Source organism: Epinephelus fuscoguttatus, linkage group LG14 (assembly GCF_011397635.1).
Source record: "Epinephelus fuscoguttatus linkage group LG14, E.fuscoguttatus.final_Chr_v1".
NCBI lineage: Eukaryota > Metazoa > Chordata > Actinopteri > Perciformes > Serranidae > Epinephelus > Epinephelus fuscoguttatus.
Genome location: NC_064765.1, coordinates 17,026,395 through 17,270,187, shown reverse-complemented (window position 1 = coordinate 17,270,187; position 243,793 = coordinate 17,026,395). Strand labels below are relative to the sequence as shown.

Sequence of the window (243,793 nt, the reverse complement as noted above, 5' to 3'; positions counted from 1 at the left end):
TTTTTCCCCTCTAGAATTAAAGGTTAAGTGTGTAAGATTTAGAGGAATATATAGGCTAAATGGAATATAGTATTATTAATATGTTGTTGTTTTTTTAAGTGTATAATCACCTGAAAATAAGAATTGTAGTCTTTACATTACCTTAAAATGACTCATTTACATCTACATAGGGAGTGGGTCTCTCTGAAAAACATTGTCTTTGTAACTTGAAACTGCTTTATTCAGTGTTTTTACTGGTTTAAATCATTATGTCCATTTTGTTTTGGCGAGGAAGAGACCTCTGCAGATAATTCAACTCCCGGCAGAAACCTCCTGAACGTCTGGATCTTTAGTTATCAGAGAAAAAAAAGAAGGTAAGCACATATTAGCAGGTGCTGTTCTGGTGGCCTGTCTCCAACCAGCCAAATAGCATCATAGAAACACTTATTTGTAACGTGAAACTGCCTTATTCAGTGTTTTTACCAGTTTTAATCACCTGGTCCATTTGTTTTGGAGAGGAAGAGACATCTGTGGATAATTTAGCTCCTGGTTAGCCCCCTTCTGAGCAATTGTTACCTCTCTTCATGACAGCTTACCGTCTCCAAACCCTAGTTGGGAACACGCTGGCTTATTAATAATTTTAGCTTTAACTAGCTTCTAGCAGTCCGGAATACTCTGCAGAAGGAAGGATGGCGAGGTGTTTGGGTGTCTTTATTGCAGTCTTCACCACAAAACAATAAACATGGCCCTTGAACAGTAGCCCTGAGCTCATCTAAACACTTAATTCTGCTGACTATCATCTCTCTTTACTGCCTGCCATTTTCACTATGACACCCTGAGAGAGCTGCTTCCCTTCACACACTCACAGGTTACCCAATTCTAACCAGAAGAATTTTCAGCTGGTTGCAATCTGCAATCCTCACTGCTTGACGCCACTAAATCCCCCTAAATCTCACACACTTGACCTTTAAGTTTTCCAAACATGAACTTCAGTCTGCCCTAAATAGGAACCAAAAGTATGTCTAACTTCTTCAGAAATCACTAGAGTTTTACTTTCATTTTAACTCCCATGTTAGACATTTAATAAGTAACGCCTGCAATTAATTAACAGGCTGCCAGAGCCAGTTTCTGTCTCCTCAGTGAGCAATAATTGAGGCTAAAAGTCCGAATGATGACAATTAGTCGTTCAGTCTAAATACAGATTCGTTTGATGTAATTTAATGTCATTAGTGTGCTTTAATCGTTCTCTGTTCAGCTCATCTGGGACGTGCACAGACGTTTTGAGGAGCAGCAGCACCCACTGTATTGTCCCCGTGCTTTCTCCTGATGTTGGCACACTATAAAATGATTTTTGTTAAAGTATGTTCTACATGATAAGAAAAATTCTTCAAAATATATAAAATACCTTTAGATTTTTGTGAGGTTTTGTAACCCACATATAACAGTGTGTGTGTGTGTGTGTGTGTGTGTGTGTGTGTGTGTGTGTGTGTGCCAGGCATATGTGCAGTAATGCATTTTGACCACACGGGGGAGGAAGAGCCTAATAAAAAGAGCAAAGGACTTCTGTGCTTCAAACAGTGAGCAGTGATGAAGTGATTTTAGTCCAGGTGAGTCCCCTTAAGGCATTGTGTGAACTGCATGAACCACCACTCTCACTCTGTGTAGTTCAAAGCAGCAGCAGCCCCCTCCCTCTGTGGTGTCTAATTCCGGGTCCTATGTACAAGCACACAACACAACACGTCCTCTCCCTGGTGCCACAGTGTAATTCCTAGATTAAGGTTAACGAGCCTCCCCAACCTTATTGCTGTTATTATGGCTTGGCGGTGGAACAAGAGAGCAGAACTTTTTGGTGGTTGTGCCCTGCATGACTGCCAGACGTGCTGTGCCATTGCTGGGTATACAGGCCTACACTGTAAAAAAAGAAATTTTCACGATACATCTTGCTGCTCGTGGTTTGGGGTGTGGATCCAGAAGATTCCACAGCGAGCAAGTGAGATTTGTCTTGGTCATGAAATGAGGAGAGGAGCTTATGTGAGATGTAGTTTGGTTCAAAGAATGCTGTCTGATATGTGTGACTGTATTGTGTACACTGTAAAACATCATCAACCAGCAGTTTAGCAGAAACAACTCTTATCAAATACTCAGAACTTCTCAGATGCCTCTCAGACAAGCAAACATGAGTTGCTCTGACTTGAAGTCACGTGACTAGAAATGATGAGTTGCATGAATGCACTGCTGAGTGTTTGAAACATGATTAGTGTATCATCAGACTTCCCAGCATGCTTTGTTTGAGGGTTAAAACTCACCACAGAGCATTCTCTTTTGTAGTTAAAGACAACATACATGATAGAAACTTGCTGTGTCTTGCAGTACACATTAAAGGAACAGTACGCACAGGACCGAGTCATTGTTTTGCATGTCACAAGCAAGTCTCAAGGCAAGTCCTGAGTCAAGTCCCGAATAGAGAATGATGAGTCCCAAGTCACATCCCCAGTCTTAAACTTCAAATCTGAGTCCTGAACAAGTCATAATGTGCTCTGCCAAATGTCATTGCTATTTCAACAACAGAGTAATTATGTACTGAATTTACAAAAAGTATGAATTATTTACAGCGTGTCCTTATTTGTTGAAACACATGTGCTGAAAGTTTTTGTTTTTACCCACACATTTTGCATACTGCAATTTATTTCCTTGTTGGCCACCACATACTTTGTTTATGCAAACAAAATCCAGCTGGGGTTCAGTAATATTAATTCTTCGTGGTTTTCTCCTGCAACTTGATTGGTTGCTGTCGGATTGGTTCAAACAAAGTCGATCATTAGGGGAGTTATGTGTCAAGTTGCTGGGAATGAATAGCATTAACATTAGTTTATTCAGGAAATGAACTGACTCGTGGCACACTTTTTACATAACATACTTTTTAATTTTTGGGGGGCTGGAGGAAGGTGTCAAGTAACTTTAAGTCAGAGGGCTCAAGTCCAGGTGAAGTCACATGTCATAGGTGGCAAGGTCCAAGTCATCTTGCAAGTGTTCATTAATGACGTCAAGTCGAGTCATTACATTTTTTACTCAAGTCTGAATCAAGTCCAAGTCATGTGACTCAAGTCCACGCCTCTGGAGATTGGTGTTTACCTTTGCATGATTCAGACACAGAGCTGACTTTGGCAGGAGCAGACACAGCCATAAGGCCCATGTGACAAAGGAAGAAGTGGCTCTTCAAATTCTGAAAATATAACTTGTAAGCAAATGGCCACCTGGTGATAGTGGAAAAGAGCTAGAAAAAAACACTGGCATTCACTGATTCATTAATTTTCTGTAACCACTTATCTTGTTAGGGGTCACGAGTGTGGCTGGAGCCTATCCCATCCTGGACAGGTCGCCAGACTATCACAGGGCTGACACATAGAGACAGACAACCATTCACACTCACATTCGGACAATTTAGTGTCACCAGTTGACCTGCATGTCTTTGGACTGTGGGAGGAAGCTGGAGTACCCAGAGAAAACCTACACTGACACACAAACTCTGTACAGAAGGGCTCCCCCACCCCAAGGTTTAACCAGGAACCCTCTCGCTGTGAGGCAACACTGCTAACCACTGCACCACCATGTCGCCCAAAACACTGATACACACTTTAGGTTAATCTAGCAAAATTGTTAACAATCACTTGCTCATCAAGCAGACACAGAGGGCGACTGTGATTCATTTTGAGTCTCTGGCCACCTGATGAATGCAAGATCAATATTCATATTTAAGTGTTTTTGTTTTCAACCAACTCCTGAGGGAAAAATTTGTCTCCTTAGCTCCACCATGTCCACCAGCTAGTCCTTAACGTTCTGATGCTCCAGAGAGCAGTGAGAGTGACTCAAAACAGAAAAGTCTTTTATTATGTTAACTTTACTGAACATGTTTTCTTAAGTTCAGTGAACTTAACTCACCTCAAAAAAACATTCTCACAACAATTGAGCTGACTTAAGGGTATAGTATGAAGGACTGTCAATTACTGTTTGTTAACACGCTCGTCAGTAAAAGTGAAAGTACAAACGAACCCCAGATCTACTCTTGTTTGGAGTTTCACCTTGCTATATTTGCATTCTTACGGCAGCATTTTTTTAAAAGATTATTTTGTGGTATTTTTGCCTTTATTAGATAGGAAAGTCTAGCACAGGAGTCGCCAACCTTTACTATCAAAAAAGCTCCAGACAGAATAGAAATCTCTCTGAGCCACATAATAAATGTAACATAGCCTTTTAAGTCAAATTTAGCCTTTCAACATTACTAATTGATCTAAATGAGCATTCATTAATATGTTTTAGCAGAAGATGGCTATCCTGCAGTGAGCTATTTATGATTACTTGGTACATTACCTTTGCAGCATTGCCGATAAAAGCAAATTAATTTGTCCACGCACTATTAAATTCTTCATTTTCCCCTGAGACTCTCCCCTTTTTGGATTTGGAATCCGCAGCTAGCCTAGACAGGGAGACTCAAGATTACTGTAGCCATCGCTAATGATGTTCTTAGAGGAAAAGGTGCCAGGCCAGACATACGATGCCCTTTTTTTTTTTAGAGAAAGAGGGGAGGACATGCAGCAAAGGGCCACAGCCAGAATTGAACCCAGGACCGCTGCGGCAAGCCTTTGACCATAAGGTTCCTGCTCTGCCAGGTGAGCCAGTGGGCACCCCTGAGGCAGCATTTTTAAAGCAAACCTACAATTTTAAGTCGAACCACCTTGCAAAGTTTTACAGTGCAATAATAAATAACAGTTGGATTCAAACAAAGACATCCCATGCTGCACTGGCACAGTGGTAGCGATTCGCTTCACAAATTCTTCTATGGACAACACCTGCGTCCGGCTCCTGCCTGCATGCCAACTGATATCCTTCTCTCATAGACACCCCTCTATATGGCCTCTAAACGGCCCAGAAAAATGTAAAATAATGAGATACAGATTCATGCAGGTGATCCCTGATGTTCCGCACTGCTGCACGGGTCAGTCCAAGGAATCCTTCCTCCCAAGGAGTGGTTGCACTTTGAGTCCAGGTGTGCAGAGACGCAGAGAGGGAATGCTGCCAAGGCCTCATAACTTTCTTCCCTCTTTTTTTTTTTTTTAATGGGAGAGGTAGATATCAGCGTGTAAGAGCTATATAGTCAGAAGCCAGAGTCATGCATTCCTCTGGGAGGCAGGAAGGGAGGGAGTTGCCTGCTTGGAGCTCCTCTTGTCCCATTAACACCTTTTCACAGTTACTCCTTCACCTCACCTTGATCCATGGCGCTTTGCCTCTGGCAGACATGAAACGCCCTAGTAGGATATCTTACAGACCACGGCCTGTACGCTGAGGCCACTTATGAAGAACAGAGGGGAGAAAGTATGAGGCTGATAACTGATGAATCGGTAGTGTTTAGCTGCACGTCTTGCTTGGCAGAGGGGTGTCTTGGCAGACCGGGGAGTGTAGGTCTCTCTCGGGCAGATTTACTGCATGCCAGAGGCTGAGGTTTGAGGAATGTCCCCCTGCAGTGAGAAAGAGAGGGCCATGGGAGGGTGAGCGAGACAGGCTGAGGCATCTGTACTGCAAGATAATATAAGACCTGACAGTAAGACAAGATTTTTTTTATTCCATCAAAGGATTTGAAGCTCTCTTTCTCTCTCTCATGGGACAGCCTGTATTTCCAAATTAAGGCATAAAACCCTCAAATATCAGATCTCAGTGGGAGCTGTTGGAAATCACCCTTAAGTGATTAAAGCAGAAAGGACTGTCATGATTTCAAGCCATTTAGATTCAGTATTGTACAAGTGATGCTGTTTTTTCAAAGGGTTCCTTTAAACATGACATCTGCGCGCTACATTGATGTGAGTTTACACAATGTTGCACAATGTTGTCGGAGCTTGATGGCTTTAGATAAGTGCATGTTTCCCTCCACGACAAGCTGCCCCACATTTTGATCCATCAGGGTTACATCTGTTTAAATACTGGCCATAACCCGCTCTGAGAGGACAGTGAATTAAGCACATTAATCCTTATCCCCGTTGTAAAATGGACACAAAGTAGGGAAAGCTTTAGTCATATTGTGGCATTAAATCCTCCTACTCTGGTCTAATTTTTTTCTTACATGCTCATTTTGTAGTCAAAAGAATATCGTCAGGTGATTATTGACCCGCTCCTTGCACTCTGGACTATTGGCTGCTTGTAATTTTGGTGATCTATGCAGGATTATTAGAGATTAGTCAGCTGTTGCGGCCACTGCAAGCCGCTCTGGATAAGATAAAATACCTAAAATGTGAAGCTAAATCACGGGGCTTCCTTTTGAAAGGACAATCAATGCGTTAATGTGATTATGATTTGTGCTGCTGCATTCCCAAAGTTTTATTAGAATGAACACATTAATGTTGCTGCGCCGTGAAGGATGTTTGTGATTAGGAAGGATGTTGGCTTGAACACCGCTCTTCCTGAATCCTGTGTGTGTGTGTTACAGTATGTGCTGCAGGAGATTACATTCCCTGCAACCCTGTCTTTATGCATTAGATTGCAGCCTGTATTATGCATTTGCATTTATACCATTTGATGTATTAAGGCAAATTCCCAGAATGACAGAAACTTGTCTGTGCATGAGCCAACCCACTCAAGACGGATGAAACATGGCCGATACACGTCCTCATAAAAAAGAGGCATTTTCCATGCCTGTCTTTACTTATATGTCATCTCACTGTTTCTATTGCTGTGATGGATTTTTTTGTGCTTCGCTTCCTCATAGATCAAGAGCTGTTTTAATGTCTAGAGCAGACCAGCAGCTCTGGAAACTGAGGCAAAAGCCTGTATTCTACGGCTCCTGAAACTATATTTCCCTCTCATGCTGTGGCTTTATCTTTAAAGACGCATAAACATGAGAAAAATCCAGAGAAAACATATAGTTTATACAGATATATGTATGCATGTTCACATACACCTGTGGTTGGCTTTCCTGCTGTGGCGTTCAGGTGTCTGGGCATGCCTGGTTATGCCTTGAGCTCGCAGCAGCGTCTGAAAGGATTTAATTTCTCTTTGATTCCTTGGTGTATTTGGCCTTTTCCCCACCTGGAGAGAGCAACACCATAACGTTATTTGTACCTCGTCCAGCCCATTATGTGAAATGATATGATTAGAGCAATATGGCCTTTTATGAGGGAGGGATGTTTAATGAGGGGAAAAACAAAAGCTTGGCTGTGGCGTTCTCCACAAAGGACCGTTTAAATGACACAACTGTTTAAGTCACACAAGACACGGTCATGGTCACAGATGACGTCCAGTAACTATATTTTCCAGCCTATCCCTTATACAGAGAGCAACAATATGCAGCTGATGTTTCTTTTAAACAGCAATCAGGAAGAATAGATTCTGTTTTTGATAATGTAACAGCATCTTAAAATGACGGCAGTGTTTATGTGCTCTCCTGCTGCTGTATAAAGCCGTGTTCTGCAAGAATCAGCCTAAATTGTTCAAGAAATACGAACACAAACATTTTGTGTGTGTGCGTGTGTGCATGTGTGTGTGTGTATGTGCGCATGGGCAGGGCTTCACCTGGTTGGCTGGTTGCCTATCACATTCATAAGAGTTATGAGGTATTTTATCATCTTACCGAAGTAATTTCCACAGTTACGCAACCGAAAGACAATGAAAAATTTACTGCCACACCATTATCACACTGCAACACACAGAGCAAACAATAAGCTTCTGTTACAGTCATCACACTGTATGACGGCACATGAAGTTAGTACTCTCAGCGGGAGTATTTCATACCCATGTACACTAACAGGGTTGAGAGAGGTTGTCCCCAAAAATGAACCTTTTGGTACATGTACTTTTCCTCCAAAAAAGGAACAAAACAACTAATGGTTAGGTGTTTGAAACTATGAGGTCAACCCAGCAATTCTACACTAGACTGGTGATACTCAACATACAGCCTGCGGGCCAAATCTGGCCCCCGATAGGGTGCTGGGTGCCCCCCAACCATTGTCCAACTCACAATGAAAACAAAATTGATTCACACTGAGATTTTTTGTATTTCTAATATAAATATGGTGCTAGAATGCATAAAAAACATCAACATAGAGCTTATTTCTCAAAAGAAGTGCTATGGGAGGACCACCTTGACCCCCTAAAAGAGGTCTGGGCTAAGCCCCAAGTGTCTTCAAATCCTAGAAACGCCCCTGTGTATATCTGATGTGTCCAGGGCTGCTGCGTCTGGCCCCTAGCCTCCTATCATTTTGCAAAAGTAACCCCAGGGCGAAGCAAATTGAGCATCTCTGCACTAGATGTACAAGATAAGATTCGCAATAAAAGATTTATCTAACAAGTTTTAAAGTTTTGCTGGGTTTAATACAGTGCAGATCGATCTATGTGTCTGTCTTGGTGTTCAAGGTCTCTGAGCTGCACTGGGTTTGGACTCAGGGAAAGAAAATGATAATATATCCTGTAAGAATAAGGCTGAAAAAACTTGTCATTATTAACCCAGTAGAGAGGGTATAATGACTTCTTGCATCAGAGTAGGGATTCTGTGATACATTGGTACTGACAATAGCCATGATAGTTTAAAATTAAATACATTTATAATATTGTGTAAATAATCCACTGCCTCCTAAATCATTTCACTCAATGCCATGTGGTTGTCATTTAACTATCCATCCTCTTTTGAAACGTTTTTCTGAAGTTAAGGTCACAGACTTTCTCTTCACCTCCCTACAGTCGAATTTTAAGTGTAATTAACACATTTTCCGAATTTTTCCAGTTTTTTTTTTTAAGGTGCACTATTGTCAAATCGAGGTCCACGATCTAAGCTGCAAACATTACAGACTGCTTTTTAATGGAAAACTTCGAGATCCCCTTGCCTTAAATCCCACGTTGAACATCCAACACAGCAATGCCACTCGCATTTCTCAACCTGAAACCCTAAGAGTTTAACTGTGGTATTTGTGCATTTATAAGCATATGCAGAATAATCAGCATTTCTGTGGCGGCCATTTTTGCCATTCCTGGACATTTTATGGGCATTACAGCGCACACAAACCAAAATAAAAGCTTAGTAACAATACAGTGGGGATTTATAATATGTCTGTGCTACTGGAAAATACACTTTAAGTAATGTTATCAGTGTGTTAACCCCATTTGCTGAGTTTAAGACTCTTGTAACATTGCTACAGGTGTGACTCATTGAGTTTATAGCGACTTTATGGACACTTTTTTATACAGCAATGGGGATTTAAACTGTAATATACAATGGGAAGCTTACAGTAAAGTGTTCTTAATGATATATTTTTGTACTTTTAATATAAATAAGGTGCCAGGGTGCATAGAAAAGCATCAAAATAGAGCTTATTGATCAATAGAGGTGCAAGAGGATGATCTCCTTGACCCCCCTAAAAGAGGTCTAATGTCCCCAAATCCTAGATATGCCCCAGTGTGTACCTGACCTGTCACACAAACCAAAATAAAAGCTTAATGACAATACACTGGGGGTTTATAATATGTCTATGCCACTGGAAAATATACTTTTAGTATAATGTTATCAGTGTGTTAACCCAATTTGCTGACTTTAAGACTCTTGTAACATTGCTACAGGTGTGATTCATTAAGTTTATTGTGACTTCATGACACTTTTTTATACTGCAATGGGGATCTAAACTGTGATATACAATGGGAAGTTTACAGTAAAGTGTTCTTAATGGTATTTTGTTCTCCCAAATTGTGCTATAATGTTCCTGTGGAGGATCTAGTTGCATCAGGAAGTTTATGCTGCTCAGTTAAAAAGCACAGTGTGCAGACATAGAAACAGAAAGAGAGATTAAGACAGTGGGACTATCCACACAACCTCAGCTTGGATTCATTCCTCCCCATCGGCCAGACTTGTGTTATGTGGGGGAGAGAGGCGGGACCTCGCAGCCGGGAAGGGCGTTCTCTTTGCGGTCAGACCGGGCAGAGTCATCCCGAGGGGTGGGTCCTCCGGCAGCAGTAAAGGAAAACCCACCTTTTTTCATTGTTAAGGACGCGGTGGAATGTGATGGTTTGATCTCCAACGGGCCAGGGAGGGGAATATCCGAGAGGAAAGGACCGACGAAAGTGATTTAGGGAGAGGGGGAAGCCAAAAAACGCATTCCCCCCCTGCCGCCTCCAGCTCTCCGGGTTGTGTGTGAGAATATGTGGATGAACTTGTCCTCGGCGTGTCGGCAGCAGCGAGTCCTCCCGTCCGCATGAGCTCAAGCCGTGTGAAGTTGTGGATTTACCGCTGCGTTTTTCTGACCCGGCGGTGGACCAGCTAAGGTAAAGTTATTCATTTCTGTGTGTGTGTTTCTGGGGAACATGGGAAACAGTATTTAGAGGGGGTTCAGACAGCGGCTTCCTTCCTGAGTTGGACCCAGTCAGTCGGGACTGCAGAAGTCTGAACTGCGGCAAGTTTTTCAACCCTCCTCCTCGTCGTCCTTCTCCTCCTCCTCCTCCTCTGCTCGTTTTGTAGCCAAAAGGAAGCATCCAGGACTGCGGCGAAAACCTCAGGTGGTTAAAATGTAGCGGTGCATACACCATTTACTTCCTATTTTCTGCTCGTTTTTACAGTGTTCAAGCATTTGGCGACATATTTGCGACTCGCCTGCGTCTACGCACTTAATAACGCCAAGCTTTTCCATATAGGCAGCTGCATGACCAGCACAACATGGGGTAAAAACATTAAAATGAAGTGCTGGCCACTCCAACATGCTCTTGACATTCATGTAGTCCATGATATGGTAAGGGTATTACCTTAAAAATGTAATATAACAAACTGTAAATCCCCTATTCTCGAAGTAAATGGGAATTTAGGGGTATTTTAATGTATGAAGTCAATGTTTCAGCTCCCTTTGTTGACATACAGTATCAGCAACAGAAGCTAACATATCTAGACTTTGTACCACACAGCCAAATGCACTGTTTTGGCCCACTTTTCCTTCAGGATACACAGGGAAGCTTTCCCATACACTCAAATATAAACCCTAACATTTACATTACAGACTAATATGTGCTAGATATGACACAGGCCTGTTGTCGGTGCAAGGTACTGGGCTAAATATATTTGGGGTTCACTTAAACACACTGTAAACAAACAACAGAGCACCAGAAGTCGCCATATGCACATTGCATTCACCCAGGAATAGACGTATGGAGGACATATGGAGACAAACCACTGGAAGGATATTACAGTGGTTTTACATTGAAGGAAACTCGAGCTCCTCCTGTATTTAATTTGTCAAATGAGTTCACAGTTAATTAAGACATTGTAGCAGCAGCTGGAAGAAAGGACTGATAAATGAGTTTTGCACATGTGTCTGTGTGCAGGGGACAGTTTTTGGATGGTGGACGACCTCAGTGTAGCTGCGAAAGAGCTAAATCGGCCTTTTGACACGACACTGGAATTTGTAACTTTGATAAAATACCTTGAAAAATATTGGTATTTGATATAATTTTCGATGCCACGGGAAAATTGATATTGAGGGTGTATTAAAAGGTAAATATAACAAGCCCGTAACATGACATCGACAGCTTTACTTGGTTAGCAGCAGAGTATAACTGCAGTAAACTTCATCAAGAAGAGAGAGCAAGAAAGCACAGCTGGTACCAGTGTGTCAATACTGCACAAAATGAGCATTGAAACCATTCTCAAGTATTCACAATCAATAATTTGATATTTTTAGCAGCACTAAAGCCCTGGATCTAGAGCCGAAAGTTAGTCTCAAAGCTGTACTGAAACTTGGTGACAGACAATTAATGGTAATTTATGAAGGAAAAATGCCAAATATTCTCTGGTTTCAGCTTCTCAAATGTGAGGATTTGTTGCTTTTCTCCGTCTACATGACTGTCATATGCATATTTTGGTGTTTTGGACTGTTAATCAGACAAGCAGTTTGAAGATGTCGCCTACATTTTTGCAAATTTGCTTCATTTTATTGACTAAATATATTCAAGTTGACATGGTAAACAGTAACCAAAGTAACCGAAAGTTGCAAGTTGCAAGACATGTTTCCTCTGTTTGAGTATCTGTGCGTGTGTGTGTTTGTTTTCCTTCACGTGAGGTGGAATGTGTTGTGCTGCACAGGCTACACACACGTTTGAAACCAAGGTGGCAGAGCCTGAAGTCCGAACAGTACGTGCCCTATGTTGCCTCACCAGAACAGTAATAGAGGAGTGTGTGTGCATGTGTCAACAGCAGAAAAAGGTAGTTGTAGTGGTGGAATACTAATCTGCCAGGTGGGGCTCATAAAGAGCAGCACAGGGAGGGAAGGAGATGGAGGGGACCTGCCTTGACCTGTTTCAGACATGGAGGAGACAAAAAAATCACTGATGACTTTCCAGTAAGGCTCGCCCTCCCAGCCAGCTGTAGATTATACCAGCTGAGCTACCAGCCTGAGCTGCTGTGAACCCACTTTCCTTCTGGATTCTTCTCAGGCACTTGCATGGCGGCTTGTCACAGCGGTGGATGTGCGAAAAAGGGTTTCCTATGGTATTTTGGAGGGGATTGTGACACCGCATGTGGAGGGAATGTCTGCAGTTTCTGCTGTCAGTTTGGAAATGTTGGGAGATATGCAAAGGGAAAATTAAATGAGAGTAGCAGCAAAGTGAGGAGTGAGATGTCTAAATTTTCCCTGATCACTGCTTGATCCGTGCATTTACAGTCTTGGGAAATCACGCTCCAAGTTTTGGTTGCATTGGCTCTCAGGAGGGGTAATTCTCAGCGTCTGAACATGATTCCTCAGTGCTGTGATGGCTGTTAATGCTGACACAGTATGAGCGCCACCACCTGCTTTGTGTTCTCCAACGTGATCTTGATGGTAACAAGTGAAAGTCACATAACAGAGGTTGCACCATGTCCTGTCCAGGAGTTGTCGCCTGCCATGCAAAGTAATAATCATACCCCTCGCTCCTCTTTTATGACCTGGGCTATACCACGCATGATTGGTTTTCCACTCCGCAGAACGCCGCGACCGCCCTATGAAACTGCCTGCACTGCTTTGGGTGAAACCAAAAACTAATCATTATGGGTGTCCAATAAGGGTAATTATCAGACTAAGCACTGGACCTGGGGATTACGGAGTGGCTAAATGACTGCTCTGGGGATTAAATTAAAATATTGAGGTTTTCTGCCTGGGAGAATCAAACCGCTGGGAATGTCAAACCCAGCCTGTCGGTGGTAGTATTACCGCCACTCCGCACCATCAAGGTTTATGGACAGAGCCCCTGCTGTTAGAGTAGCACCATCACATCAGTGTGGAATTACAGTACATGGATACTGACGTCAGTAGATGCAAGTGCATTCAAATAAAAGTGGATATTGTTATTGGAAACATATATTGAGAAATAGTTTCAATCATTTGCTCAACCTTTATCAGAATCCATAAGAAACAAGTGGAAAGACCTACAGCTAATATTGAAACTAATATTGAACAGATCACCCCCAAATCAAAAACACATATTTTCCTCTTACCTGTAGTGCTGTTTATCAGTCTAGATTGATTTGATGTGAGTTGCTTAGTGTCAGGAGATGTATGCCTTCTTTGGAATATAATAAAACTAGATGGCACTTAGTCTGTGGTGCTCAAAGTTCCCAAAAATACAACTAAACACTCAACAACAGTGTCTCTTTCCAGAAATCACGCTCCATTAATCAAGATAATCCACAGACCTTGTTGTGAGCAGTTTCATATTGGAACTGTTTTCTCTCCACCAAACTACAGCCACCAACTGTATCGCCATGCAGAAGGAAGCTTGCATCTACTGCTAGCTCACCCAGCATCACTGAGCTAGCTAATGTTACAGCTTCAACAGAGGAGGGTGGCACTAATGTTCACATCTCGCCCCATGAGAACGAGTCTCTCGATGATGAGTAGATGCACGTTTCCTGCTGTGTGTTAATACTGTGGCAAGTGTAATAGTATAGTAGTTTATGCATGAAACTGTTCACAGCAAGGTCTGATTTTTGGAAAGAGACATTGCTGTTGCATTGCACTTTGAGCACTACAAGCTGAGTGCCATCTAGTTCCATTATTTTCGAGAGGACGCAGACATCTCCCCTACCGATATCTTCAACACTCAACAACTCACATCAAAACATTCTAGACTAATAAAGAGCACTACAGGTAAGAGGAAAAAATATGTGTTTTTGATTTTGGGGTGGACTGTCCCTTTAAAATAAGATCACTTGCAGTGTATTGCCATCTGTGTAAATATTGGTAACAACCCAACAACCACACAATTATGTTCATCATGAATTAATCTGGCAGTATTTTCTTGATTAATCAATTAATGTTTTTGTCTATGACATGTCATAAAGTAGTGAAAATGGGCTTCAAAAATTTCCAGAGCCTAATTTAATGTATTTAAAATGCTTGTTTTGAATGATCAACAGTTCAAAATCCAAAGATATTCAATTTACTATCATGTATGACAAAGGAAACCATCAAATCTCTATATCTGAGGAGCTTAAACCAGCAAATGTTTGACATTTGTGCTTGAAAAATGACTAAAATGATTAACCAATTATCAAAATAGTTGCAGATTTATTTACTTCTGATTGATTAATTATTAGCATAATAAAGACAACTTAAATTGTCAGCGTAGCCTCAGAGGAATAAACAGTCAGCATCCAGCCAAACCTATCCATCCTAATAAGCTGTAATGGATAGCTCAGATAGAATTTGGCCCGAATGGTGTTGGTTATTATTAGTGCTACACTTTCACTTTTAGCCTCCGTAACCCTCTCACCAGGAATAGAGCAGCAGAGGATGCACGCACAGGACACAGAGTGATATCGCAGGCGTTACAATTCGAACAGCGCACATGAATCATGGCCTCTCAGAGGCTTGTATTAAAGCCCACACACAGGCTGTGAGTGTATATCCTTTGTCAGTGTGTGTGTGTGTTGTGATAATGCAATAATGGGCTCAGTATCTGGGACAGAGGCTGCTGTTGACAATACGCAGGCCAGCTGGAGTTGCTGTGTGTCTATTAGCAGATCTGAAGGAGGATGGCTTAATGCCATAAAGATGCCTAAATGAGACTGTGTACATACATACTGTGTGTCTGGAGTGTGTGTGTGTGTGTGTGTGTGTGTGTGTTCGGGGGGGGGTGTAGGTGTGAAAAGCTAAAACACTTACTCCATTAATCAATTACTCACTCAACAGAAAATGAACTTGCAGCTATTTTCACACATCATCTTCCAACTTCTCAGTTGCCAGGCTTTTATACTTTTCTGCCTCTTGTGATAGTAAACTGAACATTTTAGGCTTTGGGCTTTCTGTTGCACAAAACAATTGATTTGAAGACATCACAACAGGCGCTGGGAAATTACAAGGGGCACTTAACTATTTTCTGACATTTTATAGACCAAATAATTTGATCGATGGAGAAAGTCAATCATGAAAGTAAACGTTAGTTGCAGCCCTAGAGATAGGAGCATGCATGTCCGTATGTATGTCTGCATATTTAGGCTATTGTGTGTTGTTGATCTTTCTGAATTGCTGTTGAAAATGAATCAACAATTAACCAATCATCAGAGCAAACTCATCAAAAAAAATACCCAACTTTCTCTGCTTTTAGCTTGTCCAGTTTTAGGAGTTGCTGCTTTTCTCTGTTATAAAAACTTAAGACAATCAATTTGGGTGTTTGTACTGATGAAAACTTCATCTTGAGTTCTGGAAATTTGCAGTGTTCACTGTTTTTGGTCACTTTTTACACCAAAATAATCATGAATGCAAATAATAATTAGTTGCAGCGCTGTGTGTATGTGTCTAATGTCTACAGCTAGGCATGTCATGATACCAGATATTTAGTATACGTTACCAATACCAGTGAAATTCCACAATTCTTGATACCCAATTCCATACCATTACAAAAATAAATCCTGTGTACTTTAATATACACTCCTTTATTAGAAACATTTAGATCAAATTGAATTTTATTATTAATCCCTGAAGATCTGCCTCGAACAGAAATACTAGTCCATGTGGGTTCATGAGATTATATGGGAGAGGAAACATGTTAACATATTTCTCCTCCACTGTTGTTGTTCAGCACTTGTACATCTAAGATATGGTGGTCTTCTTCTTCCTTTGGCATTTAATGGCAGACTACAACATTTATAGGTGTATATGCTGTCCCATTATGTTTGGAAGAGTTGCATCCCTGGTATCTATGGTAGGCTACCCACAGTTCTGGAGAAAAACAAGTACCCTCATGTTTTTTAAATTTTGGCATCGACTTGGTACTGAAGTATCGTTCTCGTGACATCCTCATACACAGCCATCAGACTCTTGAGTTTGCTTTTCTCCAGACCCTATCTCACCCTAAACTTTTTTGTTCCCCTTCACCTTCTTTTTTTCCTCTTCAACAGTACATATTCACTTCCTCTCTTCCTCTTTTTCTCCCGCTCCTTTTCCCTCTCTTCTCTCCCCTCATCCTGCCTGCCCTCCCTGCCAGCTTTCTTTATCAGTGGTGGGTCAGTGACAGGGTAGGGTTGTGTGATTTCAGCTGGAGTTCAAACTACTTGAACTTTGTGTGTGTTCTTGGGTTTGCTGTGTGTGTGTGTTCATGTATGTCTGCCTGCCAGAGCACTTTTGCTCGGTGCTGTTCCCAGCCATGTCGATCTGTCATCAGATACTAGAGGCTGAGAGTGTCAATCACTCAGCGAGCAGTAGCCAGAAGCACATCTCAGCTCCAAATGTTCACACGCCTCACTCAGGCTCTCATTAACACATACGCTGACACACAGAGCAACAGATATGTGCTCTCACTCTTTAAGAATTCAAAGCAAGAAAGGACTCTTTTCATACAATTTCTTCTGCGTGTGTAAATGAATCCCCCTCGTTAGTCCTCCACAGCGTGCCAAAGCAGCCTCCTCATTACCAACTGCTCTGGTGGGCTTTCTGTCCCATGGTGGTGTGGTCAGTCACTGAGGCCTCACCACACACAGGTGTCTGTGAACCAACAGCTTCATCAGGGAGATATGCTCCAGTGAAGGCTCCAAGTGCACGTGACTGTGTCCAGCACACAGCAGAAGATATCCATGATAAAAGTGTTTTTCCCTCATCATAACAGGAGGGATAATAATATCTGTTTTCAATTCTAATCAGGTGTTTTTAAACTGTTGTATTTTATTAACTATGCCTTAGGGTGCTCTCAGACCTAGAGTTGTCTTTTTGGTCTGAATCAGGGACTAATTTTGTTACAAAGTTGCATAATTGCCTAGAGTTGGTTCGTGTTCTCACGGCAGCATTTACAAGCAGACCAGATCAAATGCCTTGTGCCAGAAAGCTGCTCTTGATTGGTCAGAATTTCCATGTGGGAAAAATCCAGGAAGTAAACAAAACGTTGAAGAAGAGTACACTTGCAAGATAAATGTGACACTTTCTAATGTCACAATGGAGGGACAACTACGCAGGTTGATTTTAGCGCTGGTCATCGTGGACTATATTGCTGTCATTGTTCATTTTAGTCAAACCATACAGTTTGAAAACGAGGCGCGGCTCCAACTAGAAAACAATGTTTTGATGCATTGGATGTGCTGAATGTGCATATTAAGGCAGTACAGGAGGAGGTGCACATTAATAATCCTCCAGGACTGTAACATGCTCATGTTTAACCCAAACAATGTGTCATGTGACTGCAGTTGGTTCAGATCCAGGTCGGAACACGTTCTCATCACAAACGAACCGCACCAGAGTTTGTTTGTAACCAGACCCAGACCACCTCTTCAAGAAGGTCTCAGTCTGGTTGTTTTGGTGCGCACCTGAGTGCGATTGCTGTGTTCACACCTGCCCAAACGAACCGTACTTAGGGGGCAAATGAACTTGAGTTTGATTGAACTGAACCAAACAGGGCAGGTGTGAAAGCACCCTTAGTGTTCAGTAAAAAAACACACTACATTCCACATGAAATTAGGCGTGTGCCATGTGGATAAAATCCATATATGTAATATATTATGTCCTATCAGTATATATTTGGTGAGAAACGGACAACGTGATTTTGTCCCTACTTGTCATATTTTGCCACTTGGGCAGAAGCCTGGGGTGTTAAAATGATGTGTGCAGCCTTTTACATTGTATCTTGGCACATAAGGGGTCAGCATTAGCTTAATAGGCAACAACACTACTTGGTAATGGTTAGGAAAGATTGTTTGACTTTAGTCATGTGAGGTAAGTCATGTAAGGGGTCAGGGGTTAGGTTTAGGCAACAAAATCACTTGGTTATGGTTTGGAAAAGTTTTGGGTGCCACAAACGTAGCCGTAGCGCTGTAGAGGGATGGCTAACATATCCTGTGTGTATGTACATATATTTACATCTTATCGCAGCATGTGTTGTCATATCGGCCAACTCTGCATGAAATGAAATGGTGGAGGGGGAATTTATATTCTGTCATTTGTGTCATAATGTTAAGCAAGATTGTGTAACCAGGACTCAGCCAGTCAGCCCAGCTGACATCTCTGGTATTTTCTGGCTGGTTATTGAGTTACTGTGTGGTTATCGAGCCTGTTACGTGAGCGGGTGGTTATGAAATGGGAATTTTTTGGGGCAAATTAGGCTCTTGTTTAATGACCAGCTTTGTACACTTGGCACAACTTTTGGTCAGAGACAAAATTTGATGTTCCTGAATTGTTTTTTATCAAAGCTCTGCCACTGAGAAGCTGACAATAGTGAGTCATCAAGTCTGAGGAAAAACGTGCATCTTTGAAACATTTACTGCAATTTTACCGCGACCTCTGCTTTTTAAGTATTGCTTGGTACTCTGAATGACACATTTCCACTTCCTTGTATTCTTTAATGTGTGACAAACCGGCTAGCCAGTCATCTAAGCAATTTGGCAGAAGGACGTTGCCCTTCCTTTGTCATTATGAAGAAATCCTCACAGCTCAGTGCAGAGCTATAATTGTACTTTTCCACTTAAGTTTGTAAATCATTTTGCTCTGTATGTAGCTGGAAGCCACAATCTACCAAGCCAAGAGGATAGCATGACAGCATATACACGACCTTTCAGCTGCTAAATTTACCTCGGGCTCTGTAAATTATGGTTTGTCGATAGAGAGGTTAAAAACTATAAAAACCTTTGCTTAAACGAGGCTAAAACATGTGGCTGTTAAAGCACAAAACCCTTGATAAAAGCAAATCTGGGCATCTTTTAATGATAAATAATAAAACTGGCTCTGATTCTGGACGCAGTCTCAAGTGCACCAGCTCAAAAGCAGATGTCTTCAATGCTTCTCTATCACTGTTCCTCAAGAGTTATGCATTGGTTGTAATGCAGACCTGTACCAGGCTTCCAAACTGCCTTCAAGCGCCATATTTCAGGAATTTTAATTTATGAACACCCGTCCATCGCTCTCCTGCAGCCCTCAAGCCCAGGCAGATGCCCTGCTGTTGACGGATGCTTCTAAAGCTGGTAACCAAAGAGGGAAAAAAATCATCTGGTCTTCATTTTGGCCTCCCAACCGTCCACCATTTCCTTATCACAGGGAAGCAGATGGAGACATGGTTAGTGTTGAATCCACAGATGCTATACAAGAATGTCACTTATTATTTGTGGTGCTTTTAATCGATTATTTGTGTATTGTTGCCATTTTTCTCACACTTGTTTCACTCATTATCACTGCCTCCAGTTGATTCTGGATCTCAGTGAGTCAGTGACTTTAATCTTCAGACTTTGCTCTGAAAGTTTTTCATGATAGTCATGTTTTAAAGTCTCATGTCTGCCTCTTTGTCTTGCTTTTGCAAACAGTGACAATATCTAGTGTAAATGCAAACTCAGTGTAGCTGGTCAGAGGAATAAACATGGCTGATAACCTGTTAACTTGGTTTTTTTTCACTTGCCAGAAACCTACTTGCGCAAAGTCAGTTTTACTTGCCCCTACATGAAGTGTTTTATTTATAAGTGGTTATCAAATAACAAGAAAGACTAAAGTTAATTGTAGGGTTGCACAATATGCTAAAAAAACAAATCACATTGCGATCATTTTGACAGATATTTTGTTTGTGATAATCGTTGTAACTTTATAGAAAATGGTCATTTTTTGCACTTCATTTTCACATTTTTTTTTTTTTTAAATAAAAGTGATGATGCGATTTTTACTGTAACAAACAAACATGTTTCTTAATGTCAGGAATATGATTTGTCTGCTGGGGCATCTCTGTAGCACCACAATGCTTCATTTAATGATATGTTGTGAGACATTTTACCTTAATGAAAACATTGCAACTCTCGTGATTTGGATAACATCCTCCTTAGACCCTGCGTCCTCAGGACATCACATTTTGGGTTTACTTGACCTAATACTTCATTCTGCTTAACTTAGACCTGTTGTCCTCGTTCGTGGACACTTTTTTGTGCCATCTAGTGGTAGTAAGAGCCCAATACACTAATTCATGTAAAAACAAGATGGCAGCTGTTTCTTTCGAGTCCGTCTGCAGCCCACTCCGACACAAAAGCAGACAAGGTCCAAAACATGATCACATTTTATGGTTGAAACTATTTCATTCATTCATCTTCTAACCGCTTCATCCTCTTGAGGGTCGCGGGGGGGCTGGAGCCTATCCCAGCTGACATGGGGCAAGAGGCAGGGTACACCCTGGACAGGTCGCCAAACTATCGCAGGGCTGACACATAGAGACAAACAACCATTCACGCTCACATTCACACCTACGGACACTTTAGAGTTATCAATTAACCTAGTCCCCAATCTGCATGTCTTTGGACTGTGGGAGGAAGCCGGAGCGCCCGGAGAGAGCCCACGCTGACACGGGGAGAACATGCAAACTCCGCACAGAAGGGCTCCCACGCCCGGAATCGAACTGGCAACCCTCTTGCTGTGAGGCGACAGTGCTAACCACCACACCACCGTGCCGCCCTTGAAACTGTTTATTTATGATTAATCATGTTTGTAGTTTGATATGGCAACACATTTCAAATTTGACCAATTTTAGCAACAGTTACAAGCTAAGATGCTGTTATTTAGGAAGAACTTGTTTGAAGACATTAGGACTTTATCATCATCTTATTTTAGGACATTGGGACTTAACTATCGTTGACAACATTTAGTTTTTTATACTTATTGGGTCCTACTGATCCCAAATAGCCAGGAGAAATTAAAAAAGTGCACCAGACAAAAGGAGGATATTTCCATTAATTGTGCAGCCCTAGTTAATTAATAAAAATCATGAAAAACAACCCTGTTTTAGGCGACTTGCTCTTAAAGTTGCAGCAACTTGAGTAATACTTGTTGGATTTTGGCCCACATCCTCTAACACCACCCAATTAAACTCCTGTTTCCAGGATAATTGAAATGCTAACTTGCATTTCATAAACTTTGTCTTTAACTGCCACCATTTTCCCACAAGTGCCCGCTGGGTACTGCACATGTGCAGCTTCCAATAGAGGTGAGAAGGAAGCAAGATGGCCCAATACATTTACAGGCCTGACGTGGCATTTTTACTCACTGGGCAATCAGGCGATCCTTATTTTTGAGCTCTGACAGTAGATTTCTGGGATTATTAGTTTCTTACATGTGACTCCCTCTGCCTTTCTTTCTAGCTGTCTCTTTCTCTCACACCCCCGTCTCTGTTCTGAGTGCCAGTTTATTTGAACACTTCTGCCAAGAATGTGTTTGTGGCTGTTAGATATACCCAGATAGCTGCAGGTGATAAGTCCTCTAATGTTTAATCGGCGGCCTGGCCAGGCCAGCTGCCCCACATGGCTGGAGTTTGGACCACACTGACTAATAATGTGGGTCACTCTGCTACTGTGTTTGTGTTTTACATGCCTTTCCAGGTTGACCTGAAATACAAGTTTCCTCTCGGTTTTGGGATTTTATTTTTTTCCAACTGGTTCCTGTGTGGGATTTAGGTTTCTGTTGGACATTTCAGCCTCCAATAAGTTGTTTTACAGAAGCTCCCCCGCGCCTGTTTTGTTCCTACACTGTACAGGCTCCTCAAAAATGCCTTCCTTGTCGACCCTGGAAGAACAGAGGAGAGAAATGCAAAGGAAACAGACTTCAAAGCATGTAGGAGGCACAGCAAGGCAGAGACAGGGAGGGAGAGGAGAAAGGGACTGAGGCGTTTTAACAGGGGAGAGCTTAAGTTAAGACATTTCTTGTAAATTCCTCAGCCACACTTTTATTTTTTTAGGTGTTCTCCTCCTCTACAGGCCAATATTTCCCCTCTCTCCTTCCGATTGTTATCTTGTCTCACTCACTCTCTCCTTCTTTTTTCGCCTCGCTAAAGAGGAGATCCCCCCCCCCCCCACCCTCTTTTCCTGTCGCTCCCCCCTCTCCTGCCTGGTCCAGGAGTATTTTTGGAAGTTAATGAAAAGAGAAATCCGAACCGCTTACCCTTAAAAGGCATGTCTGGGTCAGCTGGGTGGAAACTTGTGTTATTAATGTCCTAACATTTTCTATGTGAGTGGGTCATCTGTGATTGTAAGTATGCATGCGTTTGGTGCTGCGTACAGCACAGGAATGCTGTGGGTTGGGGGACTAGAAGGGATGGAGGGTGGGCAAGCAAGCAGGCCTACATTTTCAGGGAAGGAGGGGAGTGAGGGGCATATTTGGCATATTTCAGGAGCCATTCCAGTCTGGTTCAAGATGCATTCTTCTTCCAGGGATGTGGCTAAATGGCCAGACAGACAGCAATCAAGTGAGGGGAAGAAAGGTGAACATCACGCTCTACTTCCTATCAGTCCCGTGATGCTGGTTGCGGAAGATGACGCAGAGTACACATAGCTAAAAAGCCACCAACACAGGTGGTAAAAAGATATCAAAATACCACCTAATGCCACCTACATGCTAACACAGATGTCAAACCTCCCCACCGGGCCTGTAACCCTAATAATATCCATAAAAGGCTACATGTTGAACCATAGTTCTTCACCCAGCAGCAGGGTTTGTATGTCTTGGGTACCATCACTACAATTTAATGAGTGTTTATATGCAGAGAGCTGTAATATGTCTCTTTCAACCTCTCTTCCGTGGCATTATAGTCACTGCTTCTCTCCCCTAGAATTTATGATGTTTTAGCCTGTTATTTGCAGTCGGACGGCTACTGACTGACGTGACAGTGGTTGGCAGGAGTTCACTGTGGCGGTACCAGTCCAGCGCTCAGCAGAGGTCGGGTTCATAGCGAGGTCTCGAGTCTGTGTTTCAGGGCCCAGTTGGAGCAGAGTGTACCCAACCGGCCAAAACTCCAATGTTAATATCTTTTTTTTTCTGAAACTTGCAGCAAAATGTTTTCTTTTACGAATCACTTTGTCTTAAATCAAAATAAGACTAAAGTAAACTGATAAATGAGCAAACTGTTAGAATATCAAATACTGTGGGTGCTTATTGTCCTGACTCTGGTGCTGCTGTTTCTGGGTGAGGCCCAGAGAAACAACATCAAATGTGCCGGCTGTCCTGTATCGTGCTTTGATGCGTCTGATGTCTCTTATGTTTTGATCTTACTTGGGTGGGGGGGGGGGGTGTGGATTAGGGAACCACCACAACTGTCACAAATTAAAGGAAAAACCTGAATAAATGAGAGCAGAACATCTGCAGATGCTCACAGACTGAACAGTTTGATGAGTGTGAAAATCATGTTTCATTCAGACTCAACGCAATTGAACACCCGTGGGAAAACTTGCCACCTCCATCATCGAAACACCAAATGAGGAAGAATCTTTTGGAAGAGTGGTGCTCGTCCCTCAAGAAGCATGGACTTGTAGAATCTTTGCCAAGGAGCAGTGACGCTGTTGTGGCTGCTTGTTGTCCCCAAACACACTTTATGTCAGTTTTCCCTCTAATTTGTCACCTACTTGTACTCTAAGTCAGTTTTACAAATAGTTGTTGACTGCCTGAATGAACATAACATAGAATTTGAGATATTTGAGTAGTGCTTGAGTAGTAAATAGTAAATCAGAGACATAACAGTTCTTTCCCCCTAAAAATGAGTATGTAATGGTTACCCATTTTTTTAAAATGTCTGAATCGATATAATTCAGCAACTTTCTGTTGTTGCTGATACACAGATTACACCCATCCCACTGTGATCGTTGTCAGGGTTTACGCTAGCTGAATTCAAGTTGCTACAGGCACTACTGAACGTCTGTCTCTAAAATTCTGCTCGCTCTCCTCCTGGAGAATAGTCTCTTAGCAGTGGGGAGTGAGGCAGAGGGACTGCAGGGTGCACTTGCTCGCGAATGCTTGTCTTATTTGTGGTCTGATAAACAGAGAAAGAAAGTGATAACGCGGCGAGGGAATGAGCAAATCATTGCACTGCGTTCAACTCTACAATGATAAAATGAAAAAATATTGTGCTGGTCTCTAAAAATAATCAATGTATGGGAAACTCTGCATTAACTTTATGAACAAGGACAGCTAAATGTAGCAGTTTAAGTCCATAATGTGTATTTTTTTAAATTTACTCTGTTGTACGTGTACGATTTAGTGAGTAAATAAGTCCATAAAGTTTAGCACTTTTCACAGATTGAGATCACAAAGTGTTTCACTGGAATAAAATAGTTGAAAATGAAAACAATTATTAGTTTATTTAGCACTTTTCTATGCACCATATCAGTGGTTCCTAATTGGTTCAGCTATGGGGTCCAGATTTCTCCTTAGTCATTACTTCAAGGTCCACACAGTTTAATATATTCAGCGTCATACTTGCGTTAGGCCATGTCGTTGAGCTAGTTTTCAGTCTCTGTCAAGTAGCTGTCCATTAATCACTCACTCCACAGCAGGAAACAGCACTTCAAAATACAGCTTTGTGCTGGAAATTCACTGTACCTAAAAAGAAAGTGTGTTTTTTACAAAATGGACATGTTTGCGAGCCACTTGCGGTCCATTCAGAATGAGCCTGCGACCCACTTTGGACTGCGAGCCACCAGTTGGGAACCACTGCACCATATGATGCTGCTGAAGCCAGAAAGACAGATTGACATGTGATGTGCATTGTCTCATGATATACAGTCTCTAGAAGTGTATGATCTAAGTTTTCCCATGGTCTAGTGTTAAAAAATAGATCTTTATTTTGAGTAACCGTACTTGTAGAACAGCAGCACCTGAAAATGGCAATCAGCACCCAGAAATCATGATAGTATCGCACAGGGAGATATGCGTATCGTCACGGCCAGAGAGTTAAGAATGAAAACTTTCCCTCTCTCTTGGTTCTGACTAGTTGCCAGGCAACCAGCAGAGACTCCAGGAAGTTACTGGTCTCGACCAAGAAATAGTTTGACACATAACACCCCAAGAATCGGCAAATATCGTTGTCATACTTTGATTTTTGTACAGTTAAAACAAACAAAATAGAGGGTGGTAATTGGTGAGCTCCTTTTCCATTCACTTCAATAGAGGAAACCGACTTCAGAATGAGGGAACAGACTGAGAAGTTGAGGGAAAGAAAGACGGACTTTGGTCTACATGCTCAGAAGTGGCCTTCATAAATTCACATTGTTGTACAGTGCAGCTGTCATGTGTGTAAGTGTGTGTGTGTGTGTGTGTGTGTGTGGGTGTGAATGTTTGTTCATTCGATCATATGAACAGTCCCGGTTTGGATCCTCACATGCTCTTCCTTTGCAAATGATCTGTCTGGTGATGCACAAGTGTTTTGCTCCTGTGCCTCCCTCTGAACTGTATGAGTGATATACACACTCTCACATCCACACACACTCACTCTCACACACTCCTGTCTGACCTGTTCTAATCCTTGGATCTCCAGGGCGGCTCTCAAAATAAAATTCCTGCCGCAGATTATTTTTCTTGTGATCAGAAAATATACATGTTCTCAGAGAGAGGAATGTTCAGACGCCATGGCAACCTGACGATTGCTCACTTCCCCCTCTTCTGTTTCTCTCGTCCTCGGCTGTTTTGTCTTCTGTGCTCAACTTTATTTTTCTGTTCTTTTACATTTATATTTCTACTATAGGTTGGCAAATCTAATGAACCTTTCAACTACTTTTCACAACTTTCCTCACGTACGTAACGTTTATCTGACTTTCCCAAGATCCCTTATGTTCTGTTTGTCCCTTTGTTCTCACCTCATTTAAAACTGGTAAGATGTTTTTCTCTTTCCCACAGACATCCCTCCCTCTGTTCCTCCATCCATCCATGCATTAGCCAGTCTGGTTTTAGGAGCTTTCATCATTGTGGTGCTGATGCATGCAGACCCCGACTGCTAGGCTATTTTCAGCCTCTCTTTTCCCCTCCTGTCTGTACCCTTTTTTCCCCCTTTGGTTTTATTTTGTAGGAGAGCTGTGCACTGCTGCCTTTTGTAAAGGGGCAGTTGAGGGCTGGGTTGGCTGGTTTTCCCCTCCATGCCAGCATTGCTCTTTGGAGCTCCTTCTCATGCTAGCTGTCCCAACCAGGGGAAGTGAAGCAGCACAATTCGAGCCATGGCGAGGCCATAAAAATAGACTGGCTAAAGTGCAGCTTTTACTTCCACTACTAAGAGACGTGTTTGAAACCCTTTCATGTCCAGTGTTTTTGTGGTGGTAGTAGTAGTCGTAGTAGTAGAAGAAGTTTGTGTGATTAGAGCTGCACCTACAGCCCAGTTGGCAAAATTAAATGTTGACATTGTACTTTTTCCGCAAACCGCAGATATGTTACATATGAATCATATCGACATTTCTGAAGTGATGCAGTTCAGATTACATTTATACAAGCTGAGTTTCTCTTCAGGAAGGGTAGGGAATTGTGGATGGTGAGACACCGTGGTGAGAGGAAGGTGGATGGCGTAACGCTAGGGCAAGACAGCTGGTAAGCAGCAGACCATTATTGTTTACAGAGCGTTCGGGCCATTTCTTGCAGTGTTTGTAGCTACAAAAGTGGATATTTTTTTAACCAAGGTTCTGGACATTTCCAGTTGCATTTGTAGCAACGAAAGTAGGCATTTTTATCGAGAGTTTGGGACATTGCCAGCAGCATTTTTTTCTGACAAAAGCAGGTGTTCCTCGACTAGATTTCAGGACATTTTCAGCCATGTTTGTTGTGATAAAAGAGGGTATTTTTTTAACAAGAATTAGGGATATTATCTGCCCTGTTTGTAGATGGGGCTGTTTGTGGGATGGTGTAGCATCAAGCAAGCAGCAGACCATTGTTCAAGACCAACAAACGACAAAAGCAGGTATTTTTAATCGACAGACATTTCCAGACGTGTTTGTAGCAACAAAATTGGGCATTGTTTATCTAGAGTTTGGAACATCTCCAGCCACATTTGTTCTGACAAAAGCAGGTATTGTTTGACTAGATTTCAGCACATTTCCAGCCATGTTTGTTCTGACAAAAGACGGTATTTTTTAACAAGAGTTCGAGATATTTCGAGCCCTGTCACGTAGTTCAGATTTCATGTGTATGAGCTGAGTTTCTCATCAGGAGGAGAACGAAGGGATGGTGTAAGCAGCAAGCGGCCTACCATTGTTCGAGACGAACAAACAACAAAAGCAGGTGTTTTTAATCGACACATTGGGCTGGAACATTTTCAGCCATGTTTGTAGCAACAAAAGCGGGTATTTTTTTAACAAGAGTGTGGAACATGGCCAGCCATGTGTGTAATGACCAAACTGGGTATTTTAAGATACAACATGATGTTTCCTTACCTTAACTAAGTGGTGTATGTGTCCAACAACACATTTACCACAGCGTTGTCACAAGAAAATTCAAAATTAAATGTAAAGAAACAAACCTGCTACATACAAAATGTACAAATGTAACATATAACACATTACACACGTACCATGCCAACATTTATTCTGGCGATTGAGCGGGAAGGCAAATAACATAAGAAAAAATTGTCTGTTTTTCATCTTTGCTGGACAACTAGTAAAGACAGACAGGACATAAGAGGGGAGAGAAGGGAGTACGACATGAGACAGAAGCTACCAGGATGCTCCACTGATGAATGTTTTGATTTTTTTGATTGTCTTTTCAATGAAGTGTTTAGTTGAATAAATGTCCAAAATTAGTGAAACAATGATCTCAGTTCCCTAGAGCCCAAGGTTATGTCTTCAAATTAGGGCTGCAGCTAATAATTATTCATGATCAATTAATCATTTTGTTCATAAAACACAAGGAAACAGTTTCCAAAAGTCCTGTGTGGCATTTTGAAATTCCAAATTTTGTCTCACCAACAGTCCAAAACCCAAGAGCATTCAATTTATTACAGTGTTAGTCCATAAAGCATCCATTTCTCATGTGTGAGAACCTATAAACATCATACTTTTGCCCGATTTATCGATTGACTAATCCTTTCAGTATTTTGTCTGAGCTTAAAATAGCCTGAGTCACTGGAACATTTCAGTATTAACCTAAACACATCACTCAGACTGATAACACACATACCGTTGTCTCTCCCTTTTTGCTTAGATTGAAGCAGACAAACACACACAGCTACTCAGACTATGAGCGAGTCATCGGCTCCCCTCTGGTGGTCTCCCCATCTGCCCTCTGCTTTTTGTCTTTTCTTCTCTCTGTGCGTCATTGAAGGCTAAATGTCAGCTAACATTTGGACAACAATGACACCTTTTCATGTAGTTTGTATTCACTGTATATCAAGACGGTAATTCTTTATTTGAATTTACCTTTTTGATCATCATAGAATATACCCTTTTAACTGGTACAATACTGAATGTCTGGCTCACACAGTTAAGTTGTGTGTTTGTGTAAGTACATATGTGTGTGCAAGAGGACACATTTTCAGACACAGGAGCCTCACAGGAATCCCGTAACACTCCCAAAGTCCCTGAGTGGCTCATTTGTGCACTGTGGAACATTGTGGAATACCAGGCATATTTTATGATCCAACCTTCAGCCGGCTCCTTCTCTTTCTCCCAACGTCTGGGTTTATTTGTGAAGCTAAGCTGGTCTGGCCACCCCCCCCCCCCCTTCGCTCTGAGGCAGAATATTTAAACATTACATTTTGACATTTAGCTGATGCTTTTATTCAGAGTAACTTAGAATGAGTGGGCGCAGTATGCTCAGGCGACTTGTCTCCCTATGAGAAGTTTGGGTCTCTACATGGATTGACTTGTCCGTATGTATATGTGTATCTTTTTATGCTCCTCTTGTGTCCTTGACGAACAAGCCTACCACATATGGTGTGTTTTGACTTCCTGGGCAAACAAGGATACAGCAAAGCTCGATGCCCGTGGCAAAGAGTGACTCTCGCCCACCCACTTGGACAAACTCGCTGTAGTTTTTACCTCCTAGTTTTCACCCTCTAGTCACACATTTTTTTCCTCTCTCCGTCTAAACCTCTTAAAAATCGTCTGCATTTCAACCTCCAGTTGCCTCTCTCATCCCCGCTTGTCTTAAACACTCTCCCTCATTCCATCTGTTTCTCTGCCTTCCTTCCTCCGTCTCGCTTTAAGGTGTGGACTGCGCAGAAGAATGCAGTTAAATTAGTGTTTCTTCTCTCCTGCCAGCCAGCTGCATCTTACACTCCCAGCCATGCCAGGCATCTGAGACACAATTGACCTTAAAAGGAAACAATAGCGGCCCATCAATTCTGCTCTGCCAGTCAAGGAATGGCTCACTCCTGCCTGGGCAGGGTCCACCTCGCATACACACACACACACACACACACACACACACACAACGAAAGGAAGTGTTTGGAGACTGAATTTTGAAACCGCTGGGAAATGAGAGCCAGTAAAGTTTTTCTTGTTATTTTATAGGTGTATACTGTCTGTACACAGCTGTAGCCAGGTTTTTTTTTTTTATAAATACCAGGGTCATGAGTCTCTCCTGTTAATTAAAGGTCTAAATGCTTATCCACAAATCTTAATTTATTTTTTGGCTGAAAGGTAGTTAAATGTAAATATGGTACGTTCAAAACGTGGCTGGTGAGAACAGGCTGACTCCAGCTTGCAGCTTTCTCAAGAACCATTTATCCAAACAACTTCACACTTCCCATGACATATACCCTTTTCTCACCAAAATTAGCATGTGTGTGAGGGTTTTTTTAACGTGGGGAAAACCCGCTAAAAATAGGCAATAAACTGCTTTACCATTGCCAGCAGTAGACGAGTATGGATGCCTTTTTTTCCCCTCATGTGTCAAGTTCAATGTCATGGACTAGTCCGTAGAAAGCAGCATGGCTACAGTGGTTGCTTCTTTCATATTTCTCTTATTTATTCAGTCTCCCTCAAAGTCGGTGCTGACTAATTTTGAGCCATGTTTAAGTGCTGCTTGGATGGAGAAAGATGGTATTTTGTGGCAGCTGGTCAGTGCAGGGGCTAAAATTAGCACGTCCACCTGTAGCGATGTATTTCCATTACTACCAATCGAAGCCAATCGGTGTCATGACTACTGCAGAGTCATTTGTCCTGAGAGTGAATGCTCATTGTAACCTTTCCCATTGAATAAAAAAAAGGCAGATGTTAGCAGGTGTTAGTGTATTTTTTTTCCAGTGGGAACGGGGCTATAGTTGTGTTCTCGAGCAATCCCGGAGTACATGCATCATTTGGGTACAGAAGCTCTCACAAACATTTTATGACCCCAGTGAAGTCAGAGCCAGGCTATCTCTGGGAAAAATCTTGAATCTAGAATCTGTTCTTGAATGAACTATAGCAAATGACAGAGAGTGATCTGTAACCGTCATGCCTTTCAGCCCTTTCAGTACACCTACACAGTGTGTACATAACGTACTAATAATAAATATGTTTCATAGATGTCATGAGGTCACACCCAACACTGCACTTCTTGATTCCTCAGCAATTCACCCGCCAAGTATGAAATTGATTGGATGATAGACAGACAGATAGATGGAGACTCCGTATCCTCAATGTGTGGTTATTTTTCTAAACATAAAGTTTGATGAAATTCAATTGACAATTCAAATTAACATGAATTAATTTGAAAGCAGCACGTCGCCATGTGAGTGACAAGCTAATGTTGCCCCATGTTTATCCATCCATGTCAAAGTTACTGTGCACCTTTGTTTGAGTACAAGGCTCGGCCTGCTTATACACTGACAATTGTTAATTCTCAAAAGATTATCACTGCTCAAATTAAAACCCAACCGGTCAAGGCAGAGAGGATTCGGTTAGCATCCTCAGATTTGCCAGCAAATTCTGACTGTCCTAAAAAGTGTCCTAGAGTCAGACACTAGCTACTGTAAATTTAAGTGTCTTTCAAAATGCTTTAAATCCCATTTGTTGGATTCCTCCGACAGGCAGTCTCGTCTGTGTCTTGTTTATTCTAAATAGTGGATCTGGCCTTGGAAGACCCTTAATATTTTACCTAATTTACATGCCAGGAGGTTCCTTTATTATTGAGGTGTTGAGTGACATTGCTAGTTGTCATATCACTGTTGCATAAATGAAAAACAGTCAACACTTATCTATCTGTGTCAGCAGTAGTGTGTGAAAGCCTCAGCTGTTATTTGTTGAACAGGCAGGGCTGAAAGTCATTAGATATTAGGACAGGTTTTGCAGGTTCACGGTGAAGTTTAGGAGGCGGATGGTTTGACAGCTCGTCAGCTTGTGGACAAATTCTTACTCCACCTTGCCGCTCAGCTGGAATGCAAATAGCAGCAGGAGGAATGCTGTTCGCAGTGTGCACTGGCAGCAAATGAAAAATCAACCCCTTGCTCTATTCTTCTCTGGTGTTCCCTCCTCCTTTCTTTTGTTAGTGCCTTCTGTCTGCTACTTTCTGGATCTCTGATTCCCGTCTCTCCCCATCTTTCTCCTCTCTGTGCATCTGCTGTCTTTCCCCCTCGTCCTTCTCTCTCCCTAGGCATCCTGTTCACTGTGTTTGATTTGGGCATTCCTTTCCTCCCCGAGCAGACAAAACAACCCCAGACCTCTCTGAACTGCAACCCCCAGTGCGCACACACACACACATGCACACATGTACACACACTCTCCCTTCTGCTAATCACACACAGGAAATGGGCTCCCATGCAAACGAGGCCCGCCTGGCGAGTGGAACCCAGGATGGAGTTTCAGGCCTTGAAATGTTCTCCAGTGGAGGAAATTGAACATGATCTCTCTCTTCCCCCTTATTTCATTCTCCCCTCTTGTTTTACTCGATGTGGTTCCTCTGTCCTTTTTCTTTTGACACTCTTTTTTGAATGCATCCATGTTGCTATAAAATATTGCCATTAAGACCAACTAATGCACTCACAGAGTTTCTTCTCTGTGGAAGCGTTGGTGAAAATAAGATATTTTGAGAGAAGCGAGAGTATTTTTTATGCTGTTGGTACCAGTCGGATTAATGTTAGGTTTATACTGTACCAAATCAGACTCTGTATAAGTGTGTGTGTGTGTGTGTGTGGCCTCAAGTACTGTATGTGTTTGGAGAGTGTGAGCTTAAGTGCCCAGAAAGCACACACTGATAACTTATCAACCACCTTCCATTATATGTGGGATAAAGCCGGACTCAAAGATAAACAAGGCATGATAAAACGTTTATGTAGTATAAAAAGGGAGGTGAGGGTTGTTTCTACTTAGTTTAACACAACCGAACCAAGTGTATAGTTTCAGGTAAGAGATATTGTATTGCGCTGTAATATTTGCACACTGACTGGACATTTATTGTGGGTCAGGACAAGATGTGCTTAAACACACTGGGATCAGTATATGTACAGAAATGTATCTTGGTGACGTTGATGCAGACGCGTTTTGACAGATAATCATATCACATATTGTCACAGATCGTACAGGAAGAGTATCGTTCCTCATTTAGTACAGTGCAGAGTGTACTGATGAGAAAAAGGACAGGACATACATGACATTTCAGTTAAAATAAGATTTGAATGTCATCTCTTCATGGTCAAAACAATACAGGAGACTTATGAAAGAAAACCCTGGATTCAGTTTGGTACGGAATCAAAAATGCACTTAGTAGGTTTTTACAGAATAGCACAGAAATCTTAAAATTATTAATGGTTGCTGTGTTTTTATTTTGACTAAAAATGATGCACTGATTTCTGATACCTGACAGAAAAAGGCATTACTTCTATCAGGGATCTGTATAAATACATAAATCATCATGTACAGTTTAACTTCAGTAAAAAAAAACAACAAAAAAAAAAACATGTTACCACATAAGATATTAGGGCAAGACAATATTATTATCTACGATTTCATCAATATTGTGATGATATGATCTTATTATCTTATCATTCTACAAATCTGTTGTCTAAATAAATGGTTCGGACCATCAGTTATTATTTTACCACTGCATATTTTTGGAGCTGGACTGTTTATTTGGAGCACTGTTGGAATATGTATACCATTTAGTTATTCAGAGCACGACATTCTCGGAGCACAGAGCATACTCTGGGCATAGACAGAGCAGCTATGATATGATAACACTAAAAAGTATTAGATAAAGAAATAGAACACCTTTATTTATTAGAACAACAGCACCCTAATTTTAGTGCTGTCTAGCGTTTTTCTAGTGCTGTAATCAACTAAAGAAAATCTCGGTCAACTGAAATTCTACCTAGTCCTCAACCAATCAATTGGTCGATCTGGGGAAAAAAAATCAGCACGGGTTATCTCCAGACTAAAACGCCACAGGGCAAGTCAACACTCTTAGGGCACATGGAATGCTTCACGTGAGAAAAAAATGTAATCTCTATTGTAATACTACTCAAAAATAAACTGTGCACTGTAATGCTTTTCCACCTGAACTATGAGTGTGAGTTTGTGTCATCATCAAGCATTAAGTAGGAGTGATGAGAAAAATCTGGGTTGACAGTGTCATATGCAACATTATGTTACTTATGTGAAATATCTCTGTAACGCTTAGACTTGCTATTTTTAGCTTAGAAGTTAATGTTAGCCATCCTGCCGCTCCAACAAGGGTTCTGGTGTCATCCTATCCCTTTTAGAAGCTTTAAAATCCAGCCTTGAACTGTTCTGTTGTCTTTTTGGAGACTTAGTACAATAAATCCATACTGATTAAGATGGCACTGAATGCCTTCTGTGATTATTAATCTGTTTTCCGATGAAAAATGAAAAAATGAGAGTTGAAAAATGTTTAACTTTGGGTAAAATGCTGCGCTCGTCACTGTCACCAGCCGTCCAATCACAGTAGAGAAGGGGCGGGACAAACCACAGCAAAGCCAAACGGTCAATGAGGACAAATGCAAGTGCTCAACAACAACAGCTGTCGTTTCTCAGCTGGGAAAAGAAACACTTTGGTGGACACACTGTCTTATTAAAGTAAAACCAGCGATTGTCCGACCAATGAGAATTTGATTGGACATGGGCATGGGACCGGAACTATACAGCCCTGCCTACGTTTTCCAACCTGCTTTGGATGAAAGTGGCTGCATCCCATGGAAACCACGCACCCTACGGTCCAGGAATGGGTCCAAAAGTTCACTTTAACTTGCCTCTGCAGCAACTGCTTCTCTAATCCATCGATCTGATCTGATCAGCTGTGATTGATCTGACCACAAACTGATTTACTGACTAATTGTGCAACTCAAACTCAACAAACTGACACCTATGCTGTGTTCACTGACCCACAAATACTTGAATTCAGAGAAGGAGACACATGAAAAACAGAAACTGTGCTGATCCCCCTACAACAATCCCCCCACTGCCACCACACATTGATTCTAATTTCATGGGAAACACTACATACTGGAAAATATGCTCATCAGTCATTATAATGATTAAAACTACTCTACACATTCGTAACTTCTGCTCATGACACATAAATGTATCCATAGTGGACACAGTGTGCTGGAAATGACACGTAGAAAAAAAAAGGTGAGAACTGATCTGACTGGCGGTTGCTCAGAGACAGTTACAGACCGTGGAGGAAGTGCCACCTCACACTGTTCCAGTTTATTCTGCTGAGTAACGTAATGAATCCTCCCCAACCTGACATGCTGTGTGCGTGAGGGGAAGCGAGTGGGAGCGAGGGATGAGAAGGAGACAGCTGTTTTCAGTTTCGCTTGGTTACGGGTTGGCTAACTGTCTGAATGAATAGCCCCGACCCCCCTACACACACACACACACACACACACACACACACACACAACACATACAAACACAGACAAACATGTGGTCTCTGGTCACCCGGGTATTTGGCGTCTTCTGGATTGCGAAGAATGTGTCAAATCTCATTTGCAAAATCACATATTTTCATTAAGTGTTTATTGATCACAGAGCGCCCCAAAAAGCTGGCGTTGCACTCTGCAGAATTACACATTTGGTTTAGTGCAGCGTCAGAGTGTTGTTGTGTAGCGTGAGAACGTTGGATGATTCAGCAAAACCTGTGAGCCGGTATTATGCGGCGGCCCTCATGAATCTAGCATGACAGAGCTGAGTGCAGAGCAGCAGGGCCGTTTCCTTCCTGTGAAGAAAAGCTGTGTGGGAACAAAGAGACAGGATGACACAGAGAGGAGATGAGAGTGGCAGGGGCGAGTTGTTTCTGTCCATCAGTGGCTACTTACATGATCGAAGTGTCTTTGAGAACGTCACTCGCCTCTGCTTTCTCAGTTACTGTAGCCTGTGTCAGTAGAGAACCCTCTGTCTGAACAGTTTATGACCATTTCATGCTTTAAAGGCTGAAACGATTACGTGATCAACAGAAAGTTAATCAGCAATGGGTTTGTTCATAGATTAATCTTTAACGTCATGTTCCAGCTGCTCAAATGTCAGTTTTGCAGATTTTTCTTAGACTTTCGTGGTGGTAAATTAAAGATTGTTTGGGTTTTGGACTGTTGGTTGTTTCACTGTTTTCTGATTTCTGTTTATAGACCAAATGATCCATTGATTAAGTGCACACAGAAGGCAATCCACAATCAAACTGATCATTAGCTGCAGCCCTGTGTGCTTTTATGCAAGTTCTTTTACCATCTTTTTTTTCATTTCCTCTTCCTCCAACCCAATTACTAGAATAAATGCTGCTATTGTACATTACTGCAAACCTGGGATACGTAGCAGATACGTTACATTTTCACATCATTATGTAGCAGATATGTTGAAACCTTATGTTTGGGGTACATAATTCTGGCATGGAAAGTAGGGGTGGGAATCACCAGAAGATCCACGATACGGTATTATCACGGTACTTAAGTCACGATACAATATCATGAGTATTGCGATAAAATATGTTGCAATTTATTACCTTTTTTCAACTGTAAATTATGTCCCCCAGAGGAAACCTCAGATAAAACATCTGTTTTATCTAATAAGATGAAGTTTTCCGTCTGTTCGTCTCACGTCAGCCATTTTTTGCAGCAGCAGCAAAATGTCTGCTGGACTCTGAAAGAGCAATTGATTGTATTATTCTAGTAGGCAATTTGTGACAGTTCGATAAAAATATTGCGATATTATGCTGTATTAATGTGTTTTTCCCCAGGTGGAAAGCAGCAATGTCTTGACAAAAAACAACCGCTTTTTGTGACACTATCCGAGCATAAAAAGCAGCGATGTCGCTAAAAAAAAAACTGCTTTACCTGCTACTACGCTGATAGGAAGATCAGGGATGTCTCAGAAAAAAACAAATGTTTTCAGTGTCTAAAAGAACATTCAAAATGAAGTGAAGGCTCCCTAACAAAAACCAAGTTTGGGGGCCAAAAAGCTGCTGAAAAAAAGCTACAGGTTGCTAAAAAATAGCCATTTTTGGGTGTTAAAAAGTTGCAGGAAAATGGCAGCAGGCCCCTAAAAAACACCCACGTTTGGTGCCCAAAAAGCTGCTGAAAATGAGCAATGACACACTAAATCATAACCAGTAGGCTGTTGTTTTTGTTGGTCTCAAACCGTGGTCTCCACCTTGGCAGGCATCCCACCTAGGTGACACACCATCCAACATCCTCCACCTCTAGATCACTGTGTCAGCTCATATACTGCATCACTTTAGAAAGGCTGATTAGAGGTGTATGAATCGTGCATTGTAAGGCATTCGTGGTTTGCAGAAATGTACAATTCCAACATTTTCTTCTGGTGACTGGGCTGCTTCCTCCTTGTTGCAGTAAAAGTCCTAATGCACAGGTGACAAAGCAGTTTCAGCTTCTTACTTCATTGTTCTGCAGCTTTTAAAAAACGTCTTGTACGGTCGTCATCAGCAAATTTAGTTTGCTGGGTTGTCATGAAACTAGATGTTCAAACTTTCCTTCATTCTGAGCATCTTTTGGACGCCTGGTCCATCATGATGACATAAATGATAAGTGTCTTTAATGTATGTTGTATGTAATCTTCATGTGTCTGTACCGGAGTGTCCTGTTGCTGCTTCCAGTTCACAGGAATGTTCCCTTTCTCCTTCGGCCTCCCCCTCCTCTTTCTCATTTCTCCCCTCCCTCCACTTCCCTCTCTCATCCTTTAAATTCAGTCCAGACTTCAGCCTTAAATCTGGATTCTCTGTGCTTAACCAAACATATGGAATGCTACTGTAGTGGAATGCTCCAAGTCTGGGTTGTTTTCTGAGTGTGTGTGTGTGTGTGTGTGTGTGTGTGTGTGTGTGTGTGTGTGTGTGCGTGTCCCTGTGTGTGTGTGTTTGACCATGCACATGTTTTGAAGCAGATGAGAGCTTCTAGGATGATGATGATTATGATAATGGTGCGTGTGTGTGTTTGTGTGCCTCCCCAGAGAACTGAATAGGGCCTTCTGTTGTCGTGGCCAAACACTGCTTGTCTGCTCATGCATGAGTCTATTGCAGAGCCTTCCGAATGCGTCCCATATCTCAGCAGTTAGCTCATTCTGTAGCCCGTTAGCTTGACTGTGAACCATCTCCCCCACAGTGACTGCATTGTCAGCCCGGCCGCAGGCTCGGGCCTTGCCAACTGCCAAACATAACGATGGTGAAAGATGCCATGAGAGTGTGTGTGTCTTGATATTATGATGACCGCTGAGTTACTAACCTTATGCCCTGCTTGTGTGTTTTTGACCACAGGATGGAGACTTTGGGAAGAGGAGCTTAACGTACGATAACAGAAGGATGCATCTTAAATGTAGGTTTTGCTTTCCTGTGTTCTTTTTAGTGTTGATTTATTTCTGCTCTTCGCTCTTTCTGCACATATTCAGTCTATCTCTGGGTCACTGAAAGTCAGTGAAAGTCATGCAATTTTATTTTTGAATTTAACTCAAATGTCTTTATTCAGTAACGTGACATTTTTGCAGTGCACAATACTACTCTTTACATGTTGCCCTAGCGCAGGGCTTGCACAATATATTGCTTCACTCAACATATTTGTATCTTAGGACTCTCAAAGCAGTAGTTAAACATTTTTAGAGAAATGGTTGGTTAATATTTTTTCTTTTTGAGAGTAAAGTAAGAAGATTGATACCGCCCTCATGTCTGTGTGTTAAGTACGGAGGTGAAACCAGGAGGTGATTAGCCTAGCTTAACATAAAGACTGGAAATGGGGAAAGCAGCTAGCCTGTTCACAAATATGTCCAGCAGTACCTCTAATGCCAGGTTCACACTGGATGCTGAAGCGCAGCGCCTATCCCAGCCGACATTGGGCGAGAGGCAGGGTACACCCTGGACAGGTCACCAGACTATCACAGGGCTGACACATAGAGACAGACAACCATTCACACTCACATTCTCACCTACGGACAATTTAGAGTCATCAGTTAACCTGCATGTCTTTGGGCTGTGGGAGGAAGCTGGAGTACCTGGAGAAAACCCACGCTGACATGCAAACTCCGCAAAGAAGGGCTTCCCCACCCTGCATTCGAACCTTCGAACCAGGAACCCTCTTGCTGTGAGGCAACAATGCTAACCACTGCACCACCGTGCTGCCCTAATAATCTTTTGTGAACAATAAAAAGAATATATTAGATATAATATAAATAATCTGATAATGATAAAACATATTTGCCTGTTGTGTCAAAACAGAAACTGAGAGAGACAGACAAACACACAAGCAGACAGAGACAGAGCTCTACGAGTGAAGAACAGAGCAGATGAGCAGAGCTGCTTGATGACTGGCTGACATGGAGAAATGTGCTTCTAGTGTACACAACCAGATGACGGCTGATGGGCATCTTCACATACAGGGGTGCTCTGGCGTCCAGCGTGAACATTTCTGTACAGAGCATCTCCTTTTATAGCTCTGCTTGTCTGTCAGACTTTTATATGACAAGACTCCAGGAAGTCATTGTGTCCGGCTGTCGTTTGCCAAGGAATCATTACAGCATGTAACTCCCCCTATTACCCTCAAACTGTTGTTTTTAGGATTCTTTTTTTACTTTACAGAAAGCCAGGCCAGCTGTTTCTCCATGCTTCCAGCAGCATGGGAAAAAAGCTTAGCATAATGCTAAGCTAAATGAACTGCCTCCTCATTCTAATGCACAGACATGAGAGTGGTGTAGCGCTTTTAATTTAAGATGCATTGATCTCCTGCTTTCCTTTTCTTATACTGGCATTTAATACAGTGTAAAATGAGACGGTGGACAAATTTAAAAAGAAAAGGATACCCTAGTATAGGTATTTGTGTGTGTGTGTGTGTGTGTGAGTGTGTGTTTGCTTATATCAGGTCACCCAGTGACACAAAATCAAATCACAGCGTCTCAAATCTTCTGAATTTCAAATGTTTCCTCTGGCTCCCCTCCCGTCTCCCTCTCTCTACACTCCTCCACCTCTCTTCTCCTCCTCATCCTCCTCCTTTGCCCACCATTTCCCCCCCCCCCCCCCCCCCTCCACCTCCTCCTCCTCGCCTCTTCCGCCCCTCCTCTGCTCTTTGTGAGTCTGTTTCCTGTTGGGCACAAATGCCGGCGCCACACTTCCTTCCCTGTAGCCTGAAGTCACACAGGAGTGGCAAACATATACCATACTGTATATATTCTGTAACATATGGGTCAGTGCACTCACATTAACATTCACACAGCTCCCAGGGATGACAGCTGGTCTGTGTGTGTGTGTGTGTGTGTGTGTGTGTGTGTTATCAGACCAGGTTAGTCAGCAGAGACAGTATATGTGTCACTGTCTTGCCATGTCTACTCGGCTGTCTGCTCACATAACAGTTTAAGGTCAATATGTGGCCAAGGCGTGTTCCGTGCATCTTCGCTGAGCTACATTTACATGCGTTTATTATTCCGGATGCTAGTTCACATCCTGCTTGAGCCAAAGTCATCCTAAATAGTCTGGAACTGACAAATACAGTGAAATCCGACAATAAAACAACAAAAGGAGCTTCTCATGTCAGTGTCCTGCTATTAAAGGCACGTCCTACTTATGCTTAGATTTTTCATAATATGGAGTTTAAGGATAATGCAGTTAGGAAAGACTCACACTAAAAGAAATAGTTTGACATTTTGGGAAACACACTTATTTACTCTTTTTGCCAAGAGATAGATGAAAAGATGGACACCACTTGTATGTACGCTAACTGTGGTGCTTGATCCAGGAGACACTTAGCCTGGCTTTGTCCAGAGGTCATTTATACACTTCAGTTTTTTAAACAAGGAAGATTTTAAGTGTTTAAAGGTGAGCTTGAGAGCTGCTGGAAGGATTATTTTTGTACCTTTGTACCTAACGTTCTTCAGGCTGTAGCACTCTTGACATGAAAGCAGATAAGTGTATTTCAAGTTCCTCCCTGGCGTTGATTAAACCCCTAAAAACTCATCTTCATTCATCAGGATTTCATATTCAATATTTTTTCTCCATGAAAAAACTTTATGCCTTTAAATTGCTGAGATGTAACTCTACACCTCTGCCTCATTTAGTATGCAGGGGTATAGAAACATGCCAATTTGTCCCCAACTCTATCCCGTCCCACCTCTCAACTGCTCGCCTGCAGCTAGAACAAACTGCTCGACTCTGTTGATTGCTCTCTACAACGTTAGAAACATACAGTAATAGCTAACATAAGCCTGAGGTTTGCCCACCTTATCCACAGCTAGTAGTTTGTTGCTAACCTCGTTGCCAATCTCCAGCTCCAACAAGTTAAAGTGAAAGTGAAACTTGGCTTGCAAGATACCAACGTGTAGCTACATCGGGCCTCCTCTGATTCTGATACCTATTACTGTCCAAACAGTAATGATCACAGGAGTGATTAGGGATGTCAGTTTCACTTAATTTTGCTTTCTATCTTTTCTGTCTTTTGCCACATTTCAAAGTGCAGTCTGTTTAGCGGTGATGAAAAACTTTTTAAAGATATTTTTGGGGGCTTTTGTTTGTAATTTGATAGGACAGATATAGCATGAAAGTAGGAGAGAGTGGTAGGGTTAGACATGCAGCAAAAGGCTGTGGGCTGAGATTAAATCTGTAGCCGCTGCGGCAAGGACACAGCCCCTGCACATGGGGCGTCTGCTCTACCAGGTGAGCTAGCGGGCACTCCAGAGGTGTTGAAAATTTAATGTCTTGTCATGTACATGTCAGACAGTTGGCTGGATGCACTAACATGTGGAATCATAAGCCCTTTCTAAATGGGAATTGTACAAATTTGCAGGAAAGCCCAATCAGTCTTTTTTCACAAAATCGGGGAGTGTGGCAAATTGCTGCCTACCTACTTTTGTTTATTCAGAATGTGCCTTTTTCGGGGCAGTGGGGGACGTGAGCAAGCAACAAAACATGTAACAGTGATGTGGGAAGGAAGCCACGGCTGGTCAGTCCTTCGGCGATTCTCTCATAAGTCGGCCCGTCCTTCGCCATTCCTGTCATTTGATGGTTAATGGCCTCTTCATTTGCGTGGGCAAGGAGGGTGCGCAATTTCTTGTCTCCCCAGTTGCTCATCTTTCCAGTGTCTGTCAGGTTTGCGTTTCCCTCTTGCTACTAGCTGCTCACTAATTCCTGCTATCAGCTGTTTCCTGTTAGTCCACTGCCATTGGGTTGCACGTGTGGCGTCATCAACAGCCCCTCCTGCGGTGGAAGACTTCCTCGTTATTTTTAAACCCAAAAGGTTCCGCCAATATGTCTACCTCTACGCGGCGGAAAATTGGGCACCTCGGATCAACTCACCAATCCAGCTCTGTGCGTCTAAACGCTCGCAGCTTGCTGGCAAAATGGCCCAGCATTCGCCGAAAGTCTGGCAGTGTAAAAGGGGCTATAGAGCCCACTGCCCATCCTTTGGCCTCCACTGGTTAGCTGACATTATCCTTTTCCACTCTGCACTGTGCACCACCCATGTTGGGTAGGAACTATTTAGCAGTGCTACTCATTCAGAGATTACTAGCTGTGCTGATACTACTAATGGTGCTAACAGCGCTTACAACAATGCTAGGCTTTGCATTTACAGTCAAACCTCTTTGTTTACTTACAGTATTAGGACAGTCTGTAATAACTGTATGATTTAGTCATGCCTCTGTATCTCCTCTGATATACAGCTTTCATCATTTTACCTCCTGCTCTGTTTATCTCCTCTTCCCTCCCTCCGTCCTGCAGCCAGTGCTGCATTCCTGCTGCAGTAATCCACTCTGGCAGCTACCTGCTCTGCATTCTGTGGAGTCACTCCCCTCATCTCACTCTCTCCTCCTCGTCTGGTTTTCTCTCTGTCTCCCTCTCTCTCTATCTTTCTTTGCTTGCCTCGCATTATCACATGCATTTTGCTCCGCACATTTGCCCTGTCTGAGCTTTTCCGCTGCTATCTCTCTCCCTCTGTACTGTTTCTTCCTCATCAGAGAGCCACTGAGGTCTCCATTCAGCCGCAGCAGGCAGCTAATGCCAAGGCTCAGGCTGATGAAGCACTGCCAAGCTCTGCCAACCAAGCTGTGTGTGTGCGCTCTGTGCTCTGTGCTCTGTGCTAGGATCAGGAAGCAGTGAATGAGCAGGATGTCAAGCAGCCAGGGAGAAGGTTGAGGGGCTGTATGTTAAGAGCTATTGATGTGTCTGTGAATCGACAGCTTGTAGGGCAGTTGTCGGCAGCCATCGCAGGGGATCAGCCTGGTAAAATATCCTATCCATCATCACCGAAGAGTTTGATGATCGGCTGTCAGCTCCTCCTCTCTTAGGCACAGTGGCAAGATCATATAAATGCAGCAGGAAGGGAATTAGGATGAAGGGTAAGGGAAGGAAACAGGAGGAATGCAGCAGCAGAAATGGGGGTTGGGGTGATATTTAGAGGTAGAGGTCACATGGGAGGGGGGATGACAGTGACAGAGACTGATGGTAAATAAAGAGAAATGGAGAACGGGAGGATAGAAAGAATGAATAGTAACAAGACGGTGTTGTTGGTGACCTTTTACAGGAGAAAATGGCAAAATACACAATTGCTGACCTTCAAGTTCAATTTCACACTTGAGTAATTCCTTAAATTGTTAGAATTATTTACCTTTTTTGAGCTTTTATGCTTTTCCTTTTTTCTTTCATATGTATTTACAGTTTAAAATTTCAGATCCAGACAGTTTTACACGATGAGGTAAACTTCAGGGCTGTACCTGCCACTGAATTGTGTCAGTTGAATCAGATTTGGCCATTTAATACACATATTCGACAATTTGTTTTTTCCACATAAAGTTTTGAAGTTTTAGCGGGGCTCTGTGGGATGTTTAGTGTGACAGCAGCATTCATGTAATATAGTAAACAAGCCAATGGCGCTAACAAGGGATAAAAAAATGTGCATCCACATTTTTTGCAGACGCTAGGTATCAAACAAAAGCCAGAGGCTGTTGTATTAAGTACCTGTGAGCTGTTAATCCATTACTTCCAAGCAGGAGAGAGAAGATAATGTTACCTCGGAGCCTTATGGTGGAAGGTTTCTCCTCCTTTGTGCTGCTGCATCACATCCGCAGCTAAAGGCTAGTTCACATTACACGATTTCCCCCCCGATTTTGCATCACAGAGACTATCGTAATCTTTTGAGTGTTCATACCTGGCAACATGTGTTTCTGTCATCGGGAGTCTCCCCAACTGCATTACGACCTGTGTGTGCACACCACAAAATTTCTCCACCATGCCCTCGCCGACAGAGCCCCAGATAACGCGGTGACATCACCAAACTACCTTTTTTAACTTGGAGACGACACATCGTAAAGGCATGGATATTCTGATGCTCTTTGTCAGTCGTGTCACACTTCTCCAGTTTTCTAGCCAGATATCCAGTCCCAGTCGCAGACGAGGGGGCGACTTGCTCATAGGCTTGTTCACACATGAGGACTCGTCATGGCAGACTATCTGCCGACTCGCCTCCGACCCAAGGTGGCTCTCAAGATCCTCTGCAACGTCAAAATCGGGGCGAAAATCGTGTAATGTGAACTAGCCTTAACAATACTGAAGAGTAGCGTGAAAGTCATGTGGTGTTTGTTTGCTCAAGTATCCAAAAAAATGAAGACAAAACTTTATTTATAATTAACTTGGTGGTGATTCTGGCAAAGTATTTTATCCATAATTGTAAGTTTAGCAATAATAAACCTTGTATTGGTGTTTCTCTGAAGGATGTTGAACACTACATGAAACTGCTCTTTAATTCGACCAACAAAAAGCTATTAAGACACTTGTATGTCTTATAATCTCTTTGTGTAGTATGGTATCTACCTGGCTTTCTGTTATCATATACTCTCAATTGTAAACTGATTACTTTTTACACAAAATAAAGAATAATCAAAAAAAAAAAAAAAGAGTAGCGTGATGTCAAGAGCACCCTGCAGCAAAATCTGGAAACCAAGACGTCCCAAGAAGTACACTGCATAGCACACTGACTATCAAAAACGGCTTCCTTATTTTCCTTATTTGGCTACAAGATGATGTCAGCTTGTGACACATTTCCTTATATGGTCATCTGCTACAGGCACTCTACTGTAAGTCTTATCATCATCTTATACATGAAGCTTCATGCCAACGACAGGGAATCATGTACAATCTTGGTCGCTTATGTTGTTAATTTCTCCCCGATGTTGGATTATATTCTGCCAGAACATGTCTGGTTGTGTTTAGAAGCTTTCATCGGTGTGTTTTGATGGTTGAAAGTGCCATCATTCTCCACTGCAGTTGTTCCCCCAGCCGCAATGATGGTGCAGAGACAGCAAGATAAAGAAGACTCAGACTGGGCATTTTCTGAAGAAGGTGAATACAGGTGTTGCAGCACAAGGTGAATACAGGTGTTGCAGCACAGACAGTGTGAGGAAACTAAAGTGTTTTTGAACATTAAAGCAATGAGAATAGAAACCCAAAATACAAGTATGAACCTGAAAATGAGCATAAAAGGCCCCCATGGCCTTGTCATTTTTTTTTTTTTTTTAAGTGTCAAATACACCCCCATTAATACATTCAAATGACACTGACCACAAAGAATTTACTATACGGTATCTTTGCTGTGTTATGAGCCACAGACGTTTGCTTGATTTACATTCCTTAACCCGATCCATCTGGGATGAGCATGTAAAGAGCGGATGTGAGGTAGCGTTTTCACCATAAATCTCACCTCAGCACTCTGATAAGCCTGTTAATGCATTTGCATGCTCTGTGGCATCTGGAGTACAGTCAGATGTCTCACATTTTGAGTGCGTTTGCAGAAGCTCTCTGCCAACGATACTCTGCGGCGGATGCTACAGACACAGTGTGTGGCTCTGTTATCTTCTGACTGTAAATGAAGCGTTCCAATTTGTAAATGTTTGTTTAACAGCGTGTGGGCTTAGTCTAAGTCGGGTATTACAGTTTCATGTCCAGCAGGAAAGCAGGCGGCATGTGCAGTATCTTTGAGGATGCACAGTCCTGTTGGGAAGTGTTTAGGCATCTGGATTTTTATTTATTTAAGCAGTTGTTTGAGAGAAAAATATTTCTGATTTATTTCTGAGCAGTGTTAAAAAGTACTGGAACTTTAACCCACCAAGGACAAATCGCTTGTTCGTTGGCTTCCCACCAGATCTTTGAGACATCTTGCGAACTCTCAAACTAAGCTACAAACCAACAAAACAGGGTGGAGGTAATGAATGAGTGTAAGTCTGTCATTATCTGTTCTTATCACTCTTGAGCGCTCTCGTAACTTTTGTCTGTCTGCCTCGCCTCATTCCTTCTCCGCCTGACTCATACTTATTCACACACACAGACACACGCAGACTTTGAGACCCAGCGTTGAGTCTGACAAGTGTCATCATGTTGTGTTGTTTTCATGTTCTCTTATCGGTGTGAAACGGTGACACACGCACACATTCCTTCCTGAGAAGTTCATCATTGCACATGTGCGTGCACTCATTCAGTCAGATAAAGATTTTGCTGACGTCTGCTGACACCTGAGAGTGCTTGAACAGCTGTTGAGCATAGCTTTAAATAGGTAAGTGGTGTTGGTCCTGACAGAAAACGCTGTGGTAATGGGAGGTCAAAGAGTTTGTCTTCAGCTGAATGATTCAAAATGATGCTCACTATGAGGTGGATTTATAGCTGTTTTGCTGCTTTTGATCATATCACAAGATCTTTGCTCATTGCACACACACTTGCCAAAATTTTAAATGCAACACTTGTATTTGTTCCCATTTTTCACAGGTTAAAATAAAGATCCAAGACTTTTTATGCACACAAAAGACTCATTTTGGTCCCAAATTAGTTAAATGTGTCTTTTTAGGCACTTGACAAGTGTGGCATATCAAGATGCTGACAAACAGTGTTGGAAAGTTACATTTGAAATGAAATAGGTTACAGATTACAGGTTACCCTGTTAAAAATGTAATAACTTCAACTTTATTTTTGTACCTGGAGGGCAGTTGGTTATACAGCAAGTAAAAACACATGAGTGCACATGCACAACAATCAGGGGGAGGTGAGGGGAATCAAATACAGTGGGCTAAACCGGGATTAAGAAACACATAGACAAACAAGGACAGATGTGACACTTGCTGGCGGTCGCTGCACGAGCATGCACCCATAAGTAATGCAGCTATTTTGAAAACTTAATTAAAGTAATGTAACTTATTACATTCATCCATTTTCTGTAACCACTTATCCTGTCAGGGTTTGTGGGGGGGTTGGAGCCTATCCCGGCTGAAATTGGGCGAGAGGCAGGGTACACCCTGGACAGGTCACCAGACTATCACAGGGCTGACACATAGAGACAGACAACCATTCACACTCACATTCACACCTACGGACAATTTAGAGTCACCAATTAACCTGCATGTCTTTGGACTGTGGGAGGAAGCTGGAGTACATTGAGAAAACCCACACTGACACGGGGCGAACATGCATACTCCGCACAGAAGGGCTCCCTCACCTTCAGATTCAAACCCCCTCCCTTGGGTCCAAACGAGGATCAACAATGCTAGCCACTGCACCACCGTGCCACCTATGTTTTAAATAATGCTAAAAAATTGTACGGAAATAGACTTTATCAAAAGTAGGCATTCTTGCATGGGATACGATGCAAAGCAACGGAATGAATGTTATATTGTACATATCAACTTTTCAATGAAAAGTATATATTCAGATGTATATTTTTTCCTCAGTAACTGTAACTGCTTGCAATTACATCTATTTTGTAATTGAGCCTTGTGACTACCCTCCAGCACTGCTGATTAAACAGCATCATCACTTCACAGGTGTTCCTTTGAATGGTCACAATAATAGGCTTCTCTAAAACATGCAGTTTGATCACATAACACAACGCCGCAGATGTCACAAGTTTTGGGGAAGCGTGCCATTAGCGTGCTGACTGGAGGAATGTCCACCAGAACTGTTGCCTGTGAAATGAAGGTTCATTTCACTACCATAACACGTCCCTAGTGTCGTTTCTGTGAATTTGGCAGTACATCCAGCCAGCCTCATGACTGCAGACTCTGTGTAACCACGCCAGCCCAGGTTGCAGATTTTAGATTTTAACACATTTGTGACCAGAATTTGAAAGAAAAAAAGTATTTTGTGTGCATAAAAAAAGTCTTAGATCTTTAGCTTAAACCTGTGAAAAATGATAGCAAAACAAAAGTGTTGTGTTATTTATTTATTTATTTTTTTGTTCGGTGTACAACTATAACAATGTCGGATTCACAGTTTGAAAAAAGTACCAAAAACCGAAGCAGCAGAAGCAGAGTTATTGTCTTTGAGATGCTGACAGGCCCTCTGTTTCTTTCTCTTTATAACTTTTCTCTGATCATCCTATCTAATCACGGCTCATATTAATGTCACAGTGTGGTCAGACAGTTACGTGTCCTACTGGAGTCTTCCTGTCTATCACTTCACAACTGGGACTTCCTGTGGTTTAGATAGCAAGTCACACATACACACAGTCACATGTTGATGTCAGCAGGGTTTACTGACCCTTAAAGTCTGAACTTATTAAAACCTAAATTCATGGCCTTGTCAAATATTATTCTTGAATGATTCTTGTTTTATGTGCACAAGGATTTTATGGACACAAGACTGATTAAGTGCATTTGTTTCATTTATGTTACTGATTTTTAACATTTTATTGTCTCTCTTGTATTTGAAGTATCCATGTGTCTTTTGTTATTTGTACAAAAACCACACTATTTAGCAACTAAACTTTATTTCCCACATTGTAGTCCGACTAATGCAGTTCAGCTCAGCTTGGTTTGGCTCAGCTGCAGCACACAATAACACAATCTGCTCTGCTAATCAAAGCCTCACTCCTGTTTGCCCCAGTGTCTTGTGTGAAGTGTTTTTCATGTTTACGGTGTCAGTGACCTCCGACCCTGAACACAGAGGGCAGCAGGCTGAGGGCGTGCTGGAGTAGAATTGGGAAATATTTCATGGAAACATGACGGCAAGTCGCACGGGACATAAATCTATGTGTTACATAAATAACAAGAGTATTGCCCAACTTGTGTTTGTTTGAAGCGCATTTATTTGAGATGATTTCAAGGAGACATTTTAAAGATCTCTACTTTTAGCTCCTCAGTTGTGAATATTTACTGTTTTTCTCTGTTTCATAACATTTCAAACTGAATATATTTGGGTTTTGGACTGTTGGTCAAACAAATCAAAGCATTTTAAGATGAAGAAGTTATGTGATTGATTGATCAAGACAATAATCAACACATAAATTGATGATGAACACAATCATTTGGCACGGCCCTAATTGACACACAGACCTGAGACCAGCAACAACATAACAGGACCCCAGACTGAATATAATTTAGACTGGATCAGGTCTTGCTAAGTAGGAAAGGAGTGGACCCATGAAGAACTATAATCTGTAGTATCACCTGCCATGCAACGATTAACTGATTAACTGATCACTTGTTAACTATTAACGGTCCAGTGCATAGGATTTAGGGGGATATATTGGCAAAAATGGAATAAACAATTTTTTTTATTTGTTTATAATCACCTGAAACTAAGAATCATTGTGTTTTTGTTACCTTAGAATGAGACATTTATATATACATACAGAGCAGGTCCTCTCCCATGGACTCCACCATGTTGTTCTACAGTAGCCCAGAGTGGACAAATATAACACTATCCCATGATAAGGCCATTCCCCGTTTTGTGTTGTTTTACATGTTGTGTCAGCCACTGTAGTTCTCCTGTAGGCTTGGCGCACAGGAGAAGTTGCAGTTGGTTGCAATGCTGCAACCTCAGAGCTAGACACCACTCAATCTTACACACTAGGTCAGTGGTTTTCAAACGTTTTGTGCCCAATGATCAAAGGGCAAGCCAAAATCTCAAGGCACACCTGTATTTATATCTGTGCACAATCGCCTCTATAATGTGTGTTATCACTCTTATCACAACATGAGACAATAAAAATAAGACAAAACAAGACCTCCTTTCTTTCAATGGTGGCCTTCACTGGTGTTTTGCTGTAATTTACTCTGTACAATAAAGCCATCCATTGTCCCACTCACGGCCTTCTCCTTTTAATTGTTATCATCCCTCGCACTGGCTGCCAGTCAGGGCTTTTGATGTGTCAGACACTTGTAATTCCCACACGCGGATGGCGACTAATACTGTAGGTTTCCTGTGAAAGTTTTTTTGAATTATAGTAAATTAAATTACATTTTTTTTAGCTAGAGTTTGCCTCTGTATTAGGAAAGTGGTGTGCACAACATACTGATGCAGTCAATTAAAAATTCATTCATAACTTTTTGCATAGGCCCAGTTGAATATTGCAATAATAATAATAATGATGTGTAGTTATGGGCGGCACGGTGGTGTGGTGGTTAGCACTCTTGCCTCACAGCAAGAGGGTTGCTGGTTCGATCCCGGGCGTGGGAGCCCTTCTGTGCGGAGTTTGCATGTTCTCCCCGTGTCAGCGTGGGTTCTCTCCGGGCACTCTGGCTTCCTCCCACAGTCCAAAGACATGCAGATTGGGGACTAGGTTAATTGATAACTCTAAAGTGTCCGTAGGTGTGAATGTGAGCGTGAATGGTTGTTTGTCTCTATGTGTCAGCCCTGTGATAGTCTGGTGACCTGTCCAGGGTGTACCCTGCCTCTCGCCCGATGTCAGCTGGGATAGGCTCCAGCCCCCCCGCGACCCTCAAGAGGATGAAGCAGTTAGAAGATGAATGAATGAAATAGTTTCAACCATAAAATGTGTCCTTGTCTGCTTTTGTGTCGGAGTGGGCTGCAGACGGACTCGAAAGAAACAGCTGCCATCTTGTTTTTACATGAATTAGTGTATTGGGCTCTTACTACCACCAGATGGCACAAAAAAAGTGTCCACGAACGAGGACAACAGGTCTAAGTTAAGCAGAATGAAGTATTAGGTCAAGTAAACCCAAAATGTGATGTCCTGAGGACGCAGGGTCTAAGGAGGATATTATCCAAATCACGAGAGTTGCAATGTTTTCATTAAGGTAAAATGTCTCACAACATATCATTAAATGAAGCATTGAGGCTCCAGTCCCCCCCACGACCCTCAAGAGGATGAAGTGGTTAGAAGATGAATGAATGAATGTGTAGTTATCACAAAATCCCACGGCACACATGAATTGGCATCACAGCACACCATTTGAGAACCACTGTACAAAACCTTTAAATTGATCACCAGCTGATTTTTTAAATAATTGATGAATCGGTTTAAGTAATTGAAATAGTCAGTATTCTCTAATAGAAGCTTCTTAAATGTGAATATTTTCTGGTTTCTTTGCTCCAGTATGACAGTAAACTGAATATTTTTGGGTTGTGAACAAGACATTTGAGGATGTCGTCTTGGGCTTTGGAAAACACCTATTGACATTTTTACCCTGTTCGGACATTTCTAAGACTAATTAACTTCGACAGCGAAAGTAACCGTTAGTTGCACACATAGTTTTACACTATAAATGATGTGTGTGGGGTTTTTTTTGTGTGTGTGTGTGTGTGTGTGTGCCATTTTGGGTGAGTACTCAAACAGAGCAGTACTGGAAGGATGCTAGACGTAGCATTTCAAATGTAGTAAGCGTAACCTGTTTTGGTGAGCATTCATCTGTTGTGTGATATTCTGTGTTGTTGTCCGAACTGTAGTTGTTCCAGATCTCCTTGGCTGCAGATCTGCCTGAGGCCTTGCTAGCAACTGACTGGCGAGTATTTTCAGGTGCTGCTGTTTTTTTTTTTCGTTTGTTTTTTTAAATAGAGCATCTAATACCCTGCCCCTGCTCTGTGTCTTGGCTGCTGCAACAGTGACTGTTGCATGTAATCCTGTGTGTAGCGTTGATGTCTGATCAAGAACATGCTCTAATTTACTGTTATGCCACCAAGATCAGGAGCCAAGCCGGGAAGCTCTGAGGGTTTTGAGTTCGATTCAACCTCTTTAAAGTTAAATCCGCAATTAGGTCATAAACAGTGGAGCCAAAAATGTAGTGCATGTGTAGAACCGCCGTGACAGCTGACAGGTCAGACACTGTTAGTCCTCTGGCTTTTCTCTCTCACCCTGTCATGTCTGCCCTCTCTTCCAACTTTCTCTGGCATTTCCCATCCCCCTCCCCATATTTCCCTCTCTCTCATCTTCTTATCATGCCCCCTCACTTAAGCAGAGTGCTGGTTTTAAGCCCCAGCAACAAGACTCTTGATGTAGACAGAGAGGGGAGGGGAGGAGAGACCTAGAAAAGGCTCTGGGTTACTGGGCTAAGACCGGAAAGAGGACTGTTACTTTCCAGCCACGCTCTTTAAGCTAAAACTGACCGTGATGTTCACTTTAATGTTTGTCATGAGGCAGCCTTCACCCTGAGCTTCACCTTTGATCCCACTGGCCTCAGGGTACATTGAGTTTACCTCTACTCACTTTCCTTTTTTGTATACAGAAGAGTGGAGCACTGTTTTTAAGATTTATAATAATTTATTTACTATTATAACCTTTCATGACTCTGAGTATGTACTTAATTGCACCAATAGAAGTTTTTTTCCCTGCATATGTACCAAACTGGTGTTGGTTGTGCTCATTATTCACCTTCACACCTGTTACATCGATGTTTTTATCTTTCCCTGACCCCAAAAGAAGAAGAAGAATTCAATGGTTAAAACTTCCGTTTAGTTGATGTCAGAGAGCATACTGTTCTAATCATTTCCCCTTGTAGATACCTTTTGATTTTGGATTTGTTTCCCAGTCTAGAAAAGCATTAAGTGACCATTGATCATTATTAAACCACAACAGTGATATTGACCTTGGAATAGTTTGGGAAGCTGTGTTTCTTGGGTCCTCTGCAGTTTACTCAGCTGTCAGATTGAATAGCTTTGAACTGTGATTTGTCAGAACGTTGTAAGCACAGCTGATATCCAGATCCAATTCCGACGGTGCTAAACCTTGACTAACCCTTTATTTATTTATTTATTTTTCAAGTTTTAAGAATAGCTTTGCTAAATCGTGATGCCTTTTAATACCAGCTGCTTATAGACTTTATTTTGCACTTGACACTGAGACAGGAAGCTGTTCCTATTTAAGACTACACACATGTTGATGCTTAGCGTCCAGTTTTCTTGGTGATTACTTCTATTTGTATTGAGTTGTCACTCAGACGGATCTTTGTCTGTTTCTGCACTCACAGTTGACAGTTTGGTTGAACCACTGTAGAAGATTTTGTTCTCCAAGTACAAAACAAACCCCTCATATAAAATATAATATATTTGGTAGAAGACTTTCAACCTACAAGCACGAAAGACCTTTCTGAAATATAGAGTATTCCTCTTAAAATCTGGCCGTACCCAATCAAGATTTTTTGGCAAGCAAACATTTAAACTGTAGTGTGTAGGTTTAAGCAGAGAATCATTTCCTATTATTGTCCAGAATTTCTTTCACACATGTAGCACACAAAAGGAGATCAGATCATCTGTTTCAAAAGTGTTCTCACCTACTGGAAATACTTTGTTGCTCTTAGACGAGGGGTGGTGCCTGGGTAGAACATGCAGGAGGCAAAACACAAGGCAGATTACACCGCGGCCACGTAGCCGGTTCGTAATTTGGTCTTAAACAACAGTCTCTTGCCGTTCCTTGAGTTACTCAGACGATTTCGGCTTTAGCCTTTACCAACAGAAGATCCTGAACCTCATTATCTCTCTAATCAGACATTTTCAATGCCATCTTCATGTTAAAGACCCTTCCTCTTCACTCTTGTTTTCTTCTGGATTGTGTGGGCCTCATGATAGAAACATCATTAACATGCCCACTCGCTTGCTGTGAATTCTACGGACAGTTACCTGCTCTATTCACATATGGGCTCAATTATGCATTACACAGACTTTGTACTAGAGAGCCGGCAGGGTAAAGTCCGTCGAATGTCTGACTGAATTTCTTCGGACATTTGCATTCTCACGTACAGGTCCTCCAGGGAATGTCTAGATCAGCAACTGGTCCAGCCACAGGATCCAGATTTCTCCTGAGTCATCATTTCAGGGTCCACACAGTTTCACTCAGAATGGACCCACAATTCACTTTTGAACCGTAACCCACCAATTGGGATGATTTCAGGTTTGCAGTGCATGTTAGTTAAGAAGTTAAGTGAGAACATCCTAGGGCCATTTATTTTAAATTAAACTTCAAATAACAGTTATTTTAATTATCTATTAACTAGAGATGTACCAATACCACTTTTTCCTTCCCAATACCGAATCCAGTCCCTGAGCCTTAGGTATCTGTCGATACCGAGTACCAATCCGATACCAGCGCGTAAAATAAAAATGGATGGGATATGAATTGTTGTATGTCTCAACTCCTAAAACTCTATGTAAAATATTAAGAAATAAATACATAATAGTAGAATGAATGCCATAAAACTTTTTCTTTATTATTATTATTATTATCCAGTGTTGACACAGATCAAGACACAGGTTAAAGTGCAGCCACACAATGTGGTAAAAAAGACATTTGAAAGGCTACAGTAGAATGCTTTTTAAACTCTGCTCCATTTCCATTTCGTTTGCCTGTAGTGTGCTTATGCGTAATGACGTGAGGCATTACGTGGTATCAGATTGGTCATAGGCTGTACTCGCTGATACCCGATACCGTATTTTAAGCAGTATTGGAGGCATTTCCGATACTGGTATCGGTATCAGTACAACTCTGCTATTAACCAGGCAATTATTTTCTTGGTTAAATGTATTTAAAATGTCAGTAAACTGAATAATGTCCTTCATATTTTCCAGATATTTTCACATACTATTGATATTTGGCTGCTGATGTTGGGCCAATGCAGACAACAACCTACTTACCCAACAATAGACTTTTTCTTGCATTGCTGTCCTCATTTTCTTCCTTCTTTCTCTGTTCTTTTGGTTTTGGGACTCCATTTGTTCAAACCTATAAAGAGCCACTGTTTCTCTTAAACTGTAAAATCAGTTCAGACTGTTAACAAATGACAGGAAATCCAAACTGAAATGAAGCTAAGTGTCCATGCTGAGCATTTCCAATCATTGGCAGCCAGGCCTTGGAAGAAAGCAATGGAGCGAAACTGTGATGTATCAGCTCAGTTTTTATTTTGCTTTCACTCTATTTCTGGAGGGGCGAAATAAATGGTGGGAGAAAAGAAAGAGGAAACCTTGTCACTAAGGAATATCTTAACATTGAGTGATGTTGCCCTGACAAACGGAAAGCATCTGCTTTGTCGTTACAGTGGTATTGTGGTTAACTTCCATGTCCTCTCCCATAAACAAATCTATTTTTCTACCAAAGACGACGTTTTGTTTACCCACTATTTCACCACATTTCAATACTTATACTGTAAGTGGCAATTTCACCCAGGATCTTAAGGAAAAATCCAAGGAGAGTAGGTATTCCCATCCCATTTCAGCTCGCTCTAATGAATACGCTACATGACCTTAGTTCCTTATCCATTTTTCTGCTGAAATCCAACACTGCCTTTCATTCTTTACCATTTTTCCAAAAGCGGTGCAAAACTGAAAGGGTGAAAAAAAAAACAGAGAAAAAAGGAACATGACAGCACAGGAAACGACAAACCGAACATTATGGGATGCCGGTTTTCTCTTTCTTGGAAAAACGGAAAAATGCAGGCCAAGCATCAGGTCTCCACCATCTTGTGGCTTCCAGTGCTGCGCCAGCATCCATCCACTGCAGTCGTCCCTCCTCACACACACACACACACACACACAGAAAGTATTTGTCACACATTCACATATGCAAACTGGCAATAACCCCCTACATGAAGATGTGGTTGAAGCATTTTGATTGGACCAGGGCCCTTTATTAACTACCGTTTATGAGGCAGAGGAGCTTCAAACCAAGAAGTTCCAATGTCAAGTGCAAGAGAGGGGAATTTTTTTCTTTCTTTTCCTTCTCTCTTTCATGGAGAGAACAGAATGTACTCAAGGCAACAGGCAGGCAGGAAGAGAGTGGCTAAAGCCCTAATGATATGGTGTATGATTGTAACCTTGGTGTGTGTGTGTGTGTGTGTGTGTGTGTGTGTGTGTGTTTGAGAGAGAGAGCAAACTGTGTGGATGAACCTCTTCAACAAAGTCTGACTTCCAAGTCCCTTTGGTATTGGTGGTCCGAGACAAACTGAAGTCCCTCTGGTTTTCTGTTTTGTCCCTCCCCTCCTCTTACATGCATCAATGTCATTTGTGTCTCTGTCTGTCTGGCTCTCATTTTCTTTTTTTAGATGTAAAAACACCTGGGTATGCAGCTCACTCACACACACTCGTAAACTTATAAATTCATGTTAAGCAGTTTAGAGATTTAGAGATTAAGTGGCAACCTCCGGGGCTGAAAAATGAAGCTTCTCATCCTAATATGGTCACTTCTGGCTCCAAAAACCCAAGGTGGTGATGGCTTAACACAAGGCTTCAAAACAGTTGGTGACGTCACAGTTGCTATGTCCATTATTTTATAAAGTCTATGTTTGCAGAATGTGGCAGTGCAGACTTCGGCCATCTTCGTGACCGCCTCAGTCTGTGCTTTGAATCCTGAATAATTTAGATCAGATGAAAATGAGAAGTTGGACTGAGCTAGTTTTATAAAGCTTGCAAAATTCAAATAACTAGACTGAATGACACAATACAAGTACGAAGCTCTACAGAATATACTACTCATGTTTTCCTACAATCTGTATACTGATAGTCGGCCTTGTTAGTCTGTTTGGGCATCTGTCGATGGAAGATACTACATTGGTTTCAGAATGCAGACCGCCCAATCCGAGTAGATTTTTGGCGTTTGATGTAATTTTGCCCATCTAAATGTCAATATGTTTTAGCACTATTTAGTTCAACATATCTCCCCTTGACACACAAACACACACACACGCAAAAAAAGTGTGACGTCACAGTTAGGCATCAGGTTTCCTGTAGATTTAATCTTGGGGTTAAGGCAAAGATTCGTTTAATAAATAACTTTCTAGGTTACGGTTTTGCTAGCTTGTCTAAAAAGTGACGAAATGATCTGTTGCAAGCTGACGAGAAGGCGCATCTAGGCACACAACACTCTGTGTGACGCCCTCGCCTGAAACACTAAGTTTTCAGGGAGGCCCAGACTGTTCAGTCTTTGTGCGACCAGTTTTTACACGTGCCAGTCTACGCCACCTGTAACAAAAGGACGCAATAGCAGGAACACTTTCGATCTGCAGACGTAGGCATGTTTATGTTGCCCCCTACAGGCAAAGAAAGTAATGGCTGCTGCAGTTCTAACACTTGCACCTGAAGGGAATGAGTGATACAGCTACTGCTTCTTTCTATATAGAAATAGTTGACCTGTGTCTGTTTGTTTGTACTCTTTCCTGTATGCCTGAAAATTGCTTAAGGTAATAAAACGCATACATTTGAAATGTGAAATACAATGGTAGAACTCCCTGAAAGTGGCACACGTGTCAACATTACGGAAGCTGTTACATTCCTTATGTGTCTACAATTTTGCTGCCGACAAACAGTCTCAGTGTCCTGCTTCTTGAAACAACAGCAACAGAGTGCGAAAGGTCAAAAAGGGAACTTCCTGTTGAAATTTCAGGAAGTGAAAGGTGCCAGAGTCATACAGTGTCAGACTGAGCAGTCAGTCAGGGCTTGGTTTAAGGTGTTTCCAGTGTTCTCTTTAATTTGTATGGGGTTGTGAGTTCAGTTACAGATGCTGTATAACCTTATGTAGCAAAGACAAGCACAGGAATCTGTCCACAGGAATTTCTGAGAGTGAAATCAAATCTGGACTTCAAATTGTCCTGATCCACCTGAAGGTCAAAGCAGACTAAATCTTAGAAACATTTTTATATACTCCCTTAGCCCTGGCTATTAACCCAGACAATGCCCTGGTTAGGAATGGGCTCTTGCGTAGAGAAGGCTTGGGAGAGCCTGTCAGTGGCCTGGTTAAGAGCAGACAAGGCAGAGCGAGGGACTGGCAGTGCCCTGGTTAGTCCGTCATCAGGAATGTGTCTCAGTAAAAGGGGTCAGTTCCCCTGCCTCACAGCTCCTACCCCCCTCCAGGTTTTTCCGTAATTGTCAAACAACGCACAGAACAGGGGAACGAAACTGTGTTCAATTTGAGCTCAGTTCAGAATACCTCAGCGACTCCCCTCCAGCCATACTTCCTTCCCTCCATGCCCTCCCTGAAACCTGTTCTTGGCCAAATAGCATCACACATTTTGCTTTTCATGCCACAGTCTGGAAGATGAACAATAACTCAAAGAGATGTGGGAACATTAGAGCTTTTTTTTCCTCTGGTTGTCGAACATGTTATTTTACCTGATCTTGTTTTCCAGGTATTCATTGCGTTCTTTTATCTTGAAATCTTTGTTCACTGGGTATTAATTGATTTATGGTGCAGTATTTCAATGTCATATAACTCACCAAGTCGGCGCTCCACCTGTTTCACTCTACCGCTTGTTTTTTTTTTTCCGAAGTCTTTTTTCAGTCTCAGCTCAGAAATCTTTGACATCCATCCTTTTTGTCTTTTGTTCTTTTTTTAATTGTTTAATATCATGAGAACACAACAAGTGAAAACAGTCAGTAGACATTATATAAACATACAAAGAATATTATCAATGAAGATCAACAAATCCATCTTGAAATCCTTGATGTCTCTTGGCAGCAATTTTGTGGAAATTAGAGGCATAAATATTTGAATTTTGATAGCCATTGAATACTAAATATTGAAATCTGAAATCATAGCATTATTTTTTCTTTGAAAACCAAACATCTAAATTTATTTGTTTGGAATTCACTTGTTTGAAATTAGAATATTAAATTTCTTGATTGATTTGCAGTTTCAAAATTTTAAATTTGATCAATATTTTTTCAATGTTCACAAATTCAGATCCAAACAATCCAACAGTTTCAGAAATGAAAAAGAAAAAATAAGATTCAGGTTGCTCAAATTTGATAGGAAATGGAGCCTGAATGTTTTGACCAATCAAATTTGACTAATTTTCTATTTGAATTTGACCATTTGAAGTTGGGCAGCCTAAATCTATTTTTAGAAATTATGAATCTTGAATTTTTAGATGCGAAATTGTGAATACTGGGGGGAAAATAACGATAAAATTTTGCTTCTGAAATCGGAATTACGATATTTTACAATACGATGTCAAAGAGGTGAATTCAGAACAAATAAATTTAGACACATGGTTTTCTTAGTAAAATACTGAAATGCTATGAATTCAGTTGTGTTTTTAATTTCAGTATTAAGTATTCAGGTTGTTAAAATTCAAATATTTATGTCTCTTATTTTTTTCCATACGATTCCCTCAGTTCGACCATCAGGTGTTTTATTTCTCCCAGTTCTGCCATTCGATGGTGGGGCACTACCAGTTCAGTACTTGTTGATATTGCTGTTTTTCCATCCTTGCACCAACGTAACTTCATCCCTTAGCACAGATTAAGACGTGAAGGCAAGTAGAGATAAATTGAAGCACCATGTCTTTTCTTTTAAAACATGTGGGTTGGAGAGACACACAGCTTTTCATGCTGCTGCCATTACCCAACCAGATTGAACCGTTGAACCCAATGGCTCATGAACACTTATCTATATGGGTCATGGTCCTAAATGGAAAGAATTCATGGTCCAAGACTAAATGCTGATGCCCGATGCTCCTCCAATCTCTCGCCCTTCCCTTTCCCTCTACCGCCCCGCATCTTCTCATGTCTTCTCTCCTCCTTTCCATCTCAACCACCATCCTTCCAAATCCCTCCTGTCTTGTCCTGAATGTAGCTAATGAGGCCCCGGCCCTGCGATAAGCGAATCAGGTATGTTGATTGGTTTGGCAGAGACGGGCCCTTGCCAGAGTCGCTTTGCACGCACCGCCGCCCCTTAAAAGCGCCCACTTGGCCATGCTGGTGTGCGTGTCTGAGAGAGATGGAGGGGAGAGATGAGGGAGGGAGGTAGCAAGCTGGCAAAGAAATAAAGGGAGAATGAAAGGAGAGGTAGGCAGCCTGCCAAGACAGGAGTAGCTGGACCTAGTGAAACACCATTATTAACCAGGACGCGGCCCAACCGGAGCTGGATTTCTTCAAATCATGTAGGGGCCCGAAAGCCATCCCTAAGATAATCTGTTAAAAATAATAAAGACTGAACTTGATGATTCATTATTGAGTGGGTCAGAGCAGTAGGACAACCATTTGGGTGTCAAAGGAATCAACTGTTTCTCCTGAGGCGGCACATTATTCAGAGTTTATTCTCTTAACCTTCCCAGTGGTTATGTTTTCCCTGAGCTGCATAGTGCTGTGTGAAGAGCTGTCACGAAGAATTGAACTGTAGCTATGTAAATCTTTTTGTGCCAGCGAGCGCTCTCTGCTTTTAATGGATACATGGGAATTTTTCACAGTATTTTTACTCCGCTGGAACAGGATCAGTCGGGACAGGTTTGGATCACAGCGACCACCTCAAGACAACAGAGAAAAATAGGTCTACAACTCACTTAACAAGCCACAGCTGGGCAAAAAAAAGCAACCCAGAATGGCTTTATTGACTAAGGTGTTTTGGCATCCAAGTGGACAGCTAAGCTAGCAGTTTTCTCTCCAACATTTTTCACAGTTTGTCTTTTTTCCGCACTCTCTCTCTCTTCAGTCCATGTACTTTGCAGTATTTCCTCTAAGTCTTGTAATCTGTCGAGAAGATTGCTAAACCACCACTAGACCTCATGAAAGCAAAGAATAATTAAAATGCTACAGCTGAACGCTTTGAATTCACATTGTGCTTTTCATGAAGTAATCGTTGCCATATTGACTTTCAAAGCTCATTGCCTTGGTTTATGTTCAACAAGACATTTAATGAATTGTGGGAATGGTGGTTTGGGCTTTTTACACCAAATGAAACGATAGAAAATATATAAAACTATGCTGGAGTAAACCATAATGGCAAGCTCTACCTTGTTGTATACCATGTACGCACACAGATAAAAAGATCGAGTAAATTCACTGCATCGGTTGATGTTTTTACAGCAGTAAAAGTAATTTAATGTAAAGGAAAACTACAGTGGTCTTTATATGTAGTGGTTTGTAGCTTCAGAGAGGCAATCTTTGAACATGGTACTGGAGAGGAGAGGAAGGAGGAGGCATAGAGCCGGTTGTCAGGGGGTCGATAAGTGATGATGTGTGCAGATGTTATGTCCTACCCTCAGGTCGATTTTCCCTCGCGGTCAGTGGGGGAAGCTCGGCAGAATGACGGGGGGGAAGGGGAGTAATAGGATTTAGGAAAGCACACTACCTGAATCATGCATGAGACTAAAGCGTTTGCTGTTAGATTTATGGAGGCCATGCAGACAGGCATACTGTGGTGGGCTAATAATCCTTGTTCTCATCACATAGAGCCATGCTGGGCCTACTGAGGGTAATACCACAATGTAATGACTGTAGAAATATATCCTTTGATATCACAGGGCAAAGGACAACACAGCTTCAATGTCCTAATTTAATTCAGCAGAATAGTCTCTGTCACAGAGTGAAACGCTTTTCTTTTGTCATCACATCCGTCCCATGTGACCATGAATGGTGTAGTGTTGTGACGGGCCTGTGATGTCGTGGTTGCCACGGTGATGGCCGTGTATGTGTGCAGATGGGGGTATGTGAAGGAGGCCGGTGTTATTGAGATGTGCTGCTGTCAGCAGAGGCAGGCAGGCAAGCATGAATCGATGCTGGGTACAACAGCAGGGAGACAACAGTGTGTGTGTGTGTGTGTGTGTGTGTAAGCCTGTGGAGGCATGTTGAAACCCCCATACTCACGCATACATGTATGCGGTGCCACCCCCGTGTCCTTCAAAGGACAGGCAAGGTGAAATACATGGTGGTTCAGTGTCAAAAAAGAAAAGAGATGCAGTGTGTCTATTATGTTCACTTTGTGCAAACTTGACAGTCATAATGATGGATGGTATCTTTGGCACAGATAATGTTTAATGTCATGAATGAAAGGAACATTAAAGGGGGAACTGCGCCCATTTTCAAAACTCACACGTTTTTCTTATGGTCTAAGACTGTCCAAAAATATAGCTTAATGAACCATGAAAAACTTGTTCACAAATCCAAAAAACGAATGTGCTAAAACTCAAATTTGTGATGCCATCAAGTATCAAGTCTGGAGCTGCTTCATGGAACCTGATTACACCTGGTATTCATATGTGTTTCGGTGATCTGAACACATGTGGACAGCAGAGACACATCACCGTTCTCACCTCTGTCTATCATGCGTCTTCAGCTCACCACGTGTGTTCAGGTTCCGTTAATGCCCACCTCACATATGCTGGAAGGTCAAAAGGTCCTGCGTACAGTTATTACATCCACACTCTCAATAGCTGCTCACTAGCATACTTAGTTGTTGTGTTAGGCTGTTGAGATATGGCTGGCTCAGAATTCAACACATTTCTTTACAGAGGGCAAAATGTTGGATGATATCGCAACACTTTGTCCACCTCATTGTAAAAAGGGCAAGTCACAGAGTATTGATGTGTTGTCGTCAAAACAACCCCCCCACGTCCTGCACTGATGACCTTGTCGGACATGCATCAGGACACATGAGCTTTTAAGTTACAAAAGATATGTGGTCACATGCGACCCAGACCAACTCAGCAAGGGGTTTGCGACTGGATCACAATGTGTCTTGGTGGTCGTTTACACTTCTGTTTAGGGCTGTCCACTTGTGATCAGCTCACCCAGGAATCATGTCGATACCAGGTGTAAACATGGCCTTAGACAATGAATGTAGACAGATGTTACAGGTGCCACTGGGATCAGCAGGGGAAATGTTCTGAGTATAAACTGAGAACAACAGAATAAAGCTAATTTTAGTACAAAAAAACAAAAGAAAACAAACATTCTTTGTGTCCACAAAAACAGACTCCCATTCATTGTCTATGGAGCAGCTCCAGACTTGATCACATCAGTGGTTTAAGACGTACTTCTCTTGTTATTGTCTTTAAAAGAGAGAGCAGCTCATTTTCATAAATATTGATTGAATTTTATGGGCCATGGAAATAACATATAAGAATTCTTAATTTAGGTGGTGTTCCCCTTTAATTACAATTACATGGTGATTGTGAAACTAATCCCATGTCATGTTATTCATATAAAATGTAGCCAGAGCAGTATTTGTTTCTGTCTGTGTCACAGTGTGTGTGAGTGTGTTTTTACTGTATATGCGTTGGTGTTTGGCCTCTCTAGTGTGTCCTATGGTTTGTATCACAGCAATTAGATGGAAGTGTGAAATCATACAGTACGCTGACTGTTCTGGTGTGCAATCTTTTTTCTCACTTACTGAGCTACCTTTTTAGGATGCAAATGACTGTCATTGACAAATTAGGGATGACTAAGTGTTATTTCCTCTCTCCCTCCTACAGATGACAGATTCCTCTGCTAAACGCCACTCTGAGGGAACTTCCAAGTCTTAAAGTGACAGTGACAGACCGCAGAGAGAAAAGAGTATTTCCCTGAGAACCTGAAGGACTTGATAACACTGCCACACAAATGTGGACCTCCCAAAACATTGTCATCAAATAATCTTAACGACAAAACAAACACAGATATAATACAAAGAATTTGTAGCCATGTCTGACCATAAAGACATGACCCATCGCCACCTACGGCACAAGCTACAGAGTCTCGGACGAAGACTGGATGAACTGGAAGAAGCAACCAACAAGCTGCAGAAGTCTGAGGATGAGCTTCTTGATCTGCAGGTCAGTGCTGGTTGATTTCAGGCATTTATTTGTGTGTGCATATCAGAAGCAATAAGTGGAAAGAGGTGGAGTAGAAATACACTACATGAATAGATTAACTAATATTTGAAATCTCTCTTTCCTCTACAGGACAAAGTCATCCAAGGAGAAGGCAGCAACTCATCCCTGCTTGGAGATGTGGAGGAACTGAGGAAACGTCTCCTAAGGATCCAGGGTAAGGATGAGGAGGTACGCAAAGCTGAGGATCTCTGCCGCACAGTCAGAGAGAAACTGGAAGAAGAGGAGAGCCTGACAAAGGAACTAAAGGCTGAAATTGAACGCCTACAACGGAGAATGGCTGAACTGGAGAAACTGGAAGAAGCTTTTGGGAAAAGCAAATCCGACTGCAGCCAGCTCTGTCTGAGTCTCAATGAGGAAAAAAACTTGACCAAGAAGCTCTCGTCTGAGTTGGAGGCCCTCAAGGCACGTTTGAAGGACTTGGAGGGGTCTGAGACAAAGCTGGATAGAGCAGAGCAGGCACTGGCCATGGAACTGGAGAAACTCAAAGGATTCACCCAGACCTTTATGAGTGAGCGCAAGAGGCTACTGGAGAAACAGAGGGAGGACGAGAAGATCATTCTTAAGCTGACAGAAAAATTGGAGCTCCAGAAGAATCGCATTGGGATGTCAGCAGACCCTGGTCGTGCAGATTTCATGAGGTCTCGAATTGAGGACGAGCTCTCATCCACAGGGCTCCTCACAAGTAAACTGGCTGGGCGCAAGAAGAGCCTTGAGTACTTGAAGTTGGCCGATGACAGCATCAGCCTTGTGAACAAATCTGAGAATGAAAAGAACAGCGGTCTTGAAGGCTCGCAGGAGGAGGACAACAAGGTAAAGGAGCTGACACAGGAAGTAGAGAGGCTAAAGAACCGCCTTAAACAGATGGAGATAGTGGAAGAGGATCTAAAGAACTCAGAGTCCAAAAATGGCGAACTTAACGAGAAGTTCCAGATGGAACGAAACCGGGCTCGCCAACTGAGCGAGCAGGTGGAACAGCTGAGGACGCAGCTGTGCGGAAAAAGTGGACTTGGAAGAAATGGAACCAGTAATGTGGATAAACACGGCAATGGAAGCACTAACATTTGCCCTAACAGTCCCGCCAAGGTCCTGGAGAATGGCAAAGCTGAGAATGAAGAGCTTGTGAAGGGGGGTTTCAGACAAGAAAAGCCCAAATATAGGAGTGCTGCAACTGTTTCAGAGCCAAGTTCCCCCAGACACAGGAACAGGGAGCTCTCTCCTCAGCATAAGAGAGAAACCAAGCTGAGAAGCAAAGATCTGAGCCACTCAGAGGAGAGCTCTCCTAAGCCTGTGAGGAGACCCCTCAGTCCTGCTCACAAGAGTAGACACCCAAGGACACCCAAAACCCCAACTACTGCAGTTTCATCTGATAACGGAATAAGAGACACAGGACGAGGAACTGAAGAAAAGATGAAAGGAGCCACTCCCTCCTCTGTAAACACAACCTCTAGTGATGTTAAAAAAGCATCTGTTCTTAGTCGCTACCCACCAGCAGCTAATGATCAGAAGCCCCTGAGGACGGCGAACAAACAGACGGATGGGGAGACTAAAAAGAATAGATTAGAAAAGTTTTCAAAATTGTATGTAGGTAGCGATAGCGAATCCAACAATTCTGATGTAGTGCCTGACAGTTCCAGTAACATCAACAGTATCTCTGCTTTAGAGAAGGATACAGCGTCTGCCTCAGATCAGGAATCAACAGACTTGGTTCAGGAATCTGTCTCTGTATCTGTCGCCTCCACCCTGTCCAAAGCCAATGGAGCCTTCACGGCCTACAGATCCCAGGTCACTCCACTGCTACCCAACGATCAGGGATCTGAGGGTCACTCATCTGCCTCTGAAACAGAATCTACCGGTTCAAGACCCTCTGAGCCAGAGCCTGTGACTGAGATGACTACTTCAACTGTAAGCAGTAGAACTGCAACCTCCAGATATCCTAGATACTCCCACGTCCATGACTCGCATTCAGAGGGTTCTTCCTCCAGGAGCTCTTTTGATGAAGAGCTCCACAACAGAACACTGGCAGCTGAGGGAGGCCACCAGGGGCCCATGCACACTGCAACAGGGCTCGAGATCCAGCGAGTGTGCAGCCCACGCGAGGCGCTCAGGTCAAAAGCTGTCATCAAGCCTGCGATTGTCGAGATAGACAGGAAGGAAGTGATGATTTCGGAACCTTTGTCTACAAATGGCAAACCCAAAATCTCCACCAAACCTATGGTGACCACCACGAGTAAAATGACCAGTAGTATAACCATCTACCCCAATGACCCAAGCTCTTCCAGAACCAGCAGTCGCAGCAGCAGTTTGTCCAGTGAACCCATGCCGATCAAAGAACGCCACACCTCCACCAGTAACATCCTCATAGGTAAGCGATGCTTTATATAAAAGATAGCAGTCATGCTTTAATGCAGGTGCTATGATGAAATTGTATTTAAATTGCAACTGTATAAGAAAATTGTGTAAAAACAAGACTAAAGACCCTGTTCAAACAGACTCAGATTGTTATTCTGAGTGTCTGGCAACATTATGGAAAAGATAATTACAAAGATAGACCTGTTTGTAAGAGAGAAAGATCCAGTTTGTTTAACCAGGAACAGCCCCAAAATTGCTATCGGCAAACCCACCAGACTCCATTCAAATAAATAGCAATTTTAGCATGTCTAGAGCCAATGTATTTTCACATCTAACTGGGTGAATCAAGGATTTATTTCAACCAAACTGAGTTGGCAATTTTTGAAACAGTGTAAAAGACACACTAAGATGGCTTCTGTGAGTTTATTTTGCTTCTGTGGACTCTCAATAAAGCTGATAATAAAATTACAGTTCGGTTTGACTATAGCTATTTTGGGGCTGTTTCTGGTTAAACAAAAAGGTCCAAAGAAAGGTCCATTTCTGTAGTGACCCTTCCATAATTTTGTCAGACAATTGGTATAATATTTTGAGACTTTCATTGACCAAAACAGGCACTTTTAGTGGATGTAAATTGATGGTGCACAATTGCCCCAAGTGACTACAGTGCAGCCTGTTTTGTTGTGCCGTCTGCAGCAGTTTTGCTCAATACTGGACCAATTTCAAAACTTGTTCCCATTAGTCATTTAGACACAAAAACATGGAAAAATAGGGTCCAGGTTAAAAACTACCAAAGTTGCCCTCTAAGACCTACATGCCCATGGGTGTACAAATGGACGCAAGTACTTATACAGCATGGCTGCTGATCAGAAAATGACAACTGTGTCTATCTTAAACTAGCAAAAACAGTTGTGCTGTGCACCACTGTGCGCTGGTTGTAACATAGAGTCTACAGCCATGTTAGCAGCTCTGTGAGACTGTATTTACAGAAATGCTTTGAGTTAAATGTCAGCATGCTAGCATACAAGTACCACGTTCACTATCTGAATTTAACATAGCACCCCAGGAGCATTACGCACAAAGTATAGTGAAGGCTGATGGAAATTCCCAAACATACAGCAATGCTACCAGCATGGAAAAAATATATTTTTGAAGAACACTGCATTACTGTCTTGTCACTCTACTGTCAGCTTGTTGCATTTATAAAATGTTTTGCTCAGAAAAAATTGCTATAATTTTACAAATTGCCAGGACCCAGCAGTGAGCACCATGGCAGCATCTCCGTCCCGTATGAGATCTCCATTCCCAAGAGTGAGATCACCCTGCGGTCGTGCCAGGACCAGGACTGTGGGATGGACGACAGCAGTGATTCCTCATCAAGGTCCAAACACCACAACACCTCTAGAATGGAGACCACCACCAGCCACCTCTGCTGCCCACGAGGCAACTTCAGCCTCCAGTCCCCGGACACCACCTCCGCAGACTTTAACGACACAGAGTCGGGCTTTGAAAGCAGCAGCAGCAGTAGCACCACCACTGTCACCAGCTGGAGACACCAAAGACAAAGCCAACACTCCCAGGAAGACAGTTTACCAGACATGAAGAATGTGACTGTGAGAAGCACCTGGAAGAACCGGGGCACTGCGTCAGCAGACGAGACGGGCCGGGGACGAGGGGGCGCGAGGACAATGACTGATGGTGGGTCAGAGGATGAGGCAGAAGCCGTGACAACATGGAGGGCTTACCGGGCAACCACCTTCGATACAGAAGAATCGATAAACAGCGGAACAGGAGCTGGTGCTGAGGCACAGAAGGGGGGCAGGCCGTCCCCTGCGGAGGTGAGATGATGAATAAATCCATCAGACAAATGAGGGCATTCTTTACACGAAGGTGATAATAAATCAGAGGACAGGATTGAACAACTTCATAGCTGCATAATATTGCTCTTTGTCTTGCTCCCTGTCTCAGGTGTACATGCGTAGGATCAGCAGTGTGGTTACTAACACCAGAGAAGTCGAGGAGCCAGCGCTTCGCCGAGGCAAACGCTCACAGTCTCCCAGTATGGACGCAAGAGGCCTGGGAAGGACTGTGCCCCACGCACCTGTTACCTCTCAGTCCTGGAGCCGATCCTACACACAACATCCCCAGGTAGGACAGCCAACTTCAGGTTTTTACACTTTTCTGCTCTCTTAAGATGTGTTTTCAAAATGATGCAGGTGCAACCCCCAAAAAATGGGACGCTGTGTAAAATGTAAATAAAAACAGAATGTAAGTATTTGTGAATCCTTTTTTACCTATATTCAGTTGAGTAGAGTACAAAGACAAAATATTTAATGTTCAAACTGATAAACTTGATTATTTTTTGTAAATATACACTCATTCTGAATTTGATGTCTGCAACACGTTGTAAAAAAGTTTGGACAGGGGCATGTTTACCACTGTGTTACATCACCTTTTCTTTTAGGGTGCTTGCTTCGGGACAAATCAGGGACTAATTTTGTTAAGCTACATATTGCCTAGAGTTGGTTCGTGTTCTCACGGCAGCATTTACAAGCGGACCAGATCAAATGCCTTGTGCCAGAAAGCTGCTCTTGATTGGTCCGAATTTCCATGCAGGAAAAATCCAGGAAGTAAACAAAATGTTGAAGAAGAGTACACTTGCAAGATAAATGTGACACTTTCTAATGTCACAATGGAGGGACAACTACGCAGGTTGATTTTAGCGCTGGTCATCGTGGACTATATTGCTGTCATTGTTCATTTTAGTCAAACCATACAGTTTGAAAACGAGGCGCGGCTCCAACTAGAAAACAATGTTTTGATGCATTGGATGTGCTGAATGTGCATATTAAGGCAGTACAGGAGGAGGTGCACATTAATAATCCTCCAGGACTGTAACATGCTCATGTTTAACCCAAACAATGTGTCATGTGACTGCAGTTGGTTCAGATCGAGGTTGGAATACATTCTCACCACAAACAAACCACATCAGAGTTCATTTGTAACCGGACCGAGACCACCTCTTCAAGAAGGTCTTGGTCTGGTTGTTTTGATGCGCACCCAAGTGCGATTGCTGTGTTCACACCTGCCCAAACGAACCGCACTTAGAGAGCAAATGAACTTGAGTTCGATTGAACCGAACCGAACAGGGCAGGTGTGAAAGCACCCTTAACAACACCCTGTAAGCATTTGGGAACTAAGGACACAAATTGTTAAAGTTTTGAAAGTGAAATTTATTTCACAAGTGGGCCCCCCAAAATCTTGAAGATTAAAAGATTATCTGTGTCCAAAATCCCATCTGAATACTGTGAGAAATTAGTGTCTTCACACAGGAAGCGTCTCGAAGCCAGCATTGCAAACCAAGGCTTCTCCAAGTATTAAATAAATTTTAGTCAGTATGTTCAATACTTTTTTCCCGTGTTATTTCCCTTTATTGCACATAATTTTTATGGCTTTCTTTATCGTTGTAGATTTATTGAGTAAATACAAATGTCAGGTCTACATTTCATGTGAATAGCTGCATTGGAAATATGTTTAAAAAAAACCTGACATGTTGTATACTTATTTTCCCACTCTGTACATCGAGAAGGATTTGCAGATTGTGGCATTCTGTTTTTATGTGCATTTTATGCAGCGTCACAGCTTTTTTTTAGAATTGGGTTGTAGATAGAAAGTGTTAATACAAATGAATCCTTTGTTAGTCTTCGTCAAATGAGAAGTACAAGGTTTGGCTGGTAATTTTACCTGCTGTAGAAGGACAACTCAGAGAAATTTACAATTACAATATCATTCCTCCCTTCCTGGAAAACTACTCATTGTGTTGGATTCAAACTTCTCAAACATATCTGGCATCAAATCTGCGCTATTACCACAGAGTGTGGTTTCTAAAATACCCTGCATTGCTGTGCAGGTGAAGGCATTATCCGCACCACCCTGCAAATAGTTTTGTCTCGAAGATAAAAGTCCAGAAAGTACAACCGCAGGGCTGAGCTCCTGGTGTGTCCACTTTGCATGAGAGCTCAGCTTGTATTTTTCCCTGACGCCAGGCTCTGCGACTTCAAGCTTAGCACAGCAGTTCTGTAGGCCCCACTCCTGCTGCCCCAGTAAGCACAAAGAGAAAAGGGTGGGACAAAAAAAAAGAGAGAGAGAGAGAGGGAGGATGGAAATGAAAAAGACCTCAACAGGGGGAAAAGAAGGTTAGGAAAACCTCAAGGAGGAGAAAATAGCTTTCTTGTATTTAAATGTGCCACCACAGTCTGTGCCCCTGCCAGGCAGCATTGCTATTCTACACAAACATTACTGAAAATACCCGAATACTCGCCCCCACACAGAACTATAGGATTAATGTGTGTTTGTGTATTAATCCACATTCACGTTTCATTCATCTGTCACTATGCAAAAGCTTGAATTACAGCTGCAGTTAGTTATCATGAGATATTTTGTTTTTCTTTTCACATCTTATATGGCAAAACATTCAACACTGTAAGCACGACCTGCCATGTTACTTCTCCAACACTTGTGACTGATTGTGGAGCTGAGTTATAAACCGTTCATGTCTGTGCAAAGAGCCAGATTAAGCCCTTTGATTTCATGTATGTGTGCCCTACGCATTAACACACAAGACTGTGTACATAGCTCCAGTTTAATTAATGGAGTGTGAAAGTTTATAGAAGTCATCAGAAAGATTAGGTGAAAACTCCTAATGGGCTACAGTAATAACGTATGTGTCTATTGGTATATAACATAATGTCAAATGGCTGCAGCGCTGCTTACAGAGTGGGCTCCATGGCTACAATAACATGTCAGTCTGTCAGTTTGACAAACTATGCTGGACTTGAGGACTACGGGTGAATTCTCAGTGTTTTCCCCTATAAATAAACTGGATGTTGCCAAGGAGACAGACATACACATGCAAAGTGTCCGCTGTCCCATCCATCATCTTTGCTCACATTTGCGGTCCAGGGCAATAAAGTTATCTGGGTTTAAACTGTTTTTGTCGTGCATTTATACAGCGCAGTGATCCTCCAGGGACGTCTAAAAGCCCCCTTGAAATGAAAAAATATGTTTTCCCAGTTTTTATCTTGTGTCCCTGTGCTCACTTTTATCTCTTATTATATGCCAAATATATGTCATAAAGCAGTATTAAGAGTATCTTCACATAAAAATTCCTGTCTTTTATCTTTCTGTAAAACCTGGGAAAACAGTGTTAAATGTTTAGTGACTCATCTTTCACTCAGGGGCGTTCACAAACGTTTATGCAATCAAGTGAAACTTTGGGTGACTTGCTAGCCACAGCGGTCATATAAAACCTGCACCTGTTTGTGGGTTGTAGTATCTAACTTACAAAGCAATATGGAGGGATAGGAAGAGATGTGTGTCTGGATATCAGCGGGCACAACCTTTGTTGTGATTTCCCAAACAGTGTGGTGCAGGACTAATTTATTCATCTCTGCCTTGTCTTCCTCCTGATCTAACGGCGAAGGAGGTGTTTGTGGAGCCAGCTCTCCGCTCAGCAGTGGAATCTGCAGTATCTCTGTATCGCACTAAACTCTAAGCCCGCCCACTTTTTAGTGGTACAATCAAATGCAAAGATTTGATTTAAAGGCCTCTTGCATCTGCACTGCGTAAATATTTCATTTCACTAGAAAATATGAAGCTAGAGACGCTCTAACTTCCATTTCACTGGGGCTTTAATTATATTTTTGACTTCACACAGTATGCACAAGTAGATCCTATGGTATACCACAGGGTTGTTGTTTCTGTAGCTGTTGCAAGGTTGTTGATCAGGACCAGAGTTTCAGGAGGGTACAGGGTTGTGGTGTTGTTCTGCGCCAAAGTCGTGCAGTGCCATTTGGGGACTCATTGTCTTGGCCAGTTTTCAGTTTCATGGGTTTTTCCTCTTGGAACTTTCACTAAGATAGTGTATCAGCACTTTTTTTGGTACAAACCAATGTGTCAGAAAACTATCAAGTGCCGAAAGCAAACACTGAATGTCTGGTCAGGTTCGTAACTACTTACACTTTGATCAAATAGTTCTTAATTTAATCTATATGTTGCCAAGACTGTTTAATTTTAAGGTATAGTAAAAGCCAACCCCAGATTTGATCTCGTTTGCCTTTTTTTTGGCACTGTGTCTCTTGGATGGCTGTTGCTTATGGTCTGGAACTTGGCTGCTACCTTTTTGTAAAGTCTTAACCTCACCTGAGTGCTGTGGGGGTACACGTCATATATTACATGTACATTACATGTTCGAAGCTTTGAGCACCACAAGCCAAGTGCCATCTAGTTCAATTATATTCAAGAGAAGGCAGAAAGACAGAAGGCACACAGCCGATATCTCCAACGCTCGACAACTCACAACAAAACAATGTAGACTGATAAATAGCACTACAAATGGAAGGAGAGACATGAAATTTTGATTCAGGGGTGAACTGTCCCTTAAGAAATGTCTGTTTAATGTGAGCCATGTGAGTCAGACCATCACTCATATGAGCACACCAGTATACTCCAGTCACAGCAAAGATAATGAACACAGCTGGGGTGTCTCATCTCCAGTCAGATGATACATTGCATCAAAACATAGCAACTAACATGACCTTAGAGCTGTGGTTTCCTACAGGGCCCTTCCCCCTTATTAGCCTCAATAGGTTCAATGAAATCTGTCTTACACTGAGTCTCGACCTTCAGCGCCCCTCCTCAGCATTGATATAAACTGGTAGAAAGAGCGTTAGGGGACAGCCACCTTTGTTTTGCCTCTGACCCCTCCTCTCCCTTCCTCTTGTGTCCCTCTTCCTCCCATCCCCCCTGTTTAATTTGTCATCCAAGCCCTGACATGAACAAAGTGGCTTCACGTCATGTATTTGAGGAGCTCTGTCACGGTCAGTGCCCACATCAGTTCTACTTACACGGCCTTGACCCCAGCTCCGCATTTTCAGGACAGTGACCACTTATTCCTCTCTCACCTCAGTTCATCAGCCTCCTGTGCTCGTGTTTCTGACCCTGTCCCACATCACTCACTCTTGATAGCCCTGGATATCCTAGAGCCCTGCCCAGTCTGTGATGTGGTAAATCAGCAGTGACCTGATAAACCGCCGGTCTTGTTGTCACTCCCTCAGTTTATGCACTCCGTTATGGGAAATTCCCAAATCCACTCAGTTGACTCTGCGGTATGGTAAAACCTTGTAAATCCTGATATTTGATGCATGAACCGGTCACTCCATTTGGATAGCAATTATGAGCAAAAATGCTTCAGTGCAAAAAAAAAAACAACTTCAATTTATAATTGGGCTTTGAAGCATGACTTGGAGCACGGCCGATCATCTTTGGTTTGGATTTTCAGAACATTTCAGTGGTCTGAACAGCGTCCATTCCCAAGAGGTTTGGATAAATACAGCTGTAGTTAGGACAGCGGGAGGTTGGGATTAGTTTGTGATTGCAGTGTCAAAGGTTGATAGAAGAGGCTTGTGTTATTACAAGTTTGTAGATGGAGGCACATGGGTTGATGGAGGAGGAATGCAGCCAGTCATCATTATGGACTTCCCATTGATCTTTCTCTCAGTGCTCCTTTGTCTAAAGCTCGATCCATTAAAGTCTGCATGTAAATAGCAGCTGTTTATATAGGAAGTAGTTTTAGACATGTGCGCCTCCTAATTCTTTTTCAATATAAAAAGATTGGCTGAAAACATTACTTACATTTCTTATTATGAACATTCATGTCAAAGGCTTCCTAGTGATTAGAGCAGAGCAGGGTGAAAATCAGCAATCGATAAATAGTCATTAAGGAGGAGACAACACTCCTGATTCCTTTTAAGCACCCTGGAGCGACAAGGGCAACTGATAGCTTATTGATTAGCTTCCTATTCTAAACCTCATGTATAAATTATTTGGATGTCATTTATTCAAACCTCTTTGGGATGGAGAATGACATCTTTTCATCTAATGAAAGGTCATGTTTGTTATCATCATGGTCCAAATCCATGGCTGCTGTCTGACCTTAACTTGACTTTTGCTTCTGGTTCGTCCAAACCAGTGTTTACAGTGCAAATATTTCTCACTTTAGAGGCATGGCTCTGTCGGTGGCAGTCTGTCAGTCCACTGTGGTCGAGAAATGTCTCAACAACTCATTGTCTTGACATTTTGTGTGGACATTCGTGGTATCCAAAGGATGAAGCCTACTGATTTTGCTCATTCCCTCAACTATATTATCACTATTACGCTGATATTTTTGTTTTTAGTGAAATATCTCAAAATCCAATAGATAGTGTTGGACGTTCACATTTCCCAGACAAAGTACTGTACATTGGCGATCCCCCTGATGTTTTTTGGTTTTTGATTGCCATGAAATTTGGTACAGTCAATCATGTCCCCAATGGATAAATTGTAATAAAGGATCCCTTACCTTCTTATCTAGTGACATCATCAGGTTAAAATATTTGTCATATTTTAAATGGATTCTTCTGTTCTTTTCACGTGGGGTTGTATGAGGTACTTCTCCATAGTCAGCGTACTACCTACTGTAGATGATGGTCAGCGCGCCCTCAGTTTGGAGAAGCAGGCAGGAGTATAACCATGCAAGCTAAGTAATGTACTGCTGTGGACGGGGGCATCAGCAAAATGTGCTTTAGCCATGTAAAAAAAACAGCATTAGTTTAAGTAGATGGTATATTTAGAATATTTTTACTGCTTTACCTTGCCATCAGACAGCCCTTTCCTACGGAGAATTGAAGCCATAATGTGTATTTATTTCAAAGCCACCAGACTTCTTTGTCAAAAACAGTAATTTTACCTCACAGAACACGGGAGTTGCTGGTCTACCAGTCTACCAGTTTGTTTTTATCGTGTAACTTTGGTGGTTTAAAGGGTTCGTTTGGATTCACTAAAATCACACAACAACACAAAATAAGTAATCAAGGCACTAGTAGACATGCAACCCCTGTTTTCTGGGAGGTAAAATGACTTTGTCAAAAGAGTCCACTGGCTTTGAAGAGATGGATATAACGATTCAGTGTGCCATTGGAAAGGGTTGTCTGACAGCAAGGTGAAGTAGTGAAAATATTTTAAATATAGCGTACACTTAAACTTCTGTGGGTCTTTTTTACTTGGCTAGAAAAACACACTTGAAAAAATCTGAAATATCCCTTTAATACTGTGACAAAATACCTGCAAAACCCACTCCCATCAGCCTCAGCCGCATTTTATGTTTAGTGCTAATTAACAAATATTAGCATGCTGAGATGGTGAACATGGCACCTGCTAACATTAGCATATTAGCACTGTCATTTTGATCATGCTAGCTTTAGCTGGGACAGTATTTGGCTCAAAGCACAGCTGAACTTGAGTACAGCCTCTTGTTAGGTAGGCGTAATGAGCAGGACTGGTAGCAGGGAAAAGACCTTCAGGATGTGGTCCAAAACACACTTTAAGGCCAATACTGGTATAAATAAAGCTATAAAAGGTCAGTGTTAAAATGGGGACTGCTTGCTTCCCGTGGCAGTCACTCCTCACCTCAGCGTACAGAACAGAACTGTATTGTAGTAATTCCTCCTCACTGTAGCAGAAGGAAACCTCAGCCTGTACATGAATGAACCGTGAACTTATGTTTGGCTGAGGACAGCGGGGCCGATATGGCCGATGAGTGAGATACCAAAACATCCTTTGTTGACTCAAAAACCAGTGGCAGAAAGGTAAAGTGTGGGATCAGAGCTGCTCTGCTATTTTCTGTTCGCCTGATGTGACCTGCGCAGAAAAAGCCCTCTGGAAAAAACAGCAGCTGAAGTTGGACTGAGTGATGTTTTCAGTTGTAGAGCATCAGACAACAGATGCTGTACAACCGCTCCGTGAAAAGCAATAAAAGAATGGCTTTTATAAATCATAACCAATAAACAGATCATCACCTGGTAAAATCAAAAACAAATTCCGCCTTTTCTGAAACATTTCACCTGAAGTGTCAAGAGTGTTGTCTTGCTGCAGAGGTGATTTAAGAGTTTGGGTTGGCAAGGCTTCACCATTCCTTTAAAATTGGGCGAGAGACCAAGGGCAGACAGATTTAAAGTAGGGATGTAATTTCTTCTGCAGAAAGTTCTGTCACGCTACTTGTGTTATTTCTGAAAATCTGCTGGCCTTCATTCGGTATTAGAAAGCGGAGCCGTCTCACAGCGTCTGTTTGTTTTTCAAAGTGAACTCTTGGAAACTGTATCGATCATTCTTATATGGAGAGCCCTTTGTTCACATTAAACTCTGTCTACACATAAAGCCTGAAACACCCTAGAGGAACATACTTGCTGACTTCGAGACCTCAAAAGTAGGGAGAATTTTGAACCCAAAGTGGGGGTCTGGGGTTCCTCTCAGAGAAAAATTTCAGAGACTTTGTTTCCTGCATTCTGGTGACCTTTAAAGAATGAAAATAACAAAATAATAAGTACACACCATCAGCATTTTTATGTTAAATACATTTAATTTTGTTGACTTTTTGATTCAAGCCCTCCTGGTACTCCAGCAGAGTACCAGGAGGGCAGAGGGGGGCCAGGCTGTAGGCTTGGCCTCAGCAGCGACCCATAGCATGACCGACATACCCCTGGGTCCTGGAAACGAAGTGAAACGGGAGGCTCACTGTCTCTGAAAGACATCTGAATACCCCACCATGGCAGAGGAGGCCAAACTGGGTCCCCCCAACCCCCAAGGCACCCCTTAAACCCCCACTAGAGCATCCCATCAGCCTACACACCCATAACATAGTCAGCACGGAGATGACCTATAGGCTACAGATCACAGTGTAAAAGTGCACATCACTGCTGATCGCCACAGAAGACAATGAATATAAAGGGAAACTTCTCTGATATTGAACCAGCTGTGTGGCATAGCAGTGTGTGCAGATGAACGGTGTTTGGCTATGCCTCCGTGCCGCACAGAACCTGGACCTCTGCTGCCAGACGGGCAGGGATCTCGGGGGGAAGTCAAACAATGTTCATCAGCACACAATGTGATGCCACACAGCTGGTTGAATAGTTTAGAAGAAGTTTCCCTGCTTCCCTTCACTGACAGCAGGGTTTGTCTTTTTTTACACTGGTATAATCATTAAAAAGCAAAAGCAGCATGTGTATACATTCAGTAGGCTATATCTTCAGTAGCTAGCTAGCTAACCCTACACTTTTCAGGGTTTGATTTTGGTTTTGGAACAGGGAAGAAACGTATATCTTTTTCCAACCTCTCCAGGTAACGAGTATCATTAATACACGGCGTGCCCCAGGCACAACATTTAGCTCCAAATCCACGAAACCAGCCTGAAAATGAAGGAAATCTGAAACGACTGCATTAGAGTCAATGGAGCACAGCTGTGTTGTTGTCGATACGATATGATTGGCCAGTCTGCGTCCGGGGGCGGGACTTAGGTAAGGGTCAGTTGTGACCCTGGGAGGAAACCAGGAGAGAGCACTTAAAAACGGTAATCTCCCGAGACAAACAGGAGGGTTAGCAATTACGACATTTTGGAAAACGTGTGTATCAGCTTTAGTCAGAAGAGAGGATTGATACCACTCTCTGTCTGTATGGTAAATATGTAGGTGCAGATCCAGGCACGTTTTTTTCTGTTGGCAGTCATTATTCTTAGCTACGCTAATTGGCTGCTGGCTCCAGTTATTAACTATAAAGATATGAGAGTGGTAACTGTCTTGTTATCTAATTTTTGAGAAACCAAAATGTCCTCTTCATCTGACATATAAAAGTTTGTAGGAGATCTGTACCTAACAGCACTGCTTTTCTTACTCCCACCTTCTCTGTTTTTTATTGTGTCAAATCGTCGTGCTGTGTTGCCAGACATGATTTAGTGTTTCTGATTATAACAGCCTATAAAAGTGGGTTTTCCAAGCTGAAGGCGTTCTGGTGTGAGCTGGAGCAGGTCTGTGATGACAGCAGCACTTGCTGTTCCCAGTAGATTTCCTCTGCTGTGGCACATCAACTTACTTAACAGCATTTATTACAGGCTGATGTTGCTCTTGCCCAAATATTTTCTTAAATTAACTTTCAGCCACATGGGAAAAAGCTCTCCATTGGCACACACACAGAAGTTACTAATTTTCCTTTGACCAAAGCCACACATCTTTAAAGCTGTTTAGCTCTATAAAGCATCATTGTTATTTTCAAGCCTCTTCTTTTAACTTTTGGTAAATACTCCAAATCTTTGTTGTCATGTGTATTTTTTATTACCTTGTTATTTAAAGTCTGTGACAATGTGTTGAACAATGCACAAGCCTCCTGTTGAGTGTAGGAGGAACACTGGGAGCGCATTACATGGCAACCTTGCGAAAGCCCCCGGTCTTGCAGCAGTGGCTTACCATAGAAGGAGAATATGCCACTCTGCCGTTTCCTCCCCTCGGTGACTGGGGCAGGAAGTGACCACACTGAACACGCCTACTTGGCAGGGATCGCCGGTGACTGATTTCCTGTCTGTTACCCCTGGAGACCGAGAAAGGCAGTCCAGCAGGGCTCCATTAAAGCCAATTAGCGAGAATGCATTCTAAAACGGCATCAGAAGCCAACTCCAACCCACCAAATGTCACTAATTATGGTGCTTTTTTAAAGCTGAAATTACAGGAGCGGGGTGCTGTTTCTGTGTGCTTTAGGAACTGCTTCGTCATCTAACTCTCGCTTTCTGAGAGCAGGGTTACTGAGGTTATGAGAGGGGACGTGCCGCTGTAGCCACCACAAGCTAGTAACGTGGGGTTTGTTTTCTAGTCAGCCCACCAAATTATAAATCTCTCAGCTTGGGGTATGTTTGGGGTTTTTGGTTGGGGATTTTTCCCCTGGCAGAAGTCCACATGGCAGACTTTCCTTGTCACACACCAGTTAACATAAGCAGCATGTATTTAATGCCCACATGATACAGAAGTCCAAACAAGGCCCCGAACCATCCAAACAAAATGCCCAGAACTTCTATACACAAGTCCAGAATATGGGATTAAATGAACCTCTGTTATAATGTTTGGCTCTCTGATCATGCCAGTGCCAAACAAATCCACTTATTAAATGAGGACTTACTGCAGCTGCCAATGCAGACTCTCAACAAGACTTCTCTTTATCCAATTTTTCTAACCTCTCCAGGCTGCTGATAGCATAGAGCCCATTCCAAACCCAAGCCACAGCCCAGCCTCCTGGAGGCGGCACCTAGGCAGCAGCGACCCTCACCACCTGGGGAGCTCTTACGACCGGGCGTCCAAGACAACAGGGGCCTCCTCCTCCTCCAGAGGGGATGTGTGGGCCAGTCGGGGTCAAGGGTCAGGGGCCAGAGCTGAGGGGAGGAGTGGAGCGGGGAGCAGACCGTGGAGCCAGCGCCACTCTGAGCATCATTAGACCAGCTGAGCGGGACTTCTACAGCAAGACGACAGGTAGGAGAAGATCTTTTCTTTTGACTCCTGAACTCATTAATTAAAGAAGATGTTAATTACCCCTGCTGCAATGATGTCACATCTCTTAAGAGGGGTTTCAAATCAAATTCCCAGTATGAAGTTAAGCTGACACTGTTGCAGCACAGTTTACAGCACTGGGTGTAGTACATCCATCATGGGGGCAGCAGTGCAGTGGTTAAATAAGTAGAGTGACCTCCATCGGGGTGCCCCAGTAACAGTTGGCATCCACCCTGCTGAGGTGTCCCTGAGCAAGGCAATTCCAGGTGAACTGGGCTGTAGCTAAACCTGCAAGCAAGCATGAAGGAGAAATCCTTTATTGTCCATAATTGCAAATATTTTCCTGACTCCTCAGCAGTTTCCTTGGAAGGACTATTTACTTTGGCATTAATTAGGAGTAGGGTTCTGCCTAACGACTAATGTGCCTTACTTTTAGATGGAAGCTTAGACTGGTCGACTAGTCTAAAAGGAAGAAAACACTCAGATAACATCAAAATTAAGGTTAAAGATTGTCCAAAGAAGTTATTGTGTATTTTTAGAGCTATTTGAAATCATTAATCGTGTTTTTCTATGACTAAATTGTATTTTAAGTGCAGCTGAAGCTTAAAACGTCTTAAAATGTCTTAAATTCATACATAACAGCAGTCTTAAATTTGAATTTGTGAGGTCTTAACTACTGTCTTATTTCATTTATCCAGTTTTTAATTTCTTTTTGTGGAAATGAGTGGCGCCTTTCTATGTAAAAGTCCACATTTCTAATGTTGCAAATCTTTAAAAAACTATAATACTGTCATTTTACTTCATACTTGCACCTGTTGGCAAAATGTAGATTGCCTTAACTCACTCAAATAACCATATTCCTGCATAGCATCTACCTCTGCACAAGACCACATATATACTTCTTGCCTGCAATGTTTACCTGTGATGTTTAAATAAGTAAAATAGGATTTGTTCAAAAATCTGTCCTGGTGTCTTGAAAGGGTCTGAAAAAGCATTGAATTTAACTGTCTGAGATCTGTAGACACCCTGTTGTAACCAACATTTGACTAGAAAGACATATACGGTAAAACTTCAATTAGTAGCATGGGCTAGTATTTGCTTAAATCACTGAAATCAGCAGGCTTATATTTTAGACAGGCCTTACATTCCTTTCACACAAAACATGTAATTTAAATGCGTACATCAATAACATATAATTTAAATAATATGTTTGACAGATTAGTATTTCTGGTGCTGACCAGCGATGGTAGCAATTTTAAACTGACTGGGCAATGCATTTCGCACATTTCTAATTAGAAGACTTTTGGGGATTTCTTGAGTAAAGCTTCATTTAAACCCAAATTATTATTCATTGATTAGTCATTTCTTTTCAGAAACTTAACTCTTCATACAAGTTTGCATGTATACAAACAAATTTCACATTTATGCATGTTCAGCTGTACGCTAACTAAAGGACTGAGATTTTTTGGAAATTAATTTTGATTGGAAATGTACCAGTTGAACACTGTCTCTATTTCCCTCATAATTAGGTCCAAATTATCTTGTTTTTTGTGGCAAACGCTCTAAGATATTATTTAGAAATTACAGACCAATCATTTGTCGACAGAAGATGAATGTCTGTGCTAAAATATGAAGATTAAGTAAAGTATTTCTCTTCATTTTTCTCTTAACAGCACTCCATTAAGCTCTCAATGGCACAAGGAGGGCCAAACATCAGTCTCCCATCAACTAATGGCTACCACCGTCTCCAAAAGTCAACATCCCCAGCTTTCATAGCAAGCAAAGCAAAGAAAAATTGCAGTCGCAGCCATATAGAACAACAAACCACAGACCTGACATCCTTAACTCTGACCCTGAGTGTACGCTGAGACGTGAACAGCTCTTCCTATCCGGAACTTTCTCTGTCCCAAAAGAGGCATAAATGGAAAGACAGTGCCTGTACAGTGTTTTTGGAGGTCGCCTCACCAGCCCATGTATCCTCTTCTGCTTCTCGTGTTGGATGTATTATAGTATAATCCCGAAACTTGACAAGGGAGAGGCTGGCATGCTGGGGACGGCTGGGGATTTTTTTTCCTGCGTGCCAGAGAGGGTTTAAAGAGAGTTAGAGGAAGAAGGACTCAAACTTTGAGAATGCCTTTCTCAGAGGACCATTACAGTGACCTCAATGGAGCTGGATATGTGTCGCTTCTGCATCAGAATTTCAACCTTTCTCCATCCCGATCTTCAGTCAACAGCAGTACAATGTTACAGATGCATCTTCATCTCATAGGGCTGGATCTTCATGCAGAGTTCTACACAAACTAAAGTATCTTTACGTTTTTAATGTGACCAAAAACAGGAAGCGAATTACCGTCTTTGCCGACTCGTACCACGATATTCACTTACATGTTTGCTTTGACTGCCATGTGTGCTTATTTTCCCGATTTTCTCACACATAAATACACAAAACCATACAAACACATGCTCATTTTTAACTTTTGGTTTATTTTAAACCCGTGTCACCACTTTCTGGCATGCAGCCTCAAACTGGATTTAATTTGAGGTCTTGGATGTTGAACGAACATTTGCATGTTTCTAAGTAATAAATGAAGAGCACTTGAAAGATTGTGACTCAGCATGCACTCTGCTTAAAGGATTGCTGGTTGGCTGCATTCAAGGAGCACACACACACACACAAACACACACACATGCACACACACCGTGACAGACAGACCGGGACCTTATTTATGCTTTTTGCCATTTTCACCAGTGATTTTCTTTGTAATTCGCTTCCTGTTCTGCATTATCCTTTCCCCTTCTGCTCAACCATATCAACACAAAAAAATCGTAGTTTGCACGCAATGAAATGCAATGCACATGTAGAAAAAAATAATAATTAGAAGAGGGGGGGCATTGTTTATAACCTCAAACCATGCTACAATTTCCATGGTGCTTTGTTTTACAGCTGTTGCAATTGTCCTCATTCATGTATTTTTAAGAGAGCCATAGCAAAATGGAGTTTCTGTTTTAACTGAACATTAGACATTCAGATTACCAGCAAACCTGGCCTGGCGAGGCGGACATTTTTTTTCAGTGCTGCTGTAAATAGTGTGGACATGCCAGCCAGTCATAGGAAGACTCCTAACCACAAGGAACTGACAGTTCAGCTTGTACGTGACTGGGTTCGCCGTGCGAATCGTCCCAGCTTATCTCCATTTCTTATTTCTATAGAGGTGTATTATTTTGTTACATCATGAAATATCAACTCGTGGTTGGTATGTTGGAGCAATCTCTCATTGGAGGGTGTCACTGCAACAATGGGGGTGCCATAGAAACCAATTCAGTAGTGGCCAGTAATAAAAAGAGGTGTTTTCGTTGAGGTAAACGGTGCATATCTATGACAGAAACATTGTCAGACTTTTAACAGGTTCCTGCTGGACTCGATGTAAACTTCGATCCCACTGCAAAATTTATGAATGTCGCTCCTGAATGCAGCTGAGAATGACCAATTGCTTGTTGCACCGATCCAACACAACTGCATTTCTTTTGTTTATCTGACAAGATCATGTAACTGTGACAACTTGGGACAAATCCGTTGAAGAACTCGGGGGTTTTTAAAGCTCCGTCTGGTTCCTCTGCTGTTATGGATTTCAATGCTGTGTTGAGTCAGACCCTGCTGGGGGTGGGCCGTTTGAGTCTCAGTGCATTTCTCAGTTCTCCTGTATTCTACCAGCCGCCATCTAGTTGTTATATTTATTAGTCTCCATATATGTACAGGTTCTTTTATTGTGTAGAGATCTGCCCGCGGTGGCAGGAGCCCAGTCTGTCGCCGCTTCGTCACATTACTGTTTATGCAAGCAGGAGATTATATGCAATCAATAAACTGTCCCCCCCATGCAATGTCTGCAACAATGTCTGTAATCATGCTGTGCATACAGATCAGTGATGACTCCAAACTGAAATGTTTGTTTACCGTCAGAATGCACATGTTCACCTATGTTTATTTCCATTACTCTGTGCTAGAAATATTGACAGTATGTTCATCTGTGCCTTGAGATACAGTAAGAGAGGTAGATTGTCCCAACCAATCCAGACTTGCACCATAATCTTACTCTTGCTGTTCGTAGAAATGACACGCAATACTGATTGTGAGGTTCAGTTTTTTCTATAACTTTATATTTTTTCCTTCGAGAGAATTGTTGTATGGAACGTCGTAAAAGTATTTTGGTTCAAGTGTAAAAAGTTCTTTGAGGGAACTCCTCCCTGAGGGATGTCAAAGCAAGGTTCCCTGAGAAAAAGCTATTTTTTTTTTCTAACCCAACTTCAAAGTACCCTTTTAAAGAATATAGACCGCACCGCCCGAAAAGCTATGTCCTTTGAATTTGTCTGTCAGAGTCGCAGGGTGCAGCACAGCCGGAAAGGATTGCCATGTGGCCTCTTCATGGCCGCTGCTGGCTTTATGATAGAGCAAAAACAGACCAGACGTACTGTTCAGAGCTCTTAGTGCACATGCCAAGACTTGATGATCATATAGTCTTTCTGTGCTTTCTCTGTTATTGTTCCTACTACCACTCTTCTCATTTACCAAGAGGGATTGCCATGTTCTCCCCAATCTCTCATCTTTTAAGCGATTCCAATTTTCCTTTTAGAGTTTTAGCAAAGTGTCCCTCCTTCCCTCCCCCCTTTCCTCTCTTCCTCCCTCTTCCTCTGTTTCTCTGCATCTTCCTTGGATTCTCATTTCCTAAAGGGAAAGCCTTGTCCTAAACAGCCGTGATATGTTGTTGGTTCAGAGAGTTGTTTAATTGAAGGCCAGAGGCCTGTCATTAGAAAGTGATGGGCAGCTCCCTAAGTAGCTGAAAGGTCAGAGGTCAGGGCTGCATCTAATCCTGTCTCTACGTCTTGACTCAGGGCTTCTAAATACAGGAGAGAGGAAGAGTGACAGCTTGGCAGTGATGTCCGCTTTAGGGATAATTAAAAGAGAGGTATTGAATGTCCAGTTTCGTCTGAGCTCATGCTGCCAGAGACGCACGTGGCGTGGTCAACCAACACTGTTGTTATTAATATGACAGCGAGGGCTCTCGTTTTAAAGCCCAACGTGTGAACTGGTGTGTTGTAAGCTGCTGCAGATCCCCGAGTAAGAAGATACCGACTGAGAAATGTGCACGTGTTTGTCAGAGTTGGCACGCAGGGCGGGAGATTGTTTTTGTTTTTTGTTTGTTTTCGAGGCTGACATCACTGTGGGTCAGGATTTCTGTATATAGCAACTCAGTGATGCAAGTGCTGACGCCCTCCTCAACCCTTATCCTGCCTTACTGCCCCCTTGTGTCACCTGTTTCCCTCCGCCCAGTAAATAATAGAGACAATCCTCCAATTTCACCCGTCCTTACTACAACTACACTGTGCAACCTCTGTCGTTTGTCTCTTGCGCTTTCCCTCATTCCTCTACCTTTCTCACTTTCTGCTTTTAAACCTGCCCCCCCCCCCCCCCCCCAGGAAGAGCCCAGCTGTCGGAAACTGTATGTTTCATGACGCGTCGGAGGGTTTCCCTCCTGGAGATCAGCTTCAAAGAAAGCAGGGCCTTTTTAAAGGGCAAAGTTGAAACTCCATCCTCTGCTACACATGATGCCTTTCTTCCTTACAAGGCCCCAAAGTACACTAACTACCGACTGTACGTCCACGCCGCCCACTGAAACCCAGCTGGACTCTGTGTGCCAGGATGAAGACCACTTTAAAGGGTAACTTCAGTATTTGTTGTGCACCCTATTTTCCCATGTTTTTGTGTCAAAGTGACTAATGGGAACAACATTTTATGAAATTTGTCCGGTATTGAGCGAGACTACTACAGCCAGCAGTTGTGAAACAGGCTACGATGTAAGCACTTGGGGCATTTGTGCATCGTCAGTTTACGTCCATAAATGGCTTGTTTTTGCCACTGATAGGATCAGATTGTCATTCTAAGTGTCTGACAACATTTTGGAAGAGATCCCTAAAGAGAGAGACCTTTTTGTTAAACCAGAAACAGCTCCAACATTGCCATCACTAAACCCACCAGACTCCATTTAAAAAAGCAGTTACTTTATAATCAAGAAACATGCTTCATTCAAAGTTGACAGAAACAAAATAAAACTCACAGAAGATGTCTTGGTTCATCTTTCTGTTGTTCTAACAATCACCATCTCTAGTTTGTTTGAAATAAACCCTTAATTCACTCAGTTAGATGTGCAAATATGCTGGCTCTGTATGTTTTAAAATTGTTTTTTTAAATGGAGTCTGGTAGGTTTGGTGATGGCGATTTTGGGGCTGTTTCTGGATCTTTCTCTTTAAGAAAAGGTCTGCCTCTGTACTGGACCAATTTCATCAAATGTTGTTCCCATTAGTCACGAAGACACATGGGAAAATGGGTCCAGGTTGAAAAACAAAACAAAACAAAACAAAACAGAAGTTAGCCTTTAAGCTTCTTCCTATATGTGTTTTGGGCTGCACAGCCCTCTTTACATGCTATAGGTCTTTTTCGTTGCTTCCAGTGGTGAGAGCCTGTACAGCGTTGACGTGGTGGAATGTACTGACTGGTCATGTGGGACTGACGTGAAGACTTTACAGGTTTCGAGACTTCTATGGCTTTTGTGGCGCCATAAAGAAACAGCTGGGGGCTGTTTTCAGAGGTTTCGGCGGTTCCTCTCCTCCCTGAACGATGGCGGTTTTGCAGAACATTTGTTGAATGAGAGAGGCGGTGCGATGGAGCAGAATATTTAGGCTGCGAATGATATGGTTGAAAATCCCTACAAAGGCAAGAGGTAGTTAAGCGGCGGAGCGAAAAGTGGCTGCTTCCTGCTCAAATACCAACGTAGGAGTTAACAGAAATCCTCTTAAGCTCTGGTGGTGTATGTATAAACATCCGTTATTTACAAGTCATTGTTTTTTCCCCTTTTATAAAGTAGACTAGAATGTACTTAGTGGAGATTGGCGTGGCGAGGCAGAAATGGCTCTCGGGCAGCGAGCGGGCCCTTCTCCTCAAAGGCTTCCATTGTGAAGCCAGGGTCATGGTGTCATTGGGTGGCGTAGGCTGTAATCTGCACTTAACCAGCACTTAACTTTAAGACCTCAAACTACTAATGCTCCCTTAGTCCCCTTTGTCAAAAAGTTTCCTCTTTTGTGTCCCAGATTTGTATTTTAACTGAGTTTCAGTAGCTGTTTGCTGAATGTACCAGTCAGATACGTTGTGTGTTTTGTCACCAGCCAAATTAGAGTATTTAAAAAAAATCATCTCACCAGTGAAAGAAAGGAAATTGGCAGTGAATGAAACGTGTTTGAACATATTTTATTTTGAGGTATGGCACCCTGTTATGCCTGCATCTCAGCCTTCTGACATTGTGCCAAAATCATTCCACAGTATTTCCAGTTTACAGTCGGAGACAGTGCCAATGCTTCCCTAGGTGGTCACCCTGTCTCTAAGATGCTGAAATTAAGGGGAAATATTCAATTTGATGGTTTTCTTTTTTTTTGTTTTCTGCTTAATTGTGTTTTTATTTCTTTGTTAAACAAAAGATGTCTTATTTTGGAAGCTATATCGGATAGATTTTATTTAAGGAAACTTGTAATTTTGTAAAGTGGGCCTTATTATTGAAATATATTAAGTATTTGTCCATCTTGATTTTAAGAAATGATATTTTTTGCAAGATAATGTATCTTCCTCATTGTTATGACACTCCTGGAGAGTACTTTCTTCCTGTATTTTGTGTTTGTTGTTTTAATGCGAGACATTTCTCACGACCTGGAGACATGACAGCACACCACGGATCACAGAGAGCGAGAGGAGGCCAGGGTTGTGTCATAGTCATTGAAGAATGAGAGCTATGTGCATTTTATCAGAGCTGAGCAGGATGGCGGCGCTGAGCGGTTCACCATGTGTCGTCCCCGTTTTTATCGGGTGACCATTCAGTGCTTTCAGCCTCTCTCTCCGCTGCTCTGTTCTCCCTCGCTCGTAAATTCAGGGTTCGTACATCTTCTGTGCTGTATGTTTGTAAGTGCTGCCAAAGAAAGAAGCGTGCAGGCCCCAGACACACACATGTGTATATATATATATATAAAGACACACAGATAATCTAATAGAAATTAAACATGTAACTGGATCTCATCTCTCTTACACGCATACATGCACAGATACAAGAATTTCAGGCCTGTACAATCAACCTTTTTTTTAGTGTTTATAAGTTTGTACGCAGAAGAAGGAGACTGACAAACAGAGGTGTCAAATACAAAGCTGTATGTAGTGAAATCAGATCAAAAAGGCGTTTTATGATTTAATCTTGCTTCTCCGTGTGTCAGCGATGCCAGGTGGACTTTGTGGGGAGGCTTTCTTTTTTTCTGTTTTAGACTTAATACATTGTGCATGTTTTAACCTTAACTGTGGCTGGCGCACTCTGCATGTAGGTCTCTTGAAGCTGCCAACTGTACAGCAGACCATATGTATTCCAATAAAAATAAAAACCAACCTGTTTGTAACACGTCTCCATGTTGAAACCTGTGTCAGTGAATGTGAGAGTGTGTGTGTGTGTGTGTGTAAAACTCAGCCATGTATGTTAATCTCTTTCATGCTTTTTGCCGAACAAGCTCAGCAAGTTTTGATTTCATAGCAGTACACCCTCTGTGTGTGTGTGTGTGTGTGTGTGTGTGTGTGTGTGTATGTGCTGATGGCACGCAAAATAAGCAGCAGGCAGACAAATGAGGCAAATTGGTCAGGTACAAAGAGGAAAACCACAAGCTGTTGTGGAATGCAAAGTCAGCACACACGACTTTCTCTTAAACAGCTACGCCTCACTTTGTGAACGCCAGCACTTCTGTTGCTGGTCGCTTTTAAATCACCATCTCATCTACATGATCTAGTCTGATAAATCTGACTTTGCATGTGAAATAACCAACCTGTGATTCTCAAGTTATTTCAGTATTCATCAGTAATGCTCGGTGCATCTAAGGAGAGGGGGGTTTTTTTTGGGTGTGAAGCTTTTTCACTTCAACTCAAGCTGCCTGATAATTTCCAAGGTTACCCTAAACAGTTTTGTAGAATTGCAGAGAACAAGCCTGAACATGTTGAATTCAGCTGCGTGGCCTTTATTGTGTCGATGGTGAAAATCATAGAGAAAAAGTTCAACATGTTCTGGTTGACAGCAAGTGACCCCAGGTGCTCCAGAGATGGCGTTTGTCTGTAGGCCGACACAGAAGTAACTCCCACTATAAAAAGACTGTACAGCTGTGTTTGTCGCGGCTCAGAATAATGATGCTCTGTAGCCTCATTTAGCCACTTGTTAGCAACCACTTTTTTTAAAAATGCCTTATTTATGACCTTATTTCAGGCGTCAAACCAAAAACCCATTGACTTCAAGGTGAGGAAACCATGAGTGGATAAATGTGATCTCATTTCCAGGTTTTAGGCCTCATTCTTGAGGCACTTTTTTGGACAATACTTCCTGCTCTGGGATTTAAACGGTGCAGTAGTTAGCATTGTCGCTTCACAGCAAGAGGATTCCTGGTTCAATCCCAGGGTGGGGAGCCCTTCTCTGCACCTTTGCATGTTCTCTCCCTGTGTCAGTGTGGGTTTTCTCCGGATACTCCGGCTTCCTCCCACAGTCCAAAGACATGCAGGTTAATTGGTGACTCTACATTGACTGTAGATGTGAGTGTGAGTGTGAATGGTTGTTTGTCTCTATGTGTCAGCCCTGTGATAGTCTGGTGACCTGTCCAGGGTGTACCCTGCCTCTCGCCCAATGTCAGCTGGGATAGGCTCCAGCCCCCCGTGAGCCCCAATAAGGTAAGTGGTTACGGAGAATGAATGAATGAATGAAAACCAGGAGTCATTTTTTTGTAATTTTAGAGTAAGAGTAAGTCTTGAAGTCACTGGTGTCTAAGATATTTAGGGTTGAACAGAAACGAGAGGATCTGCATGTGGGAGATTAGTAACATGAGCGTATGCTTAATGAGTTACAGAGAAAGATGTGTGCCAAAGTATTATTTAAACTGCCTATCTACGTTTAAATTACTACTTTTATTACAATCAGATAGGCCAGAAGCTATTTTTAAACTAGGTGGGTATCTGAAGAATGTCTTTCCTTTGCTTAAGTAACATTTGTTGTACTTTAGCCATGCCATGTGCTATCATTTGTTATCACTGTATGTTACGTTTGCGCTCCATACCAGGTGGCTATGGTCTTGAGTCACATAAATAAATAAAATAAAATGAAAGTTTCATTTATATACTCATAATCCCAATCATATCAAACTATATATTACACATCTTTATATTCAGCTGTATGAATAAATAGACATTTAGACAACTGTATAAAAAGATATAAAAGACAAAAATAAAAATAAAAAACAGAATTCCTGATACATGACCCCTTTGAGATTTTAACATGTCATAATAGGTAAAGCAAAATATTAAAATTGATTACAGCTGAATCACAGTTTGCCGCCTCAGTCTTAGGGTGCTTGAATGGAACAAAGCCATTGTTATGTTATCATTACCTGCTGTGTTTAACCAATTATGACACGTTAACATGTGTACTGTGGAAAAAAGGCCTATTTTTAATCACAAATGCTCTAAGGCTTCTTTCAGAATAAAGAGTTAGAGGCACAGGAAAAAAAATAAATCATCAGTTATCACCATAGAGAACAGCAAAAGGGAATCAGGCCTTGGTTTGTTTGCCGGGGTGTCATGAGTCAAACTGGTTGAGAGTCAGGGGTTAACACTGTCTCACTGCTTGTGTGGTTTAATCTGTCCCAAGTTCAAATGCAGGGAGGTGCTACCCTAACACAGTGGTGCCTGTTTAGACCCTGGTACGCCGATGCCTGACCTGAATTAGTGCGGTGAAGTCAACCATGGAAATGACTCAGTTGCACTGCAGGCGAGTGGAGGAGGAGGAGGAAGAGGAGGATTATGGAGGAGTGAGAAAGAGGCTTCACTGCCTACAACAGGTGTGACAGGAGAGACGGAGGGTGATGTTTGTTGTGAAAATACACGCACAGAGCCTGCAGCTTTGAATAACTAAAGAAGTGAAACCAGGCTGATAATTGTAACTTAGAAAAATGATTATAACTTTGCTAGCCGGAGCGAATCTATGTTCCATATATGTTCCCTGGAAAATATCCTCCCAATGTGACATTTAATGTGGACCTTTAAAGGGTTTTATGTTCTCAGCTATGTTCTTCCTTAGGTCAAAGGTCCAATGTATGTTTCCCTGGGTCAATATGTCAAAATCACCCACCTACACCACTCGTCTCACAGCTCAACACTCCACACAAGGCTACACAAGGCCGTTAGGAACACAGGAACGACTCCATGCCAATTAAGCAAAGAGGTGCTTGGAGCTAAATGCTAACATCAGTGTGCTAACACACAAACGTGGATGTTATGCAGGTAAAATGTTGCTCCTAATTATAGTTTAGTGTGCTAACATGCAAACATGCTAATTAGTGCTAAACACAAAGTACAGCTGGTGGGACTGGTGTTACATTTGCATGTATTTAACTTTGACAGTATCAGGCTAAGTAGAATTTTGAGCTGATGGCCCAGAAGAAAAGTCAGGGGATTAACAGCAGTGGTGCAGGAAGTACCAGATCCTTTACTTAAGTAAAAGTACTCTACTAAAGTATTAAATACCACACTGTAAAACTACTCTGTTACTAGTAGAAGTCCTGCATTGAAGGGAGCTGAAAATATGAATCGAAGTGTTCTTGTTACCTTGTAATGAGCCGTTAATATCTACATAGGGAGCGGGCCCTTGTCTAAGGAGATTGCCATGTTGCACCGCCATGTTTTTACAGAAGCCCAGGTTGGACAAACCAAACAGTGGTTCTAGATAGGGCCATTAGTGGTTTCATCGTAGTTAGCAGCCCCTCAATGAAAAGAGCGTCAAAAAAGAGATTTTTTTTTTTAACTTTAAACTGCTTTACTGGGTGTGTTTGTTTTGGAGAGGAAGACCTCTGCAGATAATTCAGCTCCCGCTAAAACCTCCTGAACGTCTGGATCTTAAGTCATCAGAGAAAAGGGTGGGCACATATTAGCAGGTACTGGGCTAGCGGCTCATCTGCGACATACCGAACAGCGGCAGAGAAACACTGATTTGTAACGTGAAACTGCTTTATTCAGTGTTTTTACTGGTTTTAATCACACGGGGTCTCATTTAAAAAACAGTGTGTAGGATCCACACTAGAGATGTAAGTAGACCAAGCGGCAAACTCCAGGGATGACGAGTGAAGCCAATGCGAAAGTGCCAAAAACTGCAGTTTGTTGAATGGCCACTTGAGGCAGGCAATCCCCATAGACCCCCATGTTAAAATGCTCAACTTTACAGCAGAAATAAACATGTTTACAGCCTGGTACAAAAAACGGTTTTGGTCTCTATAGCTAATTTCCCCTTTCATGACAACTGTGGGGGTGAATTTTTTTAATAACTCATCCGTTTAAATTTTATTAAGGCTTAAAATTGTGCATAATTAAGGGCATGGTCACTTTGAGTGACAGGTGGTGCCATCACGGGTGACTAACTAGCCGCTGGCTGTCTGCTAGGCGTCATCTCAGCTAATTCGCAAGTCATTGAACCTGACCTCTCAGTCGTGTTTGTGCCTTTTGGATATTTTGTTTCATGAGGGAGCTGGCACCAAGCGGGAGCATGAGCGGGAGCAGCCAACACCACAGGGCTAGCCAAAGTAGCGTAGCTTGTTAGCCTAGCTTGTTAGCCTTAGCTAACTTAGCAGCTTCGAGCGAGGTGTGTTAATGCAACCAGGCTTCATTTGGTCCACCTCTTTGCCCATTTTTGATTGGCCGGGAGTTGGGGGGAGTCAGGCACTGCCAAGATGGCGACGGCCAGAGACACCTACTTTGAGCTTCAAACCCGCAAACTCAGAAACCAATGGGTGACGTCACAGTGACTACATCCGTATTTTTATACAGTCTATGGTATAGACAAAAGTCAAAAATGGTGTGCGCTAAAAAATATTCAACAATTTCCACAATCAGGCTTCCACCTCACTATCGGTGTCTTCAATTTCCCATCTCTAAAATGTTCGTAAGCATGGGTCAAAGTTTCTCCCATCAAGTCTGCTTTTATAGATCACAACTTTTGTTTTGGCCTATGCCACTTTCAGGCCTTGTTTTGTGCATACACAATAGGGGCGGCCTTGAGCTCAGTGAGTACCTCAGCATCTGCCCTGTCCTTTGCAGCGGCCCAGGTTCGATTCCAATCTGCGGCCCTTTGCTGTGTGTCATCCCCATTCTCTCTCCTCTTTCCCTGTCACTCTTCAGCTGCTCTAACTAAAGGTGATAAAAAGCCCAAACAATAATCTTTAGATAAAGTGGACCCCTGGTCTGTTTGTTTTGGAGTTGAAGAGACTTCTGTGGATAATCTGGCTTCCGTAATTCTAACAGAGAGAGGTTCTTCAGCTGGTTGCAATCTCCAAACCTCACAGTTAGATGCCACTAAATCGTACACATACTGGTAGGACCATAAGACCTTAAAGTTAAAGTATGTATCGAGAAAATATATTCAGCAGTAATGTTGGTGAAGATTCTCAGTCATCCAGGTCATGGTAATCTGAAGTGCTATGTCCCCATTCCCATCCACACCTGGACCCATCTAACCCTAACGACACACACTATGGCAGGGTGTGTCAACGACTCACAGGTGACCTTAACGACTCTGCAAGGGTTCACACCCACACAGAGGTTAGAGGCTGCTACTTGGCACCACTCTCCTGGAACTGAAGAAGCGTCTTGGATGAGAGGACACTCAAGCAAGTCCAGTTGCCTACCATACAGCACTTCAGATATTCACTGGTAAGTATTCAAAGTAACAGTATTCCAGCATCAAAATAATCAAAAGGAAACGCAGCAAATCCTCAACTCCAGATGATTTTAGTTGCCAGTTAATTTTATAACTGATCGACTAAACGTTTCAGCTTCACTTGAATATTTTCATGTGGTTTGTGTGAATAAAATGTCATTTGTAAAGTAACTAGTAACTAAAGTCATCATGCAATTGTGACGAAAAAGTAGTGAATGCAGTAAAAAGAACAAGATTTCCCTCTTAAGTGTAGTGTAGTGGAGCACAAGTTGACAGTTGCATGATATTAGATACTCAAGTAAAGTAAAGGTACCTCAGATCTGTAGTAAAGTAAAATACTTGCATTTACATTTCATTATCGATCACTAGTCTGTAAAATTCATCATCTGGGGACGAGGAAATTTTCGTGAAAACCACGTCACTAAATAGCTAAAACACTATACTGCTGGAAACATTGTTCAGTCATTATATAATCCCTGGCTTTATTTCATATGTGATTATTATGGATGATGTCCAAAAATACTCCTAACAGCATGTGGGAGGTGTTGGTACCTGTGTAAGTGTACATTCCACCCCACACCTATGAATCACCTGAGATGTGCTCAGGCTTGCTGTGGTCTCTCCTCCGAAGGACTTTAATAACTCCCTATCACACACTCTATGTCTCTGCCTCTCTATCAAGCTGATGTGGGCTCCAGGCTATTATGAAAAATAACCTCACCAGTCAACAGTTACACGCCGCTCTGAGCCTCTGGTTTACCAGGGAGGTGAAAATACCCGAGTGCCGCGGTCCAAAACCCCAGCTCAAATTACTGTTGTTACATCAAACATCTCCTTTGGTCACGATAATAATAACCGCATCTCTGGGGGAAAACAAGGCCTGTGACGCTCGAGAGTGCATGGAAACAGAGGGGCACAGAGCCCTGAAATACAACGCCACAGAGAAGCTCATAGCTCATGGTTGACCATTTTAATCTCCCCCCTCATTCATCAGATCCCCCACTATGTGGAGCTGCTGCCAGGGACCCTCATCTCTCCCTCACACACACATACACAGTGCCACAGACCCTGGGAAGCAGCCAGACCTGCAATAAAGGAGGGTCATTGGAGGGTCAGAGCAGGAGCAGCCGTGTTACTTTTGCACATGCATGTGCAGACAACACATCCACAGGTGATAGGACAGGAATTTGGAAACAAATAAGACACAGGATTATTTTAACAGCCACTGACTACTTAATATGTAAAGTTAAACAACAGTGAATTCTTTGAAAACCGTGCATCTGAATTTATTTGCTCTGATCATAGACTGTACAAAATAATGGACGTAACCTCAGGATCGGCACTTTTTTTTGGAGCTTGAAATGATCATATTTGGACAAGAAGTTGTCGTTGTGGAGGAGCGAGGGGTGGATCTGACTGAGAAGCCAAGAACACTATTGGCCGACAGCCTGTCACTGAAGAACTGCCTGCCCCAAATTATGGTAACTTTAAGCCTCAATAAAAAGTAACTGAGTGAGTCATAAAAAAAATACATTAAGAAAGTACAGTTGTCATGAAGGGGGAAATTAGCTATAGAGACCAAAAGCGTTTTTGTACCAGGCTGTAAACATACTTATTACTGTTGTTAGGTTGGGCATTTTAACATGGGGGTCTATGGGGACTGACTGGCCTCTGGAGCCAGCCTCAAGAGGCCATGAGAGGAACCGCAGTTTTTGGCATTTCCGTGTTTGCTTTATTTTTCAGGCCTGGAGGTTGCTGCTTGGTTCCGAATTTACGTCTTTGAAATGAAAATAAGAAATTTCTTGATTTGCAATTTTAAAAAAAGAAAATTTAACGTTTTTTTTTTTTTTTCAATGTTCAAATTCAGATCTTAAAATTCAAGTTTCATTAAACAAACAAACACAAAAGATTCAGGTTGCTCAAATTGAATTGGTCAAATTTAGGCCTAAAAATTCAAGTTGAAAAAATTCTCGGCCCCTCAAGACTGGATATAACCTTAAAATCCAGATGCCCCGCCCCTAGCAAATTTGAATTCGCTCTGCACGGGGATCTGGCCCCAATGAGCAGAGCCCATTGAATCGCCTATTGGACCAATCAGATCAGTCTATCTGATAGAAGTTTTTGCCGTTTTGCCGACGGGATAAGGCAAAAGCATAAAAGCTATCCAATAACGTGTGGCAGCATTTAATATGCCTCAGTTAGTGCCACCCCTTGGTTAGGGTGTATCGGTGAGGGCCAGACTCAAAATCTCTCTAGATTTGAGTCTGGATTTCCAGGCTAGACTGGATAGGCAACTGAGCCTGAATGTTTTTAACAAATGAAGTGACCGATATTCTATTTGATTTTTTTTGTTTGTTTGTTTTGTTTAAAATTTTGAATATGAGTTTTGACCATTCAAATTTGTGCAACGTGATTCTAATGTTTCAAATTATGGAACTAAAATTTTTGGATCTGAATTTGTGAACAAAAAAAATTTCTGAAATTCAACTTTTGAAACTGCAAATCAAGAAATTTCACATTAGTGTCAAAGAAGTGAGTTCAGAACACAAATTCAGATACATGGTTTTTCAGAGTAAAATATTTAAATTTATATAAACAGTGGAATTTAAATTTCAATGTTTAATACTCTACAGCAGTTATCAAAATTCAAATATGTCTCTTATTGCTTCCACATAGTAAGCACTTTGTTGTGTTAACAATCTGCACACACGCCATTTTCAAGAACACACTGATCTCGAGATACAGTTTGTCTTCTTTTAATAACAAAACAATCAACAATATAAAAAAGTATGTGATGACAACCATAATAAAATACTTAAACTGCTATGGCAACAAAAAACATTCACAAATCTTTCAACATATCCGCCATTTTTTTCAGCTTTTAATACAAACTATATTCACTACACTCTGCAACCTAAATGATAGAGAGTAAATTTAGGAGGCATACAGCTACAGTACATAGCTATGTGTTAAGACTTGAAGACAACCAAGACAAGGCCTTGAGTTTGAAACAATGCTACTGAGTTGGTCATCTGTCTTACAATATATCTGGCTCTGGGTTGTGTGTACACATTTAGGATTCAGGCGAGGGCACATAAATAGATGTTTGCAGACAAGCTCAAAAAGAAATCAAACACACTGAATCGCTCTGAATATAATGCCATGCTTCTGATTTTTATGACTGGGAAATCACACATAAATGATTAGATTAGATTACTATGTAACAAAATGGGATTTAATCGTCACTCTTGATCGTAGCCCGAGTCTCTGTAGTAGGTTACACATGTCTCTTTATTTTGCTGGAAATGTAAACAGTCACAAAAACAAGTCCGAGGAACCGAAATGCTCCAGTTGAGCAACCACGTTAAACATCATACCTAAAGCCAGGATACAAATTTTCTGTAATTACTTGAGTAAAGGCGATGATGCAAAGTGTTGCAGGGACTTCCTTTGACGAACAGAAATGTCAGAGTTTATCGGTAAACTTTTATATTTTCTACAGGAACTGAGAGAGTCAATTTCAGACGCTGGGGGTGGGCTGAGCCTGCTGAGGGTTGCTGGCAGCTGTGGGAGTGGCCTGTCGGGGAAGTGTGTACATGGCACCCAGGAACTGGTCTGCGATGCGTCCGGCCTCGCGCAGCCCGCTGAGCAGCGCGCCGTGAACTGTAGCGGGGTAATTCCTGATTGTGTGCTCCCCGGAGAAGAAGAGACGAGGGACGGGCTGAGGAGGAAAAAGAAAAGCCACATTGAGACTGAGGCTGGGTTGTCCCAACATGATGGGGAATTAAAGCAAACAGGGGGTTGGTGAGAAAAGCAAAAAGTGTGGTAGTAAGCTGCCAGGTCTAATCAGTCAACACATAAATATGACTCAATCAGTGTGCCAACTTTAAAACATCTGTGTGGGGAGCAGACTGCTCTGCTTTGCTTTGGTTAAGTATGGTGGGCAGGCTGGGATGCCTTTCTCTCACACACACACATTCTCACCCAAACACGAACTCAACACCATGATTCTGTAATGTGTGTGTGCATGTACCTGTGAGGCTCCCGGTATAGCAGGTCCAGGCGTGATAGGCTGCGCCATCAGGTCGTAGTCGTTACCCGAAGAACCTGCCGCGACGTACGAGTAGGAGCCCCGTGCCCAGGGGTCCGCACGCCAACGAGTGACCACAGTTTCCTTTGGCTGCCATGACGACAAACAACAACACATACTTCTTAGGGGTTTCCATGATGATATTAGTGGGACCTGTAAACAGCTGGATGGCGAACAGTTCCAACGCTGGCCTCCATGCATATGATTTTATCCCATTCGAAACCATAAGCAAATGATTTATAATGACGGGTGGTTTGGATACGACTTTCACATGTGCTCTGCTCGCTGTGTAAAGTTCTGCTGGCTATGGGGGTCGACTCAGGAACAGACTTGACATTCCGCTCAAAATAGTGGAAAACCCAGAGAAAACACTAATGATGGAGCTTAGAAAATATAACCCACCACTACTTTTCTGTAAACAACAAACATAATACAGATGTATTTGAACAGAACTGCCAGCTATGTCTAATTGTGAGGACATCATGTTCCAGAGGAATATACAATTTGGTACATGGGCTTGGGGTTAAATTAAAGTAGAACTAAAAGTGAAAAAAGGAAAAAACTCAACTTGGACTGGAAATATCACCCAAGTGTGTGAGTCTTTGATAGGCAATAGGTTGCATCTTCTGTGACAGTCTAATGACGATAAGCTTCTGGGGGCAACTGCCAATGTTTCAGACACTCTGGTGTAGCATGCAGATATCCGGACCAAAACTTCCTCTTTTATATGCCGGTCATTTACGCTAATCTCTTTAAACAGGTATTTGCAAATAAATGCAGATAAATACATTTTTAAAAAAAGCTAATATAAAGCCAAATTATCGTCAGATGATAGACGATGTGTTCTGCGACTGCATTTCAGATAATGTGTTTGCTTCTCAACACACTGTTTACTAGGGGTGGGTATCAACCAGAGGCCATTTTATACGATAATATCACCATACATAAGTAACAATACAATATCATTGCGATTTTAATGTTACAATATGATGAATGTTGCGATAAAACATATTTAGTTTTATTGAATAAAATAAACTAGTCTGTTCATCTCACTTCAGTTGTTTTACTGCAGCAAAAACCGAATAAATAACTTTCTTATTATATTATTTCAGCAGGATACCAAAAGTTTCATTTGTATATTGATAATTGATATAATTTTAAAAAATCGATACTTAGTGTGCATGTAACGATACAATATTGTCACACAAAAATATTGCGATACTATGCTCTATCAATTTTTTCCCCCACCCCTTACTTTTTACCTGTCGCTACAATGCCACAAGTTAGTACTACTCAGCCGAGGTGGGACCAAGTCAATTTTTTGCAGGTCACAAGTAAGTCTCAAGTCTTAAAACACTCTTCACCAAATGTAACGTCATTTTAACGACAGAGAAATACTATGTTAAATTGTTTTTTTTTTTAAAATTTGTTAAAGCGGGTGCAACTGTTCTGATTTTTTTTTTGCGCTGACACTGCATTTTCACAGCACTGTTAACCAGTACCACAACAGAATGAATTTTGTTTCTGTCCTGTCTTGTATTTAACTCATCATCATATCATGTCATCATATTGGAAAAACTGTCTATAACTTTCTCTTTCCGAATTTGTAGGACATTTCTTGTTATACAGATCATCCTTTAAATACTTTTTAAAAAAAACATTTTATTTTTTTGTTAAGTCGAGTCTAAAGTCATCAAATTTAAGAGTCTGATTCAGGTTGACTTGAGGTTAGGTCATGTGACTTGAGTCCACACCTCTACTACTTGAACTATAAACCAATACCAAAACGCTTCTGATACCAAAATCTTGTCCTGCTGCCTACAGATTCAGCACACATATGCAGCTATCTGTTTAAGAGTTTACAAAAGAAGCACAAATGGTTTACCTGTGGTACAGCGCTACTTCCAAATATTCCTTTGAGAATGGCCAGGCAGCGTCCGACAATCACGTCATCACTGATGTTCTCCATGATGCCAGCGGCCTCACCTGCCATCAGAGCAAGTAGGATCGGGGCTGAAAAGAGCAAAGGCACGATGTTAGAGACTTGTTATGAATGCAGGGATCAGACACTTTAATTTGATGCTTTCAAGAGCTTTTTTTTTTTTTTTGGACAAATCATGTTTTTCTTATTTAAGCATTGCAGGTAACTAGTATGCCGTGTATGTAATCCCACGCAGAGGTAGTTTTTTTATGTAGGATATATATGGTTATTAGAGTGAGTAAGGTCTACATTTAGCCAACAGGTAAGTGCAAGTTTAAAGTAAGAAGACAGTGTGAGGTGAAAGTTTAAAGATGTAATTTGATTAAATGTTTGTAGCATCAAAACCTCACACACATCCTGGAATGTGTTAGAGAAGAAAAGGGGCGTATACTGACAGGAAATATGTCTCAATACCACATCGCTCTGCAGTGTGAAACTAAAAGGCATCTCGTCACCTTTGTAGAGGTTCCAGAAGAGGAAAAGTTCGCCCCGACTTGCTGTGGTGGAGCCGACGTGACCAAACAGGTTGACACTGGGATCCCAGAAGACGCGGTCAAAACACAGCACCACCTTCAGACAGGGAGGAGCACAACGTAAGAACACTCCCACAACAATCACAGTGCTCATTTCAATCAAAGGCTCCACTGCCTGTTGAAGCACATCTCAGGTTCAACACATTTACCTCCATCATTTATAGATATGAACGTGTGAAGGATACAGCGCCCTCTGCTGTAGACTCAGCGTTAGTAGCAGCTCAGATTGCATAATAATGCAGTACTCTCCTCAGTACTGCAGCAGAATTAGGAGATAAACTACTCTGCTGCAGATGATGCTCGGCAACAGAGAGAGAGCGCGAGAGCTGATGGGTCAGGAGTGACGCAGAGCGAGCACTCTGATCGGATTACTGACACACTGGCAAAAAAAAAGCACCTTTCATTTGCACGCCATCTGACTGCCTCTACACTCCTATACTTCACACATATCCCATGCCACCCTTTCGATCCAACTCTCCATCCTAAATCTGAGCCCAGATGTAAGCCAGGATACAGCAGAATCCCCTTAGGCATGGAACACAATCATTTTCTGACTATTCATTGCTTTTTGGCGCTCTCCCACTGAAGGTCAAGTTCCTAGCGTAAGGACACTGCAGCAGAACGAGAAACAGGAGGTCTCTCGAAGGAATAAAACCCTCAGTCCTGCTGGAAGCACACTACATGATTTAAAACCTGACTTGAACTCTGCTTTGAACACTGTTACTCATTTCAAGACTGGATGGTTTGTACTGGACTGCACAACATGTGACAATCACACTTAGCACACCTTGTCCTGTAGTGGGTGGTAGGACTGGGCGATATGACGGTATATACTATGAGACATCAGAAATGTGTCAACTGGCAGAGATCTGGCATTACTGTTTCTACTGCTGAGTTATTCATGGCTGGATTCTGTTTGTTCTGGAGTGTGATGTTGCAGCTGCAAAGTAACAAGAGTTGGGCAGGGGGAGGAGCGTGAAGCTGTAAATACAGAAACCTGTAACACTTGAAATTATTGTTCTCAAGAACCTTTAAGCTTCCGTTTTGAAAGAATTTTAGCTTTGCTGTTATGAGTCCTTTTAACTCAAGATTTTAGTCATGTTGCCCATCCCGAGTGGACGGGGGTTAGCGCTAAAGTCTCTGGCCTCTAGGGCTGCCACGATTAGTCGACTAATCGATGACTAATCGACTATTAAAATAATCAGTGACTATTTTAGTAGTCGACTAATCGGTTTGAGTCATTTTTTATAGAAAAGCACTATAAAAGTACCCCAAAATACTCTTACTGCAGCTTCTTACGTTCAAATATTGGCAGCTTTACACATTCTCCCGTGACAGTGAACTAAAACCCTTTGGTGTGAGTACGAAACAAAACATTAGATGACGAAATTTTGGGGTTTGGGCGAGACAGACCGACATTTTTCAACATTTTAATACATTTTTCGATGAAATGATTAGTCGACTAATCGAAGAAATAATCGACAGATTAGTCGACAATGAAAATAATCGTTAGTGGCAGCCCTACTGGCCTCCCATTTAAACGTCAGAATACTCAGGACTGTCTTGACTATATCAAATGTGTTGAAGTTTTACAACTAGAGTCTGGACAAATCAGAATGAGATCCTTAAGTTTGGTGAACTGGATAGGGATAACGGGATAGAAGTACTGAAGCTCTGTCTGATAAATGCTAAACATCATACCTTGTTGAGGTTGCCAAAGCCCATCCTCTGTATAGCAGACGTCTTCCACTCAGGCAGTGGAGGAACAAACTGCACAGCGGGGGGCTGCTGCTTCAACACGCCGAGAGGAAGGGTGCACAACACGGCGTCGCACTTGTATATAAAGGTCTGGGTCGTGGACCGAGTGTTGACTGCGATCACCTCGCAGCCTGAAGAAAGAACACATGAAGAAGTGTTTAAACGGACACTGTGCATCCATAAGAACATCGATAATGAAAACCAAAGTGGCGGAAGAACGTACCAGAGGCTGTGTATCGGACCTGCCGCACCGCTGTGTTTAGTTTGATGTCTAAGCCTTCAGCCAGGGCCACGGGGACACAAGAGTAACCATTTCTTACTGTCAGGTGGCTGCCAGTGAACTCAAAGTCATCATCCTGTGGATAAATTAATAACATGTTATGGCAGAGGCAGTTAAACTAAGAAGAAGATATACTTTATTAATCCCCAAGGGAAATTAAATTCTTTCCACTCTCGTCATATACACACACACACAGGCCTGAAATACACCCACATGCATAAACAGGACCTATACATGCATTATATGGGCACCTCTCCAGCTACTGGTCCATGCTCCATACTCGGTCCCTACGGGGACTTGAACCTGCGACCCTCCGGTTCCCAAGCCAAGTCCCTACGGACTGAGCAACTGCCGCCCCAACAAACTAACTAGAACTTGTTACGCACATGTGACCGTAAGAGTCCCAAGGGTCTTTGTAGTGCAAGACCGTTGTCAGCACGACACGCTTATGACATTATAAAATAGGTATGTGTATATACCTGATCCCAATGCTTGAGTGAAAGGGTGGAGAGGGGCGTAGCGTTGGCAAACTCCAAGTTGGCAAAGTGCCAGTCGAGGATCTGCCGATCCCTGGATGACAGGTAAACATCACTGTGGGAAAGAAAGGAAGGAAAGCGATGTTGTGATGCATACTGACAGCTATTCAAGCATCAGAGGAACGGGTTCACTCATGCACAAGTGAGAGCTTAACTCAAACTGGTGCCAACGTCATAATACATATTTGAACATAGCATTAACTGGAACTTTAAAAAGAAAATTGGCAAATTGCCACAGGACATACACAGGTAAACTTGTGTTGCTAAGGGCTGCGGGCCTCCAGCATGCAATTATCTTTTATTACCTCTAAGTACAAACTATTTTCACTCCAGCACATGAGCCAATATTGCTTCAACAAAAACCAGTCCAGCATACTTAGTCTGGATGGCTCCTGATTAGAACAATTAATAAAGAAGTCTTCTGGAGATGTGCAGCAGTTACATCACAGGCTAATACACTGATCCAAAGCAGACCAACAAGCTGCTGCTAACTCTGTTCCTCGCTGGAGTCAAATAAGTGCTTCACGCAGTTATTCATTACACTGAACCTTTCCACACCCTGGGATATTTGTGCCTCAGGTTCTCAAATATACAAGTTTTACTGATGAGAAAAAAATGTCTTTGGATCGCCCTGGGGCACAGCAACCGTTTACCAAAGAGAAACACATGTTCGAAATACAAGCCGACATCTCTAATGACAAAACAGAGCTGGGAAGAATAACAAAAATATGTTTTGTGTTATTTTACTATTGTCCAGTAATGATATATCTACACTAGCACATATAAATAAGGTATATATTTTCCCTCTCATAATAAATTGTGATTAAATAAAGAGTGATTCAACCATTAAACAAAAGAAAATTAGCATGCAAAGAAAAGACAGATGATTATATAAAGCCACAACACACGCATCCCTCTCTACTGTGCATTTTAACTAAAGCGATACCAAATTAAAAGAGAAGGAGTGGCAGCAGCAGTTGAGGAGATTTATGCTGAACCTTCAGATGGATTAGTTACCTGGGTGGATTGGCCTCCAGCTCCTGCAGCTTCTCCTCCAGCTTGACCTGCATCTCCACCAACTCATCATACTCCTACACAGGGACACAGGCAGACAGTGAGGAGATGCAACTCATGCATCACTGCTGAGAAATATTGATACAATAGCAATTATTTTATTTTTCACTATTTGTGATCATCAATATTTATCACAATTGAAACTATGAGCTACAACTTAAAGTAATTGAGAAGCAAAACTACTTGGCATATTTTATCAGCGTCTTGACAATTTTAAACTACATCTCACAATTAAGATTAGAGGTGTACCAACTGGACGATGAACTGATAGTCCATCGACAGAAAATTTATCACCAAATATTTTGGTAATCAATTCATTGTTGGAGTCATTTTTAAAGCAAACATGTCAAATATTCGATGGTTCCAGCTTCTTAAATGTGACAATTTGTTGCCCTTTTTTTGGTCACTTATGAGAGTATGAGGGTTCCTCAAGTGCAGAATTTGCATGTTCTTCCTGTGTCAGTGTGGGTTTTCTCCAGGTACTCCAGCTTCCTCCCACAGCCCAAAGACATGCAGGTTAATTGGTGACTCTAAATTGACTGTAGGTGCGAATGTGAGTGTGAATGGTTGTCTGTCTCTATGTGTCAGCCCTGTGACGGTCTGGTGACCTGTCCAGGGTGTACCCCGCCTTTCGCCCACTGTCAGCTGGGATAGGCTCCAGCCCACCCACGACCCTTAACAGGACAAGCGGTTACAGAAAATGAATGAATGAAGGATAGTAAATGAAGAGTCTTTGGGTTTTGGACAAAGTAAAGATGTCATTTTGGGTTCTAGGAAACTGTGATGTGCATTTTTCACTATTTTGACATCTTTAAGATAAAATGATTAATCAATTAATCATGAAAATAATCGGCAGTTTAATCAATAATGAAAATAATCATTAGTTGCAGCCCTAATTAAGATGTATTTTCGTTTTACAGTACTGCTATTGTGCTAACATTTTACAATTATATAACGATATTTCACATCAAACTGAAGTGCTGTCAGACTTCAGGGGCCCTGTCTCTAACTAGGTGAGCATGTGTTGCATGCATGTGCGTGTGTGTATGTCCAAGGTACACACCCAGAGGGTTTCAGGTCATGTAGAAAGGACACACAGTCTTGACGGAAAGGGCTGACTCAACCTGTTCATCAGGTCACCACAACAGAACCAACTACAGCAGCAACATGGAGTCTGGTAATACCACCTACGGCGTCAGCCCCCAGGACACAGCTTCACTGAGTCAAGTCTAGAAAAATTTACATCCTAATGATGCCTCCGAGCTAGTCGGCAAGCTGACCTGGGAAAATACTACTAACGGCAAGAATACTGGGAAATATCCCAGCATAAATATCCTGACGCAGCCTTAAAGTCTTGTTATATGGTGTAGTCATGCATGTCATGAGCGCACACACACACTCACTCACTCACTCTTAAATGCTCATTCTGTCTTGTGTGTGTGTACATCCGCAGACATACAGAAAGTCAGACTGTGATTCAAAAGCCTTCAAGTGGTTTCTCAAACAGCGGATGGGTCGCAGACAAATTCAGCTCAGACACCAGCTGTGTTTAAACCAACTGAAACCTCCTTCTAAAATACACACATAGCAGTAGTGGAGGTGATTTATCTGAAGCAAAAATAAAACAGCAGCGCTCGCTCTAATAATACATCCTACCGAGGCATTAAACCACTTAAACACAGCCTGTCTGGTTTACTTAGAGAGCACGGCATTAAAATTCTGTCAGGCATCCACTCTGACCTAGTAAACCGTAAAATATCCATTTTACATGCTGGTATTTCTGCATTATAATACCACTGCAAATGATTTGATCTTTAAATAAAATGTTTCCGTCCTGCAAATTGTGGTGGTCGAACCTTCTGACCTGCAGGTACACCTAATAATCAACAAAGGAAACATGATATTGCTTCAAAGTAGTTCAAACTACAGCATCAGTCACTACGTAACACCCACAACACCACAAACACAGTTGGAAATAGTTAGCTTTAAACTTAACTGCCTTGACATGAGTATTTTAAGTCCTGCAGCCTGATAGTAATGAAAGAGTCACACAGGAGTCTGTTCTGGATGACAACCTGTCTACATAACTGCCCACAGCTTGTAAATATTTGTACGAAGTGTAAAATGATGTAAGAGCTCTATTGTAACTTTCTCCTGTCACTCTTCAGCTGTTTGATGATCACATCTCTATTTCTTTTTCTCAAATAGTGCCTGAGCTCACTTTGCAGAGCGCGGTGAGGTCGCGGTGCTTGCTCTTCACCAGGAACTCAGCTGTGATATCTCTGGGTGGTTTGACTTCACTGGCTTCTTTATACTGCTGATGGAGCTCCTTCACCCGCTCCTTAGTGGTCACCATCTACAGAGGAGAGACGGGGAAAGAGAGGAAGGAAGTCAGAAGATGATGGTGGATGAAAGGAAAGAAAATTCACTGTGTGTTCCAGTTTCCATACTACAATACTGGTGAGTATGCCAGAAAAAAAAATAGTATGTCCCAATACAAAATATGTCAAATGCAGTACACCAAAAATACCAGGATGCTCTACTACGTTCGGTCACATTTTGCAGTATGTAAGCTAGCATGCTTTTCTGGCTATTTTGACCCACAATCCTCTGCACAGTCACACCAACTGAGCTGCATACATCTGACAGCTTGACAGCTCACTGACATCTGACAGAAGCCGCAATGATGGATGACAGAGCATTCAAGTGAGTGATGACCAGTCGAATAGATAGTAATCATAGGAACTGTTTAAGATAACTATGACATTAGCAACGTCACTGTTGTGCAAATAATACTGCATGTTAAATTCCACAATGTATGCAGTTCTAACCTAAAAGTTGAAACTACATACACTGCAGAGTAACAACAGCAGAGCTCTCCAGGTTGACCTCCATCTCTGGTGAGCTCATAGAATAGCATTTTGTTGTACCTCTAAGGTAACGTTAAGTGCTGACATTAAGATATGCTGTGTTCGAAATCGCATATTTTTTCTTTTCTCTGCAAATTTTTCCACTACAGACTGCAATGGATTTATGAGCCAGAGGGTCGAAGTTCAAGACGGATGCTTTGTAAAGACAGCTGCAGCACTTACTGAAAGTAAAAAGAAGAAATATGTGATTCAGAACGCAGAGTCAGTATCAATAAAGTGATTATGTTGTTGAAACTCAACACTCATAATTGGCTTCTGAGTCAGGTTTACTGCCTTATTTAGGGTCAACTTGCGACTCGGCTTTGAGTGCCTGAAATTTTGCACATCAATCTGAAACTGAAACCATTAACGTTCCAGTCTAAAGCTTGTTTTTCTTACAGTAACGACACTCTAAGACTGCCATCAGCTCTGTCACCAGTTTACAAGAAGCGTACTCCATCCATCCATCATACTCTAATTTCTCTCCCAATTAAGCAAACATAACTGACAAGCTAACTGACAGATGTTTGCCAACTTTGAGCAGTAATGAAATGTTGACAGTCCTTCTCTTTTTCCTTCAGACACATAGACTGCAAAAAAGAAGTGGACATAGCCACTGTGACGTCACCCACTGATATGTAAGCTACTGTTTTGAATCCTTGGGTTTGGCATTTTGGCTGTCCCAATCTTGTTTCTTTTTCTTCACCTCTATCCTGATTGACAAGCTGCAATGGTAGGAACCTGTCAATCACAAGGTAGCCAAGGTAGCCTTTATTGATTATTTTACTCTGAATGGGACAATAATTTACAAAATGAACACATGAAACTAACCATCAAGTCCATGAGCTCATTAGGAAAATGTTTACTGAGGTAATAAATCAAGTGAGACGTAAGGTGACTTTCTAATAGACTTCTATACAAGTTGACTTATTTTGGCTACCAGTGGGGTCGCCTCCTGCTGGCCATTAGACAGAATGCAGGTTTGAGGCACTTGGCATGGGCTTCACTTATCAGACCAGAAGGCTACGTCCATTATTTTGTCTCGATTCAAACATGACAGAAGAAAATGAAAATGAAAAGTTTTTTTTGTCACTTTTAAAGGTTTCCCTGTCAGTCGTCTTAAAGGATAGTTCAACACTTTCAAGTGTTGTAGCACTGTTCTGGAAGCACCAACTTGACAGCAAAACAACTTTACTTGTCCTCACCTTGTTGAGAAGATCCCTGAGCTCTTCCTGAGTCTTCACAATCTTCTTCCAGTGCTCTATCTGCTCATCTTTCACATGCTTTTCCTGCAGCCTACACACACACACACACACACACACACACAAGATTGGGATTAGCTTATTTGTGTGTATACATTTCTTCTCTGGGTACAGGATACACGTGTCACCATCTCCCACATGTGTGCCATACTCACTGTATGACCACCTCCAGGGCCTGTCCCAGAGAAACAGGTTTGTTGTTGAGGAAGTTAAAGTCCAGCTGGTGGCTGAGGAAGGAGGTGGCCTCCAGCAATCTGTTGAACTCCTGCTCCACCATCTCGTCTTTTTCTTTTGGCACCTGGACACACAATCAAACAACAAGGCCGTTGGACCATCGGTCACTCCAATGACAAATTGATGACATTTATACATCACTCCAGTGTCTATTTCTTCTCTTACTGGGACAAGAATTTAACCCACTAATTCACTTCTATAAACAGAGAAAGCATTGGTGGGGAATGTATGACGTAAACAAACCAATACTTACACTCGTGCACCGTTCACCCTTGAGTAGTCCACCAAAGGACGAACATGGAGGAGTTGCAGAGACAAGAGGGAAGGGGAGACAGAGAGAACATGTTAGGTAAACACATCTGTAACCTTAAACAGGTTTTCACCAGCTAAAACATGTACATTTAATTTGCCTTTTCCTGCAGAGGAGGAAACCAATTACACATGATGTGGATGCTTCAAGAGCCCTGCTGGCTAGTCTCTACTTCAATGGAAGTGCCCCGCACATGAACCTAAACATCCTACTACTGTTGCTGCCACTTGACAGACAGAACAAAAACGCAAAGGGAAAACACTGTTTATTTCCAATCTAATGACATTAGGCCATATCTGTTTTCTAGTGCGCTTTGCTCTGAGAGGAACTGGAGCCATTGTTGATGACACGCAAGGGTAAGCAGTTAAATGGATCCACCGTTCATTGTGCTCTTTTGTGGCTCATGGAAAACCAGATCTCTGCCTCAGGACAATAGCAAGGCTTGGAGAACAACTATAAAACCAAACACAGAGCACTTCTATGCCATGAGGGAACTCTTGTGCATAAGTAAACATCTTCGGGTAAAGGAAGTAAACAACACAAGGTCTGGGTTTTAAAAATGTAATCTGGGCACACATATCTAATGCAGATGTTTGTAAGTGAACATGACCTGTGGCATCGCTAAAACTGTCAGAACGACTGAAGCAGGTACATATTTTTTAGGCAGCAGATGGCTGGAATAAATCACATGCATGGTCTAGCTGCCATTAACCTCTTTGCCATTTATCACACTGTAATTTCTTGGCTTTCAGAGCAGATTTTTTGTTGCAAAAAACAGTCAACAGAATATATAGCCTTTGACAGCTACAGTAAATACTTAATCATCTCTGCATCTACTTGTTTAATATGAAAACATCCTGAGGAGCCTGGCAATAGCAGCATAATGGACGAGAGCCAACTCAGTTTACCAATTAAGAAATGTCATACTCACAGCCTGGCCATTGGCTTCATACAGTGGACACTTCTGTTTTATCTTGGCCAGCTCCATGTTAACCTGCTTGCTGATCACTGCCATGGGATTCCCTCCTGAACAGGCACACACACAATTATCAGTGACACACATACATGGACAATAACACCATCTACAGGTAGACTTTAGTAACTGTGGAGCCTCTGAGAAATGTTATCTGACTTATTAAAGGATGCTTTGACTTGTCACTGTTGTAAATGACTTCAGTATGGGGCTGAAACAGTGTAAGATTTTTAAGGTATGATACCTTCTCAGAGGAAAAAACAAACAAAAAAACAATCACAATTTTACAGTATATAATATTACATAATTAGAATTATCATTATTATCAGTACAATGGCTTTTTAGGAATTAAAACATTTGTTTTTGGTGAACAAATGGTTTATTATAAATCAAACTTGAGATCCTCCATCCAGTTTTTATTCATTCAAATGTACATGGTATGATAAACATCAATTTTTGTACCCTGGTATACAGTTTCATGGTGTACTGGTGCTACCCTAACTCGTATTCACATAAAAAATCACTGAATCTTACCCAGTCCTGTCACCACCATGGCACCCAGATCAGCAACATAGTTCCCCTTCCTAAATGTGGCCACTCTGCCTCCAACACGGTCCTGCATGGAAAAAATAAGTCACATTATTTCTACAATAACTTGGTAAACTTGTCAAAATTCTAAACTTATAAAATTACAAAAAGTAAGGTTAGTTTAGTTCACTCGATTGGTTATCATATAAACCCTTAGAAAACATATGTATACCTTAATATATAGAGTGTATGGGGGTGGCTCTTACCTCACACTTATTAATTATAAAAATACAGTTTATTTTTTATAATCATAAAATGATTTATACCAATAGCTAGTAAGTAAAATGTGACAAAACCCAAAACATCGGTATATGTAAAATGACAGATCCTGCTGGTGACCTACCCTGGCCTCCAGTACTGTAACATCCATTCCGAAGCTCTGCAGCTGCCTGGCTGCAGCTAACCCGGACACACCTCCACCAATGACGATAACCTTCCCAGTCTTCTTAGCTGCAACAACACGCAGGGAAAACATTAACTGGGTATCTTACCTTAAAGTTGTCAATGTCCCTAGACAGGTACACCACTGACCATTCTCAGGTCAGTGTTTCTGAATGGTTCTGAAATGAATCACTTTGGCTAATTGCTGGTGTTGTTTTACTGGTGCAATAAATGAAGTGAACTTACTTGGTAAAGGCTTGACCCTCTTGTAAATGCCAAAGTTAATGAGACCGTGCCTTTCTAAGTAGCTGTGTATCCTGTGGACCAGCACTGCATCACCTAAAAAGAGAACAAAAAAAAAAAAAAATCTCAACTTCTGCACGACTACAATATTCTAGCAGAAAGAAACTAAAGTTTACAAAATAAATTTGAAATAAAGTTCAATTTAATGTCTCACTGTTGTATGGAGCTTCGAGCTGCTGCGCTGTGGCCTCAAAGGTCAGCTGGATTTTAGGGTTGTCCAACCACAGTTGGAGCTGTATGACGTTAATATAAATTAACATACAGTTGTACATATGTTTAAAACAATGATCCCATAGTCGTTGATTTGTTAACACAAAGTGTCTACACAGGGGCTTACCGTGCGGTTGCGGATGTAGAGGAAGACCTTCTGAGTCTGCTGGGGGCCGCTGATGATGTCAGGGAAGCAGGCGGCCTCTTGGGATGTCATACGGTCATGAGGAAGACGGCTCTGGAAAGCAGCTCCCTCCACACCTAAAGGTAATGTACATGTCACTACTCTTAAACAGTACTGAGTGTCATCTAGAATTAATTCAAGACCAAAAGAAAGAGCATTCATATGCAATGAGCTCCAAAATGAAATTGAACACAGGGTAATTTGCCAGACTATGAAACACAGCCATCATGTTAGGAAGAAGAATCTCTGCATTCTTGCCTGAGGAAAAGCTCAGGCTTTCTATTATGTTCTTCATTAATAACATCAATATGAATTCAGTGCTTTGATACGATGCGTCACGTTTCCAACTCACCAGACGGCTCCTCTGGTTCACTGTCATTCTCTTCCTCTGGTGGTGGAGCTGGTGGGGGGATGACCTGCTTCCTCTCTTTCTCTGCCTTGGCATTCCTCTCCTCCTCAGAGTAGTACTCGTCCTCCGATAGATTAGCCAGGCTCTCGTCCATCTCGCGGTACTCCACCTGCAACAGTAGGCACAATAAAAGCATCATTAAAACCATGAACATGATGCAGCACAGACAGAGATATAAAGTCTGTTGCCAATTTCCACTGGGACACAAATGCAAGTGAGAGCCTGTGACTTCAGATTAAGACTGATATTGCACCTAAAGCTTAAATGAAGAGGCACGCACTGATCCTTTAAAACAAATTCGTCTTTACAATTTTCGCTCTCACTCATCATCAGTTTTGGCAACATCTGTTCCTCCCAGAGCGGGAGGAAGCAGAACCCTAAAATGTTTACTTTTGCTCGCTTGCGACGGCTTGTTCTGCGAACTTCAGCTGAGTCTTGGTCAGCCCCCCCAGGGCCTGCTTGGTGAGGCAAGGGGGCTCCTCCAGGCTCCCCACTAGGGGATGACCTCTCCTTTTTCTTTACATCCATAGGGCCCGCAGCTGAGGCTGACGGCCCAGTCTGGGCATCAGAAACAGGGGCCCTATCCCCACCCGCTGCTCCCACAGTAGATGAAGAGGAGGAGGAAGAGGAGCCAGCATCTGACTTCTTGCTAGAGAGCATCATGGAGGATGTTGGAGGCCTCTCCTGAAGAAAAGGGGGGAACAGAAATATGATGAAATCCATCAAAACGAAACAGACAACAGCCCAAGTTACAATACTTTTTGAGGGAAATGGTTGAGATTTGAGTGTTCAAAAAAGTGTAATAAAAGAAAAAGATAAGAAAATATTCCTAACAGAAAAGATGAAAATGATGAAGTGTGGGTTGTGCGTGCAGAAAACAAACAACCAAACAAAAAAATATATTTGAGGTTTGTGCAATTTGTGGTGTTCCCAAACTTGTTTGAAAATTATAGCCTAAAATACTTCAAATGTAAAACCTACAAAATCCATGCCAGATGGTTACTTTTACTACTCACTAGTAGGTGTCACACAAATTAACTCATGACAAAAGCATTCATTGACACCCCTCTGTGTCAGCTGGTCACTTTTCTGCTGGGGACATTGAATGCACCTGCAACAAAAGGCTAACAACCACCAAATGCTGTCTGGCTTTGGGAGATACTTCACCCAGAATAATTACATCTGCATTGCTGAATGATTTCAGTAACACTAACTGTGCATGAATGTCATGGTTTATGAAATGAAATCTCCATGGTTACAGTAACCTTGTCTTGTTTTACCCATTTCTCCGTGCACCTGGTAATATCCATTCAAACACTAAGAAATAAAGACAGAACCAGAAATATGATTACGAACAGGACTAACTAGACAAAAAACGTTGGCCTTTAACATTACATCCATTGAGTTTAGCCTAGCTACATATTTTGAAAACCTATTGGCAAATATCCACAGAATAATGCAATGCAAGACAGTCATCAAGTGTGTCACCATTCCGTTAGCTCAGTGGTTTTCAGGACTTAGCCAAGTAGGAATATCCACTCGAGAAAACCCGACAAATCTGGTGCCCGTATGAACCCTGGTGTTTGATTAATACATTTTAACAGGTAGATTAGCCAGACACCTTCATTGCGACGAGACCCTTGGTAGTCCCGTGATTGACCAAATTGACTTTTGTTAGCTAGCGAGTCAACTGCAAAGCTAGCAGTAGCACGGCTATCAACGTTAGCTTGCGTTAGCTAACGGTAGCTTTGTTCATAGCAGCGACTAACACATAATTCAGATTAATAATACATTCTTTTAATATGACTGAAGCAAAAGCTGTACTGTAAATATAGTTAAGAACGCTTCTAAATGGATTTCCTTTCAAAATTTTATTACGAGACCATGCTATGTTAGCTAACGCCGCTAACAATGAGACCTGTCTGGCTAGCACCAGCAGCGGCACAGTAGCAGGTGCGACCTAGCAAAAAAGCAACCGCCGGCTTCGCTTCCGAAGAGATCTGCATCGATAAACTAACAAAATGTTGGGCAGACTTCCTTACACCAGATAGCATTGTTTTTTTTAATAAGGGCAAGGATTAAATATTGAAAAATATAATATTACCTCGCAGTCCTCCGAAGATGTCAACACAAAGACGGCACAGTAGCACGTCTCCTTTCAATGAACGCTTACGTGATTGGTGGATCAGAGACGTTACCCAACACCACCCAGCGAAATGATTCGTCAATGTCACTGTCAATCAAAAGGTAGGCGGGATCTGTTTTATTTGATTTAAATTTTAGTCATACAAAATGCCATTCAGGCACAGTTTGGCGTCGTCTTTCTGGTATAAAATCTGAAAATAAAAAGCGTTAAAGATTCCTTTAGTTTGTGACAAGGAAGCAGCGTTTATTTATTGTCTGTTTATTTAGATAAAATGACAAAACTGGTCCCAGCGCTGCAAACAAAGTGACGTCACACCGGAGGAAGAACAGGATGGGTAAGGAGGGAAGGTGGGGGTGGACAGGTAAAGGTGAGCTTCCCTGTCGCGCCTACAACTCAGGGAAGCATACCGACGTGTTGTTGACTCCTTTGTTTCTCCATTTTGAGCTGACTGTGTGTAAGTAACGCTTAAAATCCAGATCAAAGTCATTAATATGTGTTTGTGCATCACTGTATTTCGCTTTAGTGAGCTAAAAGTAGGTCTGTGTCTGTTTTGCTTTGGCTAATCTGGGTGCTGGTGGTAGACTCAAGATTTGTGTATGTGATATGAAGCCTTTCAGGGGTGGGGTGGGTTATTCTGTGTTGTTAATAAATTAACTGCAAATGCAATGCCCTACATTAACTCAAAATGAGAGCATACACTTAAAATGGCAGAACAGGGATCATAAAGGCTCATTCATATAGGACCTTGATGAATGAGCCTTCATTTCACCTAGTCTGTATATTCTAAGTTATACAGGGAGTGCCATTACGGCTATCATGTAATACATTTATGTTACATTATACTACATGCATGTACAAACTGGTAATCTGATATACAGTCTCACCAACAGGACCAAAAAATGGTGAAGCAAGAGCTGGAGTTAGAAAACCGGCCTGACAACACTGCCTTCACCCAGCAGAGGCTTCCTGCATGGCAGCCCATTCTCTCCGCTGGCATTGTCATCCCGGGGTTTGTCGTCATTGGCCTGGCATTCATTGGCATTGGTGTCGCTCTCTTTGTCACCTCACGGAGCATCCAGGTGTTGGAGGTATGACTGGGACCACTGAACATACAAATCAGTCAGGTGGCAGGCTGGAAAATGAAGTGTCAGCTGTCACCAGCAAAAAATGAGAAAGAGACTGAGTAGAAAATGTATTAACCTGGTAGAAGTGAACAAACCTTAAGTAAACATTAAAACAATCGGACTGAGTTTAAAGAGGTGTGGTGTCCCGTAACACCTGCTGGAGATAGCTGTTGTAGCCATCAATAATGAATAATGACCTGTCTTGTTCCTTCTTATACAGCTGGACTACACCGGGGTTGAACAAAACTCACCATGCTTCAAGTGCTCTAACCCAGAAAACAAGAACTGTGTGTGCACGCTGGCCTTCTCCATTGACACTCTCTTTAAGGTTGTACTGGACCTTTGCACAAACACATGCACACACATTTACAATCAGTAATTAAGCTGAACTGTACTCCTGCCTCTGACATTTGGCCTGGTGATTCTGTTTTCCTCCACAGGGGCCTGTGTTCTTTTATTATGGTTTGTCCAACTACTTCCAAAACTACAGAAAGTACAGTGTGTCCAAAGATGGTGACCAGCTGTCTGGGGACATTGACAACTTTAAGGTAAGTTAACAACATAGAATATTAACAAAAAACACTCTGGTTTTATTTTTTACGACACAATTCATATGTTGTTAATTGGAATAAAAATACTTTAAAGATGGAGTACAAATATGCCAGGTTGTCATTTTGGTTAAAGGAACAGGGTTTAGTGGCATCTAGCTGTGGATATTGGAGACTACCAGCTGAAACTTCTACAATGTGCCAAGCATGAACTCCCGGTTAGAATTCCTTAAGTGCTCACTGATCAGAAGGTTTCTACCGGGAGCCGAATTATCCGCAGAGGTCTCTTCCTGTCCAAAACAAACGGACCGGGTGATTAAACTGTTAAAAACACTAGGTGAAGCAGTTTCACGTTACAAATCAGTGTTTCTCTGGCGCTGTTTGGCTCGTGGCAGCAAGCAGCTAGCCCAGCACCTGCTAATGTGTGCTTACCTTTTTTCTCAGATAGCTTAAGGTCCAGACATTCGATAGTTTTCTACCATGAGTCGAATTATCGGCTGAGGTCTCTTGCTCTCCGAAACAAACCAGCCAGGTGATTAAACTGTTAAAAACACTGGATAAAGCAGTTTCATGTTACAAATCAGTGCTTGTCACAGCAAGGCGCTAGCCCAGCACCTGCTAATGTGTGCTCACCTTTTTTCTCAGATAGCTCAAGGTCCAGATGTTCGGTAGTTTTCTACCATGAGCCGAATTATCGGCAGAGGTCTCTCCTCTCCAAACCAAATAGACATGGTGATTTAAACCATTAAAACACAGAATAAAGCAGTTTGATGTTAAAAATCGGTGATTTTCATACACTGTTCAGCTTGTCATGGAGGGGCTGCCAACTACAGTGGCTGACGCGAAAAGGCAAAAGACCCTACCTAGAACCAGTGTTTGGTTTGTCCTCTTTGAGCTAGAACCATGTCTGTGCAATATGGCAGATCCTGTGGACGAAAACCTGCTATGTAGATATAAACAGCTCTCTCTTAGGTAACGAAAACACGACAGTTTTTATTTTCAGGTGATTATACACGTAAGAAAACATACTTAATATCTTCCATTTCTGTCAATACATCCCCTTAAATCCTACGCACTGGACCTTTAAACAGTTCATAGTTTCTTCAGTGTACATGGTGTGTACAGTAAAAACACTGTTCTCTGTCTCTAATGAAGAGTCCTGATGACGCCTGTGAGCCATATCAGTATGACAGCAACGACAAACCAATTGTACCATGTGGATCAATAGCAAACAGCATGTTCAATGGTATGTAAGGACATTCAGAATGAATTTGGAATGAAGTGTATAAATACTGTGTTAAGGAAGTATTAATTCTTGTTTTTGTTTTTTTAAGACACCTTTAAGCTGTATCAGATCGTCAGTGGGAGAAAGAAGCAGGTGCCTCTCGATGGAAAAGGGATTGCTTGGTGGACAGACTACAACATCAAATACAGAAACCCCAGCATCACACCTCTGAAGAACGCTTTCAATGGTAGTAACTTACTTAACTGTACCTGGCCATCTGTTGTGCAGTGCTTTGATTAATTGTGTTTAATGAGGGGTTCCCAATCTGCTCAAAATGAATTGAGTGCTCACAAGGATTTTACAAAGTGGTAAAGGAGTTGTGTTGAAGGGAATATTTTGGACAAGAGGAGTATCATAGTTTAGTGCAGTGGTGAAATCACATTTTATAAAAACATGCATTTAATATAATGTTTGAAAATCATGATAGCCGATAAAATGATTGTCTTCCAGGTACAGTGAAACCCATATTTTGGCCCAGGCCTGTATATGAGTTGGACACCTCAGACCCTGCTAACAACGGCTTCATCAATCAAGATTTCTTGGTGTGGATGAGGACGGCGGCCCTGCCAGATTTCAGAAAGCTGTATCGACGAATCACCGAGGGCGATTACGAAGAGGGTCTGCCAGCTGGAAACTACTCCCTTGAGATTGCCTACAGTATCCTTTATGAACGTTACAGATTGTGGCCTGATTCTAAGGAGGTGCTTGGAAGTATGGGAGGTTATGCGTGAGTCCTGTGTTTGAAAATTCATTTTAATAATTTTCACTCTGACCCTATTTAACCTTTTTTTTTTTTCCATCACACAAATTAGCACTGCATAGCTGTTTAAAACAGCATATTAGTGTGCGTAATAAACCTTATCATCAAGGCTTAAAGAAGAACATCTGTGTGGTTAAAGGATTTTTTCCACTGTTCCATCCACATGAGAATTTACCAAGATTTGAATCTACATAAAGGAGTCAGCCATTGCATTGGTCACGTTTTGTGTGTTACAACAACAGTCTAACTTGTTAAACCGGTTGGGTGTGGTTCTGTTTTTACCAGAGCAGAGTGAACACAATGACTCAGGAGTTCCTTGGGCTAAGACAAAAACAGGCAAATTTTCTGACATAAGTAAATGCGCTAGGCAAATAAGTATTCAAGATTTTCATGGAGCCTATAAAAGCCTTTGTAAATACCTCAAAGGCATTTTTTATTTTGCTTTAAGGACCATACTGTCTGTTAAAGGTTAGATCATTCAACAATGTATAAATACTCAGATACACTTCACTAAAACCAGGAAATGTAGATGGGCTGGCAGCTTATTTAAAACCTTTTTGTTAGCTTTTGGTAATGACAAATTTCAAACAAATGTAAATTAATGGAGTGAAAGAGAGCAATGTTTATTGTATTACTTTTATTTTTGTTTACATATCGGACCCAGGCACATCACAAAGTGCACAGACAGCTATAAATGCTATCAGGGCAGAGGAACCAGTGGCAGTAACCAACACACACACATGCTTCACCTCTTTGTTTTCCACTGAGGTCAGGCTAATTTGTTTGGGAAAAGACAGATGTTTTGAAAAGCTACTAAGTGCAGTCGGAACTGCGTCACATGAGAGAACACTGATTTGTGATTGGCACTGTTGCTCTTGTACGATCTGTACATCCTGCCCAATCAGTGCTGTATGTATGTAACTCAACAGAGATGAGATGGAAGCAAGATGGCTCACTCGCTGGCTACTTCCAGATACAATATGTAGTTTACGTATTTTGAAATACTAGTATATCTAATTCATGTCTGCTCGGCCACTCAGCTCCTTGGCCAGATTTAGCCCGGAGGCCACCGATTGAATAGACCTGCTTTACATCTCTGCTTATTTATTTTAATGCAAACCAGATAACTTAAGTTGTTTGTATGTATTTTTCTACTATTTCAGGCAGCAGTTGCTTTCTATCTGCATTAAAGATCACATCAAGTCTAAATTTTTGTCAATGTAAAATTATCATTTAGTGCTTTATGCAGTTTAAAAATAGAAGTCTGCGCAGCATTAAGTCATTACAATAATGTAACTAGGATGGATTACACAGTTAAAGAAAGTTTTGTGTCTGCTGCTATCTGATTTTGACATATTTCTGAAATGAATGGAAGCCAGTGCCTTGAAAAAAATACATTCAATTTTAAAACAATCAAGTGTACAGGAGTAATAAATGGATTAAAACATACATAAACATTCATACAGTATCTTAATGCAGTTTTGTGTATTGAATACTACAGTGAGAGTATTGGCAAGGGATCATTTTATTTTTTATTTCCATATTTGCTCTTTATCCTTAACGTTCTGTCCCTCAGACTATCCTGTTCTGAGCTTTGACGGGAGGAAGAAGGTGGTGTTCAGCAATGTGTCCTGGATGGGAGGCAAGAACGAGTTCCTGGGCATTGCCTACCTTGTGATTGGCTCACTGTGCATCGTCATGTCCATAGTCATGCTCATTGTCTATGCCAAATTCAAGTTTCCTGAAGAAGACTGAGTTCCTGGTCAAAGACTGTGGTTGGCTGGAGGTTTATCTACACTATCAGCTGTTTCTTTTTTTTCCCCTTTTACACAATGAGGTGATGAAAGCACAGTGCCGTGCTCACACAAAATGGGAGTATAGAGCTACACTCCATCTTTGAGCATGTGTTACTGTGGACATGATGACGTATCCTGAGGAGCTGAAGAAGCCTGGTGTCGTTTTTGTCAACACTGGAGTTTCCCCCATTGACTGCAAAGTAAGATGACTTCTAATATGGGTACATGTATGACGCTAGGCTCTCCTGAGTGCAGAAACACTGCGAAGTCGCCTACCATTCACTGCTAGTGGCACAGAGGTATCTCTTGTTTGTGTTTTAAATTTAAGTGATCATCAATGAGGTGTCATTGCTCACAAGCCAAGCCCAAAATCATGACAATACACTGTTGTAAATATATCAATATGTTCTTATTTGTACTATGACAAAGCCCCCACTATGAATCAGCAGGTGGACAAAGGGATAAAATACTTTTTATCTGGCAGGGTGTTTTTCTCAGGCTATAAATGCTGCATTTAAATACTTAACTTCTTAAATTTGTGTTTTGCACCACCACAAAATGAGCTGCCTCATTTTTAGGTCAGTAATACTGTTAAAGCCATAAACAATTTGATAAGCCATATGATACTGGACAAGAATGTATACTTTATTGTGGGAGATGTGCAGCTTAACTTGGAAGTAATGTTATAAAATGTGGGGATGTTAACTCAGGGGTCTGGTGTACAGGCAGTGCAAGCTCATGTTACAACTCTCTATGGTTTCAGAGATTTTACTTCATGTTGCTATTTATTAATAAAACTTGAAAACCCGAGCTTCACATTCCTCTCTGTCATATAAATACATTAAGATAACTGTCATGCTATGTTTACATCATTTTTAGCCTTTCTATGCATATGTGGACTTTTGTTGTTAATAGGCAAAGTATTATCCCATAACCACTTCTTTATTATGACTTCAGAAGTCTCTCATTTCAGTTTTTTTGGATCTAGGATAATATTCTGCAAGCTTTTTGGCCTTGTAGATCTGCCTTCTCAGCTGACTCAAGTCCAAGCTCCAGGTTCTCTGCTATTTTTGATAGGCCTGGGTCTTTAGGTTTGTAAACAAATATGTAGAAATCATAAATACAACATTTTAACAAATTTAAGATAAGATAATCCTGACTAAAACCCACAGCAGGGGAAATTTGCATCATCATCATCATCAATACAATGAATGAATGAATGGAGATTAATTTTAATGTCAGGCCATTTCAACACAGCCCACCCCTTATGGAATTATTGAGACACATTTACAGAGAAACATCATTCTAGTGCCATCAAGCTGACACAAATAAAATAAATAACATATAAAGTTAACATCCATCCATCCAACCATTTTTGTAAACGCTTATCCTCTTGATGGTCACAGGGGGTGCTGGAGCCTATCCTAGCTGACACCGGGTGAGAGGCAGGGTACACCCTGGACAGGTCACCAGACTATCACAGGGCTGACACATAGAGACAGACACACACTCACTCACATTCACACCTACGGACAATTTAGAGTTATCAATTAATCTGCATGTCTTTGGACTGTGGGAGGAAGCTGGAGTACCATGGGGAGAACATGTACAGTAAACAGTACAGTACCATAACATTAATTCATCATCATCATCGTCAATAACTTGATGCCAATATACTTCCAGATTATGTCCTGTTTCATTAATCAAATCAGCCATTCTCTCCATTCCAAGAAGATCCAAAAATTCACAGGCCTGCAATTTTCCTATCATTCTTCAATCTGAGTTCTGCTGCCTTGTATCCCAACAAACAGATGAGAGGACAAGGAGAGAGTTTTATCTTAAGTATAAATGACACTGAATGGACCACATCTTCCCAAAAGGATTTAACTGCAGGACAGTGCCAAAGCATGTGAATCCCTACTTGACCGCACCCATGCCGACAGAGGTCAGAGGAGCTGGGGTCTATTTTCTTCTGAATTCACATTATGATGTGTAGATATTGTACACTTTGTTGGTTTGCTGGTATTACACACAAGTGATGATTGTAAAAAGGAAAAAGTAGGCGATATACTGATAACCTATTGCAGATAATGCATTAATGCAAGGGTGTCAAACTGATTTAAGTTCATGGGCCATATACGGCCCAATTTGATTTCAGGTGGGCCAGACCAACACAATTTTAGACTTACATTCTGTAGACGTCCATACTTTTACAAAACAGATGAAGAGCCTGACATGTCTTAAGAAAAACAAGTGCAGTTTTAACAATATGTCTCAGGTTTTCCACATTCAGTCAGTCTACTTCTCCCTGTCATTACGTGTGCATTTATCCACATATTTCCTGATACAGATTCTTTTGAACTGACGCTGCAGATTGACAGTATTTTGCACAATGTTCAATATCTTTAAACATGGTCACAGTAAGTATCCATTGTTATATCAGAGTTCTGTCTTCAGGTCAGACCACAAGGTCAGACTGGAAAAGCCTCTGAAGCCAAGTTTTATATGAAGTCGGTATTGTTTAACTTGTTCCAGAAATCTAGCACCTCTTTGTCTAGTCATCTAGTGGGCCGGTTCTGTTTGACATCCCTGCATTAATGCATTGATTCTTAATAGCATGAGTCATCAAAAAGTGCACTGATGCTCATGCCAGGCAAATTGAGGCAGAGGTTGTAACTGTATTATGGCAAATACAACGGTAATTTATCACTGAAGCAGTAATATCATTGGTTTGTCACTTTACTCATATTAACTGTTGTAAAAAATGTATTTTAAGGAGGTTTATTGATTTAATGCTGCATCATCGGAGACAACTCCCTTTCTCCCCCTAGCTGTCATACACGGTTAAGGCAAAAAGAGAGAATACAATTGATTCGTCAACCGCATTGTTGGTATTGTAGTTTTCAGCTTCAACGAAGCAAGTGAAATACCAATCGTTTGAACTACAAGTCCCACAATCCATTGCGCCAATAAATCTGACGGCAACGGTTGCGGCTTCTTGACAGCGGCAGTCAGCCTCTGACTGTCTCGGCAGACTCTGCAGTCAGCAGTGACACATCAGCCTCGTTTCTTTGTTCATTCTCCGACTACTACTAGCCGTCGTTGACCGCTTCTAAGTCATGTCCGACGGCGGGGGGACGGAGGAAAACTCCGGCACCATGGAGGGGTCGGCCGTTCAAACGGTCGCGGATACATCGGTGCTGCAGAAGCACATGAGGAAATTGGTACCGCTGCTCTTGGAAGATGGCGGCGAGGCCCCGGCCGCTCTGGAATCCGCCCTGGAGGAGAAGAGCGCAGTGGAGCAGATGAGGAAATTTCTGTCTGACCCTCAAGTTCACACCATCTTAGTGGAGAGAAGTGCACTCAAAGGTACATTTAGCGAGAAGTGGTCAGCTAGCTAATATAATTTAGATAACGGGGCTAACGTTATTCATTCAAACCGCAGCGAGTGTTGCCGTTAAATTCATCTACAACGAGATGACGATGACGTAAATCGAATATTAGCAAAGTTAACATTGTATGACAGGTACTAGCTAGATAACATAAAGCTAGCATGCTATCTTTGTCCATCACATTGTTATATTGAAAGGCAGCTACGCCACAATGGGTGTGGGAGAGAAACCGAGCCAATGACAACACAACACTCCAGTGAAGCTGCTTAGCTACCATTATAAGGTGTGAGACAGGTTAACTTGCTATTCTAGTGTAGAATTTAATGCACACCCAGGTTAGCATTGTGTTTTAAAACGCAGTACATTTAGCATAATAGCTGTTGGCAGAGGGGCTATGCAAAAGAAAATGGAGCAAACACACAGTGCTAATATTAACAGCACAAACCCCACAGACATCTAAAGACAACGAATCCTTTGTAGCAGCTGCAAGTCATGTTGTGTGCACCATCTTTTGGTGTTATCATGTGAACCGGCTTGTGTCAATGCACCCATTATATTCAGTTTCCTCCGCTCGCCCTTCCTGATGTTTTATGAGTGCTGGACCTTGATCCCTTGATTCTGCACATGACCAGCCAGAGTCTGAGCCTGCAGGTTTCAGATTCCCAGCCCCAGCCTTTCCATTTTCTTCCTCTGAGAGTACTGATGCTGCAATGCAGAGTGCAGTTTATTTCCTGCAAGCCATGACCTCACTTGTAAGGAAGGGTGGGGACATGGATGAGTGGACGCCAGACTGCACTGTCACCCTACTGTAACATGACCGATTATACTCGGATAAACTCAGCTCATGTCTCACATCCAAGTATTTATTTTCACCATTAGCAGCAGGATAATTTTGGTCGGCCTTGAGCAATCAGTCCTTACTGCTTGTCGGGTGCATGATATATCTTGATTTCAAGTTGATTTCATTGTGGAAAACAGCTGCTGCAAACACTCAGTTATCATTGATTAAGATTATAAAGGTGTAAGACTTACATTTTATTTGTTCTTCACACAGAGGATGTTGGAGATGAAGGAGAGGAGGAGAAGGAGTGCATCACTTATAACATCAGTGTTGACATACACTATGGGTTGAAGTCCAACAGGTAAATAATAATAATCTTATGCACTGAGCAGAGATATTATTTTCAGGAATGCAACTGTATATGATTTAATTTGTAAAAACGATAAAACACCTCCTTCTGTCACATAACCTGTACTCCAAAAGATGATTTTCATTTACTGCTTTGCACTCAGCTCCCACTTATCAAGTTTTGATAAAAGCTCTGTTGATTTAACTCTGATATTTTTTGCTCTTTTCTCCCCTGCAGCTTGGCTTTCATCAAGAGGACAGCTGTCATCGATGCAGACAAACCCATATCAACCCAAGTTCGAGTTCTGACCTTGAGTGAGGATTCTCCCTACGAGACACTCCACTCTTTCATCAGCAATGCCGTCGCTCCTTTCTTCAAGTCCTACATCCGCGAGTCTGGCAAGGCAGACAGGTAAGCCTCGAAATATATCTCAAAATGTTGATTAAAAACCTTTCATCTAGTAAAGGAAATCATAAATCCTGATGGAGAATTCATCTGCACTGTCACCTCTGTCCTAACCCTCTAGAGATGGGGATAAGATGGCTCCCTCAGTGGAGAAGAAGATTGCTGAGCTGGAGATGGGCCTTCTCCACCTGCAGCAGAACATTGAGATTCCTGAGATCAGCCTGCTCATCCACCCCATCATCACAAACATTGCCAAGCAGTGCTATGAGCGCGGGGAGAAGCCCAAGGTCACTGACTTTGGTGACAAAGTGGAGGATCCAACCTTCCTTAACCAGCTGCAATCTGGAGTCAACCGCTGGATCAGGGAGATCCAAAAGGTAAGAGCCTTTCCTGTATTTCTATCTCAAATTTCATATAATAACAGTTATGTGAAGAAATTTCTCCTAAACTCACCACTGGGTTTATTTGTCTCCTCCACCCTCCCATTTATCAGGTGACTAAGCTGGATCGTGACCCAGCTTCAGGCACAGCATTGCAGGAGATCAGTTTCTGGCTCAATCTGGAGAGAGCCCTCAACAGGATCCAGGAGAAACGAGAGAGCCCTGAGGTTCTGCTCACACTGGACATCCTCAAACATGGCAAACGTTTCCATGCAACTGTCAGTTTTGACACAGACACTGGTGAGTTACAATCAGTCAAAATGATTGTCCCTGGCTTGTTTTGCTTCAGGAAGTATTTTGAATACAGTATGATTAATTGTTAATCCTTTGTCTACTTCTTACAGGTCTGAAACAGGCCGTGGAAACCGTCAACGACTACAACCCTCTGATGAAGGACTTCCCTCTCAACGACCTGCTCTCTGCTTCAGAGCTTGATAAGATCCGTCAGGCCCTGATGGCCATATTCACTCACTTGAAAAAGATCAGGAACACCAAGTACCCCATCCAGAGGGCACTGCGTCTTGTGGAGGCCATCTCCAGGGATTTGAGCTCCCAGCTCCTGAAGGTGTTGGGCACCAGGAAGCTCATGCATGTTGCCTATGAGGAATTTGAAAAGGTTGGTTTGATTGGGTCTCTTGCATAAAATCAAACCTATTTCATATTTCCCCCCAGGAGTACACTCTTACTAAGCTACTCAAAATATTCTACTTGTTCCTAAATGTCCTGTAAACTTCCACGTGCAGGTGATGGTGGCGTGCTTTGAGGTGTTCCAGACCTGGGAGGATGAGTATGAGAAACTGCAGGTGCTTCTGAGGGACATTGTGAAGAGAAAGAGAGAGGAGAACCTGAAGATGGTGTGGCGTCTGAGCCCAGCCCACAGGAAGCTCCAGTCACGTCTGGATCACATGAGACGTTTCAGAAGGCAGCACGAGCAGTTGAGGGCTGTCATTGTCCGTGTGCTGAGGCCTCAGGTAAAGTGCCAACCAACATGTCTTACCATTATTTATTTATTTATGTCATGTTAATTTTAATGTTATATGTAGTTTTATCGCCACTTGATTGACTTGATTAACCGTTCTTTTACCTTTTTGGCTCCAGGTTTCTGCTGTGCCACAACATGCCCCTGGAGAGACAGTTGAGCCTCAAGACATGAAGGTAGCTGGAGTTCTCTTTGATGCTGCTGACGCCAACGCCATTGAGGAGGTCAACCTGGCATATGAGAATGTCAAAGAGGTTGATGGTCTGGATGTGTCTAAGGAAGGCATGGAAGCCTGGGAAGCCGCCATGAAGCGGTACGATGAACGCATCGATCGCGTGGAGACCCGCATCACTGCCCGCCTGCGTGACCAGCTGGGAACCGCCAAGAACGCCAACGAGATGTTCCGCATCTTCTCCCGCTTCAATGCTCTCTTTGTGCGCCCCCACATCCGCGGTGCCATCAGGGAGTACCAGACGCAGCTCATCCAACGTGTGAAAGACGACATCGAGTCGCTGCATGACAAGTTCAAGGTGCAGTACCCTCAGAGCCAGGCCTGCAAGATGAGCCACGTCCGAGACCTGCCGCCAGTGTCTGGCTCCATCATCTGGGCCAAGCAGATCGACCGTCAGCTGACTGCGTATATGAAGAGAGTGGAGGATGTTCTGGGAAAAGGCTGGGAGAACCATGTGGAGGGTCTGAAGCTGAAGCAGGATGGTGATAGCTTCAGGGCTAAACTCAATACTCAAGAGATTTTTGATGACTGGGCTCGCAAGGTATGGAGCTGATTACAGACATTAATATGGTGTGGCATTTCTAAATAAATATTTGAAAAATGCTATAGTTTTTTGCTTCTTACAGTACAAGTTTTCATGACGTTTTTGTCAAGTCTTCTGTTTTTTAAATATTTTTAATCCTTTCTTCTGTAAATCAGGTGCAGCAGCGTAACCTGGGTGTGTCTGGCCGCATCTTCACAATCGAGAGTACTCGTGCCCGTGGACGCACTGGAAACATGCTCAAGCTTAAAGTCAACTTCCTTCCAGAGATCATCACCCTGTCCAAAGAGGTCCGCAACCTCAAGTGGCTGAGCTTCCGCGTTCCTTTGGCCATCGTCAACAAAGCCCACCAGGCTAACCAGCTGTACCCATTTGCCATCTCTTTGATCGAGAGTGTGCGCACCTACGAGCGCACTTGTGAGAAGGTGGAGGAGAGGTCCTCCATCTCCCTGCTGGTGGCTGGGCTCAAGAAAGAGGTTCAGGCTCTTATTACTGAAGGCATCACTCTGGTCTGGGAGTCATACAAGCTGGATCCGTATGTCCAAAGGCTGGCTGAGACCGTCTTCAACTTCCAGGAGAAGGTCAGTGTCACAATGAAATGGTTGCATACATAAGCATGGACTCCCATCTTCAGTGCTGTTGTTTTATCACCCCAAACATTCATTCTGATGTTTTTTTTCCTGCTGTATGTTGTTTCCAGGTGGACGACCTCTTACTGATTGAGGAGAAAATTGATCTTGAGGTTCGCTCCCTGGAGACTTGCATGTTTGAGAATAAGACCTTCTCTGACATCCTCAACCGAGTCCAGAAGGCTGTGGACGACCTCAATCTCCACTCCTATTCCAACCTGCCCATCTGGGTCAACAAGCTCGACATTGAGGTTGGCATCAAGAAGCAATACAATTATTTGTTCTTCTTGTTTAGCTGGATTTTGACTGTTGACTTTTGCTTCTTTTTCCACATGGCTGGTCTGAATGGTTTTAAAACCTTATTGATTTTTGTTCTATTTTTGTAGATTGAACGCATCCTGGGAGTGCGTCTGCAGGCCGGCCTTAAGGCTTGGACCCAGGTGCTCCGTGGCCAGGTGGAGGACAAAGCTGATGTGGATATGGACACAGAGGCTCCACAAGTGAGCCACAAACCTGGAGGGGAGCCCAAGATCAAGGTAGCCATTGTGACTGTGTTGCCTTCTGCCATTTTTTGTGTGTTGTTACATTTCTAATGAAGACTTTGGATTACTGGAGACAACTCACTGTCTGTTATAACAAACTATTCTGTCAATTTCTTTTCCCAGAATGTCGTCCATGAGCTGAGGATTACCAACCAAGTGATCTACCTGAACCCACCAATTGAAGACTGTCGCTACAAGCTCTACCAGGAGATGTTTGCCTGGAAGATGGTCATCCTTTCTCTTCCCAGGATTCAGAGCCAGAGATACCAGGTAGGGATGTCTGAAAAGTCTGAAAGTTGGATTTTATTTTAGTTCAGATATTTAAAAAGAGAGATGTATGAAATTGTGTCGTATTACACTTGTGCTGTTGTGTTTATCTAAGCAAGTCTGTCCTTCCTCACCAGGTGGGAGTCCACTATGAGCTGTCAGAGGAGGAGAAGTTCTACAGAAATGCTCTGACCAGGATGCCAGATGGCCCTGCAGCCTTGGAGGAGGCTTACAATGCCGTGGAAGACATTGTCAACGAGGTGGAGCAGTATGTCAAGGTAAGAATCATCTGCCATGTGTTATCATACCTCAGCTTTATTTGTGAGTGAATTACTTTGTTTGAGGAACAGATATAAAGAAACTAAATGACAAATTGTTTTCTTTTGTACTGTTTCTATGTCTTTATGTCATAAGCGCAATATATACTGCATGTGCATTAGTTTCGTATTGAGTATCAATCTCTTTTCTCTGTTGCCCTCATGCAGGTGTGGCTCCAGTACCAGTGCCTGTGGGACATGCAAGCTGAGAACATCTACAACCGTCTGGGTGAAGACCTCACCAAGTGGCAGGCCCTGCTGGTCCAGATCCGCAAAGCACGTGGAACCTTTGACAACGCAGAAACACGGAAAGAGTTTGGACCTGTGGTCATTGACTATGGCAAGGTAATGTCTAACGGTTATGGGTGCTGTATTTGAAAAGCATTTCCCAAACATCAGTCGTTTAGAAAATGTTAATTCATGTTCAGATATTACATTATTGGTCTTCAGAACATACATTTTAGGCAAATTTTATATCATATTTTTAACCATTATTTTAAGGTAAGCTTTTATTTGAACCCCCTTATTTGTGTAATTTTGTTTCATTTTTTGCTCCATCTTCTGCAATGAATATCCTGTTATATGTCTATGGGCTTTTTATTAAATGCTCATATTTGTCCGACAACAGGTCCAGTCCAAGGTGAACTTGAAGTACGACTCCTGGCACAAAGAAGTGCTCAGCAAGTTTGGCCAGATGCTTGGCCAGAACATGCAGGACTTCCATGCCCAGATCTCCAAGGTATGGCATAATATGATTGAGAAAAATTCTTCTGATCAGCTTTGGGACATTGATTTCCAAGAGACAGTGATAATTTTCCATGTGATTTTTCTTAGAACATTTCTGTTTTTCTGTTTCCTTGACAGTCCCGTCAAGAACTGGAGCAACACTCTGTGGACACGGCTAGCACTTCGGACGCTGTCAACTTCATAACATATGTCCAGACCCTGAAACGCAAGATCAAACAGTTTGAGAAAAATGTGGACGTAAGTACTCAAACATTCAGTATAATTACCTTTTATTCTTTTATATATGTGCATGCTTCATAAAAAATAATTTAGGGTTTTAATCAGTTTCTCCCTCCTTTTACCCCCAGTTGTTCCGTAATGGACAGCGTTTGCTGGAGAAGCAGAGATTCCAGTTCCCTCCGTCTTGGCTCTACATCGACAACATCGAAGGTGAATGGGGGGCCTTCAGTGACATAATGAAGCGCAAGGACACCGCTATCCAGCAGCAGGTGGCCAACCTGCAGATGAAGATCGTCCAAGAGGACAAAGCTGTGGAAAATCGCACCACTGACTTGCTCAATGACTGGGAGAAGACCAAACCAGTTGCTGTAAGAGAAATTGAATCATCTAAATACATTTGAAATACAGTTACAGTACATACAGCACAGTCACCCTTAGTTGATACTTTTTGTGGACTGAAAAGTAGAGCAGTTGAAGCATTTGCAATTGTGACTGAAAAACTCATTAGACCTTTGTAATCTGAATTATTTTGCTTTTTTTAATGTCTGTTTGGTAATCTGTTTCACCAGGGTAACCTGCGTCCAGAGGAGGCTCTTCAGTCTCTGACGATCTACGAGGGCAACTTTGGCCGTCTGAAGATTGAACGGGAGAAATGTGCTCGCGCCAAAGAGGCTCTGGAGCTCACAGACACTGGCCTGCTCAGCGGCAGTGAAGAGAGGGTGCAGGTAATGCCAACAAACATTCACATAAAACCATTTTTAAATCACCAATCAAATACCAACTAACAGGCAGCAAGTATCTCACAGACACTAATTTGAAATAGGAGTAGTATTTAAACCATTATGTACAAGTCACAGCTCTTAGATGCTCCAAAACCATAGCAGTGCCTAAAAATACCCATTTTCTGTCTTTGTGGCGACTTGTAGGTGGCACTAGAGGAGCTGCACGACCTGAAAGAGGTTTGGTCCGAGCTGTCAAAGGTCTGGGAGCAGATCGACCAGATGAAAGAGCAGCCGTGGGTGTCTGTACAGCCTCGCAAGGTAACATATCCACAATAATCATTCAGAGAATTGAATACCTACTGCTTTTTTGTGAAAATCTTTGCATATAACAATCCTTGTGTTGGTGTTTTGTGTTTGTAGCTTCGTCAGAGTCTGGATGGTCTCCTGAACCAGCTGAAGAACTTCCAAGCAAGACTGAGACAGTATGCCTCCTATGAGTATGTCCAGAGGCTGCTTAAAGGATACCTGAAGGTAAAGCAGCTAGTGTTTCCCCACTAAACACATATTTGACTCATGAGAAAACTTAGACATGGGTTATTACATTCTCTGCTTTTCCCTTTCTGTCACCAGGTTAACATGTTGGTGATTGAGCTGAAATCAGAGGCTCTGAAGGAACGCCATTGGAAGCAGCTGATGAAGCGGTTGCATGTGAACTGGGTGCCTTCAGAGCTGACCCTGGGACAGATCTGGGACGTGGATCTGCAGAAGAATGAGATGGTGGTGAAGGACGTTCTCCTGGTAGCCCAGGGAGAGATGGCTTTGGAGGAGTTCCTCAAACAGGTGAAGAGGGAGGGCGCTCAAGAGATGATGAATTGTAGTTGTGATGCTCATAGGGCAACTGGCCTTTTTTATCTAAAGCTTCCAGTCTAAATGATCTCTGGATTATAGACCTTAGATATTAACTCAGTGGTTTCGGTCCTCAGATCCGTGAAGTTTGGAACTCATATGAGCTCGACCTGGTGAACTACCAGAACAAGTGTCGTCTGATCAGAGGCTGGGATGACCTCTTCAACAAGGTCAAGGAACATATTAACAGCGTGTCCGCCATGAAGTTGTCGCCATACTACAAGGTAAACAGAAGTACATGTTGTGTTCTTTTGTTTCACAGATATTTAAGTTTTCAGAACAGCATTAACATCACGTTCTTCTTTTTCATTTCTCCCAGGTGTTCGAGGAAGACGCTCTGAGCTGGGAGGACAAGCTGAATCGCATCATGGCTCTGTTTGACGTTTGGATTGACGTCCAGCGTCGCTGGGTCTACCTGGAAGGCATTTTCACTGGCAGTGCTGACATCAAACATCTGCTGCCTGTAGAAACCCAGAGATTCCAGAGGTAAATTAAGGACCTTCATTTGTACACTTTATTTTAACAAACCAGAATTTCTTTTGGCAAATTCTAATGGTCAGAATTTTGAATGAAGCGACAAGCTCAATAAACCTATTGGTAACCCCCCTAAAGTACTACTGTAAGAGCCTACTTTAATTTGTCTCTCTGTCTTTATTCCACAGTATCAGCACAGAGTTCTTGGCACTGATGAAGAAGGTGACAAAGTCTCCTTTAGTGATGGATGTGCTGAACATTCAGGGAGTGCAGAGGTCTCTGGAGCGACTGGCTGACCTTCTGGGAAAAATCCAGAAAGCTCTTGGAGAATACCTGGAGAGAGAGAGATCATCATTCCCCAGGTAAGATGATGATAGTGGACAAAGGGACTGTACATTGTTGTTGATGTGCAGATAAAACACAAAACTTAAAAACTCATAATTACTGATTCAAATAATAATTTATTAACTTTCCCTAATGATCCATCACACTCTTTTGTTTCCAGGTTCTACTTCGTGGGAGACGAAGACCTGCTGGAAATCATCGGTAACAGCAAGAATGTGGCCAAACTGCAGAAGCACTTCAAGAAGATGTTTGCTGGTGTTTCCAGCATCCTGCTCAACGAGGACAACTCTGTGGTGCTGGGAATCTCCTCCCGAGAAGGTGAGGAGATTCTCTACAAGACACCAGTCTCCATCACAGACCATCCCAAGATCAACGAGTGGCTGACCCTGGTGGAGAAGGAGATGAGGGTGACGCTGGCCAAACTGTTGGCCGAGTCTGTCACAGAGGTCGCATCCTTTAACAAGGGCACAGCCATTGACTTGAGTCAGTACATCAACTGGCTTGATCGTTACCAGGTTGGTATTAAGGGCATTTATTCTACACATGTACACAGTATTCAACATATATGGAAATCGAGTGATGTCTAATTTCACTTGATCCTCTCTCCACAGGCCCAGCTGGTGGTCCTCTCCACTCAGATTGCCTGGTCTGAGAACATCGAGTCTGCCTTGACCACCATCTCTGGCGGTGGGGACATGGCACCCATGCAAGGAGTGCTGTCAAATGTGCAGGCCACACTCAACGTGCTGGCTGACACTGTGCTGATGGAGCAGCCTCCACTCCGCAGGAGGAAACTGGAGCACCTGGTTAGAGGAAATTTTTTGAAGTACATTTTTTAATGAATGTTGTCCAGTGAAAACTGTGTCTCAAATTCTTCTTCTGCTCCATCGTAGATCACTGAGCTGGTGCACCAGCGTGACGTGACCAGGACTCTGATCAAGAACAAGATCGACAACCCCAAGTCCTTCGAGTGGCTCAGCCAGATGCGCTTCTACTTCGACCCCAAGCAGACGGATGTCCTGCAACAGCTTTCCATTCAGATGGCCAACGCCAAGTTCAACTACGGCTTTGAGTACCTGGGTGTCCAGGACAAGCTTGTCCAGACCCCACTGACAGACCGCTGCTATCTCACCATGACACAGGCTCTGGAGGCCCGCCTTGGAGGGTCACCATTTGGTATGGAAGCTTTTTTTGTACTCATAAGAAATAGAAATTTAGATTTTAAGAAGAGGTTTACACATAAAATGATCAACTTCACGGAGTTTGTTCTTCATCTAGGTCCTGCTGGCACAGGAAAGACTGAGTCAGTGAAAGCTCTTGGACACCAACTGGGCCGCTTTGTTCTGGTCTTCAACTGTGACGAGACCTTCGACTTCCAGGTACATAACTGCCACCACACCAATTACACATCAAGTGATCATCATTTGCCTTTTTTATAGAATTTAGCTATTTCTCATATTGTTCACCTAACTTACAAATCTCCTCCTGTTTGTTTAGGCCATGGGTCGTATCTTCGTAGGTCTGTGCCAGGTGGGAGCATGGGGCTGCTTCGACGAGTTCAATCGTCTGGAGGAGAGAATGCTCTCTGCCGTCTCCCAGCAGGTCCAGTACATCCAGGTGGCCTTGAGGGAGCACAGCAACCCCAACAGAGACAGGAGTATGTATAATATGTGTGGCAACTCATGTGTCATGAGACTGTCTTTAAAAGAGAATGTCCAGGTTCAACTTAGTATCTTTGAGCACCAATTGCCAAGAAAAAGGAGGGCCGCCACAGTGCAGAGTAAAATTTTGAAAACCTAAACGCCACTGTTTTTTAGATTTAACATGAGAACTGCATTGCGTCTCCCCCTCAGGTGTGCCAGTCACCACAGAGCTCCTGAACAAGCAGGTGAAGGTGAGCCCAGATATGGCCATCTTCATCACCATGAACCCTGGCTACGCTGGCCGCTCCAACCTGCCTGACAATCTGAAGAAGCTCTTCCGCAGTTTGGCCATGACCAAGCCCGACCGCCAGCTCATCGCCCAGGTCATGCTCTACTCTCAAGGTTTCCGCACGGCCGAGATCCTCGCCAAGAAGATTGTGCCCTTCTTCAAGTGTGTACTGTTATTAAAAATTTACATTGCTTTGAGAGAATTCTGAGCGTGTTTCCTCTCTAACTGTATCCTTTGCCTTTATTTCAGGCTGTGTGATGAGCAGCTGTCATCCCAGAGTCACTACGACTTCGGCCTGCGAGCTCTCAAGAGCGTGCTGATCAGCGCCGGCAATGTCAAGCGTGAGCGCATCCAGAAGATCAAAAGGGAGAAGTTAGAGCGTGGAGAGGACGTTGATGAGAATGACATCGCTGAGAACCTTCCAGAACAGGAGGTATAGAAAATTATACATCGAAGGGCTTGAAGCAAAGCTCTGTCAAATAATTTTTTTTGAATCCAAACAGAAATTTGAGTTGCTTGAGTGGTTATTTCACTCAGTCTGTGCCTTGTTACTATAGATCCTGATCCAGAGTGTGTGCGAGACCATGGTTCCCAAGCTGGTGGCAGAAGACATCCCTCTGCTGTTCAGCTTGCTGTCAGACGTCTTCCCTGGAGTTCAGTACATGCGAGGAGAGATGACCGCTCTGAGGGAGGAGCTGAAGAAAGTCTGCGCGGAGATGTACCTCACCTACGGAGATGGTGACGATGTAGGCAGCATGTGGGTAGAGAAGGTATGTAGCTGAATGCAGGCAACATTGGGTAGTGAGTCTGCCGAGAAATAGTGATTTATACAGCCCTGTCATCTCCTAGAGACACAGTGCTGTATTCAACAAGCTTGCATAGTAAGTACCTACTCTTAAACTTTGTGATTCATCCTCTTTTAGGTGCTCCAGCTGTTCCAGATCACACAGATCAACCATGGTTTGATGATGGTGGGACCTTCAGGTAGTGGAAAGACCATGGCATGGAGGGTGCTGCTCAAGGCCCTTGAGAGGCTGGAGGGTGTTGAGGGAGTTGCTCACATCATCGATCCAAAGGCCATCAGCAAGGACCACCTGTACGGAACCCTGGACCCCAACACCCGTGAATGGACCGATGGCTTGTTCACACACATCCTCAGAAAGTGAGTCCTGCAACACATTTCATTAGTAAAGGTAAAAATCAGCTTAACAAAGGTCTGTGGTGTAAAATATTTTTAATTTAAATTTCAGGATCATTGACAATGTTCGAGGTGAGCTGCAGAAGCGTCAGTGGATCATCTTCGATGGTGACGTTGACCCTGAGTGGGTTGAAAATCTCAACTCAGTCCTGGATGACAACAAGCTGCTCACTCTGCCCAACGGAGAGCGTCTTAGCTTGCCACCCAATGTAAGAACACAGCACTACAAACACAGATGTCATATTTTGTCTACTCTCTACCTGGGGACAGTGTGCTGGAATTATCCCCTCTCTGCACAGGTGCGTGTAATGTTTGAAGTACAGGACCTGAAGTATGCCACCCTGGCCACTGTGTCTCGCTGTGGTATGGTCTGGTTCAGTGAGGATGTGCTCAGCACCGACATGATCTTCAACAACTTTTTGGCTCGCATGCGCAGCATCCCATTGGATGAGGGAGAGGATGAAGCTCAGCGCCAGAGGAAAGGCACAGAAGATGAAGAAGAGGCTGCATCACCAATGCTTCAGGTAATTTAAGGGAAGGGAAAAAAATCTCTTAAGCAAGGAAAATGGAAGCAGAAGAGTGGCATTTATGACATTTTCTCATAACTGATATCCTATTGCATGTTTTACTTTAGATTCAGCGTGATTCTTCAGCGATCCTGCAGCCGTATTTCACCTCCACAGGCCTGGTCATCAAGGCCTTGGAGCATGCATCCAAGATGGAGCACATCATGGACTTCACCCGCCTGCGCTGCTTGGGTTCATTGTTCTCAATGCTGCACCAGGCCTGCCGTAATGTGGCACTCTACAACAACAACCACCCTGACTTCCCCATGCCCATTGATCAGCTGGAGAGATACATGCAGGTAATGTTCTGCTTTCTGTTCTCTATATAACAGAGTAAATAAAAAGCATACATGTCTTTATTGTTTTTATATCAACTTGAATCACTGCAGAAATATGTATTTTCTTAAAGCTGATACATTTTGTGGCATTATCTCTCTACAGAAATATCTGATCTACGCCGTGCTGTGGTCATTCTCTGGTGACGGACGGCTGAAGATAAGGGGTGAGCTTGGAGAATACATCCGTCGCATCACCACTGTGCCCCTCCCCGCTGCTCCCAATGTCCCAATCATTGACTACGAGGTACAGCCTCTTTGTGTTCAATCAGATTTTGATTGTTTTCTTGACTAAATCTAGAAAACTACTACTCCAGTCTTTTAAGTTCAGAATCGTGATTGATTGCATTGTCTTCTTTACGTTGTCCAGGTGTGCATCTCTGGTGAATGGCAATCCTGGCAGGGCAAGGTGCCCCAGATTGAGGTAGAGACACACAAGGTGGCATCCCCTGATGTCGTGGTTCCCACCCTGGATACTGTTCGCCATGAAGCTTTGCTTTACACATGGCTGGCAGAGCACAAACCGCTGGTGCTGTGTGGACCTCCCGGCTCCGGAAAGACCATGACCCTGTTCAGCGCCCTCAGGGCCCTGCCTGATATGGAGGTGAGAGATAAAGATACAATATGCATCCTTAAAATTAGTTAAGTCTGACCTTAAAATTTGATTGACATGTTTAAATAAGTATGTATATTGGAGATTAACATGTTCTAAACTGCTGAATTAGTATTAAAAACTGGGTTAAATGAGGAAAATATTTTGCAATCGTCAACATTTGTAATTTCTAAATTTTTGTCCTACACTCCACCAGGTTGTCGGTCTGAACTTCTCCAGTGCCACCACTCCAGAGCTGCTCCTGAAGACCTTCGATCATTACTGTGAGTACCGCCGTACCCCCAACGGCGTCGTCCTCGCCCCCGTCCAGCTGGGCAAGTGGCTGGTGTTGTTCTGTGATGAGATCAATCTGCCAGACATGGACAAGTACGGCACACAGAGAGTCATCTCTTTCATCAGGCAGGTATGAGCCATTGTTTACTGCAATTTTATTTTTCCATGTTGCTAAAATCATTGGAGCATAACATTTGGTATGTATTGTTTCTTAAAGGCTCCCTGTTGTTTCTTCTTTGCAGATGGTGGAACACGGAGGTTTCTACCGCACCTCAGACCAGACTTGGGTCAAACTGGAGAGAATCCAGTTTGTTGGAGCCTGTAATCCTCCCACTGACCCTGGCAGAAAGCCTCTCACACACAGGTACACTTCCCACACTCATTTGAACATTAACATAATTGATACCATTATTTAAAGAAAAAATAAAATGAGAATGATGCTTTAAAAAAATTAACATTGCACAAGCCCTAACAGAAGCCACGTTGTTTTGCTGTTCCTAGGTTTCTGCGTCATGTTCCTGTGGTGTATGTGGACTATCCAGGCCCAGCCTCCCTTACCCAGATCTATGGCACCTTCAACCGTGCCATGCTGCGCCTCATCCCCTCTCTGCGTACCTATGCCGAGCCTCTTACTGCTGCTATGGTTGAGTTCTACACCATGTCTCAGGTAAATAAAATAACTAAATATCTTTATAAAACGTCAAATGTGTAAACATTGAAACTAGAGTACAAACAAGAGATAAGACAGATGTTTTATTGATCACTTTTACGGTAATTAATGTACACTATTTATTTGCTTATCTAATTTCAATCCCTTTTCCCCCTTCAGGAGCGGTTCACCCAGGACACCCAGCCTCACTACATCTACTCTCCCAGAGAGATGACCCGCTGGGTGAGGGGTATCTTTGAGGCCCTGCGGCCACTTGAAACTCTGCCTGTGGAGGGGCTCATCCGCATCTGGGCCCATGAAGCTCTCCGTCTCTTCCAGGACAGGTGAGTGCATGTGTCGAGAAGCTGAACAAGAGGGTATTCTCATCTATTCTGGTAATGTTTTAAGAGATTCTGTATGCTGTCTGTATGCTCATGAGTTTCTTTGTTTTTAAAGAACAGTAATTTTGGTGACAATAAGGCTCATCCTAAACCTTTTTCCAGGCTGGTTGGTGATGAAGAGAGAAGATGGACAGATGAAAACATCGACACGGTTGCTCTCAAACACTTCCCCAACATTGATAAGGAGAAGGCTCTCAACAGGCCTATCCTCTACAGCAACTGGCTCTCCAAGGTAAACCAGAAATAGGTTGGCTATGTTGTGATATTCCTGCTTTGGTAATGATGCTGAATGAAGCCTTCAGCAGTCAGATTTCCATTTTCACTGAGTTGATCATATGTGAATGCAGGACTACATCCCAGTGGAGCAGGAGGAGCTGAGGGACTATGTGAAGGCCCGTCTGAAGGTGTTCTATGAAGAGGAGCTGGACGTCCCTCTGGTGCTCTTCAACGAGGTGCTGGACCACGTCCTCAGAATTGACCGGTGAGTAACTGCCTCTGAGCTGACTACTACTTCAGGTAGGGAGTGATTGTTTTGGAGTGAGTTTTTAAAATTGTATTTCCTCCCCCAGAATCTTCCGTCAGCCTCAGGGCCATCTTCTGTTGATCGGTGTGAGTGGAGCAGGAAAGACAACTCTGTCTCGCTTCGTAGCCTGGATGAACGGATTGAGTGTGTACCAGATCAAGGTTGGTACAAGACATGAAAATATTTGGAGCCATATCACTACAGTGGCCTGTCTGCATTTATTGACGTATGTATGTGTGTGTGTGTGTTTGCAGGTACACAGGAAATACACTGGAGAGGACTTTGATGAGGACCTGCGTACAGTGCTGCGTCGCTCAGGTTGCAAGAATGAGAAGATTGCCTTCATCATGGATGAGTCCAACGTGTTGGATTCTGGCTTCCTTGAGAGAATGAACACACTGTTGGCCAACGGAGAGGTAATGTGCTGCCACCATGATCTGTCGTGTTTTCCATTAAACTGTCAAGCAAAGTCCTAATTTGTTAATGTTACCTGTTCTCCATAGGTCCCTGGCCTGTTCGAGGGAGATGAGTACGCCACCCTGATGACTCAGTGTAAGGAGGGAGCCCAGAAGGAGGGCCTGATGCTCGACACACACGAGGAGCTGTACAAGTGGTTCACCAGCCAGGTTATCAGGAACCTCCATGTCGTTTTCACCATGAACCCTTCGTCAGAGGGCCTGAAGGACAGGGCTGCCACATCTCCTGCCCTCTTCAACAGGTACAGACACACATGCTGAACACTGAGCAGGAAGTAATGTATTACATCACAAGCGGGGAATAGATACTACGCTCGTTCACATGGCTAACTAAAAACTTTTCCTTGTGTTAGGTGTGTGTTGAACTGGTTTGGAGACTGGTCCACAGAGGCCCTGTATCAAGTGGGTAAGGAGTTCACCAGCAAGATGGATCTGGAGAAACCAAACTACAAGGTGCCAGACTACATGCCCATCGTCTATGACAAACTGCCCCAGCCACCATCTCACCGCGAGGCTATTGTCAACGGCTGTGTGTTTGTACACCAGACACTCCACCAGGTAGGGATGTTTCCAAGTTTGCAGCGGTGTTTAATTGATTGTGATTGTGTGGTATACTTCATACACTGTTGTTAACTCTACACAGGCTAACAACCGTCTGGCTAAGCGAGGTGGCCACACGATGGCCATCACTCCTCGCCACTACCTGGACTTCATCAACCAGTATGCCAACCTGTTCAATGAGAAACGCAGTGAGTTGGAGGAGCAGCAGATGCACCTCAACGTTGGTCTCCGCAAGATCAAGGAGACTGTCGATCAGGTGAAGTAACACTGCAATTTATTTCAGTTTATTTTATTTTATTTATTTTAGTTTAAGTCCAACAGGCATTGATTCTGTATGTCGTCTGACTGATTGTACTCATGCCTCCTCATCTAGGTGGAGGAGCTTCGTCGTGACCTGAGGATCAAGAGTCAGGAGCTGGAGGCAAAAAACGCTGCTGCCAATGACAAGCTGAAGAAGATGGTCAAAGACCAGCAGGAGGCGGAAAAGAAAAAGGTAGACAGGAAGTAATTTATCACTTAGAGCAATGTGTTGTTTTTTTTTTTATTAAAAACTACAGTGATCCCTGTAGCTTGGCATATTTGGATTGAATCAAACCATACTCCTACACTGTTACTGTTATGATTCCAGGTGATGAGCCAGGAGATCCAGGAAGCTGTGTACAAGCAGCAGGAGGTGATCAAGGACAAACAGCTGAGTGTCAAAGAGGACTTGGACCAAGTGGAGCCTGCTGTCATTGAGGCACAGAATGGTACAGTGGTGTATTTACTCACAGCAGTCTATATATTGCTTTTGGTTTGTCGTCACACAATGAGAGCTGCAAAGATACGTAACACTCATATTTTGAGTTTGTCTTACGTTTCATCCCCGTACAAACTTTTTCAATTGTTAAGTACAATGACTATGTGGATGTGCACAGAATATTCCAGTTTTTAGCTATTATTTCAAAAAAGGCAATGTTCCTGCTAAGCTGTTTAAGTGGCTAATCAAAACAAATAGTCCACCGATGTTTTCCTTTACATGCAGCCTTACATACTCAAGTGAAAGGCTGTTTATCAGGGTTCAGTACCCTAACATGTCATTTATCATGTCAATGTGTTAAACCGTAGGATTTAAATATAATTGTTATCAAATACTCACTGATGGGCTTTAAGTTAACAACTTGATCTTTACCTGCATCCTCCCTTCATCACTGCCCCTTCCTTGTCATAACCCACATCCTTGTTCACCTGATGTTGCTAGCTGTTAAGTCCATTAAGAAGCAGCACCTGGTGGAGGTGCGTTCCATGGCCAACCCACCTGCGGCCGTGAAGCTGGCCCTCGAGTCCATCTGCTTGCTGCTGGGAGAGAGCACGACTGACTGGAAGCAGATCCGTTCCATCATCATGAGGGAGAACTTCATCCCCACTATTGTTAACTTCTCTGCTGAAGAGATCAGGTGAAATAAGAGAGTGTATTCTGTGATTGTTAACCGAAGCTCTCTCCCTCTCTGTCTCTGCCTCTCTCTGACTTTTCAACCCCTGAGTCTGTTTCAAATCCCTCCCTTCTTTTGCCCGATATGCTCCCCTTCTCCCTCTCCTCTCTTCTCTGCTTTTTATGAAATACATTCCCACTTTCACCTAACTAGCGGTGAGTTCTATTAAGCGGCATCATCTAGTAGAAGTGCGGGCAATGACCAATCCCCCAGCCGCAGTCAAGCTGGCCCTGGAGTCTATCTGCCTTATGCTGGGCGAGGAGACCAATGACTGGAAAAAAATCAGACAAGTTATTATCAGGGACAATTTCATCAGCAGCATAGTCAACTTTTCCTCTGAGGAAATGAGGTACCGGTGGCAGAACGTCCGTCTAGTCTTTAATGGAAGCACAAATTATATCAATCAGTAATAAATCAAGTGGCGCCTGTGATTAGGATTTGATTTTAGGTTTCTTATCGGCTGAATCAGAAAATGAGCTGACGGTAACAACCTCGATCAATTTTGCATTTCTCACAGTAAAGATGGAAAAAATTGAAACCCCTTCCTCACCCTGAACAAAATTTAAATGATCCTTTGCAATATTTAATATTTTATGTCATGTGATTCATGAAGATTATTGTACAGTCCATACTGAAGTATTAGACTGTGTGTCGTCTAACTTCTTGGATTGTTTCTACTTCATCCAGTGACTCCATCCGTGAGAAGATGAAGAAGAACTACATGTCCAACCCAAGCTACAACTATGACCAAGTCAACAGGGCTTCTCTGGCCTGTGGACCTATGGTGAAATGGGCCATTGCTCAGGTAAGGAGGCACAAACAATATGAACTTAAGGATAATACTTAGGTAAAAAGAGTACTCCTTTTAATGTGTACCATGTTCTACTATTCCCCCAGCTTAACTATGCTGACATGCTGAAGCGTGTGGAGCCTTTGCGTAATGAACTGCAGAAGCTTGAGGACGACGCCACAGACAACAAGACAAAGGCAGAGGAGGTGGAGCAGATGATCAGAGACCTGGAGGCTAGCATTGCTCGCTACAAGGAGGAGTACGCCGTCCTCATCTCAGAGGCCCAGGCCATCAAGGCCGACCTGGCTGCTGTTGAAGCTAAGGTAACTAATTATCAAACTCTCAATCTCTCTTTTAATCCATCTTAAACTTAACTATCTTACAGCATTTTTCTGAACTCTTGCTCTCTCTCCTCTCAGGTGAACCGCAGCACAGCTCTGCTGAAGAGTCTGTCAGCTGAAAGGGACCGCTGGGAGAAGACCAGCGAGACATTCAAGAACCAGATGTCCACCATCGCTGGAGACTGTCTGCTCTCTGCTGCGTTCATTACCTATGCTGGCTACTTTGAGCAGCAGATGAGGCAGAACCTGTTCACTACTTGGTCTCACCACCTGCAGCAGGCCAACATTCAGGTAGTTAAACCTCTGACACACAAGGTCATTTTGATCTTCACACCTCCAAATCTTAGCCTTACTTGCATTACCAGTATGTTTGTAGGGACTTCTTTTTGCTTCTGTGGTTCTTGTGTTCAAGATGTCAAATGTACATCTAAGCACCTCCACCGATTGATCAGGAATGCAAGTCTGTAGTCTGTATTTACTCAAGTTTACTGATATATAGTCCCTTAGATATGATGTCAAAAAAAGGTGCAGAGACTGTCTTTCTTTTAAACATATCCCAAGGCACACACTCAGGACTTAAAATCTGCACATTTTTCCCCTCAGTTCCGTACTGATATTGCCAGAACTGAGTACCTGTCCAACGCTGACGAGAGACTCCGCTGGCAGGCCAACTCCCTCCCAGCTGATGACCTGTGCACTGAGAATGCCATCATGCTCAAGAGGTTCAACAGGTCAGTATCTGTTCTCACTCCTCTAGCAGTGTTTTTAGGTTTTATTTTGCTTGTGAAAATACTAAGGGTTCCTGAGTATTAATTATCCTTGACTTGATCTCTTTGATACCATTCCCCTTTTTAGGTACCCTCTCATCATTGATCCATCCGGCCAAGCCACGGAGTTCATAATGAACGAGTACAAAGACCGCAAGATCACCAGAACCAGTTTCCTGGATGATGCTTTCAGGAAGAACCTGGAGAGCGCCTTACGTTTCGGAAACCCGCTGTTGGTCCAGGTATGAATGGCCGCTTCACGGTACCATCATTAAGTTTACACTGTCCAAGGCCCTTGAATTCATCAAGGATTTTTTATTTAAAATGATATTAATAATAAGTTATTTTTTTTGCCCCTAAGGATGTAGAAAGTTACGACCCCATCCTAAACCCGGTGCTGAACAGAGAGGTCCGCAGGACTGGAGGACGTGTCCTCATCACCCTGGGAGACCAGGACATCGATCTGTCACCTTCATTCGTCATCTTCCTGTCTACACGAGACCCAACGGTGAGTAGAATGTTATTTAGGCTTTATCCAAGAATAATGTAAGATTATTAGATAGTGTTCAACCAATTTATTTGGTAAAGGTCTGTCATAAAGAAAATTTTGCTTTTGTGTGAAATGGACATTTCCCTCATGTACAAGGAAGTTAACCTGTTTTATGTGGTGTCTCTTTATGCAGGTCGAGTTCCCACCAGACTTGTGCTCTCGTGTCACATTTGTCAACTTCACCGTGACACGCAGCAGCCTTCAGAGTCAGTGTCTGAACGAAGTCCTTAAAGCTGAGAGGCCCGATGTGGATGAGAAACGGTCTGACCTCCTCAAACTGCAGGGTATGATGAACGCTGAAAGGGATGCAGTCTGATTCGTGTCACAGTGGAAAAAAAGCTCAGTGTAATAATAATGTCCTCTGTCTCTTGTAGGTGAGTTCCAACTGCGTCTGCGTCAACTGGAGAAATCCCTGCTGCAGGCCCTCAATGAGGTCAAAGGTCGCATCCTTGATGATGACACTATCATCACCACGCTGGAGAACTTGAAGAAGGAGGCAGCTGAGGTGACCAGGAAGGTGGAGGAGACGGATATCGTCATGGCAGAGGTGGAGGCAGTGTCGCAGCAATACCTGTCGCTGTCCTCCGCCTGCAGCAGCATCTACTTCACCATGGAGTCTCTTAACCAGGTCTGGACACATCTCGTGTTTTCTTTCATGGTCCCCCCCTCCCCCCTTTTTTTTGGTTTTAGTTTTTCTTTTGAATCTCACTTGCTCTTAAATCTACTTGTAAGCCAGTAAAACAACCATTTAATAAACAGACCTTTTTCCTGTCTTGCTCCAGATGCACTTCCTGTACCAGTACTCCCTTCACTTCTTCCTGGACACCTACCACACAGTGCTGTATGAGAACCCCAACCTCAAAGGCGTCAGTGATCATAATCAGAGACTCGCTGTCATCACCAAGGACCTCTTCCAGGTTTGAACCACACATTATGAAAACAAGAGAGTAAGAGGAGTTCGTGTCATGTTTTTCATAGACATAATTCGCCTCTGCTTGTTATTTTTGGTGTAGGTGGCATTCAATAGAACAGCCAGAGGTATGCTGCACCTGGATCACATCACCTTTGCCATGCTGCTGGCTAAGATCAGCCTAAAGGGCTTGACCAGGTAAGATCCCAGTATTAACATTAATATACAACCAGTGGTGGGATTAGTAACATCAGACAACATAAATCTTAATGATTTTAATCCATCTCTTTCCAGTGAGCCCTCTTATGATGCAGAGTTCCAGCACTTCCTGCGTGGGAAGGAGATTGTTCTGACTGGCACGTCGCTGCCCAAGGTGAAGGGTCTGACTACTGACCAGTGTGAGGCCATGGTCCGCCTCAGCCGACTGCCCGCTTTCAGCGACTTGGTGGACAAAGTTGAGGCTGATGAGGTGAGTACTAACAGATACTGCTGCATTTCCACTGTATGGCATGGCTCTATTTAACTCAACTCGACTTCAGAGTAAAAAGCTGTTGTTGCCCCTGGTACTTTTTGAGGTGGTATATTGTGATAAGCATACCTTTTGATAAATTACTTTGTTTTCAGTACAAACTGTATCAGTGGTCATTATTGCTCTCTTTTGTCACTTCAGCAATTCTTCATGTGGCTTGAGAGCAACACTCCAGATCTGGCTGTTCCTTATCTGTGGTCAGAAGAGAAGCAGTCCAGTGAGTATACAAAGTTGTCTTATTTTGGAAGTGATGCCTGAACATTAAGGCCAAGCAGATATTGATTAAAAATTGATGTAAATATGGATAGATATTCTCTGTATATGTGACCTGCTCTCTTCTTCCCTGCACTCCGCTCCCTCTTCAGCTTCCATCGGCCAGGCGGTGCACCAGCTGCTGCTGATTCAGGCTTTCCGCCCCGACCGTCTGCTGGCCATGTCCCACATTTTTGTCTCAAAGGTGCTTGGAGAGAGCTTCATGAACATCATCGAGCAACCTCTTGACCTGGCTAACATCGTGGATAGCGAGGTAGTAACCAGTATTTCTTCTGCCATTTTGAGTGTTTGCTGTTGTCACTGTGGTCGAATCTGTTACTGACTTTCTGTCTCTCTTGTCTGTAGGTGAAGCCCAGCACTCCAGTGCTGATGTGCTCTGTTCCAGGTTATGATGCCAGCGGCCTGGTCAGAGATCTGGCTGCTGAGGAGAACAAACAAATCACCTCCATCTCTATTGGTAAGGAAGGAAAAAGCTCATAGTTTTGACACACAAATAAAATGAAAAACAAGATTATCAAGTATGTTGTTGATATGTTTGTGTTTTTACGCTGTCTACAGGTTCGGCCGAGGGCTTCAATAAGGCAGACAGAGACATCAACACTGCTGTCAAGTCTGGCAGGTGGGTAATGTTTATTTTGCGTGTTTAATTAGCATGTACACATTGTTTTGTTGTTCTGGTATCCCGACTGTTTCTGTCCTGCAGGTGGGTGATGTTGGAGAACGTCCACTTGGCTCCCGGATGGCTGATGCAGCTGGAGAAGAAGCTCCACTCCATGCAGCCTCATGCCAGCTTCAGGCTTTTCCTGACAATGGAGATCAACCCCAAGGTAAACCACATCACTCATAATCCTGTAGTCCCAGAGTTCCTTTTCTCTTTCGCTCTTCAGAGTCTCAGTACTGTGTTTTCTCATCAGGTTCCAGTGAATCTGCTCCGTGCCGGTCGTATCTTTGTGTTTGAGCCTCCTCCTGGTGTCAAGGCCAACATGCTCAGAACCTTCAGCAGCATCCCTGTGGCTCGTATGTGCAAGGTGACTTGCCAACACACACAATTACACCAAAAGCTTAATCATCACCTTTAAAGCTGTCTGCTCACTTCCTCCACATTTGCAATCTAAATGATTTTTTCCATGTCCCTACAGGCTCCCAATGAGCGTGCTCGTCTCTACTTCCTGCTGGCTTGGTTCCATGCGGTCATTCAGGAGCGTCTGCGCTATGCACCACTGGGCTGGTCCAAGAAATATGAGTTTGGAGAGTCTGACCTCCGCTCTGCTTGTGACACCGTCGACACCTGGCTGGACGACACTGCTAAGGTTTGTCTTCATTTCAGAAATCATATGCAGTGCTTTAAATATGTCGGCACACGAATTATGTGTCGCAAGTAAAACGTATATCACTAACCCATAAAGTCATACACGCCTGAGGTTGTTGCTTGATGGGATCACATAAACATACTTTGGCCACATTTAATATGAACATCCGACACTGTAACATTATATATACATGACTGAAAATAAGGAAAAATATAGTAGGACCCCTTCAAGTATTAGAGTTTTGACAGATAGCTAAAAATATGACGAGCATGTCTCTGCAAAAACACACAGGGTCGTCAGAACATTGCACCAGACAAGATCCCCTGGGCGGCTCTGAAAACCCTGATGGCCCAGTCCATCTATGGCGGCCGCATTGACAACGAGTTTGACCAGCGTCTGCTCATCACCTTCCTGGATCGCATCTTCACCAAGGGAAGCTTCGACAGCGAGTTCAAACTGGCTCTCAAGGTCGACGGGCACAAGGACATCAAGATGCCCGACGGCATTCGGTCAGTAGAGGCTTTTATTCATATTGAAAGGATATTTCCCTGATGACCTCGACCAGTTAAAAAACTGTTTATGATTTTGATGTCTTGCAGGCGTGAGGAGTTCATGCACTGGGTAGAGATGCTTCCTGACACTCAGACTCCATCTTGGCTCGGGTTGCCTAGCAATGCCGAGAAGGTGTTGCTCACCACTCAGGGTACGCCACAGCCGGTCATCTTTGTCATCTGTGCTCTGATGTTCTGTCACAGTAACTGGACCACAACTCATCCTGATTCTTCCTCAGTCCATCAGTTCAGATTTCATGTTTTCACAGGGCAGATCATTAACCATCTCTCTTTCTATTCTAGTGTCTTTACTTTTATTTTGACAGGGTGTCTCAGTGCAACGAGCATCTGCTTTGGGCAGAATACTGTGTGTGTGGTGGCAATTAATACGATACTAATCTCTCATCTTGTCATAGTTTCACTTCATTTAGTTTTCTAAGTAGCTCCTAGTTTCAGTCTTGTGTATCACAGTCGTGCAGTTTAGCTGTGTAGTTGTCGCCTTGCTGTCGTCAAAGCCATCGCACTCTAAAAGGTGCTCTGCCCAGAGGAAGGGTGTGTGTCCTCACCCTCCAGCAGCTGTATTTCACAGCCATCATGTCGCTTTGCTGAAGTATTATCCCCACCCATCCCTCAGATTAGGATTGCAAACGACCACACTCCTCCCCATCCCTTCAGCCATACCCTCCCTCCCTGATTTGTCAGATTGATTTCCACACCCTCTCCAAACTCCCACAATCCCAGCTGCCAAAGCATCCGTCCCTCAGGCGAATTGCCACACTCCCCTTCTCCTTCATCCTCACTCCTGCCCCTTAGTTTCTCTCTTTGATCCGTTCCCCTCCATTGGTTATGTTCATTTCTTTTGCAGATCCAGTCAGTCAAGGTAGCGGCTAATTTATCCACTTGGGAGCTATGTTGAATGTTACATTTGATGGAAATGTTGCCTGAAGCCTTGAATGTCTTTTCGTCCTACCCCGTGTAGCCCTAATTTGTTTGTCTGTAGGCACTTCTCTTTTTTTTTTATTCTTTTTTTTTTTTTTTACTTGTTTCTTTTATTAACACACCCTCGAGGTAAGCTGTTTGTTTCTTTGTTCCACTATTAATTTCTTCTCCCCCCTACCTCCCACCATGGCCTTGTCTTCCACCTCCCTCCCCCACTCACTTGCTCCCTCCGCCGGGCTGCGCAGGCACTGACATGATGGGTAAGATGCTGAAAATGCAGATGTTGGAGGATGAGGATGACCTTGCCTATGAGACGGAGAAAAAGGAGCGCACTTCGTCCACATCTGACGCCCAGCCGGCCTGGATGAGGACCCTCCACACCACCGCCTGCAACTGGCTGCAGCTCATGCCCCAAACAGTCAATCCACTCAAACGCACAGTGGAGAACATCAAGGTAATGGCAGATATGAGAGGTAACTGGCGAGCATCATTGAGGAGACAGACCTGTAATATAATGTTTGGTAATTACTCTCATGTTGATTTGTTTGAGCTAGACTCATGAGTGCAGGTTTGAATTTCAGCAAATGAATTTATACCTCCTTTCTTCATGTCATTGATGCATTTGCCAATCGTCTGTATTTAATGTCCTCTTTCCCTAAACACACAAACACCAGGACCCACTGTTCCGCTTCTTCGAGCGCGAGGTGAAGATGGGTGGCAAGATGCTGCAGGAGGTCCGTCAGGATCTGTCCGATGTGGTGCAAGTGTGCGAGGGCAAGAAGAAGCAGACTAACTACCTGCGCACACTCATCAGCGACCTTGTCAAAGGTAAAATCATACTTTTTCTCTCACATTCATTCATGTATATTTAAACATACTTGTTTGAGGTCAGATAAATGAAATGTAGGGGGAAAAAAATTCCTTCTGGTCGGTCTTGACCAACAAGATGTCCTCCAACAGATTATACTTTTGAGGGAATAGCTGGTATACGCCTGTTGGTTCTCTCTCCCCAGGCATCCTCCCTCGCAGCTGGTGTCGGTACACCGTTCCAGCCGCCATGACTGTGATCCAGTGGGTGGCAGACTTCAGTGAGCGCATCAAACAGCTGCAGCAGATCTCCCAGGGTGCTGCCAGCGGGGGTGCAAAGGAACTGAAGGTACTGTTTGGTTAACTGTGTGTGCACAGCATCAAACAGCCTCAACAGAGCCACTCACAGTACTGTTATTTTGCCATTTCCTCTCCTGTCTGTTCTCCAGAACATCCATGTGTGCCTCGGCAGCCTGTTCGTGCCAGAGGCTTACATCACCGCTACACGCCAGTACGTGGCCCAGGCCAACAGCTGGTCTCTGGAAGAGCTCTGTCTGGAGGTCAATGTCACCACCGCCCAGGGTGCCGCGCTGGATGCCTGCAGCTTCGGCATCAAAGGTCAGACGAGCAGGGTCACACTAATTCTGTAACACCCTGCGGCAAATACTCGCACAGCTCATGGAAATGTGAATCCAGTCGATTGTCACCAAAAGAACTTTGTGCTCTAATTAATATTGGGAAATTGTAATATTGAGTTTCAAGGGTTCTAATGTTGAACATGCTGACTGGTTTTCTCAGGTCTGAAACTGCAGGGAGCAACTTGTGCCAACAACAAGCTGTCGCTGTCCACCTCCATCTCCACTGAGCTGCCTCTCACTCAGCTCCGCTGGATCAAGCAGAGCAACGCTGAGAAGAGACACATGGTACGAACAAGATATGTCTATCTATCAAATCTATACGGTCAGACGATTCAGAAAATCATCTTTTGCAGTGGTTGTGTCTCTCATCACATTGTTTCCCCTCTCATTGCAGGTGACTCTTCCTGTGTACCTGAACTTCACCAGGTCTGACCTCATCTTCACGGTTGACTTCGACATCGCCACCAAGGAAGATCCTCACAGCTTCTATGAGCGTGGAGTCGCTGTCCTGTGCACAGAGTAGATGAAACATTTGTCATTCCTGAAGACCGGAGAGTCTTCATTATTAAACCACATATAATCACATACACATTCATTTCTTAATAACCACTGTTTAAAAAGTAGTTTAAAGCTTGTTGCATTCCAATACTAAACGTAGTCGGGAACATTTGTGGAACAGTCATTAACATGTAGTCATTCGTAGTGTTTTTGGAAAGTGTCTGAGAAGGTCAAGAGAATGTTGTGAAATGGTAAATGAAGACGAGATGAAATGTGGGGAAGGAACGTTGGAAGTAAAAGATGGTTTTATGAAGGAAAGTGTTTTTAGATCTAATAAAGTCCACTGGAATGAAATGAACTGCATGAATGGCTTCAGCGTGGTCTCTCATGATAAATGAAATTTACACTAACAGGAAAACAGAATTTAATTATGTTTCATAAGCAGTTATGTATATAAAGGACAACCTTTGGTAGTGTTAAAGCAGGGTTAGAAATTAGGCCCAGTCAAATGCTGTCAAAATATACAAGTCTCTCTAACCAAAAAAACTTGTAGATGTTGGAATCAAGCAGCTACAGTGCCAGGTTGACAAAAAAAGTCAAAGTCCATCTCTGTTTAAGACACTTCTCTGAGGTCTTTTATAAATTAGGTTCAGCAGGTTAGCCTACACCAGATGCCAAGATCATTTCATGACCTGTGGACATCTTAACACTTAAGACACAATAAGCACATGGTAGCGAACATTGACTTTGTGCTGAGCTTCAGTTCTCCTGCTGTGTCTTAATGACAGTCATACAACAATTGAGAAGCTAATAACAGCAAAGATACTGAAGGCTTCACCAAAAAGAGTACAAACTGTGAAAGGCTACTTTTTCAGTGTATGACTGCCACCTGCTGGTTGGAGGTGATAAACGTGTTTTTGCTTAAGAAAAGTACATAAACAATACAAGTGGAAATTTAACTAGATAACTCTGCAAGCTATCAGTGAAAATACAAACATGTTTCACTTTACTTGTCTGACGACATGTGAAACAGATGTAAGGATGTGAAATTTAGGTTCTTGTCTGTGGCAAAAACATGGAATACATTATCATACTTGTATGTACTTCAAGACCAAAAAAATGATGTAGATTTTTAATTTATCCCAAATTTCCAATATAGAAACTATCATTGACTTCCAAGATCAATTTACACACCTTCTGGCACATATGGATCACTGTATATCTATTATGTGGATCTGTTCTGTACGCACGGCACCTCTTGCACATCTGTCCATCCTGGAAGAGGGATCCCTCCTCAGTTGCTCTTCCTGAGGTTTCTACCATTTTTTCCCCATTAAAGGAGGAATGTTGTATGCTATAAAGCCCTCTGAGGCAAATTGTGATTTCTGATATTGGGTGTATAGGTAAAATTGAGTTGAAGTGAATTTTGTATAGGCCTTGTAATCTAGTAAACATACAGTAGTGCAGCCTACAAGAGATGTGACCCTGATATGAAGCCAAAACTACACATGAATGGCTTAAAAGCAGTGCTTGAAACTGATGAACACTTAGCAGCCCGTATTTTTTCCCCACTGAGATACACTTCTGAGAAGTAAAATTTGATCAGCTGGTCATGTTAACAAAATTAGATTTTGATGGAGCACCTGCGGCTAAAATTCAGTGGAGCTTTAGCTGCAGAATGTCATCTTTATCATCTTGATGATTAACCAAATGTCTAGAGAAAACATTTGGTTAATCAGCGTCTGTTGGGAATTATAGGCTCTGATAGTTGATGTCTGAAGGCCTAAAAAATGTCACAAGCAGAAATACCATGTAAGATTTTGATTAATAGGATCTCAAATCACCACCACTTTTACATGAAAATTGTAGAATCAACTGATTCATGTTTTAAATTGTTTTTAATGCCCTTTTATATTGAATTGCTTTGATTTATTTCCATTATTTCTATTATTATCATTAAAGTTGGGAGCTGCTTAACCATTATTATTTATTTTATGTAGACCAAAAAAAAAAAAAAAAAAAATCACCATTTTTAATTGTCTTTTTGAAACTAGCATTTTTCTTTATTGGTCTATGAGAAAAAACAGTTCCTTAATTTCAGGTGCATAGGTTGGACTGTGGTCTGTTAATATAGAGACCGAGGTTACTATGGTAAATTTCCCAACAAAAATAATAACCGTTTAAAGACAACAAGCCATAATGTGTGACACAGAAAATAAACCTTTAGGTCTCTACACTGTTTTATCTATACATGAGTAAACAAAGTGCATTGCCAAGTAACTTTTTACAGTCCTTCATTCTACCTTAAATGATTTAAGGCACTGAGCGTGACAGGAGAGCTTCAGCCTGTCAGTCCATGGTTAGACGGCTCTAACATGGCTCAGATGCAGAGTCCCTTCCCTTAAGTTTGTCCTCCATGTTGACAACACACTGCCTCTTTCTCTGCTCCAGCTCCACCACTTCTGCACCAAGGAAACCCAGCTTCCTCTTGTAAAGCGATCTGAGGTTACAGGGGCACAGGGGTCTCTCCGAGGAGCTATCCACCATCTGCGACGAGCTCCCTTCCACCAGGGTTACAGGTCCAGGTGTGTGAGGTGTGGAGGATCTTGTAGTGTTCAAGCCTGAATCATCACCCTGACAATGTAATTCTATATCCATGGTTTGCATCGTTGGATCATCGGCCATTTCCTCTGTAATATCTCTGCAACCATCCCGGTCACTGTGGGAGGGCAGAGGGCCACAGACACACAGCTCAGAGTCACTCCCACACTTCACATCCAAACCATGCTGCTGCTCTGACACAGGATCTCTCATCCCATTTTTCACCACTTCTCTGAGGGCGACAGACGCAGGGTGATTAAGGATAAATCTCCTGCTCCTGCCCGTGAACCGACAGCCTCCTCCTCCTCCACCTTTTCCCTGCTGCCTCATTCGCCTGCTGGAGACACTCATATCGGTGTTTGACTCGTCAGAATCCTCAGAGCTCCCATCATATGGGTCCAAAAACTACAATCACACACACACACATGCATTCATTCATAAATTAGCAGGATGATTTGCAGAGGAAACTGATGGATTAAACAAAGGAAAGTGTTTACCAGAGAATAACAGCCATGCTTTCCTGCAGGCTTGTGTGTTAACAGCAACGTCCGCCGGTAATTTCCACTCTCTGGTGCACTGCTCACACATCCCTGCTCAATGAGGAATTCAGGGATTTTTACACAGACAAGACAGTAATTCATTTTTTTAAACCATAAAGCTCAAAAAGTCCCAGTCTGCCCTTCCTAAACTATGTTTCTGAGATCATAGAGACAATAGTGTTGCCAAGATAATGGGCATGTAGAGTCAGTTTCAAGGGAAGACACTCAATTTGATCCAGTGGAAAATATCCTAGTATGAAAGCAAATAAGAGAAATACTGTAGGTGTTTTAATTTTAACAACCACTGAACACTTGATATTGAAATTTAAACACCACTAAATTCATAGCATGTAAATATTTTACTTTGAAAACTATGTACCTTAATTTTTTTGTCTGAATTCTCATCTTTGAAATTAAAAAAAAAATCTTAATTTTCAATTTCAGAGTCTGAGTATGAATACTTTTTTTCAGTGTTCACAAATTCAGATCTGAAAATTCAAGTTTCAGAATTAAAATAAATAGATTTTTTGACTTAAACATTTGAATCTGAGCAACTTGAATCTATTTTTTTGAGATTCTGAAACTTAATTTAATTAATTTTTGGATCTAACTCTTTGAACACTGAAAAAATGTAATCAAATTCAACTTTTGAAAATCAAATCAAGGAATTTCATATCTAAATATCAAAGAGGTGAAATCGGAACAAATAAATTCAGGTGCATGGTTCTCTAAGTAAAATATTTCAATGCTATGAACTCAGTGACTGTTAAAATGTAAATATTTATGTCTCATATTTGGTCCTATGCTGTAGTTAATTTTACATTGTCACTTATCCTTTTGTGTTGACTGTGTGTGTGTAAAGCATTACCAGAGTGCTGGTGTCCGACCACCTTGGACTGATCTCTGAGTCAGAATCAGTGCTGGACTCCACCTTACACATCTCCTGACAGAAAACACAGTTCACTCTAGTCCACATTTATGAGTCAAGGCAAGAAAGAAGTTAAATGCAAGTGAATTAAACATTTCAAACTGAAAAAACTCTCTGAATATGGTGATAAAATTTGGCTGACTGATCTCACCATGTATTTGAAAGCAAGCTGGTCCATGTTGTTGGGCACATGTCTGTCCCTGTGATCTAATTGGAGGGAACAAATAAATTTGTAGTGCAATAATGCATTTAAGAAAAGTTCAGAGTATATCCCTCTCATGCATACTCATAATACCATATTCAAGGAAATACTAGGTTGTATGAGACCATGCAACCCATATTACTAAATTTAAGGTCAATTTAAGTTTTTAAATTTGCAAAAAATTACACAAAAATATTTATACTACCTGGAAGTGAGAGTTGTCGTCTTCTTCTGTATGCCATGACATTTGATAAGTATATTTTTTTTGAAACACGACAAAGTAAAATACTTAAAAGTTGTCTTTGTGTGTAGTCACATTAATTAACCAGCAAAGTACCAGGTGCATTTGATACAATGCAACCTAGTGTGGCCACATGTGAGCAGTCCGCACACGATAAACAGCACTGGCACGAGTTCAAAACGCCTTTTAGTTTGTTAATTTCAGGAGTTTAACAAAATAATACGTCCGGTTTTTTTCTTTTTTTTTCAAAATAAAACTCATATTGACCATGATGCTGCTGCACAACAACTGAAATTTCAATTTTAATGGTTTGGTGGTAAACATTTTTTAATTTTATACGTACATTTGGTAAAAAAGTATTTAAAGTTTCTGTACAGGTGAAGGAAGCGGTAAATGACTCCAAAAATGTAAATGACAATATATTCATATATACCACAACTAAAATGTATGTTATTGTTGCCACGTGTGCTGTTTATAATATATGGGTTAAATTTGTTTTTAAAAAGCACAATAGTGTTAAAACTTTTGTTACTCTACCTCCAGCCTGCTCCACCAGTTCCCCGATGAACCGTTGGGGGGAACGGGAGAGTCGGAATGCCCGCTACATGGCCCGCTCCCCTCCGTGCGTAAGATCCGGCCTGGGGGAAAGGGATGAATGTTAATTTCAAAGATGGCGGCGGAGGGAGGAGGGAAGGAGATGAACGAAATTAAAACGCAATTCACCACTCGGGAAGGCGTCTACAAACTCCTCACTCACTCCGAATACAGCCGTCCTAACAGGGTGCCTTTCAACTCGCAAGGCTCCAACCCCGTCAAGGTCTCCTTCGTGAACGTCAACGACCAGTCGGGCAACGGCGACAGGATCTGTTTCAATGTGGGCCGTGAGCTCTACTTCTACATCTACAAAGGCGTTAGAAAGGTAGCGTGCTAACGCGGCTATTGTCAACGGATATCCGTGATACTGCATGTTAGCGTAACATCACTGTTTCCTTAGCTGTTGCCGAACTTCGGGCTTGTGTCGGCCGGGTTAAATAACTCTAGCAGGCGGTTGACTTTGAAATTAGCTGGCAGCTAGTTAGCTTGAAGCTACGGCGAAGCTAGCCTACTAGTTAGCTAGCCAACGCAACTAGCTAACGTTAGCTAGCAGCAACTCCGAGGCCAGGGGCTTAATTCCGTCTCCAGTCCGTCACTCTGTTTTAGTTTTGCTGGGTGGTAGGAACCGTGAGTTTGCGTAACATTCACCAGGGTAAAGCCTTTTGGTTTGGTTTAAGTTAGCAGGGTTGACATTGCTGCTGTAACGGTTGTAGTTTGTGATGACAGTGATAGTTCGTACGTTGCCACCCATGACACCTGTCGACGCCTTTAGACTGACAGGTGTCGACATATAAAAAATGATGCAGATGCAGTGTTAGGATAGTTAGTAGGTTGGTATGCTATCTGTAGCCTTTACTCTGTGACTGATGCCACTCATCTCTTAGCTTGGGGATGTGTCTCATCAAGCTGAAATGCTAACGCTTGCTAAGTAGTTGACATTTATGGTATAGTGCGCTAAATCATCTTTAAGTGCAAAGGATACAAGTCTTTGAAGGCTATATCACTGCACAGTACATTTTTATAGTCTGCTAAATGTTTAGTCACTAACATTTAAGTGAATGACTCATGGTGATGGTGGATCCTCATAAATATGTCATGGTTTTCTAGTAAAAAACAAGGTGGGGCACAAGTGGGACTCCTGTGTTATCACTTTCATATGCTGGTGTCAATTAGGAGTATCCTGATTCAGACTCTACACTTTAAATAACTTCGATATGCTCTGTCATTAACTCCACATAAAGTGAGTTGGCAAACAGCTGACACGGTTGACAGAAATCAGCTGACTTCTGACTGAGGCAATGTGTCTCAGCTTTTCAATTATTCACACAGAAACATGTGCGTGTCATGAGTGTCATCGTTGTCCCACTGTAAAACAGCATTAGACTGGCTAAAGGCTGAGCTGCCATAATTTAGAGCAAGTCCAGAGTTTGTAGCGCAGAATTGGTGGCAATTAAACTGTCTGAAATATTGATTTTAATCTTGTCGGACAGAAAATGTTAAATGGCAAGTTATTTTGACACAGGCAGATTAGTCATATCCCTAATAAAGACACTGATATTTGGTTTCAGTGTATCAGTAACACATCACAAGAGAATGCTCACAAAACATCGTCTTATTGATTAGTTTATTTGTCCCACTCCTAAGGTTCAGCTGAAAGAGGTTCTTTGCCTTCTGATACTGTTAACAAATCTAGCAGCTCATGAGGACCTGTTTATTTCCTGTATATTTCTGTAACTTCCTTACTTCAGAGTGCTCCCACCACTGCTGACATAGGTGATAATGTCAATAATCAAAGCACTGTCTAATAACGTGTATACTGTTGTGAGGCATAAGAGCCTAGACTATTGATTTCAACTACTTAAAGAATTGGTTTGATATTTTGTTTCTCTAAGGCGAGACAGAAACACTCAACGTCACATGTAACATTAGTGGAGGAACTATTGATTCCTCGTCTTCAAAGAATTTTCCATTCTTCCAGTAGTGTAAACGGTAAATCATTAACAAGAAGAACCGTTGTTATACTGGTTATCTACAGTATATGCCCAGCGTGTCTTGTTCACTGCAGTAAAATAAAGTTTCCCTGACATAAAGAAACAATCTGTATGACTGCTATCGTCTGTCATTCCACAGAAAACAGGCATGCCCCTATAATCGAGTTCTTCCTCATTTTTTGCTCAGTGACTGTCAGCAGTTTGATGCATTGGTAAAGTTCAAATGTCACTTCTTGCACACTCTGGTTGCAAGACACTTGATTTAAGAAGGCTGTAACCAGCGTGAGTGCCTTCTTACTTATCAGTGGAATTTATTAACATTGTCCTTTGAGCTCCTCGATACTCAGTGTCAGCGTGTTTGAGATGACGCACAGGAGGAAACAATTTAACTGTGCACTCAGCTCCGATACTCCAGTTGCCTTTGTCATGCAAAAAAGTGCGTAATTTTAGATATTTAAAGGTTACTGCACTCATATCGTGTGTGTTCATGCTCTCTCTCTCCAGGCTGCTGACCTGAGCAAGCCCATAGACAAGCGCATTTATAAGGGAACGCAGCCCACCTGTCATGACTTCAACCACCTCACAGCCACAGCGGAGAGCGTGTCCTTGCTGGTGGGTTTCTCAGCGGGACAGGTACAGCTCATTGACCCCATCAAGAAGGAGACAAGCAAGCTCTTCAATGAGGAGGTAGGTCTCTGAGGGACATAGGTTAAAGTACTGGGAGTTCTGTTTACAGCATTAGAGGAAAAATTGAGAGACAGTTTTCATATTTGATTTGAGCCTTGTTGTCAGACATCTGCTTTTTTCTGCCAAGGAGGTGAAAGGGTATTTATTTATTTGTGTATCTCATTTAATCTCACAAAGATGAATGAACCTATGCCCCACACAACAACACTTAGTTAGGTTACAACTCACAGATTGGGAAATAATTTAATCTAAAATACAGTTTCAGCACAGAATATGACCAAATGGCCTATGACTGTAACGGAGTATTCTGTGTGACACTGTAAGACATTCAGCATGTTCAGACTATCCATTTCTTGATGATACTGTGCTGACATTTTTTCTTCTCTCCCCTTCTCTCTCTCTCCTGTCTGATACCTCACCTTTCCCTCTCTCCTGCCAGAGACTAATAGACAAGTCCAGAGTAACATGCGTGAAATGGGTGCCGGGCTCTGAGAGCCTGTTTCTGGTCTCTCATGCCAGTGGGAATATGTACCTGTACAACGTGGAGCATACTTGTGGCACCACGGCACCACACTACCAGCTGCTTAAACAGGGAGAAAACTACTCTGTACACACGTGTAAGAGTAAATCCACGCGGAACCCTCTCCTTAAATGGACAGTGGGCGAGGGGGCCCTGAACGAGTTTGCCTTCTCTCCAGATGGGAAGTTCCTAGCCTGTGTAAGCCAAGACGGCTTCCTACGAGTCTTCAACTTCGATGCCGTCGAGCTTCATGGAACTATGAAGAGCTACTTTGGTGGCTTGTTGTGTGTGTGCTGGAGCCCTGATGGAAAGTACATAGTTGCAGGTGGAGAGGACGATTTAGTGACTGTGTGGTCGTTTTTGGACTGCAGAGTCATCGCCCGAGGCCATGGGCACAAGTCGTGGGTTAGTGTGGTGGCATTTGACCATTACACCACCAGCGTGGAGGAGAGTGACCCAATGGAGTTCAGTGGCAGCGATGAGGACTTCCAGGATCAGATGATCCACTTTGGACGAGACCGGGCCAACAGTACGCAGTCTCGACTCTCTAAGCGCAACTCCACGGACAGCCGGCCTGTTAGTGTCACATACCGGTTTGGCTCAGTGGGCCAGGACACTCAGCTGTGCCTATGGGACCTCACTGAGGACATCCTTTTCCCTCATCTTCCGCTCTCACGGACACGGACGCACACTAACGTGATGAATGCTACCAGCCCCCCTGCGGGTGCTACAATAATCACTAACACCTCTAGTAACACTACTAACGGAAACAACAGTGGTGCCAATACTCCTGGCATTAACTCCCTCTCTACTACATTACCACGCTCCAACAGCCTACCCCATTCAGCCGGCACCACGACAACAGCAAACAACACCAACAAGGCTGGCAGTGGTGGTGGCGGCATTGGCAGTGGTATTATGGACAGTGCCATTGCCACAGGTGTGAGTAAGTTTGCCACGCTGTCACTCCATGACCGGAAGGAGCGCCACCACGAGAAGGACCACAAACGCAACCACAGCATGGGCCACATCAGCAGCAAGAGCAGCGACAAGCTCAACCTGCTGACAAAAACCAAAACAGACCCTGCAAAGACTCTGGGCACTCTGCTGTGCCCTCGCATGGAGGATGTGCCCCTCCTCGAGCCCCTCATCTGTAAAAAGATAGCACACGAGAGACTGACTGTACTCATATTTTTAGAGGACTGTTTAGTGACTGCTTGTCAGGAGGGATTTATTTGCACATGGGCGAGGCCAGGCAAAGTGGTAAGTTCTTTTTAATGTAGGAAATGTGGGGGAAATGGAAGTGTCTTTCAATCTTAAGCTGTCCTAAAGTCAGTTGGTGGGCTGTAACTAAAAATCAAGATATAATCTGAAAGCGTAAAATAAAAGTATGGACATTTGGAATAGCATTTTTAGCTTTTATAGTCAGATTGTCACTCTCTGCAGGCAGGCAAGTAACATATCAGACTTTGTTTAATGTGCATCTGCTCTCCAATGAAAGACCATTTATGCCTACGTTTCAAACATAACCGATGCTATGGAAATATTAGTCTGGTTATATAATACACTCTGATAAGGAGGATTTCCTGTGTAGACCTGTGAGGGAAAAGAAGACGTTAATCCATATGAAGTGTGTTCATTGGTTCATCATAATCATCCCACAATGCATAGCACAGCCAAGAAGTCATCTGCATACACTCTCACATTTCAGCTTTTATGCAAATGGCTCTGTATTTGCCCAAAGATTCTCTGCAGTTCCTCACACGCTTACAGCTTAATGTGTGTATACACCCTTGTATACTTCCCTTTTGTCTGTGTTTTAGAGACTTTGCCAGAGCGAGGCACATGATAGTCCGGATCAGGAACACACAGGCAGTCTGAAGGCTAGTTAGTCCACTGAGATTGTTGCTACATGAGCAGGCGCTAGAGGCAAGAATGACCTTAAGATGCACTCAAATGTCTCATAAGTAGAAATGAGAACACAAACATACAGTTATACTGAGGAGGACACCAGTGTCTTGTGGGTGAAAAAATGGAAGTTTGATCCAGAAACAATCTGAAGCAGTAAAAATGAATGGCACCACACAGCTTGTAGTGAGTATACATTTTGATTAATGCAGACTATTTTATACAAAAAAAGTGCAATTAGAGCATTCTGTATTTGGATAGAAGTTCAAGCAGACATTTTGTTATGGTTAAAGGAATACTTCTCCTGGAAAATGACCATTCATTTGTTAATTACTCACTGCATGTTACATTGAATTTGTGAAGAAAACTTTTGTGTTTCTCGTACGCCTCTATGGTTAGCAGAAAATCCAAAAAGGCAAACATTCTGAATGAATTGAAGTTAATGGCGGCCAGTGTTTGACAACAGCAAATTTATATCAGAACATCTGTTTTACAAACTCTTACACAACTTGTGCAGTATAATCCAAGTCTCATTTATCCAGTCGTATGGTCAGTACTTCCTGAACACATCCATTTTCACTAAAACATTCTGAATTAAAACACATCAGTAAGAACACTTGTGCATGGTCTTGGAGCATGCCTGGAAACTCAAGCGGATTTCATACGCATGCACTTTTCAGGCGTGTTCAGGACACACTATTTGTAGGCAGAAGTGCTTTATATTGTAACGTTTTTTGCAAAAATGCATGTGTTTGGGAAGCACTGAGCATACGATTGGATAAATAAGATGTGGATTATACTGCAGGAGTCGTGTGACAGTTTGTAAAGAAAGGTTTAGACTAAGTGACAACCGGCTCCGTGACTGAAAAATGAAGCTAGCGCAGGAAGTGCCAAAAACTGCAGTTCCTTGAATGGCCACTTGAGGCTTGCTCTGGAGCTCAGTCAGTCCCCATAGACCCCTGTGTTAAAATGCTCAACTGTACAGCGGAAATTAAAATGTTTACAGCCTTTGGTCGCTGTAGCTAATTTCAGTATATTCATGACATCTATGGGGGGGGGGGTACATTTTTGTATAACTCAACCATCGCTCAAAATTACGCATAATTAAGGGCAGGCCGCTATGAGTGACAGGCTGTCTGCCGATAGTGTCCTCGGCTTCTCAGTGAGATCCAGCCCTTGGTCTGCAACAGTGCAAGCCTCTCGCCCAAATATGGTCACTTCTGGCTCCGACAAACAATATGGCAATGACTGTAGTGCCGAATTTGAGGCTTTAAAATAGGAGTCCACAAACCGATGGGTGACATCACGGTAGCTAGTCTATGATTTTGATATAGTTTCACTGTTTTTAAATGTAGACTGTTTGCCTCAATTGATCAAGAATTTTAGCCTTTTTTGGATTCTCCGTTCACTTTGGAGGCATGCGAGAAAAACGTAGTTTCTCTATGAATTCAAGTAATGCGGCGAGTAATTGATACACAAATGGTCATTTTGCGGGTGAAGCATTCTTTAAAGGAATGAGTGTGTCATAGCAGAAGTGCAATAAAAATGTGCTGTCTAACAGTTTGGTAAGTTTGCCCTGTGGAAAAAAATTCCCTTGGAGGTCGGTTCAAGAGGTTTAAAAGCCCTCTGTAAAAACAAGTTAATTATCTGGTCATGTACAACAGAAGTGCCTTGATCAAGCAAACCTTTCAAAGACATCACCACACTGTATACTCGGCATCCACTTTGACTGCTGTGCACAGGCTTTTAATGAAATGCAGGGGACCGGGATATGAAAAGAAGAAGAGGCTAGAGGCTGATTTTTTTAATGAGCTATTTGTTGCTTGATTTTTTTGCTACAGTATGTGAACTTTCCCAATGCAAATCTCCTTGTTTTCCTTTTTCCAGGGTTTATTGTCATCCCAAAACCAAGCCAGCTCTCCCAGTGGAACAGTAGTATAGCCACAATATTTCTGCTGCTAAAGAACCCTGCAACCCAGAGTCTGATGCTGCTCTTCACCCTGCAAGCATTGCAAGTTTTCCTTTTCTTTAATACCCCTCCCCTCCCCCCTGCCCCGATTTTGTTAATGGCTTTTCTGTTCTTTTTCGTTTATCACTCACTTGACGTAGTGGAGGAATGACGCAAGAAAAGGTGTGGGGCAATTGTGGACTATTGCGCTATGTACTATTGTTCTCTGGAGTTTTAACACATTTTTTAAATTTTTAAAAAGATCTTTCTTTCATGTCAAATCTCATCAGACTGTTGTCCTCTCTGGAAATAATGCTTGGCTTTGTTAGATGCAAACCAGACAATTGTGGCTTGAGATTAAAGGGATAGTTCATCTAATTTTCATAATCTGCGTGTATCTTTTTTAAAAACCTTGTGGTGTAGCCCAGTCTCGGCTCAGGGTGACTGACTCAAATGTGAATTTTGGATGAGCTATCCTTTTATGACCAAGTGCGTGAGCATCTGAAAATTCTTGCATCCATCCACATTCACCCACCACTTCTGTCTTTTCTTGAGTAGAATCTCCCCATCAACGACTTTGCACTGATTTTGTTAGTTATTTTGTTGTTTGTTTTTATAACTACTCTAATGGAACAAAAAAAAAAGAAGAGGGTTGAGGACTGCCTTGTTGCACTCGGCTTTAACATCCTCAGTCTTGAAATCTGAAACTATAAAGCTGGATGCTGCAATCATAGTCTTTTTAAAGAAAAAAAAATTGTTTGCACTTAAATTAGTTTATTAGAAGAAAATGGCTTTACATTTTTTGGGTGTGCTCAGAACTCACAGATGGCTAATAACAGTAGGTGAAGAAAAAATGATAAAAACTATTAAAACCTTTATCTATTGAGCATTTATTTTAATATTATTTCAGATTCAAATCTGCTCTGTATCATAATGTGTATATTGTAATTAATTGATTTGATGGGGCCTAAGCAAACTACCATTACTCCAGTGGAAGTTTTGTCATTGATAGTTATATTTCTAAAGCCTAAAGTATACATATTAATAATATTAAAATAATCTTGAATACACTGTTTACTGTTCCTTTTTTGTGCACCCACATGTACTCTATTTACACAACAGACCTGGTGTGGAAATTGCTTACATTGTCAAAAAAGTGCTTAAGTTGCATGAAAGGAGCGTCTTTGAAGCTCAGGAAGACAACGATTGAGTCTTCAAAGACTTCATACAAGCTCCCTGTATGCCAAAGTCACAACAAACACCGAGGCTGCTTTTCATTATGCTAACGTATCTCCTCCCTTCCCTCACTCGCGTCTCTTCCTTGCATCTTCACTCCTTCCAGTGAAGAGACGTGAGGATGGAGTAGCCAATGCTTCCTCATGAAGATCCTAGGTTTCATAGTGACGTCACTTACTGTGCCACATGTTAAAGTACGGCATTTATAAGACAAGCCACTTGATGAACGACGTCCACGTAAGATACACGTGTTTCCTAGCTCTGAGCTCCTCCTGAAGCCTCCTCTCTCCTTGTCTTCTTGATGTGCGTTTAAAGGATTGGATGATCCTCCATAATGGTGAAGAGAGAACAATCTCTGGGTCATGGAAGGAGGCAGGATGCCAAGGCTATTGGAAGAAAGCTGGGACACTGTCTATGACCCCATGGGAGCTTCGGGGTATGGCACATGTGCAATGTAACTGAAGCTGCGACGTTAGAGGGTCACAGCAGATAGCGCTAGGAATAAAGGGATGGTGTCCGCTCAGGTGTTCTTTGGGTGTGGTAGAATGGATGGTGGCCGATATGCAATAATGTTTTCACGTAGCAAGCTTTTGTTTCAGTTGTCACCCATGTGTTTATTTTTCAAACAAAACATATTCCAACAAGGCTGACCACGGATGCCTCAGTGAATCATCCCGACAATCTATGATACAGCACCAACTATTGAGCCTATTGGCAGGTGCAGACAAGACTTTACTGCGCATGGTGTACCCCAATGATGCAATATGATATTGTGTCCCAGCCTTCATTTAGTAGCCTTCGACGATGTGAGGAAGCATAGGTTAGCACAATGAAAAGGATCCTGAGAAGAAAACATGGAGCTTTATATCCTCCGATTTTCTTCCTAACAGACATTTCAGATAAGAAACTTGAGATTCAACAAAGACGTTTTTCCCAACTGCAGTATTCATGTACTTTATTTTATGTGATAACCAATCATTGATGCTACAAAGACTTCAGCGACCCCTTACACTGGACAAAAAGTTGGTGTAGCAAATATATTTTCGAAGTTCACATTTCCCACTTGAATTAAAAAAGAATTTCAATTCTCATCAATTTCTACTCAACATGTTTGTGTCAGGAGGTCGTGCAGACATAATGTAAAAGATTCAAGCATTTGCAATGCAGGTTAATGATGACATTGTAAAAATGACACTTAACTTCCTCACTCTGATTATGTGTCACAATAACCAACACAATAAAGTGCAGACTGAGTCACAGTCGATTTTAACGAGCTCACAGCTCAGGACGAGATGGTGCTTGTTTTTTTTAAGCCACAATGCTTTGAGTGAGGGTGCTGGCTGAGATATGTTTTAAACATTAAAAAAAATCAGGACGTTCTTAAGGCCATATAAAATACAGATGTTTTCACATATATGACTGATCTAAAAGTTTGTTATGAACTGTTCCAACTTTGTTGCACCCAGGGAACGTGCCTGTAAAATACTTCTCCAAAGATCATGTTGTTGCTTAAAGTAATTGTGAAGCACTTCATGTGAATGTTTTTGCTGTTTACCGTAGCACCGGAAGACTGTTGCCCTACAAATCAGTTTGTCCCGGCGAGTTTGTTCACAGCTATTTAAATGAGACTATCACAAGTATACAGTGCCTATAAAAAAGTGTTCAGCACCACCCTCTGAGTTTATTGCTCTACAACTTTTAATCACGGCTGATTAATTAGTCACTGTGTGTAGTATTTGGTCAAAGTCCTGCCATAAATTCTAGATTGAACTGAGGTGTGGGCTCTGACTTGGCCACTTCAGGATATTAACATACTCCAGTGTGGTTTAAAATATTCTCTCCAAGAGTCATAGTTTTTAATATTTTGTTGGGGGTTTATTTGAAATGTCTTAAGGGCAAAGGTTTTACCAGGACATTGACTAACCAGCTGTTGGAACTTCAGATTTTCCCTTGTTACACCACAGTTACATACCAGTTATCTCACTCAACTGATTATTTAAACGTGGTCATATTTAAGGTGTGTCACAGTAAGGGTGATGAATACTTGGAACATATTTTGCATCTTACAGTTGCACTTAGTTATAGAATTGGTGTCCATAATTTGTTAATTAAAAATTGTAAAATGATACGAGAACCAGTCCGAGGGGTGTGGTGACCTTTTAGAGGCACTATTACTTTCCAGGAAGCTGACTATGTTTCCCATCAAAGATGTTTTTGCCATTTCATTCACCAATGGTAAATGTATGGAAGTCCTGAGAGGCAAATGAGAAAAAAAGGTTATCCATTTCTACATCTGATCTAAACTGTTCTCTGTCCTGTGCTTATGGCTTAAAATGGGTGAAAAAAACGGTTGTGCCAAGATCGACCCGAAGGAGCAGCGGCTCTACTCCGAGCTCCCTCCAGAGCTCAGAGCTCCTCACCCTATCTCTAAGGCTGAGCCACCCTTCTGAGGAAACTCATTTCAGCCACTTGTATCCGTGATCTCATTCTTTCGGTCACTACCCAGAGCTCATGACCATACTGTAGGTGAGGGTTGGGACGTAGATGGACCAGTAAATCGAAAGCTTTGCCTTTCGGCTCAGCTCCCTCTTCACCAGATCAGAAAGATTGTCCTGGCAAAACCTGTTCTTAAACCAGAAACACAGGACAGAAAACTGTTTAAATCAGAATTAGAAAATGGATCACCAGAATTATTTCCCCCCTCATTGGCCTCGCAGGGCTGCGGCATAATCGGCTGTTCACTTGCCAGATATGTTATTGCTTAGCTTGTGTAATATGCTCAGATGGAAGTATATTCCTAAACAGTTGTAAACATATAACACCTGACTAGGTCAAGTAAAACTGAGGTTATAACTAAACTACACACTCTCAACCCAACATAATATGACAGACTCTAATATTGATCATGTAGATATCACATTGAATTTCATCATTACAACGAGGACTGAATAGTTGTGATGTAGCAGTGGTAACTGGTAAGATGACAGGCTTGGCGGTCTTTGTTGCATTTCTTTTGTCAGACATGTTTGTGTTGCTTTACAGATTTCATCATCAGGCCTGTCCAAACATTGTCCTCTCCACAATGTGTTTAACAGTTACAGGTCTGTCCTGTTGTAAGAGGCTTTTTTTTTTTTTAAATCAAACGTTAAAGTGTTTTTGGCTCTCAGTAGCCTCCATGTTTCCGATCCAGAGGTGGCATGTAGAAGGTCTTGAAAGCATTGCAGTGTGACTCATCCCGGGGCTGTGAAGAGAGGAAATGCAGCCTGAATGCCAAATCCAAGCCTTTAATGGAAGCACTGCCAAGGCACTTTTTGGTTATATTAACGTGACGATCCTCTTGCATTTATAAAACATCTGTTACGCAAGACAAACTTGTCAGCTGTGTTTTACTTAATCCCCACAGTACCCTTGGTAGATTTGACTTTCCTAAGTGAAATGAGACTCAAAAAAATGTTAAAAGCCTGAAGTGTGTGTGGCACTCCTGTGTTTACCTTGACCAACCGTGACTGGCACTTTTTCGATGTGATGGTTGGCAGTGTGCCCCGGTGGGTTACAGTATATGAGGGCATAGTGGAGGCTGGGAAGGAGATCTGCGGTCCTGGTACGACCATGTTGAGTTTGGGCAGCTCTGCGGGATAATGAGGGATGTTCCGTCGGATGAGGGGCTCTGCTACATGCTTCATGTTGTGCTGAAGAGGGAGGAAGTGTCAGATGAGAACAGCTGTGTTCATATTTCTTTGGACATTTTACATCAGTTGACTTGAACTTTGACTTACGCTCATTAAAGGGGTTTGCCTTGTGTGTCTTCCCCTCAGCTGTTTGCCTAGTCTGGCTGGGCGCCAGATGTGGTCTAAGGAGTTGTGTGTGCCACTGCTTTCTACTCCACCCACAGTCCCAGAAACTCTGTGAAGAGTCTCGGCTTTCTTCTCTGCCAGCCTGAGAGAAAAAAAAGGACAGGATATACGCATTTAAAACAAAAGACCGGTGTCTCCACAGTTTGTCTTTCCAACAAAGCTGGTAATTTTGTCATCTACATTTAGAGTTACAAGGTGATGAATTGTTCCTTATTTACCTGACTTCCCTGAAGTACGTGTGCCGCAGGGCTGTTTCTGCAGTGATGCGTTCATCAGGGTCATAGGCGAGCATCTGATAGAGCAGTGACAGAGCTGGAGCCGGGCAGTGAGGGACTAACCGTGAGATGCCGCTGCCTTTTCTCGGGGGGAAGTTGAATTGCATCGCTCTAGACCTGCCAGATTAAGACACCACAAGAAGTCTTTGTTTTCCTCTCACATAAAAGTTTGATATTCAAAAATTATGTGTGGTGTTTCTGTAACAAAGACACACACTCTTCAAACAACATATTTTAGGTGGAACACCTACTGCTTGAACTTGTGGAGGATACTTTGATCTGGTGTCCCCAACACGTCATGGATCTTGGCAATCTGGTCCAGCTCATTGGTTCCAGGAAAGAGAGGATTCAAACTGAAAACACACACAGGTATCTGACTGAGACAACAAAACTATTTACATAGTATTTGTGTAAGATTTGTTTAAGCCCGCGGTGGTGGACAGGTCCATCAGATATGGTAAAACTCTCCACTATCAGATATCACCATGAAACTTCCCAAGTCGATTACTTAAATATTATTTTTTGGATTACAAGTTTTCTTAAATTTTGTTTAAATATGTAAATGAGGCATTGTCTAATTAAATAATTTGCATTTACTTCCAGAACAGAAATCTGAACATTGGATAACACCAGATTCAGGTTCTTGTTTCTTTTTTTTTGACATATTAAAGTCAAAGGTTTCTCTTTTTATCACTACATAAATCAGCCTTAAAAAAATCCAATTTCACCAGGTTTTTAGGAATGAAATGTTATATAAATCAGGCTCTGGCTGAGACATGAACACATACCTCTGAAACAATATTCAGAATATAGATAGGAATAAAACTGGAAAGTTTGGTGTATGAAAGTGCTACTGAAGTGGAGATTTCTTGCTCAGAGTATAAGGAAAAAAACTCGGATACATAAAGGTAGTTTTTGTATTACAAGTTCTCAGAAATTGTATGTTTACTTACGCACATGAGATGTTATCTCATTAAATATGCGCTTTTTGCAGACTTTTCCAGAACAGAAATCTGAACTAAAATAAACACCTAGTCTCAAAGAAGACTGATATGGAAGAAGAGCCCAAAATCTTTAACTTGACCAGTGCATGAAAAAAACTGTTTTCACCCGTAGTGTCTCCCCATAAAAAGTGTTGTGACTAATTTACTCATGAACTTTTGCTCAGTTCAGGTATAACAGATGAAGCCCTGCACCCTTCCCTTGCAAAGGTACCTCATGATCTCAAAGAAGACACAACCAGCACTCCACATGTCCATCTTTAGGCCATAGTACCCATCGGTGAGGAGGCACTCTGGCGCTCTGTACCAGCGTGTGGAGATGTACTCTGTGTGCGGGGGCTTGGAGTATACGCTCCGACATGAGCCAAAGTCACCAAGCTTGAGACCACTTTGCTGCAATTTGTAAACAATATTTATTAAAATATGTATGAGACAAAAGCAGATTACCACTGTTATGTTTCTGTAAAGCCAATTATGATAATGACGCATCTCACTTTGATGAGAATGTTTTCCGGCTTCACGTCTCGGTGAAAGATCCCACAGCTGAAAAATAAAAAGGAAGATGAGGGGAAACTATCTCAGCATAGTTTACATTTTGTTTTACAAACTGAAGCTGTTTCATACCTGTGCATGTGTTCAAGTGACTTGCAAAGCTGGTACATGTAGTTCTTTACTGTGTGATCAGGCAGTGGTGTTTCTCTTCCTGATGGGAATGAGGAATCAATAGCAATCAACTATCATCAGGACGTCCCTGATCATCCTTACCATGATTTATTACATGCTCATACTTGCAGACGTACCTTGTATGAACTCATAGATGTTCATCTCCATCAGCTCACAAATCAAAGACACAGTTCCAGTTTCTTTGTCACTGAAACATTGTATTAGATTAACATGACATACCACATGAAACTAGCTTTAGGCGATACATTAACTTCACAACAGACAACACTCTGTACTCACTAAATCAGTTCATGCAGCTGGATGATATTTGCATGTGGGCTCAGTCTCTTCATGGCCTGGACTTCCCGCAGGTTGTTGGCCTGCTCCAGACTTTATGACAGAGAGCAGATGACATTTGCACATTTAATCTGACAGGTGTATGCATACAATTTTATAAACTGCATAGTAAAACTGCATATCTGCTGCTGTGTATGGAGAATGTAAAAATTTAACACGACAAATGACAGATTTAAAGGGCACAGTTATAAAAACCAGTGCACAGACTCAGATTTCAAGCAGAGTCGTCTGCTGTTACCTCATCACTACAAGGTCAAAGGCAGAGTAAGCCGACATCTAATAGGATACTTAAGGCAAAAGGGGTGTCAAGCTGCTGACTCCAGTTACAAGCGTTCATACACAGCAGACTATGATACTGTATGCACCACTGATTGCCTGTGCACAGGGAAATGTTCAATTGCAGAATACACACCTGTTAATTGTCTGCTTCATGGTTTTACATGCGTAGAACTTCCCATCTTTCAGGCTCTGAGTTTTCACCACCTCTGAAAATGTGCCCTCCCCGATCTTCTTGATTGTTTTGTAGCCTGTGCAAAAATACAAAATAAAAAAAAGAAAGACAAAGTATGATAAAGGGGAAGGTTTTGCATGAACATGTTTCTAGAATATTAATAATGAATATCAGTTGAAATGTGTGAGTATGTGTGAGTACCTGAACACCACCACACCAACCACATTAAAGCCTGTGGTTATTTTATGGGGAAAAGGAATTTGAATTTTCAGAGTCACAGCTGGAATCCCTACATTCATTTTAGGCTGCGACCAATTAATATTTTCATTATTGATTTGTCTTTGTCCAAAGACCTTCAGTTGATTATGGAGGGCAGCAAATATTCACATTTTAGAGACAGGGACTAACTAAAAATGTTTCTTTAGTTTTCTGTAGAAAACGGATTAATCTACCAATCATTTTGGCTGTACATTCAATCAAGACTCCGTTTAACAAACTACTTTGTGCAAAACAGGGCTGCAACAATGATTGGATTAATGAATGAGCCTAGTGGGCACAGGCCCAGGGGCCCAAGTGTGAGGGCCCACTGGCCTTCACCTGCAAATTGTCACTCAAATTAATACGTGCTTACCATAAAGACTCAAAATAACCATCAAGAAACATAATTTGACTACTAGGGACAGGAATCACCAGAGGATCCATGACACAATATTATCACAACACTTAAGTTACGATACAATATTACTACGATTTTAAATATGTTGCCATATGCTGAGTAATGTGATAAAATACACTGCAATATATTGTGATTTATTACCTTTTTCTCAACAGTAAATGATGTCCCCAAAGGACAACTTTGTCAACATCTGTTTTATCTAATAAGATAAAGTTTTCATTCTATTCATCTCACCTAAGCCATTTATTTGCAGCAGCAAAATGTATCTGGTGGACTGAAATAGCAATTACATGTATTATTCTACTAGGCTAACTGAAGTTTAATTTGTATTTGTAACATTAATAACATAGATGATAAAAAAATGATACCCTGCACTGTGTGATGATACGATATCGCCACATAAAAATATCATGATACTGTGCTGTATCGATTTTTTCCCCACCCCTAATGTCTACAAAGAGACACAAAATGACTAAATGCAGATGCAAAACAACTGCAAAGAGACACAAAACGTCTACAATGAGATGTAAACCTGCTGCAAAGAGATTCCAAATGCCTACAAAGGGATTTAAAATGACGACAACTATGAAATGGGGAAAATCAACCACAAAAGCACACAAAATGACCACAAAGTAATGCAAAACAACTGCAAAGAGACACAAAGAGAGGTACAATGACTATAAAAAAGGGGGCAAAACAACCACAGAGACACAAAACGACTACAATGAGATGCAAAATACCTGCAAAAGATAAAAAATAAATAAATAAAAAAGACTAAGAAGAGATTCAAGATGACCACAAAGAGATGCAAAACGACCACAGACAAAAACTACAGAGATATGCATGATGGCTACAAAAAGATGCAAAACAACAAAAAAGGCTGAAGAATTATAAAGTCTGTGTGTTTTGCTTCTATTGAGGAGAGGTGGTGGGGCCTCCAGCATGTCTGTGCCCCGGGCCCCACTGTCTCATAACTCGCCCATGGCTGCAACTAAAAAATTATTTTGTATTATCTGCTGGTTATTTTCTTGGTTGAATTTTTGTAAACTTTGCTTGGAATATTATTCAGTTATCGCACTGCTGCTTATCATCTAATGACTGCAGCTTTATCACCTAAAGCTAATTGTTTAATGTAAAGATAACTAACTTGATGTTCAGTTTAAGGACACAGTTGTCTGAAAGAGCATCCAAAAGCATTGAAAAGCTTTCCCTTTACCAAGCTACACGTTAACAATCTGAACTGTGTGTGTACAGAATAGCCCATCTGAATGCTGGTGTTGTTTAAAATTATTGTTTTGCCGTTATTACAAGACCTCTACAGTCGCTGCATGTGTTTCAAATACAAGTATAGCCAGTTAATAACGCAGTTAAGCCACAGCTAGCTTCCATCAAAGATAGAAACAGCTAGCAAACACAGGACAGAAATCTTTGGAGAAACCTCAACGACGTGCGACCGCCTGTCAGACCTGTCATCACTCTGCTCAGCCGTTAACTCAACTTACGATGCATCCCTTTGTGTCTTAGCCGCCGCATGTGTGTCGATCATCCATTACATGCACATCATGACAATACATCACAATGCGAGGGTAAAAAAATGTAAGTTCGTTGCGTGTCGAGGTGTCAAAAGGACACGAAAGTCGCATTACGGGTGCTAGCCTAGCCCCGCTAGCAGCCCTGTTAGCTGACCGTCGCCTTGGTAACGGAGCACGCCTTCGCCCTCCACTCTGACCTGAGGAGGAAACTGGAAACTCCGGCTGACTGTCTGACTCCCTCTGCCCTCACCGCTGGAAATATTCACATTTAAAAGCAACAACGCAACACAATGTGCTCTGCTATTTATAGAAAAAAAGGCCAGTCATGCTTTTTAATCGCTACAGGCCCTGATATTTGACGCAACGGTGGTTTTTACAGCTTCATAATCCACCTCCTTACCTTTTTTCCAGAGGTGGGTGGCGACCGCTAGCTCGGATGTCTTTTCATTTGGCTGCGGGTTGTTGTTCTGCATGTCGACAACATTTCCCCTGCTGTTCCAGTCGGTGTTAGGTGGTGTTTTGCATGCATTTCGAAGGCTTGCCCTGTTTTTCACGCCTATGAGCCAGTTGGAGTAGTGCATCATTAGTGCACTTTTAATGCTAAAGAGCCTCACATGAGCTTAGTAATATCTAGAGACAGTCCCCGCAAGAGCTGCACAGGTCCCCTGCATTCATGTCACAGCATAACGTTACCAGGCACCAGTGCATCCCGTACACAATCAATGCTTTCACGTCTAGTGTGAGGAAAAGGCGTGGACCTGCTCCTTTTCGCTCCACATCGGCTTCCGTTAAACTTATCATTCGCGCGCATGCTCAGAAACTCCCTGCATGTTTTCCTTGCTGATGCTGCACTAGAAATGTGAATTTCTCAGTGTTTTAATTTCTTTTTCTAACTGTAGTCAGCTGTTAGGTCACCATGAAAACAAGATTCACCACCGTGGACATCCGGGCAGTTATTGCCGAGATAAATGCCAAGTAGGTGACATGTGTTAGCGCCTGTAGCCGGGTGGCTAAGCTAACCATCGCTAATGTGGATTTACAGATACAAATGTTTATCAGCCATTCATTGACTTTGCTTCGTTCTTTCACAGCTACATTGGCATGAGAGTAAACAACGTGTATGACATCGACAACAAGACGTATCTCATCCGTCTGCAAAAGTGAGGACAGTTTGATAAACTTGACTACAAAAGTTTCACTGTTATGGTTTTCATATGGCATGACTCTCCAGGAAAGTAGCAATACCACGATATGAAGATACTCAAATTACAAATAAAAGTCCTGCTTTGGAAATTCTGGTAATAATTACTTGTACGTAAGGAAGTGTTATCACTAACATATAACTCACAAAGAAGGCATTATGCAGATTTGTTCTTTGGCTGACATTTTACAAGCCTACCTTATGTTTTGTATGCAAAATCTGTAAAGTATCTGTCATAGAATAAAGTGCAGAATGTTCCTCTGAAATGCACTGTAGTCAAAGTATAAAGTAGCATGCAATGGAAGTATTCAAGTACAAGTACCCCAAAATTGTACTTAAAGGAACCGTGTGCAGGATTTAGTGGCATCTAGTGGTGAGGATTGCACATTGCAACCAGCTGAAACTTCTGCCATGTGCCAAGCGTGAACTCTCGGTTAAGATTCCTTCAGTGATCATTGTTTAGGAGGGTTTTACCAGGAGCTGAATGAACCGCAGAGGTCTCTTTCTCTTCAAAACAAATGGACCTGGTGATTATCTGCAAAGTATCTATCATAGAATAAAGTGCAGAATGTTCCTCTGAAATGCACTGTAGTCAAAGTATAAAGTAGCATGTAATGGAAGTATTCAAGTACAAGTACCCCAAAATTGTACTTAAAGGAACCGTGTGCAGGATTTAGTGGCATCTAGTGGTGAGGATTGCACATTGCAACCAGCTGAAACTTCTGCCATGTGCCAAGCGTGAACTCTCGGTTAAGATTCCTTCAGTGATCATTGTTTAGGAGGGTTTTACCAGGAGCTGAATGAACCGCAGAGGTCTCTTCCTCTTCAAAACAAATGGACCTGGTGATTAAACTAGTGAGTCCAGTGAGTAAAGCAGTTTCATGATGCTGTTCAGCTTGTCACAAACGGGCCGTTAGCCCAGTACCTGCTAATGTATACTCACCTTCTGTATCTGATAACTTAGATCCAGATGTTCAGGAGGTTTTTACCAGGAGCCGAATTATCTGCACTGGTCTCTTCCTCTCAAAAACAAATGGATCCGGTGATCTAGACTGGTGAAAACACTGAATGAAGCAGTTTCATGTTAATAGATCAGTGTTTTTGCAAAGCTGCCCATCGCTGAGGGGCTGCTAACTAACTAACTCTTATCTAGAGCCAGTGTTTGATTTGCCAGAAATATATTTTCTACTGGGCGGCACGGTGGTGTGGTGGTTAGCACTCTCGCCTCACAGCAAGAGGGTTGCTGGTTCAATCCCGGGCGTGGGAGCCCTTCTGTGTGGAGTTTGCATGTTCTCCCCGTGTCAGCGTGGGTTCTCTCCGGGCACTCCGGCTTCCTCCCACAGTCCAAAGACATGCAGGTTAATTGGTGACTCTAAATTGTCCGTAGGTGTGAATGTGAGTGTGAATGGTTGTCTGTCTCTATGTGTCAGCCCTGCGATAGTCTGGTGACCTGTCCAGGGTGTACCCTGCCTCTCGCCCGATGTAGCTGGGATAGGCTCCAGCCCCCCCGCGACCCTCAAGAGGATGAAGCGGTTAGAAGATGAATGAATGAATATTTTCTATTTTTTGTAGCTGGACCATTCATTAGGAGCACTATTGGAATATAAAACCTTTATTTATTATTTAAAGCATCACACTGTCAGAGCACAGAGCACACTCGGAGCAGAGATGGAGCAGCAGAACGTCCCTCACATTGAAAGTGAAACTTAGCTGCTCATTCTGCTGGGTTTTAAAGTTTGCAAACACTGTTGTCTGTTTTGGGCTACTGTACACTAATTGCGGTGCAACATGGAGATATCCGTAGATGAGGAATATAAATGTTATTATGTAGGTATAAAAACAGGACAATTCTCATTTACAGGTTACTTTACACTAAAGAAAACTTACACTAAAGAACACTAAAGAACTTACACTAAAGAACTACTTACAATATTATATTCCATTTTTGCCAGTATATCCCCCCAGATCCTGCACACTGGACCTTTAAGTATAGAACTTAATATACTTAATTATATTCCAACACTGTCAGTCAGTATGTATAACTCAGTGTAATTTTTTTTGTCTCAGGCCTGACAGCAAAGCTATTCTCCTGATTGAATCTGGGACGCGTATTCACTCTACAGACTTCGAATGGCCCAAGAACATGATGCCTTCGGGCTTTGCCATGAAAGTAAGAACATCTTGTTTATCATTAGTTGTCAACTATTAAATTAATTGCCAACTAATTTGATAATTGATTAATTGGTTTGAGTTTTTTTTTTTTTAAGAAAGAAAGTCAAAATTCACTGATCCCAGGCTCTTAAATCTGAATATTTTCTGGTTTCTTTACTCCTCCATGACAATAAACGGAATATCTTGTGGACAAAATTGTTGGCTTTTAAAAACACTGATCGACATTTTGCAACATTTTCTGACAATTCATAGACCAAACAACTGATCAATTAATTGAGAAAATAATTGATAGATCAACTGACAGTGACAATTTCACCCTATTGTTGGCTTTTATAATATTTGATTTGTGATTCAAGTCAGATTTTACTGAGAATTCCATATAAACCCTTGTTTTCCTTGAAATCCAGTGTGGCGAACATCAACCGGACAATTTTAATCAATCCATACAGATTTTATATTTATGTCAATATCAGTACTAGCTTGTTTCTGTTGTGATTTTCCTGTCTTTGTTTATTCATGTATAAGTTGTAATGAAACCAAACTTTTAAAGCAACTTTCTCCCTAGTGTCGAAAACACCTGAAGACACGGCGGTTGACCCAGATTAAGCAGCTCGGTATCGACAGGATTGTCGACATCCAGTTTGGCTCAGACGAGGCTGCCTACCACTTGATTGTTGAACTGTATGACAGGGTGAGAAAACAGTGTGAGATATCAAACTTCAGATTACATCAGCCCTGATCCTGAACCATCACTTTGATACATGCCAATGTGTTTGTGTATATCCACCTTCAGGGTAACGTCATTCTCGCAGACCACGAGTACACCATCCTGAACCTGCTGCGGTTTCGTACAGCAGAGGCAGAAGACGTTAAGATTGCTGTTAGAGAGCGGTACCCTGTGGAGAGCGCCCGACCCCCTGAACCCCTCATCAGTTTAGAGCGGTAACTACATCTTTACATGTGTTTGTTGAATTTTTGAACATCCGTCCGTAACTCAGTAAACATATACTATTCCTGTACGAGTACATAAAGTAATTTTCTCTTGTGCTTTTTTACACAGACTCACTGAAATCCTCAGCCAAGCACAGAATGGAGACCAAGTGAAAAGGGTCCTGAACCCTCACCTTCGTAAGTAGTCAGACAGCTGATACACTTAAGTTTATATGTCATACATTATCATATGAATGAACAGACTGAACCATGTTTTGTGTTCTTTCCAAACACCCTCTTCAGCCTATGGAGCCACTCTAATAGAACACAGTCTGATAGAGGCAGGGCTACCAGGCTCTGCCAAAGTTGACACCCAAGTCGATGCTGCACAAGGTATGCCAGAGAAATAAAGGTTACTATGGTCTTATGATTAATGGCAGTAGCAGAGAAGTGGATGTAGCAGTTCTACTTTGAGATTGTATTTTTTATTTGTAAATACTGTATGAAATCTTACTGCTTTTTCAGTTGCACCAAAAATCCTGGAAGCTCTGCAGATTGCTGAAACCTACATGGAAAAAACTGAGAACTTCAGTGGCAAAGTAAGTTGTTTTTCACGAGGAGTCTTTATGTTGAGATCCTGTAATAAATGTATTATATTTACAAACTACTTTGTTTAATTCAAGGGTTACATCATTCAGAAGAGTGAGAAGAAACCAAGCTTAACTCCTGGCAAACCCAGTGAAGAATTGCTCACGTATGTCTGGCTTTGTTTTTCACATAATTGCTACCAAAAATACTTTATTCAGCTGTTTTTTTTAATAATACAGTTTGTCGATTCATGTTGATGTCTTCTTACAGATATGATGAATTCCACCCATTCCTCTTTGCCCAGCATGCAAAGAGCCCCTATTTGGAGTTTGATAGTTTTGACAAGGTAAATATTGTCATGGTGAGATAATAATGATCCTTTCTCCTTGACAATGTAAATTCAGACTTTTAGTAAGACTGCGATATGAATGCAATGTGACCCTCTCTCTCAGGCAGTGGATGAGTTCTTTTCTAAGATGGAGAGTCAGAAGATTGACATGAAAGCCCTGCAGCAGGAGAAACATGCTCTTAAGAAGTTGGAAAACGTAAAGAGGGACCACGAGCAGAGACTGGAGGCCTTGCACCAAGCACAGGTCAGTTACAGCCAGCTGTTGGGTTTGTTTGCTGTAAATGCTGCACAGTGTGGCACGTGCTTTCCCATGTGTATGTACTTGTGAATAATGTTGGTGTTGCTGAGAAGAATTAGGTCAGCTAGTTTATCTTGACATTGCTGAAATACAAGTAGTCTTGTCTTGTGTGTTGCAGGAGGTGGACAGACTGAAGGGTGAGCTGGTGGAGATGAACCTGCATATTGTAGAGAGGGCGCTGCAGGTGGTGCGCAGCGCACTGGCAAATCAGGTGGACTGGACTGAGATCGGCATTATCGTCAAAGAGGCTCAAGCTGCTGGAGATCCGGTGGCCTGTGCCATCAAGGAGCTGAAGCTGCAGACCAACCATATCACCATGCTTTTAAAGTAAGACCATCTCATACACTTAAAGCAGCTACAAGGAACGTTGACTTGTCATCCGCATGTTTACAATATCAATTTAATTATTAAATTATATATTTTGGGTGGGGAAACAAAACGGTTTGAGTTGAAGGTGTGAGAAAGAATAGTATCAGTAACATTGTCAACACTGTGCTACATTACAGAGAAATACAAAACCGTACTAATGAACCTTCATTAATATAGGCCTATATTTTATCTACAAGTGCACGTCACACACTGAGCGAGCCTCCTGTTAATGACGCTGTCGGCAAAGCAGTAATGATTGTGCTAAGTGGCTAATGGGCATGTAGCTACTTCCATGTTTCAGATGATACATCATGTTTGTAGTCGACCAATGAAGATGAGTTTACATATCACCTTGGGTTCGTCCTTCACCTTCTCAAAATGATCCCACACTTTGGATTTCCTGCCTGTGTGATAACCGCAGGTTACTACTCTTGTGCCTTTTTTGCGCCGGCTTTCAAGAGTGCAGCAGCAGGTTGCATCTAAGCAACCTTAACAAGCACCGTATAGCCTGTTTACATAAAATCGTGAGTGCATAGCTGATCTTCTAATAAGATCTTCTGATAAGTGTTGTAGGCCTATCGTCTGTGGGACAGATGTAAAGCTCTGGGTAGCCCTGCACTAACATGATCAACTTTTCTGTATTTGTCAGACTGAATATTTACAGAAGAAGTGAAAGATATCTGTCGGCTGTGATTGGTTTGTAATGTGACTCCTGTCTGACTGACTCTGTCTGTCGACTATTAGGCCGCAGCCCTAGTGCATTTGTTTTGGAAGCGAATGAAAAAAGAAGTTACTTATTTTTACTTCACTAGTGTTTTTTTTGTTTTTTTGAAACAGCAGGGAGCTAATGTATCTATTTTTGGCTATGTAAGATTAATAGAGGACCAGTTCAGGATCGGTTTTGATTCCTTTTAAATCCCACAAGTCTCTCCATCTGTTGAATCACTGACCAAGGTTAAGTTGTGTGCTGTTTTTGCCTGTGCTGTATTACTGTCCCTTGTAGCTTTTTTTTGTCCTTCGGTTAATTATTTTCTTTTTCCCTTTGCTGTTCCTGCCCCAGTATCATCCATACCCACAGAATATAGTGTCAGAAATAAAATTCTCTAAACAAAAACCTCCTCTTGCTTCCTTTGAACTGACTATGTTCTACTCTTTGCAAAAGTTTGCCTGGGAAAATGTAAACATAGGCTCTTATGGTCTGCCTGTTTCATCTGATTTTGTGGAGCATTGGAACTGAGAACAGGCATTAACAATAACTATAATAGCCAGTCTTCTTGCCGATGGTCTTGTTTGCTCATGTTTATATGTATTTATGTATTAGTATTAAATTGAGGACTGTTTGATAACTGGTGAAAAACTCCCACAGACCACTCTAGTCATTGTTACACCATTTGTCTCGTGTTGGTCTTTTTCCCTCTAGGAATCCATATATTTCTGAGGAAGACCAGGAAGAGGAAGAGAAAAAAGATGTGGTGGAGGAGAAAGGGAAGAAAAACAAAAATAAAGACAAAGGACAGAACAAGAAGGTGCAGAAGAACAAGCCCATGTTAGTGGATGTGGATCTTGGCCTGTCTGCCTATGCCAATGCCAAAAAGTATGTTCACACCCTGTAATCCTTTAGATACAGAACATTACGTTTGAAAAGTGTTGTTTCTACAGCTGATGGAGCATGTCTTTTTGTTTTTTTTTAGGTACTATGACTTCAAACGCAGCGCTGAGAAGAAGGAACATAAAACCATCGAAGCAGCAGATAAGGTATGAAAACTGTCTGACTCTACACTCTGGTTAAAGGCACAGGAAGCGTAAACGTTTACCCGCATGCAAACTCAGGATTTAGTTCAGTGTAAAGGTTAAGGTGACAAATTATTTTCTGATCAGCATCTTTAAGACCAAAGCAAGACCTGTATTTGTGTTTCTGAGGAACACTGGTTGTAACCAGCTGCAGTGTATTGACACAAGACAGCTTTCGTCATCTATTTCTCATCTATTTTCATGTCATTCAAGGCCATGAAATCTGCAGAGAAAAAAACACAGCAGACACTAAAAGAGGTTCAGACTGTGACCACCATTCAGAAGGCCAGAAAAGTCTACTGGTAAGACTCCACCATGTCTACCTTTACATATTCAGACTTTGATGCAGTGGAACCTGTTTTATTCTCTCAGTCATTTCTCCCCCTTTTGGCAGGTTTGAGAAGTTCTTATGGTTCATCAGCTCAGAGAATTACCTCGTCATCGCCGGACGGGACCAGCAGCAGAACGAGATGATTGTCAAACGCTACCTCCGAGCAGGTAGTTAATGAACTTACACACACGCTCTTACCTTGAAAAGGTAAAGTACCTTCAAAATGGAGCTGGTTCATCCCCTCATGTGTGCGTTTACTTTGTCAGGTGATATCTATGTTCATGCTGACCTCCACGGAGCGACGAGCTGCGTCATCAAAAACCCCTCAGGTAAACCTGTGCATTTCCCTCCACTATTTGACTGAATGTTTTCAGCTCATCAGCATACCTAATGTTACTTTTTCAGCTCATTTGTAAGTCCTCTTGGTCTCTCCACTTCCTGTTCCAGGTGACCCCATCCCTCCTCGTACCCTGACAGAAGCTGGCACTATGTCCGTGTGCTACAGCGCTGCTTGGGACGCCAAGATCATCACCAGCGCTTGGTGGGTTCATCATCATCAGGTGAGTCGTCAGTCTTACTCATGCCATACATTTCAAATTAAATGACAGGCTCAAAGGGGTTGCTGGAGTTAGGGTTAAAACAAGGTAGCATATTTGCTGCTAACAAGCCAAGAAGCAAGTGTGTTGTCAGATAGAATTGTTGGTATTATTTAATATTAATTAGCGGTGTTATATTCATTATTTGTGTTCAGGTGTCTAAGACGGCTCCCACCGGAGAGTACCTGACCACTGGAAGCTTCATGATAAGAGGTAGGACGCACTAAAATATAACTTGTGAGCATTTTATAAGGCACCGGAGCCAAATATGAGAAGTGTATTTGTTGATTATGATGTCTGACATTTGACATATTTCCTCCCAGGAAAGAAAAACTTTCTGCCACCCTCTTACTTGATCATGGGTTTCGGATTCCTCTTCAAGGTAAATACCATGATCAGCTGTGAGTACGTGTTTAGCTCGTTGTCTTAAAACAGCTAAGTTTCAAGTTGTCCCCGCGCAGGTCGACGACCAGAGTGTGTTTCGGCACCGAGGGGAGAGAAAGGTGAAGACTGTAGAGGAGGACATTGAGGACGCCACATCTAGAACTGCTGAGCTCTTAGAGGAGGGAGAGGAGCTAATAGGTAGCGTACACCAAATGATTGACTTTATTAACCGTGTATGCAGCAGCTACAATCAGCTGACTCTGTTGCCTTTGCAGGTGAGGACAGCGGTAACGAGGATCAGGGTGAGGAAAGAGATGGAAATGGAAACACGGCTAAGCGGGATGAGGGCGCTGCTGTTCCTGGGGAGCCCACGTCAAACGCAAAGACGATGCAGACAGAGCAGGATGACATGGAGGCGGAGGAAGAGGAGGGTGGAGATGAAGACAGCGGGGAGGAAAAGGAGGTGAAGAATGAAGAAAGCGAAGAATTCAGCTTTCCAGATACAACCATCTCCCTCTCACATTTACAGCCCAGCAGGTAAAGTTTCCTCTGCTTCACACCGGAACAAACACTTTCCCAGCTTTCTACATGCTCAACGTACTTAATGAAATCGTCTCTCCTTGTTTCTAGGAGTGCTCAGAACCCTGGTTTCAAAAAAGAAGTGACCACGCAGGTAATGCATCATCTCAGGCCACATGTATTGCATATATAACACAGTGTTTCATTTAATGTAAGTAATTAATTTCTCTTCAGGCTGAGGCAGATTCACAGGGGAGGAAACACATGAGTGCCAAGCAGAGAAGGTGAATAAACTGAATGAAATACAACAAATTAAAGTTAAGCATGTCCTTCTTCCTGTTGAGCTCATACCACAAACTAAAGAGGCTTTCAGCAACAGGTAGTGTTGAGACAAACAACATGCAGGCAACATTTCTGAGTGTCCAGTCACTGATTTAATCCTCTGGTGTATTTTGTTTTTGCCACTAGAGAAGAGAAGAAGAAGAAGCAGAAACAGGAAGGTTGCGACACTGAGGAGAAGACGGAGACTTTGTCCGCTGGATCAGCAGTCGATCAGGGATCCAAAGGTGGAGGAGGAGGAGGAGGAGGAGGCCCCTCCCAGCAGCCACCAAAGAGAGGCCAAAGGGTGAGAGAGGAGTTTGATAAGATAAGATGTTCAGTTCTCAGGACTAAATCTGAATCATAGTAATACAACTTCTAAAAAACAGGATGCTTTTTTTTTCTTTTTTTTTTAATTCTCTTTTTATTTAGATACTTCAGGGTACAGTCAGACAGCTTAATCATATTCAAAGCACTTACAGTCCTGTCTAGCAAAAAGTAAAATAGAAGTGTTAGAGTGTGTAATACAGGAGCCAAAATGGACCGATAAAGTAAATATAAATACAGGTATGAACATAGAAAAACAAATACTAAAAAGAAACTGAACTCCATATACGAACCAGAATGTTGATGTTGAATGGGATCTGTCTTCATGATACTCTAATCACTACAAACAAGGATGAAAAAACAATTAAAAGTAAAGTAAAATAACTCAAAAGGACATAAATTCAACTTAAACAAACAAAGAACTTATCCTGTTGCAGTCTAATAGAAAAATAATCCGTTCCATCCTACAGATGTCATATGTAATGTCAGTCTAATCATTAGCTGTTGGTATTGCTGGCTTTAGCCACTTTCTCGCAATAGCTTGCCTGCTAGCAGCGCTTAGAATCCGAAACGGATATCTCTCATGAGAGGTGAGGCAAGGTGCCCAAATATAGGGTCTCTAGTTTGAATGGAATGTCCACTTCTTGCACAACTATATAACCCTCCTGCCAGAAAGGAATTAATGATGGACAAGACCAGAATATGTGATAATAATTGGCATCGGAGAACCCACATCGTCTCCAGCTGTTTGAACATTTGATATAGTGACTCAGGAACAATGAAATGAATGAAAAACCTAATAAGGTTTTCCCGCACAACTCTCTCCATGATGCTAAACTTGTAGTTTTCCATTGTAGTTCAAACAACTCCTCCCATTCCTCTTCTGTTATACCTTGGTTTCCTTCCCTTTCCCATTTGTTTTATATACAGTGAGTTACATTTCATTAGTTGCAGCCCCCTAGAAAGTCTTGAGATGTTTTTTTTTTTTAAATTGATTTCAAAACCCCCCAAAATGGAGCTTTTATGTTTAAAGATCTTCAAAGGAAACACAATTTAGAAGAGATAAAACTAATAAAATCCAACATATATTAAAACTTACAGAGTTTTTGAACAATACCTATTGCGTTACATGTTTATCAGAAGGATCAACCGTGAACCTTAACTGATCCGATACTGTGTTGTTTCTGTCTTTGTTTCCTGTTGTCACCGCAGAACAAGTTAAAGAAGATCAAAGAGAAGTACAGAGACCAGGATGAAGAGGATAGGGAGCTGATGATGCAGCTGCTCGGGGTGAGGATGAATAAAAAATGCACCCAGCGTTACTATGTACTGTGCAGTGACATAACAATTATGCCATCTGCAAAGATTTCAGTAGCAGGTGTAACTCAGGTCTTTACAGTTGTCATGTGCACACTCCCGTTAACAGTATAACTGCTTTTCTTCTGTAGTCAGCAGGTTCTGCGAAGGAGGAGAAGGATAAAGGGAAGAAAGGAAAGAAGGGGAAAGGGAAAGACGAACCTGTGAGGAAACCAGCCCCTCAGAAACAACCTCCGAAACCTCGTAATGTGGAGGCTGCAGCCAAGAAACCAGAGCAGACAGGAGGAGCAGAGGGTGATGAGGGGAGACAGCCTGGAGAGGAGGGAGGTCCTGCTGACCAGGAGGACAAGGTACGTGACGCAGTGAAGATCAAACACCAGTGTCTGATATGTAGTATTTGTCTGGTGATCCCTCCTTTAAACCTTGTTTAAAAAAACTTCCATCAATGGTTTCCTCTCTTTCAGGAGGATGAAGTGGACCAGGACAACCCTGGAGCAGAGGTGGAATAATTCAGGAACATTTTGGGGACAAATACATGTTAATTCTGCCTCATTTGAACCCACCAACAAGTTTACCAATGCATTAGTCTAACTTCAGTTTTCCTTTGTGCTGCCTCAGGAAGCCGAGAATCTGCTCACCTCTCTGACAGGACAGCCTCATTCTGAAGACGTGCTGCTGTTTGCTGTGCCAGTGTGTGCTCCATACACCGCCCTATCCAACTACAAGTACGTGCCATTACCTTTCTGTGTGTGTGGGAGACAAAGTGAGGCTTGCAGGGGCTAACTGAGTCATTTGTTTCACACAGACACAAGGTGAAACTGACACCAGGCTCTCAGAAGAAAGGAAAAGGTAAGAAAAGTGATCTGTTCTAATATTCATAAAGCCTCTGCTGATTGTTTTTACAGTGACAGTTATTGCTTTTGGAATTGATTGATTGATTTTCTTGTCCCTACCAGCTGCACGCACTGCAGTTTTTAGCTTTATGAAAGCAAAAGATGCCTCAACCAGAGAGAAAGACCTGTTCCGCAGCGTCAAGGTAAAGAAGTTAACTGCTTTTTTCGCGGTGTACTATGTTATATTTTTAATGACATACTATACTATGACTATGACTGAATTTTTGATAACACAATTTATGTAATGCTATACTATGACATTTCTACAGCATACTATTTTATGAAATGTTTCTAACAGCATTGTTGAAGAAATCTGAGGCAGTCAAGAGGGTCATTTAAAAAGCTTTTACTACCTCAGGGCTCAAAATTTTTATGACGTAACATACTATAATGTTTTTATGACACACTATACTATGACTCTCTTAATGGCATACTATACTGTGACTTTTTTTTTAGTAACAGACTATGCTATGACTTTTTTGACATACTATGCTATGACATTTATTAGGACATTATACTATGAGTTCTTTAAGTTACACTGTAGTATGACTTTTTTTGATATACAATGACATTTTTTTTTTTACAAATTATACATTTTTTTGAAACACATTATACTATGACTTTTTTATGACATACTATACTATGCTGTTATTTTTACATACCATACCATGATATTTTCATGGCATACAATACAATAACATTTTTTGACACTTTTTTTTTTAAACACATTTTAACGACAGACTATAATCTAACTTTTATAGTACGTTTATACGACTTACTATACTATGACTGTTCACATTTTTTACAACATACTATTCGATGAATTTTTTATCAAATTTATTATAACATACTACAGTCTCAGTTTTTCTAATCACATTTTGACGACATACTATAACTTTTTTCACGATTTTGGACGACAGACTGTACTATGACTTTTTTTCATGGTTTTGGACGACATACTATACTATGACTTTTTTTGCGTGATTTGGGACGACATACTATACTATGACTTTTTTTCATGGTTTTGGACGACACACTATACTATGACTTTTTTTCATGATTTGGGACGACATACTATACTATGACTTTTTTTCATGGTTTTGGACGACACACTATACTATGACTTTTTTTCATGGTTTGGGACGACATAATATACTATGACTTTTTTGCGTGATTTGGGACAGCATACTATACTATGACTTTTTTTCATGGTTTGGGACGACATACTATACTATGACTTTTTTTCATGGTTTGGGACGACATACTATACTATGACTTTTTTTCATGGTTTTGGACGACATGCTATACTATGACTTTTTTTCATGGTTTTGGACGACACACTATACTATGACTTTTTTTCATGATTTGGGACGACATAATATACTATGACTTTTTTGCGTGATTTGGGACAGCATACTATACTATGACTTTTTTTCATGGTTTGGGACGACATACTATACTATGACTTTTTTTTCATGGTTTGGGACGACATACTATACTATGACTTTTTTTCATGGTTTGGGACGACATACTATACTATGACTTTTTTTCATGGTTTTGGATGACACACTATACTATGACTTTTTTTCATGGTTTGGGACGACATACTATACTATGACTTTTTTTCATGGTTTGGGACGACATACTATACTATGACTTTTTTTCATGGTTTTGGACGACATACTATACTGTGACTTTTTTTCATGATTTGGGATGACATACTATACCACAATTTTGTGACATACAATACTATGGCACTGTTTCACTGGAATTGTACCTTAAGAATTAATGTGAAAAATAAATTGATTCATGAAATTTTTATGGCATACAACACAATGACTTTTTATTATGACTTACTGTATTTTTTATTTATTTATTTTTTTTAAACAGCATACTGTACTTAAATTTTGACAGTGTACTATGACTGATATTTTTTAATGGCATGCTATTATATGACTTCTTTATGATATATACTTTTTTTATATTGGCCATTTTTCAATGTTTTCTGACAATTTACAGACTAAACAATTGATTTGTTTGTAATCAGTCCTCATTGCTTGCAGCCCTAATCACTGGGTAGTTTGTTTTCTTGATGTTACAATTAGAGTTGTGTGTTGCAGGACGCTGATCTATCCAGAAACATGCCTGGCAAAGTTAAAGTGTCTGCTCCAAATCTGCTCGCTGCCAAGAAGAAATGAGATGGGTAAACACAGACCTGTGGGACTCTGCCAACTTCATCTATATTACAAGCAAGACCGTTACAGGCTAAGATCTGATCACCACAGTACAGTTCCCCCGTTTGGATATCAATAATTTTATTTTAAATATTGATTGTATTTGTTGACCAACAATTTGTTTGAAATGAAAACATGTAAATTAACAAAGCTGAGCAGAATGTGTTTATTCTTTGAGTACGAATTAACAGTATGCATTGTATTCTACAATAAAAAACACCAAGAGAACATTGTGCAAACCAGGCAAATACAAACAAAGCCCTACTGACATTAGGCATCTCAGTGCAATGTGGCTCAACATCCAATACACTCACAATTTAAGTTATTGATTAAATAAAAAAATTAAATGCTACAGGAGCCACTCATGACGATTTAGAAGACTTTATAAGCCTCTTGCAGAATAAAGAACCCACACATTTTCTCACAAACATATAAATACCTATATATACCTATATATATATATATATATATATATATATATATATATATATAAAAAAATTAACAATTCTGTGGCTTCAGAGGAGATAGTCTGCGTTATAAAGCACTAGTTTTAGGTCTGTGAGAATTTAAACTATTCAAGATGTAGCAAACATCTGTATTATAGATCCTGCCAAACATTAGTTATGGCTATCATTAAAACAATAGACACCCTAAAAAGAAATATGCCCTGTTAAAGCAAACCTGTTTCAGCCTCGCACCATTTATTTAGTGTTAAGACATTAGACTCACATTTTAAGTTGATTGAATTTCTGAGTAAGACCAGTGAAAACCGCAATTTCAACAAGCCACTGGTGTTCGTTTTAAAGGACCACAAGGATTATAATCTTGGGGGAAAGAAGTCATGCCCTCTTTCCAAACTATATTTTGTCTTGCCTCAGTAACACAATGCATTTTCTAACAGGGTTTCTTTCAGCGGTCCTCCTGAAAAGCTGATCATTAGGGGTTTTCTGATGGTATTCTAAGCTGACTGCACTGGCTAACACAATATTAACACCTTGTTTTTACAAAGATAAGAGTTCCCTTTAATCATAAAAACACAGAAGCACTGTCATAGCTTCTGTGTATTTGCAGGTACCAAATGCCAACAAAAATAACTTGTCTCCATCAAGTTTTCTTACCCAGCACAGACGTAGCAATCCGTTAATCTTAAACCATGCTATTACATTTAAGCTTTTGAGAAGGAATACTTAAAGAAGTCCTGCTGAAAAATTATGCTTAGCAAAGAAATCGGAACAAAAACTAACCTTAAAGTAGTCCAGGACTTCGGCTCTGTCTTAATGTCGTGCACACCTGCACTGCGGCTCCGCTAAAGGTTGTACTGGCTTTGCAAGAGTTCGACCTATTGAGTAAAGTAATAAACAGCTTTAAGGATGGCCTGTGAACACTGCCGGTCAGGACCCACTTCCAACAGTTCCACAGCTGTTCACTATTGTTTAGATATTTTTATGTGTCCACACACACATTAAACTAATGCTCCAATAGGACTACCTGCTTTGAGAATTTACACTCATCCATACATACATATACTCCTGTAATCCTCTGGACTACATTGACAGCTTCCTCGTGGTCTAGGAGCCCAGTGTGTTGACATGTGCCATTCTCAGTTTGAGGCTGTGCAGAAGGTGTTTTGGCAAGCAGTCCCAGTAACTGGACAAACGCTCCCTGTGCTGCAGGACGGCCTCCATACAGAATCTGGAGAGTGAGGAGAGGAAAGTATGAGCACAAAATAATAAAAGAACATCTGACCTTCAGGTGTAAAATAAGTTCACGCTCACCTGACTAGTGATTTGGGCTGAACGTTGAAAATCAATAACTCGTTGCTGTGAGCCTGTCAAGTACATTAAAAAGGCAGTTCAATTAAGTAGAAAAGATTTTAATGCATTATTTAAAATTCTCTTTAAAGATATGACTTGCTTACAGCTCTGTGTTGAGACAACAGGTTGTTGGCACACCCTCCAAATACAAACACCTCCCCGTCAGGACCGGAGCACGCTGTGTGCCACAGCCTGAAATACACAATGTTCAAGAAGTGTCAACATACAGAATGTTTGCTCACAAAGACACATCCTTACGACTGATCAGAGTCATTAAGCTGAAATTTAAAAGGGATAGCTTTACTTATAAACTTATAAAGTACCTTATAAAACCCCACTTAAAAAAACTGAACTATCCCTTTAATGTGAATACAAACGTTTGTGTGATCGCACATTAAGATGAGAGGTTTACCTCGGACTCTCTGTGTGACTGTGTTTGAAAGGCTTCCATTCATTTTTGCTCACGTAGTACAGCCAAGCATCACCTGAAAAACAAATCATTCTTTGAGACCAGCTTTCATTTTGATGTGGCGAGGGATTACTTGCTGCTCCGCAACAGGTGTCAGACTCACTCAGCGTCTCTCTCTCTGTGGTGAATCCTCCAAATAAGAAGATGTGGTCTTGTGACACAGGAGTGAAGGAATGCCAAGAACGGCCCACGGGACCGTGCTGGGGAACGCTCCTATGACAGGGTCAGAGGGGAACATCAGAGCGAGGTAGACACAACAACAGAATGCTCAAGGGTGGGCGTGTTACAGTGGAATAAGGGGAAGAAAGATGTGTAACTTTTGAGGCACATTGGATTCAGATTTGCAAAACACGACCTGATATTAAAATGGTTTTAATTCTGTGGTGGGATCTGCGGAAAGGAAAAGGACACTTACATTTCATGCCACTCCCACGTGTCCAAGTCAATGTAGTACAGGTCATTTAGTCTGTAGTTCTGTGGAGATGGAGAAAGGAGTTAGCGTTAATCATTATTCATTTTACAGTGAATAGGTAGGAGTTTAAGACAGCCACATCTTGTATTGCTAGTTTTAAATTTCTTTACCCTGTATCGTCCTCCGAAGACGTAGCCTCTGTTACCAACTGTGGCACAAGCATGAGCTGCTCTGGGTGATGGGGTGTTTCCCTACATCAGGCAGCAGAGAGAAAATGGATAGAGTCAAACATTTCCAGTGTTGTTTATTCTAAAGAGTTGCAGTAAACAAAGAAAAAAGGACTCGGATTATGGCAGGATAATGACTGGAACAACAGATGAAAAATGAAGTCTGTTTAAAGAGGATTAGGCTTTTGTTTGCTACAGGGTGTTGAGTTGGTTCTCAACACAAGCATGCATGCAGGTGTGTATGGTTGTGTTGTGTGACATGAAATTGGTAGTGTCTGTGCATGTGCTCACCTTGGTGTTGGGCTGGCTCCATGTAGACGTCTCTAGGTCCAAGATATGGATGTGATTGTTCCAGCCTCGCCCAGGGCTGTCCCACTGCAGCAGCAGACAAAAATGAATATTTTTATAAGTCAAATGTCAATAAACTGTTTCTTTACCGGAAATAGACACTCCAGCCTTTTTTGTATAACTTGCTAAGAGAATTTACTTTTAAACTTATAAAACTGAGAAATAAACACTGATTAAAAAGATACAGCACTTGAAGTCAGTCGTTATCATGTGCAGAAGAAATGGTGCACTGACCACAAGTGAAGATGATTCATCATATTCAAACGTCCCTTGATGATGTCCTTGCGCAGCATAGCCGTAACCCCCAAAGAATATAAGTCTGTGGAAACATTATCAGAAAAAAAACACTTAAAATATGCCTCCCAAGATAATAATCTGTGACTACTCTTATGCATTTATTATTTACTGTAGTATTAACTTCTCATTCTGTGGTGAATGTGATCGCACAGCTGAAACTTGATGGCCACATGAAGGAAAAAAGTTTTCTTCACAAATGTCTCCATAGTGAAAAAATAGAATCCAAAAATAAGACAATTCTTGATGAATTGGAGTAAATGGGTGCTGCGTTTAATAACAGCAAAACTACTTTAAGACATTTGTTTACAGACTTTCACACAACTTGAGCATACTCACACACGGACAGGTAACACACCTGGGCAAGTACATGCGTTTGATAAATGTGGTAAATGGGATGCACTTTTAAATGCACATGTATGCCCAGGCACAGCTACTCATATGCAGAAATGTTTTCAATAGTATGGTTTTAGCAAAAATGTATGTATGTGGAATGTACACAAGTGGGAGAGATTTTCCTCAAGAGCTTTCAACCAGAAAGTGATCTCTGGGTTAAGGTTAAGAAAACAAGTTGTGGTTTTAAATGGAATAAATTTCTATCAGAGAGGGCTTTTTTCGGAGAAAGCCTACAAGGAAAATTCTCCCATGTGTTCTGAGCATACGACTGGAGAATACAAATGATGTTTTGTGAGTGTAGTATTCCTTTATTGAAGGGGTGTCAAACATACAGCCCGCCAAAGCGTCTAATCCGGCCCTCTAGATGACTTAACACACCTAATGTTGATGCTCATGAAGGCTGAGAAGTTTCAGGAGCAGTTTAAACAGTGAGCAGAGACTTCATGTAAAACGCTGCCTTAGATAGAGCTCTCTGACATAACAATGAATACTTTCCATGGTCATTTTTAAAGATATTGAACATTGTGCAATATACCGTAAACCAGCAGCTTCAGTGCAAAAGAATCTGCATCAGACTTCTGTGTTAAAACAGTATGGGTGGAACCCTGCTGCTGAGGCACTGACAGAACTTCAGATTGTAAATGGTTTGTAAGGCAGGGGATGACTTAACCTGCTCCTTCGGCAGCTTCCACTTCAATGGAAAATCATGAAAAAAGGTCACATGTAATGAAAGTGAGTACTAGACTGACTGAATGTGGAAAAACTAAGACACACTGTTGAATCTGCACATAATTTTTCCTGAGGATATCACAGGCTGTTCATCATTTGTTTTGTATATGAACGAATGTTTTCAGAATGGACGTCTTCACCATTTTTAAAAAAAAAGGGGAAAATTTGAAGCAGTTTATATTTAAAGATTATTATGCAGTGGTTTCACTGGTCCAGCCAACTTGAAATTGAGCTGTGGCCCATGAACTAAAATAAGTTTGACACCCCTGCTTTAATCTTTACTTGTAAAACAAGGAAGAAAAGACAGTCATCCCTCACCTGTTCTTCTGAACCCAGCACCCGAGCTTGTCCTTGCAGGATGGCGGGAGTCCTTTAAGGTCCCTCATTTCCTCCCAAACAAGGGTGGGAGCTCTCAGTGGCAGGCGGTAGATCTGCGAAGAACAGCACAGATATAACTGCAAACAGCAGGCCAACCTACTTCAAGGTCTTATATTTGAAAATATATTTGAGAATGTTAAGAAATTTGCTTCATGTAAGACACAAACTGTACCCTGTTTGTGTTCCCCCTGGCGTGATGACCTCCAAATAAGTAGAGTACTCCATCAACACACACCCCACAGCTGCCTGACATGGACGTGTGCAGGTTGCCACCGGCTACGTGCTTTGCCCTGCGAAGATTCAAGGTTTTTTTTGTCTATTTTTTTGTGCAAATAATGTACATTTAGCGCTGACGACTATGGTATAAATATGCAACTTAAATGTAAGAGCTATTACCAAACTCCTGACTCCATGTTGTACGTCCAGATCTCATTTCTCGGCAGGTACAAGTCGAATCCGTGGTTTTGAGCATTCTTGTACAGAGGGAGAATAAAATGTGATTTAAATGAATATAAAGACTGTAGCAGAAATGTAGTTTACCTAATAAAGTCCTTACCTTGTATCCACCCCACACATACATAATATTTCTGTCCACCACTGCTATATGACCACTGCGCTCAGCTGGGGTATCCAGCTCAAACGACTCAGACGCCTCAGTGTCCAAGGGCTGTTCATCCTCCACCTCCTCCTCCTCATCTTCCTCGTCCTCATCCATGTCGTCATTCACCATCCAAGCAAACAGTCTGTCATTTTCATCCCTGTCAGAGTCGTTGTCATCCTCTCTGGCTGGCACATCCCCCATGTCTTCCTCCATCTCTGCCATTCTCTCTGCCATGTCAGTCTCTGCTGTCTCCTGTCAGGACAGGAAGCAATAAAGAGGTATCATCTAGGTTAGAGCTGAGAGGATTATTCGATTAACTGATTAGCCATTTCTTTTTCAATAATCTAATTTTAAAAAAAAAGGGAAACAGAAAACGACCCACATATAAAGCAATGGATGTCACATACTGATTTTCCAGCTAACATTAGTGATAACAGAGTAGACACAACATCGGCCTATTTTTTTCCTGTAAGTTTAACAGTCTCTATTAAAGTTAGATGCACACCTTCAACTCTTTTAATCCACCTTTACTCACTTTGTTAGCGAGAACATGTCTGATTTAGGGCAACGACGTTCGCTGGCAGCACGATTACTGCTGACCTACTTTGCTAGCTTAACTATTCAGGTTACACCAACGTTAGCTGTTAGCTTAGCTTTTGCCTCAGAGAGGAAACTAACTGAAGGTCCAAATTAACCGATAATTTATTTAATGTCGTAAACTGGTCACTTGGCTGGTCACCAACGGGCCGAGCAGGTTAACATCTGTTCGTCAGTTAACGTTCGTCAGTTAGCTACAGGACCTTTGTAAACTCGAAAACACAAAACATTTAACGACTCGGTGTAAGAAAATGCTAAATAAATGTATGGGCTATCAAAGCTAACCTACATGTCACTGCTGCTGTGGTGAAATAATTGACACCCACCTTTACCTTGTGATATCAGAGGTTAGTTTATCCTGCAAAATCCAGAAGCAGTACGCCATGTATTTGAGGTCATCACAAGCATTCTGGGGGCACGACCGGAAGTTCTCGACATCTACGATCCGCCATCTTGATAAGGTCGGAAATAAACAAAACAAAGAAATTAAATTAAATTAAATTAAATTAAATTAAATTAAATTAAATTAATAGGTAAGGTCGACATAAAATAAAGTAGATCATTAATTAGTTTTTAAAATATGACATATGCAGGACATCACAGCTATTTAAATTTATATTGTTTGCTGATAACACAAATATACTGAGGTGTGGTGAGAATTTGCAGCAACTTCTGGACTTAATCACACTAGAACTAGGCAAAATAAAAATATGGTTCGACTTAAACAAGCTTTCACTAAACGTGAGTAAAACAAAAATAATGGTATTTGGAAACAGAAGAATCAACAGTCAAGCAGGGGTGCATATAGAGGGTGTTAGTATAGAAAGGGTACACAAAATCAAATTCCTTGGGATGATTACAGATGATAAAATTTGCTGGAAACCTCACATCAAACATATCCACACTAAACTGTCTAGAAGCATCTCAGTCCTAGGCAAGGCAAAGCACTTTCTGAACCACAGGTCACTCCACATTCTGTACTGCTCACTAGTATTACCGTATTTGAATTATTGCACAGAGGTTTGGGGAAACTCATACATAAGTTCTTTACAGCCACTACTCAGTCTACAAAAACGAGCTACTAGAATAATTCACAATGTCGGATTTCGGGAACACACCAATTCGTTATTCAAAAAATCTAAAATAGTTAACCTTTGTGACATGGTGCAATATCAAACAGCAGTATTCATGGATAAAGCAAGAAATAATCTTCTACCACATAACATAGGAAATATTTCAGGAAAGAGAGGGTGGGTATAATTTAAGGGGAGAATTAAACTTCAAAACTCCAAAAATTCGCACACCAAAGACTGTCTTTATCAACTGCTGGGGTGAGACTATGGAACAGTCTGAATGTGGAGTTACAACAATGTCCAAACATGAATCACTTTAAAAACAGGTATAAACACATGGTTTTCACTAAATACAAGGAGGAGGGATTACAACAGTCATAACTGATATGTCATATGTAAGTGAGTGTATCTATATGTTGTTGTCGTTGTTACAGTATTATTATTATTATTGATATGAGTATTGAATGAACAAGGGGTAGGACCAGATAAGTGTATACTTCTTTCTACTCCTTTTGAACATGTAAATGAGATGTGAATATATTGTTTTCTTCTCTAATTGTCTTAATCAATTGCTTATTTTTATTTTTTTTTATTTTTACATGTTCAAATAAATAAATCAAATAAAAAAAAATCAATCAATTCTTTATTTAAACAACACACAAAAAAATAATAATTTTGGCAGATATATAGACGAGGAAAGGTTGTGTTAGGGGAGTGCATATTTATTTTATAATGGTGGGTGGTACTTGGACTGTAAATAAGCTGGGTTTATTACTTATTTATTTAATTAGGTTGTCAATAGCCAAGGGATAGTTGCATATTAGTTGTCAACGCATTTGGGAAGTTGTTGAAATACTGTATGAGTTAGAAGAAATGTAAGAAAGTGGTAGAAACATACTTTGCACTTCTACCTACTCCTTTTGTTATCTTTGTCTTGTTTGTTTTTTATTTTTGGTTTGAAAGAAAGTCGTTCATTCATTCAGTGTAAAAAGGACTCAGTACACAGTTAAGAGTATACAAGCACAACAATAACAAAGAGCCGATACCACAAAAAAATATTATAAGATATACAGATGTCAAGTATCTTTATAGTCTTTTTGTTGATCGAATCAAAGAGCAATGTCATGTAGTGTTCAACATCTGTCAGAGAAACACCAATGTGAGGTTTATCAATGCTAAACTTACATTTATGGATAAAATACTTTGCCAGAATCTTTACCAAGTTAATCATAAATAAAGTTTTGTCTTCATTTTTTGGGTACTTGAGGAAATCAAAGACCATTTTCCGACAATAATGTAAAGTCTTCAGAGATATAATCCATGATAAATCTGTAAAAGTCCTTCAAGTTTCTTGTGTGAGAAAAATGCCACAAAAAGTGTAAAACAGTTTTAAATGTTCATTACAGAAAGACCAGTTTTTTAAATGTCTTTTTTTGTATTTCTGCATGCATATAAATTTTTTTAAAGGACATCCCCTTAACATTATTTACAATTAGGTATTTATGAGGAACGTCCAAACCTTCTCCCAATATATATAATTTACAAACTGATTCCAGTATGCCACAACATATGGAAAAAAAGAGACAATATCTTGTTGAAATAGGAGAGTGGACCATAAGCTTTACATAACCAAGTGTTAACATATGTATTCTTACTTTCTCCCTGGTAGAGTCCCCCCCAAAAATCTAACTTCAGACCATGTTGCCAATTGATTTTTAAAGTAAAATTCTTTACTTTACTAACCCTTTTTTCAACAGTTTATATACTTCAATAGTTACTTGCAAATGTAAAGAATAAAAATTTGGATTTAGCAAATTAATTCAAAAACGTCTGTCTACTTTAAAGACATGCTTGATTGCTCAAAGTATTGCTAGTCATTGTGCAAGCAAAGATGCCAGGATGTTTATTTCAAAGAATAAAACCTTTATTATTCACCACAGAACATACACACAGACACATACAAAATAAAACTACAAGGATTTGATAACATCCATTTTAAACATACAGTATCATACAGGAGCAATGTACAAAACAAGTGAAATGGATCCACCTGTGAATCCATTTTTTTTTCTTTAGAGTCCTTGAAGTTTGCTGTGAAAACACAAGAGCACAACTGGTTAGTTTGAGCATTAGCGATGGTTTAACCTACAGTTATTTGTAATGAATAATGGTGAGCCAAGTGAAACCTCAAGAACACATCCCACCTGTCCTCGACAGCTCTGTTGGATGGGTAGTACACCTTAAATGTGAAGCCGCTTCTTGGGAATGAGCCCTGTAAAAAATCATATTGAGATAATACTATAATATAACTTTAAAAAATATTGTCTTTGTCATTTTCTGCCCTCGTGTAGGTTTCTCTATTTCTTACTGGGTTGACGCAGAGGCAGTCTGTGTTTTTGATGCTGAATGGGTCGTATTTGTCTGCGAAGATGATGACATCAGGGACCGGGTAGACACGCATGGAGTAGTCGTACGCCCAGAATACAGGACTCACATACAGGGGCAGTGGAGTCAAGTGGCCCTGGGACAGGATGGTCTTAACAAACTGGGGAGACGAGGAGGAAAATGACGAGAGACATGTTCACAAAAATAAAATAACATTTCACATTTCAGGATTTATCAAAAATTCGACTAGGCCGAGTGGTTTTTCAACATCTATGGAGCAACAGATCATTGACAAAAACTTGAAATTATACATAAAAAGGCAAATAAACCTTAGACAACAACTACTATACGTATGTCTGTTAAATGAGGAAAAGCTCACTCAGTGTAAAGGCTTGTTCAGTGAAGCTGAAACTCACATGGTTTGGAATGTCAAGATTGTTATTGGGCAACCGGACACAGTTCCTGCACATCTTGTTGACCAGGTCTTCCCTGATGATGACGATCTCCTGGCTGCAGTACTGGATCCTGACAGGAAAAACACAGCAGGTCACTTTACGTTTCTAAGAACAGAGATACTGTGAAAACGTCAAAAGTCCAGTTACTAATTTCTCAAAGGCTTACAAATCAAATCAACCATCACACTACATTACAGATATTTTGACATTGAATTAAAGCCTCCTGTTTTACCTGCATGGGTTTGTAGTGAACACAGAAAACGGCACTCTCTGTCTGAACTCCTCTGTGATGTGATCTGCCAAAGGAGGCCTGAGGGAAACAGATTTATCCACATTTATCCAAACCACTGAATTACATTGCTGTAATGATGTTAAAAAGCAGACGTCTCTGGATGTTTACCGTGGCAGGATGGTGCCTGGACCGGGGTCTTCAGGGCCGGGAACAAACACAAAGCGACAACTGTAGGATAAAAGGTAAAAAAAAATGAAGTTCCAACAAACATGCCGAATGCAATTCCTTCCTTATACATGTATTTTAAATAAAGAATTGTTTGCATTCATTTTTACAAGTTTGAAGTCTTTTTCTTTTCCTTTGTTGGTGCATTGAGTAGCTGTGAAACCACTTGTTGGAGTGTATTGTGTCACCTGCACGTACATCCTCACGCATGAGCACTAGATAAACAAAGCAGCAACCAACTCGTAGAAAAACAACTTCACAGCACTACTAGAGGTCAAAAACCTTGTTTCTGGAAACTTAAAGAATAGACAGAGCAGACTAGAGTAACAGTTCCCTCAGATCGTACCTGCTGTGAATGCTGGGGTATGAACATATAGCGTCAGCAAGAGCCTTCAACGACTCTAAAAAGAGAAAAATAAATTAGATTCTGAGATGTGTCCATTTGTGCCTTTATTACACACTGAGATCTAAAAATCTGCAGTATGTTATGAATGATGATGACCCAAACATCTCACCTTTGAGTGATTTGAGCTGTGCTTTTCCATACGGGGCAGAGGAGAAGTTACCACAAAAAATGAAACAGGTGGGAGGCATTGAAGCATAGCCTGTAGCGAAAAAAAAGAAGCTAAATGTGATTGTTGCCTCATAAAAAGGTATATTCCAGGTATTTTTAGTCTAAGACTGATGCAATAACAGACCTGAGAACATGACGTTGAGCTTTTCCATCACTTCAACACTGTCCAGCCACACATCAGAAACAATCACAAACATAGCGTCCTCATTCTCCTCCTCCAGCTGCTTCAGCTTGGCTGAGGCCTTCACTGAAGTGGTGGATGGGCCGCCGAAGAAGTTCAGATTGCCATAGTACGCCCTGGAAATACAGCAAACATTGTCAGTGAGTCACTGCTCTTTCACATGATTTGTGTCCTTTATAAATTAATACATTTCTTCAAAAGTTAAAAGGTAACTTTGGTATTTTTCAACCTGGACCCTATTTTCCATGTTTTTGTGTCTGAGTGACTAATTGGAACAGTAATTTTTTTAATTGGTCCGCTATTGAGCAAGACTGCTGCAGCATGCAATGAAAAACAGTGCAATATAAAGCTGTCAGAGTAAGCATGGAGCCCACACTGTGACTAACAGCACTCCCTGAAGAAATATTATCATATTTTTGGACAAATGAAAGAGTGATTCCAGAGAGAAGCAGACAGAGGGGTCTACAGTCTGTGTTTGAAGGATATATCCAGGATGTCAAACTGACTCAGCAGCAACACCAGGTTAAAAAGACAAAGATAGTTAGAAGCTAAAGCCGAACTATAGGCTACAGATCACAGTGTAAAAGTGAACCACCACATCACTGCTGATCGCCACACAAGACAATGAATATAAAGGGAAACTTTGCTGATATTGAACCAGCTGTGTGGCATCGCAGTGTGCGCAGATGAACGGTGCACTTTTAGTGGACTTCAAATGACAGTGTGCATATACCCCAAGTGATAACATTGCAATCTGTTTTGCAGCTGTCACGCTCAGTAGTGGAACTGTTGTTCCCGTTGGTAACTTAGACCTGGGAAAATAGGGTTCGGGTTTAGAAATACCAAGGTTAGTCTTTAAGTATCCTGTAAAAGGTAAATCAATGCTGAACTTGAACCTGAAATACATATTTTTAAATCAATAGATATTGTAATCGGATACAGTCTGAATACTTTGCAGTTGAGAGAAGAACATATGATAGTTGCCTTCACATTACTTCAGTGACATTTTCACTGCATACCAGCAAGATAAAACAACTTAACAGACATGACACTAGATTTTACTTCACTTCTTGTGTAATTTTACCATCTGAAAAGCCACAGACGTAAGACCTTTGCACACTGATGCCATTTTTTTCGTCCTAAATTGTTGTACGTCTAAAAAGGATACGGCCTCATGTTGTGTCAATCATGTTTGCACAGATTCCAAAACCTTCAGCTTCCATAAAAAAAATTGCAACAGGTTCGATTTTCTGTGTTTTAGCATCTGTCAGAAGCCTTTAGAGAGCTGTTTGATCAGTGACCAAGAATCAGTGAGAAAATGCGACAGTAGGACAAAGCTGCAACAATACAGAGAAACGGGGGGCAGAGAATCATTTCATAACAGACAGTTCACGTTCAACAGCTCAGATAGTAATATTCAGGTGGATGACGATGATGATGAAGAGGAGGACGATGTGGACCGCACATAGAATGTGGAGGACAGCTCCACCACTTCATGCTTCTGCGGTGCCAAATGAAAGACAGGGAGGGAGTGATGACAGCCAGATAGGTAACTCCAGTGGAGATGAGTCTTTTCATATTGCAAATTTTTGTTAATTCAGTGTGCAAGGTTTCTGTGCGTAACGATTTTTTTCAGATGACAGATTAAAAAACGCATGCGAAAAAAAAGACTCCGTGTGCAAAGGCCTTTAGTGTTCAATGTAAGGTTTCACACATCGCTACACTGACAGCTCACTACTTTAGCTTGCAATGAAAGTTTGTCTTGAGCACTTTTCTTCCAATCCACTGACCTTGTGCTTGCTGACGGCTCTGTTGGTGGAAACCCAAAACCGTTGACGTGGAAAACTGAGTCCTCGTACCAACCTACAGGACAGAGGGCAAATCTTAACCTCTAATAATGCACTTAATAATACTTTGTTATAAGCTTTTTTCCACATTTTCTTTACTAGAGTTGTAGTACCAGATGTTATCTTACCCTCTGCCAGCACAAAGCAGGACTCTGTGTACAGGCCGTTATGAAACTGGTGAGAACCTAGTTAAGGAATACACCCACTTTAAAGGCAACACAATGCTGTAAAATATAAAGTAGTTTATGTTGAAGAGCTCCTGCAAACATTTGTAAGGATATTGCTTTGGACATGTCCAGTTGTACCGTTCCACTCGGGTCCTCCAGGTAAAATTTACCCTTAAAAGAATAACAAATGTTTTAGAAACCAGATGGAATATTTAAATTGTACAGAAGAGCAGACAGGAAAGCCTCTGTTACTTTTCATCGCCAACTCACTTCTTTCAGTTGTGTGACCATCCCGAGCACAATCACCTCTCCGAGTTTAGCTGTGCTGCCGAGCAGTGCTTCAATTGTCTTGAGCTGAAAAAAAATAAATAAATAAAAAAGACTATCTGTCAGTCAAATGCAAGCCAATAAGATGTGTTTAATTTCAATGTGCTTTAAGATTTGTTACCTGAAATTTGTTCTGACCCTCCTCAACAGCAGCTCCTATTGCAGGTGGGGTGAAGAGCTGGTGCCGATGTATACGCTACAAGAAATATGTCTGTATAAATAAAACACGCAAGCTACACATACAGGGTCAGTTCCCAAATCTGCCAATCGGATAATGACCAGAGCTAACTGACCTGTTGTAAGATGGTGTAGCGCTCCCTGAAGAGTTCAGCTTTGTCTTTGGCCAAACCACACAGACTGGGCACCGGATGACTCGTCATATTGATGCTGAATGAAACAACCAAAATGAAAACTTTTAACACTTTGACTGCAGCATGTGTAAGTGTAAACTGGGTCAAACAACAGCAGCAATATTCTGGGATTTATTCTGACACAAATAAGAAAGAAGCTGTCTTTTTACTCACGGTACAAACTTCTTCCTCTCCACACTGTAAATGTATCTGGGCACATCAAAAGCTCCAATGATGTTGAAGACATTATCTCTGGAAGAGAGTTAAACAACCTTTAGCTACAGCTATTCAACCCAGGAAAATGTAGTTTGTTGTGTAAATGCTGCATTATGATTGGCTAATTTAGAATAAAATGCTTACATGGTTTCATCACAAGACTGAGTGCAATCCTGAACAGCAATCTCCACCACAGACAGCTCTATCATACTAGAGGACACTGTTGGAAAAACAAACTGTGGTCACAACCTGCAAGTAGGAATGCACAATATTGTATTTTTTTTTAGCCAATATCCAATATGCTGATAGGAAGCAACTTATTTGGCCGATAACTGATACTGATATCGATATATCCACTTTTTTCCCTACATAATTTTAGTGATCATCAAGTCTCTTCTGTAGTGGAATAGACATCATATTATGAATGCATACTCTATCATGATGGCCCACCAGCAGATGGAAACAAGAAAAAGCATGCTGGCTGATTCTGATCAATTTAAAGCCCATATTGGCCGATACCCATGACGTACAGATATTATCGTGCATCCCTACCTGCAAACATGCTTTAGTAAAACACAGAATCACATCAAGTGCTGCATACAGCAGACTGTGCTCTAAACACACAATAATCTGCAGAGACACTCACATGGTTGCTTTTCCACTGCATCCAGGACCTTATCAATAATATCATCCAGTTCAGAGGCATCAACAGACTCCAGGACCTCCACCAGGTATCTGCTGGCTTCACTAGAGATCACATAACAACAAGAAAACATATGTTATTACTATTTCTTCCTTTTGATTGCCAATATAAAAGTAGAAAAAGCTTAACTTCCTTAAGAAAATGCATGTGCTCGCTTCAACTTAACAAAAATATAACTTGAAATATTCTGCATTTCTACACTTCTGAAAGGTTTTCCTTTTGTTGAGGGGTGGGAAAGGGGGCTTTAGAAACAATACAAACAGGCTGAAATGTTTTAAAATGTTAACTGTTTGCATGTTAGACACAGTCATGTAACAAAACTAAGGAAGAAGAAGCATTAGTGGCAGGTTTTGGGCCACCAAAAGAGCTTCAATGCTCCTTGACATTGATTGTATGAGTCTCTGAAACTCAACTAAAGAGATGAACATTATTCTTGCAAAAGATATTCCCTCATTTGGTATTTTGATGATGATGGTGGAGAGCACACTACCAGATATCCCATAGCTGTTCACCTGGGTTGGTTCTCATCATTTTCATACTCATCTTGCCTCTCACTGATCCCTTGGGCCCTATGGATGTTGGTATTGTCATCCAACCCGTCTGCAGTATACAACAATTTACATTTAAGCTGGAGCATTCAAGGATTAAGTGTCACCTTAAGGGTGAGCACTGAAAGGAGTTGAGGTGACAGGTGACTTCAAGTAAAGTGGTGTGAGAACAAAAGCAGTAGAGAGCAGTTAAATGGTCAGTGTAACGTTAAGCGAGTAAAGATACCAACGTTACCGGATATCACCTAGCTTCAGTGGAGTAACGTTACAAACAATTTGGAAAACATGAAAATCTACACGTATAACGTTACATACCCACAGCCTGCATCGCGTTATTACTGCCCGTTACCAGTTGCCACCAGCATAAAATGAATTACAAAATATGCGCCGCGTCCACCAGACTCTCGCTGCCTCCGAGCTGGCAGATAGTTACGTGTTGTGTTAGCTCTGTTTCTTCAAGAGTGACGTGTCAAAGTTAGCTTAAAAACATTTAACAAAGTTAAAACATTATTAAAATACATACGGTCGTAGTATAAGTCCTCGCATCTTGAAGCCAGCGGATACTTTTGTCTTTATTTTCCGAGCGACTTCCATGGTTGTTACAGTTCCACTCAAGATTTGGCGCTAAATGTCAACTTCCGCATGTATTTCGTCACTTCCGCTGAAGAATAATACAAGCAAAGGAAATACAGTAGCACAGACCAATTTTTTTTAAAGCCATAACATTTTTTTGTTTAAATTACTTGAACATTCAACGTTACAAATCTCCTCCTACATGACTTTTTTTATCTTACTAAATTCCCCCGCGTCAATGGTTCTGTGACGCTTTCAATAAAGTTAAAAAAAAAATAAAAATAAATTAAATACACTCCTTCTTTCTATAATTTGGAAGAAGTGTTATTTAACATTTACATCACCATTATTATTGTTATTATTATTATTATTATTATTATTGTTACAACTACTACTGCTGCTCCTACTTATCGTATTGTATTATAATAGCAATGGTAACATTCAGCATGCATGACATTGGTCATGTAAGGGGATTTTATTTTTGACAAGGGGACCGGAAGTAGATTTTTTTTCTGATTTTGTTATGGTTTTAACACAGGTAGGATGATAAAAAAAAAAAGTTGCGTGCTGCATACTTTATTATGTCATGTTATTATTATTATTATTATTATTATTATTATTAATTTTATGATACACAAAGATTTCATCTATCTATCTATCTATCTATCTATCTATCTATCTATCATATTTTATTAGTTTAGTTGTCCTCTATTCTACTGACATGAACACACTGCATTTGTAGCTGGACTAGAAATAGGCTGGTAGAATTATGATTGAATTTTTAAAATTAATTTATTAATCATTTTGTATTTTTTATTTTTATTTGTTTTATTTCTTCTCAACAATATGTTTTACAAACAGAATGTTGAGCTCACGTCATCAGCTTGGTCTTACCAGGCTACAAAGACCCACCCTGCCTTTACATCTACAGCAGCCAGGCATGTGTTCCACATTTGAGAGGTGCAGCTCTGTACAGATAACCTAGTTGTGGTGGGGGAAAAAAAGAAGAAAAAACTGCTGTAGGCCTATGTAATATATAATTTAAAAAAAAAAAAGCTTTACATGATTTACAGGATGCAGGAATTCAGAGTGACCTGCCCATGATGAAAATTAATAGGTAATATATAATTTATAATAGCACATACTCATTTCATATAAACAGAGATGTCAGATACTGCCAGTGAAGATGTCTGTCCTTCCAGTGATGAAATCTGGCTATATGACTATGAGCAAGGTGTATGGTAGGAATACTGAATATGTTTAAATTCAAAATATAGCTGCTTCATGTCAAAAGAAAAGACAGTGATGCTTGTTTTCCCTGTTACACTCATTTCCTCTTTTTGAATCTGGTTATTGTCAGGCTTTTGTAACAAACTTTGTTAGGAATGATAACTACATGCTCTCAACTGCCTTCTGCCTTGTTGTTGCTGTGGGCTGTGTCATTATTGGACCTGGGTAGTTAAACCACATTTTTTCTTATTCTGAAAGAAACAGTTGAACATGACAGGGGTAGTCCCTCCCTCTGTGCCTGGGACAGTGCAGCTGTCCGCTGAGTGTATACAAGCACAAATTTGGAGGTGGAGAAACCAATCAGGTGAGGCCAGGTGGGCTTCTGATTGTTCAGGCACTGTATTTGAAGCTATAGGCTTTTTTTTTTTTGCAACACTCTACGCACTGACTACAAAGCCTCACACCAAACCGGCAACACTTCACAGATATCTTGCAAAAGCAATTTGCTTCCTTGCCAGTTACACATATCACCAGAAAATCAAGGATACACATCAATTGCATTGTCTGTGTCACAGACCAATTATGAGACAATGGGCCCTGGGCACAGATATGTAAAAGGCCCCACAACCTTTTCTACATAGACACACAGACTTTGTGTTGGTTTTTGTTATGCATCTTTATGTGGGTTAGTTTTTCTCTGTGGTCATTGTTTCTGCCTACTGGTAGTTATTTTGCATCTCTCTGAGACTATTTTGTGTCTCTTGTCAGTTATTTATTTGTCACCTTGTGGTTGTTTTGTGTCTGCAGCTCCTTTGCATCCCTCTGTGGTCATTATGTAGTCATTTTAAGTCTGTTTTTGGTGGGTACATATTAATTTGAACTCTTCATTTTCTTTTTAACAGCACTTCATTAAGCTCTCGATGGCACAAGGTGGGTCAAACATCAGTCTCCCATCAACTAATGGCTACCACCATCTCCAAAAGTCAGCATCTCCAGCTTTAGGTCTTTAAAAGCCTTAAATTTAACTATCTGTAGACACCCTGTACACTGCTTCACAATCTTGAATAAGAATGGAGTAAATGCAAAAGCCATAGGTGCTGCTGATTTGTTCAACAGGTTATATTTACCCAGGAAACTCTAAATAAATATCATGAATATAACCTTGTCATTTCCCTTGGAGTGTTAGTACATTTTCTTTTCTTTTTTTCAATTCAAATTTTTCATTGATTTTGGTTAGGTAAGTACATGACAGACAAACAAAAATAAAGCTTTGACAAACAAAAATAAGAATATAATACAAACAGGGTAACAGAGATTAATACAAGAGGGAGTATAGCACCAGTTCCAGTCGGCCAAAAGACAATCAAAATAACAAAATTAAATTAGAATAAAAAAACACAATGAAGTTTATAGTGATAATAATTTAAAAAAGCATGGTTAGAGGCAGTTTTTTTGTCATATAGTTGGATTCTTTTATTTTTGAGGGGGGTTAGTACTTTTTTTCATTTCAACACTTTCTTCTGGAAATGCAATATCACAGACAAACAATAATTAATGAAATTTTAGGTTATAAAGGATTTAAACTCCAAAGTAATCACCATAAAATGCATCAGAATCACTGTGTACACTGTATACTGTAATAGTATACACTGTAATAGTGTATTACTATTACAACCAGTTCTCTTTTATTTTGGCAGGGAAGTGGACCGGAAGTTGCATTTTATTTTGTAACCATGTTGACATAGCATACAGGAGTGGATCCAGAGTCGAGCACGGAGAGGGTCTGACAGGAACACGACTTTTCTTTGGTCAGCTGTGTTTTGGTGTTCACAACATGAGAAAAAAACTACGTGACAACTAAAAACGCACTGTAGCACGTGAGTATTATGTTTATACGTGTTTTAATGGCGATAAATGTTTGATGTATGTCTGTACTGTGGGCCGTTTGATGTGTTACCTGCCATTATGTAACGTTAGCCCTCCGGATATAATGACTAAGGCTTACAATTTGGTACAAATACCTTATTATTTACTATTATTAAGCAACACTAAGGGTTTTTGGGAGCCTGTTTGTTTCAGCTCTGCTCACAGTGTCACCGTTACTTCCCTTACTGTAGCTATAACACACAGCTGATACTGTAACACAGGTGAGATTTTTAAGACAGATTTTTTTTTTGTACATTTTAAGGCTCAAACGCAGTCTGTTTCTATTTATAGCAGCCAGTCATGGATTCCGCATTTGCAAGGCACCGCTCGGAGCTGGTGGCCAGGGAGAGGAGCGGACACACGGCTGTGGTGGAGGACAACCTGCTGTATGTGTGGGGAGGTTACATGGTGAGGAAAACAAACACACAAACATTACCAAACCAGCCGTTAAACGTGTTTCCCATTTCCTTTAAACGAAATTGAGCACAGGTAGCACGCTTATGGTTTAAAACACGTTTTCAGATCCTACTTCTGCTTTTTTGTATTGGACATAATTGTAATACCCTAATAATAAACATGTTTTCTCCACAGTCAATTGCTGATGATGAAGTTTTCCTGCCCAATGATGAAATCTGGGTGTATGACTTACAACAAGGTGTATGGTAAGAATATGAAATAAATTCCAAATGTGCCTGTTTGGTTAAAACAAATATATTATTCACACATTGATGCTTAAAGGTCTAGTGTGCAGGATTTAGTGGCATCAAGCAGTGAGGTTGCAACGTTGCAACCAATGAAACTTCACCCATGTGCAAAGCCAGGGGCGTAAATATAGACATCATAGGCAGTGCGGGTGCCCTGGAACCTTGTGGGGTGGAGGGGCCTGTGGAGAGAGCGGCTGGAGCCTATCCCAGCTTACACTGGGCGAGAGGCGGGGTACACCCTGGACAGGTTGTCAGATGTCAGACTATAGCCCTTTTTAGATAGGTATTGTGCAAATTTGCAGGGAAGCCCAATCAGTCAGTTTCTATACATGTCCTCAAAAAGGCAAACACATCTAAGTCATGGTTTACTTTTTAATTTAATTTTATTTTTTAAAATAGTCAGTAGCTATCTAAAACAAAATGTTATGCTTTTTCTACACAAGGTATAAAATGTACAAATAAACTACAAAAACTGTTCAATTAAATGATTGATTTCTTACTGTCTTTGATATTTTTTCAGTTATGCAATGACTTACCCAGGGTAATATGTATGTTGATGTTGTCTGATGTCAGGTCTCTATTTGTGGCAAGACAAGACATGCTCGATATCATGCACCAGGGCCCGTCGTGACTTTCTTCGCCATTGTGCCAAGCGTAGAGTATACACTACTAATACTACAATACAATACAATGCAATACTTAGTTTCAGGTGATTAGAAAATTATAATATATAGTTATGAATATTATATTCCATTTTGCACTGGAATTTGCAACGGGATATTATGTAGCTCCTTCATGCAAAGAGTTGGTTTGCTTAGTTTTCCTGAGCCGTCCTTAAGGTATTGTGCATGTGGGGTCTATCGTCTGCCTGGTTTTTTGTGAACATGGCATAAATCCTACACACTGGGCCTTTATGACGCAGCCCAGTCATGTCACATTATCCTGTGTTTGGATTGACAGCTACTCGCCTGGAGCTTTCTGCTGTCTAGACGTTGTAAATTGTGCCATGACATAGAGACTGTAAGAAGTTTATCCACTATTTTTTTTTATCTTGCTTTGAAGGGAAGTGTTTCACATGTCAGGGGAAGTCCCTCCTGCTATGTCTGGGACCTGCGGCTGCTCTGTGAACGGACACATGTACATATTTGGAGGTTGTGATGACGATGGACAGACCAATCAGGTGAGGCTGATAACTGAATTCATATGGTTTTTCTGTTTGTGTTTTTGTGTAGTTAAAAAAAAAATACTATGAACCCCGAAGTATGTGTAAAATCTCCTGTGGGGTGTGAGTACACAATGAATGAATCAGTAAACACACCTAAAGGTCACATCTTAGACTGAGCGGAGTTGACATGAAGAAGTGATCAGTGTTTGACTTCAAACAGATCTATTGTGTCAACCTGACAGACGGTAAATACATGTGGAAGAAGATCATACATGAGATTGGTTCAGCTCCCTCTCCTCGAGACAAACTGTCCTGCTGGGTTTACAATGAAAGGTAAGCACCATGAATCTTAACTGGCTGCTGTTTCCAGCACTTTGCTACTGCATGTTTCGCCATGGGCAAGTTTGAACTTCATGAAGTACTGCATCACTATTACTGCTCAAAACAAATTTGGAGTGTTGGACACTCTTTATAGGATCTGGTAGTGTGTTCTATGACTTTCGTTTTCATATTTTTTCCCCATGATATTTGTTGAATGCTACTGATGGTTTGGTGCGTGGGTTTATTTTGATAAAAGAAAAAGAGAGGCTGTCGGCACATTTTCAAGCAGTTAACCCGACATTGCAGGTCAAAATGTTGCACTAATAGAAACATGGGAGCTTGAAAATTTCAGCATGCAGGCAGCCTCTCCTCTCCATCTGTTGCTTTTTCTGTCTGGGGTTGGATGTGCTCAACACTGATTTCATTCTGTTATCATATATTCTACATTCAGTAAAATATAAGACATAATCTTCAACTGAATTTGTTTTTCTATTTGAGTTGCAATGACCACATTTCCAAATGTTACTTTGTAGGTTTTAACCTTGTTTTAAAGGAACAGTGTGTAAGATTAAAAGGGATTTTGTGGCATCTAGCCATGAAGATTGCGGATTCCACCAACCTTAAATGTCTTCAAGTTAGGATTCCTTGAGTGTTTTTGTTCAGGTTTTGACCAGGAGCTTAATTATCTGCAGAGCTCTCTTCCTCTCCAAAAGAAACTGACCAGGGTTCTCATTTATAAAACAGTGTGTAGGATCCATACTAAAAATGCATGTCACAAAGGGTGTGTGCCAAAAAATATTCAACAATTTCTACAACCAGGCTTCCACCTCACCATCTGCATCGCCAAATTCCTGTCACACATTCCAATACAATATGTTCCTAAGCATGGGTCAAAGTGTCTCCCATCAAGTCTGTATTTATAGATCACAGCTTTTCTGTTGGAAGTGACATACTCCTCTTTCAGGCCTTGATTTGTGTGTACACAATGTTTATAAATGAGACCCCAGATGAATAAAAGCAGTAAAAACACTGAATAAATCACGTTACAAATCAGTGTTTCCTCTATGCTGTTCAACACGTCGCAGACGAGCCACCAACCCAGCACCTGCTAATGTGTGCACCTGCTAATGTGTGCCCACCTTTTTTCTCTAATAACCTAATGTGTGCTCACCTTTTCATCAGCCGAGACGAGCCAAATTATCTGTAGTTGTCCTCTCCTTTCCAAAACAAACACAGCCAGTGATTTCAACCGATTTAACACTGAATAAAGCAGTTTCAAATAATGAATAACAAATTTTCCAATGCTTTTTGGCGCGTCAGAGATGGGCGGCACACTGCTAATGATGCTAATGTGTGCTCACCTTTTGTCTCTGTTAAATTAAGATCCAGACGTTCAGGAGTTTTTTCCAGGAGCCAAATTATCTGCAGAGGTGTCGTCCTCTCCAAAACAGACAGACCCGGTGATTTTAACCACTAAAAACATTGAATAAACAGTGTCTCGTTAAAAAAAAACCAGTGTTTTTTTCTAATGCTTGTTGTGGATGAGCACAAATGGCCCTATCAAGAGCCAGCGTTTGGTTTGTCTCTTCTGGGCTACTGTAGAAACTACTCTAGCTACACTCTGGTGATCTGCTCCCTATGTAGATATAAATGGCTCATTCTAAGGAAACAAAAACCTGATGTTAATTTACAGGTGATTATACACTAAAGAAAACATATGTATTGTATTATATTCCGCTTCTGCTAATATATCCCTTTAAATCCTGCACACTGGACCATTAAAATCTACCTGCAAAGAAAAACGCATCCTAAACCACAAGACTTTACATCTGCTTGTGGTTAATTGCGTTGTGAAATGGAAATAAAAGCTAATTGTTTACCAGCTAAATTTACAGTCTTTGCTTGCATGACGGTAACTGTGATAATCTTTGTTTAATATTCTCCAGGATCATCTACTTTGGAGGATATGGTCACAAACTACTGAACAATATTGACAGCAGGAGAAGAAGCTTCATTGTAGATGAAACATCATGGGTAATGTTTTTATTGACTATAAGTTTGTCACAGGTGTCCGTACATGTTTGCTATCCCAAGAGTGCAGCTTAGGAACTGAACTTTTTAGAAACACATATTTGGTAGTTCGAGGCATCTGAGTTCTAAAATGCATCATGCCTTCATATAAATGAGAATCATGTTATGTTAAAATTTTGTTTTCAGGTGGGGGATCTCTTCTGGGGATGGAACAATGAGGTTCATATATTCGACCCTACAGAAGTCAGTTGGAGTGAACCACAAACCCATGTAAGCCAGTTAAGAGTGTGATTCTTGGAAATCTATGAAGACAATTTCAAAATTCTCAGTTGATTTTACAGTTTTTGTGTTTTTGTTTTGGGATTCATTTGCAGGGCCGTGCTCCAGCCCCCAGGGCCGCCCATGCCAGTGCCACAATGGGATGCAGAGGATACATTTGTGGAGGTAGAGTCATGGTGAGAGCTCAGCGTGGTTGTCAGTTCATCTCACATTCAAAGATGATAGCAGTCTGCCATTAGTAACTCGAGCTCCTCTTCTTTCAAATGCAGGAAACCAGGACGAATGACATTCACTGCCTAGACTTTCAATCATGGACGTGGTCAGAAATGTATGTAGAAATGGCTTTTATTTCAACCTAATCATTCATATTTAAAGCAGCCTAATTGTAGACTGTTTGTTTTGACATTTTTGGTTACTGTTCTTCATCTTCGAGTTAGCTGCTAACTGCTTCCAGCTGCTATTTAAATCTCTTGGCCGTCGGTTACACACATAACACCATGTCAAAATGTGGTACCAGTCCTGTCCTGCTGGCTGTCCCTTTTACACAGATATCGATTCAGTGCCATTACTACCTCTGCTGCCTGCTTAAAGGCGAGACGACTCTGTTTCCCCTATTCCATGATTGTACTTTTCATACAGAGCTGTGAGGCAGAATAACGGCACGGCATTCCTGCCTTGACCAGGCAGTAAAAAGGGGCTATCAGAACTCAGAATCATGATGCCACACCCCCCTTGTATAGCATCCAACAACTAATTTAAACCAAACTTATCAGAAAAAACCCCACTTCAGCATACATCAGCAAGATAAGATACCTAAAATGACAGAAACCATCAATGGGAAAAAATTATTTGACGTGTTCTTTGAGTTTTGTAGTTGGGCCCATGTCCCATCCGCTAACATAAATCGAAATGTTCTGGCTTTACTTTTGAGGAGCTGTCGCTTTCTTGCCATCCATCTTTATATACAGTCTATGGGCCTTATCTTTTGCAGGGTTTGTGTTTTACAGCATTGTGCAAAATATGTTTTCCAGAATCCCAACATCCACCGCTCCAGTGGGCAGATCGTGGCATACGCTCACAGCAGTATCAGACAACACCTTGTTCCTGTTTGGAGGCCTCAGTGTAGACTGCAAACCAATGAGTAAGAAAATGTACCCAAAATGTACTTCTTTTCTTTGTTCCTGTGGTCATTTTATGTTCTTTTACTGTTTTCTCATCAGTAACATGTATTTCCCTCCATCAGGTGATGGGTGGTTGCTGGATGTGGAGTCAAAGAATTGGCGAGAAGTCGAACATCCTTATAAGGATAAGCCAAGGTATTTGAAAATTGTAGGTTAGGAGTTACAAGTTACAGAGTTTACATTTATTACTCTGTTCAAGCATTAGAGAGTGTTACTGTGAATTGTAAGCAGGTTTTAAATAGCATCTTTTCTCCCGTTTAAGGTTGTGGCACACAGCAAGTCTAAGCAAAGACTCTGATGTGATTGTGTTTGGTGGAAGTTGTGACTACATCCTCCTTGTCGACACTGTAAGTATCAGAGACACTTCAGAACAGGGCTGCCCAAAGTGGAGCTAGTGGGCCAGAGTTGGCCCGTCATAAATTTCGATTTGACCCGCCACATATTTCTAGCAAAAGCATTCAATTTAATTTAAAAATCATATTAGTGTTTTTGCGGTTTCATTTTATGCTAAGTAAAATGATCTTTTAAAATGCAGGATTCTGAATTTTTAGTAATCGTTTTCACAGTCTGAGCATGGTGGGCAGAGTGACACTTTACACAGAAAGTCAGTTTGACATGAGTTAGGCAAGATATAAATGGAGAGGCAGAAAGTGGGCTTGGTGTGTCAGAGCCGTAACAATACAATAGGTGTTTGCTTTAGGCCTGTTGCCCACCATTAAGTTTTAGTTTTGGCCCTCCAAGGGAAAAACTTGGGCACCCCTGATTTAAAAGCCAAAAGAGATATGTGATATTATTTTGATTTGACAAATCTAAAATCAACACAATCCATCCAAGCCTCCTGAATTCACATGAACACAGACACAACTCTGAAACTATATGGAAAGACCTGAAAAAACATGAACAGTTGTATCAGATGTATCCAGGTGCTGTTCAATGTCTCTTTACTGAATAACACATCAGAGAAAACCTGCATGATATCCAACAGCATTTTACTTTCCCCACAAATGTTTTATATAGACAATGAGATTTGGGAGGAGAGTCTTTAAAAGAAATGTTCAATTAACTCCAGACACAATCTGATCCAATTCAGAACAGTGCATTGGCTATATTACTCCAAAGACAGACTGCCTAAGATTTTCCCTGATGTGTCCTCCCTCTGCATAAGGAGTGAAGAGGCAGTCGGGACTTAAACACATTCTGATTGGACATGTCGGAAAGTGTTTTCTTATTGGAAGAGTAAAATTGAATGTTTCCCCAAAGCAGTGGATCCCAACTCATGGGTCGCGGGTCCATTCTGAATGGACCACAAGTGACTTGCAAACATGGCAAGTATGTAAAAAACACACTTTATTTTTAAGTACAGTGAATTTCTGGCACAGAGTTTTTATTTTGAAGTGCTGTTTCCTACTTGACAGAGACCGCAAACTATCTCAATGACAGTCCAAACACGAGTATGACGCTGAATATTTTAAACTGTATGGACCTTGAATGAATGAATGAATGAATGAATGAAGGACCTTGAACTAATGACTAAGGACAAATCTGGATCCCATGGCTGGACCAGTTGGGAACCACTGCTCCACAGCCTGGGAACAAAACCCACTAGTCGCTGTCCTAGATGCCATGAGTGTGTTACCTTTGTCAGACAAGTATAAAACTGATTTTGGCAAGGAAACTTATTCTGTTTATATGGACATCAGACTGTGCACCAACATATGATATGTGGATAAGAGAGCTGATTAATGTATTGTTTTTTGAAAGGTTAAGGTTCTCTAATAAGACTCAAATAAAAATAATAGTCAGAATTCAGAGTCCCGTCCCAGAGAACCTCAAGGCTAGTGGATTTTAATGGACTGACAGTGAAACGGTAAACCCTCCAACAGTGTGTATTTTATTTTACTAGTAATGTTAAAGTCCTAGGACTTGTTCTTTGTTTTCTATATCCTCCTGAGACCCAAACCTTTGTTTGGTATGCATTTTTAATTTTTCCTAGCTATTTGGGATCAGTAGGACCCATAAAGTATAACAATAATCAACTAGGGCTGCCACTAACGATTATTTTCATCGACTAATCTGTCGATTATTTCTTCGATTAGTCGACTAATCATTTCATCGAAAAATGTGTTAAAATGTTGAAAAATGTCGGTCTGTCTCGCCCAAACTCCAAAATTACGTCATCTAATGTCTTGTTTCGTACTCACGCCAAAGGGTTTTAGTTCACTGTCACGGGAGAGTGTGTAAAGCTGCCAATATCTGAACGTAAGAAGCTGCAGTAAGAGTATTTTGGGGTAGTTTTATAGTGCTTTTCTATGAAAAATGACTCACACCGATTAGTCAACTACTAAAATAGTCACCAATTATTTTAATAGTCGATTAGTCATCGATTAGTCGACTAATCGTTGCAGCCCTATAATCAATCAGTGGTAGCTCTCACTACCACTAGATGGTACAAAAAGTGTCCAGGAACAAGGACAACAGGTCTGAATTAAGTAGAATGAAGTGTAAGGTCAAGTAAACCCAAAATGTGATGTCGACATATGGGGACACAGGGTCTCAAGTGGATATGGCAAAATACTGTATTGAGGCTGAGTTGTTCAAGTGACTTACTGAGTGTTTGTTTTTATATTGAAAATCCTAAAACAAAGGTTTAAAAAAAGTAACTTTTTATATAGTGAAAAGTAGACTGCAAGTAAAAATCTACCTTGGAGTATGTCCATGTATACCACAGTCATACATAAGATGCACATCTGAATGTGAGAGAAAATACTTTGTGCTGAATATTTAAATCAAAATGGAACTTAACAGAACTTGTATATTTATTTTCAGGGTCACTGCAACGATGCACTTGTTTTCCAGACACAGCCATATCCTCTGTTCAGGTAAAAACAGTCTATATTTTATAAATCTGTACATCTCAGAGAGATAATTTTATAAAAACAAGCACAGATAGAAAATTAGAATAATTTTGAAGCAGAAATAGACTCACACACAACAGATATACTGATTTTTTAACGATGGCTGTGTTACATTTTAGTTTTAGAGCCCTGATAATGTGCATGCTAGCAAACTGGTTTTAGCCATCATTAATGACGGTAGCCTTGCTTGCGCTTCTCCTTTTATGGGAAGTAAAAATAACTGCTGTTTAAAAACCTCTATTTCTTTTTAAGTCATATTATAAATCAATCTTACTGTCATGAGATGAACCCCTTCAGACGTATCATCTCACTTCCAATTGTTATTTTTACTTTGATTATGTAATCTCAAAATAGTCCCAAAATAGAGATGAGCAATAACAGACTGTTCTTCCCTCTGACAGGATTTGTGAGGATTACATTGCGAAGAATGTGAGGAACTCAGAGATGCTCAGAAATCAGCTTCCTCTGCTGCCTCCCAAACTGCTGACAGCCGTACAGAGGAGGATGTCTTACTACAGGCCTTCAAAGAAGCAAAAATACTAGTTCAAAGAATGTGGAAGCTGCCAAAAACAGTGCATTATTGTACAATTTCCTTTAAGTACTGTACTCCCTTTGGTGTGAACATACCTATCACACTGTGGGGTAGCATTTTTATTTATAAAAATATATTTTATGGTGTTATATTTTATTGTTTTAGAGATGCAGTTTTTATTTTGTACAGTCTGCCTGCTGAAATACTCTTACACTGTTCATGTGATGACTGTGATCATTAAATGGCACGTTGAACTGTTTTTGCCTGATGTGGATTATTAGACTATAAAATTATTAGTCAACCAAGTCAACACACACACACCGATTCTCCCAGAGACTTCACACATATTCACAAATGCAATAACCAATTTTTATTTGCAGTATAAAACCAAATAAAAAACTTTCCCTCTACATTTCTGGCTGAAATCCACCTTTCGTTAAACACTGACAAATGCAGTGTTGACACAAACAAATGTCCATTTATGTGTCCGTGCACTCAACTACTCCATTCCACCACTACGTGGCAGCAGGCTTTTACATTTGAGTGTGTCTGAAATGCAGCTGTGCCTGACTGAAAGCCTCTGTTCCCTCACATTCCTTCTTCATAAGGCTGGAAAAGTGCAGGAACTGTGGTCAGGAAGGAAACCTTAAATAAACAATCCAAGCTCATACCTTTGCTGCCACTTAGAAGAACTTTACACTGCGCTGCGTGCGCAAAACTGCTGGTGGAAAGTTATTTTTGCATATAGCATAGGCCACAAGAATGTGCCAGAGAAGAATATGTGTTCCCTCCTTTACCTATTAACAGACAAGTTAAAGTAGAATAAGTAATAAGTAACACATAAGTAGGTGAGTGCTCTGTGGGAGGTCGGCAGCGTTGAGGGGGTGACAGTGACACCACTGCACACAACAAACTGAGGAGGCTTCCTGGCATCTGTTCAAGTTGGTGTTATAACTCTGCGATTACACTGCTTCATGTTAAATAAGACTTGGTGAATGCAAAGGCCTGGAGTGCAAACGTAAGTGTTAAATTCATGCTGGAAACCCTGCTCAAACACAGTGACTGTAGCCTTCCGTAGTAACAGGAATTTGTCAAAAGAAACCCTGGTTCCCTTTCTCTTCTTAAAATATCTTCTGCACACTGCTGTAGGACAGAAGCTTTGCTGCAGCATTCCCAGCTGGGGGTCAACTAAATTCCCTCTCAATAGTGTCCATCAGCTCTTCTTCTGATCCATCGTACAGGATGACTGGCATGGTGAGAGAGGAGCTATGGCAGCTGCCAAAAGTCCTGGGGAGAGTGGATGGAGAGACATATCAGCACCATGGTGATAAAAACAGGAAAAATAAATCATACAAATCAACCCACAACAATCAGCGGATTAATTTCCAATATATATGATGCACTAAGGGGCCATCAAGGGCCAGTGGTAGGAAATACATTATGCCAACTTGTGCTTAAGGCAAGTTATGGAAATGTTTTCTCAGTTGTGCTTCCGGTTTTCACACACACATACACACACTCAACACAGCAGCAACAACAGACACTTGTTTGTTTCTGTCCTGCTTGCAGACATCTGACTAATCCCATCCACCCTGAGAATAATGGGCTGGCACTTCGATCCCTTTAAGGTGAATTTGATCTGGCCCTGCTCGGCTTTTACTACTCCACTGAGCACGAAAATGCATTATTTATCAGAGCTGTCTACTCACGATTGTTTCTCTGTTGTGGGAACAGCTTCCAACAAAGCCCCTCTTGTCAAAAAGCCCTGAGAGGAGGGCTGACAGAAACCAGAGAGGGAAAGAGGAACACTTTAAGAAGTCTCCAGGATCATCACAGAATATTAATTAAAATCAATCACCATGTGCTATGAAATAAATATCACAAATAAAAGTCCTTACACTGTGCTGACTGGGGCACGCAGGTGTATGTTTTTTAGAGTGTGTGAAAGCATCATTGCTCCTCTTGTTTACATCTCTTGATCCTCCGTGTGAGCCACGTGGCTCCTCGGCTCGGGACCGACGAGCTGAGCTCAAGTCCTCCTCATCCTCTTGGCTAAAATGGCACAGTCCGTATGTTTTGGATCTGATGACCGTCTTCTTGGGAGGACTCTTCTTCACTGAAACACTCCCTCGCTCCTCGTAATCTGCCAGAACCGTGTCCAGCTCTGCATCAATGTCATCGTCCTCCCTGGAGAAGTCAGAGTCGTGCCCCTCGCTGTGGCAGTCCGGGTGCGCACGGTTACGCGCGTTGCGCAAAATCGCATGGATTTTGAGCGGCTTGAATGGACGGTTGTCCTGTTTGGGTGAAGTGACACCACCGGTTGTTGTTTTGGTTACATTCACCTCGCTGACACACGCAGGTGCAACTTTCTTCCCTCGGCTTGTCCCGCTGCCCATGTCTGCTGCTGCTTTGGAAATCTACACGCAAAGTCCCATTTCCAAATTCCTTTCCAGGCACACTAAGAGCTCCAAGAGTTGAACATTAACCAACTCAGATCCTTGGCAGCGTTTAAGGTCAGTTCTCAATTAGGGTTTACGGCTGCAAGACACGTCTCTGGCTGAAAATGAACTCTAAAGGCCAAATTTCTTAAAAATATTCCACTACAGATCTGAAATGATCTCCATGTTCACAGACCCGCTGCCTGTAAACTTTCGGGTAACTCCACATCAGGATGAGAGGCAGTGTATCAGTTACATAACACCAGTTTGGCTCAGGACCCCAGGGAGAAAACTCCGCCTTCTTATAGAGGGACACACACTATGTTTTCCTAAATAACTCCCACTTTTACTTGAGAGCCTCTGCTTGTATTTTCTTATTTAACACCATATAATTTAAACAATTTCTCATTAAAAAACTTTAAAAAGAAATGTATTTAAATATGCAGCCATTCCCAGGATTGAGAAAGAGATGACGTAAGGACAGTATGGCCATGAAAAGACTAACATAGGCCAATTAGTTTGATTTATCTGTATCACATCAGCAACAATGACCAGCCTTTTGCCCGTCTGTGTTCAGCTAATAGATTTTATTGAGGCAAGTGAGGTCAGGAGTGAGTGAGTTGCTGTCCGCCTGCCGGGTCCAGGAGGCCCCCAGCTCACCAGCCCCTCTGGTGACTTATTAAGACCCAAGCACTGAGCCACAACAGAAAGACGGGGCATTCCTTTCCGACAGCTTGGGCTTCCCAGAGATTCCTCAATAAGCTTTTGTTTGATCCAGTTGCACACACAAAAGACACAGCAGGAGCATCTCCCCGCCAGAGCTGTCCAACCAGAACCCGGAGTTCACCCGAGTAAAGGAGTTGTTTGCTATCTTTCATTAAGTGCCTCTTTCTCTTTCTCTCTGTGTCAGTCCTTGCTTGTGTGTGCACATATGTGTGTGAGTGCCAGACAGCTGTGCAACCTGTTCTCTCTGGAGGATGACCAAGTCAAAGACACCTGCCGTGAAAGCAACTGGCATTTTCCAAACTGTGAATGTGAGGGGGGGGATCAGCCTGCCTTGATGTCTCATCGAGGAAATTCCTGCTTTACTTTTGGATTTTTTTAGAGAACACGTGTTAGATGTTGTTGGGGAAGTATGTACACTGTTGTTCCTTTATTTAAAGGTCCAGTGTGTCAGATTTAGGGGGATAATGGCTGAAATGGAATATGTTTTCTTCAGTGTATAATCACCTGAAAATAAAAATTGTGTTTTTGTTACCTTAGAATGAGCCGTTTATATCTACAGGTCGGTGTCCACAGAGTTCGCCATGTCTCTACAGTAGCCTAGAATGGACAAACCAAACACTGGCTCTACACAGGGGCATTCACATTGCACCAGCCACTGTTGTTAGCAGCCCCTCCACAATGAGAGCATTGGAAAAACACTGATTTGTTTAACATGAATCTGCTTTATTCAGTGTTTTTACCGGTTTAAATCACCGGTTCCAATTGTTTTGGAGAGGAAGGGACCTCTGCAGATAATTTTGCTCCCAGTAGGAACCTCCTGAATGTCTGTATCTTTAGTTATCACAGAGAAAAGGTGAGCACACATAGCAGGTGCTGGGCTGGCCACCCCGGTCTCACTCCAAAGTCGTCGAAATCCAGAGCTAGGTTTGTGACTTTTGCAGTCAGACACCAACAAAAAAAGGCTGTCCTTTCACATTGGCATCATACGTGGCTGGTCGTTGTTATACTTTAACAACACCTAGTGGCGTCAGGGGGAACCATAGTGGGACAACAGCGAAAGTTAAGGTGGTGGAAGTCCAAGTAGGGCAGGTGGGAAAGATGGTGGATGGGTTCAACAACAACTGACTTTCACCTGGGAGGCCGGTGTTCGCCTCCCGCAAGACTACAAAGCCAAACCCCATTCTTTGTTTCTAAACCCAACCACGTGCTTTTGTTACCTAAACCCAATCACATGCATGTGTTGGCAAAATGTAACCACATGCGTTTGTTGTTGAAGGAAAACAGATGTCAATTTGCCGTGTATTTTGAAAACAGACAATGCATGTAACGGGCAGAGATTGACACAGTGTCCCAGAACGTCAGAAACAGACAAACCCAGGCTACCTTGCATGCCATATGTCGATGTGGAAAGTCCGCGATCAAGCGACAATATGTGACAGTACATTTCCTGTGAAAACAGACGTCAATTTTTAAAACAAACAATGGAAGTAACAGGCTAAAGTTGACACGGCGTCAACGACCAATGCATCTGAGTACCTTTCACGTCATATCTTGACATAGAAAGTGCATGACCAGATGTCAAGATGTGACGAAGTCGGAGTGAGAATGTGCTGGGCCGGCAGCTTGTCTGTGACTAGCCAAACAGCATTGGAAAAACACTCACCTTGTAATGTGAAACTGCTTTATTCAGTGTTTTTTTTAGTAAATCAACAGATCCATTTGTTTTGGAGAAGGAGACACCTCTGTGTAGTATTTGGCTCCCTGTAACCCTCTAAAAATGAACAGAGAAGGAATTTTAACCGAGAGTTTACACTTGGCACACGGTAGAAATTTCAGCTGCTCGCAACCTGCAATTCTCACCACTAGATGCCACTAGATCCTACACACTGTTCTTTAAATGTTGCTGGAACAGGATGCCTTAGCTGAAACATGTAAAAGTAGCTCTTTGAAGATTACTCTCAGTAGCACTTTAGTCTTTATAAAAAGAGGCCCTGAGTGGTGTCATGATTTAATCCATCTCAACATATCTTTCTCCAATCAGCATCAGCATCTTGTAATGCTTCATGAAAACATTGCCTTGTAGGGAAATGAGCTTCAGAGCAAAACTGGAACATCCTCTTGATTGTGCAATCGTTGTAAAGTATAGTTTGTGCCTCTCTTAAAATCCATAAGATCTGCTTAAGTGAAAGTAGAAGTCCTAATTTTAGACTGTACCCAAAAGTAAAACTACACAAACAAGCTCACTTTCCATTCCTGCTGCTCCTCATGAAGTCTTGTTTGTGTTGTTTTTTTCAAACCCCATTTGTATTATGCTCTGCTCTGCACCAGTGTATCATTAAAAAGATCAGGCGGCCACATCTGGAAGAGAACTCAACAGCTTCCAGACGAGGGGGAGGATCCGCCGCAAGACGGAGGCCACAGCCCAGCTCGCTGCATAACTGTGGCTTCTCTGACGTCTCCCAGATTCAAGAATATTCCTCCTCCCATGGACGGAGACTTGAAAGGCTGGGGAAAGTTCTGCCTGTGCAAAACTTTTGTTTTCAATTGCTCGGCTTTTTGTGCCAAATCCTCTAAAACGATGTGATTTTGGGCCCGCGACGTAATAGCCCTTGAGCTGCCTTTGCAAATGTAACAGATACAAACGGCCTTTGTTTCGTCCCAACAGCAGGAGAGCATGTGTGAGAAATTTTAATTTTTATGACTCAACTGCTCCATTTGTGAGGCAACAAATTAGACTATTGTCGTCAAGTTTGAGTCGAAGACACATTTCTGCCTAATGTCTGGTGAAACCAAACCTCTGGAGAGCATTTAACAAGGCAGCCTCCTGCTGATAGGCATTCCAGTAAAACTCTCTGGGCCTCTTAGAACACCAGGTCCACAAACATGAACATGACAGGGTCAAGAAGAACAACACACAACAACATATACACCAATTGTAGGGTACTTGTACTTTACATAAGCATTCCCATTATACACAACTTTACAATTTCACTCCGCTTCATTTCAGAGGCAAATCTTGTACTTTTTACCCCTCTACATTTATTTGATAACTTTATCAGCAGTTATTTTACAGATTCTGATTATTAATGGTATGGTTAATGTCCTCATACAGGTACTGGGTTACATAGATATATAACAAGCTTTCATTTAATGTACAAATTGCTGCTCTAGTTAGGAAGTTTTAAGTGAAGATTTTGCTTTCAGTGCTCAGATAAAACTTTGTGGAAGCTACTTTTCTGTCTGTGATCGACAACGGTGACATAATGCATAGGCATGCAACCTCCAACATTTTACTTAGCCTTGACTTGAGTGTACCATGCATCTCTGTTTTATTACAAATGCAAAGTCACTTACTTTGTGGGTGGGTTGGACATCATTGACCATTCGCAGACAATAGCACTGGAATATTCTTATCTCTAAAGCTTTAGTTACCAGCTACGCTCCTTCAAGTGGTTGCTTTTTAATGTAACCTGGATTTTAACAGATCTGGGGAAAACTGCATTCTCCTACTCTGCACCTTGGACATGAAACAATCTTCAAAAAGATCTAAAACTAGAAACACTTATACCCATCGATGAGTTTAAGGGCATCATAAAGAATGTGGTGACAGAAATATGTGCTTGTTTTTCTTAAGAGGCCACTATGTTTGAATAGTTGTTGTTTCATTGTGGATTTCTGCCTTATATGTTGTATTTGTTGCATTTTAAATGTGTTTCAATTGGCTACTACCACAGCCAGGTCTCTCTTGTAAAAGAGATGTTCAATCTCAATGGGAGATCCTGGTTAAATAAAGGTTGAATGAATAAATAAAATGGTACAAAATATAAGTCAACAAATAAATTGATATATTATGATAGATTAATCTACCCACCAGCACATAAAGTAACTAAAACCAGCTCCACATTTACCAGCTGCAACATGAAAATGATGAACACATTAATGCATTGCTCACTGTGATTCAGTAATTTAAATTACATATTGTGAAATGGGCCATTCTGCACTTTTCTACTTTTATTAAAGCAAGATTTTGAATGCACTTTTTTTGCATGACTTTTCTTGTAGCAGAGTATTTTAACACTGTAGTATTGTTACTTTTGCTCAAGTAAAATATGTGATTACTTCCTACACCACTGATGTACACACACTATATCCTGTAGTACTACTTTTTTTTGAAGGTCTTGTGTTTTAAGAGTACATGATAGGAGTCCACCAGCCCTAAACCTTAAAATACAAAACTGTGACAATCTGTAATTCCTCAATAATTTCAGCCAAAATTTCTTATTTTTTTTAGAAACTTTATGCTTCTATTTTGCATTTGAAGAAAATTGAAGAATTACATACATGAGATATTTTCTACAGAGGAAGACCAACTCTTCTTCCACCCATTGAGACACTACACAGACGTAATCAACCAAACAGATGAGCAGAGCTGAGACAGAGGCATTTTGTACTGTGACACAGTGACATAAGGTTGTCAGGGCAACAGTCAATGCAGCCTGGAGGAGTTCGACTGTAGTAAAAGAGCCCGGGGCCTGCCCTGTTTAACTTTCAGCTATCCCTCTTAATCTGCCGGATTACTAAATGTAAATCAAGGCTTTCGCAGTTGTGTTGACGTTGAAAGTACGTCACAGGAATGAACTTATGACCTCTGGAGGAGGTTTGTGGGAATCTTTTTCAATGTTCACTGCAGTCCAAACCTTAAAAGTACCATGCCCTGTGTAATTCTCATTGACAGCTTGCTGTAAGAGACGAGGCATCAACCTTTATTCTGATCGGATGATTTAGTTCATTGTGCCCAAGCAGGATATGGTCACAGGAGTGCTGAGCTTTTAACCAGCAGATGGAGCCAGCATTCAAGAAAAGCAAACCACACAGCACCTCGGGTGTTGATTCATGCCAGTGAAGACACTGAAGGGTCCTTGAACAGTCAGGACAATGGTGACTCGCAATACATTTGCAAGAATGACTTTGCCCTCCAGGTTTAATATGTGAGGGAGGCTCTGCTAAATTCACTGGAGACCTTGATATTTTAATCAAGAAAAGTGAGCAAAACTACACAAAGAACTCCTTGTACGAGGGTTCATTTGAGCAATTTGTCAGTGTTTTAAAGAGTAATATAAGAGGCACATGTATGTTAAAGGATTTGTAATTAACCTTGACTTGATTTGGTGAAAGCATAGAACTAATTAATAAAAACAGTGACCTAATAGGAAGCATGCTATAACCTTTAAAAGCCACTGACGGCTGGAATCAAGACAAGGAGGAACGTGTGAAAATAGAAGCAAAAACAAAGGCACAATACACATTAAAGTGACATTATGTAAGTTTAACTAAATAGCAGCCATTGCGGCTCAAAGTAACAATCATGGTGTAATCAAGTGTAACATAAAGGGCCATCTACACCAAGAACAATGACTGTAACAACTATTGTAAATATATATTGTTTTAAAAATCGTTCTAACTGTAGTGGATGGCCCACACCACAGCTAACGACAATGACGATGGCAAACACTATTTTTAGGATCACTTTCAGAGCGATTTGATGAACGATAGAAACACTGACAGTCATTTAAAATCCATCCAGGGCGTCACATTCAACATGGCAGATGACATTGTGGAGAGACTCGTCTGTAAAAAGCGCACGCCTATTTGATAAAAATGCTGTCTAGAAGGACATCTGGGATGCAGTCAAGCTCACCCTCGAAATCAGTGGTAAGTGTTTTGTTACTATAAATAATGGAAATGAGGAGAGGATTATTTATAGCTAACAGTTTTTTCTTTTTGTTTTTCTGCGCAACGACAGCAGTATCAGCTCTCATCAATATCTGTTTTCCTAAGCTGCCAACACAGCTGGAGCACACAGGGTGTGCTTGGTGCCACTGTTTACAGTCATTGTTCATCAGTGTGGATGCTGACATCGTTATCGTTATTGTTATAATTATTGTTCTTGATGTGGATTATAGATGTATAAAGAGAACTGGATACAGCATTGGAGGCAGGATCATGTTCACTCCAATAAAAGTCGCTCAGTGGCGCATGAAGCCAAAAAAGTGCAACTGCTGCATGTATAATGACATGGATGATCAGCACTGCTTCCATGTCATTTGGCCTGTAGAGCAAACGTGCTTGAGACTTGTACCGACCAAGTTGGCTGCTCTGCTAACTTCAGTGAGGATAAAATTATTTAATCATGCTCTATTAGACTTTCCAAATGTTATTCGACTGAATGGATCCCATTCTGATTGTAAAACGAGTCAACTTCCAGGGCTGAGAAATGAAGCCAACACACAAGTGCCATAAATTGCAGTTCTCTGAATGGCTACTTGAGGCTGGCTCCAGAAGCCAGTCAATCCCTACAGTGTCCCATTGAAAATGTCCAACTTTACAGCAGAAATAAGCATGTTTACAGCCTGGTACAAAAGACGGTTTTGGTTTCAACATTCATGACAACTGTAGGGGGGTGAATTTTATATAACTCCCCCATTTACATTTTATTAAGGCTCAAAATTATGCATCATTAAGGGTGGGCTCCTTTGAGGGACAGGCTGTCTGCCAAAAGTTTCCTCAGCTTCTCAGCTGTTCCACAGTGCCAGCCTCTCACCCAAATATGGTCACTTCTGGCTCCAAAAAACCCCAAATGGCAAAGGCTTCAAAACGGTAGCCCACAAACCAGTGGATGACGTCATGGTAGTTATGTCCAATATTTTTTGCAGTCTATGGTCACACCAAACTGAGTAACTGCACGTTCACACCAAAAGCGACCAGAGCTTCCAAAATGGTGGAAGTCATTCATTTTCAATGAGAGCCCAGCGACTTGGGCGACCTGGTCGTCAGACGCACGTCTTGGGCAACCAAAGTGGCTGGAGTGGGTTGGGAGGGGAGTTAAAACTCGTTTAACTTTATGGTAATGAGCTCTGACGCGGTTCGGCGGCAACCAATCGGAATGCTGACGTGCTTCGATGAAGTGGGTCCCAGAGAACAAACCATGTAACTTTGGTTCCTACAGCACACTTGTTCCAACAATGGATATTGAGAAGTTTATTACTTGCGTTCGCGCCCACTCAGCCCTGTATAATGTGTCGCTGTTCGGTTACAGAGACCAAAATAAAAAGAATGAGGCTTGGGACTTGGTTGGTTGGTCTGGTGAGTTTTAAAGTGTGTAATGTTAGTAATAGAGGAGAGAATTGCAGGCTAATGTTGCGACGTAGCATGCAAGTCTTCCTTGCTTGGTTTGAATGGGATGACATACATTTTCTGTTTTCATTGACCAAACATAACTTCCTGGAGGCCAACTATGAGGTTTTTGACTGGACAACAGCAAGCAGCAACTGCGCTGCTTTCAAGCCAGTAGTCGGCTCCTTTAAATTGACAAGCACAATTGAAAGTTCATTGATTCATGTGATGAGCGACTAGAGCGACCAAAACTGCCACAAATATTTTTGACAGTCGTGCCTCTTGGGTGTCCGGAGAGACTTTGCCTCTTTGGAAACTTCTGGTCTGAACGTACAGTTAGGCCTAGGAGCAAAACCCCTGATGGGGTCTGATTAATTGAGCAAGTGTGTGGCATCAAGGAGCAACATTATGTTGCATTATTGAGTTGTGTTATTGGCCATCTGATGAATGTCAGTAAAATAATTACTCTCTCTAGCCTCTGTTTTTGGTCTCTACCAAGTAAAATATCAGGCTCTTGGGCTGCTAAATGCTCCACTTTGCTCACCAGCTAGTCTCTGGCTGTGTCTGTCTGCTGTTTGTTGCTGAGCAGGTTGTGTACAGTGGGTTTCAAGAGCTTTTTGCTGAAAATAGCTGCCTGCTGCAGCAGAAAATGGCCAAACAACTAAACAATGCAGTGAATCTCACGACACAGCTCTGTGAAGCCGAGAGGAGCTGCAGGTTCAGGTGATAATTCTCTGTAGCTTCATCAGGACGAGCGTCACCTTTCACATTTTTTTTTCACACTGTAATTTGAAAAATATCCATTAGAGCCACTTTAACATGGAAAAAAAACAACAGCACACAAATACCACCCTGTGTTTTAGGATGCAGGTACAGTACATACATTGTAAGTAAATGGAAGTTGATCTTCTCAGTCCAGTCTGTGGTCACTACTGCAGCGACCCATTTTTCTGTCAAAAGGCCATGTAATCAACAGAAAACAATTACTGCTTCTCTCAGGCGCTCAAAGCACTCAATACCAGCATCTGCTCACTTCCTAATTACCTACTAGGTAAGAGGCTTCATTTGGAGAGGAACTTGCAGCAATCAATCCTTGCATTATACTTGGCTTGTTTGTCAGCATCCTAATGTGTCAGATTGAAAGTGTCAGGTCTGCTCACTTCAATTACTTTTGATTAACTTTACCTATACGCCTTTAATCTATATAATTTTCTTGTTTTTATTGTTGCTTCTTCCTCATCTAACCTAATCCACTGTAAACTTGTGACCTGAATGTATATCCTGGTTTTACTGCTCAGACTCATTTCACCCATCTGCTCCAAGGCTATAGTGGTAACCTGCTTCTGCCTCCACAACACACCATTTAAATGCCTCTCCTTTGTTTAGTGGTGTTTTTTTTATGTTTCCCTAGCTATTTGAGATACCTCCTCTGGCAGACAGTGAGTCATGGCGATTTGAGCACGTCGCTGTGAAGCATTGGCTCAGTCAAGGCCTGGCTCCAGTGTTGATGTGGAATACACCAAGGTAAAGCCGTAGTACACCATGTTCCTATGAAATCCCCCATGTTCTCACTGGCTGCATTGTGTGTCCATGTGCATTTGTAATGGTGTGCAGGAAGCCATGTGGAAAAACAAGCCTGTAAGGAGTGGACATGAGTTAAATTCTTAAAAAGTCTAAGAACAGAAATATGTGCTTGTATTTTTGCTTCTTTTTAGTGATCCGGTTTCATTCCAAAATCATAGAATACCGTCACTTGGGCAGTGACTTCTGCATCATGCACTGACAAATAACGCCATCCTTTTCAAGTTGGCATGATACCCTGCTGGATGCCATCCAACAACATAAATTAAGGGGACAGAAAGTCAGAGGATGGTGGGTGAGATTGGTGGTGGATGGGTCCAACAATTACTGACTTTCATCTGGGAGGCCGGTGTTCATTTCCTGTATGATTGTAAAGCCAAACCCTGTCATTTTTTTTTAATCCTAACCACGTGCTTTTGTTGCCTAAACCTAACAATGTGTATGTGTTGACTAAACTTAACCGCGTGAGTTTGTTGTTGAGGTAAAAAACGTCAATTCCAGGTGTTGTACCACTGTAGTACTTTTATTTTGAAAGAGACAGTGTATTTTGAAAAGACACAATGCATGTAACAGGCTGAAGTTGACACGATGTCCCAGAACGTCAGGAACAGACGCACCCAGGCTACCTTGCATGTCATATGCCAACTCCTGAAATTCTCCTGACCTTGGTTATGTGCTGACTTTTCCTTGGGCGCCACCAGGAGGTTGTTTATTGCGGTTTCTCCATGACGACGGTGCGGACAGCCATGAAATTAAGTATACATGTTTATTTCCCCCTCAAGATGAACTGTCATTACTTTGGGTATCACTTCACTTTTTTCTGTATCATCTGTAAGAGCCAAATATGTCATTCCACTTAGTAAATACAGTTAATGCCTGCTATGTTTGTACACTGGGTGGCACTGTATTGATATTTTGAGTTTAACATCAGGTGTTTCACCCCGGAAGGGCAAAAAGTTTTTGACTGCTGTGGTGCGGGACAGTGTGCAGCGTGCTGAAAGTTGTGTGTTCGGTTTGGATGAAAGATAAAGAAATGGACATTTATTTATTCAACCTGTGTTTGCTGGTATGAATAAATGTGAGGATTGTTCTGCAACTGTAACCTGCAGGTTATTGTCTGAACTCAACGCAACCAAGGAGGCTGTGGCATCAACCGTGGAGAGCGTATCAGCCAGGTCAGGTGGGTGGAACATCCATTTAGCTCCTGAATCATTGTCACCAGGTCACAAGTTAAATTTCAAATACTTTGATATATGACCAAATTACTGCAAAAGTAACAACATGCCCATCAGCCTCAGCTTTACCTGATGTTTATTTTAATTAGCAAATGTTAGCCAGATGGTGAACATTATGCCTGCTAAACATCAACATGTTAGCATTGCCATTGTTTGCACCATGTCATCATTAGCATGTAGCTCAAAGTAGCATTTGACTGCACCATCACAAAGAGCTAGTATGGTATAGTCTTGTTGTCTGCATCTGCTGGTGCTCAAAGCAATCCAGCTTGATTGGTAAACTCCCTTTCCCCGCACAATTAGCATGTATATGCTGTTTTTATTAATGTGGACAAACATGCTAGAAATAGGCGATAGTATGCTTTCCGAAAGCAGCATGGAGGCCGGTGAAAATGTAACAGTGCTTACTCTTTTTTCTCTATGTGTTACTGATTCAGTCTATTTTTCAAACTTGGTGCAGACTAGCTTTTTTTGGAACAATGTTCGAGACGGAATATGTGGTTGACGTTGAATCAAGACATTCAAAACATAGGTGTGGACATCTGAGGATTACTCGCAAGAAAGCCAAAGGAATTAGTACATCATGACCATTTATAGTGTCTTACAACAGCTTCCCAATACACATTAAAAGGTGTTTCTTGTCAAAAGGTGTTTCCTGTTATTCTGATAACCAGTTCTAGGAACGACCTTTCCTCATGTAACCAAATTTGGTCAGAATCATGTCAAACTATATGGTTGAAGTCATGTCAGGTCATCCACACGATGTCTACCCAATGAGAGTTTGTCATCTACACTATGTCATTGCATCGTGCTGGAAAAGGGGCAAAAATTGTTTGACGGGCACCAGCTGGAGCTGGAGCCGATAAATACCCTTGATCACAGCAGAGTCAATTGTCCCAGGAATGAATGCTGATCGTAACCGTTCCCACTAAACTAAAGATAAAAGCCAGATGTTAGTGTGTATATTGTCCAGTGAGAGAGGAGCTTTAGTAGCACTGGAATAAATAACAGTTGGATTAATATAACTTCCTAAACACATCAGTTTTATTTTATCCATGGATACAGTAGATTTCTCCCCGTGGATAAACTGCAATCAAAAGCAAGCTTTTAATAACTGTCAACAACCCACAATCCGAATAATTCCACAAAATATGGCCATGTAAGAAGCTATGCTGCTCAGATACTGTCTCCACTGTGACGGAGACAGCTGCTGAACGGCACCTCAAACAGTATTTGCCAGTGATTTCCTGTCCTTTTTCCTTTAACAGAACAACACAGAGAATATGAAACTTGATCTGACTCCTTCCCTGGGTGTTTCTCTTCCAAAAACATTTTGAGGGCAGAGGAAGAGTACAGAAGGTCCAAAAAGAGGAAGCAACAGCAGTTTTGATGCTGTCCATGGTGCTGACAGGCCACAGATGACACTGAACAGACAGCTGTACTAAAAACCTTACTATTTAATTGATAAGTCCCGGGGGTATGTCAGAGATTTCATGTCATAGGAAAAGCCTGCAGACCTTCTCAAATACCTGAGTCCTTTAAAATGTATGTGGATTACTATAACATTATATAATTGACACATTTGGAAACTGTCTGACGCAGCTCTGTGCAACGAAATCTCTTGTTAACGGATTTATAATAAGGAAACCTTTACAGGAATAAAATAAAATCCTCGTTAGGTTTTAGTTAACAAACAGTACTATGGATGCACTGCATGACATACAGACACATGGCTCAGTGTTTACTGTGTATGTGAAGGCTTGTACCTGCCTGCCAGATATGGGAAAAAGTATAGTGTGCTGTTGAAAAAAAAAGTGCCATGCATGTGCACAACCCCCTCTCCATGTTATATAATGGGACTGTTGATGGCTGGCATCATTATCGGCCCTGTCTATGCCAGTCTAAAAATACAGTTCAGGACTCCAACAGTATGTGGCGTTTATGTAACTGAAGAGAACAGGAGAGGGGTTTGGATCACAAGCTGTTTCTATGACAGTCCAGAGCCAATGTGACAGAGAGGGCGGGTGAGGAGGAAAGATCCAGAGTCGAGTAAAAAGGAGAGCAGGAGGGAGGTGTGTCTGTGTATGTGTATGTGTGTGTGTGTGTGTGTGTGAGGGGGAGTGTTGAGAGAGTAGTGGCAGAGGTGCGGAGGAGGTTGAGGTACCTCAGCTCCATTATAGTGCACATTTTAGATACCCCTGCAAGGGCTACCTGCAAAGAAACTTTCACACGTCTGCAGCATATTTCTTCAAACTGTGGTTCATCTTCTGCTAATGCAACATTACATTACATAAACAGCCTTGTGCAGTTTAATTTTATAGCCCTTAAAGGTATTATCCCAATAAAGTATATTGCAAACTAACAGTGCTCGCAACTGAAGTGAAAGTGGAGTTTAATTCAATTTAAACTTGTAAGTAAAGTTTAACAATTTAAAGCTGGAGTGTGGAACACTTGTCTCCCCCCTCTGGCAGTGAGAATGATTTCACAAATGCTGTCGACGCATGTTTATGACGTACGCCTGCAGGTGCGCTCGCTGTATCTTCCTGCCCTGAAGAGCACTCTCTTCGTTTTCCTGTGCAAATGTTTTGGCTTTAATCCTTCCTCTGAACGTTTTTTTCTATCTGGAGCATCCAATCCAGAAACTTTTCCTGGATGCTTCTTAGGATATTCTGCCATACTAATAGCTGCTACGCCATTGCTATGGTTTCTTCTCCATTCCTTTTGTTTGTTCAGCATACATAGTCCATCCATCCATCCTGATCCGCTTATCCGGGGCCAGGTCGCAGGGGCAGCAGGCCAAGCAAATCACCCCAGACGTCCCTCTCCCCAGCAACACTTTCCAGCTCCTCCTGGGGGACCCCAAGGCGTTCCCAGGCCAGATGAGATATGTAATCCCTCCAGCGTGTTCTGGGTCTGCCCCCAGGGCCTCCTACCAGTGAGGTGTGCCTGGAACACCTCTAACAAGAGGTGCCCAGGAGGCATCCTGATCAAGTAGGGTGTCCCAAGGCAAAGTGGTCCCAGATGAGGGGCCAGACTAAGAGCGATTCAAGAAGACCTTGATGGAACGGAATATTCGGAACTGGAGCACCTGGCCTGGTATGGGGACAAGGACAAGGATGGCTGTTGTCACGGTCCTGCGATCAAAGACAACCTGGGATAAAATTCTGAGAGTGTCAGAAATTGGGGTGACCATCTCACTATGTCCTGTGTCTACTAACCAACAAATTGAAATGCAGCATAAAATGATGCACTTGGGCTAAACCCAAACAAACAGGCAGATAGCAGCTTGCCATGGAAGCAAAACACGCTGAAAGACATGCGTGGGATTCCAGCAAAGAGGAAAACCTTGTGGAGTTGTGGCAGCAGAAGCTTTGCCTGTGTGATGTGTCCTCCAGCTCTTCACATGATAGCATGAAGAAGGTAGAAGCATGGAAGGAAATGGAGGCAGAGTTGCAGCTGCCAGGTGAGCAACCTAGCAGCTAACAAACACACAGACACACTGCAGTACATAGTGCCCACAGAACTTTAGGTTATTTGATAGTGTGACCCTCTATGTTCTGCTTCACAGTTGGAAAAGTAATAACCCCTGCAGCATCCCTGCACACTCAGCATGAGAAGCTACTGCAGCATACGTTGTAGCCTGTGATTCAGTATCGTACAGTCTGCGTACATCAAACTTGATGTCGTACCCAAGTTTATTGGATCCATGTTGCACAGTGTAGCTGCACTAAACTTAGATTGATTGCTAAGATCTCACAGTCTGTAGGAGGCTTAAGGTGCCGGGGTTGATAAAAAAAAAGCATCAAGCTGACCTTGTTTAGTAAAAAGAAAATGTACCAGGGGAAGACCCTGAACCAAAATTTGTCCCAGCTAATTTTAAATATATTACTCATTAATGTCTTTTTATGAACTTGCCCCTGGCCTCTTGTCATTTAACCAAAAAACACCCACAGGCAAGGCAGGCTGAGTATCGCTGCACTGTAGTGAGCATTCAATAACATTTTAATTGCAGCTTTATTCATAAAACAGAAGTATAACAGTAGAGTGTCACTCTGCAAAATAATGAAGCTCCTTCTACATTTTGAAACAAGCCATCTTGTAAGATTAAAAACTCAGGAGACAGTGTTTTAAATCAACCAAAGTCAACTTTAAACTTACTATAATATTATTGTGCTTTCTATGTCCTTATTGATCAAGATATCTACAAGAACCTCAGCGAGGGAACACCATTGTGCCTCTTGATCACCTCCCTGGAACAAAAAAAGAAAACGCAATCTCAACACTGTTTTATGACGTTGTAAACACCACACATAAAGCTTTATTATCAGGTAGCAGCATCTGGATACGTTGAGGTAATTCCTTGTTTTGAGTGACCCAGTCCTCTGTCCCCTCTGCAGCGCTGTGTGCTTACGGCTCAGACTCAGGGGAGGGAGTCCACTGTGTGATTAGAGCAGCATTATTGGCTAAATGTTTCCCTAATTAACATGCAGTTAAAATCAACAGTAAGACCTCTCTGTCATTTGTAGCCTCCATAGGCCCTGCTGATTTTTCCTGCACCTCCAACATGCTTGACAAGCTGGTGTGCACATTGATGCAGTCAAAAGGAAGGCATTTTTATACAAATATCTACTATGTCACTCGCTTTGTGTTCAGGGTATAAGGAAAGAGTTGTGTTAGGTAATGAGCCATTGATTTGCCACCTATTTGACCTCTCGACTGACTCATTGCACAAAGGATATCTGGTAAGGTTCCTCAAAATAAAATCAGTTGCACAAAAAACCCTTAAGTCCTCTTAAACTGTTCACTTAAGTATTTATGTTTTTTTCCTTGTCTTGGTCTTACACTTAAGGAATCCCTAGACAAAAGGATTGCAACATGACCGAGTTTATGGTGATACATGAAAAAACTAACACGCCGAGTGTTCTGCAACCAGGACAACCCAATGGATACACTTTTGATTTTACACTATAGATTTGGCTGAATTTTTGTTGCAGTTTCTTGCCACAATCGTTTTCTGTTTTCTTTCTAGTATGTGCTTTCTATGACTGTGTAATCCTTTCCTCCTCTGACCAATATAGTTTTCTTGTCTTCTGCCATTTTTCACTATCTACCTATAGGCCAACTTGTGAGACGGTAGCAGGCATCGCAAGCATGAGTTCAAGCATACAAACACTCTCCGTGAGTGCGTTTACATGGACGGTTTGATTCCCTTTTCATTCGGAATGAAAGTTCATTCCTAATAAAAGTGATCTTGTAAACACCTAATTTGGAATGAAAATGGCCAATGTGATAGAAAATTCAATCCGATGTAAGGGGCTTGTAAATGGCCGCTAATTCATACAGTTTATAAGGCCGAAGATGCCTCCTATTTCTATTTGATTTACATTTGCTGTTTATATATATATTCCTTATTTGTAGTTGTTGAGAGTTAAAATGTTTACGTTTTGAATTGGACAGCTCATCCTGTGTAGGTACCCGCATTTCCCTCAAGGTGGCAGATTTCCCCTTGCTGGGTAAATTAACCGCCATGCTAAGTTGACTAGGTGAGCCTGTGTCTATTAAATCTACTCACCTGCTGATGTAGTTGACGCACATTCAGAAGAGTGGAGCGATATTAAAGCTGCCCTGTGGAGTTTTTATATATAAACCAATGTCCGTTACATTACAGCCACTGCCAAACGAGTTATTAGGATGATCACTGAACGCATCTCCACCACATAACAGTCCCTGGTTTGCTTAGAAGTGCTATTGCCTCTCAGGAGCAACATTCCTGCGCTGTCGCACAGGAAATGACGCATTTGATGTAGAGTTCAAAGAGCGCATGCGCAGTTGGAAATGTCGGAGACGACGAGGCTATCAGAGGAGCTACTGAAAGATGTCTGAAAACCCAAAGAAACGGCCCAGGAAAGCTTCCGAAGCCTCTGGAGCTGGTCCTGCTGGTCCTCCCCAACCTCTGTGACGTTCAGAAGAAGGAAAAAAGGCAAAATGAGAGAGTGACAAACACAGAAATCAAACCAGAGTAAAGCACGTTTCACTCAGAGCGTGCAAAGCGCAGACCTCCGCCGACAAACCCATTCATTGTGTATGTGCTACCGTGGCGCAAGAGCGCACTGCTCTGCCGCGGAGCAGTCTGTATTGTAATGAATCACTCACGAGCAGGAGACCAGAGTAGCGTTCGGGAAAAAGGCCCGTTTATTTGAGCACTCCAAAAACTCCGGTAACACTTCAGCGGGGTAACATGTAAAAGTCTCCGTCCCAAACTCTGACTCTTCTAGCATAGCACACACACTTCATACACATATACTCACTTACAGTACCCAGCGGGGCAGCCCTCCCCCTCTCTGCTCCACCGATCTCCAGCCCGCACACTGACTGACAGCTAACTTCACTCATACCACACTCACCACTGCCCCAGGGTCGCTACAGTATATTTGTTCATAGCAAATAAAACAACGAAAATTATTGGGTGGTAAATAGGTGTGTCATTTAGCTTTGTGCGGTGCGGGAGCGTCACTCGAATTGCTGACGTCATCGAACGGCGCACGCTGACTGTTATTGTTGCAGTACTTGGAAAAACACGGCAGATGGCGCAAATAGGCAAAACTCCACAGGGCAGCTTTAACACTATTCAGACACAGCAAGGAGATCAATCCACGGTTGAGACGACGAGAAACTGTCTGAAATCTTGGTTAACACCCTTGGTGAGCTGAATGAGGTATGTGAAGCAGTCTTAATTGCCTTTACTGCAGGTACCGCGGGTTTGAGTTGTCCATTCACATTGTTTGAAACATTTCGTTTGTTTTGTTTGTTCCTTTGTTTCATTTGTTTCGTTTGTTTACGTTATTAGCGTGCAGCGCTATTTTGTTAGATTATTATTATTATTAGAGTAGCAGTGGTTTTGTTCTTTGTGTGAATTTATTTGTTTGTTTGTTGTTTTATTCGAGGGAAATGTTATTTGGAGTTTGACTGAAGGAGGGGTAATGTATTTATGTATTGCAATGTTTAGGATTTGCCTGTTCATTCACTGTATGTGGTATGAATTCAGATTTACATAATGTTTGCACTCGGTGTATACCTTTGCTAACTGGACATTAGCACTGTAAAGAAAGGCTATTGTCAGTCTAATTTAGTGACTACCTTTTAATAGTTGTTTAATTCAATTTATTACTTGTGTATTGCATTTTTGATATAACGGTAAACTGTGGATCAATATAGATTCTGATTTTGTATTTTGTATATTTTTCTATAGTTTTCACGGTGCTTTTCACGGTGCAACGAGACGGCGACCCATAATGAGAAATAAACAAACCGTGAAGCATCAGTTTGGGACTCTCTGCATGTTTGTTCAACCAAGCCAAGGGCTGTTACAGGGCTGGAATATTCTGTTTCTAATTCCGAATGAAAGAATTTCTCGCACTTGTATACACTCATTCCTCTTTAAGTTCATTCCGGTTTTTCTGCGCATGCTCGTTTCCTTGCCTTTATGGGGCGATGACGTATATAGCGCGCTTAGCAACGGGCTGCATAGCAATGGGCTGAGATAGAGCAGTTGGACTCGTTGCACTCACCGGTTTCCATTCGCCACAGCACGGTCTTCTATCTCCCTTCTTCGACCTTCTACCTCCCTTCTCCTCCTCAACAGATGAAGCATTAGCAGAACAAGGTTGTTATCGTACTGCTGCTTTAAGAATATAAGCGAAACACGCCAGAAAAAGGCACTAAGAACGGCGTCGTCAAGCATCTTGTTATCCGGAGTGAGGACTACAGTGTTTTCTTCCAGTAAACGTAAACACGTAACATCCGCCCTGCCCCCTATCCAATCAGAAACCTTCCCTGCCCCAAACCTTGTGCAGACCTGAATAAAGGCGATTAAACTGATCTCCTGTGTAAACCCTCATTCGGAATGAATATTTCCCATGTAAACTACCTGGAAAAACTTTAATTCCGAATGATTTCATTCAGATATATTTAATTCCAAATGAGAAGACATCATGTAACCGCACCCGGTGTAGATTTTTACCGCTGTGAAATCTCTTTCAGTGTAATAAGAGTTGGAAACCTTTTAAGGGATTTTGTGCAACTGTTTAAGTCTCTCAGTTAAGGAGCCTTAAGTGTCATACCTAAAGAAAAAACTTCAGGGCCGGTATTCACAAAGATTCTCAGAGTCCTCTCAGAGAGCTCCTAACTTAGCCTAAAAATTCCTAGCAAGGAATCTTAGCTTAAGAGTGATTCAGGAAGTTTCTGAGAGCAACTCTGAGCAAGGAGGGGACAGGAACGTTTATCTTAGTGAGGAGGTGTGGTTGACCCCATTGCTAGGTATGATGCAGTCTTCTAAAAGCTGTAATTGGTTGTTAGAAAAAGAAAAACAAATGCACTCCTAGTAATGAATGGACAGTGAAATCAACCGATCATAGAACTTAGACTGTATTAAGAAATGTGTAATCATGAAAATAAATTTATGTCATGATGATGAAACTCAGCAAAATTAAATTAATTGTTACACAGCTTCAAAATGTTTGAACGTACCTCATTCACATGCCGATTATTATATTGATTTTCTTATTGTTATGTTTACTCACCCATGCTGGTAATTTTACTACTTAATCTATTTGATATTAATGGTGGACGCAGACTCAGCTGTCAACGATCACTGTGACTGCTGGCCTCCTTGTAAAAAGCGGTTTGATTTGGCAGAATGACCAAAACAACGAACGAAATGGAGAAAAAAAGAACGAGAAAGCCGAACTGGACAGAAGAGCAGTGCCTGCTGTTGGCACAGCTCGTGGAGGAGAACAAAGGAGTTTTAAGAGGGAAATTCAGTCCCGGGATCATGGCACAAGGGAAGAGGCAGACTTGGGAGTGCATTGCCCGACAAATCAATGCATCATTCCCTCTCCTTTTACGCACAAGTGTGAGAAGCGCTGGTACGTGCTGCAATCCAAGGCGGGCATTATTGCGTTACTACGCTGGGTGGGAACATAAGCTCATCCCTGATGAGGTCAACCACAAACATTATCCCTGCACGATCAAGCCGGTAGCGTCTTATTAAATCACTGTCGTTCAATATACAGAGAATATCTCTCCTTCCTCTCTGTCTTTCCGCCATCTTCTCTGTTTAAGACACTCTTAGGCTTCTTAAAAGTCATCCTCCCTCCTCTTAACAGTTTTTCACCTTAGGAGCTCTCCTAAGGCGTAAGATGCTTTGTGAATAACTTTTATCTTACCAAGGGAAAATTCTAAGAAAAATCTTAGAATTCAAGGAATTCTAAGATTTTTCTTAGAATGACGTCACTAAGAGCTACTTTTAGTCTTAGGATTCTTTGTGAATACGGGCCCAGGTGTTTTGTGCACCTGGTCCCTAGGGTCTTTAACTTGTCACTGACATTATTACTAAGTTGTATTTCCACTACATGCAAGACCATTAATAACTTCCCCTTTAAAAACACATCAGACATCCTGAATTAATTTTCACCTGCATGTAAAAGCTCTAACGTATTATCAGCAAAATGTACTTCAAAAATTCACGGTACTCTCTGCAGATGACAGTTAGCTCAGTATGTGATGCAGTCATGTAGAATTATTATAACTGATGGATTAATGTGTAGGCAACAATTTAATGTTAGAACTTGTCAAGAAGAAACAAGTTTGGATGTATTTTACCTACTGTTGTGGTTTTATCATATTAATGTATCACATTTTATAAGGAAAAATGGGACTAGCCTACTCAAGTAAAGTACAGGTGCCTGAAAATTGTACTTAAGCTGCCTGACATGCTGAGCTGATAGACCGCCGCTGGTCAGTGTCGGGCCGTCTCTTCAAAGCCAGACTCCATTAACAAAAACAGTAATTTTACATCACTGAAAATGGGAGCTTGCTTCGATCAGTTTGTTTGTGTTATTGTGTGACTTTGGTGTTTTAAAGAGTTAGTTCGCATCCAGGAAAGTCACACAATAACACAAACTACATCACAAATTCAACAACATGGGGCAAGTAATTGATACCCAAATGCTCATTTAGTGGGTGAAGTATTCTTTAAGTCACTGGTTCCCAACTGGTCCAGCCACAGGGTCCAGATTTCCCCTTAGTCATTACTTAAAGGTCCACACAGTTTAATATATTCAGTCTCATACTTGTGTTAGCCATGTTGTCAAGCTAGTTTGCCGTCTCTGTCAAGTAGGTGTCTGTTAGTCACTCACTCTACAGCAAGAATGGCACTTCAGAATAAAAGCTCTGTGCCCAAAATTCACTGTACTTAAAAACAAAAACAAACTTGACATTTTTGAGAATCACTTGCGGTCCATTCAGAATTCCGCGATCCACTTCTGGACCACGACCCACCAGTTGGGAACCACTGCTTTTAAGTAATTGTTAACAGTCTAAAGCATATACATATTGCAACTGGCAGCTTAAGATAATAATTTGTGTGTGAAACTGTAAATATCCCAGCCATCATAATATCATAACGCAAAACACTGGCATGCTGTTGTTAGCGTGACATTGGCCACACTGAACACCAAACCCTAACGGCTGCAGGGAGCTACTGAAGCAGAAGGCTGTGCTCTGTGCAGAATAGAGTTACCCATTCTTGACAAATTACACCTGGTAAGCAAGTCTGAAACACGTTACCTCAGTGTTTGTAAGATTTATGAGCACGTCTGCATCCGCATCTAATTCACTTGGATCCGGCAGACACGGCAGAAACTCCATGATGGAGGGGGAGAAAAAAAAAGGAGATTTCCTCAACAGTTTTTTGTGAAGACGTATGCACTTCGACCGTCGTTCAGAAGGAGGTTGTAAAAGTTAACAACCTCTGCATATACTCGGAATGCAGTAAACATACTCTGACATATGGCAGGTTATGCTGATCAAAGCCTTACGGTGGGGTTTAGATGAAGGGGAATCAGGAGGGCAGAGGGATTTTAGCATTTCTTCACTGTTTGTCACATTAATTACACTATATTTGTTGTGAAATATGTTCAACACATATAAATGTGTGATTTTATAAGAAACTACTCTACAAAAATGTCCAATTTTCGAAGCAGAGGAGCCCTTCTTGAGGTCGTGTTACCTATGAAAATGCTCAGCCATTCATCACATATCTTCTTTTCATATTTACCCGATTCAAAAAAGTGATCGACGTTAACTCGGGGCGCGAGGTATTGCCCACATGAACTGATTTTGGCTCTCCGGCTGCCTTTCACAGAGCTCTATGCTGCTGTTGTTCTGCTTGTGTTATCAGAGCTCAGTGGACTGGGCTGAATTATTCAATGCTCCCAGCAGCACCGTTCTCTCCCTCACTCTCTCTTTGCACCGACCTAGTTTACATCAGGAGTTTACAGGTCGGGCAGGGGGCTGGAGACTCGCAGCCCTGCAGCCTTGGATATCAACCCTGGTCTAAAAAAACTCTACACAAGACCAGCCTTTGACAGCTTTGGTAATTAAAGTATTACATGTGTCATGTCTGTGTCATGTTGTAGCTCCCTAAATGTACATTATTGTTGTTTGCCCTCTGCTATCAGAGTTGATCACAGTCAGGCACAGTGGCACAAGTCCAGAAGTGAAACAGGACTTTACTTTGAGCTCCATCCAGAGGCACAGTGTTAGTTCAACCACCTGCCAGGCTGACAAGGAGAAATGTTACGCCTGTTACACAGACCACCAACATCCGAAAGCTCAGCTCAGTGACAAGCCTGATGGAGCTCTCCTTTGACCTGCCAAGACTGTTGAGCCCAAATGAGCTTAAAACGCAGCATGAAACACAGGCTGTCAACGCTCATCTGCGAGTGGGAGTCTGCTCCTCGCCACGAGCTCTGGATTCAAGAGTGTGTTGAGAGGTGACAGCACAGATCTGAGAAATCATGTTTTGGAACGCAAAGTTTTTGGAATTGTAAATGCACATATTACTGAGTGCAGTGCACTTCAGTTTGAAAAATGTTTTTTGTTTTTTCAACTAAACCAAAAGGTGGAGCAACAGATGCCAAGCACTGGAGTAAAGAGTTAATGAAATTTCCCCTTGAGAGAGAGAGATGAAAAATCCAACTAAGAAAAATTGAATTGGGCAGCCTCAGGTTCAGGGAAGCCAAGGTTAAGGAAATGCAACAAAGCAGTGCAGTGTTTTCATTGAAAATCAATACAGTGCTTCTCATTAATGTCGTCATACTGCTGTGTGGAAGACAGGTCAGATTTTTCAACATGCAGGGAACACAGAGGGAAAGAGAGCGCAGTCTGTGTCAGTGTTAGAGGACTGTGCAGACACTTGACACTCAGGAGAGAAACAATAACACAATATGTTGCCACAAAAACACAACAGGAGAGATTCTTCTTATTATTTTTACCTTTAAAGGAACAGTGTGTAAGATTAAAGGAGATTTAGTGGCGGGGAGGACTGCAGATTGCAACACTCCTGATTAGAATTCCTTCAGTGTTCATTGTTCCGGAGATTTTTACCAGGAGCCGAATTATTCAAAGTGGTGTCCTCCTCTCCAAAACAAAGGGACCAGGTGATTAAAGCCAGTAAAAACACTGAATAAAGCAGTTTCATGTTACAAATCAGTGTTTTTTCTATGTTGTTTGGCATGTCGGAGACAGGCTGCTAGCCCAGCACTTTATATGTGCTCACCATTTTTCTCTGATAATTTCAAAACCAGACTTTTAAGAGGTTTTTATCTGGAGCTAGAATATCTGCAGGGGTTGCTTCCTGTCTAACACAAATAGACCAAATGATTAAAACTGGTTTCACTAACAAAGACCACACCAATAAAGTAAAGATTTTTAATGATTTATTGCGTATGATGGATTATGGGTTCAGAGGAAAGCATGAAGGGGTATGGATTGAAGGGATGAAGGAGGGTCGAGGGTTGAATGGATGAGGGATGAAGGGATGAGGGTCAAAAGGATGAGGGATGAAGGGATGAGGGTTGAGGGTTGAACGGATGAGGGGATGAGGGATGAAGGGTTGGGGAATGATCACACACTAAAGAAAATATAATTATTATATCATATTCCATTTCTGCCAATTCGTCCCCCTAAACCCTGGACCTTTAAAAGAGCTCCTTTAACTTAAAAGTTTCAACAAAACCAGGTTCAGTTTTCAGGCAGTCTCATCACTCTCACCTCTCACATTCCCCTCTTTCTTGTGACCTCTGGCTGATCTCCCATTAGCAACAGCTATCACAGTCTGACATGGATATCACTGCTTCGGGTCAATATTCAAATCACACCTCAGATGTAGAGTGGCCTCCCCTGCCAAGTTTCTGTTAATCCATTCTGGGCAAAAACGAAAGAATTATCTGCCCATTTGCCAAAAAAACTCTTTCCTAAAACACTTGCAAGATGTTTTTATGGAATACTAATCAGGAGTGAGAAATTAGTAATCAGGTGGCTGAGTGTGACTGGAAACCTCTCTCGCCAGACTTTAAAAAATGCTGGATTTCTGGAATACTGATGGATTTTGTTTTCATATAAGAATGTTTGCTAAGAGACATTGCATTTGCTTTTATTATTTTATTTGGACAATTACTAAGTGATGGCGGCACGGTGGTGTGGTGGTTAGCACTGTCGCCTTACAGCAAGAGGGTTGCTGGTTCGATCCCGGGTGTGGGAGTCCTTCTGTGCGGAGTTTGCATGTTCTCCCCGTGTCAGCGTGGGTTCTCTCCGGGCACTCCGGCTTCCTCCCACAGTCCAAAGACATGCAGATTGGGGACTAGGTTAATTGGTGACTCTAAATTGTCCATAGGTGTGAATGTGAGTGTGAATGGTTGTCTGTCTCTATGTGTCAGCCCTGCGATAGTCTGGTGACCTGTCCAGGGTGTACCCTGCCTCTCACCCGATGTCAGCTGGGATAGTCTCCAGCCCACCCGCAACCCTCAAGAGGATGAAGCGGTTAGAAGATGAATGAATAAATGAATGAATTACTAATTGATAAGTTCCTTCACACACTAGGACAAAATATGAAGCAGGTAAACAATCAAATACAAATGAACAGTCAGTAAATAATATTAAGTCTCATCCGTTATGATGTCTGTCAGGCTACTCACAATTTAGATTACCTTCCACTCAGAATTCTTAGTTATTTTTTAAAAGAAGTGACATTCATTTCAGGCTGAGACAGACAAACTGGGCTTATTTTCCCAATCTCCGGCTGATTTATAAATGTTTCAAGCTGGCTCAACTCAACATGAGAACACAGAAAAAGGGTCTTGATTAAAAGTGCTTGATGGCTACATGCATGATATTGCACAAAAAGAGTAAAACTAAAGCTACAACAGCATTGTCCTTGTGTTATTGTGTGGAGCTACTTAGTTCTGTAAGTAAGAAAAAAAATGTAAATTCAGATCAGAATTTTATTTTGTTCTAACATAACCCTGTTGGGTTACTTAGCTTACGCTAGGCCTTTTCGGACTGGAGGAAGTTTTTCATAGCTCTATGAAGGGCCCTATTTCAGAGTAGGTACTCGCACAGCAGAAGAGGAACCTTAGTGACATATGTACACTGATTGGTCAAACACCAATGCAGCACCCATAATACTATTGTTAAAACCTTGTTAGTTGTAGAAACAACACAAGCAACAGTCCGCGACAAAAAATGGAAGAAAATATGGACAAATGGACTAACAGTTAAGTCCAGCCGTTACTGAGCATATGTGATGGGGCAAATACAGCACAATTTTTAACTTTTCAAAGCAAAACTATTCGACTATTCGATAGCATGACGTTGCTATTCCAACTGCCGGCTGGGTTATGTCACTTCTGCGCTCCTATTGGTGGTGCAAATGCAAACAGAGAAGCCCTTGAAGGTATGTTGTTCTCAGTGGAGTGCCCCAGTGGGAAGTTCCTCTCAGGGAGTCCCCACAAATGTTTTGTCTAATAAAACCTATACTTGCTATTAGTTTGGTTGCTGGAATGCAAATTTCCCCAAATACAATAAAAAGCAAGACAGAGCTGCTAATATCAGCCTAAACTCTGATATATACTAGCACCCAAAGGTGGAACAAAGTTATTGTTTTGCAAGTCACGAGTAAGTCCCAAGTCTTTTAACTCAAGTAACAAATCCAGTCCCAAGTCCTAAACTTTGAGTTTTGAATCCTAAACAAGCCATTATTCTTTCTTTGTAAGGCCATTTAAACCATCGGGGATGCTTTTGTAAATCTTACTATATAATGACGAAAACTCTGTGTGTGTGTGTGTGTGTGTGTGTGTGTCTGTTCCACGTTTTTCTCCTCACTGACTTGGTCAATCCATGTGAAATTTGGCACAGTGGTAGAGGGTCATGGGAGGATGCGAATGAAGCAATATTACATCAACTGGCCAAAGGGGGGCGCTGTAGCAACTGACTGAAATTGCAAACTTTGAATGGGCATATCTCATGCCCCGTATGTCATAGAGACATGACACTTTGTACAGAGATGCCTCTCCTCATGAGGAACAAATTTGCCTCAAGAACCCATAACTTCCGGTTATATAGATTTTCCGCCATTTTGAATTTTTTTTGAAAAACACTTCAAATCGATCTCTTCCTAGGAAGTTTGACTGATCTGCATGAAACTCAGTGAACATAATCTAGGGACCAATATCTGAAGTTCCCTCTTGGCAAAAGTTGGAAAACTTACTTAAACTGAGCTTCTATAAGGCAATGAATATTGCAGAGGGCGTGGCTCATCACATAAAGGTGTAGAACATCTCAAGGGTTTCACCGATCACCACGCAACTTTGTAGGCATATGACCACACATAATCTGAGGGGACTCCTACATTATTGACCCCATCAAGCATAATGGGGGCGCTAGAGAGCTAATTTCTTATCTAGGCCTAACCGCCATATCGATTTTTACTAAGCTACTTGGTAGATATAACAGGACGCCTCAAGGTGACTGGAGAAATTTAACTCTAATTGGCAACTGGGTGGCGCTATAACAAATGCGACCGAATGCTGTGGCTCCCCCTGTGGTTGAATGTTTTGTTTATTTTTTTTCTTCTAATTTTTGGTATGACTAAGTCATGGTATGGTATGCTGTACTCAATGGGTATGGACTAGTTTGCAGTTATTTGTTAAAACAAGTATGTTAAAGTTACCTAGGTGTGAGCTAACGTTAGCCGAGCATTAGCTTAACTAAGGTAATATTAGCCTCAGCTTACGCTTCCTTGTGCAACTTCAAATGTAATTTTGGACCAGCATGTTTTGCATACTGCAATTTGTGCTTTTGTTGGCCACCACATGGTTTTTGTGTGCAAAAAAAAATTCTTTGGTATCTTTTTTCCAAATCTCACTTAATAACGTAACATTAGTTCCTCATGGTTCTTTCTTGCAACTTGATTGGATGCTGTCAGATTGGATCATAGTGTCCACTTGCTGTGAATTTATAGTGTTAATGTTAGTTGATTCAGGAAATGAACTGATTTGTGGCACACTTTTTAAATAATACACTTTTTTAATTTGGGGCTTGGGGGAACGTATCAAGTATTTTCAAGTCAGAAGCCACAAGTCCAAGTGAAGTCACAAGTCACTAGTGTTTAAGTTCAATCAGATCAATTTTGTCGAGTCTAAAGTCATCATATTTGTGTCTCGAGTCCACACCTCTGGTAGCATCCAGGACCTGCTGTCACACAGTGGGGAAATACTACACAGTAAAAGGGCTTTTATGT

General features: G+C 41.7%; 12 protein-coding genes across 25 annotated transcripts; 6 read left to right on the top strand and 6 right to left on the bottom strand.

The window, feature by feature from the left end:
• Window positions 1-9,925: 9,925 nt before the first annotated feature.
• On the top strand, window positions 9,926-83,367 carry luzp1 (leucine zipper protein 1). Of its 2 annotated transcripts, XM_049595642.1 has the most exons (8): window positions 9,926-10,272; window positions 37,851-37,908; window positions 62,957-63,295; window positions 63,425-65,717; window positions 66,953-67,539; window positions 67,670-67,849; window positions 78,797-79,080; window positions 80,772-83,367. In XM_049595642.1, exons 3-7 carry the CDS (start codon window positions 63,164-63,166, stop codon window positions 79,043-79,045), a joined length of 3,441 nt encoding a protein of 1,146 aa, XP_049451599.1. In that variant the 5' UTR covers window positions 9,926-10,272; window positions 37,851-37,908; window positions 62,957-63,163; the 3' UTR covers window positions 79,046-79,080; window positions 80,772-83,367. The 2 variants fall into 2 exon arrangements, with proteins under 2 accessions (XP_049451599.1, XP_049451600.1); XM_049595643.1 differs by lacking the exon at window positions 37,851-37,908.
• A 12,285-nt stretch (window positions 83,368-95,652) lies between these two features.
• Window positions 95,653-113,112, bottom strand: kdm1a (lysine (K)-specific demethylase 1a). 3 transcript variants are annotated; one of them, XM_049595834.1, is made up of 22 exons: window positions 113,032-113,091; window positions 112,208-112,244; window positions 111,318-111,611; window positions 110,871-111,039; window positions 110,462-110,595; window positions 110,279-110,357; window positions 110,068-110,160; window positions 109,784-109,890; window positions 109,387-109,468; window positions 108,811-108,905; window positions 107,823-107,840; window positions 107,491-107,633; window positions 107,279-107,369; window positions 105,386-105,520; window positions 103,108-103,181; window positions 102,034-102,145; window positions 101,498-101,630; window positions 101,218-101,405; window positions 99,439-99,553; window positions 98,888-99,015; window positions 96,946-97,092; window positions 95,653-96,633 (listed from the first exon to the last, which is right to left on the bottom strand). In XM_049595834.1, exons 2-22 carry the CDS (start codon window positions 112,235-112,237, stop codon window positions 96,433-96,435), a joined length of 2,568 nt encoding a protein of 855 aa, XP_049451791.1. In that variant the 5' UTR covers window positions 112,238-112,244; window positions 113,032-113,091; the 3' UTR covers window positions 95,653-96,432. The 3 variants fall into 3 exon arrangements, with proteins under 3 accessions (XP_049451791.1, XP_049451792.1, XP_049451793.1); XM_049595835.1 differs by having other exon boundaries at window positions 110,871-111,036; window positions 113,032-113,090; XM_049595836.1 differs by lacking the exon at window positions 112,208-112,244 and having other exon boundaries at window positions 113,032-113,112.
• Window positions 113,113-113,393: 281 nt separating this feature from the next.
• On the top strand, window positions 113,394-119,396 carry tmem30b (transmembrane protein 30B). 2 transcript variants are annotated; one of them, XM_049595838.1, is made up of 8 exons: window positions 113,394-113,527; window positions 113,964-114,161; window positions 114,418-114,525; window positions 114,638-114,745; window positions 115,901-115,991; window positions 116,080-116,217; window positions 116,481-116,687; window positions 118,367-119,396. In XM_049595838.1, the coding sequence occupies exons 2-8, from the start codon at window positions 113,973-113,975 to the stop codon at window positions 118,543-118,545; spliced, it is 1,020 nt and encodes a 339-aa protein (XP_049451795.1). In that variant the 5' UTR covers window positions 113,394-113,527; window positions 113,964-113,972; the 3' UTR covers window positions 118,546-119,396. The 2 variants fall into 2 exon arrangements, with proteins under 2 accessions (XP_049451795.1, XP_049451794.1); XM_049595837.1 differs by having other exon boundaries at window positions 113,396-113,527; window positions 113,952-114,161.
• A 2,178-nt stretch (window positions 119,397-121,574) lies between these two features.
• Window positions 121,575-149,138, top strand: dync1h1 (dynein, cytoplasmic 1, heavy chain 1). Of its 2 annotated transcripts, none has more exons than XM_049595261.1 (78): window positions 121,575-121,955; window positions 123,033-123,120; window positions 123,346-123,519; window positions 123,635-123,890; window positions 124,007-124,193; window positions 124,298-124,569; window positions 124,697-124,924; window positions 125,052-125,705; window positions 125,864-126,286; window positions 126,406-126,585; window positions 126,721-126,870; window positions 127,000-127,146; window positions 127,281-127,421; window positions 127,629-127,805; window positions 128,089-128,199; window positions 128,325-128,444; window positions 128,555-128,794; window positions 128,996-129,151; window positions 129,353-129,466; window positions 129,569-129,679; window positions 129,779-129,988; window positions 130,132-130,278; window positions 130,374-130,540; window positions 130,717-130,890; window positions 131,034-131,388; window positions 131,485-131,679; window positions 131,767-132,049; window positions 132,152-132,252; window positions 132,371-132,530; window positions 132,727-132,967; window positions 133,055-133,238; window positions 133,363-133,575; window positions 133,729-133,967; window positions 134,056-134,212; window positions 134,303-134,527; window positions 134,638-134,868; window positions 135,011-135,151; window positions 135,275-135,508; window positions 135,714-135,920; window positions 136,033-136,154; window positions 136,292-136,457; window positions 136,620-136,783; window positions 136,943-137,072; window positions 137,188-137,321; window positions 137,410-137,524; window positions 137,618-137,779; window positions 137,867-138,081; window positions 138,193-138,397; window positions 138,483-138,656; window positions 138,774-138,893; window positions 139,029-139,149; window positions 140,026-140,221; window positions 140,560-140,677; window positions 140,770-140,985; window positions 141,082-141,294; window positions 141,607-141,734; window positions 141,859-142,012; window positions 142,132-142,278; window positions 142,454-142,604; window positions 142,695-142,948; window positions 143,103-143,237; window positions 143,334-143,428; window positions 143,525-143,699; window positions 143,901-143,976; window positions 144,125-144,285; window positions 144,378-144,489; window positions 144,591-144,651; window positions 144,736-144,859; window positions 144,947-145,060; window positions 145,172-145,342; window positions 145,634-145,851; window positions 145,942-146,045; window positions 147,078-147,286; window positions 147,507-147,660; window positions 147,846-147,988; window positions 148,089-148,257; window positions 148,438-148,562; window positions 148,672-149,138. In XM_049595261.1, the coding sequence occupies exons 1-78, from the start codon at window positions 121,706-121,708 to the stop codon at window positions 148,798-148,800; spliced, it is 13,923 nt and encodes a 4,640-aa protein (XP_049451218.1). In that variant the 5' UTR covers window positions 121,575-121,705; the 3' UTR covers window positions 148,801-149,138. The 2 variants fall into 2 exon arrangements, with proteins under 2 accessions (XP_049451218.1, XP_049451217.1); XM_049595260.1 differs by lacking the exon at window positions 140,026-140,221 and adding an exon at window positions 139,641-139,836.
• Window positions 149,139-150,857: 1,719 nt separating this feature from the next.
• Window positions 150,858-154,149, bottom strand: LOC125900351 (uncharacterized). Of its 6 annotated transcripts, XM_049595286.1 has the most exons (7): window positions 154,010-154,149; window positions 153,824-153,924; window positions 153,251-153,276; window positions 152,995-153,050; window positions 152,784-152,880; window positions 151,874-151,966; window positions 150,858-151,781 (listed from the first exon to the last, which is right to left on the bottom strand). In XM_049595286.1, the coding sequence occupies exons 5-7, from the start codon at window positions 152,853-152,855 to the stop codon at window positions 151,146-151,148; spliced, it is 801 nt and encodes a 266-aa protein (XP_049451243.1). In that variant the 5' UTR covers window positions 152,856-152,880; window positions 152,995-153,050; window positions 153,251-153,276; window positions 153,824-153,924; window positions 154,010-154,149; the 3' UTR covers window positions 150,858-151,145. The 6 variants fall into 6 exon arrangements, with proteins under 6 accessions (XP_049451243.1, XP_049451242.1, XP_049451240.1 ...); XM_049595285.1 differs by lacking the exon at window positions 153,251-153,276; XM_049595283.1 differs by lacking the exon at window positions 153,251-153,276 and having other exon boundaries at window positions 152,784-152,858.
• On the top strand, window positions 153,934-162,005 carry wdr20a (WD repeat domain 20a). The gene is made up of 4 exons (XM_049595274.1): window positions 153,934-154,205; window positions 156,376-156,558; window positions 156,998-158,341; window positions 160,874-162,005. Exons 1-4 carry the CDS (start codon window positions 153,942-153,944, stop codon window positions 160,925-160,927), a joined length of 1,845 nt encoding a protein of 614 aa, XP_049451231.1. The 5' UTR covers window positions 153,934-153,941; the 3' UTR covers window positions 160,928-162,005.
• A 68-nt stretch (window positions 162,006-162,073) lies between these two features.
• Window positions 162,074-171,871, bottom strand: LOC125900348 (MAPK/MAK/MRK overlapping kinase-like). 2 transcript variants are annotated; one of them, XM_049595275.1, is made up of 12 exons: window positions 171,380-171,871; window positions 168,733-168,847; window positions 168,264-168,353; window positions 168,101-168,171; window positions 167,925-168,003; window positions 167,795-167,843; window positions 167,515-167,693; window positions 166,551-166,652; window positions 166,243-166,416; window positions 165,947-166,106; window positions 165,662-165,859; window positions 162,074-165,411 (listed from the first exon to the last, which is right to left on the bottom strand). In XM_049595275.1, the coding sequence occupies exons 1-12, from the start codon at window positions 171,561-171,563 to the stop codon at window positions 165,334-165,336; spliced, it is 1,479 nt and encodes a 492-aa protein (XP_049451232.1). In that variant the 5' UTR covers window positions 171,564-171,871; the 3' UTR covers window positions 162,074-165,333. The 2 variants fall into 2 exon arrangements, with proteins under 2 accessions (XP_049451232.1, XP_049451234.1); XM_049595277.1 differs by lacking the exon at window positions 171,380-171,871 and adding an exon at window positions 170,950-171,133.
• Window positions 171,255-186,042, top strand: LOC125900346 (ribosome quality control complex subunit NEMF-like). The gene is made up of 33 exons (XM_049595273.1): window positions 171,255-171,392; window positions 171,879-171,954; window positions 172,071-172,139; window positions 174,248-174,350; window positions 174,918-175,043; window positions 175,146-175,294; window positions 175,413-175,480; window positions 175,586-175,675; window positions 175,808-175,881; window positions 175,966-176,036; window positions 176,141-176,216; window positions 176,323-176,463; window positions 176,636-176,844; window positions 178,307-178,480; window positions 178,578-178,641; window positions 178,891-178,979; window positions 179,072-179,175; window positions 179,275-179,337; window positions 179,456-179,568; window positions 179,760-179,817; window positions 179,928-179,986; window positions 180,066-180,186; window positions 180,264-180,525; window positions 180,619-180,661; window positions 180,742-180,791; window positions 180,976-181,132; window positions 182,365-182,442; window positions 182,601-182,819; window positions 182,934-182,969; window positions 183,088-183,194; window positions 183,275-183,318; window positions 183,426-183,505; window positions 185,483-186,042. The coding sequence occupies exons 2-33, from the start codon at window positions 171,896-171,898 to the stop codon at window positions 185,558-185,560; spliced, it is 3,234 nt and encodes a 1,077-aa protein (XP_049451230.1). The 5' UTR covers window positions 171,255-171,392; window positions 171,879-171,895; the 3' UTR covers window positions 185,561-186,042.
• Window positions 186,043-186,097: 55 nt separating this feature from the next.
• klhdc2 (kelch domain containing 2) lies at window positions 186,098-192,310 on the bottom strand. Of its 2 annotated transcripts, none has more exons than XM_049595279.1 (14): window positions 192,194-192,310; window positions 191,220-191,516; window positions 191,060-191,136; window positions 190,836-190,953; window positions 190,604-190,716; window positions 189,101-189,185; window positions 188,810-188,893; window positions 188,462-188,542; window positions 188,295-188,353; window positions 187,983-188,092; window positions 187,823-187,895; window positions 187,515-187,602; window positions 187,372-187,424; window positions 186,098-187,288 (listed from the first exon to the last, which is right to left on the bottom strand). In XM_049595279.1, the coding sequence occupies exons 2-14, from the start codon at window positions 191,496-191,498 to the stop codon at window positions 187,165-187,167; spliced, it is 1,344 nt and encodes a 447-aa protein (XP_049451236.1). In that variant the 5' UTR covers window positions 191,499-191,516; window positions 192,194-192,310; the 3' UTR covers window positions 186,098-187,164. The 2 variants fall into 2 exon arrangements, with proteins under 2 accessions (XP_049451236.1, XP_049451235.1); XM_049595278.1 differs by having other exon boundaries at window positions 192,188-192,285.
• A 2,564-nt stretch (window positions 192,311-194,874) lies between these two features.
• pole2 (polymerase (DNA directed), epsilon 2) lies at window positions 194,875-201,758 on the bottom strand. The gene is made up of 19 exons (XM_049596393.1): window positions 201,668-201,758; window positions 200,540-200,640; window positions 200,038-200,113; window positions 199,852-199,929; window positions 199,621-199,714; window positions 199,449-199,523; window positions 199,271-199,354; window positions 199,115-199,171; window positions 198,962-199,010; window positions 198,777-198,849; window positions 196,930-197,102; window positions 196,747-196,836; window positions 196,578-196,632; window positions 196,175-196,234; window positions 196,007-196,084; window positions 195,736-195,844; window positions 195,303-195,479; window positions 195,139-195,206; window positions 194,875-195,025 (listed from the first exon to the last, which is right to left on the bottom strand). Exons 1-19 carry the CDS (start codon window positions 201,736-201,738, stop codon window positions 195,007-195,009), a joined length of 1,587 nt encoding a protein of 528 aa, XP_049452350.1. The 5' UTR covers window positions 201,739-201,758; the 3' UTR covers window positions 194,875-195,006.
• A 2,930-nt stretch (window positions 201,759-204,688) lies between these two features.
• Window positions 204,689-214,260, top strand: LOC125901046 (kelch domain-containing protein 1-like). Of its 2 annotated transcripts, none has more exons than XM_049596395.1 (14): window positions 204,689-204,824; window positions 205,168-205,281; window positions 205,465-205,535; window positions 206,640-206,757; window positions 206,963-207,075; window positions 209,010-209,097; window positions 209,281-209,364; window positions 209,469-209,549; window positions 209,643-209,701; window positions 210,405-210,514; window positions 210,617-210,689; window positions 210,817-210,901; window positions 213,381-213,433; window positions 213,871-214,260. In XM_049596395.1, the coding sequence occupies exons 2-14, from the start codon at window positions 205,174-205,176 to the stop codon at window positions 214,010-214,012; spliced, it is 1,185 nt and encodes a 394-aa protein (XP_049452352.1). In that variant the 5' UTR covers window positions 204,689-204,824; window positions 205,168-205,173; the 3' UTR covers window positions 214,013-214,260. The 2 variants fall into 2 exon arrangements, with proteins under 2 accessions (XP_049452352.1, XP_049452351.1); XM_049596394.1 differs by having other exon boundaries at window positions 205,165-205,281.
• Window positions 214,261-214,356: 96 nt separating this feature from the next.
• Window positions 214,357-216,698, bottom strand: LOC125901048 (uncharacterized). Its single transcript, XM_049596396.1, has 3 exons — window positions 215,900-216,698; window positions 215,711-215,778; window positions 214,357-215,288 (listed from the first exon to the last, which is right to left on the bottom strand). The coding sequence occupies exons 1-3, from the start codon at window positions 216,395-216,397 to the stop codon at window positions 215,186-215,188; spliced, it is 669 nt and encodes a 222-aa protein (XP_049452353.1). The 5' UTR covers window positions 216,398-216,698; the 3' UTR covers window positions 214,357-215,185.
• Between the last annotated feature and the right edge of the window lie 27,095 nt (window positions 216,699-243,793).

Bases quoted from the DNA above. Each gene is read 5' to 3' on its own strand.
- luzp1 (XM_049595643.1), top strand. From the start codon at position 63,164: ATGTCTGACCATAAAGACATGACCCATCGCCACCTACGGCACAAGCTA. The intron at 63,296-63,424 runs GTCAGTGCTGGT...TTTCCTCTACAG, and splicing joins ATGAGCTTCTTGATCTGCAG to GACAAAGTCATCCAAGGAGA. The intron at 67,850-78,796 runs GTAGGACAGCCA...TAACCTCTCCAG, and splicing joins CCTACACACAACATCCCCAG to GCTGCTGATAGCATAGAGCC.
- kdm1a (XM_049595834.1), bottom strand. From the start codon at position 112,237: ATGGATATTACCAGGTGCACGGAGAAATGG. The intron at 102,146-103,107 runs GTAACTAATCCA...TCTTTCCCACAG, and splicing joins CTGGAGGCCAATCCACCCAG to TGATGTTTACCTGTCATCCA. The intron at 101,631-102,033 runs GTATATACACAT...ATTTATCCACAG, and splicing joins CACTCAAGCATTGGGATCAG to GATGATGACTTTGAGTTCAC.
- tmem30b (XM_049595838.1), top strand. From the start codon at position 113,973: ATGGTGAAGCAAGAGCTGGAGTTAGAAAACCGGCCTGACAACACTGCC. The intron at 114,526-114,637 runs GTTGTACTGGAC...TTTCCTCCACAG, and splicing joins CCATTGACACTCTCTTTAAG to GGGCCTGTGTTCTTTTATTA. The intron at 114,746-115,900 runs GTAAGTTAACAA...TCTCTAATGAAG, and splicing joins GGGACATTGACAACTTTAAG to AGTCCTGATGACGCCTGTGA.
- dync1h1 (XM_049595261.1), top strand. From the start codon at position 121,706: ATGTCCGACGGCGGGGGGACGGAGGAAAACTCCGGCACCATGGAGGGG. The intron at 138,894-139,028 runs GTAGACAGGAAG...TTATGATTCCAG, and splicing joins AGGAGGCGGAAAAGAAAAAG to GTGATGAGCCAGGAGATCCA. The intron at 140,222-140,559 runs GTACCGGTGGCA...TACTTCATCCAG, and splicing joins TTTTCCTCTGAGGAAATGAG to TGACTCCATCCGTGAGAAGA.
- LOC125900351 (XM_049595280.1), bottom strand. From the start codon at position 153,287: ATGGCATACAGAAGAAGACGACAACTCTCACTTCCAG. The intron at 153,051-153,250 runs GTAGTATAAATA...CCCTCCAATTAG, and splicing joins ACGACAACTCTCACTTCCAG to ATCACAGGGACAGACATGTG. The intron at 151,782-151,873 runs GTAAACACTTTC...GTGTGATTGTAG, and splicing joins AGCATGGCTGTTATTCTCTG to TTTTTGGACCCATATGATGG.
- wdr20a (XM_049595274.1), top strand. From the start codon at position 153,942: ATGTTAATTTCAAAGATGGCGGCGGAGGGAGGAGGGAAGGAGATGAAC. The intron at 154,206-156,375 runs GTAGCGTGCTAA...CTCTCTCTCCAG, and splicing joins TCTACAAAGGCGTTAGAAAG to GCTGCTGACCTGAGCAAGCC. The intron at 156,559-156,997 runs GTAGGTCTCTGA...CTCTCCTGCCAG, and splicing joins GCAAGCTCTTCAATGAGGAG to AGACTAATAGACAAGTCCAG.
- LOC125900348 (XM_049595275.1), bottom strand. From the start codon at position 171,563: ATGATGCACTACTCCAACTGGCTCATAGGCGTGAAAAACAGGGCAAGC. The intron at 168,848-171,379 runs GTAAGGAGGTGG...ATTTTTGCACAG, and splicing joins CACCCACCTCTGGAAAAAAG to GCTACAAAACAATCAAGAAG. The intron at 167,844-167,924 runs GTATGAAACAGC...TTTATTTTTCAG, and splicing joins TCACTTGAACACATGCACAG to CTGTGGGATCTTTCACCGAG.
- LOC125900346 (XM_049595273.1), top strand. From the start codon at position 171,896: ATGAAAACAAGATTCACCACCGTGGACATCCGGGCAGTTATTGCCGAG. The intron at 175,481-175,585 runs GTAAGTAGTCAG...CACCCTCTTCAG, and splicing joins GGTCCTGAACCCTCACCTTC to CCTATGGAGCCACTCTAATA. The intron at 176,845-178,306 runs GTAAGACCATCT...TTTTCCCTCTAG, and splicing joins CATATCACCATGCTTTTAAA to GAATCCATATATTTCTGAGG.
- klhdc2 (XM_049595279.1), bottom strand. From the start codon at position 191,498: ATGGCAGAGAGAATGGCAGAGATGGAGGAAGACATGGGGGATGTGCCA. The intron at 188,093-188,294 runs GTAAGTGTCCTT...ACCCTGTCATAG, and splicing joins ACGTGGGAGTGGCATGAAAT to GAGCGTTCCCCAGCACGGTC. The intron at 187,425-187,514 runs GTAAGCAAGTCA...TGTACTTGACAG, and splicing joins TGTTGTCTCAACACAGAGCT to GCTCACAGCAACGAGTTATT.
- pole2 (XM_049596393.1), bottom strand. From the start codon at position 201,738: ATGGAAGTCGCTCGGAAAATAAAGACAAAAGTATCCGCTGGCTTCAAG. The intron at 199,930-200,037 runs GTAAGCATTTTA...ACTCTCTTCCAG, and splicing joins CAGTCTTGTGATGAAACCAT to AGATAATGTCTTCAACATCA. The intron at 195,207-195,302 runs GTAAGAAATAGA...GATTTTTTACAG, and splicing joins ACTGCCTCTGCGTCAACCCA to GGCTCATTCCCAAGAAGCGG.
- LOC125901046 (XM_049596395.1), top strand. From the start codon at position 205,174: ATGGATTCCGCATTTGCAAGGCACCGCTCGGAGCTGGTGGCCAGGGAG. The intron at 205,536-206,639 runs GTAAGAATATGA...CTTGCTTTGAAG, and splicing joins GACTTACAACAAGGTGTATG to GGAAGTGTTTCACATGTCAG. The intron at 206,758-206,962 runs GTGAGGCTGATA...GACTTCAAACAG, and splicing joins ACGATGGACAGACCAATCAG to ATCTATTGTGTCAACCTGAC.
- LOC125901048 (XM_049596396.1), bottom strand. From the start codon at position 216,397: ATGGGCAGCGGGACAAGCCGAGGGAAGAAAGTTGCACCTGCGTGTGTC. The intron at 215,779-215,899 runs GTAAGGACTTTT...GGTTTCTGTCAG, and splicing joins CGTGCCCCAGTCAGCACAGT to CCCTCCTCTCAGGGCTTTTT. The intron at 215,289-215,710 runs GTGAGTAGACAG...CACTCTCCCCAG, and splicing joins CCCACAACAGAGAAACAATC to GACTTTTGGCAGCTGCCATA.